The sequence below is a fragment of the Haliotis cracherodii genome, unplaced genomic scaffold, assembly GCF_022045235.1.
Source record: "Haliotis cracherodii isolate W230 unplaced genomic scaffold, xgHalCrac1.p SCAF_3, whole genome shotgun sequence".
In the NCBI taxonomy this organism is placed as follows: Eukaryota; Metazoa; Mollusca; class Gastropoda; order Lepetellida; family Haliotidae; genus Haliotis; species Haliotis cracherodii.
Window position 1 is genome coordinate 61,788,696 of NW_027266286.1, and position 259,388 is coordinate 62,048,083.

Here is a 259,388-nt window from a genome sequence, read left to right on the forward strand (position 1 = left end):
ATAGTGAAGTTGTTTCGCATGCCGTTATGGTGAAGTTGTCTCGCATGCCGTTATTATGAAGTTGTGTCATATGCCTTTATTATGAAGTTGTCTCACATACCGTTATAGTGAAGTTGTCTCACATGCCGTCATAGTGAAGTTGTCCTACATACCATTATAATGAAGTTGTCTCACATACTGTTATATTGAAGTTGTCTCACATACCGTTATAGTGAAGTTGTCTCACATACTGTTATAGTGAAGTTGTCTCACATACCGTTATAGTAAAATTGTCTCACATACTGTTATAGTGAAGTTGTCTCACATACCGTTATAGTGAAATTGTCTCACATACTGTTATAGTGAAGTTGTCTCACATACCGTTACAGTGAAGTTGTCCTACATACCGTTATAGTTAGTTGTCTCACATACCGTTATAATGAAGTTGTCCTTTATACCGTTATAGTGAAGTTGTCTCACATACCGTTTTAGTGAAGTTGCCACACATACCGTCATAGTGATGTTGTCCTATATACCGTTATAATGAAGTTGTCTCACATACCGTTATAATGAAGTTGTCCTTCATACCGTTATAGTGAAGTTGTCTCACATAACGTTATAGTGAAGTTGTCTCACATACCGTTATAGTGAAGTTGTCTCACATACCGTAATAGTGAATCTGTCCTATATACCGTTATAATGAAGTTGTCTCACATACCGTTATAATGAAGTTGTCCTTCATACCGTTATAGTGAAGTTGTCTCACATATCGTTACAGTGATGTTGTCTCACATACCGTTACAGTGATGTTGTCTCACATACCATAATAGTGAATTTGTCCGATATACCGTTATAATGAAGTTGTCACACATACCGTTAAAATGAAGTTGTCACACATACCGTTACAGTGAAGTTGTCTCACATACCGTTACAGTGAAGTTGTCACACATACCGCTGTTGTGAAGTTGGCACACATACCGTTATAGTGAAGTTGTCACACATACCGTTATAGTGAAGTTGTCTCGCATGCCGTTGTAGTGAAGTTGCCACACATACCGTTATAGTGAAGTTGTCACACCTACCGTTATAGGGAAGTTGTCACACATACCGTTATAGTGAAGTTGCCACACATACCGTTATAGTGAAGTTGTCACACATACCGTTATAGTGAAGTTGTCACACATACCGTTATAGTGAAGTTGTCACACATAGCGTTATAGTGAAGTTGTCTCACATACCGTCATAGTGAAGTTGTCCTACATACCGTTATAGTGAAGTTGTCACACATAGCGTTACAGCAAACACCATAAAGGCAGTACTTTCTTTTCCTGTCGGTTATGGTGTTTGTTAGGATTGTAGGGCAACAGTCTGTCGACCTGTACGTAATCGATCTATCGATTCTCAGTATCAACTATAACATTGTGTACAGAGGGTAGTTAAGACCAGGAGATAGCGTGACATTGTCCTTGAATACAATAATATCATGTTGACTCATCCTGTTAGTGAAAGGTGTTTAGACTTGACTCATAAAAGGTTGTTTTGAATTTATTGAACAGCGCCTGACAATGCAACACATTTTATCAGGTGTATTTCTTTGACGTACAATATGTATTAACCTGTATTTATGAAAAATGCAAATTTCCTAAACCATGCATTGACGCATTGCTCAAACAACCAGACTGAAACTTGTTTATCGTTGGATGTTTTACAGTGTCAGCTTGTTGTTAGCAATAGTAATAGAGCCTCGGTCCGGCAAACTTGTGACTGATAGCTTGAGAAACATGTCATCAGGAAAGTTTCAGAACGAGTCTGGCCACCCGATTCACATCAGTGGCCCTAACGACGAGCAGTAGGATACTTGAGACACGCACTAACGCAGGACTCCACCCACGGGGTTGCCTGTATAACTCAGTGGATTATTTTCATCGACAGGTACGGGTATGTATTTTGTGATAGATTTTTCACTTTCTCTCAAGTTGTATTTGTTTCGTTTTCTTTCCAGACGTGATGTGAGAATTGTTTCATGATGTAACTTCAAGACGATGAGACCGCGGTTAGCGTTACTATATCTCAGACGCCACAATTCGCTGTGTAGAGTTCCGCCCCTTTAGTGTGCCAGTAACCTATGGTCGGGGGTGCGAATATCGATTCGCCATGATAATGTTTGTCGGCACCATACCCGTGCTCGTGGGTGTCAGTGCTAAACGTGTAAGGCCTTAATAATGTTTCCTCCCACATCAATCTGACACGCGACCCGTGAAGATCCGGGGTAGAACCGGTATTCAGCAATCCATGCTTGCCGTAAAAGGCGACAAACGTGATCGGGTGGTCAGGCTCGCTGACTTGGTAGATGTATGTCATCGTATCCCAATTGCGTGAATCGATGCTCATCATATCCATCACTGGACTGTCTGGTCCAGACTCGATTATTTACAGACCGCCTTCATATAGCTGGAATATTGCTGAGTGAGAGTCTAGGAACTAGCACCCGGATTTCAGCGCAACAAACCTACGCTTTTTCTTCTCCACTGCCCAAACAGGAATCAATCAAAGGCTGGAATATTGCCAAAGCGACATAAAACTAAACTCAATCACTTAGACACTGCTGTAAGCTGCAATTAGCAGCCATACAGATATAATGTGAAATCAGCATTGACGTAATGCAGTCAAAACAAATCAGTGGTTCACGGTGCTACGTGTAAGAGATTTTAATGGGGTTAGAAACTGTTGTAAATATATGTGCAGTAATTGTTCGTTGCAGCAAATGAAACTTCTAGTAAAACTACATCAAGTGATGTCGTGGCGGGATATGAACAGCAGTAGCAAGTGGAGCTTTCCAGAACTGTTTTGTACTGTAGTTAGAGTTATCTGCCCTTGTGGCGTACAAAACCAAGCTCCTTCCCAGCGCGTGACACCTTCGTTACACTCTCGGTAACATCGGTGCCACCAGTTTGGGCGCGGCCATTACAAGAATCTTGAAATTTGGCCTCTAACCCCATATGTAGTAACGTTTATACTTTTGTTTATGTCTTTGGGAATGCCATCATATTTCATTTTGAAAAGGTTTACGACAGACCATGTTTTCATGATGAATTTACTTTGTTGTTTTGATAATCAGATTGGTTCGAGATTGCAGACTAACGGAAAATCAACCAACTTCTGACTTACATTCCTACTATATCAATAACACGATAGTTTTAATGAAACAGAAATTCAAATTGACAAACGAAGAAGGTAATTTAGCAGCGATAAGTGTATTCGGCGCCACGACAGTCGTCACTTGTTTGTAAACATAACGGTTATTCGGTTGCGAGTTCAACTCCAAGCATGGTTGTGGCCACCTATTCACTCTGGGGAATTTTCACTGGTGGCGGCGATAGCATAGAGAGCTACGCGAACGTACTATCGCTGTGAGGAACTTGGTACAAGAAGTTGGCTATACTTTATCATAGGCTTACGATCAACGTAGCACTAAGATCGCTTTGTGGAACGGGGCCCAGGCTTCATCATTCTAGATGTTTGTGGGTGGAACTGTTTCTGAAAGGCTGGCTGTCTCTGTATAGGACCGACAAGGCGATTCGGGGCTTTTTTCGATTTGTTTCTGTTCTATTTGCCACGTGCGCGGGATATCTATTGGGTGTGTCAGCACATGGTGGCAGCTGTGCCTCTGAGCATTCAGCTGGGATAACTGTGAGATTCCCTTCTCTAGGGACCCGTGAAGATTCCGGGGTAGAATAGGTGTTCAGCAACCCATGCTTGCCGTAAAAGGTGACTATGCTTGTCGTAAAAGGCGACTAACGGGATCGGGTGGTCAGGCTCGCTGACTTGGTTGATGCATGTCATCGATTCCAATGGCGTGGATCGATGCTCATGATATTAATCACTGGATTGTCTGGTCCAGACTCGATTATTTACAGACCGCCGTCATATAGCTGGAATATTGCTGAGTGCGGCGTTAAACAACAAACCAACCAACCAACCCTTCTCTGGGACAAGACCTGGGTCACCTGACACATATTCCCCCTGTGGGTATTCCGGGTTAGAATTGGCAATTTATTCTTGTCATAATATGGGAATTAAAGGGTCAGTTGGTCAGACTCGGTGACTTGGTTCATTGTGTCTCATCGTAATCGGATGACGCAGGTCTTTGCTCATAATATCAACCACTGGATTGTCTTGTCCAGACTCGACATTTACAGGCAGTCGTAATGTAGCTTCAATATTGCTGATTGCGGCGTTTTACAACAAACATAATACTTAAAATGAGTACTATGTTTTAAAAATGAACAATATTTACACTATTTACCCCGTTTTGGGTTGGTTACAATAGATCGTCAATAAGAACGCTCACCTGCTAAATTAAACATATACATGTCATGGTTAAATGGTCGTCGTGCATAGGAAGGTCCTGGATCGATTCCCCGCATGGGTACGATGTGTGGAGCTCATTCCTGGTGTCCCCTGTCGTACTGGGATAGTGCCAAAAGCGGCGTAAAATCATACTCACTCAATATCTACTTGTGACGTTTTTAACAGTGAGGTGAGGTGAAATTGGGTTTAACGTCGCGTCCATTTTTTTTAACAGTAAGTAAGGAAGTAGTTTGGGTTGTACACACCAAACGCTATACCTTATCGTTACACAACATACATGCACTTTAACATTATATCAATAATTCATTGCTTGGTGAGGTGAGGTGAAATTGGGTTTAACGTCGCGTCCATTTTTTTTTAACAGTAAATAAGGAAGTAGTTGGGTTGTACACACCAAACGCTATACCTTATCGTTACGCAACATACATCCACTTTAACATTATATCAATAATTCATTGCTTGGTAGCTGAATTTGCTTCCGCGTGTGGAGAATTTATGAGTGTCTTTGTTTGCTAAGTTTCTTTGGTGTATGTGTCATGATATTGGGTGGGCGATACATGCTGAACGTTTTGAGCCGTGGACTCCATTGAAAGGAATTCAACTGAACTAGTTCCTAGGTTCGTAACGTGTCTTCTATTCAATGTTCGTATTGGTCGGGGTTCACCTTCCATTCTTCATGAAGTCACAGTTTTTCTCATAATTTGTTAGTGAGTGAGTGAGTATGGTTTTACGCCGCTTTTAGCAATATTCCAGCAATATCACGGCGTCGAACCCGGGTCTTCGGCGTGACGAGCGAACGCTTTAACCACAAAGCTACCCGACCGCCCCCATAATCTGTGAGTAGAGTGTAAATGGGGTTTAACGGTTCACCGTTATTGTACTTATAGAGCGCCGTGTATGCACGTGTGTGTCTGCTTGTACTAGTCCGGCATCAGACACAGAATACTGTCTCCGAGCCGACCAATCCTTGTGTTATCCCCTTCATGCCTTGGGCCAGGCAGGGAAGCAACAAGTACCATCGTTTAACGTCTTTTGGTATGACGCGGTCGGGGATCGAACCTCAGACCTTCCGCTTTCCCGACAGACGCTCTTTGCACGGAGGCGGTTTCTCATTGCTTTTAAGTGAGTAAGCTTTGTCATATTACCGCATTTATTTCTGTAAGTTAAGTTATGTTTTGGGTTACTATCCACGTGTGTCTTCATAAACATTGCAGTTATAACACATATACGCTTGAAGACGAGGGGTGGTGAGCTGACCTAGTGGTTACAGTGTTGGTTCTTCTACCCGAATGCACGGGTGAACAAGTCGTCTAAGGCGCCGCGATTCGCTGTGCAGAGTTGCCTCCCTTGGCCCACCAGAAGCCTGTATTTGTGGGTTCCAATCACGGTTCGCACCGACTATGTTTATCAGCACCATACCCGTGCTCGTGGGTTTTACCAAAGTGGTAAACTTCTAAGACCTACATCACTTGGGGCTTTCCTCTCACATCAAGTTAAGGGACACTCACTCACTCACTCACTCACTCACTCACTCACTCACTTTAACCTTTCATTGCATTGAGTTGTCATTATCTGACCACAGACGATCAGGTCGAATGTAAATCGGCAAATTAATGGGAAAACGTGCGATCCTTCTAGTATTGCCGTTTTGCCGAGCATCAGCTGATAAGTGTGTGCATTACCCTCGCCGGGCTATAACTCACACTATCCATGCTTTGTGTATTTTTCTTAAAGTATTCATCTTTGTTTTATAGAAACTGGCGTTAAATAATATGAAACTCCCAAACTACAGTAAACAAGAGGTACTTACATTTTCCGGTCACGAAATAGTCGGGAACGGAAACAAACATGACCGTCAAGACCTTTCGAAACATCCTAGTTTCACGTCTCATACGGTCTTTTGTCTTTTGTTAGGCCACAGTGACACCATTACCTTCAACAACACAAAGCTATTTCATTATAATAATTTTGTTTATAATATTGATGCGCTTTTCCGCGGTATGGAAGCATTCTGACTGTACCAGAAACGCTGTGACAATTACTCGTGACGGTAATATAGTAAAGCGAGTCCTTGCATTGTGTGATGAGGAAGTATAATAATTTATTTTAAAGTGAAATATTTATTTACATTATATCAAGAAGTTTTGTGAAAACCCGATGGGAAGTACGAATGGTATTATATATCTGCATCCCTTCGATGCGGGCAGGCCCCGTCTTCGGAAATGACCGCACCTTGTACCCTTACGCGAGGATAACTATGTTTCGCACACCGTTAATGTGAAGAAAATACGCTTTAATACATCGGCTTTAAATATAGAAACTAACAAATGCCCCAACTTTCATCTGTACCATTTTGCAACAGAAACGTTGAGCGGACGTTCGTTACTTGTAATGATTCATTTCATTATACAGTGAGTGAGTATGGTTTTACGCCGCTTTTAGCAATATTACAGCAGTATCACGGCAGGGGACACCAGAAATGGGCTTCACATTGTACCCATGTCGGGAATCGAACCCGGGTCCTCGGCTTGACGAGCGAACGCTTTAACCACTAGGCTACCCGACCGCCCCCATATCTTTATACAAACTGGTGTGGAAAACATAGATACCATTGTGCCTGAGGTGTCGGGGAAGCTAATCGCTGTTAAAAAATATTTTAAAATCGTTTCAATATTATCGCCACCAGGAAGGAAGAGCCTGGCGCTACAACACAGTGTGTCAGCAGGAGAATGGAAGCGGTTGGAGAAGAAGGAGAGGAATATATACAAAGAGACCAGTTGAGGTAATGATTTCACCGAATTTACATGAAAGGGGACCAATGCATTACAGATGCACCAACTAGTGCTTTAAGGACATGGCACTGTTTCACGGAACGATCATAGCCTCATGACTGTCGTGTGTCATTGACGAAATATGAATGTTTCAACCGTCGTAACACTATTATTGCAATGTGAAACGGCCCTTGAAGGAAGCGATTGTAGCGTTACGATTAGGTTATGTTCTAGCTATATATATGAGAGTGAGTGAGTGAGTATGGTTTTACGCCGCTTTTAGCAATATTACAGCAATGTCACGTCGGGGGACACCAGAAATGGGCTTCACACATTGTACCCATGTCAGGTATCGAACCCGGGTCTTCGGCGTGACGAGCGAACGCTTTAACCACTAGGCAACCAGGCCACCCGACCACCCCTCTATATATGACACCTGTAGAGACAAGAGTATGAAATAGTTATGTCACTAATTCCCTTTCACAGAATATATATATGGGCTGGTCTCCTCTACTGACTTAGTCTGGTTGTACTGAACAAAGCGTAGTATCTAGGGTTTGTAATACTCCGTATTTCTAGTATCCGTGAATAACCGTCCTTCCCCTGATTGTCTAGCTACTTTAATGCCTAGTGTTTCAAATACTCCGTTTTTCTAGTAATCCGTTGATAACCAGCCTTCCCGTGATTGTCCAACTATTTGGGAATTTCCTTGTTCAGTCAAAGTGACTGAATGTTTAGTCGATCAGACTAGTTTGATATTCAGACGTACTTGTCTATTTTGTAGTCTAAGTGACTTATTTTAGGGATAGGCACTCTGTGTTTTCTCCTGTCATTTAACCCAGCGGAGGTTATTCACTCATCTGAGTTAATTGACTCAGCGGGGCGGTCGGGTAGCCTAGTGGTTAAAGCGTTCGCTCGTCACGCCGAATACCCGGGTTCGATTCCCGACATGGGTACAATGTGTGAAGCCCATTTCTGGTGTCCCCCGCCGTGATATTGCTGGAATATTGCTAAAAGCGGCGTAAAACTATCCTCACTCACTAATTGACTCAGCTGTTAATTTGTCTACGCATCTGGTCGGTATCTTGTCAAAGTGTGGTTTTTGCTACTCTCATTTTAATACTGTAATACATTTGCTTAGTTAAGCCGCTGTGTATTTGCTCTGATGTAATTAATCATTGATCTTGTCAGCGCAGATTGAGTTTATCTGATCTTTTATTGTCATCTATTAGTACAGTTAGCTGTTATTGATAAACCTGTGAACATAGCACGTTTTCATTACTACTTTATTCTTGTTTTATGACACCCCTGATCAGACGACCAATACACCAGTTTGAGTAGTTGGTTGAGATTGGTACATTCTGACAACACATCCATGACGGTGTGCTTAGACAGAAGGCGACCTCTTAACCACCAAAGCAACAACAACAACATAATAATGTGCATTTATTACACTAGTTCTTCCGAGAAATGTCATGCATTAAAGTCCGTCATTGCAAAGGTTCGAGTTGGGTGGTTTCTTAAAAAAACGTGCCCGACCACAGGAACAAATAAACACATTCCTATCAGACCCACACTGATATTAAAAGCATAACTTAACGAAACACATATGAACTACGAATAATTTGATTGAATATACAATCTCTTGATATGACGAGTACACAAATTATTCTAATCTTATTTAAATGTTCTTATATAATTCTTCTTTAATCTTATTAAGTAAAAACAAATATCCTCCCCATGGTGATTCAGAGTGTACCTACACCTTGTGAGAACCCGGACCTGATTATAATGAGATTCATCTCCATGTCATCTCGAAGCAAATAACTGTTTGTTCGTGTTACTCTATTCTGAGGCAGAATTGGTCCCTAGCAACCCATGCTTGTCGTACGAGGCGACTTAATCGGATGGTTAGACTAGTGACTTGGTTCATTGCGTGTCATCGAAACCCGGCGCCGTGCATCCTTGCTCATTCTATCCATCACTGGAATGTCTCTTTCAGACTCTATTGTTTACAGGCTGCACATCATGAAGATGGAATTTTGCTGAGTACGACGTTTGATAAAAACAGGCACAACAAACCAATGGCCAAGCGATATAGGGAATGTACGTGCAAGGATCCACTGGTCGTGGATGTAAATCTCACATTTGTCCAAATTTGTTTCTTGTCCACATCCGTCTCGTGGTAAAAAAATCATCTAATCCCTTTGTCATTTCCCTCCTCCCCCTAAATAAAACCGACACGCTTTGAAACTGAAATAGACGTACTGCTCAAACCGGCATTAAACCAACTTATATTATTATAGGTGAAATTGCACACTCACCTTTAGACTGATATGAACATAGTTTATTCATTCAGTGACCTCACAGAGCTTTTATTTTCGTGAATGGGCAAATTTTCAATGTATTTATGAAATTTATTATTGACGTCAGTATGTGTCAATGCGTCAGAATGAAAGAACTCCAGAAAGTCTTATTTTCGATTACATATTACATAGATATAGTATGTCCTGACTCACCAAATACATGATAATAAAAACATTTTAAATTATGTAGGCATTGCTTCGGTGATACCGTTCAGCGTCAGACAACAAACAAATACTTACCTTTTGTGTGAGTGGCGGGTACTACCGGAAGGGCGGGACATGCTTCCCCTTTTCGCGAAGACGTCACCACTGATTTGTAGTGATCGATTCACATAATTGTCACCATTAATTTTGCATTCTACAGCAAATGGAATCTGTTTCAGTGGATAGTCGAGACTGGTTATTCTCTGGCGTTAATGTTTTGTAGTCATTGTCGTTTACAGATTCTTCAGGGTATTTTGCGGCACTTGGAATGTAAACGAGCAGTCCCCAATGGAATCCCTGGGCACTTGGCTGGAGAAGGACGATGAACCACCAGACATATATGCTATAGGGTAAACATCCCACCCGTCCTCTCCATACTTCTTTAACTTTGAGCCGATTGAGTGTGATTCTGACTCTGTGTGTTTGTTGTTTAACACCACACTCAGCAATATGTCAGCTACATGACGGTGGTTTGTAAATAGAGAGAGAGATTCTTTATTTCCTCCAGATGTCATTTCGAAGATCCCAATGAAAATGTATTCAACTGCACGAGGTTACCAATAAAAAGGGAATAACATATTTACAATTATACACAGTTTATCAAATTCTAATATGAAGACAGATATCCACTAAAAGATATATATCAAAAGATGCTTTATGCGAATTGTAGTATGATAGTTACCCAAGTGTGTTGATCCAGATTGTGAGTACATTTTGTTTCAGCCCCCCAAGAGAATGATAACATATCTGTTTCGTCTTGCATTTCAAAATCAACATATTTTTGAACGTCAAGTAAGTCAGTGAGAGAAGAGAAAAACTAATTTCTTTTTTATATAAACGCTTCACAGCTGTACATGGATGGCAAGTTTCTTGTCAACAGTTACCTACGATACTGCGATAGACTATCGATAGTTTCGATAGATGCAATACAATAAAACACATTGCAAACTAGTTATTATCATCATGAAATTTGCCATTCGTTTTTCAATCAGAATGTATTGGTATTTTATAATAATGTGTGTCAATTAACAGAACTTTCTTCATGTACTCTTGAATACTTCCATAGCAATCTGTATTTAAACTGCCCATATAGTCAACCTACATGTAATGTATGTAAATTGTTGCATTTGTTTGGAAATATGCTATTGATACTGTAAAGTATGAAATCGTTCCAAAAACACTACGACCGTCTGTTGGATACAGTGTACGTGTTCAGAGACGGATGTTACCATTATGAATACATGTATCTCCATGTCAATCTCATTTCTTGCTCCGACTAAATACTAGATCAGGAAAGTGACGTTCAGAATGTGTTTTCTAATCATGATTCCCCCAAGTGGTTAAAGCGGGGTATTCCGAACGAAAGTTACGGGTTGTACGACTGATTCCGTCAAAGACATCTCTCGCTTCAATGAACGTGTACAGAAGAGACTTTCTATAGTCCGTGGGAAGTACTGCCATACAATCTCAGCCATCTGTTAGATATTCCAGAACCAAGATCTGATTATAATGAAATCGATCTCGATGTCTTCTCGAAGCAAATAACTGTAGCTCTCTTCCGAGGCAGAATTGGTCCCCATCAGCCCATGTTCATGATAAAGAGATGACTAACTACGATCGGGTAGTTACAATATGTTACTTAGCTGATTGTGTGCCACCCTGCCCCGTAGGTTCTGCACGTGCAGTCCATCAGCGTTTAACCGCGATTATTTAGCTGAAATAATGCTACCTTGTTCTTCGATGACAAAATCTCAGATGAGGTAAATAACTTTAACGGGTACTACCGGTAGGGCAGAACATGGTTACCCTTTTGGCAAACACCTGGTGTCATCACTTTCAGTGATCCATTCAAAAACACGGATTGGAATTTGTTTCGTTGGATAATTGATAATTGGTTATATTTTGGCTTTGACGTTTTACATGTAATTATTTGTCAATCACCTCCATATTTACGTCAGTACTACTTGATAAATGTATCGACTATAGATTCCAAGAACTAGACATGAGCATAGATGCTATGCTATCTACCGACTCCAAGAAGGAAGCGGAATGGGAGGATGCTGTTAAGACCTACCTCCACCCAAAAGCAAAGTATATTAAGGTAGAGTGTATGAACCTTTGAGTATATTAATCACTGATTTCATCTAAAAGTCGACCTAAATAGAGTATTCATCCATTTTGATGGTGGCTAAAATGAAGCAAAAAAATGGTTATTTGAAGTTGGATGGAATGTGGAATTGTTTACTATCCCTCAAACAACTAATTGATTCATACCATAAAAACAAAGGTCGTGTCATTAAACTTCTTGACTGGTGGCATCATGCATAACTTTGCCTCTTAATGATTTATGCATTTCTAATGAGCACAGCCTAAGGGTGTGCCCTGAATCCACATTCTATCCAACATCAAAGTTGGTTCAGTTGGTTGAGGTTCCCTTTGTGTGTTATGTGTGATGACCGACTTGAACCGCGGACCTTGTTTCGACTCCATCTTAGGTACAAAGTATGAAGCCCATTTTAGGTGTCTCCCCCGTGATATGTCTGGAAAAGTGCAAATTGCGGCTCTCAGTATCTTTGGATTGGAAACATTGTCGTTTATGTATATACTTGGTTGGGTTTGATAATTTGTTTCCTTTCGTGATGTTCTGATTGTTTTGTTCTACCGAAGGTGAAGTCATCTCGACTGATGGGGATACTGCTGCTGGTCTACATACAGGAACAGCACATCCCCACTGACGTAGACGCCGAACAAGTGGCCACAGGCATCATGGGGTTCATGGTAGGGCATTGTATAACATCTTGTACAGGTAGAAGAAACGCTATACTGATCAAACAGAGATGATACTCAGAGGATCAAGGAGAGGGACTGTGTTTCGAGGCCTCTGGAAGCTGTAATTTGTATTTTGAATGACAACATACCTATACACGTGATTCATCAGTGGTAAAGTCTAAACGACTAAACCAAGCTGACAAGCTGTCAATAAAGCTTAAAATCCGTTCAAAGCGACGTTAATCTAAATAAATAAATAAATAAAAGCAACAAAACCCTTTTCATAATCATAATAAATCTCAACTAAAAGCATTGTACAATGGTGGGGGTGGGGATTGGGTGGAGGGGGGCCTATTTCAAAGCATTTGGCGCAAGCCTCCGGATACCACTAATACAAATGTCCCATACTTGCTTTTCCAATATGGCTAGTATGAATGTTCACTAGTTTTGCAAGCGTTAATTAAGCAGCAACCATTTTTTAGAGTATGATACCTATTTTAGAAGTACATGTAAAGGCAGCTGCCCTACCCACGAAAACTTGTGGTTCGTGTTTAAGAACTGCTGAGGCTGGTCAGGGAGTGAGGTGGTCCTTTTTGACGATCCTGAATAGGTTAAAGTAGGAGTTTGAGATTGTACGTGAACTTCTTTGTTTTTGTCTGTATACTTAACATTTGAGGATTTTGTATTCATGTTCAATATTGGGGCAATGCACTGAACATCTAGTTCAGGTGTGTAAATCAATGGAAGGGAATTAGATTGCTTTTGAACGATATTAGATCATCGATATACCTGAAGCTTAAGTTTAACTTCTTGGCCAAATTATCTTGTTTTGACTTTTCCAATCCCCCAAAACATTCCGATTCATATGCGTAAAGAAACAGATCTGCAAGAAGTGGAGCACAATTGGTGCCCATGGGGATGCCTACTTTTTGCCTAAATGTCATACACCAAATTGTACGTAGATGTTATCAATGAGGAAGTCCAGCATTTCACATATTGCTTTCTCAGTAAACTTCAGATGGCATTTGCTTTCAATTGTCCCGAACCTCTGAATATAGATACGTAACTGTATCTGTGTTCACCACGTTTTGTAACAAATGCCATCGTGGATTAAGGAATGAGCTTTCCCCTTAAGTTCATCATGTGGGATAGAGATGTACAAAGTTGATAGACCTTAGTTCTTTTCTGAGATTGCAAAAAGGTCAAGCAAATCTTTTAAGTTTTTGAGAATCCACATGACATTAATTCCACTTGTCTCAAATACTTTCGGTGAAATGTATTATGGATTATAGTTAGTGTTTGAGACAGGGATGTAGTGGTAAATTTGCTGGACCCAGCAATATATGTCTATTTGTACGGATTTTTATGGAGCTTTGGAATCCAGTACAAAAGAGGTATGTGCATGTCTTTAGGTTAGAGTCAAGTCAAAAGTTGACAGTACTGATTTATGGTTTGGGCACTTTTCTTCCTCAAGTAACATACTGGCCTTATATGGCCTTTCCTTCCTTTGCAAACTACTCAAACTCCGGAAGGGAAAGTAAATGCACTGCTGTTTCACAGTCACATGTGTAATGAACACACAAATTGTATGCAGGATATTGAATATGTTAGAATTTCATTTACAAAACATGAAGACTTTTAAAAGAGTTATGTGCTACAGTGAGTTTACAGCATGATATAAGTATGTAAGAACATGATCAGTGACATTTGGCATTGTAAAGATGATGTGTATTGCATCAGTGTTTTGTGTTTGTCATTTAACGTCGCACTAGTCCACATTCCAGCTGTATGGCGGCTGTCTAACATATATGTAATGTCAGGACTAGACAATCCAGTGTTTATCATGAATATTGATTTATGCATAGGCCTATACAATTGGGATTCAGTGGTTTGAATCAACCAAATAGCGAGCTTGACCATCGTCTCATGATATAGTCGGAATTGTAAATCGACTCTGCTTTATGCAGAGATTTGTTTTGGCTGAAGAAACGATTTTGTCGCTTTATTACCACAAGCATGGGTCGCTGAAGACCACTTCGTCCCCTGATCTTCACGGGAATAGAATTGTCAATTGCTTCCAGAGTAAAATATCACATGACATGAGAAGGAAGTTCCTCCATTCATGAAATTTTTCACTTCTGTTTTGTTTGCAAACTAAGGATCAAAGCTCTCTTGCTGTTCTTTTTTCAACAAACTCTAACATCCCTCACGAACCTGTAGGATTGAATTCTTCAATGTCACATGGACATGCACTAAAATTCTGAATTGTCCACAATATTAATTTATACTATATGTGACCTGCTAATCGACAGGTAATGCCTCTGGCAGGGTTAGAAATCGGCACTATTTGAATAGTCCTTGCCAAAGTGCTCAATAGCTAAGGTATCCTAAGGACAAGGAAACATTTGCCCTTTATAATGGGTTTGCTTTGTTCTAAGTAAAAGGACTAGTTAGGACTAGGCTAAAACTGTTGTTTTCTACAAAGGCCTACAAATAAATGAAATGGTTGTTCAGTACTTCATGATAAGATCGTGCAACTGATCTAGAAGCCACTCGCTGCTGAAAAGAGCATTTACTTTTACCAGTCATCGAAGAAAGCCATTAAAAGTTGCATAACTTCAGCAATACCTCGCATACCGAGAACAATCTTCGCCTATTATTCCATTCAGAGAGGGGAACTCAATTCGTATACCAAATAAAAGCAACAAAACTCTTTCACATTCAATAGAAATCTCTACTAAAAGCAGAGTCGATTGTACCAAATTATGAGCATGTGTTTATGAATCACTAACAAATAGTGATGATATCAGGTGTTCGGCCCCCCCCCCCCCCCCCCCCCCCCCCCAACCCCCCCCCCCCCCTCCTCGATTGTACCAAATTATGAGCATGTGTTTATGAATCACTAACAAATAGTGATGATATCAGGTGTTCGCCCCCCCCTACTACAATCCTTTAAAAAAAGGTGTATCTGTGAATGCACCCACTGTTCAAACAACAGAAAACATAAACTCTTCGATTGCCATTTAGAAGTTGTGAGAACAATAAGACGTAACTTTTATGGATAGCAACTTCTTTATTGTTTGTAACGACGGGGCGAATGCCGAGTATGTGCATACATATGCTAAGTCTATATACACGGGCTGATATGTTCACACAGGGCGTGATCAGTGTACACAGCTGGTGGGGTAGACGAGAAAGAAGGCAACTGAGCTGTAATGAAAGCAGTGATGGGTGATGTCTTGAAAGCAGAGTAGGGTAAAACCGCAACACACAATATATCAATTGTAACCTGGTGCCCACGGGTGCTTCACTAAAGGATGAATATATATCACTCATCTTTCGGTCGTTGTTATTGTTTTTTATGTAACAACATGAAACTTTTTGGCTAAAACCTTTTTTGTTGCTTGTAGTAACATTTACGGGGTATTCCTTGTACCATCGATTGTGTGGTACAAGGGGCGGGGATTTAACTCGTCTTTCGAAAAGACAGTAGTATCGAGGTTGCAAGACTTAATGGATCGGCTACTTGGTAGATAGCGTGTATCCGACGGTGCGGGACGTTCTCATGCAGCTGGACTATTAGACATACAGATATCCTGAACCGTTGGAACTCGTTGTGGTCGTCAGCTTTGCTTGGATCCGGTGTTTTCTTTTGTTTGATAAAATTATTGACTTAAATTAGTGATGTGGCTGATTGTGTGTCATCATGGACCGAACCACCGAGTATTTGCTCCTCCTGTCAACCACCAGTTTGTCTGGCCCAGACTTCAACGTTTACACTTCATCGTTGCAATACCACCGAAAGTTAATGATATTTTATGCATTTTTATTAATCTCTATTTGAGCATTGGCATATATTGGCCTGTTGTTATGACCATCACTTATGAAGGTTTATAATGCATGGTAAATTAAGGCCTTAAAATAAACATTGACAAACATCGATGGAAAATGTTGACAGGATATTCTTGAGTTGAGTTAGTGTGTGATCCGATTCGATGTATTTTAACAACTCTTCGGAATGTGTAAGTGTGATGATATTGCTTTTTTCACAAATTGCTTATTTTCAATAAAATTATATAGGCCACGCTACACGGGTTTCGGTTCTATGGTAGACGTGTGTAGAACATTTCCAAATTTAACGCATCCGTGACTAAAATGTTGTCTGATGCAATTCCCCATTTTGACTTGAACCAAATGTTCCCGTGTTTTTTTCAGGTGAACAATTGACTTGCATTTGCGCGTGTTTGTGATGGTGTCGCCGGCGGGGCTTGTTACGCTCACCTTTTTGCGAATACGTGGTATTATCACTATATGACAGTGATTCATAAACACATGCTTGTGATATAGTCGGAATTGAACAAAGGATTCAGCTATAAGTATATATTTCTTATGATTATGGAAATGTTTTAAGTCTCTTTAATTTTTCAGGAAACTTCAGATGATATTTACATCCCTTTTGACAAATTGTGCTGAATCTTTAGAGACAAATATGTAACCCTGTCTAAGGTTTCCCCATTTAGTGACAAATACCATTCACTCACTCACTCACTCACTCACTCACTCACTCACTCACTCTTCGGGGAAATACGCTAGTAACCCCAGACGGTGGATAAACGTGTTTCAGGGGAACAAGGGCGGCGTGGGTATTCGGATGACCATCTGCAACACGTCTATTTGTTTCATCAACTCTCATCTCACAGCCCGCGAGGAGGAGATAGAGAGGAGGAATCAGGTACACATTCTTTTTATTAATAATTACTGATCAAGCCACCTGATTTATGACGTCATCGCGAAGTCAGTCAATCATACGTCACAATTAGCCTTGTTCATACTTTGAGCTACCAAGCGTGTGAACGTCCAAAAATTATTTTAGAAATCATACACACTGTTTTTTAGAATCCAGACATTTGATTGGCCAATCGTTGTATAAACTCTGTTTGGTCGTTATGACGTCACGGGGACACTTTTGGCCCTCTCTTCAAAGGCACCGCATTTAGCTGTGCCGAGTTGCGTCCCATCAGCGTAACAGAAACCTACAATAAGAGTTAGTGAGTGAGTGAGTTGGGTTTAACGCCGCTTTTAACATTATTCGAGTTATATCACGGCGTGTCAGCTTAATGTGGGAGGAAAGCCCGAAGTGATGCAGGTCTCAGACGTTTACCCCTTCGGTGAAACCCACGAGCACGGGTATGGTGCTGACAAACCTAGAAACATAATCCGGGTGAACCGGGATTCGAACCCAGAACGTAGGTTTCTGGCGTGTCCAGGGGACGCAACTCTGCACAGCGAATCGCGGTGCCTTAGACGAGTGGGCCACCCGTGCCCCCTCCTACAATAAGAGCATCCGTACCAATGAAAAATTCAAAAGTGTGTCCATAAAGGTGTTTAATGTTATTATTCAAATGTGCACATCAAATGACAAATGGCTGGAATTTGCTTACATTAGCACGAATTCATTAAATCCCGGTCTATCTGGAATCCAACACAGCAAATAATCTTAGTGTCCGAACTCTATGTATTACATTCAAAGCAAGTTAAAGAACATCCACAATTGGAAGGCGGTGCAATAACTTATCTTTGGGTGTGCAAGTTCGTAAATAACAAATGTTTCTGTCTTCTTGGACGCACATTTTCTCATTGGTAGGCCTTGCAGGAAGCTCAGTATTGTTTTTCTGGCGTTGTTGTGTTTCAGGATTATCGTGACATTTCCTCCAAGATGACATTCAAACAGTTCTCGCCGCCAATGACACCTGATGACCATGAGTGGGTGAACCATTGTTTGAGAGTGAGTGAGTTGGGTTCAACGCCGTTCTGAACAGTATTTTAGTTGCTTTACGGCGTGTCATCTTATTATTGGGTAGAGCCAATATCATACAGATTCGTATACTTTGGTAATCAGGACCGCCTCCGTGGTCTAGTGGTAGAACGTCCCCCCGGAGAGCGGAAGGTCCGCGGTTCGATCTCCGGCCCCGTCATACCAAAAGTCGTTGAAAGATGGTACTTGTTGTTACCCTGTCTGGCGCTCGGCATTGAGGGGCTAAAACATTGACTGGTCGTGGTCGACTCGGAGTCAGTATATTGTGTCTGAGTGGGGTATTTATGTTAAACTACGGCATGGTATCTCAGTGTGCTAGCACTAATAATCGGCATCAGTCCGGACTAGTACAATCAGCCACACACACGCGTATATGCACGTCGCTATATGAATGCAATAATCTTGGACGCGACGTAAAATCCAATATCACCTCACCTCATCTCACTTGGTAATCAGAGTAAATCTTTGATTCGAACCAACGATCATCCAATTCTGGCACTCGATGAGTCACTCATTCACCCAAGCATAACGTTTGAAACAGTTTCCTGATTTCTCGCTTGATACTCTCATTCATCCACTTCCCAACACATCCACAACTTCACTCACTCACTCAAACACCAACCCACTTACTACTTCATCTGATATGTTTTAAAAAATATATTAATCTTCTGTTGCAGCCTCATATTTTGGTTTGGAGATCTGAACTTTCGTATCGATGACATGCCTGCTAATGAACTGAAGAACAACATAGACAATAATCAGTACACAAGACTACTGTCACACGATCAGGTATCTACTTGTACTTGCACTTCCGGTTAAGCATTGGCAGCAATGTTGGTGTTAACGTCATTACCACGGTGTCCAGTTGATATTCGGTGTTAGACGTTATGTCCAGTAACCTATGGTGTTCGTGAGATCGGATCGGGTGCTCAGGCTCGGTCGATGGCGTGTCATCATGCCCCGACGGAGTTGATCGCTGCGTATGATCTCGTTTGTCTGTTCCAGACTCGATTATTTACAAACCGTTGTCATATAGCTGGAATATTGCTGAGTGCGGCATTAAACAACATACAAACATTGCACTTTGAACATTGCCAATGGCAAATGAAGCCAACAGAGAAACATGACCAATATTTTGAAACATCTCGTTTACAGTTGTGCAAGCTGCTGGGCAAGTCCGATGTGTTTGCCGGTTACACTGAGGGTGTCATCAATTTCCGTCCAACGTATAGGTACGATTCAGGCACTGACAACTGGGATACAAGGTAAACCACACATTTGAAGGGGGACTTCGTGATCTGATATTTGCTTCCTGGTCCTGACATAATGCTTGTTCGTTTATTAACGTCACAAAATAGTCCAGATGTAAGACGGCGGTCAGTGAGCAATCGAATTTGGACCGAAAACGTCAGTGCTTGATATCATGAGCATCGATGTACGCACAAGGGATACGATGATATGCATCAGCCAAGTCAGTGAGCCTGACCACACGATCCTGTTAGTCGCCTCTTACCACATGTGTGGGTTTCTGAAGATCAATTCTAACCCGGATCTTCACGCGTCCCAGACGTAATGATAAGTGCCATTGGTGAAACATAAATACACAAATATGCATAACTATATTTGGACAAAAGTCCTGTGAGGATTTTGAAATACTTGGCTTGCCAATTGCCTTGACCATACTTCCCTTCTCCGACCAGACATTATTGTTAATAGAATACTATTTAGTGTGTGCGTGCCCTTCAAACCTATCTTGTTGAAGAATTGGTCTTCAGCAACCCATGCTTGTCGTAATTCCGATTATCAGGCGGTTGACTTCCCTCGGAAACATAAGTGAGTGAGTTGGGTTTAACGCCTCTTTTAACATTATTCCAGTTATATCAAGGCGTGTCAGCTTAATGTGGGAGGAACGCCCGAAGTGATGCAGGTCTTAGACGTTTACCACTTCGGTGAAACCCACTAGCACAGGTTTGGTGCTGACAAACCTAGAAACATAATCGGGACGAACCGGGATTCGAACCCACAATCATGGGTTTCTGGCGTGCCCAAGATACGTGGAAACTCAAGACGTCGTCCATTTTATCAATGCATTTTTTTGTCATACAGCTATGGGAGTTCACGAAACAAGATAGTGCGACGGATAATTGTTGATAAATGTTGTATGTTACAATGTCGATAAACTGTTTGTGTTTTCAGATTTCAGTTATTGTATTTTTGATGAACGGAAATTTAACATGATAAGCCTGATAAGGACGTTACAGGAGTGCGCCACTTGTTAGCATCTGTTCTTCTGTACGTACATTGCTTTGTTGGAGCATGACACGCAAGATCATCTTGGTCTGTCTTGATGAAACGTCCCGTGAAGATTCCGGGTTAGAATTGATCTTCAGCAACCCATTTTTGTCGTAAGAACGGGTGGTCATGTTGGCAGACTTAGCTGATGCATATCATTGTATCCCAATTGCATGGATCCATGCGTATGATGTCAATCACTGGAATGTCTGGTCCAGACGCGATCATTTACAGACCGTGGTCATATAGCTGGAATATTGCTGAGCGCGGCATTAAACAACAAACAAACAAACAAAAACAAAAAATCTTGATAGAATCATTCCTGGCGTTATTTCCCGTCCACAGCGAGAAACGGCGTCCGCCAGCATGGTGTGACCGGATACTTTGGAAAGGTTCAGGGATTCGACAGCTGCGTTACAACTCCCATCCGGAACTGAAGATCAGCGACCACAAACCTGTCAGCGCCCTCTTTGATGCCGGGGTAGGTATTCTGCCGGTATTGCCCTTCAGCAAAAGTCCAGTTGTGTGTTGGGAGTACCTATGAAATACCACCCGTATTATATTTCAACTTTTGAAAGATATACGGAATCTAAACATACACAACATCTCAATACAAAAAGTTTAAACTGATTAACCATGACTTTGTTTGGCAACAAGCAAACACTATCTTTTTACGTAACTGGTGTGATTGGCGGATGCTACCGGAAGATCAGGACACACTTACCGTTTTTCGTCACCACTTGGTGTTATCACCGACTCCAGGTTATTCCTTTTTATAATTTTCACCGCTTCGTTTCCTTTTAGGCCAAGTGGAATCTGTTTCGGCGGATAATCGAAACTGGTTATTGTATTGTGTTGAGGTTTTGGGTTTCTATAGCGAAGTTGTTAGGATGGCCTTGTGGTTCAAGCTTCTGCTCGTGGTGCCGAAGGTCCGGGCTCTATTCCTTACATGGGATCAGTGTGTGAAGCACATCCATCGTGTACCTAGTCGTCACATGGATTGACTGCTGCAAACATCAGCGTAAATTCACACTTACTCGCTCACTACATGTATGACGAGTTGATACCAGAGACAAGAATAGTAAGCTTTGGTCAGGAAACCGTATACAGAATAGCTCCAAAATGTAGATGTAAAGGCCATAACAATTTCTATCATATTTAATGACGTGTAAAACGCATTCAGACATCACTTTTGGCTCCAGCTATACTCGTTTGTTAATAATGATTAGTCGTCGGGAAGATTGTACTATTTAATGTAAGCAGTCGTCAGAAAGTTACTATATTTAGATGCTAGCGTGGCGTGCAAACTGGGAATCAACACATCAACAAAGAAAGGTCACAAAATCATATTCACCGCATGTTTCCACGTTAAATCAGGATCGCAACCGCTGCAACTGTTCTCTGCAATCTATGACTCTCAAATCCCACGACTTTGTTATATGAAATTGATTGATTGAATGAGCGAGTGAGTGCGTTTAGATTTAATGTCACATCGGCAATATTTCAGCTGTATTGTGACAAGACCAATTAATGAATCAAGAATAGATGAGTTTTTAAAAACCTGTCGACAAGGGAGCGTAAAACAACTAGAGTATCATAGATTTGTATTTAAAACGAGGATTTATTCTTATGATATGACTATTAATAACATTAAATAATAAATATGAGCTATAGATCGCCTGGATGAAATTGAAAACAATAAATGTGGTGCTAGAAACGTTATTGTGGACCTTCGTCAAACTTGGTTAGGAAAAGTATTCAAATTACCTACTTAGGGCCACTGTCACAAATCGATGACTTTTCCATTAAAAGATAAAGAAATCAGAAAATTGCCTTTTCATATTGTGTAAGTATATATTCCAAAAAGTCTTTGAATTTGAAACTATCGCATTATATTTGGAAACATGAAATAAGTATGGTGTAGTTATTTCTTCCAATGAAATATTCCAATCATAATACTAAATCACGCTTGATACAACATGGGGTTATGCATCTTTGTGTGTCAGTGCATCTCTGGTTAATGGTGATGTATTTGACATAGCTGAGACATGCACAATCTTTATCATGCGCAACGCAACTCTTCATCGTATACATATCCGTATTGCTGCATAACGTAGGTATTCCTGCTTACGTCTTTGTAATGCAGAGATGAATGTACAGTGATGTTTCAGAGTGAATATGGGCAATATTAAGGCAACCTGTAAATAATCGAGTCTGGACTAGGCATAAATTTGACTGAAATAGGAACAAGGATTCATCCACATTGGTGCACATTGCACACAATCAGCCACAGAGGCTGACCACAAGTCACATCTTACCACCAGCAACTGGTTGCTGAAGACCTTTCTAACCCTGCCTTGGGGTTTCAGATCCGAGTGGGAGGAGATAGGAGTCACAGGACGCTCACCAAGGACGCCATGGGGGTTCTGGACAGGATAGAGGAGGAGTATACGCCACAGGTCAAGCTGAATACAACAGAGGTTGGTTAAACTACACAATCAAATCCATTTAGTCTATAGACCACGTTAATAACTGTCACGAGAATCTGGGCCCATGTTAGTTGACCATGTCAATGAACAACTATGGTAGTGGTGAGACCACGTCCAAGACGGTCCGCTGTCCGTTTCCAGACGTTGTAATTTGTGTCCAGTGTGAAATAGATTCATTATCACTGTATATTTATCTATTTTGTTTGTTTTACGCCACACTCAGCAATGTTCCAGCTATATGACGGCGGTCTGTAAATAATCGAGTCTGGACCAGATATTCAGTGATTGACATCATGAGCATCTTTCCACGCAATTGGGATACGATGACATGCATCAACCAAGTCAGCGAGCCTGACCTCCCGATCCCGTTAGTCGCCTCTTTCGACAAGCATAGTCGCCTTTTACGGCAAGCATGGATTGCTGAAGACCTATTCTACCCCGGATCTTCACGGGTCGTATATTCATAAACTACTTGATTGATATTCATTATATAAAACAAGGAAACAAACAACATCGTGTTTGAACGACTTAAATCAGATTTCATGGAACTGTCTTCAACCTGTTTCGTCAGGTAATGGCGTCATATTGTGAGTGATATAAGTTGTTAACAGATCTCGAGGGGTATATGGTGTGATCATGCTGTACCCTGTGTGTGAGCTATGGGTACATGGAACATAACTGCCGGCTCCTTAACTATTCAGAAGCTTGTATTTCCTTTGATCTTCCCAAAGTATCTATGTGTGTACTTACTGGTGTTTCCTTTTCAGTTTTACTTTGAGAATGTCAGGTTCATTGAACCACAACAGAAGGAACTAGCAATCACTAACACTGGACGGGTAGGTTGAAATTCAGCGTTTCGTCTATTGTGAAGGGCGCTGGCTGAAGCGTTCGATCATCATGCTGGGTTCGATTCCCCTCATGGGTACAATGTGTGGAACCCATTTCTTTCTACCCCTCGTAGAATATATTGCTAAAAGCGGCGCAAAATCATACTCACTCACTTCATCGTGAAACATCCACGTTGGGTCACTTTGGGGATACGTCCATGCACTTTAACCCACACTGGACAAGTATCCTACTGGTTATTGAAATGGTTCGTAGTGCTTGCCGTCAAACGGATCCTGCACCTGGACATTTAGCATCCTGCACCTTGAATATGGTAAGGGACAGGTCAGTTTTGAAAGGATGGGGATGGGATGGCGTGAGCGAGACATGAAAAAATACAGTTCTATTTTTTTCAAAAAAGAAAATGTTACTGGCGCGCGTTCGTTTGTGTGTGCGTGTGGAGTCATTAAAGAATGTTACATGCATTTGGGTTGGGCATGCACAAGTGGGAGGTCAGCAAATTACCAAATAGACCTAAGCCCAATTTTGCCCCATCCCCATAATAAATTACCAGTCCCGTGTAAAGATACTCTTTTACTGTATACTTGTAAAAGCCAATCAATTGTTGGCAAGGTAAATTACTCATTGTTACCATTGAATCTGTTGGTTGTGGTCAGATGTCTGAGAAAGCTGTCCAGCACCGGGTTATGTCATTATTGTGCAAGTAGACAAGACACCCTTGAACCTTTCCTGATATTTAGAAATGTGACGGCAGGCATCTGCATAGTACATGCTGACCTCTTGTCACACATGGTCATCTGGACTTGTATACTCTTTGGGAACTGCAGTTTGGGACTGTGGCGTAGTGACTGACCACTAGATAAGCTGTCTTAGGAATGTCTTCGATTGCTAACAATCACATTTCACAGACTATTGAACAATGTTGACGAGCAGGACGAACAACCTCCCTCGAAGCCATGCTCACCCAACACACCCACTGTTGTACGGACTTAATTTATTTGTTTTACTGTATTTGACATCAACAGGAATGGTGAACTAAGTTGTATATGAAACTAGGTTAAGGAAAATATGTGTGCGTAAAAAATGCGAAACTCAGCAGTAACTTTTGATGCCATGATCCTGACAGGCCAATACTGCCGGAAGAGCATGATGCATTATGTGAAAATCATATGTCCAGGATGCCTATGCAGCATATACGTATGGCTTAGCCTAACACATTTGTATGAAAAACTGCCTCTAACAGTTTTAATTTATATTGTAGGTACCCGTGGAATATAAGTTTATCAACGAGCTGGATGGCGTGAGATTTTGTATACCATGGCTGAACGTCTCCCCGATGAAACACACCGTGATGCCAGGTTGGTTCCAACACTTCTAATATATGACTTTCTCACAGTGAGTGAGTATGGTTTTACGCCGCTTTTAGCAATATTCCAGCAATATCACCAGAAATGGGCTTCACACATCGTACCCATGTCGGGAATCGAACCCGGGGCTTCGGCGTGACGAGCGAACACTTTAACCACTAGGCTACCGGACCGCCCTACTTTCTCAGAACTCTTTACCCGGTGTCAGTATTAGGATGAATAGTCCAAACGATATAAGCAGTAACATCACCAAGACTGGTGCAACCGGTAGGGTAGGACCCACCCACCCGTCTTGCGAACCCCTTGTCACCATCACTGTACCCTTACAGTTATCACGAACACCTGATGTCGCCACTTTTACGTGCTAGCGTCTCGTGAACAACCGATGTCGTCGTGATTGTGTGCTCCTAAATTTGTCTCAAATTTCTCTCGACTCTTTTTTTCTTTTCTTGTGGAAGTAAGGTGTCTTATTATGAATTTCCTGAATGGATTTGACGATTTTGATGACTTTATTGTGTGTTTGTTGCGATTTGTAACGTTTGTGAACCTTTGATATATATGTTATACGTACATTTCTACTTTTTAAATGTAATTTGTATGTAACGGATGCTCGATAAAAATAATTGTTCCCATTTCTAAGTAGAAGGAAACTGTCATCATATCAGAGCATATTTTGTACTATGTAATTATATTGAAACTGTTGAAACATCAGACATAGTATTTTGTTTTCCAACTGATATTTACCGTTGAAGCATAGACGTGCTATTCCTTTCGTATACATCGAGCATATTTCTGGAAGGTTAAAATTGCCCTTAACGTGATATTATTCATTATTAAGACAATGAACTAGATTTAGTATGTGACTGATGTTGTGTACATATCAGAATACCACAAATATCGCCTGGCATTACTCACATGTAGTGGTTGTACTGTATTGAGGTGGTTATACGCCATTTGATACCTCTGTTGCAGGAGACAGCTCTGATGTATGCCTCGAGGTCTTTATTGACAAAGAAATTGTGAGGGACCTCAACTTAAGAGTCAGTCTTGATGACATACTCGTTCTACGTCTGAATAGCGGAAGAGATATATTCATATCCTTTAATGCACATCAATCAATGCCAAACCCCATAATCTTCACAAAGCATGAGATATTTTGTGTCAATCAAAGGGTTGGCCCAGTCGTCTATGGCGCCCCGATTCGCTGTAGAGAGTTACGTCCCTAGGGCACGCCAGATTCCAGATCACCCCGTTTATGTTTCTTGGTCTGTCAGCACCGTACCCATGCTCGTGGCTTTAACCAAAGCGGTAAACGTCTGAGACCTGAAGTTGTTGGTTGGTTTGTCGTTTTACGTCGCACTCAGCAATATCCCAGCTATATGACGGCGGTCTGTAAATAATCGAATCTGGACCAGTGATTAATATCATGAACATCGATCCACACAATTGGGATCGATGACATACATCAAAGAAGTCAGCAAGCCTGACCACCCGATCCCGTTAGTCGCCTCTTTACGACAAGCATAGTCATCTTGAACAGCAGGCATGGGTTGCTGAAGACCTATTCTACCCCGGATTTTCACGGGTCCTGAGACCTGAAGAGCTTGAACAAGTTGTACAGAGTACTTGTAAATGATGTTATAATGTAAACCTTAGACTATCCTCATTGTCATATTTTCCATTAAAACTTTCTAATTATATGGAGAGAAATTATTAGCCGAGTGTGTTTGCGAAACATAAATATGACTATAACGCTCGAGTAAACCTCCCCATTTGTGAAACAACAAACTGACACACACTATGCAATAACTATGGTATATGAAGTTCCTTAACCAGTATACATACCTATTCATGGCACGTATGTACCCAGTAGCTTCGGCACATCTATCGAGACCCTCGTGTATGTACACGGACCAATCAGAGACGTTCCTGTTGAAGAGCTGATACAGGTGGTACGGATGCTCTTAACTTACACTAGCACGCCTTGAATGCAAACATATAAGCGTAATATTTTTAAAAAGACGCCTGGCTTTCCTGCCACATCAAGCTGACACCCCTTGAAGCATCAAATAGTGTTTTAGGCGGCGTCACTCACTCACTCATTCACTTCCTAACTGTTTGCATGTGACAAGATAGACACAATTTTTTATGGATAACAACTTCTTTAATACTGTAAAAGGCGACGTTTCGGTATAGATCCTTATACCGTTGTCAAGCAAGACTGCTTGACAACGGTATAAGGATCTATACCGAAACGTCGCCTTTTACAGTATTAAAGAAGTTGTTATCCATAAAAAATTGTGTCTATCTTGTCATCCGTCAACTTCTAAGTAATGGCTATCAAACAATTTTGTTTGCATGTGTACGAAAATATTCATCTTCTATTGCAGTCTCATATTTTGGTCAATGTACCGCCTATGTACTTTGTACTATGTACTTTCCTGATACGATATTTGGTATTGACTTTCGAGGTTTAAATCGCACGACATGAAATGACATTTTGGTCCCCTTTTCTGTATCCAGAGTGGAGCGGAGTTCTTGAGTTCAACGGATCCCTACAATAGCCGTAAATACATCTGCCCCAAAGAAATCTTCCGTCTTGTCAATCACCTCTACAAATACGGCGGAAAAAAGGCAAGTTGAAATGTTTTTATCTTGAAATGTGAAATTAAAACTTTCATATTTGAAATATTTTTGTCATATAGTTTATATCACGGCGTTAGCTTAACGTGGGAGGAACGCCCGAAGTGATGCAGGTCTCAGATGTTTACCACTTCGGTTAAACCCACGAGCACGGGTATGGTGCTGACAAACCTAGAAACATAATCGGAGCGAACCGGGATTGGAACCCACAATCATAAGTTTCTGGCCCTTGAGTAGTGAATGAGTGATGTGGGTTTATCGCTGCTTACATCTGATTAATGTCAGCTTAATGTGGAAGAAATAACGTAAAGCAGGTCTTTGACATTTAACTATTTGTATGGGTTTGGTGCTGACAAAACTAGAATCATAATCAGAGCGTATTTAGAAATCGAACCCAGGATCAGCTAGAATGGCAGGATTGATAATGTGGTTTATGCGTGTCTTCGTGTCCTGCTCATGACATCAACTCGATAACTTAAGGCTAACATGATATAACTTGAATATTGCTTACCTGCGCGTAAATCAATAGACAGAGACCACAGGGAGATGCTTTTCTTTGGCCCGGGATAACTGTATTGTCTGGTCCAGACTCGATTATTTACAGTCCGCCGACATATTAGTGGAATATTGCGTAATGCGGCGGTAAACAGCAAACAAATAAACAACTGCTCCTCTGTATATTTCTTTAGGAATCGATGTTCCTGAAGCGAGGTCACCCTTCAGAGATCAAGCAGATCAGAGATGCTCTTGACAGCGGCAGCCCTGAATATCTTCGTATCCTTTGTGTTTTCTTTCTTGGCGCTCAGAATTAGATGTCGTTGCATCTTTAAATTGTTATAGGGACTACGGTTTCCCTTGTGGGCGGTTTTAACTTACACAAATATTTTATGTGACGGTATTGATCTGTTTAACATAACAACCTAGAAAACATTCATTGCTGAACTTGTGGCGGGCGTAGCTTGAGTAACTTTGTTGATTTCTGTGTTTGAAAATTATTGGGGTTTCAAATGGTTTAAGACTAACGCTAGGAAACAACGTCCCTTTCAAAGACGCTGACCATTGTATCTGTCACACAGAACGCAATATACGTCATGTAGGGAAACATGAGTGACTGAGTGAAAATGGTTTCATGTAGATTTTTTTTGCAATATTCGGTAATATCAAGACAGGGACAACAAAAACGGGCCTCACACATTGTATTCCTAAGCATGTGGGGACTCGAACCCAGACCTTACGATTGCGATTTCGAACCGGTAAACTACCGGGTACTTTTGGTATTCGTCACAATAACTAAGACATAAACCATGTGGACACAATAACAAAATAACTCCAATTTTACGTAGAAAGCATAAACAACGTTCCAATTATGAAGAACATTTTCATTTTTTGAAATAGTTTTACTTTCACTGAAAACATTAATCAATGAATTCGAACACTTCATAAATGTATAGGGTAGCATTGTGGTGAAGGCGTTCGCCCGTAACACCATTAACCCGATTTCGATTCCCCACATGATACAATGACTGAAGCCCATTTTTGTTGTCACCCGCCATGATATTTCTGGGATATTGCTAATAGAGGCGTCAAACTCATTTATATAAATGTGTAGGTGGAAGATGCATTTACGTAGTATGTCAGCATAGTAGCCACATGACCTCCTTGACCTCCCCACCAGCAGGCAGTGTCCACTCAGTGGCCGAGGCTCTGTTGCTGTTCCTTGAGTCTCTCCCCGAGCCGGTTATTCCTTCCGCCTTGTATCACTCCTGTCTTCAGTGTTCCACTGATTTCCAGCGCTGCAAGAAGGTAAGCCGACATCCATAGAGCCTTGCTGTGTGAAGAAATTGTGTATGTGTAGTTCAACCAGTTCGAAGTTATCGGAAACAGTTCGAGTTGTCCGTAGTTCGAGAAAAGCAATATTGTACAATAATGTCGCCAAATAGTCTGAATGGACCAAAAGGCACCCAACTGAAATTAAACAAGTAAACTGTGGGAATGCAAAATGGATAATTCTGTTCGCGAACACCTGGTGTCATCACTATTTGACAGTGATTCATAGAAACATGCTCATGATATAATAGTCGGATTCTGTTCTGTGGATAATTCTGTTCGCGAACACCTGGTGTCATCACTATTTGACAGTGATTCATAAAAACATGCTCATGATATAATAGTCAGATTCTGTTCTGTGGGTAATTCTGTTCGCGAACACCTGGTGTCATCACTATTTGACAGTGATTCATAAAAAAAACATGCTCATGATATAATAGTCGGATACTGTTCTGTGGATAATTCTGTTCGAGAACACCTGGTGTCATCACATTTTGACAGTGATTCATAAACACATGCTCATTATATAATAGTCGGAATCGTACAATCGACTCTGCTTTTAGTAGAGATTTCTGTTGAATGTGAAAAGAGTTTTGTTGCTTTTCTTTGGTATACGAATTGAGTTCCCCTCTCTGAATGAAATAATACGCTAAGACTATTCTCGGTATGCGAGGTATTGCTGAAATTATGCAACTTTCGTCGATGATTGGTAAAAATAAATGCTCTTTTCAGCAGCGAGTGGCTTCTAGATCAATTGCACGATCTAATCGTGAAGTACTGAACAACAATTTCATTTCTTTTGTAGGCCTTTGTAGAAAACAACAGTTTTAGCCCACTAGTCCTTGTACTGATATCATAGCAAACCCATTTAAAAGGGCAAATGTTTCCTTGTCCTTAGGATACCTTTACTATTGGGCAGTTTGGCAAGGACTATCGGACTAGTGCCAATTTCTAACCCTGCCAGAGGTATTACCTGTCGATTGGCAGGACACATGTTGTATAGATTAAAATTTTGGACAATTCAAATTGTAGTGCATGGCCATGTATCATCACTATTTGATAGTGATTCATAAACACTTGTTCTTGATATAATCGTCGGAATCGTACAATCGATTCTGCTTTGGCAGAGATTTCTTATGAATATGGAAAGGGGTTTTGTCACTATTGTGTAAATCAAATACTGTTGTGTCGAACTTTGTTATGTCGAACTTACGGCTGTGTCAAAATAAAAGCTTGGTCAACACGTGTTCCTTCTTGATTCATCAGTTTCGGTTTTGTCGAACCTCGGTTAACTCGTAGCATTCATGTAGGTACCTTGACCTTCGACACAAGGGTGTTTGACTGTAAATATTAGGCGTTGTAATATCATGGGTTGCACTGATTCACTGCACGTCAAATTATTGTGCATTTTGTTAAAGCGTTTTATACCAATTTTTAATATGTTAATTCATCATAGTATATAGCTACAAAAGCAACTATCAGCAAGAGTTAACGAGCCATACCAAGTGATTTATTTAGAGTTGCATCCATTGGATTGCAAGGCTGGAAATCACACACGCTATTGCAACATCGTGAGCATCAAATCTCCAAACAATATGAATTCAAAACAGATACAGATTGACGAACCTTGGGATCTTAGCATGTATCCACTTTCCGGTAGTTCCAGGCAAGCGAATTATCAAATTTGGACTGAAGTACCTCTAAGTAGTCTTACGTGACCATACATTTTCATCCTCTTGAAGGATAGAGACTGATGTATTGACATTCTGTGGCTGCCTGGGATTTAATTGAAAAAACATTTCCTTTTCCCCCGAAAACTCCTGAAAAAAATAATTATTCTTCAGCCCGGTGAAACCAAAAGAAATTTCCGTCCTAAAAAATTACATTGATGCTATGTGTATTTCCTAAAAACAATTTCACGTTCATAGTTTTAAATACATAAATAACTGGTTTTGTAGGTGCAGCTCGATGCAAAATCCCAGCGCGCTCCCCCAACCCCAGAATATGAAATGGTAGGTTCCTTGCACCCTATTAAATTCGAAACAAAGACTCGATCAAATCATCACCAAAGAGGATCGTCAACTTAGGGAATGCTAATTACAGGAATATCAATATTCTACCTGAACGAATGATTAGGTGACCATTGCAGTTCCCTTTTTTTGACGTGTACCATATGTCCTTGTGTTTTTTTTTCAGAAGATAGTTCACATCTCTTTGCATGCTTTTGTAACGGGTGCAACTGATGGGACAGGATAAGTTCACCTTTTCACAAACACCTGGTATCATCACTATTTGATGCTGATTCATAGATACATGCTCATGATATAGTCGGAATCGTACTAAGGATTCTGCTTTTAGCATATATATCTTATGATTATGGAAATGATTTTGTCGCTTTTATTTACAAATATATTCATACATGTACAATTAAACATCGTTAACTCTAACTCTAGTAACTAGATGTATCGCTTAAGACGATTTGACTTTATGATCCAGGCAGAACAATTAGCAACAGTAAGGTCATAATGCTTTGTCTCGCATCACCAACACCTTGATACATCTCGAATATCGAGTCAACAAGATTTGCTGTAGTAAATTGGTAAATATGTCTAATCAATTTCAATAACAATTTTATTTGTTAAAATGTGTGTAGGTGCTACAAATGATTCCCGACAGTCACAGAAACGTGTTCAAGTATTTGTGCGCGTTCCTCAGGGAACGACTGAAGTTTGCTGACCAGAACAACTTGGATGTTAAAATCCTTGGTAAGTAGAAATAGTCAGTCAAGGACCGACACCCATGCTCGCAAGCTTAAACTTGTGTTGCCGGGGTTGTTGACAACGTGTAATGATGATGCTTTTTTCTCATTATCTCATTAGGCTATGTGTATTATTGAAGGATCGACAATTGTATAACACTAACGTTTAATTTTCGTTCTGTCCTATCGTGTTACGACGCTGTAGTATTGGTTGAGAAAATGAGGCAGGAGATCGGTGTTTCTATACTTACGCTGCAATGAGCTGGATCGGTAACATTGGCAGGTTACACAGATGTTGGACTTTGATTGATCATTAAATTGTGATAACTTTGCTGTTATTGATTGAGACGTGTTGTTAAAACCGTTCCTGTTGCCTTTTTCAAACGAAGATAGGCTTTGATTAGGCATATGTGGCATGTGTCACTTGATACAGGGAGCTGATACAGTATAGTCTTAGCTCACCTGACCAAGATAGGCATCAAGTGGGAACTTGGTGACAGTAAAAGTAAAGTAAGAGGATATTTTACGGTCAGCACAACCGACTGAATTCGAAATACATGAAACATTGGGCCGTCTACCGCCTGCACAAAAGGTTATGAAACAATGGCCTTAAAATAAAGGTTTCGATTTTGTGTAACGATTCAAATGGACATGTTTTAAATATTGTAGGTTGTTTGTATGAAGAATTAACATTGTGCATAACATGGTTTCCCTTTAATCATCGACGATGAAATAAGATTGGTTGTAAGAGTTTTACGTAATTGGATTTCTCGCACTTTTGAGTAGTCACATTTGATTTATAATTATAATTTGATCATGTCTTTCATTTATATTTACAATGGATTTATATTAAAAATTATAGATGCTACAAGATCTGTGTGTCAGTAACCCATGCCCTTTGTTGTTGAATATTTGATCAGGTGAGCTACGGTATCGTGTCACTATTTCACAGTTTCATCTCCCAAAGCGTTGGATCATTTACGGTGAACCATTGCAATGATGATCATTGTTTTTGTGCTGAAACATATACTGTTCGAATTGTTGGTGTATTTAAAGTCAGCCTTGTTCAATACATCACTTGTTGAAATTTGGTGCGAAGTCATCTTGTATAAGGTTTTGATATGTTCCCCATGTTTATGAATTCCCCCTTCATCAATTTTCGACTTAGGTGAGCTCCGGGGCCAGTTGTTTCCTTTTAATGTTTTTTTAAATATTTGTGTGAGCATGACAAGCCATGCTTACCCTGATGGCTAACACCTGATTTTCAGTGATCCATTCATATAATTGTCATCACTATTTTTCCTTTTACGCTCAAAGGAATCTGTTTCGGCAGATATGTCTGATTAGTATCGGGTGTTGACGTTCTGAATTATGTAAGAACAAGCCAGAAAGTAAAAACGTTCATGTCATCTGTCGCCTTCACTTCCCGCAATGACAATCCATTCACCGTGAACCATAAACTAAAAGGACACAAATTGTCTTATTTTAAATATTATTTTTACATACAATACACTGAGTATACAATGATTATATCGTTAGAAATACAAAGTATTTTAATAATATCAACTGAATAGCTCACAACACGACACATGGCGTGAAAACCGATCAAGAAGATGCTCAGATGCACACAAATAATGGCACCTGATTCATTGTGCGTGATCGTCCATGTGTTTTAACGGCATTGGTCAGGCTATCAACCGCTAGTTAGGCTATCAACCGCTAGTTGCCTGACCAAAATTTCTCAGTTATACACATATATCCATGATATAGATGTAATATTACTCAATGCAGAGAAAACCAACAGTTCTTTTCAATTTCATTTATTTGTCCTTCACATCATGATGAAAGTTGATACTGACAATCGCCAATCGCCAAATACTGACAATCGCCAAATACTGTGCAACTTAGACTGTTCTTTTCATCCTATTTCACAAACGGATCGTCAGTGAAGGATCACTGGTCTCGCCTCCCAACTCGGCCCATTCTTTGACAGGTTTCGTCTCAAGTACATGTTGAGACACCTCATTGTTAGGAGGGCCTTTGATCTTCACAGCTGATACCAGCCACTGTGTTAGTGATCTCATCGTGTCTAATGGCATCTTTTCAACCGACGAAGAATATCACACTAAACGTTAGATAACACTGTTTGTCTAACCCTGCATGTTGAACGGTTTTGATGGTTTTCATAAATTATATAAAGTTTAATTCCAACCGCTTATTTTTTGTTTAATACAAAGTATGTTTCTGCATGTGTTTGTATTTGTGTATTATATAGACAGAGAATTTTTTTATGATGTAACTGCCTTAAAGGTAATTCGAAATCCTACAATTATTTGGAACATTTTTTCAACATCAGAAGACATCGTTGATTTCATCTGGATTTCAACTTCTTTATTCTTTGTATGCAACGTTTCTGTACAGATATCAGTGCCTTCATCAAGCAATTCTGTATTCATTGAATGCCACTTAGAGATATTTGTAACATTTCAATCAAATATAGTTTCCCTGCCTCCATATATCCCACACAACACTTCCAGGTATGTGATGCCTTTCTCTGGCGCGTCTGATTGCCGATCCTAAGTACGTTGTTCCTCTGTAGAACCCCAAGGAAACATTTGTGGCATCACATGCTGTTTGATTGATCTTCTTGTTAACTGCCCAGCGGAGAAGTACATTGTGGCTATATTATTGACGTACATACTGATACTTATTGATGAAGGATCAAGCATTCATTGAAAGTGATGAGCGATTTATAGAACGTTAATATGTTGAAAAGAGCAATTTACGAGTTGATCGACAGGAGTTGTTTTTCTGATTGATCGTATCCGAACAAATGTAGTTTGACAAATAATCTTTGATCAACTTGGCTGTTATTCATATCGCTAACAAGCAATATCATGCAAATTGACATTTTCAATCATGAGCGCTTAATCGTTTTTATGTCGCATATTTGCTTCTTCTTGCGTGAAAAGGATAGAATTGGTTTCTTTTCAAATGGAAAACTTTCAAGACATTTGACCAGAAATGTCATAGATCGTCATAACAGTGAGAAGCTTCGGGGTTAAAAGTCTTCGATGGAGAAGCCGTTTACCATCTCCTTCTTATTGTGAACTTCCCTCTGTGATAACATCAGCCTATTGGCTGTTCAGACAGTCTTGGGCTGTCATACTCATTTCATGCATATTGATTCTGACGATTCTGTCCTGCAATCAATCCAAAAAGTGACAGCTTCCACTGGTTTGTGAAGTAATTTCCCCACAATAAATCCTTGCGATGCTATTTCAATGTTTGAGTTTCATTTATAATTTGTTACCTTCAAAAGATATTCCATTTCCATGAAACTTCTGATCCAACAAGATCTTGAAAGTTCTGTGTTCTTTGTGAGAATGCACACATTTCATATCTAGTATTTACGAAGTGTATGAAGAGCTTGCTTTATCATGCTGAGAATATGCAGCGTCGTTTGTTCTTGAGCTCTGATTAAGGCTCATGAATAAGGTCACACTTTTCGTTGGATTATTCTCATGTCGAAATACGACGGCAGTTTAAACCTGAGAGCAAAGTGCCATAACGAAAAAGTAAGTGTAAATATTGGAATTAAATTTGAATTTACATTTTTGACACTTTTCGTTTGATTAAGGAACGTAGTGTTTCTGAAAGTATATTTTCCTTGATTTATTTTGAAGTGCACAGATTGGAAACCTAAAAAAAATGGAAAGGTGTGAGACCTTCTGCAATGGAATTCTGAAATATCTGCTGAAGAATATCGTATGCGGTCAGCAATATTTTATTTTGTGCAAAGAGCTGCTGGCCATGGTGGGAGTCTTTGTACCATAACTGTAATGATAAAAGCGACATGTTTATGAATCATTATCAAATAGTGATAATAGCAGGTGTTCGCGAAAAGATAAGCGTTTTCTGCTCCACCGGTTGCACCCGTCACAAACACATGCAAAGGCAAGTCAATTGTTCACCTGAAAAACGTGTATAGTACAAGTCAAAATATGGAATTGCATCGGACATCCTTTTTCTCACTGATGTGTCAGATTTAGAAATGCTCTCCACATGGCCATCATGAAACATTTTGAAAGCTTTATTGAGGCCTTGAATGTTGTAACCTTGACCAAAAACGTTTGATGTAAACGGATGTTCACGGAGGCTATGCTCACTTTACGTCATAGTCCATCAATGCTCCTCCACTAATACCACCGAATCCCAACATCCCACTCCCCAAACTCCATGCCTTTCCCTTAATTGTTTGTATAATTCTTTCAACCTCAAATAAATATTATCTTGAAAACATTAACTTTCCTCTTTCCTAGTACCTGCCGAATAACGTTTCTTTACCCAAATAGCTTTCAAAAATATTCATGGGCTGATGGAAATTTAACAGACAAATCTAAGAAACATAATTACTGTAATTATCTATTGACTTTTTTTAGTTGCGTATGATGTGACTTATCATTAAGTGTATTAAGGTGTTTCAGACGTTTCCCAAAATAATGTGTCTTCTGCATCTTAAATTTTGTCAAGTAAAACCGAAATAATTTGATGTGGTCTCCTAGAATTGGTTCGTAAAGCGTTGGTGATCAGTGATAGACAACCGACGTGTAGTATTGGGCTTTGGATACTAATGTTAAAGGCTGGTTACGTGATAAAGGCAGGCACTCGTTTGATAAACAGATTGTATGATTAGATAGCTCAATCTTTCAACATTATCGATTACCTTTATCACAGATAAAATATGCATTGTTTTTTTCACAAGCTGTCAAAAAACATCATGAAATGAAATCCAAGTAATTGAGCTATTCACTATCTTATCAATACACTCTGTCTTTTTTATCATCTCCTTAAAATGTCAGTACTTGACGGAATAGAAAATTATACAATGTTTAAAGTCATCTCTGTCACAACTGATTAGAAATCATCAAGTCTAGTTCGCTTGATAAGCCAATAATTGACACTGGCAAAGAGCTGCTTTCACCTAGATAAAAAAGTTGACAAGTTTGTGACAGTCACCACAGCTTTGTATCAACATACTTCATTACCGGATCAGTGAGTTTGTAAAGTCAAAATATGTGTAGGCCAGGATGGTAAAACGTGTCAAAATGATGTATATTTGTCATGATATTTTGTGTTTTCAAAATATGTGTAGGCCAGGATGGTAAAACGTGTCAAAATGATGCATATTCTTCATGATGTTATGTGTTTTCATTGAAGCATAGAAAGTATTTTATATCGACGTGTGTTTCTTCATTCGTACGAACTTGCCAATTGGGCGATAATTTGGTGTCAATAGTAATCATTAATGTGGTATTGTTGTTATTAGGGACATGTTGGTTCAAGCAGGGTTTTGATTGATCATTAAACTGTGATAACTTTTGCAGTTATAGATCCTGAAATGTTCAGTCTCTTCCTATGGCTTTTTTCCAAACGGAGGTGTGAGATAATGGATTTTCATGGCTCTTCGTATTTGGTTCTATTTAGACCCAAGTAGAGTCCAATTGTATTTTGCATGAGTGACATCCCCGGCAATGTTACATTGTATTATTTGTCTGAATGAGAAACTGTTTTCCCTTACCTACATCATTGGGGTTTACAGAATCCAATATATGTCCAATGAACTGATGCATTTAGAACCAGGTTTTCAGAGCGCGTTGTCCTCCTTATTCACAAACTTCGTCCTAAATGTATCATGATAGGTTGGTTCCATATGGCATGATGAATGGTGGTGAAGATACATTACTTGAGGTTAATTGGATTATCGTATCCTGCACATGTCACCTCTAAAACGGGTGTTTAGAAGGTTTATAAAACATATCTGCAAATTGAATTTTTCGCCCCAGGATACAAATTGGATTTTTCTTTTTTTACATTTTGACTTGACATACACATTCCAAAAAACTCGTGTGATTTCTGACAATTGAAGATGATAAATGGGTTAACGTTGTCGTAAATGAATTGAATGGTTCGTATAAAAAGGTAACGTTGGTTTCTTATGTTATGTTGATGTGAGATATTTCCATGTCAGGTTGATTTCCATTACACGAAATGCTTGGCGTAAATAACAACAAGAAGGAATTCATAAATATCACTTCATAGATTGCGGATAAAGAATAAATTGCTCATGGGACATAGAATGAAAGCTTTCTGTATCAATTTCTCCTTGCATTTTTTATCTGTTTGTCGTAAAAATGTCCATGTTAGTCTAAACTTCATGACACTGAAATGTGCGGTTGTTCTTTGAGCATGGACTGATCGCAGTGTTTTGGACAACAGTGTGACTTAAGGCAATTACGCAAATGCTGTTTTGATCCATCACTTCAAAGGCTGCCCAGCGCACGTCATTCAATCTATATCCTGCGACAGATTTAGAGTAGACTCTTTGAAATTTTCACTTGTCATCGCCCACAGAAATAGAACTTCATTCGTTTTTTGCTACCACTTTACACTCTACATTTCTACCAGCGATGAAGGATATATTGACGTCCGTTCAATTTAACCCCACAATTGCAGCAAACAAGATCCGGGACCCTTATCAACAGTGAGATTATCCCTTGCAATATATGTGAGATGTTCTTCACACACGAACAGTAATACTGCATTTCTTTTTGAGCATTAACAAGGTTTTGTTGGTATTTCATTCCAGATACGAGTTCGTAGTTCGATGTTGCTAAGGGGTGTAATAGTTATAGTTATTATCCACCATTGGCATAATACTGTTATTTTACCACTGATGGACATTCATATTAACTCGTGCTACTTTAATACATCAGACACGACTGCAATTGCTTTACTACCATTCCCTGATTCTTGTGTGCATCTTTCCCGTTTCATTGACCCTTTAATGCTAAATGACAAGGCAATATATTGATGCCCGAAACCTATGATTATGAGCACTATACCCGTACTCCTGAGTTTCACTAAGGTGGTAAACGTCTGACACCTGCATTACTTTGGGTTTTCCACCACATAAGCTCACACGCTGTGATAGCACATCAACCACATCATATTAAGAAAACCAAAAGCATTGAAACTCGAAAACCTACAGATTATAAACAAGATTGCATCACTTCTTTTTTTCAAACAGGGTGTAACTATCAAGGTTTGCCGTTGGTAGGAAGACATTGTTCGCTGTATTAAGGGGAACGTTTTAATATGAAATAGTGTTAAATTGACATGCGATAACTTACACCACCACATTACTGGAAATAAATTGATTGTGAAGTGTGTTGTATAAATGAAGGCTTTCAGTATTACGTAGGAGGACCCTTCATCGCCTGCCTAACACCATCATATAACATTATGATACAATTTGGGAGGTTGTTGATATTAAGTCACCTGGCCTGAAAGGTCATGTCGTCCTTACACTCTTCACATTTTCGACTTTTCCTAAATGGCTTGAATAATTCAGCTGCACGTTTGTGTATCATCAGGTAGTCAGTCATCTTTGATTTAAAAGCTTCACAATTCTTCTTCTCAAAAACCTAAATGGCCATAGGCCTGAATCTTGGTGGTTAAAGTGGTAAGTGATGATGTAGTACCAAGTTGTGTCAGGGAAACAGAGACAGAGCGACACGACCTAAAACACGGGTGCTGTTTCAACTAAATGAATCCTTTGAATGTCGGGTGTGACTATTTCCGTTTATCCAGACAAGGCAGCATCGGCGCAATGAAAACTCCGGATGATTGAAAGCAGCTTGCGGTATGTCGTTCAAAATGTCAACGAAGATTGGCCAAACAAATCTAGCATTGTCCATCGCATCTTAAACATGTTCTATGGGGAAGACGTCTTGAGAAAATGCCGGCCATGGCAGTACAGCAAATGTTATGACGCCTCAAAAAGCAACGTGCAACATGTGGATAAGCATTATCCTGTTGCAACGTGACGTTTCGTCCCTGCATTTGCACAAAGGGTAGAACATGATCTCGGACTATGTCGTCCCGGTAGCGTACGCCATTGAAATTGCCATTAACAATGAAGAGTCGTGTTCTCCCTTGAGTTGTGATGCCACCCATACCATAACAGTTCCACCCTCAAACTGACGACGTTGATTAACGCAAGCGTCACTAAACCATGCTCCTGAACGCCTGCAGACCCTTGCACGACCATCAGAGCTGACACCGAGAGTCATTTGTGAACAGTGTACTGTTCAAGTCTTATCTTATGAACCTCAGATGTTATCTACACCAAGCTAGGTGTGCCTGATGGTGACGTGGAAGCAAAATTGGGCATATCGCTGGACGTCGGTGCCGGATGTAGTGACCCTCAACCGGTTGCGTACGGCCATGCCACTAATAAGTGTCAATCCAGGTATTGTCCGAACTGTTAATGTGGCAGTGTGGCGATTTCCTTGATGCCGATCAATCGTATATTGTTGTCTTGTTGATGTGAAGTCCGTCACATGTGGACGACCGGCCCGTGGCAAGTCACGAGCGTCTCTAAAGAGATGAACATTAAAATGTCTGGCAACTTCGTTCGAGGCATTCCTGTTTTCAGGCATTACGTAAGCACCTGATATTTAAACAGTCGTGTGCTTTTCACGTTCAAAAACCACGTATGCAAGTGCCATGTTCCCAAAACATACGCAAACATCCAAATTGTGCGCCGTGCAGGAATACGAAAGAAGCATTATTTAAATTCATATTTGTTGATCTTTATTCCGTTAGTATATATTGAATTAATCATACAAAGGGTGACATACAGAATAACAAAGTTCACTGCACCTATTCGGCAGTATTGACGAATGGATATATATTTACCTTTGAATAGGTGTTTGGTTGCAAGTTAATAACTGTTTAAACACTGAACTTCATTGGCTTACCTGATCTTAATGAAGGCACCGACAGATTTAAGATATATACATAGAGGTTATCACGCGAGTGTGTTTGGGGATGGTAAATATCCTGCATTAGGAATAAACATTGTATTTAGCGAGCCTTGGCGAGCTAAATACATAGTGTTTATTCCTAATACAGGATATTTACCATCCCCAAACACACAAGCGTGATAACCTCTTTATCATTTAATGTCATTCTTTAATTCTGTGCTTCAAAATCGCTTTCCCTCTCTCACAAACATAACCGAAACATTGCGAGTTTTCCTAGAATGCGCGGATTAATAATTATTACGTAACAGGGTAAGTGATGTGTCTGTCGGACAGTGACAGTAGCCAATATAGTTCCAACTGAAATAGGTTTCTTATACAGTGGCGAAGCAACATATCCGCAAAACAACAATTGATTTTAATTGCCTTTCGCGGCAATCCATCGGTCTGTCCGCTAGAGTAACTGCCCTTTGTCGAAGGGAAGCTACTCTAACCCTATACTATGAGACGTCACGGCCACGGTCAGATGTTGTTGACAGTCCTGTCATAACGATAAGAAGTGTAGTCAAATGTACACACAGCGACAAAAAGAAACAAGGTAACAATTCAAACATATATCCGCCAAATCCAACTATTTTAATTTGTGGAGGAGGTTTCAAGCCGCAGAGGTCTACAAGCACAGATATGGCTACTGATCCCGCTTGGCTAGGCCTCGTACCCTCGCCAAATTGTTTCGAAATTTATATCTCCAAAGTTGCCAAAACTTATAAAATGCCTTAGCTACGTCACAGTTAAACACAGATTTTTTCAGTATATTAGACTGTTCTTTTGATAATGATAGCAATTATCCCTGTAGTTTATCCAGATTCCCGATGGTTAATTCTGACTCGATCGCCGAATGACGAATGCGACACCATGTTTGTTTATAAACAGTGAAAGTAGTCCCTACTTGACCTTTGATATTTGCATCTCTATCCGCATATGACCCCAACGGATATCGTTTTTATCCGTTGGCTTTATCCTGCCGAGAAACCTACCCATTATATAATAAAGTTGTTTACACGATTTGATAGTGCTGTATGGATTGTGTGGGCTATGTCTTCTCAGGATTATAAGATGAATAACGAATACTATGGTTGTCACATAAGCCCATGCCCATACATACACTATTATGGCAACAAACATACCCAAGACCTGTTACATGCATAGATGGTGTACGGTTGGCGCAGCTGTCCACTTAGTCTGCACAGTTTCGTCCCCTACTTGTGCCAGGATTCACTGACCGTGGGGTGCACATCAAAGATTCCCCATTTGTTTTCCAAGCGTGTGTTAAATATTAGAAGTAAGGACCTGATACAAGTCAATCCCGTCCTCAATATGACAAGTTCAGGATCTCATCTGAAGGCGCGTTTTGCTACTTCCGCATTATACCTGTGCTCACTCCAAGTGATAAACGTCTCCAAATTGCCACATGCAACTCGGTCGCGCTCTCACTCACTCACACACGTGCATGAACGAATGATCTTTATATACTTTATATCATATTCTTGTGGATGTCCTTCGGAAACAAAACGTCTTCAAATCAAGATGTAACTAAAGTATTGACATGAACAAACTTATTTTTTCTTTCAGCATCGTTGTTCGGCAACGTATTCTTAAGGGCCCCGCCATCATCAAGCAAGGATGACAGACAATCCACAACCCGGCATTCCAAATCACGTGCACGAGCTGAAGACTCCAAGAAGACTGCCTTTGTTTTTCATTTTCTCACCAATGAATATGATGAATGAAGATCTGTCGCCCTGGAAATGGCCTCAATTTCAGCCGCCACTTATGTCATTACAGTTTAGGCATTGAACTGAGATGAATTTTTTTTACCAAACTAGATATATAAAACCTCTACAGTTAATGCACCTGTCATACAATCTGAGTGAATGAGAGTGCATATTGGTTAACGCTGCATCAACAATTTGGCAGTTTTACTTTGAAGTTGTCATAGTTCTTGATGAAAACAAACTGGACATTGCATGGAAAACAGGATGTTATCATACAGGGGCATAAGTTGTCTTTTTGTCCATGTTATTTATTATCATGTTGCTTCATTTTATATGCTACTTTGACGTATGTGCAGATGTATATGTAAATGTGTATGTATCTAATGTACATTTATAATAAGAATGTTCGACAATATGGTGATGGTTTTTTCACAGTTATGCTGCAGTTTCGACCAGCGGAATTGTAGAAAGTGTCATTACTGGCTATCGCAGCGATGAATGTATTGCAGAGTTTGAACTTGCTTTGCTCTGATTTCCATTGTGAGTCAGAGCAGGCAATCTAGAAGAACTGCAAGGGATATTTTACGCCTTACTGGCAAAAGTGATGTCCGCTGCAATTCTCTATTTTGAATTGTACAATATTATTTTTTCAGGTAAACAACTGACATGCATTTGTACGTGTTTGTGAGGGAGCCGGGTGGTGATTCATTAGCACATGCTCACGATATAGTCGAAGTGGTCCCATGAATATGGGAAGGGTTTTTTTCAGATGCGGGTTGATTGAGTAGGAAGTGTGTTACGAGGTGAAACCAAAGATTAACTCAGAAATACAAAACGCGCTGAACTAAATTGTAAAATCAGTAGATGACCACAAACGAATAATGAATGGGGTTTAAGTTTACTATCAAACAAGGCAATACGATTGGTCAAATAAATGGCAACAACAATAAGAGGCCCTAGAAATATTATGAAAACACTCACGGAAATGTAGAATTTTGTCACTGTCGAATGCGTTGAAACAGGCCTGTCCCTGTTCATATTTCATAATAGTGTTGGAAGCTGGCAGCAACTCGTTGTTTTATTGGCGGGGTTTTGTCGCTTTCATTTCGGATAAGTATACAATTCGCACTTATGATGAGATTAGCAGATAAGATGAAAGTCAGCTAAAAAAACGCAACGAATCGCTTTGCTTTTAGAAGATATGGAAAGAGGTTTGTTGTCTTAAATTATATATGCATAGTCAACTTTCTAGAAACTGTTCAACCAAACATCCTGTCCCTCGAATGAACAATCCTGCCATATATGTTAATAGCAACCAGAGGAGGTAGATCGAATGAAACAGGAGATTCAATTTTACGATCCTGACTATATCAAAAACATGTGTTTATGATCCACTATCAAATAGTGATGATACAAGGTGTTCGCGAAACGTGAGCGTACCCTGCTTCCAACGGCGGCACCCGTCACAACACATAGGCACCCCGTAACATTTAGTACAAATGAAATTAGGGAACTGCATCAGACAACATTTTTTGTCAGTGATACGTCAAATATAAAAGTGTCCCCCAAAAATGTCATGAAAACTTTATCAGCTTGAAAATTGTAACCCTGATGATAAAACGACTTTTGACTAAGAGTCATTTGAGGCTCTTTAAATTCTTCGTAGAAAGAACACGCTCGATTGTACCTAAAAAGTTGTGAAATGTAGACACATGGAGCTGCTGAAATATTTCTCGACACATTATCTCTTTCAGGCGAGATAATGGATTGTGCACGCCTTGAGAATAATTGGCACTGTGTAATCAAAAACACGTATCAATTCACAATACTATATCAGATATCACTGGCGCGTCAAAACTGTTTGCAAAATTTCAGTTTATTGTTTACAGACAGTTACATTTCCCTACCTATCATGGACCTTAAGTCGCAGACTTGTTATGTCTTCGTCTGTGTACTGACGTAGAAAATGGTATTGGCACGACTGTGTGATGTATGAGGCATGAAACGGTGTAGTCTGAATATTGTTCAGCCTGGGAGCATTTTTAACATTGTGAGTTCATTTTTTTAAATGACTGTTCATGTTCTTGTCAGTGAAATAAGATAAGACTATAATACGGTTGTGCTGTATACTCCACATGAAGCTGAGAATCAGATTGGAATGCGCATTTATCCATTAATCAGGGTAATAAATATTTAATGGTTTGAACCTACCCCTCCAGTACTGCGCTGGATAAGTGGCCCTTTTGTCATATATCTAATGGTATATGCAAGGCACCATTCTGGACAAGTTGTCGCTAAGCTGCAGGAGTTATTGAGCACGTCACTGGACCTTGGACGAGTGACTGTACATTAAGTTGTATTGACTTCTCTTTGTCGATGGACATATATGTGCGACGCTATTAAACAGTTGGTCATACAGCCGCCTATACACATAACCGATAACCACTCCTCCACGTCTAACGTGAATTAGCTGCCCATATTAAAAGTCCCTGTTCTGTACACGGAAAGACAAATAAGCATTGACTGCCTGGCTGGCGGTTAACTGCCATGCAAAGCCGCATTATCAAGATACCTGCTCAACGTGGGTGAAGAACAGGCACGATGGCACATATGGACTTGACAGTCATTGGAGTATGTGATACAATCGCGAAAAATAAGAATCCTTCAAGATTTTGAGGACAAATCAACATTTTTAATCTCTTGCTTGTTCACGCAGACTCAAACAATACAGGGGTAAAGGTTGTTATTACTTATCAAACTCTTGCAGTTGGAAACAGGCATCACATAGAAAAAGGATACGTAAGAAGGTAATACGTAGGTGAGTTAATATTTGAAGTAACTATTTCGGCCATATCGTGACTTCAACAAGTAAGGCATTTTTATTAGATATAAACAATCATCAATCTATCACAGATCATAGTTTTAGAACAATGAAAGGATCAGATTATGACAGACTACACATTATAAAATCAGGCTAATGATCACCAACAACTAAAGTTAGCCCACCATACTAGGGTCCATGGTGATTAACAGTACCTTTGCTACCTGCATTGTTCCCCAGTAGGATTTACACCACCCCTTTCGCCATTTGTGTGTGTTGTCAAGATTGGCCATGGATTAAGATAAACAAATAATCCGAAGTTAAAACAGCGGTAGATAAAATACTTTGAATAATGTGGTCTTACAAAACCCTCTCAGGGTGACAATAATGTTATGCTACTTTAACCCTCTTCGAGGATATAGCCACTAGCAATACCAGTTACTGATTCATACTACCAATTGTAAAAGATGATATTTTACGAAACACAGCAATCGAAATATATAAACCAATTCCATTTCCTTTAAACAAAACAAGAACTAAATGAGAACTTATGTTAAAAAGATCCTTGATGGATGAAACTTTGAAATTCTTATCCCTTGTGATGGAAAGATCAATACAGTCAAGCAGGACATGATTGACAGTGATTCTCTTATCACAAGGGATACAGAACGGAGGACCGTCACCTTTCAATGAATAAATGTCTATATCTCGAGTGGCCCATCCGACATTGCCGCAAAATGACTTCGTGAAATCTTGACTGACAACCCAAGCATGTGTATCGGCATCTTCCCGAGGCAAGAGTGTCCACTAGCCTTGTCATCAAAGTCTTGTTTCCAACCTTGCCACATCAAGCCCACTTTCCTGTGCTAAATATAATTGGACTATCGCACATATCGATAGTCCAATCAGAGAACGTTTCACAAAATCAACATCCACGACTGGTACATATTCGAATGAAAGTGATTTACCGCTGCCTGTCTTTGTTGAGATTAACATAATTTCATCTACAATTTGTCTTTGCTTTGGAAAATTTCAAACCATTCTAAAGCGACCGCTTTTGGATTTTATTGCGGCAAGGCTGTAGTTGCCTTTCTATTGTGTTCATATTTTTGCCACAGCAAGATATATTTTAGTTATCTACGAATAGTGACCCATCAATTGAGTCATGCAATACCTTGGAGAGACTTTATATTTTAATGCTGAACAATGAGACTTGTGGGACACCCTGATCCTGATTGTAATGGTCAGACAGGTTTGAACCCACAAGGACATGAAATTGTCTGTCGGTTACAATACAGGATATAAACTGAGGTAAACGACCTCGCAATCCAACACCATGAAGATCTCTCAAAATGCCATGCTTCCAAGTTGTATCACAAGATTTTTTTAATCGAAAACGATGGATACAGCATGTTGTTTGTTTACAATGACATTTTTATGAACGATTCTAAACGTACCAGGTGATCAATAAAACTTCCATTTTCTGGAAACCACATAATATATCGGGAATGTGATAACTGATTTCCAAATACCAAACTAATCGAGTATTCACCATACGCTCCATAGGTTTGCAAACGCAGCTTGTGAGACATAAAGGATGATAATTGGAGGATTTGTATGATCCCTTAAGGTTGTAACAAACAGTGAAAGAACATTTGTCGTTCGGCATCTTGGTCAAAGGAATTGATCACTAAATTGTATTATTTTGAGTATAAAAACTATACCTTCAGAGGCGACTGATTTCCAGTCTAAGCTACCTACATATCGCGTATATTAGACCGACATACATGCGCTGTAATAAATCTTTATTCATTTGGTTATGGTTGCTTCTTAATAATGTGTGTATCAATACATATGAATTGTTTGTTGACATAGAGAAATCTATTTTGTTTTGACAAGGACGTGTTTACATATCTCTCACACATTTCATCTCTTTGGAACCAGCTTTCATGTGACGATCGGTCATCATCCCTGGTTCCCTGTCTATCCCATCTCGGAAGCATGTCCTGTGTCGCCTCTGGGTGAATATATATTATTATCACTGTCTTTTGCCATCACCACTTTATTTTTGTATTTGATACTGACTGCCATCATATTATTTATTGCCATTGGATATTGTACTACCACGCTATTGTTTACTGCCATTGTAAGTGCTGCGCAGTAATTTGTACAGATTTGTAAAGTTAGTGAATTTTTAAATACATTTGATGATTATATACTACTTGTTGGTTGTTTGTTGCTTTCACCCTAAGTTATTTTACGTGCAAATTTCTGGGGGAATATATTGTTTAATTTGGGAATGGACACCTAACACCGGTTGCTCTGGGAAACTGGGTTATTAATGATTAGAAGTACAATTATTTACTATTTATTTTCTAATATTATTTTTTTAAGATAGATTAAACAGAATTAGAAACAAACTTATAAACAATTGGATTAGGCCATTGAAATCGCTGGAAGAAAGTATTTTAAATGAAATTAATACAGTGAGAAATAACTTGGATGAAATAAATAATCAACGAAGGTACGGTGTGTTGATCATATCGAGGCCTAAATGGATTGACCTTGGAGTAAATCCAACTTCTTCTTTTTTCAAATTAGAATTTACAAACGTTCTGAAAAAATCTTTCATTGAATTGGAAAAAAACAACCCATAATGGCTCAGTTATATAACCACGCGAGGAAATACTTAAAGAAACAAAACTATTTTACGAAAAGATGTACACTGAAAAGACGTAACGTAATGAATTTAGTTGATTATTTTAAAGACTTTTTTGTACCAAAATTAGAGTTAGAGTAAACGATGTTTAACTGTACATGTATGACTATATATGTAAATAAAAGCGACAAAACCATTTCCATAATCATAAGAAATATATGCTAAAATCCGAATCCTTTGCTCAATTCCGACTATATCATAAACATGTATCTATTAATCAGTTTGAAAGAGTGATGATGCCAGGTGTTCGTGAAAAGGTGAGCTTATCCTGTACCACCAGTGGGATTTTGTTTCCAGATTAGAAAATATTTTTTAGCTGCAGCTTAAGTAACAGGTATTTTTTATTCAAAACTTTGAGCTTGAAATTGTTTTTAAGAAAAACATTGTAACAATGTAATTTTTGTGGCAGGCAATTTGTTTTTGTATTGAACGGTCTGAAGCATAATCATTTATTTCTAGCATTTTCGGGAACGATGTATTTTTTTCGCTAATATCACAGGCAGCCTCAGATTGTCAAATGGTCGGTCCCTAACCGTCAAAACGATGAAGTGAGGTGAAATTGGGTTAAACGTCGCGTCCAAGATCATTGCACTCATATAGCGACGTGCATGCTCGTGTGTGTGTGGCTGCTTGTACTGATGCCGATTTATATCCGAGATATCATGCCGCAGTTTAACATGAATACCCCACTCAGACACAGTATACGGACTCCGAGCCGACCAGTCCTTGTTTTAGCCTCTTAATGCCGAGCGCCAGACAGGGTAACAGCAAGTACCACCTTTTAACGTCTTATGGTATGACGCGGCCGGGGATCGAACCCCGGACTTTCCGCTCTCCGGGCGGACGCTCTACCACTAGACCACGGAGGCGGTCCAAAACGATGAAAATGTATCGCACGTAAGACTTATTACAGGTATTTCAATCCAATATTGATACTATCCCGGAAACTGGAAGTTCCTAGGCTTCGATAATCTGTATTTGTTTGTATTCATATTGTTTGTAGCAGAGATTTGATGTTCACAATGTTGCAATAGCATGTGGGATTTCCAGCTTTGCAATGCAAGGGAAGCAACTCTGAATGAATTAATCTCACTTGGTATGCTTCGTTAACTCGCCCCAAGATAATTGTACGTCGGCATTTCATACTTCCACGTGCACTATTACTTCCCAAATATTCACTATGGCTGATAGTTTCTTTTGAAGCTATATTGTGTGATGACTTAACATATTAAAGTGGGCAATAAAGCTACAACAAAATGTACAACAAGTTGACGTCCAGTGCATCAATGCAACCCATGATAATATAACGCCTTATGTTCACATAAAAGCAACAAAATAGTCTGACTGGACCCTGAAGCACTCAATTGAAATGAAATACGTAAACACTTGGAATTAGAAAAATGGACAGTGGTCGACTTCATATGATGTTACCTTTTTGGCAGAGATTTCTAATGAATATCGAAAGGGTTTTGTGGCTTTTTATGTGAATATAAGGCGTCTCAGACTACGGACAACTCGAACTGTTTCGGCCATCACCACCATAAATAATTTATGGCATCATTACTGTGATGGGGCATGTATGGAATTGTCTTATTAGGTGCCACAATTCCCTGCAAAGAGTTACGTCCCATCGGCTAGCCGGAATCCTATGATCCCGGGACACGCTCTGATTATGATCCTACCTTAGCACCAAACCCATACTCGTGGGTTTTTAACAAATAGTTAAATGTCAAAGACCTGCTTCACTATTTCCCTCCCACATTAAGCTGACACGCCGTGATATAACTAGTATGCTGTTAAAAGCAGCGTTAAACCTAACTCACTCACTCATCAAGGCGAGGACATAACACGTGAAGTGTATGTGCTTTTTGCCTGTTTCTTGTAGATCTGTCAAAATACGGTTACGAAATGACGTTTATGCACATTTGAAATGATTAGAAGAAACACGGCGCCAATTGCATGCCTAGTTTATTCCAAACCCATTCAGTTTTAATACTCATCTTTTTGCTATTTCTTTCGAGTCAGCAGTTCTTTATGACATGTTTCATATTTGAAAGTTAATTTCACATTTCAAGATAATAACATTTCAACTTGCCTGTTTCCCGCCGTATTTGTAGAGGTGGTTGACAAGACAGAAGATTTCTTTGGGGGTAGATGTATTTACGGCTATTGTACGGATCCGTTGAACTTAAAAACGCCTCTTCATCAGGATACTGAAATGGGGACGAAAATGTCATTTCATGCCATGCGAATTTCGATAGTAGCACATTGGCGGTACACTGACCAAAATATGAAACTGCAATAGAAGATGAATATTTTTGGACACATGTAAAGTGTTATCAAATGAGTGAGTAAGTGAGTGAGTTTTTAATGCGGCTTTTAACATAATTTGAGCCTTCAATGGATGTTAGCTTGATGTGTCAGGAAAGCCCGGCGACTTTTTATCATTTCTTGATGCGCACATGTTTGCATTCGAGTTGTTATCCACGGCGTGCCTGTATCTGAACCAGTAACGTCCCTGATTGGTCCGTGTACATACACGAGGGTCTCGATGGACGTGCCGAAGCTACTGGGAACATTCGTCTTCAACATATTCGTAAACCTGATGAGGTCAGCCTCTGTGACTTACCTGATTGTGTGTCATGTGCAGCTTTGTCAAGGCCATCTACATGTATGTCAAGGCCATGTCACTATAAACCAGAGACACACAAAGATACATAACCTCATATTGTATCAAGTGTGATTCCGAATTATAATTGGAATATCTAATTTCACTATCCTTATTTTTATATACCCAAATATAAAGAGATAATTTGAAATTCAAGAACTATTTTAAATATATACTTACACAATATGAAAAGGCAATTTTCGGATTTCTCTATATTTTAATCAATAAGCCATCGATTAAGTCATAAATAAGTAGTTGAAATAGTTTTCACAAAACACATTTTACGAAGGTTCCCATGAACGTTTCTAGCACCAAATGTATTGTCTTCAATTTTATCCAACATAGTCGTGAGATTTTATGAATAATAGTTTACAGAAAACAATTGCAGGGGTTGCTAACCTGACTTAACATTTTTACACGTTAATATATTCGATAGAAATTGTTGTGGGCTTTACATCTTCATTTTGGAGATATGTTCGTTCTTCTGTATACGATTTCCTAACCACAGCTTAGTATTATCGTCTCTGGTATCAACTCGTTATAGTGAATGAGTGAGTGAATATAGTGTTTCGCCGCTTTTAGCAATATTCCAGCAATAGCGCGACGGGGTCACCAAAAATGGTCTTCACACATTGTGCCCATGTAAGAAATCGAATGCGGGTCTTTGACGTGACGTGAGGTGACTCCAGTGAGTGAGTGAGTGAGTGAGTGAGTGAGTGAGAATTTAGGCTGCAGTGAATCCATGTGACGACAAGGTACACGAATAAAGCCCGGGTCCTCGGCTTGACGGGCAGAAGCGTGAACCACAAGGTTATCATATAAAAAAACTAATTCGTTGTAGAAACCCAAAATTAAATATATATAAAACGTCAATACAATAGAATAATCAGTTTCCATTATCCGCTGAAAAAGATTCAAAAGGCAACGAAGCGCTGAGAGTATGAATCGATCACCTAAAATCAGTGATAATACAGGTATTCGCGAAAAAAGGTAAGTGCCTATCGGTATCACCCATCAATTCAACAACTAACATAAAAAAGGTAAGTGGGTTTGTTGCAAATCGAAATCATGGTTAACTAGCTTAAACCATTTGTATTGATATGTTGGGTACATGTAGATTCCGGATATTTTATAAAAGGTTGACATATAGTACGTCTGATATTTCATTGCTACTTCAAACACACAACCGGCCTTTTCTGAAGGGCAATACCGGTAGAATACCTACCCCGACATGAAAGAGGACACTGACAGGTTTGTAGTCGCTGATCTTTAGTCCGGATGGGATCCCTGAACATTTCCAAAATATCCGGTCAAACCATTCTGGCGGACACCGTTTCTCGCTGTGGACGGGAAATCACGCCATGAATTTCAGCTATGTGAATCACATCTTTCAAGTTGGGAACTGCAATACCATTCTCGATATAATACATCTTGGACAACTCACCGTTATTGTTACTGGCTAATTAGTATAAGTCTTTAACTTAGGATGAGATTTGCAGATGCTTTTGAGCATTTGATGTGAGAGGCTTGACATGAAGGGAAAGTTGACGATTGGAAAGTTGAAGTCATCCCTCTTGTCATAGTGTCTTGTGGGGAGTGTTTTGTCACTCTGAATCTTTAGGATGTAAATATAGAAAAGATTAGGCGGTCTCACTCGTCTCCTTTCTACTTCAGGTAGGTAAATCAGTGGAAGGGAATTGCCTGTTTGATTTATTATAATTAAATGATATCAGATCGTCGATATATCTGAAGTGTAAGTTAAACTTCTTGGTCAAATTACCTTGGTTTGACTTTTCATATGCACAAGGAAACGGATACGCAAGAAGGGGAGAACAATTGGTGCCCATGGGGATGCCAACTTCATGCCTACTAAATGTCTTGTACTCAAATTGTACATTGATGTTATCAATGAGGCAGTCCAGTATTTCACATATTATTTTCCCAGTGAATTTCAGATGGCATATGCTGTCACTTTTGACAAATTGTGTGGAACCTCTGAATATAGATACGTGACTGTATCTGTTGTCACCACGTTTTGTAAGAAAAGCACTGGCTTTTCTGATCTAAATACGATGGCTTACAGACCGCCGTCATATAGCTGCACTATTGTGCGTCGTTAATAAACAAGCTAATCTTTTGTCTGGACCAGGAAGCAAGTATCAGATCACGGAGTTCCCCTTTAAACGTATGGTCTACCTGGTATCCAATTTGTCAGTGCCCGCTTCGTATCTATTCGATGGACGAAAATTAATGACAACTTCACCGGCAATCACTTGCCAAGCTGAAAACGAGATGTGTCAACAATTAATTTAACTATGGTAATGTTTCATTGTTGTTTAACACCACACTCAGCTGTATGACGACAGCCTGAAAATAATCAAGTCTGGACGAGTCAATCCAGTGATTGATTGCCAGCACCGATCAACGCCGTCGGGGCACGATGACATGCAACCCATCGAGTCTGATCAACCGATCAGATCTTACGAAAAGCATAGGTGACTTGGCATCAATTAAGTTAACACCAAAAATCCTGTCAATGCGTACCCTCAAGTACTTGTACTGAAGAAAACAACGACCAGTGGACGTTGTTTGTCGTACAATAAAACACTGCAGGTAGAATAAGCCATGAGGAGCGCAGTCCCGATTGGGCTGTCCCTTCCCTTCTTTTACAAGATATACCGTTACAATCGGAACGTCTTTTACACCCGAGAGCCTATCGCGGTGCACCATATTTAGGAACGTTAAGATCATTTTCCCTGGCACCCCGTTTAGTGAAATGGCCTCTCGTATTGATCGTATTGTTACGTCACCCACGTGTATCCAACTTCTTGGGTTACTAGCGTATTTCCCTGAAGAGTGAGTGAGTTTGTGGCATTTGTCACCAAATGGGGAAACTTAAGATTGGGTTAAATCTTTGTCTTCAAAGGTTCAGCACAATTTGTCAAAAAGGAATGAAAATACCATCTGAAGTTTCCTGGGAAGTTAAAGAGACAAAAACATTTCTATAATCATAAGAAATATCTACTAAAGTTAAAATAAGGAATTGCATCGGACACTTTTGTTGTCACTGATGGCGTCAACTTTTGAAATGTCCTCCACATGTCTAGCAAAAACCTTTTTGAAAGCGTTACTGAGACCTTGAATGTTGTAACCTTGATCTAACAACTTCTGTGCAAAAGTCGTACGATGAAAAGACCCACCATGGATTCTAGTGAAAGGTTTTGGAAATAGTTGTGGTCCATACCCGGCAACTGTAACCTAGAGGAACATGGCTCGAGGATTACAATGATAGTATTCATGAATAAATAAGGCCGCCATTTTTATGTTTCATAACACCTGATTGCCTGAAAAATGTAATTAGAAGGTCCAAATCTAATACGGCTACAGGGCCTGATTGTATTCGAAATCGGTATTGGAAACTGTTTCCTTGTATCCAAACACCATAACTGCACTGTTTAAATTCTCTTGTGGATACATAGGATGTTCAGCTTTGGTTGTGCAAAGGTAGAACAACACTTCTTCCAAATATTAATAAAAGCGACAAACCCCTTCCCATATCCAAATTGTCGATTGTACGATTCAGACTGTAACATGAACATGTGTTTATGAATGACCATTAAACAGTGATGATACCAGGGATTCGCAAAAGGTGAGTGTATCCTGCCCCACCGGTGGCACCCGTCACCAAATAATGCAAAGGCAAGTCAATTGTTCACCTTGATAAACACGTGAACATATGGTACTGATGGAATTGCATTAGACGCCAATTTGTCTCGGATGTGTCAAATTTGGAAATGTCCCCCACAACGAAATATCCCGCAGGAATTGCGATTAAAAGCCATGGGTTATAACCCTGACAGCATGATGTAACCCTGATCAAACATTTTTTTAGCATGATTCGTATGACGCTCTTTGAGGTCTTAGAAGAAAAAGCATACTCTCTGCCCACTTTACATAGCGGTGCGAGGGTGCGGGGGTGCGGGGGTGCGGGAGGTGTTTACTCCATAGCTGTAAACCTCCGGTAACGTCTTCCAATTGACCTTTGAATATAGACAGGGGGGCTTTACTTTCAAGTGAATGTAAATTGTCAGTGCATGAGGATAACCAGCCTAGCTTTTCTGCTGAAACAGATTCCACTTGGCGTTAAGGGCAAGAAGAATTCAGACCTGGTTTGAGGTGTTACTTTTTAGCTATATCAATTACTTCGCATCGAATTTTGATTCCCACCTTCTCGCCATCCCTGCACCCCTCACACACTTTGTAATAGCATTTGAAATTGTATGAGGAGATTTATAATGATGGCCACAGTACAGAGGAGAGTGACGGTCTGAACGTTGGCTGTCCAGGGATTACGTTGCTTGCATAGTATGTACATGTACGCACATATGTCGTCAGATCTTGCGAAACACCTTCTGTTTTTTCACATGTTCATAAATATAACGAAAAGTTGAAATGTTGAATTGAAGGAGACATTCTGATGGTTTTACAATCTGAAAAGCAAAATTACATCCTAGAATTGCGTAATTATGCCCAAGTTTGCCACGTGGAGTAATCAATATCAGGTTTTCAAGTGTTATGAGCATAAACATGTGGTTGCTTACTGCGCAGTGAATCACATTGGAACAATAAACAAGGAATGTCATTGGCAATGCATTCGATATGTCTTAAATGAAATGATACACAAGACAAACTAGTAAGACAATATTCAGGGTTTTATCCATCCTGTCCTATTATGATGAATACCCTGGACGTATTCGCCACCTTAGCTTCTTTGTGACCCCTATTCAAAGTCTTATATTTCAGATTGCCCAACAATCAAATTACTCTCATGAGAGAGAAAACATATGTGTTAAATTAGTACTTGCAGTATAGTGTAAGTTGGGAAAATAACCATTGTCGTTGTTGCTTATAGTCTCAGTTTAAGCTGTTAATTACGCCAATTAATGGTTTAAAAATGTGTATATGCTATACAGTTAATTTGGTTAGTTGTACATTCAGCTGCATATTAATATTTACTTTAAAAGCGTACAATAGAATGTGGCCTTGCACATCAATGATATATAATCAATATTATGAAATATTGTTACATCACGTTCATCTTCAATGAGTTGTTGAGTGACGCTGACGTTCGCAAGTAAGAGCCATAAACCTTCACGGTAGTATTAGTTTGGCTACACTATGAATAATGACACATGTATGATGGTGGGAGAAGAACATATGATTTCTTCCCTGACCTCTATAAAAGACTACCTGTCTGCAAACATTGTCACTTCATCTCGATCCCCAAAGATGAACGCACTTCTCAACATCCTTCTCTGCACCTTGGCCGGTAAGTTGGTATGCTTATTCCAAATGTCTCTGATATATTTAACAGTTGTCATACTATGGTCGGGTTTCCAATGATGAAACATAATAAATATGACCAGGATCACTTACATTGTATTGTACATGTACACAATACATGCTGTTGTAGCTACGGCCCTGGCTGAGATCAGCCCCAACATCGTTGGCGGCAGCAATGCAGCTGCTGGAGAGTTTCCCTGGCAAGGAAGTCTTCAGGTGAGGAGCGGAGTGTCTTTTGAAATCAAATGTATCAATGAGTGTTGATATATTTGATATCAAAAGATACGAGGGTGAGATTTTATTTCTCATCCAACATCATTCTTGCAATATTTTCAGTTTGTAGAGAGTAATAAGCAGTGTCTTAAGTGTAAAAAGTACTGATAAGAGTTTCAGAAGCAGAGCCAATAGTGATGTCATTTGTTTGTGGCGTCACGGTAACCAATGACGTCACAATGGTCTGCAAAGCATTGTAATGCAATTTCATTGTCGCGATATCTACAATGTAGATATCGCTTGATCTCACCCAAGCCATATCTATTGTGGGCGCCAGTTTTGGGTGATAAATGTATATTATGCTCGCCAAAGACTTGCATAATATAAACTTTCTTTTGAAGATATGATTTTTATGATACGACAACACACATGGCTAATAAAATATTTTGTTTTCGTTGTGAATGTCCTGAAAGTTGAACGGTAGTTTCGTTAAGGAAGTAGTGTGTATGGTTTACCACAAAATTATTTTTGAAAAAGAAAGATTCTATCAAATTTGCACTGAAGAGGCCACAGGTCCATAGTACAAAGGTATTATTTCAGAGAAGTGGTAGTGGTAGAGTCTATACATTATAGCATGATAATTAAACATTGACAATTCTTGCAAAGTTACACTGCTATTACGGGAATTTAACAGACACTCAAATTTAACACATTTGGAAACACAAAGTAATAATCTGATATATATTTATTTCGAAATGAGGCACATATCGCCCAGGTACAACCAAAAACAATCGAAATCTGGCGAGATCTATTCGAAACATTACACAGTAATAATAATGTTCAGTGTATATATGCGAATTTAATAATCTATAAGAAAGGCATCTGCTTGATACTATTAAGGTTTGAACCCATTTTTGTAAAACTTATATCCGCCAGTCTTCGTATTCGTGACATGATGAATACAGAGTGGTATTCAACATACTCATTAACATGCATAACCATATCCAATCCTATACAGTGATTGTTCACATCAGTCTGAATTATCTGAATTAGACAATTTGCATGGAAATATGTGTACTTTTCCCAAAGCATTAAACTTGTTTAGTCCCCACACCTCATTTACCCATGGTATTATTGGACTGAAATTGATATCAAAACTGATTTGTACATAGTGTCACCAAGAACATCTTCGTATTGCACTGATGCTTGTTTGGTTTGACATAAGGAAGATAACTGGTAAAGCAAACACCAACATATTCATAGAAAGTACACATTTCTAAACATTCCCCTTCCCTTTATAGAACCATTTTTCACAACCGGATGAAAGCTCAAATGTTTTAGCATAGAGAAACTCTGAGGAAATATTTGAATTATTGGTTTAGTTGCACTAGTGTGAGGAATGTTTTAATTACTCAATGCTCATGCAACCCTGAAAATGTCTCTCTCATGATATTCACAGCGCCAGCAGTTACCGTCTCGGCTTTGGCATGCTTAGAATGAACAATGTTGATGGCACTGAACAGTACTCCTCAGTCACCTCCTACACCAACGTGAGTTTTGTCCCTTAGATTTAACATTTTCACATAATGCCTATCGCCTACATTTTACTTTCATATTTGGATTTCGAAATGGAAATGTAACAGAGGGAATTATATTGTGTTGACAGTTTCAAGTGTCAGCTACTGAGCACTATTGTGTCTGTTAATCTCGTGTAGCACCCTAACTATAATGGTAATGCTGCTGGCTATCCTAACGACATCGCAGTCCTGAGGCTCACAAGCTCAATGGACACAAGCAGTTCAGCTGTGGGAACCGTCAGTCTGGCTTCTGGTAGCTACGACTATGCCGGACAAACATGTACGATCAGCGGATGGGGAAGACTCAGTGGTCATTATTCCTAATTGAGTACAGTCTTTTGTTACCATGTTACAGTTCATTTGTCCATACTAACTATGCAGACTACATCAATGTGGCAGTACATGTACCATGTGTTTGTTCCCGTAGGAGGTGGCAGCACCCCCAACAACCTTCAGAAGGTCGACATGACCGTGCTGACCAACAACGACTGTTCCAGCAGATGGTCTGGTATCAGTGGTGCCACCATCAACACTGGACACATCTGTATCTTTGAGTCTGGCAGATCTGCCTGCAGTGTGAGTTCACGTTACCACGCCTACATTTGTTGACATATAAATCACGTAGATAAGCCATTCCTGCACTAGCCCTACCGCTATCTCTGCAAGTGTACTACGTTGTTTCACATGAAATGATTTATCATACGGATACGTTGTTGTAGTATGACGTGTTTGTCATTGTGAATTACCATCGCATATGTTCCATTAACGTGTGATAATACTCTATATAGGTTTTAACTGGCAAATTACTTTGTGTTTTAGGGTGACAGTGGTGGCCCGCTGGTATGCGGTAATACGCTGACTGGAATCACATCATGGGGTATCAGCTCCTGCTCTGGCAGCTACCCCAGTGTCTACACTCGTGTGTCCTACTTCTACTCCTGGGTCCAGGGACAGTAAAATGCACTCCTTGTGGAACTGGCGGTTCACATTTCACGAATAAAAAAGACCAACCGTTCAAAGTGTGTTATCTTTTTTTGACAGAAAAAGACTCAGTCTGTATGATGCGTTTGTGGAAAATGTGCAGTGACAAGTCAAGGCTTTAAAAACTACATACCCATCTCTATTGGTTCTTATGGCCTGAAATACTACTGACGATATAGCCAATGTCAGGAAATTTTAAAACAATATATACATCTGCTTATTGTTATTTTCCTACATAATAATTCACTAGATAAAACAAAACTCCTCAATAATTGATGATCATATATAAATTAACTACCCATTATGTGATAGTATGTAATACGGGAACAGTACACGCTATATGTAATTTTATGGAAACGTCTGTGGCGACGCTGATTCTTACCATACACAGTATAATGTAGTTCCCTAGTAAATGTGAGGATGTTTAAGTAAATGTCACCTCACAATTACCAGGAACGAAATCCAAAACCTGGGGTAAAAACCTGGGCATCCATTGCTACTCGTAAGAGTTGAACTAAGTTTGGCATCCAGGTGGTTTGTGCCCCTGTTTTGGTTGAGGGCACTGGTTCTAGGAATAGCGTTCCCCTATCAAATTTTGAAGTCAATTGAGCATGCTCTTTGCATCAAGATTTCAAAGCGCGAATTAAGTCCGGACTAGTACAAGCAGCCACAACAGACACACACACGCACGCACGTTACTATATAATTGCAATACTCTTGAACGTGACGTTAAACCTCATTTCATCTCACGATCCAAATGGTCTTGTCGACAGTAGTTAAAACCAAATGACCACAACTGAAAGCATAACAAGAGCAAAGGGTTTATAGTGTACTTAAATGCATGATTTAGATTTATCACCATTATCTTCTATCATATTATCTTCACACCATCCTTCCACGGATATCTATAAGAAGACTCCGTTCTTGTTCAAAGTGAAACATGATCAGCATCCAATAAAATACATACAAAACCCATTCTATAATCATCAGAAATTCTGCTCTAAGCAGATTAGTTTGTATGATTCTAACAATGTGATGAGCATGTGTCACGGTGGCAGGCAACAAACACAAACTTTGTTTATCTTGGAAGAAAGAGCATGCTCGCTTGTACCTCAAAAAATGTGAAGGCGCCAAAGGTAGCAGCTACTGGACTATTGCTCCACCCAAAGGGAAAGTTGATCATTTGATGGTAGAAATAATTCTTCTTATCTAACACAATGGTAAAACTGTGAACATGGTATTAACATTCTTGTGTTCCATGGCATATCCTACATCTTTCAAAATAAATCCGTTACTGTAGCTAATTTGCTAATCTTATTTGATGGTGATTGATAAACACATGGTTGTGATAATGGTCGGAATCGTACCAGTACTTTCATTTGAGATTTTTTCATTAGGATTAAGAAAAGATTTTGTCGCTTTGATTTATTTGGATTAAAGACGCTTTGAACAGTTTGTCAGCTATGTGGGCGTGGCAGCTTAATGTGGGAGGAAAGCCGGGTGCGATGCAGGGGGATATTAAAAGATGATGTAGCGAATATGCAATTAAATCGTTAAGCTATCAATCGGTTCCATTGAGGATCACAATATTATATTGTTTGCATTGCCCATAGACCCTCTTTCATGGATATGAATGTGCTATTCATTAACACTGTTATCCTTATATCCTGGCTAGAGTGAGTGAGTGAGTGAGTGTGTTTTTTCACCGCTTTTAGCAATATCCCACCAATATCACATCGGGGGACACCAGATATGGGCTTCACACATTGTAGCCATGTCGGGAATCGAAACCGGGTCTTCGGCGTGACGAGCCAACGCTTGAACCACTAGGCTACCCGATCGCCCCTATCCTGGCTAGAAGCTGTAATTTGTTCTTTGCATGAGACTGGGCAAATGCATATGTGTATGCGTAATGAGGATATACATGTATATTCACCATGTAATACTTTAATATACATCAAAATATATATGATTAGCAGGCAGACAGTCATGTTTGTACAAATTATGTCAAATCTCCGGGGACTGGCGATTTACACGAGTTTGGCTTCCCTTTTACTACTTACAATTATTTCGGAGATGCAGTTTCTGAGCATTTGATTCCCGAATTTAGCCGCGTTTAATGTATATCAACGTAGACAGTTATTGGTATTTTTCCGGAGTTTATTAATAAATTGTTATCATTCTGTGTATTCTTGGTTAGAATTGATACTCAGCGACTAAGGCTGGTCGAGGATTGGGTGTTCGTGTTCGGTGACTTGGTCGATAGCGTGTCATCGTGCTTTGACTATTTACAGGCCGCCGTCATACAGCTGGTATGCTGCTGGCGTTAAGCAACAAACAAATGTGCAAACAACATTATTTAGCGGTTATTTGTTTCGTGTGCTTGAACAGATGTGTGACAGATTTGTCACTTGAAACGCTCTGACGTCATGACACAATGGATGACTTTATATGTCTCCATGTTATCGCCATAGTCTAAAGCGCTAAATGATGTTATTAAATTGTATTTTCGGGAAGAGACAGAAACATGATTGCCAATTACGAATAGGCCTAATTAGCTCTGACTGAATGGGGATCATCTGGTTGTTGCTGTTCTCTAAAGTTGTATTTTAGCACAGCGCTTAGAATGTGTATTTTTAATATTTTCCCCAAAGAATCAATTCATCATTTTACGATAAATATATTCGTCTCCCTTCTAATAAACACGTGTAGAGTCTCGCGTCGCGCTATAACGGGGTGTTTGCGATACTTGGTCCTTGGTGGTGTGGTGATACGCTTGTCAATGGTAATAGTCAAAAGTTATTACAATATTTTGTCAGTGAGTTGGTCATCGTTTGTCGATTATTAAGGTGAGATAGGTGTAGCCAATGTGCACCAATGAAAAATACAATGAAATTGATAGCAAACATATTCGTTCGGTTTCCGATCTCCATATTTTGCCATGTACTGTACAGAATTAAATTGAACTATATTAGTTCAATAATTGTAGTTCCAAATTTTTTTTAAATGATATATATTTCAAAATTGAACTGTAGCTTTGATTCCGGGTTAGAATTAGTCCCTAATAATCCATGGTAGTACTAACAGCTGCCTAATGGGAGGCAAATTGAAGACTAATTGTGTGTCATTGAACTCCGACAGAGGTTGTTGGACGTGGCTCACAATATCAATCCCTTAATGGTCTTGCCAAGAATCCATTCTTTTAGACTGGAGCATGATATTTAAACCAAATTACGTAAGGTGTTTCTTATTTTTGTATGAACTTGATAATTGTATTGCTGGTGTTTTAAACAATTATACAATATATGTTATTTTTGGGGATGAACTATAAATACATGCTTATTGAATATAGTTTTGACTGTTCTAAAGTGGTACATTGTTGTTTTCGCTGGATCATTGAGGAATACACCAAAAAAAACCGTGGCTGTGAATTACGTTAATGCAAGTACAGTTGTTGAATCCCATTGTCTGTAGATAAAGCGTTGATTTGTCACAGCAATTTTTCCACAAATGTATCATACAGACTGATTCTTTTTCTGCCAAAAAAGGATAACACATTTTGAATGGTTGGTTTATTTTATTCGTGAAACGTGAACCGCCAGTTCCACAAGGAGTGTATTTTACTGTCCCTGGACCCAGGAGTAGAAGGAGGACACACGAGTGTAGACACTTGGGTAGCTGCCAGAGCAGGAGCTGATACCCCATGATGTGATTCCAGTCAGCGTATTACCGCATACCAGCGGGCCACCACTGTCACCCTAAAACACAAAGTAATTTGTCAGTTAAAACCTATCTAGATTATTATCACATGTTATAAGATGTGTAATGGAAGATATAAGATGGTAATTCATAATGAAAAACATGTAATACTACAACAACGTATCCGTATGATAAATCATGTTTTTGTGAACAACGTAGTTCGCTTGCAGAGGTAGCCGTAGGGCTAGTGCAGGAATGGCTTATCTACGTGATTTATATGTCAACAAATGTAGGCGTGGTAACGTGAACTCACACTGCAGGCAGATCTGCCAGACTCAAAGATACAGATGTGTCCAGAGTTGACGGTGGCACCACTGATACCAGACCATCTGCTGGAACAGTCGGTGTTGGTCAGCACGGTCATGTCGACCTTCTGAAGGTTGTTGGGGGTGCTGCCACCTCCTACGGGAACAAACACATGTTAAATGTACTGCCACATTGATGTAGTATGCATAGATCGTATACACAAATGAACTGTAACATGGTAACGAAAGACTGTACTCAATTAGGAATACTGACCACTGAGTCTTCCCCATCCGCTGATCGTACATGTTTGTCCGGCATAGTCGTAGCTACCAGAAGCCAGACTGACGGTTCCCACAGCTGAACTGCTTGTGTCCATTGAGCTTGTGAGCCTCAGGACTGCGATGTCGTTAGGATAGCCAGCAGCATTACCATTGTAGTTAGGGTGCTACACGAGATAAACAGACACAATAGTGCTCAGTAGCTGACACTTGAAACTGTCAACACAATATAATACCCTCTGTTACATTTCCATTTGAAAATTCAAACATGAAAGTAAACTACAGGCAATAGACGTTATGTAAAAGTGTTTAAATTGAGGGACATAACTCACGTTGGTGTAGGAGGTGACTGAGGAGTACTGTTCAGTGCCATCAACATTGTTCATTCTAAGCATGCCAAAGCCGAGACGGTAACTGCTGGCGCTGTGAACATCACGAGAGAGACATTTTCAGGGTTGCATGAGCATTTACTGATTAAAACATTCCTCACACTACTAAATTATTAATAATTCAAATATTTCCTCAGTTATTATAATTATGCTTCAACATTTGAGCTTTCATAGGGATTAGTTTCACACTTTGCCGATAACACTTAAGGCATCTACAGTGATTGATTATAAGAAGTGTGTTGTGTTTGATAGTTAAAACAAAAAATACACCCGGAAGTTACCCAAAATATTCGTGATTCTACAATTATCAAGGGAAGAAGTATTTGAGTGTTTACAGCATCTCACATGCAACAAAGCATCGAGGTTATCTCATATTATTCCCCAGTTCTTCAAAATATTCTTCAGATTTGTTACTTCTGCATATCAATTTAATATGCATTTCTTATAGATTATTAAAACGCATATATACACTGGACAGTATTTATCACTTTTTAATGTAAAACACATTTCGAAAAGATCCTACTAGCTTTCGATTGTTTTGGGTTGTACCTGGACAATATACAAACACCTTGACAGAGGATCCAATTTGCCCGTAATGTCATTAAAATGCAAAAGATGAGTATCATTTTCTTCTGGTTTGTCAAACATTAAGAAATAAGTATATATCAGAATATAACTTTTTGTTTCCAAATGTCTGCCCTTAGCAGTACCTTTTTACACTTAAGACACTGCTTATTACTCTCTAAAAACTGAAAATATTGCAAGAATGATGTTGGATGAGAAATAAAATCTCGTTGATATATTTGATATCAAAAGGCACTCGGGTGAGATTCTCTATTTGTATTCCTAATATATGAAATTTACAATACGGAAACACGCCAAGGTAATAATTCCTTCAATATATAATCTCATTTTTAAGATAATCGGGGTATTTTTCTGTAAAGGAAGTTACTTTAGAAACCGCGTATGACTACACTGTTAGAGTGAACCGACCCATTATATACTATAGTGCCAAATAATTTTCAGCCATGTTTGTTTGCTGAAACACCCACACATCGGCAAACCCCTAACTAAACTTCTTCTGATCTATTCATCAAGTCGACATTGCATCGCCCCGTATGGCGCTTAAAGTCGTTCCTGCCATGTGATCTCATTAGCATATTATCGGATCGTGATATCAAGTAATAGGAGAATTTACTTCTTAAGATAGTTTTTATTGTAGTTTTCTGCTTCTTGTGTTACCATTATAAATTGTTACCTGTTGGAGAGACAGTGGGCTGCAGTGAGGGCCTTGCTGGTGGTGTAGAGGACGCACCCACAGATGTGGAACCAGCTGGTTCCGCTCCTCACCTGAAGACTTCCTTGCCAGGGAAACTCTCCTGCAGCTGCATTGCTGCCGCCAACGATGTTGGGGCTGATCTCAGCCAGGGCCGTAGCTACAACAGCATGTGTCGTGTGCATGTACAATACAAAATAAGTGATCCTGGTCATATTTATTATGTTTCATCACTGGAAACCCGACCATGGTATGACATTAGCTCGTTCTTTTTGTAACTGATCAGGGGCATTTGGAATATAGATATTTTGAATAAGAATACCAACTTACCGGCCAAGGTACAGAGAAGGATGTTGAGAAGTGCGTTCATCTTTGAGGATCGAGATGAAGTGACAATGTTTGCAGACAGGTAGTCTTTTATATAGATCAGGGAAGAAATCATATGTTCTTCTCCCACCATCATAAATGTGCCATTTTGCATGGTGTAGCCAAACTGATACCAGTGTGAAGGTTTATGACTCTCACTTGCGAACGTCATCGTTACTCAACAACTAATTGAAGATGTCAAGTGATGCAACAGTATTTCATAATATTGATTATACATCTTATAATAGCCAGGCAAATATTATACGCTTTTAGAGTTAATATCAATATGCAGCTGAACTTACAACTTACCAAATTAACTGTATAGCACAAACACATTTTTAAAACATTAATTGGCGCAATTAACAGCTTAAACTAAAACTATAAGAAACTACGACAATGGTTATTTTCACTACCTACACTATACAGCAAGTATACTGCAATTTAACATATAATATGTTTTCTCTCTCATGAGAGTAATTGGATTGGTGGACAATCTTTACCATAATGGCCTTTAAATAGGGTTTACAAAGAGGCTAAGGTGGCGAAAACGACCAGGGTATTCATCATAATAGATAAGGACGTATTACACCCCAGATATTGTTTTAATTGGATATTGTCAGTAGTTTGTCTTATGTATAAGTTCGTCAAAGACATATCGTATGTATTGCCTATGACATTCTTTTATTTTATTGTACCAAGGTGATTCACTGAGCAGTAAGCAACCACATGTTCAAAACCTGATATTGATTACTCCACGTGGTAAACCTGGGCATAATTACGCAATTCGAGGTTGTAATTTTGCTTTTCAGAATATAAAACCATCAAAACAGTCTCCTTCAATTTAACGTGTCAATTATTCGTTATATTTATGAACATGTGAAAAAACAGCAGTTGTTTTGCAAGATCTGACGAAATATGTGCGTACATGTACATACTATAAAAGCTTCGTAATCCAAGGACAGCCGACGCCAAGACCGTCACTCTCCTTTGTACTGTGGCCATCAGGGGTGCAGGGATGGAGAGAGACGAGGGGGAGGGGGAAATCAAAATTTGATGGGAAGTAATTGATATAGCTAAAAAGTAACGGTTCAAACCAGGTCTTAATTCTTCTTGCCCTTAACGCCAAGTGGAATCTGTTTAGGCAGAAAAGCTAGGCTGGTTATTCTATTGCATTGACAGTTCATATTTACTTGAAAGTAAAAGCCTCTCCGTCTATATTCAAAGGTCAATGGGAGGACGTTACCGGAGGTTTATGGCTATGGAGTAAACCCCTCCCGTACCCCCGCACCCCTTTGTAAAGTGGATGTGGGCAGTGAGTAACATACACCCTATTCGACGTATTAAGCGCCCGTGGTCGCTTGTTAGAGCGGGGCGCTTATTACGTCAAATACGGCATGTGAAATTTAGGGTAAGATATTTATACAAGAAGAGGGCCTCTCCATGGGCACCAGTTGTGCTCCCATTCTTGAGATTTGAAGACTTCAAAGAGCGTCATACGAATCTTGCTCAAAAGTTGTTTGATCAGGGTAACAAGATTCTGTCAGGGTTACAGGCCTTGGCTTTCCATCGCCCGCGGGATAGAAAAACGTTTTATAGTAAACAAATGGAAGACATTAGCAAATTTGGTGTTTGCAAAATGGTGCATGACGCAATTCAATCAGTACCATGCGTTCCCGTGTTTTTTTCTAGGTGAACAATTGATTTGCCTTTGCATGTGTTTTTAACGGTGGGGCAGGATACGCTCACCTTTTCGTGAACACTTGGTATCATCACTATTTGATAGAGATTCATAAACACATGCTCGAGATATAGTCTGAATCGTACAATTGACTAGGCTTTTAGCAGAGGCTTCTATTGAATATGGGGAGGTCTTTGTAATAGCATTCGAAATTGTATGAGGAGATTTATAATGAAGGCCATAGCACAGAGGAGAGTGACGGTCTGAGCGTTGGCTGTCCAGGGATTACGACGCTTGTATAGTATGTACATGTACGCACATATGTCGTCAGATCTTGCAAAACACCATCTGTTTTTTCTTGTGTTAATGAATCTTACTTATAGTTGCCATGGTGACATAAAGGAGGCTGTTGTGGTGGTCTTACATTCTGAAAAGCAAAATTACAACCTAGAATTGCGTAATTATGCCCAGGTTTACCACGTGGAGTAATCAATATCAGGTTTTCAAGTGTAGTGAACATAAACATGTGGTTGCTTACTGCGCAGTGAATCACCTTGGAATAACAAAAAATGAATGTCACAGGCAATGCATTCCATGTGTCTTAAATGAACTGATACTCAAGACAAACTAGTAAGACAATATTCAGGGTTTTATCCATCCTTTCCTATTATGATGAATACCCTGGACGTATTCGCCACCTTAGCTTCTTTGTGACCCCTATTCAAAGTCTTATATTTGAGATAGCCCACCAATCAAATTGCTCTAATGAGAGAGAACACATATGTGTTAAATTAGCACTTGCAGTATAGTGTAAGTTGGGAAAATAACCATTGTCGTTGTTGCTTATAGTCTCAGTTTAAGCTGTTAATTACGCAAATCAATGGTTTAAAAATGTGTATATGCTATACAGTTAATTTATTTAGTTGTAAATTCAGCTGCATATTAATATTAACTTTAAAAGCGTACAATAGAATGTGGCCTTGCACATCAATGATATATAATCAATATTATGAAATATTGTTACATCACGTTCATCTTCCATGAGTTGTTGAGTGACGCTGACGTTCGCAAGTAAGAGCCATAAACCTTCACGGTAGTAACAGTTTCGACACATCTCGATCCTCAAAGATGAACGCACTTCTCAACATCCTTCTCTGCACTTTGGCCGGTAAGTTGGTATGCTTATTCCAAATGTCTCTGATCTATTGTTGTCATACTATGGTCGGGTTTCCAATGATAAAACATAATAAATATGACCAGAATCACTTACATTGTATTGTACATGTACACAATACATGCTGTTGTAGCTACGGCCCTGGCTGAGATCAGCCCCAACATCGTTGGCGGCAGCAATGCAGCTGCTGGAGAGTTTCCCTGGCAAGGAAGTCTTCAGGTGAGGAGCGGAACCAGCTGGTTCCACATCTGTGGCTGCGTCCTCTACACCACCAGCAAGGCCCTCACTGCCGCCCACTGTCTCTCCAACAGGTAAATATGTACACTGATAACACAAGAAGCAGAAAACTACAATTAAACCATGTTAAGAAGTAAAACTCCTATTACTTGATATCACGATCCGATAACATGCTAATGAGATCACATGGTCGGGACGACTTTAAGCGCCATACGGGGCGATGCAGTGTCTACTTGATGAATAAATCAGAAGTTTATTTAGGGGTTTGCCGATTTGTGGGTGTTTCAGTAGACAAACATGGCTGAAAATTATTTGGCACTATATCATATAATGGGATGGTTCACTCAAACAGTGTAGTCATACGCGGTTTCTAAAGTTACTCCTTTTACAGAAAAATACCCCGATTATCTTAAAAATGAGATTATATATTGAAGGAATTATTACCTTGGCGTGTTTCTGTATCGTAAATTTCATATATTAGGAATACAAATAGAGAATATCACCCGAGTGTCTTTGGATATCAAATATATCAATGAGTGTTGATTTATTTGATATCAAAAGATACGAGGGTGAGATTTTATTTCTCATCCAACATCATTCTTGCAATTTTTTGCAGTTCGTAGATAGTAAAAAGTAGTGTCTTAAGTGTAAAAAGTACTGCTAAGAGCTTCAGTAGCAGAGCCAGTAGTGATGTCATTTGATTGTGACGTCATGGTTACCAATGACGTCACGATGGTCTACAAAGCATTGTGATGCAATTTCATTGTCACGATATCTACAATGTAGATATCGCTTGATCTCACCCAAGCGATATCTATCATGGGAGCCAGTTTTGGATGATAAATGTGTATTATGCTCGCCAAAGACTTGCATAATATACACTTTCTTCTGAAGATATGATTTTTACGATACGGCAACAAACTTGGCTTATGAAACATTTTGTTTTCGTTGTGACATTCCAATTTCGAATGTCCTGAAAGTTGAACCGTAGTTTCGTTGAGGAAGTAGTGTGTATGGTTTACCACAAAATTATTTTTGAAAAAGGAAGATTCTATCAATCTGCACTGAAGAGGCCACAGGCTTATAGTACTAAGGTATTACTTCAGAGCAGTGGTAGTGTAGTGGTAGAATCTATACATTATAGCATGATAATTAAACATTGACAATTCTTGCAAAGTTACACTGCTATTAGGGGAATTTAACTGACACTCAAATTTAACACATTTGGAAACACAAAGTAATAATCTGATATATATTTATTTCGAAATGAGGCACATGTTGTCCTGGTACAACCAAAAACAATCGAAATCTGGCGAGATCTATTCGAAACATTACACAGTAATAAATAACGTTCAGTGTATATATGCGAATTTAATAATCTATAAGAAAGGCATCTGCTTGATACTATTAAGGTTTGAACCCATTTTTGTAAAACTTATATCCGCTAGTCTTCGTAGTCATGACATGATGAATACAGAGTGGTATTCAACATACTCATCAACATGCATAACCATATCCAATCCTATACAGTGATTGTTCACATCAGCCTGAATTATCTGTTACACAATTTGCATGGAAATATGTGTACTTTTCCCAAAGCATTAAACTTGTTTAGTCCCCATACCTCATTTTCCCATGGTATTATTGGACTTAAATTGACATTAAAACTGATTTGTACATAGTGTCACTAATTAAAATAATAAAAAATATGACGACATCTTCGTATTGCACTGATGCTTGTTTGGTCTGAAATGAGGAAGATAATTGGTAAAGGAAACACCAACATATTCATAGAAAGTACACATTTCTAAACATTCCCCTTTCTAGAACCATTTTTCACAACCGGATGAAAGCTCAGATGTTTTAGCATAGAGAAACTCCGAGGAAATATTTGAATTATTGGTTTAGTGGCACTAGTGTGAGGAATGTTTTAATTACTCAATGCTCATGAAACCCTGAAAATGTCTCTCTCATGATATTCACAGCGCCAGCAGTTACCGTCTCGGTTTTGGCATGCTTAGAATGAACAATGTTGATGGCACTGAACAGTACTCCTCAGTCACCTCCTACATCAACGTGAGTTATGTCCCTTAGATTTAACATTTTCACATAATGCCTATCGCCTACAGTTTACTTTCATATTTGGATTTCGAAATGGAAACACAGGGATCGGAATTATATTGTGTTGACAGTTTCAAGTGTCAGCTACTGAGCACTATTGTGTCTGTTAATCTCGTGTAGCACCCTAACTACAATGGTAATGCTGCTGGCTATCCTAACGACATCGCAGTCCTGAGGCTCACAAGCTCAATGGACACAAGCAGTTCAGCTGTGGGAACCGTCAGTCTGGCTTCTGGTAGCTACGACTATGCCGGACAAACATGTACGATCAGCGGATGGGGAAGACTCAGTGGTCAGTATTCCTAATTGAGTAGAGTCTTTTGTTACCATGTCACAGTTCATTTGTCCATACTAACTATGCAGACTACATCAATGTGGCAGTACATGTACCATGTGTTTGTTCCCGTAGGAGGTGGCAGCACCCCCAATAACCTTCAGAAGGTCGACATGACCGTGCTGACCAACAACGAGTGTTCCAGCAGATGGTCTGGTATCAGTGGTGCCACTATCAACACTGGACACATCTGTATCTTTGAGTCTGGCAGATCTGCCTGCAGTGTGAGTTCACGTTACCACGCCTACCGTTGTTGACATATGAATCACGTAGATAAGCCATTCCTGCACTAGCCCTACCGCTATCTCTGCAAGTGTACTACGTTGTTTCACATGAAATGATTTATCATACGGATACGTTGTTGTAGTATGACGTGTTTGTCATTGTGAATTACCATCGCATATGTTCCATTAACGTGTGATAATACTCTAATATAGGTTTTAACTGACAAATTACTTTGTGTTTTAGGGTGACAGTGGTGGCCCGCTGGTATGCGGTAATACGCTGACTGGAATCACATCATGGGGTATCAGCTCCTGCTCTGGCAGCTACCCCAGTGTCTACACTCGTGTGTCCTCCTTCTACTCCTGGGTCCAGGGACAGTAAAATGCACTCCTTGTGGAACTGGCAGTTCACATTTCACGAATAAAATAGACCAACCGTTCAAAGTGTGTTATCTTTTTTTGACAGAAAAAGACCCAGTCTGTATGATGCGTTTGAGGAAAATGTGCAGTGACAAGTCAAGGCTTTAAAAACTACATACCTGTCTCTATTGGTTCTTATGGCCTGAAATACTACTGAAGATATAGCCAATGTCAGGAAATTTCAAAACAATAAATACATGGGCTTATTGTTATTTTCCTACATAATAACTCACTAGATATAACAAAACTCCTCAATAATTGATGATCACATACACATTAACCACCCATTATGTGATAGTATGTAATACGTGAACAGTACACGCTATATGTAATTTTATGGAAACGGCGACGCTGATTCTTACCATACACAGTATGATGTAATACGCCAAAAGTGTTTTGTAGCCTCTATTTACACAGCTGTAACAGGAAGGGGATGAAAGTTAAATGAGTTGCTGTTACCAACAAATGCGCCCTGTAGATCGGTAGATCGTGAACTGAACAGCCGCCAATTTTCATGAGTTCCCTAGTAAATGTGAGAATGTTTAAGTAAATGTCACCTCGCAATTACAAGGAACGAAATCCAAAACAGAGGACCCCTCGGTAACCTGGGGTAAAAACCTGGGCATCCATTGCTACTCGTAAGAGTTGAACTAAGTTTGGCATCCAGGTGGTTTGTGCCCCTGTTTTGGTTGAGGGCACTGGTTCTAGGAATAACGTTCCTCTATCAAATTTTGAAGTCAATCGAGCATGCTCTTTGCATCAAGATTTCAAAGAGCGAATTAAGTCCGGACTAGTACAAGCAGCCACAACAGACACACACACGCACGCACGTTACTATATAATTGCAATACTCTTGAACGTGACGTTAAACCTCATTTCATCTCACGATTCAAATGGTCTTGTCGACAGTAGTTAAAACCAAATGACCACAACTGAAAGCATAACAAGAGCAAAGGGTTGTCACCATTGTTTGTCACCATTATCTTCTATCATATTATCTTCACACCATCTTCCACGGATATCTAAGAAGACTCCGTTCTTGTTCAAAGTGAAACATAATCAGCATCCAATAAAATACATACAAAACCAATTCTATATTCAACAGAAATTCTGCTCTAAGCAGATTAGTGTGTATGATTCTAACAATGTGATGAGCATGTGTCACGGTGGCAGGCAACAAACACAAACTTTGTTTATCTTGGAAGAAAGATCATGCTCGCTTGTACCTCAAAAGTTGTGAAGGCGCCAAAGGTAGCAGCTGCTGGACTATTGCTCCACCCAAAGGGAAAGTTGATCATTTGATGGTAGAAATAATTCTTCTCATCTAACACAATGGTAAGACTGTGAACATTGTAATAACATTCTTGTGTTCCATGGCATATCCTACATTTTTCAAAATAAATCCGTTACTGTAGCTAATTTGCTAATCTTATTTGATGGTGATTGATAAACACATGGTTGTGATAATGGTCGGAATCGTACCAGTACGATCGTGAGATTGAGGTTTATTAAGATTAAGGAAAATATTTTGTCGCTTTTAATTTATTTGGATTAACGACGCTTTGAACAGTTTATCAGCTATATGACGGCGTGGCAGCATTGCCCATAGACCATCTTTCAGGGATATGAATGTGTTATTCATTGACACTGTTATCTTTATATCCTGGCTAGAGTGAGTGATTGAGTGAGTGAGTGTGGTTTTTCACCGCTTTTAGCAATATCCCAGCAATATCACGTCGGGGGACACCAGATATGGGCATCACACATTGTACCCATGTCGGGAATCGAAACCGGGTCTTCAGCGTGACGAGCCAACGCTTTAACCACTAGGCTACCCGATCGCCCCTATCCTGGCTAGAAGCTGTAATTTGTACTTTGCATGAGACTGGGCAAATGCATATGTGTATGCGTAATGAGGATATACATGTATATTCACAATGTAATACTTTAATATACATCAGGCAGGCAGATAGTCATGTTTGTACAAATTGTGTCAAATCTCCTGGGACTGGCAATTTACACGAGTTTGGCTTCCCTTTTACTACTTAAAATTATTTCGGAGATGCAGTTTCTGAGCATTTGATTCCCGAATTTAGCCGCGTTTAATGTATATCAACGTAGACAGTTATTGGTATTTTTCCGGAGTTTATTAAAAAATGGTTATCATTCTGTGTTTTCTTGGTTAGAATTGATACTCAGCAACTAAGGCTGGTCGTGAGAGGATTGGGTGTTCGTGTTCGGTGACTTGGTCGATAGCGTGTCATCGTGCCATGGACTATTTACAGGCCGCCGTCATACAGCTGGTATGCTGCTGGCGTTAAGCAACAAACAGATGTGCAAACAACATTATTTCGCAGTTATTTGTTTCGTGTGAAACGCTCTGACGTCATGACACAATGGATGACTTTATATGTCTCCATAACAGCTGGATCGCTTTGTTAAATCAAAGCAACAAAACCCTTTCCATAATCTTAATAAATCTCAACTAAAAGCATTTGTACGATTTCGACTATATCACAAGCATTTGTATATGAATCACTATATAAAAAACTTAAGAAACAGAAGCTAAAGTGGAGGATATATTCTGAAAGATGTAGGTTATGCCTTGGAGCACAAAAATGTTATTACCATGTTTACAGTTTTACTGGTGTGTTAGAAAAGAGGGATACTTTTACTGTCCAATGATCAACTTTCCCTTTGTGTGGAGCAATAGTTGATATTAATATTTGATACACAGACCATGATGTATATAGTGGTGAAGGAAGCCCAAGGGTTTTTCCCATATTATTAATATTATGGTGGATACAAAGGGTAATTATCAAGCGCAAGCCGTATATGTTGGTTCAGAATTAAGTCGGGCGGAGTTTTGTTTTTCTTTTAGTCGAAATAATGCCGATGGGATGTTAAAGTTTAAACTCACTCACTCACTATTTGTTGCCGTAATATTACGTTCGGTTTTAGATCCCACTGTACGAAATTACGACATTCTAACCTAACGTATACATCGCCTACTGACCACTGACTGTTATCGCCATTTCTTCCGCATTATTTCTGAAATAATTTCTATTTAAAGTTTACTGTACGTGTACTCATCTTGACTTTGATTTTTGTGAAACAATTTCGCTCATTTCAGCCCGTTGGAAAGGTTGAGTAGATTTCTCTTATACAGCGAAAAGAGGTAATCAAAACAATGGAAGTATTTTCAGGTTGATCACCTGTAGGCTGCTAGTTATCGCCCTAGTCTAAAGCGCTAAATGATGTTATTAAATTGTATTTTCGGGAAGAGACAGAAACATGCTTGCCAATTACGAATAGGCCTAATTAGCTCTGACTGAATGGGGATCATCTGGTTGTTGCTGTTCTCTAAAGTTATATTATAACAAAGCGCTTACAATGTGTATTTTTAATATTTTCCCCAAAGAATCAATTCATCATTTTACGATAAATATATTCGTCACCCTTCTAATAAAAACGTGTAGAGTCTCGCATCGCGCTATAACGGGGTGTTTGCGGTACTTGGTCCTTGGTGGTGTGGTGATAGGCTTGTGAATGGTAATAGTCAAAAGTTATTACAATATATTGTCAGTGAGTTGGTCATCGTTTGTCGATTATTAAGGTGAGATAGGTGTAGCCAATGTGCACCAATGAAAAATACAATGAAATTGATAGCAAACATATTCGTTCGGTTTCCGATCTCCATATTTTGCCATGTACTGTACAGAATGAAATTGAACTATATTATGTTCAATAATTGTAGAACCAAATAAATTTTATATGTTATATATTTCAAAAATTGTACTGTACCTGTTAACTGCGCAATGATGAAGATGTGAGTCGTAATTAGTAACAAAGGCTGTTTGATATATCTATTTCCATTTAGATTCCGGGTTAGAATTAGTCCCTAATAATCCATGGTAGTACCAACAGCTGCCTAATGGGAGGCAAATTGAAGACTAATTGTGTGTCATTGAACTCCAACAGAGGTTGTTGGACGTGGCTCACAATATCAATCTCTGATTGGTCTTGCCAAGAATCTATTCTTTCAGACTGGAGCATGATATTTAAACCAAATTACGTAAGGTGTTTCTTATTTTGGTATGAACTTGATAATTGTATTACTGGTGTTTTAAACAATTATACAATATATGTTATTTTTGGGGATGAACTATAAATACATGCTTATTGAATATAGTTTTGACTGTTTTAAAGTGGTACATTGTTGTTTTCGCTGGATCATTGAGGAATACACCAAAAAAAAACCGTGGCTGTGAATTACGTTAATGCAAGTACAGTTGTTGAATCCCATTGTCTGTAGATAAAGCGTTGATTTGTCACAGCAATTTTTCCACAAATGTATCATACAGACTGATTCTTTTTCTGCCAAAAAAGGATAACACATTTTGAATGGTTGGTTTATTTTATTCGTGAAACGTGAACCGCCAGTTCCACAAGGAGTGTATTTTACTGTCCCTGGACCCAGGAGTAGAAGGAGGACACACGAGTGTAGACACTGGGGTAGCTGCCAGAGCAGGAGCTGATACCCCATGATGTGATTCCAGTCAGCGTATTACCGCATACCAGCGGGCCACCACTGTCACCCTAAAACACAAAGTAATTTGTCAGTTAAAACCTATCTAGATTATTATCACATGTTATAAGATGTGTAATGGAAGATATAAGATGGTAATTCATAATGAAAAACATGTAATACTACAACAACGTATCCGTATGATAAATCATGTTTTTGTGAACAACGTAGTTCACTTGCAGAGGTAGCCGTAGGGCTAGTGCAGGAATGGCTTATCTACGTGATTTATATGTCAACAAATGTAGGCGTGGTAACGTGAACTCACACTGCAGGCAGATCTGCCAGACTCAAAGATACAGATGTGTCCAGAGTTGACGGTGGCACCACTGATACCAGACCATCTGCTGGAACAGTCGGTGTTGGTCAGCACGGTCATGTCGACCTTCTGAAGGTTGTTGGGGGTGCTGCCACCTCCTACGGGAACAAACACATGTTAAATGTACTGCCACATTGATGTAGCATGCATAGATCGTATACACAAATGAACTGTAACATGGTAACGAAAGACTGTACTCAATTAGGAATACTGACCACTGAGTCTTCCCCATCCGCTGATCGTACATGTTTGTCCGGCATAGTCGTTGCTACCAGAAGCCAGACTGACGGTTCCCACAGCTGAACTGCTTGTGTCCATTGAGCTTGTGAGCCTCAGGACTGCGATGTCGTTAGGATAGCCAGCAGCATTACCATTGTAGTTAGGGTGCTACACGAGATTAACAGACACAATAGTGCTCAGTAGCTGACACTTGAAACTGTCAACACAATATAATACCCTCTGTTACATTTCCATTTGAAAATTCAAACATGAAAGTAAACTACAGGCAATAGACGTTATGTAAAAGTGTTTAAATTGAGGGACATAACTCACGTTGGTGTAGGAGGTGACTGAGGAGTACTGTTCAGTGCCATCAACATTGTTCATTCTAAGCATGCCAAAACCGAGACGGTAACTGCTGGCGCTGTGAACATCATGAGAGAGACATTTTCAGGGTTGCATGAGCATTTAGTGATTAAAACATTCCTCACACTACTAAATTATTAATAATTCAAATATTTCCTCAGTTATTATATGCTTCAACGTTTGAGCTTTCATAGGGATTAGTTTCACACTTTGCCGATAACACTTAAGGCATCTACAGTGATTGATTATAAGAATTGTGTTGTGTTTGATAGTTAAAACAAAAAATACACCCGGAAGTTACCCAAAATATTCGTGATTCTACAATTATCAAGGGAAGAAGTATTTGAGTGTTTACAGCATCTCACATGCAACAAAGCATCGAGGTTATCTCATATTATTCCCCAGTTCTTCAAAATATTCTTCAGATTTGTTACTTCTGCATATCAATTTAATATGCATTTCTTATAGATTATTAAAACGCATATATACACTGGACAGTATTTATCACTTTTTAATGTAAAACACATTTCGAAAAGATCCTACTAGCTTTCGATTGTTTTGGGTTGTACCTGGACAATATACAAACACCTTGACAGAGGATCCAATTTGCCCGTAATGTCATTAAAATGCAAAAGATGAGTATCATTTTCTTCTGGTTTGTCAAACATTAAGAAATAAGTATATATCAGAATATAACTTTTTGTTTCCAAATGTCTGCCCTTAGCAGTACCTTTTTACACTTAAGACACTGCTTATTACTCTCTAAAAACTGAAAATATTGCAAGAATGATGTTGGATGAGAAATAAAATCTCGTTGATATATTTGATATCAAAAGGCACTCGGGTGAGATTCTCTATTTGTATTCCTAATATATGAAATTTACAATACGGAAACACGCCAAGGTAATAATTCCTTCAATATATAATCTCATTTTTAAGATAATCGGGGTATTTTTCTGTAAAGGAAGTTACTTTAGAAACCGCGTATGACTACACTGTTAGAGTGAACCGACCCATTATATACTATAGTGCCAAATATTTTTCAGCCATGTTTGTTTGCTGAAACACCCACACATCGGCAAACCCCTAACTAAACTTCTTCTGATATATTCATCAAGTCGACATTGCATCGCCCCGTATGGCGCTTAAAGTCGTTCCTGCCATGTGATCTCATTAGCATATTATCGGATCGTGATATCAAGTAATATGAGAATTTACTTCTTAAGATAGTTTTTATTGTAGTTTTCTGCTTCTTGTGTTACCATTATAAATTGTTACCTGTTGGAGAGACAGTGGGCGGCAGTGAGGGCCTTGCTGGTGGTGTAGAGGACGCACCCACAGATGTGGAACCAGCTGGTTCCGCTCCTCACCTGAAGACTTCCTTGCCAGGGAAACTCTCCAGCAGCTGCATTGCTGCCGCCAACGATGTTGGGGCTGATCTCAGCCAGGGCCGTAGCTACAACAGCATGTGTCGTGTGCATGTACAATACAAAATAAGTGATCCTGGTCATATTTATTATGTTTCATCACTGGAAACCCGACCATGGTATGACATTAGCTCGTTCTTTTTGTAACTGATCAGGGGCATTTGGAATATAGATATTTTGAATAAGAATACCAACTTACCGGCCAAGGTACAGAGAAGGATGTTGAGAAGTGCGTTCATCTTTGAGGATCGAGATGAAGTGACAATGTTTGCAGACAGGTAGTCTTTTATATAGATCAGGGAAGAAATCATATGTTCTTCTCCCACCATCATAAATGTGCCATTTTGTATGGTGTAGCCAAACTGATACCACTGTGAAGGTTTATGACTCTCACTTGCGAACGTCAGCGTTACTCAACAACTAATTGAAGATGTCAAGTGATGCAACAGTATTTCATAATATTGATTATACATCTTATAATAGCCAGGCAAATATTATACGCTTTTAGAGTTAATATCAATATGCAGCTGAACTTACAACTTACCAAATTAACTGTATAGCACAAACACATTTTTAAAACATTAATTGGCGCAATTAACAGCTTAAACTAAAACTATAAGAAACTACGACAATGGTTATTTTCACAACCTACACTATACTGCAAGTATACTGCAATTTAACATATAATATGTTTTCTCTCTCATGAGAGTAATTGGATTGGTGGACAATCTTTACCATAATGGCCATTAAATAGGGTTTACAAAGAGGCTAAGGTGGCGAAAACGACCAGGGTATTTATCATAATAGATAAGGACGTATTACACCCCAGATATTGTTTTAATTGGATATTGTCAGTAGTTTGTCTTATGTATAAGTTCGTCAAAGACATAGCGTATGTATTGCCTATGACATTCTTTTATTTTATTGTACCAAGGTGATTCACTGAGCAGTAAGCAACCACATGTTCAAAACCTGATATTGATTACTCCACGTGGTAAACCTGGGCATAATTACGCAATTCGAGGTTGTAATTTTGCTTTTCAGAATGTAAAACCATCAAAACAGTCTCCTTCAATTTAACGTGTCAATTATTCGTTATATTTATGAACATGTGAAAAAACAGCAGTTGTTTTGCAAGATCTGACGAAATATGTGCGTACATGTACATACTATAAAAGCTTCGTAATCCAAGGACAGCCGACGCCAAGACCGTCACTCTCCTTTGTACTGTGGCCATCAGGGGTGCAGGGGTGGAGAGAGACGAGGGGGAGGGGGAAATCAAAATTTGATGGGAAGTAATTGATATAGCTAAAAAGTAACACCTCAAACCAGGCCTTAATTCTTCTTGCCCTTAACGCCAAGTGGAATCTGTTTAGGCAGAAAAGCTAGGCTGGTTATTCTATTGCATTGACAGTTCATATTTACTTGAAAGTAAAAGCCTCTCCGTCTATATTCAAAGGTCAATGGGAGGACGTTACCGAAGGTTTATGGCTATGGAGTAAACCCCTCCCGAACCCCGCACCCCTTTGTAAAGTGGATGTGGGCAGTGAGTAACATACACCCTATTCGACGTATTAAGCGCCCGTGGTCGCTTGTTAGAGCGGGGCGCTTATTACGTCAAATACGGCATGTGAAATTTAGGGTAAGATATTTATACAAGAAGAGGGCCTCTCCATGGGCATCAGTTGTGCTCCCATTCTTGAGATTTGAAGACTTCAAAGAGCGTCATACGAATCTTGCTCAAAAGTTGTTTGATCAGGGTAACAAGATTCTGTCAGGGTTACAGGCCTTGGCTTTCCATCGCCCGCGGGATATAAAACGTTTTATAGTAAACAAATGGAAGACATTTGCAAATTTGGTGTTTGCAAAATGGTGCATGACGCAATTCAATCAGTACCATGCGTTCCCGTGTTTTTTCTAGGTGAACAATTGATTTGCCTTTGCATGTGTTTTTAACGGTGGGGCAGGATACGCTCACCTTTTCGTGAACACTTGGTATCATCACTATTTGATAGAGATTCATAAACACATGCTCGAGATATAGTCTGAATCGTACAATTGACTAGGCTTTTAGCAGAGGCTTCTATTGAATATGGGGAGGTCTTTGTAATAGCATTCGAAATTGTATGAGGAGATTTATAATGAAGGCCATAGCACAGAGGAGAGTGACGGTCTGAGCGTTGGCTGTCCAGGGATTACGACGCTTGTATAGTATGTACATGAACGCACATATGTCGTCAGATCTTGCAAAACACCATCTGTTTTTTCTTGTGTTAATAAATCTTACTTATAGTTGCCATGGTGACATAAAGGAGGCTGTTGTGGTGGTCTTACATTCTGAAAAGCAAAATTACAACCTAGAATTGCGTAATAATGCCCAGGTTTACCACGTGGAGTAATCAATATCAGGTTTTCAAGTGTAGTGAACATAAACATGTGGTTGCTTACTGCGCAGTGAATCACCTTGGAACAACAAAAAATGAATGTCATAGGCAATGCATTCCATGTGTCTTAAATGAACTGATACTCAAGACAAACTAGTAAGACAATATTCAGGGTTTTATCCATCCTTTCCTATTATGATGAATACCCTGGACGTATTCGCCACCTTAGCTTCTTTGTGACCCCTATTCAAAGTCTTATATTTGAGATAGCCCACCAATCAAATTGCTCTAATGAGAGAGAACACATATGTGTTAAATTAGCACTTGCAGTATAGTGTAAGTTGGGAAAATAACCATTGTCGTTGTTGCTTATAGTCTCAGTTTAAGCTGTTAATTACGCAAATCAATGGTTTAAAAATGTGTATATGCTATACAGTTAATTTGGTTAGTTGTAAATTCAGCTGCATATTAATATTAACTTTAAAAGCGTACAATAGAATGTGGCCTTGCACATCAATGATATATAATCAATATTATGAAATATTGTTACATCACGTTCATCTTCAATGAGTTGTTGAGTGACGCTGACGTTCGCAAGTAAGAGCCATAAACCTTCACGGTAGTAACAGTTTGGCTACACTATGAATAATGACACATTTATGATGGTGGGAGAAGAACATATGATTTCTTCCCTGACCTCTATAAAAGACTACCTGTCTGCAAACATTGTCACTTCATCTCGATCCTCAAAGATGAACGCACTTCTCAACATCCTTCTCTGCACCTTGGCCGGTAAGTTGGTATGCTTATTCCAAATGTCTCTGATCTATTGTTGTCATACTATGGTCGGGTTTCCAATGATGAAACATAATAAATATGACCAGAATCACTTACATTGTATTGTACATGTACACAATACATGCTGTTGTAGCTACGGCCCTGGCTGAGATCAGCCCCAACATCGTTGGCGGCAGCAATGCAGCTGCTGGAGAGTTTCCCTGGCAAGGTAGTCTTCAGGTGAGGAGCGGCACCAGTTGGTTCCACATCTGTGGGTGCGTCCTCTACACCACCAGCAAGGCCCTCACTGCCGCCCACTGTCTCTCCAACAGGTAAATATGTACACTGATAACACAAGAAGCAGAAAACTACAATAAAAACTATCTTAAGAAGTAAATTCTCATATTACTTGATATCACGATCCGATAATATGCTAATGAGATCACATGGCAGGAACGACTTTAAGCGCCATACGGGGCGATGCAATGTCGACTTGATGAATAGATCAGAAGAAGTTTAGTTAGGGGTTTGCCGATGTGTGGGTGTTTCAGCAAACAAACATGACTGAACATTATTTGGCACTATAGTATATAATGGGGCGGTTCACTCTAACAGTGTAGTCATATGCGGTTTCTAAAGTTACTCCTTTTACAGAAAAATACACCGATTATCTTAAAAATGAGATTATATATTGAATGAATTATTACCTTGGCGTGTTTCTGTATCGTAAATTTCATATATTAGGAATACAAATAGAGAATATCACCCGAGTGTCTTTGGATATCAAATATATCAATGAGTGTTGATTTATTTGATAGCAAAAGATACGAGGGTGAGATTTTATTTCTCATCCAACATCATTCTTGCAGTTTTTTGCAGTTCGTAGATAGTAAAAAGTAGTGTCTTAAGTGTAAAAAGTACTGCTAAGAGCTTCAGTAGCAGAGCCAATAGTGATGTCATTTGATTGTGACGTCATGGTTACCAATGACGTCACGATGGTCTACAAAGCATTGTGATGCAATTTCATTGTCACGATATCTACAATGTAGATATCGCTTGATCTCACCCAAGCGATATCTATCGTGGGAGCCAGTTTTGGATGATAAATGTGTATTATGCTCGCCAAAGACTTGCATAATATACACTTTCTTCTGAAGATATGATTTTTACGATACGGCAACAAACTTGGCTTATGAAACATTTTGTTTTCGTTGTGACATTCCAATTTCGAATGTCCTGAAAGTTGAACGGCAGTTTCGTTGAGGAAGTAGTGTGTATGGTTTACCACAAAATTATTTTTGAAAAAGGAAGATTCTATCAATCTGCACTGAAGAGGCCACAGGCTTATAGTAGAAAGGTATTACTTCAGAGTAGTGGTAGTGGTAGAATCTATACATTATAGCATGATAATTAAACATTGACAATTCTTGCAAAGTTACACTGCTATTAGGGGAATTTAACTGACACTCAAATTTAACCCATTTGGAAACACAAAGTAATAATCTGATATATATTTATTTCGAAATGAGGCACATATCGCCCAGGTACAACCAAAAACAATCGAAATCTGGCGAGATCTATTCGAAACATTACACAGTAATAAATAACGTTCAGTGTATATATGCGAATTTAAAATCTATAAGAAAGGCATCTGCTTGATACTATTAAGGTTAGAAACCATTTTTGTAAAACTTATATCCGCTAGTCTTCGTAGTCGTGACATGATGAATACAGAGTGGTATTCAACATACTCATCAACATGCATAACCATATCCAATCCTATACAGTGATTGTTCACATCAGTCTGAATTATCTGTTACACAATTTGCATGGAAATATGTGTACTTTTCCCAAAGCATTAAACTTGTTTAGTCCCCATACCTCATTTTCCCATGGTATTATTGGACTTAAATTGACATTAAAACTGATTTGTACATAGTGTCACTAATTAAAATAATAAAAAATATAAGGACATCTTCGTATTGCACTGATGCTTGTTTGGTCTGAAATGAGGAAGATAATTGGTAAAGGAAACACCAACATATTCATAGAAAGTACACATTTCTAAACATTCCCCTTTCTAGAACCATTTTTCACAACCGGATGAAAGCTCAGATGTTTTAGCATAGAGAAACTCCGAGGAAATATTTGAATTATTGGTTTAGTGGCACTAGTGTGAGGAATGTTTTAATTACTCAATGCTCATGCAACCCTGAAAATGTCTCTCTCATGATATTCACAGCGCCAGCAGTTACCGTCTCGGTTTTGGCATGCTTAGAATGAACAATGTTGATGGCACTGAACAGTACTCCTCAGTCACCTCCTACACCAACGTGAGTTATGTCCCTTAGATTTAACATTTTCACATAATGCCTATCGCCTACAGTTTACTTTCATATTTGGATTTCGAAATGGAAACACAGGGATCGGAATTATATTGTGTTGACAGTTTCAAGTGTCAGCTACTGAGCACTATTGTGTCTGTTAATCTCGTGTAGCACCCTAACTACAATGGTAATGCTGCTGGCTATCCTAACGACATCGCAGTCCTGAGACTGTCAAGCTCAATGGACACAAGCAGTTCAGCTGTGGGAACCGTCAGTCTGGCTTCTGGTAGCAACGACTATGCCGGACAAACATGTACGATCAGCGGATGGGGAAGACTCAGTGGTCAGTATTCCTAATTGAGTACAGTCTTTTGTTACCATGTTACAGTTCATTTGTCCATACTATCTATGCATACTACATCAATGATGCAGTACATGTACCATGTGTTTGTTCCCGTAGGAGGTGGCAGCACCCCCAACAACCTTCAGAAGGTCGACATGACCGTGCTGACCAACACCGACTGTTCCAGCAGATGGTCTGGTATCAGTGGTGCCACCGTCAACTCTGGACACATCTGTATCTTTGAGTCTGGCAGATCTGCCTGCAGTGTGAGTTCACGTTACCACGCCTACCTTTGTTGACATATAAATCACGTAGATAAGCCATTCCTGTACTGGCCCTACGGCTATCTCTGCAAGTGTACTACGTTGTTTCACATGAAATGATTTATCATACGGATACGTTGTTGTAGTATGACGTGTTTGTCATTGTGAATTACCATCGCATATGTTCCATTAACGTGTGAAAATACTCTAAATAGGTTTTAACTGACAAATTACTTTGTGTTTTAGGGTGACAGTGGTGGCCCACTGGTATGCGGTAATACGCTGACTGGAATCACATCATGGGGTATCAGCTCCTGCTCTGGCAGCTACCCAAGTGTCTACACTCGTGTGTCCTCGTTCTACTCCTGGGTCCAGGGACAGTAAAATGCACTCCTTGTGGAACTGGCGGTTCACGTTTCACGAATAAAAAAGACCAACCGTTCAAAATGTGTTATCTTTTTTTGACAGAAAAAGACTCAGTCTGTATGATGCGTTTGTGGAAAATGTGCAGTGACAAGTCAAGGCTTTAAAAACTATGGACTACATACCTGTCTCTATTGGTTCTTATGGCCTGAAATACTACTGAAGATATAGCCAATGTCAGGAAATTTCAAAACAATAAATACATGTGCTTATTGTTATTTTCCTACATAATAATTCACTAGATATAACAAAACTCCTCAATAATTGATGATCATATATAAATTAACTACCCATTATGTGATAGTATGTAATACGGGAACAGTACACGCTATATGTAATTTTATGGAAACGTCTGTGGCGACGCTGATTCTTACCATACACAGTATGATGTAATACGCCAAAAGTGTTTTGCAGCCTCTATTTACACAGCTGTAACAGGAAGGGGATGAAAGTTAAATGAGTTGCTGTTACCAACAAATGCGCCCTGTAGATCGGTAGATCGTGAACTGAACAGCCGCAAATTTACATGAGTTCCGTATTAATGTGAGAATGTTTAAGTTAATGTCACCTCACAATTACCAGGGACGAAATCCAAAACAGAGGTCCCCTCGGGAACCTGGGGTAAAAACCTGGGCACCCATTGCTACTCGTAAGAGTTGAACTAAGTTTGGCATCCAGGTGGTTTGTGCCCCGTGTTGGTTGAGGGCACTGGTTCGAGGATTAGCGTTCCCTTCTCAAATTTTGAGGTCAATCGAGCATGCTCTTTGCATCAAGATTTCAAAGAGCACACTAAGTCCGGACTACTACAAGCAGGAACAACAGCCACACGCACGCACGTTACTATAATAGCATCCAATAAAATACATACAAAACCCATTCTATATTCATCAGAAATTCTGCTCTAAGCAGATTAGTTTGTATGATTCTAACAATGTGATGAGCATGTGTCACGGTGGCAGGCAACAAACACAAACTTTGTTTATCTTGGAAGAAAGAGCCTGCTTGCTTGTACCTCAAAAGTTGTGAAGGCGCCAAAGGTAGCAGCTGCTGGACTATTGCTCCACCCAAAGGGAAAGATGATCATTGAAAGGTAGAAATAATCCTTCTTATCTAACACAATGGTAAGACTGTGAACATTGTAATAACATTCTTGTGTTCCATGGCATATCCTACATCTTTCAAAATATATCAGCTACTTTAGCTTGTTTGCTAAACTAATTTGATGGTGATTGATAAACAATGCTTGTATGACGACGGCCTGTAAATAATCGAATCTGGAGGAGACAATCCAATGATTGATTAGAAGCAACGATCAATTCCGTCGGGGCATGATGACATGCAATCCACCGGGCCTGATCACTCCATCCGATCTAACGAACAGCATAGTTTACTGGGCATCAATTCTAACCCGGAATCTCAACGGGACATTGTGGTAATGAAATTAACACCATCAATGCTGAAGTACATGTATTAAATATATAAATGACTCGCGGTCGTTGTTTATCCTTCAATAAAACACTGCAGAGTGAATAAACTATGAGGAGCATAGTCCCGATTGGTTTATTCTCCCTACAGTGTGTTATTGTACGATAAACAACGACCACGGGTCGTTTATTACTTATGTGAGATATCACCATTTTGTACAGCCCCTTTGGGGATGTTTAAAATGTTTTACCCATATTTTAATAATGATGACTCCCTGACTAGAATCCGACCTCGGCAATAGCGGACAAGTCCATTTTATGAACAGGTCTGTGCAATTTGGAATTTCCCGCAAATTATCACAATCCTCACGTCGATTATCTGTACCTTTTCTCCCAACGTCATCCAGTTGCGAGCGTATGTTGGAAATATTCCGAAATGACGTCATGATAGAACAATGAAATAAACCCCGCTTCGTTCTTCATTGATCTTATTGATCGATAATCATTATTGTGTCTTGTGTATTGTGTATTGTGCGTATGGTTTGTATTGTGTATAAAGCAGATTCGATTGTACAATTCAGACTATATCATGAGCATGTGTTTATGAATCACAATCAAATAGTGATGATACCAGGGCCTAGATTTTCGAAACGATCTTAGCTAAGATATTATCTTAACAAATTACGTTCCAAGATAAGATATCTTAAGGTTAAGATAAGATAGATTTTCGAAACTATCGTAAACCTGTCGCAGATCGTTCAGAGCTACGATACCTATCGGGGCACAAGTCCTTTTTGAGACTAAAGACCAAAATATCTTATCTTTACTTATTTCTAAAGAAGACACCAGTTTTTCCACCAAAACTGATCTGTAATACTGTGATTTAGTTACACAAAATTTCTTTATAGTATTTCCATGCCGATGAATATAGCTGTTTATCAACTTTACTGTCGGAGGCATGAAATGCACGCAACAACCTGTGTGCATCAGCTCGTGCTTCAACACATTTCTTAACTCCCCCTGAGTTATCAATAAGGTCACGGTCATTACTGTAGCCTGCCGACACCTTCCGCTTTTATCCTTCCCAAAATATCGAAAAGGTATGTTGTTTCACACTTCTTCAGCATGGACTCGGAGAGAAATATATTGTAAGCTATCGACTCCACAGTTATGTGGATCGCTATCGCAATTAAGAACATTTTTGACGTGAAATCCTTGATGCGTTCTTCATGTTTTCGAAGTGCCAATTTGAATCACTCAGTTTTACAAAATGAAATGTCAATGTTTGAACGTAAAGCAGACTAACTGTTTGGCAAAATATCTATGGGAAAAGTATGCCGTCATCTTGGATGAAGATAAAATAAACTTACGACAGGTATGGGGCTATCTTAGATTTACGACAATCTTAAGATATCTTAGGGCTACGATAGTTTCGAAAATATGCTACGATAGCCTACGATTTCCTTACGACAAATTAACGATAATTTTAGTTCTACGATCGTTTCGAAAATCTAGGCCCAGGTGTTCGCGAAAAGGTGAGTGTATCCTGTCCTTCCGGTGGAACAGGTCAAAAACACATGCAAAAGTAAATCAACACATGGGAACACATGGTACTGATAGAATTGCATCAGACACCATTTCATCACTGATGTTTCAAAGTGTTCTCCGTATGTCTATTATAAAACGTTTTTAAATCTTGCGGGCATGGTGATTGAAAACCAAGGGTTGTAACCCTCACAGAATCTTGTAACCCTGACCAAGCAAGTTTTGAGCAAGATTCGTATGACGCTCTTTGAATTCTTCAAATCGCAAGAAGGGGAGCAGAGTTGGTGCCCATGGAGAGGCCCACTTCTTGTATAAATATCTTACCCCTAAATTTCCACTTTACAAAGGGGAGCGGGCGTGCGGGGGTGCGGGGGTTGCGGGGTTGCGGGGTTGCGGGAGTGGTTTACTCCATAGCTATATACATCCGGTAACATCATCCCATTGACCTTTGAATATAGACAGGGAGGCTTTACTTTCAAGTAAATATAAATAGTCCATGCAACAGAATAACCAGCCTATTGTTTCTGCCGAAACAGATTCCACTTGGCGTGAAGGGCATGCAGAATTAAGACCTGGTTTTAGGTGTTACTTTTAGCTATATTAATTAATTCGCATCGAATGTTGATTTTCCCCCTCTCTCCATCCCTGCACCCCTCACACACTTTGTAACAGCATTTGAAATTGTATGAGGAGATTTATAATGATGGCCACAGTACAGAGGAGAGTGACGGTCTTAGCGTCGGCTGTCCTGGGATTACGAGGCTTGTATAGTATGTACATGTACGCACATATGTCGTCAGATCTTGCAAAACACCTGCTGTTTTTTCACATGTTCATAAATATAACGAAGGGTTGAAACGTTGAATTGAAGGAGACATTCTGATGGTTTTACATTCTGAAAAGCAAAATTACAACCTAGAATTGCGTAATTATGCTCAAATTTACCACGTGGAGTAATCAATATCAGGTTTTAAACATGTGGTTACTGCGCAATAAAATCACCTTGGTACACTAAAAATGGATGTCATAGGCAATGCATTCGATATGTCTTTGACGAACTTATACATAAGACAAACTACTGACAATATTCAAATAAGACAATATCCAGGGTGTTATACGTCCTTATTATGATGAACACCCTGGTCGCCACCTCAGCTTCTTTGTAAACCCTCTTCAAATGCCATTATGGTAAGGATTGCGCACCAATCCAATTTCTCTCATGAGAGAGAAAACATATGTGTTAAATTGCAGTATACTTGCATTATAGTGTAGGTTGGGAAAATAACCGTTGTCGTTGTTGCTTATAGTCTCAGTTCAGTTGTTAATAACACCAATTAATGGTTTAAAATGTGTATTTACTAAACAGTTAATTTGGTTAGTTGCAAGTTCAGCTGACTATTAATATTAATTTAAAAAGCGTATAATAGATTGTGGCCCGACAAATATAAGATGTATAATCAATATTATGAAATACTGTTACATCACTTGACATCCTCAATGAGTTGTTGAGTAACGCTGATGTTCGCAAGTAAGAACCATAAATCTTCAAAGTGGTATCAGTTTGGCTACACTATGAATAATGGCACATTTATGATGGTGGGAGAAGAACATATGATTTCTTCCCTGATCTGTATAAAAAGACTACCTGTCTGCACACATTGTCACTTCATCTCGATCCTCAAAGATGAACGCACTTCTCAACATCCTTCTCTGCACTTTGGCCGGTAAGTTGGTATTCTTATTCCAAATGTTACAAAGAACGAGCTAATGTCATACTATGGTCGGGTTTTCAATGATAAAACACATTAAATATGACCAGGATCACTTACATTGTATTGTACATGCACACGATACATGCTGTTGTAGCTACGGCCCTGGCTGAGATCAGTCCCAACATCGTTGGCGGCAGCAATGCAGCTGCTGGAGAGTTTCCCTGGCAAGGAAGTCTTCAGGTGAGGAGCGGAACCAGCTGGTTCCACATCTGTGGGTGCGTCCTCTACACCACCAGCAAGGCCCTCACTGCAGCCCACTGTCTCTCCAACAGGTAAATATGTACACTGATAAAACAAGAAGCAGAAAACTACAATTAAACCATGTTAAGAAGTAAAACTCCTATTACTTGATATCACGATCCGATAACATGCTAATGAGATCACATGGTCGGGACGACTTTAAGCGCCATACGGGGCGATGCAATGTCTACTTGATGAATAAATCAGAAGTTTATTTAGGGGTTTGCCGATTTGTGGGTGTTTCAGTAGACAAACATGGCTGAAAATTATTTGGCACTATATCATATAATGGGATGGTTCACTCAAACAGTGTAGTCATACGCGGTTTCTAAAGTTACTTCCTTTACTGAAAAATACCCAAATTATCTTAAAAATGAGATTGTATATTGAAGGAATTATTACCTTGGTGTGTTTCCGTACCGTAAATTTCGTATATTAGGAATACAAATAAGAGAATCTCACCCGAGTGTCTTTTGATATCAAATATATCAATGAGTGTTGATATATTTGATATCAAAAGATACGAGGGTGAGATTTTATTTCTCATCCAACATCATTCTTGCAATATTTTCAGTTTGTAGAGAGTAATAAACAGTGTCTTGAGTGTAAAAAGTACTGATAAGAGTTTCAGTAGCAGAGCCAATAGTGATGTCATTTGATTGTGACGTCATGGTTACCAATGACGTCACAATGGTCTGCGAAGCATTGTAATGCAATTTTATTCTCACGATGTCTACAATGTAGATATCGCTTGATCTCACCCAAGCCTTATCTATTGTGGGAGCCAGTTTTGGATAATAAATGTGTATTATGCTCGCCAAAGACTCGCATAATATAAACTTTCTTCTGAAGATATGATTTTTACGATACGGCAATACACTTCGCTAATAAAACATGTTGTTTTCTTTGTGACATTGCAGTTTCGAATGTCCTGAAAGTTGAACGGCAGTTTCGTTAAGGAAGTAGTATGTATGGTTTACCACAAAATTCTTTTTGAAAAAGGAAGATTCTATCAATCTGCACTGAAGAGGCCACAGGCCTATAGTACTAAGGTATTATTTCAGAGTAGTGGTAGTGGTAGAGTCTATACATTATAACATGATAATTAAACATTGACAATTCTTGCAAAGTTACACTGCTATTAGGGGAATTTAACAGACACTCAAATTTAACACATTTGGAAACACAAAGTAATAATCTGATATATATTTATTTCGAAATGAGGCACATATCGCCCAGGTACAACCAAAAACAATCGAAATCTGGCGAGATCTATTCGAAACATTACACAGTAATAAATAATGTTCAGTGTATATATGCGAATTTAAAATCTATAAGAAAGGCATCTGCTTGATACTATTAAGGGTTGAACCCATTTTTGTAAAACTTATATCCGCCAGTCTTCGTAGTCGTGACATGATGAATACAGAGTGGTATTCAACATACTCATCAACATGCATAACCATATCCAATCCTATACAGTGATTGTTCACATCAGTCTGAATTATCTGTTACAAAATTTGCATGGAAATATGTGTACTTTTCCCAAAGCATTAAACTTGTTTAGTCCCCACACCTCATTTACCCATGGTATTATTGGACTTAAATTGATATCTAAACTTATTTGTACATAGTGTCACCAAGGACATCTTCGTATTGCACTGATGCTTGTTTGGTTTGAAATAAGGTAACTGGTAAAGGAAACACCAACATATTCATAGAAAGTACACATTTCTAAACATTCCCCTTCCCTTTATAGAACCATTTTTCACAACCGGATGAAAACTCAGATGTTTTAGCATAGAGAAACTCCGAGGAAATATTTGAATTATTGGTTTAGTTGCACTAGTGTGAGGAATGTTTTAATTACTCAATGCTCATGCAACCCTGAAAATGTCTCTCTCATGATATTCACAGCGCCAGCAGTTACCGTCTCGGCTTTGGCATGCTTAGAATGAACAATGTTGATGGCACTGAACAGTACTCCTCAGTCACCTCCTACACCAACGTGAGTTATGTCCCTTATTTTTAACATTTTCACATAATGCCTATCGCCTACAGTTTACTTTCATATTTGGATTTCGAAATGGAAATGTAACAGAGGGAATTCTATTGTGTTGACAGTTTCAAGTGTCAGCTACTGAGCACTATTGTGTCTGTTAATCTCGTGTAGCACCCTAACTATAATGGTAATGCTGCTGGCTATCCTAACGACATCGCAGTCCTGAGGCTCACAAGCTCAATGGACACAAGCAGTTCAGCTGTGGGAACCGTCAGTCTGGCTTCTGGTAGCAACGACTATGCCGGACAAACATGTACGATCAGCGGATGGGGAAGACTCAGTGGTCAGTATTCCTAATTGAGTAGAGTCTTTTGTTACCATGTTACAGTTCATTTGTCCATACTAACTATGCAGACTACATCAATGTGGCAGTACATGTACCATGTGTTTGTTCCCGTAGGAGGTGGCAGCACCCCCAATAACCTTCAGAAGGTCGACATGACCGTGCTGACCAACAACGAGTGTTCCAGCAGATGGTCTGGTATCAGTGGTGCCACTGTCAACTCTGGACACATCTGTATCTTTGAGTCTGGCAGATCTGCCTGCAGTGTGAGTTCACGTTACCACGCCTACCGTTGTTGACATATAAATCACGTAGATAAGCCATTCCTGCACTAGCCCTACCGCTATCTCTGCAAGTGTACTACGTTGTTTCACATGAAATGATTTATCATACGGATACGTTGTTGTAGTATGACGTGTTTGTCATTGTGAATTACCATCGCATATGTTCCATTAACGTGTGATAATACTCTATATAGGTTTAAACTGACAAATTACTTTGTGTTTTAGGGTGACAGTGGTGGCCCGCTGGTATGCGGTAATACGCTGACTGGAATCACATCATGGGGTATCAGCTCCTGCTCTGGCAGCTACCCCAGTGTCTACACTCGTGTGTCCAACTTCTACTCCTGGGTCCAGGGACAGTAAAATGCACTCCTTGTGGAACTGGCGGTTCACGTTTCACGAATAAAATAGACCAACCGTTCAAAGTGTGTTATCTTTTTTTGACAGAAAAAGACCCAGTCTGTATGATGCGTTTGAGGAAAATGTGCAGTGACAAGTCAAGGCTTTAAAAACTACATACCTGTCTCTATTGGTTCTTATGGCCTGAAATACTACTGAAGATATAGCCAATGTCAGTAAATTTTAAAACAATAAATACATGTGCTTATTGTTATTTTCCTACATAATAATTCACTAGATAAAACAAAACTCCTCAATAATTGATGATCATATATAAATTAACCACCCATTATGTGATAGTATGTAATACGTGAACAGTACACGCTATATGTAATTTTATGGAAACGTCTGTGGCGACGCTGATTCTTACCATACACACTATAATGTAATACGCCAAAAGTGTTTTGTAGCCTCTATTTACACAGCTGTAACAGGAAGGGGATGAAAGTTAAATTAAATGAGTTGCTGTTACCAACAAATGCGCCCTGTAGATCGGTAGATCGTGAACTGAACAGCCGCCAATTTTCATGAGTTCCCTAGTAAATGTGAGGATGTTTAAGTAAATGTCACCTCACAATTACCAGGAACGAAATCCAAAACCTGGGGTAAAAACCTGGGCATCCATTGCTACTCGTAAGAGTTGAACTAAGTTTGGCATCCAGGTGGTTTGTGCCCCTGTTTTGGTTGAGGGCACTGGTTCTAGGAATAGCGTTCCCCTATCAAATTTTGAGGTCAATCGAGCATGCTCTTTGCATCAAGATTTCAAAGAGCGAATTAAGTCCGGACTAGTACAAGCAGCCACAACAGACACACACACGCACGCACGTTACTATATAATTGCAATACTCTTGAACGTGGCGTTAAACCTCATTTCATCTCACGATCCAAATGGTCTTGTCGACAGTAGTTAAAACCAAATGACCACAACTGAAAGCATAACAATATCTAAGAAGACTCCGTTCTTGTTCAAAGTGAAACATTATCAGCATCCAATAAAATACATACAAAACCCATTCTATATTCATCAGAAATTCTGCTCTAAGCAGATTAGTTTGTATGATTCTAACAATGTGATGAGCATGTGTCACGGTGGCAGGCAACAAACACAAACTTTGTTTATCTTGGAAGAAAGATCATGCTCGCTTGTACCTCAAAAGTTGTGAAGGCGCCAAAGGTAGCAGCTGCTGGACTATTGCTCCACCCAAAGGGAAAGTTGATCATTGGATGGTAGCAATAATTTCTCTCATCTAACACAATGGTAAGACTGTGAACATTGTAATAACATTCTTGTGTTCCATGGCATATCCTACATTTTTCAAAATAAATCTGTTACTGTAGCTAATTTGCTAATCTTATTTGATGGTGATTGATAAACACATGGTTGTGATAATGGTCGGAATCGTACCAGTACTTTCAGTTGAGATTTTTTATTAAGATTAAGGAAAATATTTTGTCGCTTTTAATTTATTTGGATTAACGACGCTTTGAACAGTTTATCAGCTATATGACGGCGTGGCAGCTTAATGTGGGAGGAAAGCCGGGAGCGATGCAGGGGATATTAAAAGATGATGTAACGAATATGCAATTAAATCGTTAAGCTATCAATCGGTTCCATTGAGGATCACAATATTATATTGTTTGCATTGCCCATAGACCCTCTTGCAGGGATATGAATGTGTTATTCATTGACACTGTTATCTTTTTATCCTGGCTAGAGTGAGTGGGTGAGTGTGGTTTTTCACCGCTTTTAGCAATATCCCAGCAATATCACGTCGGGGGACACCAGATATGGGCATCACACATTGTACCCATGTCGGGAATCGAAACCGGGTCTTCAGCGTGACGAGCCAACGCTTTAACCACTAGGCTACCCGACCGCCCCTATCCTGGCTAGAAGCTGTAATTTGTACTTTGCATGAGGCTGGGCAAATGCATATGTGTATGCGATATACATGTATATTCACCATGTAATACTTTAATATACATCAGGCAGGCAGACAGTCATGTTTGTACAAATTGTGTCAAATCTCCTGGGACTGGCGATTTACACGAGTTTGGCTTCCCTTTTACTACTTAAAATTATTTCGGAGATGCAGTTTTTGAACATTTGATTCCCGAATTTAGCCGCGTTTAATGTATATCAACGTAGACAGTTATTGGTATTTTTCCGGAGTTTATTAATAAATGGTTATCATTCTGTGTATTCTTGGTTAAAATTGATACTCAGCAACTAAGGCTGGTCGTGAGAGGATTGGGTGTTCGTGTTCGGTGACTTGGTCGATAGCGTGTCATCGTGCCATGGACTATTTACAGGCCGCCGTCATACAGCTGGTATGCTGCTGGCGTTTAGCAACAAACAGATGTGCAAACAACATTATTTCGCAGTTATTTGTTTCGTGTGAAACGCTCTGACGTCATGACACAATGGATGACTTTATATGTCTCCATAATACCTGGATCGCTTTGTTAAATCAAAGCGACAAAACTCTTTCCATAATCTTAATAAATCTCAACTAAAAGCATTTGTACGATTTCGACTATATCACAAGCATTTGTATATGAATCACTATATAAAAAACTTAAGAAACAGAAGCTAAAGTGGAGGATATATTTTGAAAGATGTAGGTTATGCCTTGGAGCACAAAAATGTTATTACCATGTTTACAGTCTTACCAGTGTGTTAGAGAAGAGGGAAACTTCTACTGTCCAATGATCAACTTTCCCTTTGTGTGGAGCAATAGTTGATATTAATATTTGATACACAGACCATGATGTATATGGTGGTGAAGGATGCCCAAGGGTTTTTCCCATATTATTAATATTACGGTGGATACAAAGGGTAATTATCAAGCGCAAGCAGTATATGTTTGTTCAGAATTAAGTCGGGCGGAGTTTTGTTTTTCTTTTAGTCGAAATTATGCCGATGGAATGTTAAAGTTTAAACTCACTCACTCACTATTTGCTGCCGTAATATTACGTTCGGTTTTCGATCCCACTGTACCACAATTTCGCTCATTTCAGCCCGTTGGAAAGGTTTAGTAGATTTCTGTTATACAGCGAAAAGAGGTAATCAAAACAATGGAAGTATTTTCAGGTTGATCACCTGTAGGCTGCTAGTTATCGCCCTAGTCTAAAGCGTTAAATTATGTTATTAAATAGTATTTTCGGGAAGAGACAGAAACATGATTGCCAATTACGAATAGGCCTAATTAGCTCTGACTGAATGGGGATCATCTGGTTGTTGCTGTTCTCTAAAGTTATATTATAACAAAGCGCTTAGAATGTGTATTTTTAATATTTTCCCCAAAGAATCAATTCATCATTTTACGATAAATATATTCGTCTCCCTTCTAATAAAAACGTGCAGAGTCTCGCGTCGCGCTGTAACGGGGTGTTTGCGGTACTTGGTCCTTGGTGGTGTGGTGATAGGCTTGTGAATGGTAATAGTCAAAAGTTATTACAATATATTGTCAGTGAGTTGGTCATCGTTTGTCGATTATTAAGGTGAGATAGGTGTAGCCAATGTGCACCAATGAAAAATACAATGAAATTGATTGCAAACATATTCGTTCGGTTTTCGATCTCCATATTTTGCCATGTACTGTACAGAATTAAATTGAACTATATTATGTTCAATAATTGTAGAACCAAATAAGTTTTATATGATATGTATTTCAAAATTGAACTGTAGCTGTTAACTGCGCAGTGATGAAGATGTGAGTCGTAATTAGTAACAAAGGCTGTTTGATATATTTATTTCCATTTAGATTCCGGGTTAGAATTAGTCCCTAATAATCCATGGTAGTACTAACAGCTGCCTAATGGGAAGCAAATTGAAGACTAATTGTGTTTCATTGAACTCCAACAGAGGTTGTTGGACGTGGCTCACAATATCAACAATCCCTGGTTGGTCTTGCCAAGAATCTATTCTTTCAGACTGGAGCATGATATTTAAACCAAATTACGTAAGGTGTTTCTTATTTTGGTATGAACTTGATAATTGTATTACTGGTGTTTTAAACAATTATACAATATATGTTATTTTTTGGGATGAACTATAAATATATGCTTATTGAATATAGTTTTGACTGTTCTAAAGTGGTACATTGTTGTTTTCGCTGCAGCAAGGGTGTAACTGAGACACGAGGCACAACAGGAATGTTGGATCATTGAGGAATAAAAAAAAAAAAACCGGAGCTGTGAATAATGTTAATGCAAGTACAGTTGTTGAATCCCATTGTCTGTATTTGCATAAATGTATTGTGTTCTATGAATGTTAACATATGTATCCATCAGACACTTGCACATTATACATTGTTGTTAGAATAGTGATAAAACTTGATCTCCAATTGAATGTTTCTTATCATATATATTTCAAATACCTTCTCGAGATTAATAAAAACAATTTCTGCATTTCAGGGAAGTGGATAAAAACAAAATCAAAGGAAAAAGATTCTGTCATTCAATAATTGCGAAAAGTGTATAAGTTTTCAATTATCTTAAAATATTAAAATGTCAACACAACTGTGTCTTGGAGTTCTTTGTTAAAAGGTCACGTTCCATGACTGAAAGTTGAAAAATACTATATAGAGTTGAGTTTTAGACCTGGAACCTTCTAAGGAGATCAGACATATTTTCGGTCACAGCTATAAAAGCAGATATATATTTTTATTTAACTCTTTAAGCCTGACGATAAGCAACCTTGCAACTGTGTCATTTTTGTGGCAGGCAATTTTTATTTTTCACCAATCTGAAGCATAATTCTTTTTGTCAAGAATGTTGCACGACAATAAATGTTTTCAATAAAATCCCATCCCGGCGCTACTCATAAGGGGTGAACCCCTTTTTGAATGTTGTTGTAACCATGTGGAAACGTTTTCAAAACGTTTTAAGAAGGTTTTAAGGTTTCCATAATATTTCTAGCCAAAGCGTTTTTGGAAACGTTCTGAAAACGTAAAAGAAACTCCACACATTTCGTTTTTGAAAACGGTTTTTGTTAACGTTTTTGAAACCATATGGACACGCTCACAAAACGTTTTAAGAATGTTTTTAGGTTTCCATAATATTTCTAGCCAAGGTTTTGTTTGAAACGTTTCGAAAACGTAAAAGAAACTCCACTTATTTAGGTTTTTGAAACCATATAGAAACGCTTTCAAAACATTTTTAAAATGTTTCTGTGTTAGCTGGGTTTTAGGCCATATGAACCCACAGAGACAGGGGGTCCATAGTTAAAGCGTTGATTTGTCACAGCAAATTTTCCACAAATGTATCATACAGACTGATTCTTTTTCTGTCAAAAAGAGATAACACATTTTGAATGGTTGGTTTATTTTATTCGTCAAAGGGGCGGTCGGGTAGCCTAGTGGTTAAAGCGTTCGCTCGTCACGCTGAAGACCCGGTTTCGAATCCCGACATGGGTACAATGTGTGATGCCCATTTCTGGTGTCCCCCGCCGTGATATTGCTGGAATATTGCTAAAAGCGGCGTAAAACCAAACTCACTCACTCACTCACTCATTATTCGTCAAATGTGAACCGCTAGTTCCACAAGGAGTGCATTTTACTGTCCCTGGACCCAGGAGTAGAAGGAGGACACACGAGTGTAGACACTTGGGTAGCTGCCAGAGCAGGAACTGATACCTCCAGTCAGCGTATTACCGCATACCAGCGGGCCACCACTGTCACCCTAAAACACAAAGTAATTTGTCAGTTTAAACCTATATAGATTATTATCACACGTTAATGGAAGATATGCGATGGTAATTCACAATGACAAACACGTCATACTACAACAACATATCCGTATGATAAATCATTTTATGTGAAACAACGTAGTACACTTGCAGAGATAGCCGTAGGGCCAGTACAGGAATGGCTTATCTACGTGATTTATATGTCAACAAAGGTAGGCGTGGTAACGTGAACTCACACTGCAGGCAGATCTGCCAGACTCAAAGATACAGATGTGTCCAGAGTTGACGGTGGCACCACTGATACCAGACCATCTGCTGGAAGAGTCGTTGTTGGTCAGCACGGTCATGTCGACCTTCTGAGGGTAGTTGGGGGTGCAAAAACATGGTAAATGTACTGCCACATTGATGTAGTGTGCATAGATCGTATGGACAAATGAACAATAACATGGTAACGAAAGGCTGTACTCAATTAGGAATACTGACCACTGAGTCTTCCCCATCCGCTTATCGTGCATGTTTGTCCGGAATAGTCGTTGCTACCAGAAGCCAGACTGACGGTTCCTACAGCTGAACTGCTTGTGTCCATTGAGCTTGTGAGCCTCAGGACTGCGATGTCGTTAGGATAGTCAGCAGCATTACCATTATAGTTAGGGTGCTACACGAGATAAACAGACACAATAGTGCTCAGTAGCTGACACTTGAAACTGTCAACACAATAGAATTCCATTTCAAAATTCAAACATGAAAGTAAACTGTAGGCGATAGACGTTATGTAAAAGTGTTTAAACTGAGGGACATAACTTACGTTGGTGTAGGAGGTGACTGAGGAGTACTGTTCAGTGCCATCAACATTGTTCATTCTAAACATGCCAAAGCCGAGACGGTAACTGCTGGCGCTGTGAACATCACGAGAGAGACATTTTCAGGGTTGCATGAGCATTTAGTGATTAAATCATTCCTCACACAACTACTTAATTATTAATAATTCAAATATTTCCTCAGTTAATATATGATTCAACATTTGAGCTTTCATAGTCATTTGTTTCACACTTTGCCGATAACACTTAAGGCATCATTTTTTTGATTGATTATAACAATTGTGTTGTGTTTGATAGTTCAAACAAGAAATGCACCCGGAAGTTACCCAAAATATTCGTGATTCTACAATTATCAAGGGAAGAAGTATTTGAGTGTTTACAGCATCTCACATGCAACAGAGCATCGAGGTTATCTCATATTATTCCCCAGTTCTTCAAAATATTCTTCAGATTTGTTACTTCTACATCTCAAATTAATATTCAATGTGAAAAAGGGATTTTTGTTCTCAACCATATACTAATATAATCCATGAACAAAAAGATCCAAACAGACTGTGTGTAAATGATTATGGAGGTAATACTCTTAGTACATTTAGTTAGATATTGACATTCATAATAATATTAGGTAATTTTCTGTTCTCTTTCTTTATTAACAAATTAACGATCCAGATTCAAGATGAGTGCATGCATGGGATTCAGAAACGTCCAGCTTTTACATAGCTTTTATTATAAAATTGCAGTTGATATAATTTTGTTTAAAAGTTGTATTAATGGTCTACGGAGACAGATAAGGGAACTATCAGCCAAGTGCGTTGCCGTATCGTACAAATCACATCTTCGGAAGAGTCTTGTCGAGCATAATACATATTTGTATTCCTGATAAATGAAATTTACGATACTGAAACACACCAAGGTAATAATCTCTTTAATATCAGCAAACCCCTAATTTAACTTCTTCTGATTTACTTATCAAGTAGACATTGCATCGCCCCGTATGGCGCTTAAAGTCGTTCCTGCCATGTAATCTCATTAGCATATTATGAGATCGTGATATCAAGTAATAGGAATAATTACTTCTTAACATGGTTTAATTGCATGTTTTTGCTTATTGTGTTATCAGTGTACATATTTACAGTAGGGCGGCAGTGAGGGCCTTGCTGGTGGTGTAGAGGACGCAGGCACAGATGTGGAACCAGCTGCTGCCGCTCTTCACCTGGACACTTCCTTGCCAGGGAAACTCTCCTGCAGCTGCATTGCTGCCGCCAACGATGTTGGGGCTGATCTCAGCCAGGGCCGTAGCTACAACAGCATGTATCGTGTACATGTACAATACAATGTAAGTGATCCTGGTCATATTTATTATGCTTTATCATTGGAAACCCGACCAAAGTATGACATTAGCTCGTTCTTTGTAACTGTAAAATAGACCAGAGACATTTGGAATAAGAATACCAACTTACCGGCCAAGGTGCAGAGAAGGATGTTGCGTTCATCTTTGAGAATCGAGATGAAGTGACAATGTTTGCAGACAGGTAGTCTTTTATACAGATCAGGGAAGAAATCATATGTTCTTCTCCCACCATCATAAATGTGCCATTATGCATGGTGTAGCCAAACTGATAACACTTTGAAGGTTTATGGCTCTTATTGAAGATGTCATGTGATGTAACAGTATTTCATATTTGATTACACATCTTATATTTGCCAGGCCACAATCTATTATACGCTTTTAAAGTTAATATCAACATGTAGCTGAACTTACAACTAACCAAATTAACTGTTTAGCACATACACATTGTGAAACCATTAATTGGTGTTATGAACATCTGAACTGAGACTATAAGCAACTACGACAACGGTTATTTTCACAACCTACACTATACTGCAAGTATACTGCAATTTAACACATATGTTTTCTCTCTCATGAGAGTAATTGGATTGGTAGGCAATTTTTACCATAATGCCCTTTAAATAGGGTTTACAAAGAAGCTAAGGTGGCGAAAACGACCAGGGTGTTCATCATAATAGATAAGGACGTATATTGTCTGGATATTGTCTTAATTTGATATTGTCAGTAGTTTGTCTTATGAATAAGTTCGTCAAAGACATAGGGAATGCATTGCCTATGACATTCATTTTTTTATTGTACCAAGGTGATTCACTGCGCAGTAAGCATGCCCCCAGGCATTCATTATATTACGAAACCGGTTGGGAACCCTTAGTTGAGCGTAGAAAGAAACGTAAACTTTGTCTTTTCTTCAAAATTAATCATAACATGGCCCCTTCCTATCGAACAGATATTCTACCCAAAACGGTTGCAGCAAAAAACTCATAGAGTCTCAGAAACATCAGTGTTCCTGTCACAAGACTAAGACATTCGTGTAAATCCTTTTACCCATCGTCTATCCGATTGTGGAACTCTATTCCGTTATCAGATCGAAATTCTACGATTTCTTGTTTTAAAAATTCGCTACAAAAGCACCACCCCACGTCACCTGCGTACTTCGCTTATGGAAAAAGAAAATATAATATCTTACACACAAAACTGAGATACATGTGCAGTCAGTTGAATTATGATTTATATAGAATTGGTATAAAAGATCACCCGAACTGTACATGTTCGAATACATGTGAAAATGCATATCATTATCTCATGGAATGTCCATTGTTTAGTCATCAGCGTGAAATTATGTTAAACAGCCTTAAACATATTGTTCATAACATACCTATTGATGTACACTTACTGTTACACGGCAATGCAGATCACGTTGTTACAGAAAATGAAGCTATATTTAAGGCAGTACAACATTATATATGTACAACTAAAAGATTTGTGTAAAGAACTGTTCATTCACACTATAAATCTCCTCATACAATTTCAAATGCTATTACAAAGTGTGTGAGGGGTGCAGGGATGGAGAGAGGGTGGGAATCAAAATTCGATGCGAAGTAATTGATATAGCTAAAAAGTATCTCCTCGAACCAGGTCTTAATTCTTCTTGCCCTTCGCGCCAAGTGGAATCTGTTTCGGCAGAAAAGCTAGGCTTGTTATTCTATTGTATTGACAATTCATATTTACTTGAAAGTAAACGCCTCTCCGTCTATATTCAAAGGCGAATGGGATGACGTTACCGGAGGTTTATGGCTATGGAGTAAACCCCTCCCGTACCCCCGCACCCCTTTGTAAAGTGGATGTGGGCAGTGAGTAACATATACCGTATTCGACGTATTAAGCTCTTATAGGGGGCTCTTATTAGAATATTATTTTGGTGAAAAAACCGAGTTGAAAGATAAATTTCTTGGGTTATGCTGACAGTCTGAAATGATTATGTACGACAGATATATTTTTCTTCAATTTAATTGCCCATAATTAAGGGTGCATATAACACACGAGTGCGTATTGTACGCGAATAAATAAGTCTTGTAAACATTGAGCAATCGGATCGATCGGGGTGCTAATTGGGATTGTTCACTTGACCTTATTTTAGCAAATACCGCCGTGGTCGCTTTTTAGAGCGGGGCGCTTATTACGTTGAATACGGTATGTGAAATTTAGGGTAAGATATTTATACAAGAAGAGGCCTCTCCATGGGCACCATTTGTGCTCCCATTCTTGAGATTTGAAGATTTCAAAGAGCGTCATACGAATCTTGCTCAAAAGTTGTTTGATCAGGGTAACAAGATTCTGTCAGGGTTACAGGCCTTGGCTTTCCATCGCCCGCGGGATATAAAAACGTTTTATAGTAAACAAATGGAAGACATTTGCAAATTTGACACATCCGTGACAAAATGGTGCCTGACGCAATTCCATCAGTACAATGTGTTCCCGTGTTTTTCCAGGTGAATAATTGATTTGCCTTTGCATGTGTTTTTAACGGGTGCCACCGGTGGGGCAGGATATGCACACCTTTTCGTGAACACCTGGTTTCATCACTATTTTATAGTGATTCATAAACACTTGCTCGTGATATAGTCTGAATCGTACAATCTACTCTGCTTTAAACAGAGATTTCTATTGGATATGGAAAGGGTTTAATCGCACAATACGCAGAATACGCACAATACACAAAACACAATATTCAGTAAACAAGACTTCTGTCACACGATCATGTATCTACAAATATAAGATAAATAAAACGCAAAGATCAATGAACAACGAAGCGAGGTTTATTTAAGGATTGACTGCTACGCGGATTCATACAGTTTGCATATCGGTTTTTCGATTCATACCTAAATGAACCCAAATAATACACAGTCAATGCTTATAGTTAAATTCGACATGTTTTATCTACAATAGTTGCGATTGTTAATCATTCCAGGTGTAGGAATATATACTGTGGCGTGACATGAATCAGGTGATTGTTTAATTTATGCACATAAATTGACACGCCTACTCAGTCAGTAGCCAATCAACGGAGAGTAGGATCAAAACAATGTTCATTGGGCCTGTCAATTAAGGCTAGAGGCGAAAGAACTGCAACAGTCAGACTGTAAAACAAACCGGGACAAATATGCCCGGGAGAAGGCGGCTGTTTCAAATAACATGGTCAGTTACCGCCAGATTCAAACATTACTTCCCTGATTACGATAATGATAGTTAGAAATGAAACCGGAAGACATGAAAGTTCAACCGAGGCGAGCAGGAAAAAAAAGCGAGCGAGCCTGCACGATTGCTTTCATTCTTTCTCGGCCTTCGGTTTCAAAGGGTAGTTTGGACAATGAATATACAGGAAAGTCGCTAAATGTCCTGTGCATGACGATACACGTGAGCAGAAAGGGAATTCCCTCGACTGTAATATTAGGATTCCCCGACATTCCGCAGTAATAAAAGGAGTGCGCCTTGGTAGGCGTGGCTTAATGTTTTACATTCATTAGGAAATGAATGCAATAACACGTGACCAATCAGCCAATCAGAATGCAGGAATTTCAATGAACACAACAAAAATTCAATTATTTCACGATGAAACAGTTCTATCATGACATCTATTCAGGAGATTCGAACATACGCTAGAAACTGGATGACATCGTATATAGGGATGATGTAAGGTTTGAGCGGGAAGTGTATTGTGAGTTGTTCCCCATAGCTTTAAATGGGCGACGCAGATAAACCCAGTGGCCGAAAGATCGCATCCGAAAGTGGGAGAAATATGACAATCAGAATTTGGAGAAAAGATACGATAATCGACATGAGGATTGTGAGATTATGCGGGAAATTTTACACACCTGTTCATAAAATGTACTTGTTCCCAAATTCCGAGGTCGGATTCTAGTCAGGGAATCATCATTATTAAAATACGTGTAAATAATTTTGAACATCCTGATAAAAGGGGATCTACAAAATGTTGATATCTCACATAAGTAATAAACGACTCATGGTCGTTGTTTATCGTACAATAACACACTGAAGGGAGAATAAACCAATCGGGACTGTGGTCCTCATGTTTTTTTCTCTCTGCAGTGTTTTATTGTACGATTAACAACGACCACGAGTCATTTATATCTTTAATACATGTACCTCAGGTCAAGCATTGACAGCACTGTTGGTTAATTTCATTACCACAGTGTCCCGTTGAGATTCCGGGTTAGAATTGATGCCCAGTGACTTATGCTGTTCGTAAGATCGGATCGGGTGGTCAAGCTCTGTGGATTGCATGTCATCGTGCCCCGCAGCGTTGATTGCTGCTTGTAATCAATCACTGAAGCAGTCGTCATATAGCAGGAATATTGCTAAGTGCGGCATTAAACAACAAAGAAACATTAATACCATATTTTTAATAAATTTTGACACATCTCGTTTTCAGCTGGGCATGTGTTTGCCGGTTACACTGAGGTTGTCATAAATTATCGTCCATCGATAAGGTACGATCTAGGGATACAAGGTAAACCATACATTTAAAAGGACACTCCGTGATCTGATACTTGTTTCCTTGTATAGACAAAAGATTTGCTTGTTTATTAATGCCGCCCAATAGTGCAGCTATATGACGGCGGTCTGTAAGCAATAGACTTTGGGCCTGAAAAGCCAGTGTTTTTCTTACAAAACGTGGTGACAACAGATACAGTTACGTATCCATAATCAGAGGTTCATCTCAATTTGCCATAAATTGAAGCATAGGCCATCTGAAGTTTACTGAGAAAATAATATGTGAAATGCTGGACTTTCTCATTGATAACATCAATGTAATATTTAGTCGTAAGTCATGAAATTAGGCAAGTAGTAGTCATCCCCTTTGGCACCCACTGTGCTCCCCTTCTTGCGGATCTGTTTCATCAAATAGCCAATTCCCCTCCCTGATTCACCAACCTAAACTAGAAAGGAGACCAGCGATACCGCCTAATCTTTTTTATATATTCAAATCATAAAGATTCAGAGTGACAAAACACTCTCCACAAGACTGTCTGACAAGAGGGATGAATTCAACTTTCAAATAGGCAACTTTCCCTTCATGTCTAACCTGTCAGATCAAATGTTCAAAAACATCAGCAAATCTCACCCTACGTTTAACACACATACTAATTATAATTAACCAGTAACAATAACGGTGAGTTGTTCTAGATATATTACATCAATAATGGTATTGCAGTTCACAGCTGAAAGATGTGATTCACATTATTGAAGTGAAACCATCAACAGCCTGACACTTGTTTGCATTTGTTCTTCTGTAAGTACATTGCTTCGTGGGAGCATGACATGCCAGACCCATCTTGGTTTGTCTTCATGGAATCATTCCTGGCGTGATTTCCCGTCCACAGCGAGAAACGGTGTCTGCCAGCATGGTGTGACCGGATACTTTGGAAAGGGTCAGGGATTCCACAGCTGCGTTACAACTCCCATCCGGAACTGAAGATCAGCGACCACAAACCTGTCAGTTACCTCTTTGATGCCGGGGTCGGTGTTCTATTGGTATTGCCTTTCAGAAATTGCCAGTTGTGTGTTGGACGTGATTACCTTTTTCGCGAATACCTGGTGTTATCACTGATTTTAAGTGATCCATTCATACAATTTTCAGAAATTCGTTGCCTTTTGGGCCCAATGAAATCTGTTTCGGTGGATAATGTAAACTGATTACTCTGTTGTGTTGATGTTTTATAAATATTTGATTTTTGGTTTTTATAACGAAATAGTTAGGATGGGATCGCCTCGTGGTTCAAGCTTCTGCTCGTCGTGTCAAGAACCCGGGCTCTATTCCTTAAATGGGATCAGTGTGTGAAGCACATCTATCGTGTACCTAGTCGTCACATGGATTCACTGTTGCAAACATCAGCATAAATTCACAATCACCCACTCACTACGTGTATAGCGTTAGGACAGGGGGTAGACCAGTGGTTAAGTCGTTTGCTAGTCACGCCAAAGACCCGGGTTTGATTCCCAAAATGGGACCATAACAATACTTTTTGTCATGAAGAAAGTCACAAGATCTCAATCGCGGAATGGTTTCCTATGTTAACAATTGTTTTCTGTAAGCTATTATTCATAAATCCCACGACTGTGTTGGGTGAAATTAAAGACAATATATTTGGTGCTAGAAACGTTCATGGGAGCTTTCGTGAAATTTGGTTCCGAAAACTATATCAACTGCTTATGTATTTAATCGATGAATTATTGATTAAAATATAAAGAAATCCGAAAATTCCCTTTTAATATTTTGCAAGTATATATTCCAAATAGTCCTTGAATCTCAAATTACCTCTTTATATTTGGGTATATAAAAATAAGGACAATGAAGATGTTTCTCCAGTGAAATATTCCAATCATAATATTGAATCACGCTTGATAAAACATGTGGTTATACATCTTTGTGTGTCAGTGCATCTCTGGTTAATAGTGATGGCCTTGACATGGCCTTGACATAGATGGCCTTGACATAGCTGCACATGACACACAATCAGCTAAGTCACAGAGGATGACCTCAGGTTTACGAATATGTTGAAGACGTATGTTCCCAGTAGCTTCGGCACATCCATCGAGACCCTCGTGTATGAACACGGACGAATCACAGACGAAATGATAAAAAGTCGCCGGGCTTTCCTGCCACATCAAGCTAACATCCACTGAAGGCTCAAACAATGTAAAAAACCTCACTCACTCACTCACTCACTCAGTTGATAACCGTTTATATGTGTACAAAAATATTCATCTTCTATTGCAGTCTTATATTTGGGTCAATGAACCGCCATTGTACTGTCCTGCTACTATCGATATTCAGTATTGGCTGATTGGTATTGGTTAAACCGTGTAAAATATTGGGCAATGTACCGCCAATGTACTTTCCTACCACTATCGAAATTCGCATGGCACGAAATGACATTTTGGTCCCCATTTCTGTATCCAGAGTGAAGCGGCGTTTTTGAGTTCAACGGATACATACAATGGCCGTAAATACAGGTAAGTTGAGATGTTATTATCTTGAAATGTGAAATTAAAACTTTCAAATATGAAACATTTCATAAAGAAAAACAATACTCCTGACTCGAAAGAAATGGCAAAATAGATGGGTATTAAAACTGAATTGGTTTGGAATAAACTAGGCATGCAATTAGCGCCGTGGTTCTTCTAATCATTTCAAATGTGCACAAACGTCACGTCGTAACCGTATTTTGACAAATCTACAAGAAATAGTCAAAAAGCACATACACTTCACGTGTTATGTCCTCGCTTTGATGAGTGAGTGTGTTGGGTTTAACGCTGCTTTAACAGCGTAGTACTTATATCACGGTGTCAGCTTAATGTGAGAGGAATATAGTGAAGCATGTCTTTCACATTTAGCTATTTGTTGAAACCCACGAGTAGGTCTGGTGCTGACAAAAATAAGATTATAATCAGAGCGTGTCTGGGATTCGAAACCAGGATCTTAGGATTCCGGCTCGCCTAAGGGACGCAACTCTTTGCAGGAATTGTGGCGCCTTAGACGACAATTCCATGTATCCCCCTTTAGCGCAATGATGCCATAAACCAATTTATGGCCACGGCGGTTAAGGCCGATGTTACGCTAATGTTCATCTTTAAACCCGTATCCAAATGTGCTGAAATACACGATTTCGTAATAGATAGAATATAAACACGTGCTTTTTTAACACATTGCTGGATAGGGCGCGATGGTCATCTGACGAATCCGAAAGTGGAGTTAATTATATAAATTTAGTATATAATATTTATATTCTAGATCATTCTGGATACTTGAGACACGGTGGTCCAGAGCAGCCTATGTCACGTACTGTAGCAACCGTGATCTGCTAATCGTGGGCTCAAATCCTAGAATTATTCCGATTTTAGTCCTAGGAATGTCAGCGTCATATATGTATTACGGATGGTTCAGTGGTACTCTGCAGATATGCTCTCTGTAGCTAAAGGACTCGCTTGTCGATGGTTCGAATCCTAGAATCAGGCCGAATTTGATCCTAGGATTGTCAGCACCATATTGTATGAGTGTTGACACGAGGTCGTGACATGTATGACATACATCACTTCAGTTTTGCCTTCCTAACACTGACTCGCCTTGACGAAACTGAAACACTGTCGAAACCAGCATTATACGCGTTACAACCTTGGCCGTACGAGTCGACAGTCTTGTGGTCAGCTAAATGACTTCATTGATAGCATGCGACCGTTCTCTAACCAGGGATATTTGCACGTAATTTAAATTGCCAAGCAAAAAGACAATTCACTTGAAAATTGAATTTTACCAAGACATTACAAACGTTATCGAAATGTTACAAGGCTGAACCAGTCACCAAAACACTGAACGCTTAAAGTCCAAAACACAATAATGATCCAACACAATTCAAATACATCATAATCTAATAACCATTTATTGTTTGTATCATTTTGAGCCACCATAAAAAATATGTCTGTATACCTTCTTTGCCCGATAGTTAGGATACCACGGATACATGGGTCAGATTAGGTCCCCAAACACTCCATCACTTGTCGTGAGAGGCAACTAAAATGGATAGGAAGGCAGGCAAGGTCGATAATATGGTTTCTGCATGTCTTCGTATCCTGCTCATGACATCAACTACAATTTAATCTGATTCGATTATAAACAGGCTGCCGTGATGATGCTGGAAAAGTGCTTACTGCGGCGTAAAACAATAGACAAACAGACACAACAGAAAGATGCTTTTCTTTTACTTGGCAGTTTAAATGGATGCTCTGGTACAGATTCGATTATTTACCACCGTCATATTGCTGGAATAGTGCTGAGTGTGGCGTTAAAAAACAAACAAACAAATAAACAACAGCTACTCTGTAAACGTCGTCAGGAATCGATGTTCCTGAAGTGAGGTCACCCTTCAGGGTTCAAGCAGATGAGAGATGCTCTTGACACCGACAGCCCTAAATATCTTCGCACCTTGGTGTTTTCTGTAGATTTCAAATCAATGATAAAATCGAAGAGAGTATTCATGTTCTACAAAACTCTTTAAATGTCGTTGCATCCTTCAATTGTTGAAGTGACGAGGTTTTCCTGGTAGACGATTTTGACTTACACATTTTTGTGTGTGACGGCATAAGTCTGTTTAACGTAAACACCTAGTAAACATTCAATGCTGAACGTTTGGCGGGCGTTACATATAGAATAACAGAATGACTCCATTTTTACGTAAGAAATGATACACAACAACAAATTGTAAACATGTTCACTAGTTTTATTTTCACTGAAAACATTAATCAGCGAATTCGAACACTTTGATAAATGTATGGGGTGGCATTATTGCTAAGGCGTTCGCCTTCGCGCCAAATTCCCGTCTTCGATTCACCACGTGGATACAATGAGTAAAGCCCTTGTTTGGTATCACCCGTCATGCTATTGCTGGGATATTGCTAAAGGAGGCGTCAAACTCACTTATATAAATGTGTAGGGGGAAGATGCGTTTTGGTAGTATGTCCGTATGGTAGTCACTTGTTCTCCTTGACCTCCCCACCAGCAGGCAGTGTCCACTCAGTGGCCGAGGCCCTGTTGCTGTTCCTTGAGTCTCTCCCCGAGCCGGTTATTCCTTCCGCCTTGTATCACTCCTGTCTTCAGTGTTCCACTGATTTCCAGCGCTGCAAGAAGGTCAAGCCGACATCCATAGAGCCTTGTCGTGCAAAAAATATGTATGTGTAGTTCAACCACCTGATCTCTAAGTCATCGGAAACAGTTCGAGTTGTCCGTAGTTTGAAACGCCTTATATTCACATAAAAGCGACGAAAACGCTTTCGATATTTATAAGAAATCTCTCCCAAAAAGAATTATCATATGAAGTCGACCACTGTCCATTTTGAATTCCAAGTGTTTACTTATTTAATTTCAATTGAGTGCTTTTGGGTCCAGTCAGACTCATTTGTTGCTTTTATGATAGTATGATACATTGTGTTATCATGGGTTGCACTCATGCACTCGACGTCAACATATTGATCATTTTGTTGTGGCATTAATACCCTCTTTAAATATGTTAAGTCATCACAGTACACAGTTACAAAAGAAACTAGAGTTGCTTCCCTTGCATTGCAATGCTGGAAATCACACATGCTATTGCAACATCGTTAGCATCAAAGCTGTGCTCCAAACAATATGAATTCAACATAAATACTAGATAAAGGAACCATAGGAACATCCAGTTTCCGGTATATTATCAATATTGGACTATAATACCTATAAGTAGTCTAACGTGTCGATACATTTTCATCGTTTTGACGGTTAGGGACCGATCATTTGACATACTGCGGTTGTGTGTGATTTTATCGAAAAAAATACATCGTTCCCGAAATTTCTTGAAATAAATGATTATGCTTCAATGATTATGCTAACAAAAGAAATTGCCTACCACATAAACAACATTGTTACAACGTGATTTTCTTAAAAAAAAAGGCTAAAAAACAAATGCCTGGCCCTTAAACTACAACTGAAAAATATTTTCGAATCTGGATATAAAATCACACTGGCGGGACAGTATAAGCTCACCTTTTCACGAACAACTGGCATCATCACTCTTTCATACCGATTTGTAGTGAGTGAATGAGTTTTTAACAGTATTCCAGTTATATGACGGCGTGTCAGCTTAATGTGGGAGGAAAGCCCGTACTGATGCATGTCTTAGACGTTTACCACTTCGATGAAACCCACAAGCTCGGGTATGGTGCTGACAAACCTAGAAACATAATCGGAACGAAGAGGGATTCGAACCCACAATCATACGATTCTGGCGTGCCCAAGGGACGCAACTCTGCACTACTGATTCATGACACATAGTTATGATATAGTTGGAATCGTACAAAGGATTCTGCTTCTAGCAAATATATCTGATGATAATGGAGATGGTTTTGTCGGTTTTATTTACATGCATAGTCATTAAAGTACAAATAATCGTCATCAACTCCAATTCTGGTAACTAGATGTATCGTTTCAGATGATTTGACTTTATGATCGAGGCAGAACAATTAGCAACAGTAAGGGGAATTGTGCTTTGTCTTGCATCACCGACAACCCGATATATTTTTGATAGGTTCTAGAACATCCAGTAAACTACTTTTGCTGTAGTAAATTCTTAACCATGAACAATCAATTTAAATAATAACTTAATTTGTTTAAATATGTTTAGGTGCTACAAACGATTCCCGACAGTCACAGAATAGTGTTCAAATATATGTGCGCTGAAGTTTGCTGATCAGAAACCTTGGATGTTAACATCCTTGGAAAGTGGAAACAGTCGTTCTGGAGCTGACACCGCAAGCTTCTTTTTGGTGTGTTGATGCTATCCACAAGTTCATTTTTGACGAGTACATGTAACTTGCATATTTTACTAAATGTTATACAATCCAGACGTGAAGTGGTTAAAGTGGAATATTTGACCTTTTTGAGGGTCCCTTTTCAGCGTGTGGTTGGTATTTGTTGCAGTTCAACTGTTATTTCAGTTGAATATTTGAGCAGTTTAATGATGCTGAATGAATCAATTGTTTGACCCCATGTGCTTCATTGTTATGTATTCATTATCGACTGGTATGTGTTTCTTTTTAGCTGCAACTAAGAAATGATCAAACTACGTAATTGTAAAAATCGTGATCTTCTTGATATTTTTCAAGCCTTTCAGAACTTGATAGCATGGGATACAGTAAAATGATAGAAGTCCCTTGATTAGAAATCTTTACACTTGCTTCTCTTAGTCCATACTTGTCAAAAGCAAAGAATACACTGTGTGTAAATCATCTCAGTGACCGATTTGATTATCTGATAATACACTTGTGTTGCCGGGGATGTTAACAATGTGTCCTGATGACGCTTTTCTGATTGGATTATGTGTGTGTTATTTGAAGCATCGACAATTGTATCACACTGACTTCTGTTTTTCTATCTGTCAGATCGTGTAACGACGCAGTAGTAATGGTTGTGAAAATGAGGCAGCAGTGTCAGCTGTGATCAGGAACGGGAGATCGGTGTTTCTATATTTACACTGAAATGAGCTCAATCTCAAGGGCAAGTTACACAGTTGACGCAGGACTTGAATTAATCAATAAATTGAGATAACTTTGCTGTTATTGACAGAGAAATATTGTTTAAACCGTTCCTGTTGCCAATTTCAAAGAAGATCAAAGATGGGGATTGTCGAGGCTTTGATGAGGCATGCATGACATGTGTCACGTGAGCCTGGGAGTGACACAGTATAGGTTTAGCTCACCTGAACAAGATAGGTGTCAAAAGGGAACCCTGTGACACGTGGTGAAGTAAGATGACGGGCGGCTCCTTGTACAGAAATACATGAAACATTGGGCCATCACATGTTTGCCCGAGATCTGTCGCCTGCACAAAAGGTTATGAAAAAATGGTCTCACTCTAAAGGTTTCGATTTTGTGTAACAATTCAAATCAACATATTTTAATGGGTTTTATGTGTTGAATATCTGTATGGAAAGTTAACATTGTGCACAACAATGTTTCCTTTAAATCATCGCCGAAGAAATAAAATTAATTGTAACAACTTCACGTACTTGGAAATCTCACACTCATTTGTGGCTACATAAAATTTTATTTACATTTTGTATAACATGAGAACTCATTGTTGTATATGGCTTAGCAATAACAGATAAGTCCATCTTGACTTTCATATGCACGTCTGTGATTCAACTACAAGGATTGTTATATGCATAAAAGTTCACGATGCTTTAAGTGGTATATATTGTCACGGCAGAGGACGCAAGTATTAAACACTACATTTGCTACAAGATCTTAACATAGTCACGCTGACAACTGCTTGTGTCTAAAGTAACTCCTTTGTTGTTGAATATGTGATCATATGAGCTACGGTATCGTATCACTATTTCACATTTTAATCTCCAAAATCGCGGGATCGTTACGTTGAACCTTTGAATTTATGATCCCTTGTTTTTGTGCTGAAATATATACCATTCGAATTGTTTATGTATTTTAAAGCAACCCTTGTTCAATACATCACTTGTTGAAAAATGGTGCGAAGCCATATTGTAGAGGGTGTTGATATGTGCTCCCTGTTAATGTTCATCAATATTCGACACGGGCGATCTCCGGGGCCAGCTGTTTCCTTTTAATGTTATTTATATTTGTGTGAGCATGACAATCCATGTTTACTCTTATCGCTAACACCTGGTGTCATTACTGATTTTCTGTAATCCATCCATATAATTGTCATAACTATTTTGCCTTTTACTCTCAAAGGAATCTGTTTCGGCAGATATGTCTGATTAGTATCGGGTGTTGACGTTCTGAATAACATTTATGTTCATGTCATCTGTCCCGTAATGATCATCCATTCATCGTGAACCATTAACTTGAAGGACACAAATTGTCTTGATTTAAATATTATTTTTACATGCATTACACTGAGTATACAAGAATTCTATCTTTAGAAATGCATAGTGTTTTCATAATGTCAACTGAATAGCTCCCACAACACATGTGGTGTAAACCGATCAAGAAGAGGATCGGATATACAAAATGATGTCACCTGATTCACTGTGTGTGATCGTACATGTATTTTAACGGCATTGGTAAGGCTATCAACCGCTATACACAGATATCCATGATACAGATGTAATGTTACTCAATGCAGCGACACCGTCTCCGTGGCCTAGTGGTAGAGCGTCCGCCGGAGAGCGGAAGGTCCGGGGTTCGATCACCGGTCGCGTCATACCAAAAGACGTTTAAAGATGGTACTTGTTGTTACCCTGTCTGGCTCTCGGCAATAAGGGGCTAAAACAAGGATCGCTCGGCATGGTATCTCAGTGAGCTAGCACTATAAATCGGCATCAGTCCGGACTAGTATACGTACAAGCAGCCACACAAACACACACACGTAAATGCACGTCGCTTCATAAGTGCAATACTCTTGGACGCGACGTTAAACCTCATTTCACCTCACCTCAATGCAGCGAAAAACAAAAGTTCTTTTGAAATTCATTCGTTTGTCCTTCATATCATGACGAAAGATGATACTGACTATCGCCAGATATTATGCAACAGTGACGTCTGGACTGTTCTTTTCATCCTATTTCACTAACGGACCATCGGTGACGTATCACTGGTCTCGCCTCCCAACTCGGCCCGTTCTTTGACAGGTTTCGTCTCAAGTACATGTTGAGACACCTCATATAGTAAGGAGGGCCTTTGATCTTCACAGCTGATACCAGCTGCTGTGTTTGTGACTTCACCATGTCTATTGGCATCTTTTCAACCGACGAAGAATATCACACTAAACTATAGTCAACACTGTTTGTCTAACCCTGCATGTTATATTTTTTGTACTTTGAACGGTTTGGTTGGTTTTCATAAAGTATATAAAGTTTTATTACAACGCCAAATGTTATGTGTAATACAAAATATGTATGTGTATGTGTTTGTATATGTGTATTATATTGACAAGGAAATGATTTTTTATGATATTACTGCCATAAAGGTAATTCGAAATCTTACAATTATTTGGAACATCTTTTTTAATATTAGAGTAAGACAAAGTTGATTCCTGTATTTCAACGTCTTTATTCTTTGTATGCGACGTTTCTGTACAGATACCAGTGCCTTTATTTAGCAGATCTGTATTCATTGAATGCCACTTAGTGATTTCTGTAACATTTCAATCAAATATTTTCCCTGCCTCCATATATCCCACACAACACTTCCAGGTATGTGATGCCTTTCTCTAGCGCGTCTGATTGCCGATCCTAAGTACGTTGTTTCTCTGTAGAACCCAAAGGAAACATTTGTGGCATCACATGCTGTTTGATTGATCTTCTTGTTAACTGCCCAGCGGAGAAATACATTGCGGCTGTATTATTGACGTACTTACTGATACTCATTGATGAAGGATCAAGCATTCATTGAAAGTGATGAGCGATTTATGGAACGTGAATATGTTGAAAAGAGCAATTTACGAGTTGATCGACAGGAGCTGTTTTTCGATTGATCATATCCGAACAAATGCATTTTGACAAATAATCTTTGATCAACTTGGCTGTTATTCATATCGCCAACAAGCAATATTATGCAAAATGACATGTTCAATCATGAGCGCTTAAACGATTTATGACGCATATTTGCTTCTTCTTGCGTTAAAAGGGATAGAGAATTCGTTTCATTTCAAAAAGAAAACTTTCAAGACATCTGAAAAAAATGTCATAGATCATCATAACAGTGAGAAGCTTCGGGGTTAAAAGTTTTCGATGGAGAAGCCGTTTACCATCTCCTCCTGATTGTGAACTTTCCTCTGTGATAACATCAGCCTATTGGCTGTTCAGACAGTCTTGGGCTGTCATACTCATTTCATGCATATTGATTCTGACGATTCTGTCCTGCAATCAATCCAAAAAGTGACAGCTTCCACTTGTTTGTGAAGTAATTTCCCCACAACAAATCCTTGCGATGCTATTTCTATGTTTGAGTTTCATTTAGAATTTGTTACCTTCAAAAGATATTCCATTTCTAGGATACTTCTGATCCACCAAGATCTTGAAAGCTCGCTGTTCTTTGTGAGAGTGTACACATTTCATATCTAGTCTTTACGAAGTGTATGAAGAGCTTGCTTTATCATGCTGAGAATATGCAGCGTCGTTTGTTCTTGAGCTCTGACCAAGGCTCATGAATAAGGTCACACTTTTAGTAGGATTATTCCCGTGTTGAAACATAAGAGCAAAGTGCCACAACAAAAAAGTTTAAGTGTAAATATTGGAATCAAATTTGAATTTGCATTTTTTGACACTTTTCGTTTGTTTAAGGAAGACAGTTTTTCTAAAAGTATATTTTCCATTAATTATGTTGAATGGCGAAACTGAAGATTTGGAAATGTGCGACACCTTCTGCAGTTGAATATTGAAATATCTGCTGAAGAGTATCATACGCAGTCATCTTCCTAGGGGTATATTATCCATGTATTCGCTGCTACGATTGCTGCTGAACCATGAGCATGTGTTTATGAATCACTATCAAATAGTCCTGATATCAGGTGCTCGAGAAAAGGTGAGCTTATCCTGCTCCACCGTTGACACCGTCACACACACATGCAAAGGCAAGTCCAATTGTTCACCCGAAAAACACGTATAGTATCAACTAAAAAAGAAATTTCATCGTTCATCAATTTTCTCAGTCTCGTCAAATTTGAAAATGTCCTCCATATGGTTACTATAAAACGTTTTGAAAGCTTAATTGAGGCCTTGAATGTTGTAACCTTGATCAAACAACTTTTGAGCAAGAGTCTTATGGCGCTGTTTGAAAGGACATAAGCGAATGTGGCGGCTATGATTAATTTACTTCGTGTTCTTTGTCATAGTTTATCAATGCCCCTTCACCAATACCACCCAATCCCAACAACCCACTAGCCCAACGCCGTCCCTCTCCCGTCATTGCTTGTATAATTTTATTAACTGAACATCTCAAATGTCAAGTTCGAAAAAATGACCTTTACTTTATCTTTCTAGTTCCTGCTGAATTACGTTTCTGTGCCGCAAAAAGCTTTCAAAATATTCATGGGCTAAAGGAATCTTGACGGACAAATCTTATAAACATAATTACTCTTGTTATCTATTCACTTTCATTTACTTGCGTAAGATGTGACTTATGTCAAGAGAGGTTATTAAGATGTTTCAGACGTTTTCCAAAATAATGTGTCTTCTGCATCTGCAATTTTATCAAGTAAAACGCGAAGAACAGGCAATTAATTTAATGTGGGCTCAAAGAATAGGTTCGTAAAACGTTGGTGTTCAGTGACAGACAAACGACGTGTTGTATTGGGCCTTGGATACCAATGTTAAAGGTTTGTGACGTGATAAAGGCAGGCACCCATTTGATAAACAGATTGTGTGATTAAATAGCTCAATCTTTTCAACATTATCGATTACCTTTATCATAGATAAAATATGCATTTTTTTTTTCACAAGCCGTCAACAAACAACATGAAATGAAATCAAGTTTTTGTGCTATTCATGATCTTATCAATACATTCTGACGTTTTTCGTCTCCTTAAAGATTCAGTAATTGACGGAATAGAACATGATAACATGATAACTCCTCCCTGTCAGACGTTATTAGACAATCATTAAATCAAGATCGCTTTTCCAAGCCAATAATTGACACTGGCAAAGAGCTGCTTTTACCTAGATAACAATTTTGTGATAGTCACCACAGCTTTGCATCAACATATTTTGTGACCCGATAAATACATTTGTTAGGTCGAAGTACATGTATGTGTAGACCAAGATGGTAAAACTTGTGTCAAAATTATGTATATTCTTGATGATATTATGCATATTCATTGAAGCATATATAGAAACTTATTTAATATCGACGCTTGTGTCTTTACCCGTCCGAACTTGCCATATGCATGTTGGCGATATTCTGGTATCAACTGTGATCAGGAATGAGGTATTGCTGTTATTAGGCGCATGTTAATTCAAGAATGGTTTGACTGATTATCTAACTGTGATAACATACACTGTTCTAGATCCTGAAATGTTCAGTCTGTTATTATTGCCATTTACAAATATAGGCTTGAGATAAGTGATTTCCATGGCTCTTCGTATTCGGTTCCATTCAGACACAAGCTCAGTGGAATTAGACTAGATTTGGCATGAGTGACACGCCCGGCAAGGTTACATTGTATTATGTGTGTGAATGAGAACCTGTTTCCATTTACCCACACCACTGAGTCCAATGAATTTCCTGTGAACTAATGCAGAGCTATTCAGAGCAGCCTTATATTCTAATTCACAAACCTCATCCTAAATGTATCACGATGGATTAGTTCCATATGGCATGATGAATGGTGATGTAGATACATTACCTGAGGTATATTGCATTATCGTATCTAAACATGTCACCTCCAAAACGTGTATGTTTAGAAAGTTTGATAAAATTGAAGTTTTCGCCTTACGTTAGTTTGTGCCAAGGATACAAATTGGTTTTGTCTTTTTTTCATTTTGACATACACATTCCAAAAACCTTTGTTATTTCTGACAATTGAAGATGATAAAATAGGTTAGAGCTGTCCTAACTGAAAGGAACTTGACATTTTGCTACTATGTTTACGTTCGTATACAAACGTGACGTTGGTTTGTTTTGTTGATCTGATATATTTCCGAGTGAGGTTGATTACCCTAACACGACAAGATGAAGGAATCAGAAATGTCACTACATAGATTCCAGAATAAATAGGTCGTGGGACACATAATGCCAGCTTACTGCATCAATTTCACCTTGCATTCTTTATCTGTTTGTCGAAAAGAAAATGTTCTTCATACACGTACATGTTCAGCTCCGATTACTCATTACTATATTACCACATTTAAGAAATAAGTTACCTCTGTGCTCTTGTACCTCGCGAGGGCGCGACAAATGAAGTATCACTGGTGTGTAGGTGGATGTTGTCGCTGAGGACGAGCATTGTCGTGATGATGGTAATTTATGTCTCTCTCACACACACTCACACTCACGGGGGCACGGGTGGCCCAGTCGTCTAAGGCGCCGCGATTCGCTGTGCAGAGTTGTGTCCCTTGGGCACGCCAGAAACCTATGATTGTGGGTTCGAATTCCGGTTCGCCCCGATAATTTTCTAGGTTTGTCAGCACCATACCATCGAAGTAGTAAACGTCAGACTCTGAGACCTGCATCACTTCGGGCTTTCCTCCCACATTAAGCTGACACGCCGCGATATAACTGAAATATTGTTTAAAGCGGCGTTAACTCACTCACTCACTCACTCATACTCACACATGTAAAGATAATATGATATAATTGCGATTGTGTTGGGAGACTATATAGAGATCTATAGTTATAAGTTGTTTTTTTATTAGAGTTGTTGGTTGTAGATTTGGGATAAAGTGAAACATTATAAACGTACAACCGCTTGGAAGGGAAATACATTTTAGGTGTGACTGTATTTACTTTCTGTACCTCGTGAAGGCGCGACAAATGAAGTATCAGTGCTGTATAGGTGGATGTTGTCGTCGAGGACGAGCATTGTTGAAGCAGGGTTGTGATGATGGTAAGCTCTCTCTCTCTCTCTCTCTCTCTCTCTCTCTCTCTCTCTCTCTCACACACACACACACACACACACACATTCACACACACACACACACACACACACACACACTAAAGGGTAACTTTTATCGGAATCTGATATTGCGATTGTCTATATAAATGTTTACGTGTCAATAAATTTATATGATGACAATTACATTTGAGTATAACATAATCTTCCTTTAAATATAATCTTCCTAAAATTCAAGTATGATCTAAATTACATGACTTTCGTCCTTTGAGACAAACGCCGAGAGGTTTAATGAAAAAAAGAATATCATACAGTCTGTACACACGTGTCAGTCATTCTTTTCTAATTTCAAGTTCTGTCAAAACCAATGACACCAACACTCGCAGGGGCGGTCGGGTAGCCTAGTGGTTAAAGCGTTCGCTCGTCACGCGGAAGATCCGGGTTCGATTCCCGACATGTGTACAAAGTGTGAAGCCCATTTCTGGTGTCCCCCGCAATGATATTGCTGGAATATTGCTAAAAGCGGCGTAAAACAATACTCACTCACCAAAACTTGCATATAACAAAACATGCAGGAAGACATTTTGAAATAATGCCCTGCGTTTGTCCCTGGAGTGGTTTTATCCATTTCCATCACTGTGAAGTCTTTACGTTTATTGAAACCCTGATGTTCACGAAACATTTGTGTAATTGGACTTTTCACGTCGATGTTAGTCTAACCTTCATGACACTGAAATGTGCAGTTGTTCTTTGAGCACTGATTGACCCTGGACGACAACAGTGTGACTTAAAGCAATTAAGCAAATGCCATTTTGATCCATAACTTCAAAGGCTGCCCAGCCCACGTAATTTCATCTATAGCCTGCGACAGATGTAGACGCTTTGAAATTTTCACTTGACATCGCCGACATGTATAGATCAACTTCAGTCGTTTGTTGCTACCACTTTACACTCCAGATTTCCACCAGCGATGAAGGATATATAGACATCCGTTCAATTTAACCCCACGATTGCAGCTGACAGGATCCGAGACCCTTATCAACAGTGAGATTATCCTTTGCAATATATGTGAGATGTTCTTGACACATGGACAGTAAGGACAGTAATGCTGCATCTCGCTTTGATCAATTAACAAAGTTTTGTTGGTATTTCATTTCAGATAGAACCATGTTGCTGAGGAGTGTAATAATTATAGTTATTATCCACCATTGAAGTTGGCATAATATTATTATTTTACCATTGGTGCCAATACTGCAATTGCTTTACTGCCATTCCCTGATTCGTGTGTACATGTTTCCCGTTTTATTGACTCTTTAATGCTTTTTGACAAGGCAATAAATTTACGCAATTTTGATGTAACGTGTCCGTTATGGTTAATCTTAATAGTTCCTTGCTCCTTGAGGGGGCGGAGGGGGCGCAAGTGGCCCAGTCGATTAAGGCGCCGCAATTCGCTGTGCTGTACATTGATCACGACAAGAACCTACGTTTGTTAAATTTAAGTAAGGACCTGATCCCTATTTGGACGCCTTGGCCTCAATAGGTCAATCCCGTCATCAATATGAGGTGAGGTGAGGTGAAATGGGGTTTAACGTCGCGTCCAAGATTATTGCACTTATATAGCGACGTGCATGCACGTGTATGTGTGTGTGTGGCTGCTTGTACTAGTCCGGACTGATGCCGATTTATAGTGCTAGCTCACTGAGATACCATGCCGCAGTTTAACATGAATACCCCACTCAGACACAGTATACTGACTCCGAGCCGACCAGTCCTTGTTTTAGACCCTTAATGCCGAGCGCCAGACAGGGTAACAACAAGTACAATCTTTTAACGTCTTTTTGTATGACGCGGCCCGGGATCGAACCCTGGACCTTCCGCTCTCCAGGCGGACGCTCTACCACTAGACCACGGAGGCGGTACTCATCAATATGACAAGTTCAGGATGTCATATGTATAATGACGTTTTGCTACTTCAGCATCATACCTGTGCTCAGTCAAAATTATAAACGTCTCCAAATGGCCACATTAAGCTCGCTTGCGCGTTCACACACTTGAATGAAAGAATAAATCTTTCTCATCTGACAATATTTTGCAATAAATAACTGTAAATATATTATAGTATATACTTGTAGAGGTCCAAACCTCTCCAAATCAAGAAGTACTGACATGAACAAACTAACTTTTCCTCTCCGTTCGGCAATGTATTTTTCAGGGCCCCGCCATCATCAAGCAAGGATAATAGACAATCCAAAACCCGACATTCCAAATCACGTGCACGATCAGAAGACTCCAAGAAGACTGCATTTGTGTATCACCTCCTCACCAATGAATATGATGAATGAAGATCTGTCGCCTTAATGTTAGCTGTCACTTCTGTCATTACAATTCAGTCAACTAAGATGAGTATTGTTTTACGCTGCCTTTAGCAATATCCCAGCAATATAACGACAGTGAAATGGGCTTCACACATTGTACTCATGTCGGGAATCGAACCCCGGGTCTTCGGCACGACAAGCGAACGCTTTTACCACTTGGCTACCCGTTCGCCCCTCAACTGAGATGAAATTGTTTTTCACCACAATAGATGTATCAAACCATTATAGATAATTCCTCAGTCATACTATACAGAGTTGTCGTTTTGTCTATGTTCTTTATTTTCATGTTCCTTAATTTTACATGTGAAGCCCATTTCTGGTGTCCCCCGCCGTGATATTGCTGGAATATTGCTAAAAGCGGCGTAAAACCATACTCACTCACTTAATTTTACATGCTACTTTTCGTATGTGCATATTTAGGTGTATAAGTTTCTGATGAATTTCATAATAAGAATATTTGACATGATTTAATTTAATCACAGTCTGTAACATTTTTTTAAACACTTAATCTCTATTAACTGCATATATCGTGAAGACAATTTTACGTTTTGGGCTCGTGAGAATCAATATCGTCATAATGGTGTAATGTTGACTCTTCATTTGTCTTTTAATACTGATAATCGACACACTTCTTTCTTGAGCCCGAGGACTCTCGTTGAAGGTAAATATGTGTGGGCAGTATGAACACATGTGATAATTTTACATCGGTGAATTTGAAAGACATCTTTTAATTTGATAACTGTGACATTTTGACTTTCAACATTGTTTACAGGCTACATGTTAAAAGAACTATTGTTTTGTTAAAATTTGTTACAGGGATTGAGTGAGGAAGGGATGTAATATGTTTCACTTAGGATACGGTTAAATCAAAGTCCATTGATCCGCTATATAAAAAAAAAAATAGGGCGTTATATAAGATAATGAGAAATTAACAACATGCAATTGAGTATCATGAACACTGTAGAGCTACACTCAAGGATAGGTGAGCGGGTTAGTATGAAGAACCGTTGTCAAAATCCATATTCAAAGATATTACAAAGTATATCTTATGAAATCTAAGGCGGGGCACTGGATGTTACTTCCACTGAGCCATGCCCATGCCATCAAAGAAGTATTGTATGACTTTAGGTGACATACACGGAAGTTGATACAGCAATCAAACAACAAGAGATATTTGTGGGAAGTGGCATGCAAACATTGTGATGGACTTTGCCGTTGAACATGGTCAAGTAATTTGGTTGGGCCGCAATGCCGAACAAATTGGGTCTTGCTCCACCTGACCGCTTAATATCATTTTCTCTTTCTCTCGTCTGCAAATCTAAAACCATCCTTCAGATCTGGCAGAACATGTTGAAAAAAGCGACATCGCTGAATTGATTTGGACGCCGATAATCAAACTAACATTCATATTATAGGTGTTATTTTCTTCTCCAGAAACAGAATCAGGCACTCAACATGGAGGAGTTCTCGATGGCTCCCTGATTCGACCGTAGTTGTGATGATGGTGTTAGCGGAATTACGCAGTGATGAATGTATTGAAGAGTTTGAACTTGCTTTGCTCTGATTTTCACAGTGAAAAACGTTAATGTCAGGCTAATAGTAAGACCTGCCAGGTTTTTTGTGGCGCATCAGTGACAAAATTATGGTCGATGCAGTTCCCTATATTGTACCATGTGCTCCTGTGTTTTTTCATGTGAACAGTGAATTGTTTTTTTGTAGATGATTGAGTAGGATGCGTGTTACGAGGTGAAACACAAGGTTAACCCAGAAATCGGTTCGCACAAAACTAATTTGTAAAAGCAGTATGACAACACAAGATCAATGAATGATGAATATATTATAGTCAAACACATGGGTTTAAGTTTACAATCAAACAAGGCAATGCAAGTGGTCAAATACATGGCAGCAGCATTAAGTAACAGGACCTAGAAGTAATGTAAATGCACTCACTAATGTACAGAATTCTGTCACTGTAGAAGACAGGCCTGTCTCTGTTTCGGATTCTACGATAGTGTTCGAAGCTGACAGCAACTCGTTTTATTGGGAGGGATTTGTTGCTTTTATTTCAGATAAGTATCCAATTCGCACTTGGAAGCAGATACGATGCAAGTCGGCTCTCCGCTTTTAGTAGAGATGGATTTTTTTATGAATATGGAAAGAGGTTTGTTGTTTTTAGTGATATATGTACATCCAACCTTCAAGAAACTGTCCTACCAAACTTCCTTTCCCTCGATCGAACAATCCTGCCATACTTGTTTATAAGAACCAGGGGCGGAAGATCGAATGATTTGAACAAGGCCATATAATCTTACGATTCCTACAACATCATAAAAATGTGTATATGATTCACTATTAAATAGTGATGATACAAGTTGTTCGCGAAAAGGTGAGCGTATCCTGCTTCACCGGGCGGCACCCGTCACAAACACACAGACATGTCAAATTTTCACCTTATAAAAACACATGGGAACATTTGGTTCAAATTTAAATGGGGACTGGATCGGACAACATTCTTTGTCAGTGATGCATATAATTTAGATCTAATTTAAATTCCCCCCACATGTCTATCCTAAAACGTTTTTAGCTGTACCATGGCCTTGAGGGTTTTAACCCTGACTTTCCCCTACGAGTCATTTGACGTTCTTTGAAATCATCGTAGAAAGAGCATGTACCTGCTGAAATATTGCTCGACACAATATCTCTTTCAAGCAAGTACATCAACACATCAACAACACGTATCAATTCACAATAGCATATTAGATTTCACTGGCGCATCAATAATGTATGCAAAGTTTCAGTTTATTGTTTACAGACACTTATATTTACACTACCTATCTTTGACCTTCTGTCGCAGATTTGCTTTTTTTTCTTTGGTGGCGAAAATTGGATTGGCACGACTGCGTGATGCATAAGGCATAAAACTGAGTTTATGGTGCAATATACAGTATGTGATAGTCATTGTGAGTGAGTGAGTGAGTGAGTATGGTTTTACGCCGCTTTTAGCAATATTCCAGCAATATCACGGCGGGGGTCACCAGAAATGGGCTTCACACATTGTACCCATGTCGGGGACAGTCATTGTGAATCACATCTGTAAAATATGTTCATTGTGATTCCGACTGGTTAGGGTAGACATGTGTCTGAATATTGATTCCAGACCATCTCGATCTCTTCAATAAAGGAGCAATTTGGCATTGTGAGTTCGTTTTTTATTTTGAATGCTTGTATGTTCCTGTTCTTGTCTTTGGAATGTACACTGTCTTACATACATGTACATTGTGAAACGTGGTTTTGTGCTTTGTGTTCACGACATAAATATGTTCATCCAGCCTGAAATGCGATAATGTAATTGCAATACCGTCTAGCGTTCTACATACAAGTTGTACTGAATAAGCCATTTGGAGCTGAGAATCAAATTGGGTTGCATACTAATCCATTGACCAGGGTAAAAAATATTCAATGGTTTGAACCTACCCCTCCAGTATTGCGCTCTATAAGTGGTATTTTTTGCCCCATATCTAATGGTAATGAGCCGCGCAATTCTGATGATTCAAAGGTATGTGAGTTATTGAGCACGTCTCTGGACCTTGGAAGGGTAACTGTACAACACGTTGAATAAGTGCACCTTCGTTTCATCTCCTGACTTCTCTTTGTCTATTGACATGTATAATCTCGGCATATATGTTTGACGCTATTCAAGAAGAGGGCATACACACGCCTATACACAAAATAAATAGCCACTCCTCCACGTCTAGCGTGAATTAGCTGTACGCCGGCGTTATTAAATGTTCCTGTTTCATAGTGAGCCTTGACTGATTAACTAGCGTTCAATTGCCATGCACAGTAACAGGCATAATGGCACACATGGACAAGACAGTCATTGGAATATTTGATTCAATCGCGGAAAATAAGAATCCTTTAAGATTATGCGGACAAATCTACATTTTTTAGCTCTTGCTTGTACGCATGTACGTGAAGACTCAAACAATACAGGGGGAAAGGCTGTAATTGTTTATCACACTCTTGCAGTTTGAACCAGACATCACAAAGAAAAGGATACCAGGAGATAGTAACAAAAGTGGAAGAACCTTTTGGGTTTGGCGGCTCGGTCAGTGGCATTAGTCACTAAATTGCATTATTTTGTGTGTAACAGCTATACCTTCACAGGCGACTGATTACCAAATACTTAGTTTTGTTTTTCTGAAGACTAAATTGCTTCTACTTTATATATCGTGTATTATACACCCACTTACATGCACTTTATTCATTTGGTTATGATGGCTTGTTTACAGACTAGATAAACCTTGAATTTGATCCTTGGTTTGTAAGCGTCATAAGGTGCGTGCGTGTGTGTGTGTGTGTGCGTGCGTGCGTGCGTGCGTGCGTGCGTGTGTGTGTGCGCGCGCGCGCGCGTGCGCTCATGAAACATTAATTGAGAAGTCATTGTCAAAACAGAGCAGTCGTTTAGTTTGGTACCGTGTTGTTCGACCATTGACTTGAACGAAACCTCCAGGTTGCGGACGACCCCTTGTCGATTAGCAGCCCATTCTTCCTGAAAAGCAGGGCGTATTTGCTGCAGAATCTGTGGCCCTGGTTGATGTTGCCATAAACGTCTGTCAAGCTCATCCAACAGATGCCCAACGGGGTCGATATCCGGTGACATTCACGGTCACGGCAGTACGTTTATGTTCTGAGCACTGAGGAAATCTCAAGACTTGAGGGGACAATCATTGTCATGTGGACAAATGGTGCCTGGTACTTGCAGAGCTGGGACAACGCAAGGACGTAACATCTCGTCACAATAACACGCACCTGTTAAAGTACCCTGAATATGAACAACGAATCAGTTGACTTCTGGCGTTGGAACACAGTATGTGGAAAAACGCTTATTCCGTCACCGATACACACTGATCTGCAAATCTCTCAGTTTGAAGATTGAAACGGAATTCATCACCAAACCAAACGCTACGTCAACAGTGAGGGAGTCAGTGATAATATAATCGACAGCACTGCAGCCGCTGAAGTCTACTTTGAGGACAAATGCTGTGAATCTTGCTGTGAGTGTCACAGTGACACGGGCACCAATGAAAATGGGGTACTTTGAAGTGGTTTTGTTTATTTGCTATATGACGACCGCCGTTTGCTATAAAACGGCGGTCGGTTAATAATCGGGTCTGGACCAGACAGTCCAGTGACTGACATCATAAGCATCGATCTAAGCAATTGAGATACGATGACATGAATCAGCCAAGTAATGGAGCCTGGCCACCCAATGCCGTTAGTCGTCTCTAACGAAAAGCATGGGTTCCTGAAGAAATGCTAACCCGAATTTTCACTGGGGACGATGACATGCAGTTATTCAAGTAACAGAACCTTGCGACCCAATTCTTCACCTTTTCGACAAGCATGATATACGTGGGATGTATATTTTCACTGCGCATGGGCAACTCGTTATTAATTTGACATTCGGAAACACGGAGTTACTTTCGGCGACAGTTCTTTTGTCTCCACATTTGAATGTTCTGTTTTTTAGAGAGACTGCTTAATCAATGGACAAATCTGCAGAGATGTAAAAGCCCAACAAACGGTTATTGATAACTAGTTTCGTCTTTACGCGGACGCATTCAGAAAGTTGGAAGCTATTTTGACTCATCGGAGGTGGGAACATTCATGCGCAGGATGACTTTAAGTCACCAAAGACTTGTCAAGAATATTCATACAGGGAATTCAGTACAGTTATCCACATTGGCCACTGCGTGACTTTTGTTTGCATCGGTTACGTTAGAATATGTTACGGCCAGGTACACATGGTAACTATGACGAGGCAACACTTTAACCACTAACCGAGGCCGAGGCCGGTCTCGTAAAGTTGACATTTGGAAAACATACGGATACTCCGTTGCTTCTTTGCCAATCACCGCCGTCCCTAAGATAAAATTTAATCGAGTGCCGTGTTCCATATTGAACATTTCCTAAACTTCGTTCCGAGAGACCTATTTCCCGGAGGACAGTGGTGGACTGTTTTCAGGGACCTACTGTAGTTTGTACAATCATCACGACGGGAGCTACACTTTCACCGCTTCACCCCTGTCCTGTTTAACTCTACTAGGTTAGGAAATAGTTTCCTATATATGTTGGAGTAACTGTGATTGTTTTCACGACTCGTAGTACACAGCTGTTATCAGCTGTTTTTTTAGATACACAGACAATGTGGAATGCTGTGATGAAAGACGAAACTGAGATTATTGATTTCTTGGCATGTGTCACCTTGCACCGCTTCCATGAACAGAAGTGTAACAAATAAAGCTAATTGCATGGGCAGACTTGTTTGAGCTGTCTGCAGTGAACGATAAATTTACATCGCGTTTCGTCACAACATTTCCTAGTGTGTAGGTGCATGCAGAAAGGGAATTATATCGAGGTTCAGGGCGATAACGAGAAGCCACAACACTTGTGCGGTACCAGACAACTTGCTTAACACATAATGTCAGACGAATCATCTGTACGCGGATATTATCCTAAGGAATGCATGTCATTGATCCCAATTGCGTGGATCGATGCTCATGTTATCAATCACTGGATTGTCTGGTCCAGACTCGATTATTTACAGGTTGCCGTCATATAGCTGGAATGTTGCTGAGTGCGGCGTTAAACAACAACAAACAAAAACAAACAAACAAAATTGATTGTGACTCACAAACACATGCCCATGATATAGTCGGACTATAAAAACGACTGTTTTCAGCCGAGATCTCCAATTATTGAAAGGGTTAAACTATAATTGAACTGCGAACAAGGGTTACCACACTGTTCAATGATGTATCCATGTCAGAGAAATGACCTACCTGGGAAAAAATGAGTTTAATGTTACGCCTCGTCCAGCAATATTGCAGCAATATCATGGTAGAGAACAATGGCCAAGTTAATGAGTATGTATAAAGAACAGATTCAGAAATACACATAATCTGTGTTATTCGAGAACATCGAATGATCAAGTTCGGCAACGTGTCATCGCATGCCTCTTGTATGCAACAATACAATTGGCATTCATGACGCCTTGAAAGTGTGATGGCCCACGCCAGTACCAAAGATCAAAAGGTTTGACAGTACCTTCAAATAACGACATGAATAACGCTGTGAATTAGAGAACTAAAGGTGAGTCAGTCTGTCAGTCAGTCAGTCAGTCTTGTGTCACATAACCGTGATACACAGATATGACACACTGACATTTCCCCAGATCACCCACCAGATTTCAGGTACATGTCATGTCAGATTATGCCTACAGTGACTCTTCCTTGGCAGAATTTTTTTTCACAAATGTCACGGATTTGTGTGTTTGAAATATCCAAGGCTATTTTATAGTTTTATGTCGACGTGTTGTCTTGGGCTGTACAGGTTGTGCACTGACAGCCTCTCATGGGGACAGTCGGAGTTTTGAAAATGTCAAAGACGTCAAAAAACGTGTTATGACAGCTAGTGGACAGACCAGGAAAGTTGACATGATTTTGCTTTCTAAAAATTTTTTTTTTCTAGTGATAGTTATTAAAGGATTTAGATCATCCTTACATTATTGGTATATGTTTGCGCTTAAGGATTAAGAATTATTAATAACACATAGTTTAATTTCGAATGATTTGCAGACAGGGACATGATTATGATTAAACTATTGGCCGATAAAGAATTGTCAATATTTTGAAACATACTTTTAAAAGATAGTTATACGTGGTCAGTTTTAGTATCCAATCTTGAACATTTGAACAGTGGGCGCTTTCCTGCTATGGAACTATAGACCATCAGGTCATCGTTGCGTTGTATATTTAAAAGTAAAGTTGAGACTAGGTGGCGACGGTAGTCGGTACAAACCATCGTCTATACACTCGATGTACACCTGTAGATAACTCTTAAGAGCACACTTCTATATCTCATTGTATTTTCTTTGGGTAATGAATCTTATTCTTAAAGACATTTTAGTGTTGCAATATATATATATGCAAAAAGGACATTGCAACATTGAAACATTAAAATGTCTTTAAGAATACTTAAATATATTTATTATCCTCATTTTGCTCTTTGTTATACGTATTAATATCATTTTTATAATATTCTGCGAGCTATTTTATTTTGGGCAGACACATTCTTGGCATATGTTTAACTGGCTTTAAATGATGGTATGACAATATTGATACAGAAAACGATGCTTAACAAGTTCACCACCTGCTATATGACCGGAAGAACCCAAACCACCTTAGACGCGTTTTCATCGCACACAAAGACAGCTGACTACGGTCATGATGTCCCTCGCACATGCGATGAGGGGCTGAAAAGTGCGTAGCCCAAAGGCCCAAAGGATGTTAAGCACACTCTTGACATTTTGCATCATGCATCAAGTTCACTTACCATGCTAACAGACGGAACAGATTTGAAACAAATACATAACCCGGCAGCATCTTTCTGCAGACATGAACTCCAACAGCCATCAATGCTGACATGCATGGTGTAATGGGTTAAGAGGTGGGCAGCGGAGATGATAAGGAAGACCCTCAACTGCAAACACGAGTCAATTGTTCATACGGAAACACGTGATATGATTATGGATCATCAACGACTCACCACCCATCACATAGCCAATACAGTCAACATCTCTCATGAGAGTTCAAATTGCCAATACAGTCTGCATCTCTCATGAGAGAGTTGAGAACATTCTGAGGAATAAACTGGAAGCTGCCGTCTAATGATCAGAAACGTCCCAGGTTCGTCATCTCTCATGAGCATTTTCGTCTTTTGAAACAATCAAGAGCTAATTTTGTTGAGCGATTTGTAACCATGGGATCATCGCTATCAGCCAGAGACTAAACAACAGTCAAAGCAGTGGACACATCTGACGTCTCCTCCGATGGAAAACGCAAAGTCTGCTCCATCAGCTGGCAGGGTGACAGCTTCAGTTTTCTGCGATTTGATTGGTGGGCTACCTCCCTAAAGGTGAGACCATAAATGACCAATATTATGCCAATCGGTTTAGGCAACAGCATGGCTGCACGTCGTGGAAAACACATTAAAGGTGAATTGTTCGTGAACAAGGTTGCTGTCGGCATGGCTGCATGAATGTGATGCAAGTCGCTGAATATATTCCGTTTTCACCAGATTTGGTACATCTTTCCAAAGGTGAAGACAGCATTGTCTGGTAAGCGTTATGAAATGTTTACTGACTATTTTTAGGCTGAGCTGTAATTGTTACTGGACGAGAGTAATGATGTTCTATTTGTTAACAAAATAATGATAATTGAAGTCGGTTAATATGATGCATGTCTAGACATGTGATGTCAAGGTGAAACGGACTTACTGTGACAACAGTTCACGATAATGTGGGAAAGGTGATGATTTTTTATTTTCACATGTCAATAAAGGAGACAAATATAAGCAACGATACTCATTCCATAATCATAAGAAATCTCTGCTTAAAGCAGAGTTGATTGTAGGATACCGACTACACCGTAAACATTTGTCTATGAATCACCATAAAAAAGTGATGATACCAGGTGTTCGGGAAGAGGTGAGCATATCCTTCCCCACCGGTGACACGTTAAAAACGCATGCGAACTTGAGGCATGTCCTGTCCTGAACAGATAAGAAGAGTAACTGACTTAAGAGTTTCACAGCAATTAGATGTTAAGACTTACAACACACCTATCTCTATAAGGTCATATATATCATGTCGACATTATTTCAACTCACATAGGAGATAATACACAGCTGTATAATCACAGATTGTTGCTTTTGTTTCCGTTGTCATTGGCACCCTTGAAAGATAGTTTTGCTTATTTGAAGGCAATCCTTAATCCCTGGCATGAGGAGACTATTAAATGAATGTATACGAACAGTGTTGTTTTTTGCCTTAGGGTATTTGAAGTTGTCTTCGTTGTGATATTATCTTCCTGAGTCAGAGTTTAGTCTGAGTTAACGGCCTTGGACATATTAGCTACTATTGCATTTCGATGTTAGTATTTTTGACATGACATGACATGACACTGAATATTGGAACGTTTCTCTGAGCATTATCTGAACACAGTGTTTTGGACAGAATTGCGACGCAAATACCCTCTGATCCATAACTTCTAAGGCTATGCAGACGACGTCCTATCATCTTTATCCCGCGACAGATGTAGAGTCTTTGAAATTTTCACTTGACATCGGCGACACATCTAGGTCAGTTTCAGCCTTTTGTTTCCACCGCTTTGTAGCTCAAGATGTCTACCAGCGATGGAATATACATAGCCAGCTGTCCAATTAAACCCCACGACCCAAGACCCTCACCAACAGTGCGTTTAAACCTTACTGTTAATATATATATATATATATATATATATATATATATATATATATATATATATATATATATATGACTTAGTACCGGTTGGTTACCATTGGTGTGTTCAATTTATGTGTCTGATCAAGACCTGATCATGTCAACAGTTATAACTTTAATCGGAGCAATTCAAAAGCATCGTACATGTAGCACCAATACACTTGTGCGGTTACATGAATTTTGTGTGATGTATTCCGTTTTGTTAACTCTTTTACATGAAGTAAACACTCTAAAGAAGAAGCTACAAAACTATTACTATACTGAACCGCAAAAGAAACGTCACCCCCAGTAACTTTGCATGAAAAGTTGTCATTTAAATATCATCTTGGTAATTTTTGTCAAAGTTTCTAAATATTAACATTTCCTTGTCCGGAAAAATGAAATTTGATGATAAAAAAACAAAGCGGATGACAATATAACCGATCGCCCAAACGCATCACGGCAACGGCCAGGGTAACCCGATGCATGTGAGTTCCGTGCAAATTGTAATGCACTTGCGTTCCCATATTTCTTGCCCTATAAAAATCCACACAGATCAGATAACATTCATTCGGTATTGAATTGCTACTACCTGTCAAGATTGACAAGAAATCAGCGACACCAAGCCATTTGACGATTACAAGCTGGACAAACAGCCGCACAAGTGGCCAATGCATTTCAAGTCCACGTAATGACCATATACAGGCTCCAGCAACGGTACCAGGCCACCAACACTATAGATGACCGACCAAGGGTTACCACCCGACGTCAGGATCGTCAGATTGTGCGCCAGCATCTTCAAGATCGCTTTGTTACTGCTGCGGAAACTGCAGACCATGGGGACACACCAGCGACACATTAGTATGGACACCGTGCGTCGATGATTGACGAGCAGACACCTCCACTGTCACAGGCCACACCGAGGACCCATTCTGACACCACGTCATCTTCAGTGTGGAGTTGAATTGGTCTTGCAGAGAGGGTCGGCCCTGTGGTCTTCCAGAACATCGGTCCAGCTACTTGGTACATTGATCAAGTCTTGAGACCACAAGCCATACATCATTTGGCACATCGCCGCAACCACGAGTTTCAGTAAAATAACGCCCATGCCCACACTGCGAGAGCAACAAGAGACTTCCTCCAGCAGAATGGCATTAGAACCATGCAGTGGCCTGCCCTCAGTCCCGATTTATATCCCATTGAGCAGCTGTGGGACGAGATTCAAAGACGGCTGAATGACGTCCGACCAAGGCTGGCCTTCACCAGCCGCCTCATCCATTCCATATATCGACATTGCACGGCAGTCATCAATGCACATGGCGGACACACGAGATACTGACTTGTGATGTGACTAGTGTTGTGTTTCACTTAAAGAACATTTGACACTATAATTTCAACCTTGATGATCAGTTTTGCCAAGTTTCATCTTTTTAATGTCTCAAAGTATGTTTATCTTTTGCTGTTCAGTATATGTATGATACCTGCTATGTATATACTTACCGGACAAGTACACTAGTTTCGTCATCATTGCTTTCAATCACTTGAGATTGTATGTTGAAAACGAAAGCTACAAAATCCTATCCATGTTCATGAGAAGTATCTGCCAAAACAGAGCAACAAGAGACTCCCTCCAGCAGAATGGCATTAGAACCATGCAGTGGCCTGCCCTCAGTCCCGATTTATATCCCATTGAGCACCTGTGGGACGAGATTCATAGACGGCTGAATGACGTCCGACCAAGGCTGGCATTCCTCAGGGATGTCGGCTCAAGTGCCTTCATCAGCCTACTCATCCATTCCATATATCGAAGTTACATTGCAGTCATCAATGCACATGGCGGACACACGAGATACTGACTTGTGATGTGTTTCACTTTAAGAACATTTGACACTTTAATTTCAACCTTAATGATCAGTTTTGCCAAGTTTCATCTTTTCAATGTCTCAAGGTATGTTTATCTTTTGCTGTTCAGTATATGTATGATACCTGTTATGTATATACTTACCGGACAAGTACACTAGTTCATGAGAAGTATCTGCCAAAGCTACAAAACCCTATCCATGTTCATGAGAAGTATCTGCCAAAACAGTCGTTAACTTGAAGAAAAGAACCACGGGGACATGTGGTACAATTCAAAATACGGAATTGCATTGGACATAATCTTTGTCATGATGTGTCAAATTTGGAAATGTCCTCCACGTGTCTTCCATTTTTTTAAAGCTTTTCTAAGGTCCTGAATGATGTAACCCTGATGAAGTTGACCTACTGGAAAGTTAGAGTCAATCCTCCTGTCTTACAGTCTTGTGGCGAGTGTTACGTTACTCTCAATCTTTATGCATATATCTATGTATGAAACTGATGAGGTGATCTCATTGATGCATTTACATTAATTTCCCGCTCAGGTGGGCCAATCAGTGGAAGCGAACTAACCATTCGACTGTTTTATCAATATACTTGAATCTTTGTGGAATTTCTTGGCCAAATACCCTTGTTTTATGTTTGCCAATCCCAGCAGAAATTGTGACTAGTATGCATTACGAAACAGATCAACAAGAAGGAGAGCACAATTTGTACCCACCTCTTGCATAAATGTCCTATCCCCAATTGTTTACACAGACGTTATATATGAGGAAGTTCAAATTGTTTTCTCAGTATACTTCAGATGACATTTGCTTTCACTGTTTACAAATTGTCACGGACCTTTGAATACATATTTACGGTCACCACGTTTAGTGACAAATGCCCAATTACTCCAGGACGCTTTGTGCTTGTCTGTCGTGTAAGACAGTGTATTCATTTGAGAATTCACATCAAATACTTTCTGGGAATACAACGCGAGTCTTTCCTTGCTTGTATAATAAATTATGAATACTATTTTAGACAGGCATTTGGCGGTACATGAGCAGGAATCAGCAAGATATCTCTCTTTGTACGAATGTTAATGAAACTTTGGAATTCAAAGCAAAAGGGGAATGGACATATATTCAGATTGTTAAGAGAACAAAACAAAAGTTGACGGTACTGATGCTTGGTTTGGGCAGATTTCTTCCCAGTTAACATACTGGTCTTATATGTGGCATTATTTGATATGTCACTTGTACCAAGCTCTTTGATCAAATTATTAATAATTAATTACATAATGATTATATCATCTGGGGTAGTATCATATAGGGTAGACAGACTTTGGATGACAGCTGGCTGGGACGGATGTATTGTTTTCAATTATCTAGCCTCTTTTCAGTTCTTGCATTCTATCAATGGCACGCACTGGCTAAGCCCTCACTGAAAGTCATTCAACAGGATAACAGAAGTTGAATAACAACAAATGATGGTTCTCACCAGTTTATATAAAAGAAAGTCTGTCTGATCTAATGTAGGACACTGGCTGTACCTTCCACAGAGACGTACATTCATGTATACAAGAAAAGAGATATATGAACTCATGTGACTTCAAGAAAATAGAGTAAATATTAACGCAAGGAAGCAGTAGATTGAGCATTTGAATCTTAACACCAACCTATTTGTAAACGCCGTTTTATGTCCCATCGTAATTGCAAACAAACGCTCCAAACTCAAACATGTCTTATTTAGATAGCCGAGAGATTTCTAATGAGTCAGTTTATTTGATGTGGCAGTTTGGCATATAAACATTTTGGAGGACTTTGCAATTGAACAAGGTCAAGTAATTCAGTTGGGCTGAAGCTTTGATGTCAACGCCGAACATATCCGTTTTTGCTCAACCCGACCGATAAATATCATTTCTCTTTTTCTCGTCTGCAAATCTGCAAATCTCATTCTTTTGATCTGGCAGATTATGTTATAGAAAGCGACAACGTTGACTTGATTTGGACACCGATCATCAAATTAAGATTCGTATTATAGGTTTTCTTTTCTCCAGAAACAGAGACAGGCGCTCAACATGCAGGAATTCTCGATATCGCCCTGATTCGGCCGTGGTAGCGATTGTGCTATTTTTACAATAGCGCTGCAGTTTCAATCAGCTGAATTGTAGAAAATTTCATTATAGAATCATGCAGTGATGAATGTATTTCAAAGTTTGAACTTGGTTGCTCTGACTTTCATTCTAGGAAGTGTTAAAGTCTGTTTCAGAGCAGCCAAATTTCAAGTGGGCACTGAAACTGAATGATGGGCTTATTGTGTTGGAGGATTTCGAGAGATTGGTATGTGCAGGATAAAACAAGACTCTGAGGTTTTGGTCGAAATTGTAAACACTGATATTGAGGGAATCGGGTAAAGTAAACCAATCCTGACCATAACCGCAAAACATGTTATCCAACCCATAAACTGTGACACAGTTTGAAATTAAACACATTTTTCTTAACCGATGATTGCTGTGTAATGAACCTGTGCTTCACTATGCGGCCCGGGCGTTATAAGGAGGGTACTATTGTGACGTTTTTCAGCTCTTCTTGTCCTCATCCAGAGTTCGTATTGCAAGTGCCTGTTAGGACGTGTTTAGTCATTACCTGTCTGGCGATATGGAAGAGAAGGTTGGTTGAGATGAATGAGGCTTAACATCATGTGTTTGTGTGTGTGTGTGTGTGTGTGTGTGTGTGTGTGTGTGTGTGTGTGTGTGTGTTGACCGAACTACTGACGATTAGATAGGTTTAGCCCTCTGAGAAACCATGCTGCAGTTTAACATGGCTACCCCACTCAGACACAGAATACTGTTCCCGAGTGGACCAGTTCCTGTTTTTTCCCCTTAAAGCCGGCCGGTCGGGTAGACTAGTGGTTAAAGCGTTCGCTCGTCACGCCGAAGACCCGGGTTCGATTCCCGACAAGGGTACAATGTGTGAAGCCCATTTCTGGTGTCCCCCGCCGTGATATTGCTGGAATATTGTTAAAAGCGACGTAAAGCCATACTCACTCACTCACTCACCCACTCACTCTCCTTCAAGCCGAGCGCCAGGCAGGGTAACAACAACTACAGTCGTTTGAAGTATTTTGGTGTAACGCGGAAGGGGATCGAGCGACCGACCTTCCGTTCTCCGAGCAGACGCTCTAGCCACAAGAACGCAGAGGCGACGTTTTGTTTAGGTAAACAACTGGCTTGCCATTGTATGTGTTTAAGACGGGCGCCAAAGGTGGGGCAGCATACGCTCACGTTTTAGCCAACACTGGTATCATCACTATTTGATAGTGGTTCCTAAACACATGCTCATGATATAGTCCGAATCGTACAATGAACTCTGTTTTTTGCAGATACTTCTTATGAATATGGATAGTTTTTTTTAGTTCGCTTTTATTTTCATCACACAATCTAAAGTGATTTGACAACATGATAATGACGAAAACTTCATTATTTAGGATCTTCATATACGAGAGGTCACCTGGGTCTCACATTAAGCTGACACGCTTTTGTATAACTGGAACACTGTAGAAAGAGGTGTTAAACCCAACTTACTCATTCACTTACTTTTACGTGAACATGAGTTGTTTAGAGGCGATTCTATACATTCGTGGAACTGGGATGTCGTAATGTTTCATGTACGGTTGAATAAAGTTACAATTCTGAGCGTAAAACGTATCAAATCACATTAACTTTAGAAAGGTTTTACTGACGGGGTCATTCCTTAAGTGAAGTTTCATGTGTGTGTGTACACAACAAGTTTTTTTATCACTTCATTTCATTGAGACCGCCTCCGTGGTCTTGTGGTAGAGCGTCCGCCCCGAGAGCGGAAGGTCCGGGGATCTATCCCCGACCGCGTCAAACAAAACGACGTTAAAAGATGGGAATTGTTACTCTACCTATTGGATCAAATATGTATCTATATACGTGTGACAACACACCACGGGCTAGCCATTAAGTTTGGCTCCCACGTTGTGGCTCCGGGTCTTCAGCATGCTTGGTCTATGTAGGCGATGTCAAAACATTTATGGACCCTAAAGATCAGGGGTGGAGTAGGTCTTCAGCAACCAATGCTTGCCGTAACAGGCGACTATGCGTGTCGTATGAGGCAACTAACAGGATCGGGTGGTCAGGCTCGCTGACTTGGTTGATGCATGTCATCATACACCAATTGCTCCAATCATTGGGCTATCTGGTCCAGACTCGATTATTGACCGATCACTGTCATATAGCTGGAATATTGTTGTGTGCGGCGTTAAACAACAATCAAAGAAAACACAAAGTAGCAGTTGGGTAAAGCTAATCACCTAACGTATACTATAACGTTAGAAACCCCTTTGGCCTCACGTGGACAATAACAGACCTCTAAATTCAAAACAGCAGTCTGCTGACTTAAACATATATGTGACGCAGTGCTTTATTCCTTTGGGTTTCAGAAGGAGAGTAGCCAGAGTATTGATTCCAGACTACCAGTTCGATTGGTGGTAAAGCAGTGTGAGTTGCATATGTCGCTTACACTGTGCTTGCGTGTTTCTGTACTTGTCACTGAAATACGATTAGGATTTCCCCCTAGGAATTACCGTTTCAATGCCCCAGAACGGACCAATCTTCGCGAATGTACAATGTGTTACATACAGTGTGGTGTGTGGTCTTGTGCATAGCGCTCAGGACATTAATCAGGGAAGTTAAGCAGCCCTGGCAGCTAAGAGTCGGTGGATGTCAATCTTGACTGTGGGTTTTGGTCCTTTCCCACATTGACACACGGATTCAAAACACGTGGTGTCTCCTTATGCAAGTGACTTTGTGAAATGTGTCTCTGTTCATCCAGCTATAGAAGGGAAGATGATATGAATGCACCACTTATGTTTTTCTCAGGTGATGCACACAAATCCGTTGACTGGGTATTAGTGTTTGTCTTGTGTTTTTGTAAGTAGTCTCTGATCATTGTGTATTACCCACGTGGCAAATAAGAGTCATATAACACTGGTATGAAACACGTTTGTCCAAGCTCGTGCATCAAGCATCATCAGATGGATAACTTTGAACTGATTTGTTGGTTGGTTGGTTGATTGGTTACAAACATAAACACAAATGTACATACCTGATGGTGCAGGTTTAGGTCTTGAAACAGTGAGCGAGTGAGTGTGTGAGAGGTTTAACGCCGCTTTTAACAGTATTCAAGTTATGTCACGGTGATGCAGGTCTCAGACGTTTACCACTTCGGTGAAACCCACGAACACGGGTATGGTGCTGACAAACCTAGAAACATAATCGAGGCGAACCGGAATTCGAACCCACATTTTTTTGTTTCTGTCGTGCCCAAGGGACGCAACTCTCCACAGCGAATCGCGGCGCCTTTGACGACTTGGTCACCCGTGCCCCTAGGTATTGAAACAAAATTGTATATATGATACATTTGCATAGATACAGAAATATATAACAAACTACATAAATATCACAAGTATTGTCCTAGGTATAGATAGATGCAAAATGAATAAAATTTTATTTGAGACCTCCGAGCCTAGAAAGCGAATATATCTGCACGAACACACTATACCCACATTGATATAAATAATGTATAATATATAATAAAGTGGCAAAGCCCGTTCAATAATAATGCTAAATCGCTGTTAAAAGCAGAGAACATTGTGCGATGAGACCATATCAAAAGTATGTGTTTAATTTTCAAATATTACATCACATAATGCCGGGGGTTCGCGAAAAGGTCAGTGTATCGTGCCACACCGGTAGCTCCCGGACTACTAGTATTGTAAATATATATTTTTAATCAGGAACGTTTATCCCTGTACAGTAAATAATAGTGATTACCAACTGAAGGTACGGTAAGCTGTCTTCCTGTCCTTAATTCGTTAATAAACGAAGATTCGTTGCGTCCTAAGAAATAAAATAACAACACCCAAATAGTGTTCTAAGTTTTCAAATCTTTTCGAATTTCTAGACATAGTACAGCGTTGTCCAATACAGGACACCTGGAACTCAGGATTAAAACTACACCAAGCGCCTTCATTGACAAATAAGACACTTAGTAGACTAATATAATAATTAAGCATACGGAGATGTGGTCGGTGATCAATTATATGTTTTTACGAATTATTGACAGCAATCACGTAATAACAAAATTTGACTTGTCTTGTTTCTTATTACACCCAGACAAATGTAATCAAATTTGATTTTACCACGCCATCTCTTCTAAAATGTATGTCACGTGTCAACTGATTGCAAATGCACAAATGGATAACAAACTGTCATTTGCAAACATGGAGCTACTTTTGCAGGCCAGTTGTTTTGTCTGCAATATCTAAAGTTCATGTGTGTGAGATTGCTTAATCAATTGACAAATCTGCAGACATTTAAATGGACGATAATTGCTTATTGATATCTCATTTTTTGTCTTTGATGTGACTGTTCGAAAACACATTCAGAAACTGAGAAGCCATTTGGAATGATCAAAGGTTGAGGCATCAAACGCTTGTCAAGGATATTTCACAGACTGGCTTCAGTACAGATAACTGTATTTCCAAACTCAATGGTTTTGTCAGAGTCTATGTCAAAACCGCTGCACCGAGTTAACTGGGAATATTACTTGAAGTCTTGTACATCTTGTCAACTGAGATAAACATAAAACTATTTAAAACCATTTGACACTTTTCATTTTATTTATACCACACACATTGATTTTGTACCTCTTTGGACTATACAAAACACTACTTATAGTCACTTTAGGATATTAACAATTTTAATTGAGACAATACGTTTCACATACACAAACCTTCCCCTATTAGAGACACGAACACATTATGCCTACCTTTATTGGGTGGTCAGGCTCGATAACATGTTACATTGTGAATTATCGCAGTGAATCATCGCAGTACGTCTACATAGACAATGACCTGTGTAGACGATGAACTAATACTTTACGTCAACACAAATATATTTCCTTCCTTAGGGTGTAAGGATTTTTCGCCGTCTTTATGCCCGTTCAATATACCAGAAATATCACAGTGGAGATGTCAGTAATACTGAGCGTTAGATGATACTGGACAAATCAATATGAATGGATGATAAACAGATTCAAGTTAATAGGGAACGGGAACAAAAGTAATCCTTTGGCTGAAAACGATGAATATTGTATTTGTATCCATTTTCAACGCTTGTACAATATAATAGTTGCATCCCATTACAAATTAAACGTATCATAAAGATCGACAGCCGATTCTTATGCCTTAGTGTAATGTCAAATAAAGAAAGGCATAACGTTGGTAATAACAGAACAAAAAGTTTAAGTGTCTGTCTTGTGTGACACTAAACAGTGATACACAGACATATCACTCCTCCCTTTCCTTAATTCGCCCACCACATTTTATGGGTATATGTAGCATGTCAAATTGAATGTACAACGTAGGTTCCGCTGGCGACTCTTTGATAGGCAAGGGTATTTTTACAAGTCATGGATTTGCATGTTTGAAACCCCCACGGCTACTTTTGCTTTAGGAAATGACGGGTGTGTAGGTTGTACAATGCAATCATTAGGAAAGTAGCTTTTTCCTTATATGAAAATGTCAGAGACGTGCAGGTAACCCGTGTTGTGACAGCCAGTGTATAGATCAGGAAAATGGAAAATGAGACACATATAAATAAAAGCGACAAAAACATTTATTTTCGTGATCATACGGAATCTGTGTTCTGTCCATTGTATGATTCCGACCACATAATAAGCTTGTGTGAATAAAAATAACAAAACCAGTTCCATATATAAATATTCTCTGCAAAACTCAGGGTCCATTGTACGATTCCAACATAGTGATACCAGGTGTTCACTTAAAGTCGAGCGTTTCCATCGGTGCAAAGGCAATGAATAAACACAGGTACATACTTGTATGGTTCAAGTCAAAATAGGAATTTCTTCTTTCACTGATGCATCGAATTTGCAAATGTCCTCCACATGTTTACTATAAATATATATTGTCAATGCAGGAGAATAACCTGTCTAAAGTATCCACTGAAATATATTCCATTTGGCGCAAAGGACAAAAAAGCTGTGAAAATTACAGGAATGGCCCAGAAAAATTCAGTGATGACACCGGGAGATCACGAAAAGGGTAAGCATACACAATTTGCATAAAAAGTAAGCATTTGTTTCCAGACGCCGCACAGAAGTACTACTCCAATACGACGGCGGTGGTCTGTAAACAAATCACACAAACAAGTGATCGATGAACCAAAAGCTCCAGTGACCCGATAGTGCATTTACAGATTTTGTTAAACTCCTTAAAAACGTGATGTTTTGAATTACGTCTTTTAAACATGTGAATGCATCAGGACCTTACACCTTTGAGCAAGAGTCGCATGACGCTCTGCCTGTTTGACTTTGCTGATATTCTGACTCGTAATCATAAAGAAACAAACCATCTAGGGGGGCACAAATGGTGCCAGGTTGGTGTACGTCGTGATATACGACCTGTTAAGGACCTATTCTGCATGTTCTTCATGGTCTCACGACAAAGGATTGATTGGCCTGTTTATATTCTTGAGGTAAGAATCAGAACGCTCCTTGAATGCTGTGTAGACAGGTGAAACGTTTCAGCTGTTACATAAAAGGGTACTTGCGTGCAATATTAAATAGGGGGATGGTGATTTTTATGTGGATAATTGGTTTGGTTGCACTAAATCCCTTCTCAAATCGTACCGTTTCTGTGACTATCTATTGTCGAGTGGAGAATATCCGTTAAATATTTTCACTTATCAACTATGTTATTTAGGTGAACTCGAACGTTACCCTAAGTTACCTTAGTTGTAGAGCATATGGCCGGCCCTTGGATTCGAAGATGACAAGGTTGATCCCATTCAAGTGTTGACTCTAATTGCCATGTTCACAGTCAGGTTAACACATTCATCGGACCTGTCAAGGGCACATTTTGTCAAACTGGTGAAGAGTTCCTGTCCAGGTCTCGCATTATGACCATTGACACTATTCTATTTTGTAAGGAGGCAGCCTCTCCTTTATTCCTAAATTTCCATTGTTCGGTGATTCTCCATCGAACACTTGCTAAGGCTGTTTTCTTTAAGTTTCATAAACGAAGCTATTTCTTCCCGGAGAATTTTAACAAGAGCCCTCGCTGTAGTATTATCCTGGATTGAGATGGACGTACACAGCCAGCGCACGATGATCCATTTTAAATCATGTCGTTAGGGTGAAATAATTGGTTTAGTCCTTTTTCTACTAGCGAAAAAACAAATTATACCTTGCCCCCAAAAACATGTTTTTTCCCAAGGACAAACGTCTCGAAAGTAGAGATTTATGAGCTTGTTGCTTCCTCCTCTTTTTACGTAGGTTGTCTTAAGAAAGCAAAAAAAAACTCCATTTAAAATTATTTGAAGATAAAAACGCTTCTCCAGGATCGTTGCTTTTCCAAATTATATTGGTTGTCAAGATCGATCCCTGTTGGATATTGGATTACTATATTTACCTTCGGGTTGTGTCGTAGCAATACGTCGAGTGTAATCCTTTGCGACATTGTGCTGTTATATATGGGAACATGTCGTGGACAGCCGTCTATTGAATGTTCTTAATGTGTTGTTGAATTACAGGAACATGTCCATGTCCGGAGCTTTCATTTTGTTGAACAATGTGGACATATTTATCACATACGTATTTAAATCAACGTAGACATATCTATATATTTCAAGCCTTTCAACATAATCAGGGTGTCCTTCACGAATGTCCATGTATATTTCCACACAAATACGTTTTATCAGTAAATGCACTATAACAGTGTAATAGTCTGACAGTTCACTGAAATTAGCAAGAAACGGACGAGGAAGCCTCTAGCTTTTACGTTGTTTGGTTGGAAGCTTCTGTCAACATATGTCAGACCGCCTCCGTGGTCTAGTGGAAGAGCGTCCGCCCCGAGAGCGAAAGATCCGGGCCGCGTCATACCAAAATACGTTAAAAGATGGTACTTGTAACCCTGCCTGGAACTCGGCATTAAGGACCTGGTCCGCTCGGAGTCCGTATACTGTATCTGAGTGGGATATTCATGTTAAACTGTGGCATGGTATCTCGGTGGGCATCTAAAATCGACATTAGTCCGGACTAACACAAGCAACCACACACGCTCGCCCCCTCCCTCCCTTACTCCCTCACTCACCCACCCACCAAAACACCCACTCATTCACACACACATACTTGCATGCACGTCGCTATATAAGTACAATAACCTTGAACACGACGTTAAACCCCATTTCATCTCACTTCAACAGTCGTCGTTAAATTGACAGCTATTCAGTTATGTGAGGGAGGTGGGTACCGTGCAGGTAAGAGAGGTACCGTGAGTCCAAATGGTCCCTGGTATGGTGTCTGGCGATCCTGCCTGATTGTTTATAACGTATCCGTGTCTAATTGTCTGTTTTAATGTTCCACAACTGGTGTCAGGAAAACCTGTGATATTCCACTAGTGATTATACTATCCCTTGACGACAGCTTTTAACAAATTAATTTGGATATAAATTTGTTCAAGTCACAATATGGTTGAAATATTGCCGACGTGACTTAAATTTGAACTAACTCACCAAATAAGAGGAACGACCAAATTGACTCAGATCGTTGACTTTCACACCTTGATCGAAGCCATACGTATGGTCATTAAAAGCCATGTGATTGAAACCAACACAGCGGTATCATTATATGTGGGGTAATTGTTAAAGGAAGACGCAGTGCGGTGTTTGTTGAACACACTTTGATTGGTGACACCTTATTGAGTTACTTGTAATGACAGGATTGTTAGAGGCGTTTTCTATTTCAGATGCACATACATTCTGTTTTGTCAGAACCAAGTCCTATGCGTGGACGAACACTCACTAGCAGCATTATTAGAATTACAATCTATGTCCCTCGGCAGCAATGATTCCCAGAGGCAGCTTGACATGCTTGACAGATAAAAACCGTACCTGGGTAACTGGACATGGGATATCCCTTTAATTGTCGTCATTCGATCTGGTACGAATAAAGAAGCGGAAACCAACAGTAAATAAATGATTGTATTGATAGGTAATTAATGAAGACGTACATGTAATGCATGAGTGAATCAGGCTGAATGGTCCGTATTTGACCCATCATTACGAATGGATATTCAATATGTTTTACTGAACATGTCGTTATACCTGATTAAAAATCACTAAAATATTACATACATGTGCGGATCATTTTCATATAATGCATTTTTAAATCAGTATTACATGCAGGTGGTTTTCTAACATTAACCTCCATAGAGAATGCCTATCATGTGCCCATATGTAATAGTTATGTTATTTATTCACATTGACAGCGACATTCCTCCGTGGAATTTTGTTTTCTTGACAATTAGTGCAAACTCGAATACTTCACTAAGCTTCAGGACACTTCTAACGCAGCTGTAATTGTTTTGTACATGATGATCACTTTATAAAAATGAGATAACTAGCAGTTGCCGCATGTCGTTCTGATTGTTGAAAACATACCTATGTTATTAACTCCCTGTTTGGGTTAATCAGACAACGAGGGTTTGTTTCTTTGTCCTCAGTTATTTGAATAGAGGTCACATATATATTCCGACTGATATGGGCATGAACCTTCTCAGTTTACTTTGATCTTGACGTTCTTTAGGGCTCGTGGGGACTGATGAAAATAATCAAACCAAGAGTTTGTTTTCACTTGCGATATATTCGAAATTAAATGTGTATTTTTCCCTTTTCATAACATAAGCGTCTACAATGATTAAAAGGTTCCAGTAGTACATTCCTGTACATTTTGAAAGACTTAAGATTTAACAACAGTATTGTAGTGGTGTGAAACGAGTGCTCCATGGTAATAATTATCCTGTTCGTAATGACCATGTGTTGATTGGCTTCATTTGCCATTGGCAATGTTCAAAGTCCAATGTTTGTTTGCATATGACGGCGCTCTGTAAATAATCGAGTCTGGACCAGACAATCCAGTGATTGACATCATGAGCATCGATCCACGCAATTAGGATACGATGACATGTATCAACCAACTCAGCGAGCCTGACCACTCAATCCCGTTTGTCGCCTCTTACTCTGCCTGGCGCTCGGCATTAAGGGGCTGGTCGGCTCGGAGTAAGTATAGTGTCTAAGTTGGGTATTCATGTTAAACTGCGGCATGGTATTTCAGTGGGTTAGCACTATAAATCGGCATCTGTCCCGACTAGTGCAAGCACACAAACACGCACGCACGCACGCGCACACTTCGCTATATACATGTACATGCAATAATCTTGGACGCGCCTTTAATCCTCATTTCACCTCACCTCTTTCCATTGACCCTCGAGACCGCTTTCTTTGTGTTTTCTCTGTAAAAACCGTGTGATGTATGAGGTAGGATTTTGTATTCATGACCCTTACCGCACTAATTGGATCAAATATGTATCTACATGCGTGTGGCAACACACCATGGGCTAGCCATTAAGTTTGGCTCCCACGTTGTGGCTCCGGGTCTTCAACCTGCTTGGTCTATGTAGACGATGTCAAAACATTTATGGACCCATGAAGATCAGGGGTAGAATGCTTGTCGTAACAGGCGACTATGCTTATCGTATGAGGCAACTAACAGGATCGGGTGGTCAGGATCGCTGACTTGGTTGATGCAGCTCATCATACAACAATTGCTTCGATCATGATGCCAATCATTGGATTATCTGGCCCAGATTCGATTATTTGCCTACCACTGCCATGTAGCTGGCCATGGAAGATTGTTGTGTGCGGCGTCAAACAACAATCAACGAAAACAAAAGTGGCAGTTAGGGAAAGCCAATCATCTAACGTGTCATCTAACGTTAGAAACCCCTTTGGCCTCACGTGGACAATAACAGACCTCTAAATTTAAAACAGCAGTCTGCTGACTTAAACATATATGTGACGCAGTGCTTTATTCCTTTGGGTTTCAGAAGGAGAGTAGCCAGAGTATTGATTCCAGACTACCAGTTCCATTGGTGGTAAAGCAGTGTGAGTTGGATATGTCGCTTTCACTGTGCTTGCATTTTTCTGTACTTGTCACTGAAATACGATTAGGATTTCCCCTTAGGAATTACCGTTTCAATGCCCCAGAAAATGCCCCAGAAAAGACCAATCTTCAATGTGTTACATACAGTGTGGTGTGTGGTCTTGAGCATAGCGCTCAGGACATTAATCAGGGAAGTTAAGCAGCCCTGGCAGCTAAGAGTCGGTGGATGTCAATCTTGACTGGGTTTTGGTCCTTTCCCACATTGGCACACGGATTCAAAACACGTGGTGTCTGCTTAGGCAAGTGACTTTGTGAAATGTGTCTCTGTTCATCCAGCTGTAGGGGGGAAGGTGATGTGAATACACCACTTTCTAGATCTCTACATAATACTTGTGTTTTTTTCTCAGGTGATGCACGCAAATCCGTTGACTGGGTATTAGTGTTTGTCTTGTGTTTTTGTAAGTAGTCTCTAATCATTGTGTATTACCCACGTGGTAAACAAGAGTCATATAACACTGGTATCAAACACTTTTGTCCAAGCTCTTGCATCAAGCATCATCAGATGGATAACTTTGGACTAACTTGTTGGTTGGCCGGTTGGTGGGTTGTTTGATTGCAAACATAAACACGAATGTACATACCTGATGGTGCAGGTTTAGGTATTGAAACAAAATTGTGTATGTATGATCCATTTGCATAGATACAGAAATATATAACAAACTACATAAATATCACAAGTATTGTCCTAGGTATAGGCAGATGCAAAATGAATGAAATTTCATTTGAGACCTCCGAACCAGAACTCGAATACATCTGCACGAACACAATATACCCACATTGATATAAATAATGTATAATATATAATAAAGTGGCAAAACCCGTTTCATAATAATACTAAATCACTGTTAAATGCAGAGAACATTGTGCGATGAGACCATATCAAAAGCATGTGTTTAATTTTCAAATACTACTTGACATCATGCCGGGGGTTCGCGAAAAAGTCAGTGTATCGTGCCACACCGGTGGCTCCTGGACTACTAGTATTGTAAATATATATTCTTAATCAGGAACGTTTCTCCCTGTACAGTAAATAATAGTGTTTACCAACTGAAGGTACGGTCAGCTGTCTACCTGTCCGTAATTAGTTTATAAACGAAGATTCGTTGCGTCCTAAGAAATAAAATAACAAACACCCAAATAGTGTTCCAAGTTTTCTAAATGTTTCGAATTTCTAAACATAGTAAAGCGTTCGTTGTCCAATACAGGACACCTGGAACTCAGGATTAAAACTACACCAAGCGCCTTCATTGACAAATAAGACACTTAGGAGACTTATAGAATAATTAAGCATACGGAGATGTGGTCGGTGATCAATTATATGTTTTTACGAATTATTACAGCAATCACGTAATAACAAAATTTGACTTGTCTTGTTTCTTATTACACCCTGACAAATGTAATCAAATTTGATTTTACCACGCCATCTCGTCTAAAATGTATGTCACGTGTCAACTGATTGCAAATGCACAAATGGATAACAAACTGTCATTTGCAAACATGGAGCTACTTTTGCAGGCCAGTTGTTTTGTCTGCAATATCTAAAGTTCATGTGTGTGAGATTGCTTAATCAATTGACAAATCTGCAGACATTTAAATGGACGATAAACGCTTATTGATATCTCAATTTTTGTCTTTGATGTGACTGTTCGAGAACACATTCAGAAACTGAGAAGCTATTTGGAATGATCAAAGGTTGAGGCATCAAACGCTTGTCAAGGATATTTCACAGACTGGCTTCAGTACAGATAACTGTATTTCCAAACTCAATGGTTTTGTCAGAGTCTGTGTCAAAACCGCTGCACCGAGTTAACTTGGAATATTACTTGAAGTCGTGTACATCTTGTCAACTGAGATAAACATAAAACTATTTAAAACCATTTGACACTTTTCATTTTATTTATACCACACACATTAATTTTGTACGTCTTTGGACTATACAAAACACTACTTATAGTCACTTTAGGATATTAACAATTTTAATTGAGACAATACGTTTCACATACACAAACCTTCCCTTATTAGAGACACGAACACATTATGCCTACCTTTAATCGGGTGTTCAGGCTCGATAATATGTTACATTGTGAATCATTGCAGTACGTCTCACATTGTATGGGATTCTGCTCAGGATATTCATCACTGGTTTGTCATGGCCAGATCCGATTAATTTCACACATCCATGTCATAGCTTGACTTTTGGTCACTGCATTGTGAACCAGCCAGCTAATCAATTATTCTGGCATAATATACTTTAAATCTATATAGGAATTAATTGAGTTTACTCCACCATGAACAGTCTTCCCATTGGTGTCACTTCCAGGTAAATAAAAGCGACAATACTCTATCTATAATTATACAAAGTCCCTTGTACAATTCCGACAAAATCATTAACATGCGGGTTTTTTAGGTCAACAATTGGCATGCCTCTGCATGTGTTTGTGATGAGTGCCACCGATGGGACAGGGTACGCTCAAAATTTCGCCAACACCTGGTACTATCTCTATTTGATAGTGATTCATAAACACGTGTTCATGATATAGTCGGAAATCGTACAATCGATCCCGCTTTTAGATGTTTCAAATAAATATGGAAAGAGTTTTGTCGCATTTATTTATGAATCAAACATTGCAACCAGGTGTTCGAAATAAATGGTATGGATTTTACAGTGGACCCATGTTTACAATCTAAGTCCCTGGGACAGATTTAATGAATTTAACATATATCCTATCCATCTTCCCCAAGTTGGGAATTGGTGTTGTAGCAGTAAATGAGAATTGTTCATGATTCTAACTCAACATCTTTCATCACTTTCCCCTCAACCCACACAGACAATGTGTCATGTTGTGATGAAAGTGGAAAGTGTGATTATTGATTTTGTTGCACGTGAGAAATGAGAACCATATGTCACCGCGTGTACCGTTAGTTTGAAAAAGAATGTTACTAAAAGAGCTAAATGTATTGGCAGACGTGTTACAACTGTCTGCCCTGGACGATACACTTACATCATGTTTTGTCACCACACCGCCCACTGTGTGTGTACATTCAGAGAGGGAATTATGGAGGCGAAGAGAGATAACGAGAAGCCGTGTCTCCACAAGAGGTGGTATCAGACATGTTGCAAGGAATTGACCAGGAGGACTGGGGGACTATTAGACAAAGTAATTGAAGAAGTAGCTTTCGTACGGGTGGGTGGGGTGGGGTGGGGGTGGGGGGTACATGACACGACATAAACGTTTGGGTTGGTTGGTTTGTTTGTTGTTTAACGCCACACTCAGCAATATCCCAGCTATGTGACGGTGGTTTGTAAATAATCGAGTCTGGACCAGACAAACCAGTGATTAATATTATGAGCATCGATCCACTCAATTGGGATACGATTACATGCATCAACCAAGTCAGCGAGCCTGACCACCCGATCCCGTGCGACAAGCATTGTCGTCTGTTACGGCAAGCATGGGTTGCTGAAGACCTATTCTACCCCTGATCTTCACGGGTCCATAAATGTTTTGGCATCGTCTACATAGACAATGACCTGTGTAGACGATGAACTAATACTTTACGTCAACAAAAATAAATTTCCTTCCTTAGGGTGTAAGGATTTTTCGCCGTCTTTATGCCCGTTCAATATACCAGAAATATCACAGTGGAGATCTCAGTAATACTGAGCGTTAGATGATACTGGACAAATCAATATGAATGGATGATAAACAGATTCAAGTTAATAGGGAACGGGAACAAAAGTAATCCTTTGGCTGAAAACGATGAATATTGTATTTGTATCCATTTTCAACGCTTGTACAATAAAATAGTTGCATCCCATTACAAATTAAACGTATCATAAAGATCGACAGCCGATTCTTATGCCTTAGTGTAATGTCAAATAAAGAAAGGCATAACGTTGGTAATAACAGAACAAAAAGTATAAGTGTCAGTCTTGTGTGACACTAAACAGTGATACACAGACATATCACTCCTCCCTTTCCTTAATTCACCCACCACATTTTATGTGGATATGTAGCATGTCAAATTAAATGTACAACGTAGGTTCCGCTGGCGACTCTTTGATAGGCAAGGGTATTTTTACAAGTCGTGGAAACTGACGGGTGTGTAGGTTGTACAATGCCATCATTAGGAAAGTAGCTTTTTGCATGTATGAAAATGTCAGAGACGTCCATGTAACGCATGTTGTGACAGCCAGTGTATAGATCAGGAAAATGGAAAATGAGACACATATAAATATTGTTTTCGTAATCATGCGGAATCTGTGCTCTTTCCATTGTACGATTCCGACCACATAAAAAGTTTCTGTGAATAAAAACAAACTAAACCCGTCCCATATTCATAAATATTCTCTGCAAAACTCAAGAGTCCATTGTACGATTCCAACATCGTGATAATACCAGGTGTTCACTTAAAGTCGAGCGTTTCCTGTCCCACCGGTGCAAAGGCAATGAATAAACACGGGTACATACATGTATGGTTCAAGTCAAAATAGGGAATATCTTCACTGATTCACTGATGCGTCGAATTTGCAAATGTCCTCCACGTGTCTACTATAAATATATATTGTCAATGCAAGAGAATACCCTGTCTAAATTATCCGCTGGAAGATATTCCATTTGGCGCAAAGGACAAAATAGCTGTGAAAATTACATGAATGGCCTAGTGAAAAATCAGTGATGACACCAGGTGTTCACGAAACGGGTAAGCATGCCCTGCCCTACCGGTAGCACCCTCTATTTACACAATTTGCATAAAAAGTAAGTATTTGTTTCCAGACGCCGCACAGAAGTACTACTGCAATACAACGGCGGCGGCCTGTAAACAAACCACACAAACAAGTGATCGATGAACCAAAAGCTCCAGTGACCCGATAGTGCATTTACAGATTTTGTTAAACTTCTAAAAACGGTATGTCAAGTTTGAATTACGTCTATAAAACATGTGAATGCTTCACTAAGGCCTTACACCTTTAAACAAGAGTCGCATGACGTTCTGCCTGTTTGACTTTGCTGACATTCTGACTCGTACTCATAAAGAAACAGATCAGTTAGGGGAGTACAAATGGTGCCAGGTTGGTGTACGTCGTGATATACGATCTGTTAAGGTATTATTCTGCATGTTCGTCATGGCACACGACTAAGGATTGATTGGCCTGTTTATATTCTAGATTTAAGAATCAGAGCGCTCATTCAATGCCGTGTAGACAGGTGAAACGTTTCAGGTGTTACATAATCACAATTTACATAAGAAGTTACTTGGCATGCAAAATCAAATAGGGGGATTGTGATTTTTATGTGGGTAATTGGCTTGGTTCCACTAAATCCCTTCTCAAATCGTACCGTTTCCGTGACTATCTATTGGCGAGTGGAGAATATCCGTTTTTACTTATCAAATATGTAATTTAGGTGAACTCGAACGTTACCCTAAGTTACCTTAGTTGTAGAGCATATGTCCGACCCTTGGATCCGAAGATGACAAGGTTGATCCCATTCAAGTGTTGACTCTAATTGTCATGTTCACAGTCAGGTTAACACATTCATCGGACCTGTCAAGGGCACATTTTGTCAAACTGGTGAAGAGTTCCTGTCCAGGTCTCGCATTATGACCATTGACACTATTCTATTTTGTAAGGAGGCAGCACCCCTTTATTCCTAAATTTCCATTGTTCGGTGATTCTCCATCGAAGACTTGCTAAGTCTGTTTTCCTTAAGTTTCATAAACGAAGCTATTTCTTCCCGGAGAATTTTAACAAGAGCCCTCGCTGTAGTATTATCCTGGATTGAGATGGACGTACACAGCCAGCGCACGATGATCCATTTTAAATCACGTCGTTAGGGTGAAATAATTGGTTTAGTCCTTTTTCTACTAGCGAAAAAACAAATAATACGTTGCCAAAAAAACATGTGTTTTCCCAAGGACAAACGTCTCGAAAGTAGAGATTTATGAGCTTGTTGCTTCCTCCTCTTTTTACGTAGGTTGTCTTAAGAAAGCAAAAAAAACCTCCATTTAAAATTATTTGAAGATAAAAACGGTTCTCCAGGATCGTTGCTTTTCCAAATTATATTGGTTGTCAAGATCGATCCCTGTTGGATATTGGATTACTATATTTACCTTCGGGTTGTGTCGTAGCAATACGTCGAGTGTAATCCTTTCCGACATTGTACTGTTATATATGGGAACATGTCGTGGACAGCCGTCTATTGAATGTTCTTAATGTGTTGTTGAATTACAGGAACATGTCTATGTCCGGAGCTTTCATTTTGTTGAACAATGTGGACATATTTATTACATACGTATTTAAATCAACGTACACATATCTATATTTCAAGGCTTTTAACATAATAAGGGTGTCCTTCACGAATGTCCATGTATATTTCCGCACAAATACGTTTTATCAGTAAATGCAGTATAACAGTGTAATGGTCTGACAGTTCACTGAAATTAGCAAGAAACGGACGAGGAAGCCTCTAGCTTTTACGATGTTTGGTTGGAAGCTTCTTTCTAGTGGTAGAGCGTCCGCCCCGAGAGCGAAAGATCCGGGGTTCAATGCCCGGCCAATATACGTTAAAAGATGGTTACCCTGCCTGGAACTCGGCATTAATGGGCTGTACGGCTCGGAGTCAGTATACTGTATCTGAGTGGGATATTAATGTTAAACTGTGGCATGGTATCTCGGTGGGCATCTAAAATCGACATTAGTCCGGACTAACACAAGCAACCACACACGCTCGCTCCCTCCGTTACTCCCTCACTCACCCACCAACCAAAACACTCACTTACTCACACACACACGTGCATGCACGTCGCTATATAAGTACAATGACCTTGAACATGACGTTAAACCCCATTTCATCTCACTTCAACAGTCGTCGTTGATTTAACAGCTATTCGGTTATATGAGGGAGGTGGGTACCGTGTAGGTAAGAGAGGTACCGTGAGTCCAAATGGTCCCTGGTATGGTGTCTGGCGATCCTGCCTGATTGTTTATAACGTATCCGTGTCTAATTTTCTGTTTCAATGTTCCACAACTGGTGTCAGGAAAACTTGTGATATTCCACTAGTGATTATACTATCCCTTGACGACAGCTTTTACAAATTGATTTGGATGTAAATTTGTTCAAGTCACAATATGGTTGAAATATTTCCGACGTGACTTAAATTTGAACTTACTCACCAAATAAGAGGAAAGACCAAATTGACTCAGATCGTTGACTTTCACACCTTGATCGAAGCCATACGTATGGTGATTAAAAGCCATGTGATTGAAACCAACACAGCGGTATCATTATATGTGGGGTAATTGTTAAAGGAAGACGCAGTGCGGTGTTTGTTGAACACACTTTGATTGGTGACACCTTATTGAGTTACTTGTAATGACAGGATTGTTAGAGGCGTTTTCTATTTCAGATGCACATACATTCTGTTTTGTCAGAACCAAGTCCTATGCGTGGACGAACACTCACTAGCAGCATTATTAGAATTACAATCGTTAGCCCCAGGAAGGCTATCTCCCTCGGCAGCAATGATTCCTATAGGCAGCTTGACATGCTTGACAGATAAAAACCGTACCTGGGTAACTGGACATGGGATATCCCTTTAATTGTCGTCATTCGATCTGGTACGAATAAAGAAGCGGAAACCAACAATAAATAAATGATTGGATTTATAGGTAACTAATGAAGACGTACATGTAATGCATGAGTGAATCAGGCTGAATGGTCCGTATTTGACCCATCATTACGAATGGATATTCAATATGTTTTACTGAACATGTCGTTATACCTGATTACAAATCATTAAAATATTACATACATGTGCGGATCATTTTCATATATATGCATTTATAAATCCGTATTACAAGAAACGTAACTGAGTTACATGCAGGTGGTTTTCTAACATTAACCTCCATAGAGAAAGCCTATCATGTGCCGATATGTAATAGTTATGTTATTTATCCACATGGACAGCGACATTCCTCCGTGGAATTATGTTTTCCTGACAATTAGTGCAAACTCGAATACTTCACTAAGCTTCAGGACACATCTAACGCAGCTGTAATTGTTTTGTACATGATGATCACTTTATAAAAATGAGATAACTAGCAGTTGCCGCATGTCGTTCTGATTGTTGAAAACATAACTATGTTAGTAACTCCCTGTTTGGGTTAATCAGACAACGAGGGTTTGTTTCTCTGTCCTTAGTTATTTGAATAGAGGTCACAGGTATATTCCGACTGATATGGGCATGAACCTTCTCAGGTTAATTTGATCTTGACGTTTGACCTAGGTTCGTAAGGACTGATGAAATTAATCAAACCAGGAGTTTATTTTCAACTTGCGATATTTTCAGTGTTACTGAAATAATCATTGCATATATATACATTTATATATGTATATTAAATGTGTATTTTTTTTCATAATATAAGCGTCTACAATGATTAAAAAGTTCGAGTATTACAGTACAGTACATTTCGATAGACTTAAGACTTAATAACAGTATTGTAGTGGTGTGAAACGAGTGCTCCATGGTAATAATTATCCTATTCGTAATTACCATGTGTTTATTGGCTTCATTTGCCATTGGCACTGTTCAAAGTCCAATGTTTGTATGTTTTTAAACGCCGCCTGGACCAGACAATCCAGTTATTGATATCATGAGCATCGATCCACGCAATTAGGATACGATGACATGTATCAACCAAGTCAGCGAGCCTGACCACCCGATCCCGTTAGTCGCCTGTTACGGCAAGCATGGGTTGCTGAAGACCTTGTCAACCCCGGATGATGAATTTTGGCATCTGAATTTTCACATCTGTTTGAAAATAATGCATTAAATGGAACCATTGACCATTGCTGCACCCTTGTCAATTCTTGTTTGAATTTTGTCACAACGTAAAAGAAAAAGATCCGGTTATAGTACAATACATGTAAACGAGATTTGAATGTTCAAAATCAGTGTTTCAAACATACTTTCTATTTATAACATCGAAATAGATGATTTTCTTCGGCATGCGATCTACAACGGTTTTGCTATTTGGAGTGAGTCTGATCATTTTATAACCAAGAACAATAAAAAAACAAAAACATAATCTGAATAAAATAACGCGCATCCCACATATATCTGACAAACTATGTAATAAATACAACCACATGAATTTAACACAGATCATCTGGTTATTCTCTTGCATTGACAATTTATATTTACGTAAACTGGGTCGATGTTTCTGCTGGTGGACTGAGTTTCATCAAGAGTTCAGCAGAATTTATCTATGCTGAGACAACGACAAAAAAAAATATGTTCGGGTGGAGACTTTAAAACTGCCCCCCCCCCCCCCCCCCAACACACACTAACGCACACGCACGCACGCACGCACGCATGCACGCACGCACACACACACACACACACACACTGTGATGCAAATCGAATATATTTCTTAAACGTTTTTCTTTACTATAAGACGCATTAATTCTGCACTTGAAAAGAGCAGACGTAACTCAAAATTAGCATATCGTGTTTATTATTTTAAACAAAATCAGTAGACCCGTGAAGATTCCGGGTTAGAATAGGTCTTCAGCAACCCATGCTTGCCGTAAAAGGCGACTATACTTGTCGTAAAAGGCGACTAACGGGATCGGGTGGTAAGGCTCGCTGACTTGGTTGATGCATGTCATTGGTCCCAATTGCGTGGATCGATGCACATGATGTCAATCACTTGAATGTCTGGTCCAGACTCGATTATTTACAGAACGCCGTCATATAGCTGGAATATTGCTGAGTACAGCGTAAAACAACCAACATGAGGAAGAACGATTAGTATCAAATCTAAAATAGTGAATGTGATAAGTCATTCGTTTACAGAAGTAGTAGATTGTTACTGAACATGAATCGGTTGTATAGTTTGATCAAACTGAATGTTCAGGAACACTTGGTAAATGCACAGATTTGGAATTTGATCAGATTTACTTAAAAAAGGATTATGCATAATTACAAGCCTGAGGTGGAACAGCCAAGAGAAAATTCATATCATCAACTATTCTGCTTTTAAAGGAAGTACATAAGAACTCCCGCGGCAGAATAACGTCCGCCAGATTTGCACATGCTTGTTCAAAGGACACTGTTTACTTTTCAGGGATACACAAATCTGCTGTTCTGGAATTGGTATTAGAAGCCCGTAAAATATTAATTACAAATAGACAAATAAAAAGCACGTTTTGCCTTTAAACATTATGTATTTTTGACTATTTAAGAACTCTCACTGAATCTTGCAGATGATAATTATTTGTGATGGATGGTATGTGTATGTATGCCTTGGAATATGTGGATGCTGATTATGCCGTTTTCCATCTGATCGAATACTGAAACGCTCTAACGTGTAGATGGAGACTGAGTGAGTATGCTTTTCCACTACCTGTAGCAAGATGATAGTCATATGACGTTGACGAAACTAAATATCCGGCTACTGTTCACTGAATACATGTGGGGTTCGAGCCTGGGTCTTTAAGACTGAACTGCAAAGCTAATGATGGCATTAAATACAAATATATTCAGTTATCAATAAAACATAATGCTATAGAAAGTTTTACATAGTATTGAATATTGATATGTCAGTGTAGAATTTATGACGTTCATGTGCTAGGAATTAGTCTCATTCACCAACAAACACAATTGATACTCACCAATTCATAGATCACAGGGGATGCCCCGAAATACACACGCGCTGCCTGCTCAATAATAGGTAACCTGCAGTCAACTTGTTTTTACACATATCTTGACACATCTTCACGATGTCCAAGAATAAGGTACGTTCGATATGTATCACTAACTCAGTGGTTGCATATGAAGGCTAAGTGGGATCAAAAGCTTTGAGTTTAGATTTCAGCAGTAACAAATATGAAAATATTGAGGTTGTAGAAACATTACGCTGTCTGGAGAGTTAGATGATTCAGCAAAGCAACAATCAGCTGTTGATGTTTCAGTGGTTGCAAACACGATGAGCATAGAAATGTTTTTTCGTTCTTTTGAAGACCGTTCTTATGACATATGGATCGTCAATTTAACTAAAACATTAGTGTTTAACTTTTCATTTTTATTAATCAGGACAACAATCATAACTACGCATATACTACAGATATACTTTACTTAAAAGGAATATGTGTTTCGCTGTCAATTTTCATTTTGATATGATCCTTTGCTCACGTAACAAATTTGATGTCTGATAACCAGTTGAGTACAACTCTATCGATAACACACTCAGACACACATCTAACACACACACACACACACACACACACACACACACACACACACACACACACACACACACACACACACATGCGCACGCGCGCGACTATAAAAGTGCAATAATCTTAAACGCGACGTTAATCCCCATTTCACGACACCGCACATCTTCTGTGTTCGTTAGGGTAAATACGTCCATATTATGCGGGGTTTACGTGTGGGCACTGTCATCAATGACCCTAATGATAAAATTCATCCCCTTTAATAACAGGCCATGCTGTCCAATTTAGATGTGGCCAAATGCGGATATAATTCTTCGTGTGTTATTTCAGAATATGTCATCATAAGAATCGTCCAGACTCTCCGGAAAGCATTCTTCAATCCATTGATTACCATCAAGGAGAAGACGAAGGCGTGCACTACAGTCGAGTCTTATTTTTGTGGATCCAAGTGGAAGGAAAGATATTTCAATGCTCGCAACATATGATTTTCTGGAAAAAGAAATTGCCGATTTTATTTCTGTCAAATATTTTCTTATGCAAACCTTCAAAGTTAGAATATTCTTGCAACGTCTGTTTCAAGAGTCTTAGGTATTGATCCATCTGGCATAGATATATAGTTTCAGTCAAATAAATACTCAGATATATCGTACCGGGAAGACGCTAATGTATTTTCTAAGCAGGACGCATCAGCGATAAGCAAGTGGAAGTATTTTGATGTACTTCCTCCGAACCCGAGGATGAACTTACAATATTGAAAAATGTCTTTTTTTGATCATATGTGAAGGAGGCAAAAGTACGATATGAAGGAAATACTGTGAAGCAAAACAATTCGAAAAGCATTCATTGCTGGTAATGTTTGTGGTCTATACATAGACAGTAAACTACGTTTATAACGAACACGCTTATAACGAACTGACGGATATAACGAACTTATTTTTAGTCCCGACCATTTGTTGTATATATGCTGTATGTATGCTTATAACGAACTACGGTTATTACGAACTAAAATTAGTTGTCCCCTCGAGTTTGTTATAAGCGTAGTCTACTGTATATGTAATGAATGGTACATTGCATTAATATTGATCATAAACTACCATTTCCAGTGGCTGTTTGATTACCGACTAACCGATTAGCCAAATACACAGCCTTTTCAATTGTAGTCGATTCGTAGTCCGAAGAGGGCATTGATTTATTATTTTTGGGATGAATTGGAACATAGACATTCAGTTGCTTTAGCCTTTCTCACGAACAAGCAACGTTCACTTACACCTAACAATATATAACAATGTACAATAAGGTTCCATCTTGCTTGTACATCTGACACTCCTCGTCCTAATGTGTATCTTGAAGTTAAAACATATACATCGGTTCATTGATTTAACTCGTCAGAACAGAGATCATATGTTATATGCTAATAAGTGCGATACACATCACTAAACATAAATGAAACAATGTATCATTGTCGTAAATCTGAAATATGCCTGTTTTGTTAATTTTAAATTTATTTCAAAATTTGAAATGGAGATACGTTCACAAAATGTTCACTTTGTCAAATAATAATCTCCTCTTTGAACCAAAGTGATGACATCTCGCCTCAAACGAAACAAATACAACACATACTGACGTTGTGTAACAAGAAGAGGTCTGTATCTCACCTCCGTGGTAATTCTGCGATAGAATAGCTTCCCAGTGCCTCGGTTTTCCTTGTCAAGTGACGACATCGTTATTTATTGGTCTCTGTGATGTAGCTGTACTATATGTCAATGCAGCTGTAACATTCAAGTGCGTGCGTGCATGTTTGTGTGCCTCCGTGTCGGCAATGTCGGTTTTATAGCGCTGGCACACTGAGATACCATTACGCATTTTAACATAGATACCCCAGTCAGACACATTACACTTACTCTGAGCAGACCAGTCTTATTTTCCCCTAATGCCGAATTCCAGCTAGCACCAGGTTCAGCCGAGGAAACGATGTTGGTAAATGAGCTCGTCTATAAATTATTTGCTAAACACGGTAACATTAGTCCAGCTACTTTACAAATGTGTAACTGTTTCTACATCAGATAATAGTGAACATAACGATTTTGTTCATCAGACAGAAACACTACCTGATCGTACTTATCCAAGTATAGTAAAACTCAGATCAAATTGGAAAGTCTTCTCATCAGACAAATGACAAAGCATATCAAACTGTCTGTCTGAAACACACCTATTTGAAAGACATCTTCATCTCACTGTCCCACAAGACCCGATATAATTCCAAGCCCCGACTGTTCCACAACACAGACAAGTGTTTTCACGAAATGTGAGGCAAGTTTATCTTTGAGCGCAGACAATTCTGACAAGGCTGTCAATACAATTACGTGCATTAGTTGCCCATGATGCACCTTTGTTTTACAGACAGTTCTGTGACACATCCTAATCATTTCTAACACACAACGATAATGCTCTGTTCGATATTCATCACACACCTTTTGGCGTATGCATCAAAAACATGTCTGAGACTATCATTGTGATGTCGTCAGGTACTAACACAATAAAAGAACAAAACGAGTGAGTGAGTGGAAACTAGCGTCAAACACCCGGTATGATCACGAATTGATAGTGATTCAAAAACATATTCTATGCTGGTTGGAAACGTAGAACGGAATCTTCTTTTAGCAGATGATTTTATGAAAATGGTTTTGTGGTTTTGTTCTCACTTGGGGAATCGAACCCGGGTCTTTGACGTGATAAGGCATTGTTTTAACAAGGCCACCGAATAGATCTCTATTGTTATTGGAAAGTTCAACATTAACTAAAATGTCAATGTAAGAGGCCCAGGCAAGGCATAGGAGACATCAAAGAAAACATATCTCATTGTTTGAATTTTTCGTTATTTAGGAACACTTCAGTTTCTAATTGCATTACCTGAGGTCATGCAAGGGTCATTTCAGATATGCGGATTCCTTGAATTATCGCTGAGGAGATGGCTATACTTATTCATGTGACTTGTAGGATATGTCATCATTAGAACCATCCCAGACTATCCTACAGGGCGGAAATCATTCATCATCTCCCATGATTAACATCAAGGAGAAGACGACGGCCATGCTATTCTCAGCCACAGACGATCTATATTTTATGGATTAGTGTAGAAGCAGTGATAATTTCAGGGGTCAAAAACTCATAACACATGACAAGTGAAGCAACTATATATTTCATCCAGGAGGCATCTGAAGGTGAATTATCCCATAGAGGTCAAGAACGTCTCGACCGCATTGTGCAAACTGTGTGTATGTCCATATGTGTGCTTTACTTTACCACTTTCATACACGTCTGTCAAAAATTGATGGAGTGAATCTGTGGCTAGAAGTAAGTTTAGTTCGAGCAGAACAAGGATACATCATTCAATTTGTTTCTTAATAAGATTGACTACAGTTTTCTATTGAAAAAAGAAATCAATGATACAACAATGAGTTCATGACAAATATAAGCAAAGAAACGTAATAGGTTGTTTGAGGTTTCAAATTGCAAATCCTGACTGCTGATGCATAGTTCTCCACTTCTTCAATTACGCTCAAAGGCTCATGTGACTTTTCGTTACCTCAATTTAGATGGTAGTGTATTATTGACACTGGACATTTTAATATAATAAACCAACTTAAATAAAAAAAAGTGAAATACTGATGATACCATATATTAATTGAAATAAGCTTCTGATTACTGAGTCATTTTCCGAATACTCCACGATTGAAGCAATGTCATGAATATATAATTATTGTTTTATGGTAAAAACAAATTAGATACTATGTCTGCAGTACTTCTTGGACATGGGAAAGGGTGTACACTTGGTAAAGACATAGCTGCAACATGAAGAGTATTAACCCATTTATGGTAGTTAGTCTGGTATTTCTTTCGATAGAGCATCCTGTCATGAAAATTTATTGCTTTGCACCAGGTGTATTGACAGAAAATGAACTGCAACGTCAGGGCTTCTGGTAAATTTATGCTTTTCGTCTGGCCCGGGATCTCTGAAATTTGAACTCTACAATGTGGTTGCAGTAGTTTTGCAGTAAGATAAATATCCAATTCCGTCTATTTGCAAAACCTATTCTGTATAGTGATAACATTAACATGATCTATCATTCCTGTTTTGAAATGCACTCTATCAGTGCCATCTTTTGCAAATTTACATTTGATATATGTTGAAGCACTTATATTTTTCCATTAACATGATTTTGGAATTGCTCTTGAGCCTGGATCATGCTAGAATTTGCACGTTACATGGCGTGATTAAGATAAAAAAAACACAAAACGTCATCGCAAGAGAATGACTAGTCTCCATTATCTAGACTAGAGTCCTTCGGGCGCTGACACCCGGTACTCGCGACAGGAAAGGGACATACCATATGATGCCATTTAGCGTCATAAATGTTATGTTGTCCGAGGAAAGGTTGATTTCAATGAAGGCGCTCTGTAGTGTTGACTTTTTATACCTTTTTCATTTTCAACATAGAAAAACCTGAGGCTCGTGAATGGATGTTATATGGAGAGAAGAGAAATAATGTATTTATTTGCCATGCGTTACATTAACTCTGCATATACCAAAAAATGGACACATAAGTATAAGTAACGCCCAGCCATAAGGCTTCTATATATGAATATATAAGGTCGTATTGTTTGTATCCTGCACAAAACATTATTCATGGTAATATACATAGTTATCATAATGTTCATGAATGAAATATTTGTTTACGCTTATACATGTTATAAATTGTGCTTGCTAATAGGACTTCTGACTTTAATATACATATAAATGTGTTTAAATCAGTCAGATATATAAAGTAAGGATTTCATAATATGGGATATTTAAAAAGTGCTTGTCTAAAATATTCATAAAAAAGACATGTTATTTATAAAAGTAATTCATCTTCAATGATTCTCTCATTAAATATGTTTAAAACATTGTTGGCAAATGCTATCAAGAACTGGGGTTGGTGGTTTGTTAAAACGTCTAGTTTCTATGACAAAAGGTAAAGATCCGCATCTGAACAAAGTTAAAATTCGACGGTGGTCCCTGTATTTTACATTTAAAACATACGATTCAACAACATTTTGAGTCTTAAATTGCCTGTAACTTCTAAGCTTATAGCCATTTACATAATTTTGGTCGTCCCACAATTCTCTGCTCCATCTTTCATTATCACCTTTAATTAAAAAAAAAAAATATTTTGTGTAGGGCGAGGTTAAAATGTTAAAAGGTTGTTATTACAGGCAAATTTTACAATTCTATTTTTCCATGAATGTTTCTAATTTTGGGAGATATCAAATATTTTCTTGCTCATCTCATAACCGGTATCAGTATCATCATTGAGCTTTATACAGAGTCTAAAACATATATAATGTTGTTTAAAAACTGGTGAATTAAAACCCATATTTCCTTATGAAGCTACATTAGAAGAGCGCTTTGTGATGCGAAGGAATTTATTTAAAATCTCTACTTGTATGTCATCTATTCGAATAGATTTACCATTCTTGAACCGGAACTCTGCTCTCTCAATTTCATTTCTTGAAATAGGTTTATAACAAATAAGTAACCAAACTAATTGCTGGTAAAAACTCGTTAAAATCAATTTGACAGTCAGTTAGTGTGCTACCATTAAAAGTGTTTCATATGAATGAGTGAATAAATGAATGAATGTCTTTATTTCCTCCAGATAAATCCGAAGATTCTCAAAACATCAAGATTATGTAATTAAATAATCAAATAGCACAATAATCAAACATATATACACATATATATATATATATACATATCAATGTCCCGCATATTTACAGGCTATAAACAGTGAGAAATATGGGTAAGGTTACCACACGTTGTTTAGAATATGTTTAATTTGATATAAATACTTTGAAAATTCAATAATTGTGAAATGCCACGTTATTTCATCAATGTCATTGTTGTCTGCACCAAGAAAGAATGCTAACATATCGTGGTCTTCCATCATCTCTATTTTAACATACATTTCAACATCAAGATTATCAATTAGAGTTGAAAAGAATAAATCTCTCTCTGAAAGTAGACATTCACAGTTTAAGATGACATGGTGATAAAAATCATGAGCAAAAGTATTACATTTTGTACATTCTTTTGATATTTTGCTTCTGGAACCAATCCTTATTACATACTGTATTTTTTCTCTCAATTCTGGATATAACATTACAATGCTGTATAACACATGAGGAGTAAGTGTTGTGTGAATTTTAGAATATCGAGATAGGTCAGCTCTACATGATAGTTTATATTTCCATACTTCTTCCTCGTGGGTAGATATTTCATTTAACACAATCTTTCTCCACTTAGTCTTCGCGGGGAATTCCCCTGTTCGAACGTAGTGAAATACATGATGAAGTAGGTTATATTTCTTGGCTGTTGAAAGCAACACTCCACATAAACTGTGTAAATTATTGTTATGAAAGAAATAGAGTGAAGTTGATGCGCAGAAAACAGTTTTACAAATTGAGACACATGAGTTGTTGCAGAGACGCCCCAGCAGCTGTAGTCTATATTTATCTATATAGCCAACCATGCTCCAAAGTCCTAGATTAGCAATAGTGGCATCAGTGGGGGAATGTTTGTCAAAACCTTGTACAACCCTGCACGGTAACGCTGGGTGCTTTCAGCTAATTCAAGATCTTTACCATGCAGAGGAGGTAGTAATTCACATCCATAAAAACTTATTGTTAAAATCATTCTTTTCCATATCTCAATACTTGCATACTGATGTAAGTCACTACTATTTAGACCAACAGAGAGGCGAGAATTAATAGTACGTCTTGCTTTTGTGCAGCTCTCTTCAATATATAATTTGAAAGAAAGATTACTTTGTAGAACAACACCCGCATATTTTTACATTATCAACATTAGGTATGTCATAGTCCTCAAAGTGATAAGCATGCGTACACAATAATTGCTTCTTTTTATGAAACACAACAATTTTACTTTTCGATGCATTTTAAGTTAATCGCCATTTGGATGCGTTATTAACAACTGTATCTAAGGCTGTTTGCAGAGCATTAGGACTGTAACTGATAAGAGTAGTATCATCAGCAAGTAACACGCATGGTAAACTAACATTATATATACATTTTCCTGTATCTAACTGTCGAAGCTCAGTTATGAGGTCATTTATGTACACAAGAAAAAGCCAAGCTGAGATAACTCTACCCTGACCTATACCTTGTCTAACAGCAAATGCATCAGATTGTTCGCCATTATACTGAACACACGCATACATGGAAGTATTACAGTGGTGTAACAGAGACCACATTTTACCTCTAATACCATGATGATAGAGTTTTACAAAGAACCCGAGTGCCACATTCGATCAAAAGCTTTCTTGTTATCTAGAAATGCTGTGTAGATACATGATCCCCTGTTAATATAACTTTGTACACATTCGATGAGGGTAAATAGCGACATAACAGCACCGTGCTCCTTCCTAAAGCCAAACTGCAACATATCGGGAAAATTACAGGCATTTCGGGATGTCCACGTTTCTAATCTTTCTAGGAGAATTTTCTCAAAAAGTGTACTAAGGCAAGATGTTAACGTAATACCTCTGTAATTGACAGGGTTTGATTTATCTTTTTTACCCTTATAAATTGGTATAATTACCCCGTGTCTATAGGCAGCAGGTGTGTACTGAAATTTAAGAATAGCATTAAATAATAGTGCTAACTTCCCTACTAACAGCTCACCACCAAACATCACATGTTCATTATTAATATTGTCAGGGCCAGGAGATTTGTTCCTCCTCAATGTCTGTACATATCTAGTCACTTACTGAACCGATATTTCAGCACATAATTCATTATCAACACATGAGTTAGATTCATTACTGGAGGCTAATTTCTCAATTTCATAGTCAATATCATCTTTAAAGTCTTGATCGAACTGGTCGGAGTCATATGGTTTTGCTAAATCCGCATAGTACCTACCCCAAAGCTGACATATGTCAGTGGGGTTTGTTACATTACGGTCATCATATGTAAGTTTTTCAACTCCGATGTTCTGCTTACGTAGTTTTCTCACAGATTTGTAAAACGTATTCACATCAGTATCACAAGTTTTTTCTAATTCGAAACAAAATTTCTTTGAATAGGTCTGCTTTGACTGTCTGTGACGATGTCGGAATTCTCGCTTAGCTTGCTTGTATGATGTATAAGAATGGAAATTACCCCCCCCCCCCCCCCCCCCCCCCCTGGTTTATCCTCGGATAATCATCTCCGCCTTGCAACTCGAATGTTATAATGGTCTTGGTGTAGTCCAACCTGTTTCCAGTAAGGCTTCAGATGAGCCTTGAAACTAACTACTGGTATAGACTGCCTACTGGCATCAATCATACATTTACTGATCCCTGTATTTAATGATTCAACATCATCACGTGTATCTATTGATAAACAAGTCTCTGCCTTGTTTAGAAATGTATCAAGACAGGCCTTGTACGAAGAGATCTCAATAATGGAAGCTTTGTCCCATTTAACAAAACAAGCTTCTTTAACCTTTTGCTTTACATTATCATTTACATCTACTTGTATGGTAGCTACACATGGGAAGTGATCGGATACATCATAACTAGTGAATAGCACTTCACTTGAGCTAACGTTACTCTGCAAATGGGAAGGAATCAGGATATAATCGATCAGAGACTTGTTGATGTTATCTTTGCTCCTGAAAGTATATGAGCTGATGGCTTGAATAGTATTCACTAAATAACGAGTGCTGACAAAGTGAGACAGAAGTGTGTCGCGTGGTAACATTAGACGCTTACATATATCCAAATTGAGATCACCTAGGATAATTGTGTCACCCTGCACGCACAATTCATCATATAAGTCAGATAATTCGTCTAGAGCCGTGCTATATGTAGAGTGAGGGGCATTAGTGGACGGAAGGCGACATGCAATCACATACAAGTCAGCGGCACGTGGGTGCGTTAACTTAACAGCAATACTACTGTCAGAAGACGAATGTATACATTGCGTCCTCCATTTAGAATGAGTGTGAAAGTTAAAATTCGACGGTGGTCCCTGTATTTTACATTTAAAACATACGATTCAACAACATTTTGAGTCTTAAATTGCCTGTAACTTCTAAGCTTATTGCCATTTACATAATTTTGGTCGTCCCACAATTCTCTGCTCCATCTTTCATTATCACCTTTAAATAAAAAAAAATAATTTTTTTGTGTAGGGCGAGGTTAAAATGTTAAAAGGTTGTTATTACAGGCAAATTTTACAATTCTATTTTTCCACGAATGTTTCTAATTTTGGGACATATCAAATATTTTCTTGCTCAACTCATAACGGATATCAGTATCATCATTAAGCTTCATACAGAGTCTAAAACGTAAATAATGTTGTTTAACAACTGGTGAATTAAAACCCATATTTCCTTTCGAAGCTACATTAGAAGAGCGCTTTGTGATGCGAAGGAATTTATTTAAAACCTCTACTTGTATGTCATCTATTCGAATAGATTTACCATTCTTGAACCGGAAATCTGCTCTCTCAATTCATTTCTTGAAATAGGTTTATAACAAATAAGTACCCAAACTAATTGCTGGTAAAAACTCGTTAAACTCACTTTGACAGTCAGTTAGTGTGCTACCATTAAAAGTGTTTCATATGTATGTTTCCTTTTTGATAACACGTAATCATAACCGTCGTCAGCGTTACCCGCTTCTTGAGGGGTACATCATTCACCCCAGACATATAATCAGTAATTAATAGTAGCTTGTTGGTTATTTACTACGTTCCGAATGTACCTTCCGTGCATGTGACTCCTATTCTGCAATGTATAAGTTCACTGTAAAATATTTTAGTACATTTCCTACAAATAATAATAGTTATTCTGTAATGCGGCGTGAGAGCATTGATATAATCAGGAATGGTATGTCTATTTCTATGACACATTAAAGAGTAAGAACCAATTGTAACTCCGATATAAAATGCACATCTTTGATCATACTGTTATATGCTTTTTTGTCAAGAGCCCTTTTACTGCATAAAATCCTCCGTCTGTCAGTATTCATATGGTAACTGTGTAACATAGTCTTACCTTGGATGGATATAATCTGTTCATCTGTCCACTTTTGGAGCCCCAAGGAAAAATACTTTTTCAACCTATTTGAAATTAATGAGGTTTCAATCTTGCCTAAATTGTTGAAACTGTGTCAGCAATTCGTGTTTTAAAGAAATCGTACAAATATAATATATTTTGCACTGATATAGCCCGACCGTTTGTGAACAGATTACCATGGCGAGAGTGTGCTGCTCAGAGGAATGACTCGGCATTAAGGGGATAAAGGAAGGTCTGGTCTGCTCGGCATAAGTACACTGTGTCTGAGTGGACAAGTACTGCAAAATTGGCACTAGTCCGGACTAGTACAAGCAGCAACACACACATGCATATACATTTCTATATGGGTGCAAAAATCTTGAAAAAGCGACGCTAAACCCCATTTCACCCCGTCCTCATTTAATACAAGAACTATTTCATGAGTGATATCATGAATGTAATTATCCGTTCATTACTTCTAGTTTGGCAGTTTTGTCACTCACAATTACTCCTTTGATACACAATGTGATAATAGTTTCTCAAATTCTATTTACTATATTCTATTATGTTTTTCCATCGGAAATGTTTAGGAACGTGTTCTGGGAATTTTTGTCAAACATACATCTAAATCCATTTTATTGGAAATACACAACTTACCTCTTCATCTTCCAAGTGTACGAGATCGTATATTAACGATGCGTCATGAAAACGATTCTTGGATTGTCAGCACTATAAGGCATGACTGAAATACAAATCAGGAGTTTAACTTATCTAACTCAATCGCTGATTTTTTTTAAAGATATTTATTTAGTTGAAAATGAGAGGACAGTCTATTCAACATCTCCCCGAGGCAAGGAAGTTAACTGTTTCAACCCTCGCCGAACTTGGCTGGGATTATGGAGTTATATTTTGGCTGGACTAACGAGTCTCATGAATAGTCCAATCGACATCCGGACTTCCTAATGGATAACATAATGTAAAATTGTGGGTAAGACATTTAGGCAAGAAGAAGACATTCCCATGGGCACCAATTGCTCCACCCTTCTCGCTGATCTGCTTCTTTATGCATATGAATCGGAAAGTCTAAACAAGGATTCTCTGATTTATCCCCCTGAACTAGAAATAAAAGAGACCAGTGAGACCGAGTCGTCAGTTTTATACATAGATCCATGTATAAAGATTCAGAGCGAAAAAAGCCTGTGACAAGAGAGACGACATGAACTTCCCTATAGTCAACTGCTCTTGATGTCGGGCACTATTCCAGCCTGGTCAGCCTTTGGTGTCCTCATTTCACACATTTTGAATCACAATCGAACAAGTTCTTTCTATGGAGACTTCAAATAGCGTCATACGACTCTTGCTCAAAAGTTGTTTGATCATTTTGAGGTCTCAGTAAAGCTTTCAAAAGATTTTATGCTAAACATGTGGTGGATATGTGACGTATCAGTGACAAAAGTCGTGTTGATATATTTTGACTTACGTTCCCGTGTGCTGTGAGGTGAACATTGACTTGCTTATTGCATGTGTTTGTGACGGGTGCCATCGGTGGGATAGGATATGCTCACCTTTCCGCGAACACCTGGTATCATCTTTATTTTATAGTGATTTATAAAAAAACATGTTCAGGATATAGTTTGAATCTTACAATCGACTCTGCCTTGGATGGGGATTTCTTATACATATGGAAAGGAATCTAGCTCAGGCGATCGACTATTTACAGTGGTGAAGCTAAAATAGTGTTTCATGCATGTACAGAAAACCATAAACTCCCATGTCAATAAGAGGGGGTAGTTATTTAAAAATAAGCGATTATATAGTTTGTTTAGGTACACCTTGTATATTGATATTACGAAAATGCAAGTGCGCTAACGACATCTGATCAGATTTGATATTGCTAATTTCATGCCTGGAGGTTGAATAATCCAACAGAAAACCTTTATCATCAACTGTTCCGCATTTGAAGCAAGTCCATAAAAGCTCCTGTGGTATAAATACGTTCGCCAGATTGCACATGCCTTTGTAAAGGACATTGCTTACTTTTCCCTGGATACATAAATCTGGTCCTACAAGCCAATAACATATTAATAACAATTGAAAAGCACGTTTTGCAGATAGCAAATATGCATGTTTGACTATTAAAAACCTCTGAAACAGAAGTTTGAAGATGATAATTCTGTCAGATATGTATGTATGCCTTAAAATATGTGGATGCTGATTATGCCGTTTTCCATCTTATCAAATATTGAAACTTCCCTAACGTTTAGATGGAGACTGAATGGGTATGGTTTTCAAACACCTTAGCAGGATGATAGTTATATAACGGCGAGGGCACTAAACATCCGGTTCAGCTTCCGTTCACTGCAAACATGCGGGGTACGAGCCTGGTTCTTCGGGGCACAACTGCAAACATAGTCATGGCTTTAAATACAGATATTAAAATAAATCGATAAAAATAATATTATTAGAAGTTTGTAACATTAAAATATATGTTTATAATTCATGATGCTATGAATTGGTCTCGATCACCAACAAACACGCAGAAACATATGGTTCCGGGTTCGAATCTGGTTCGCCCTGGTAATGTTCATAGGTTTTGTAACACCACATCCGAGCTCTTGGGTTGCGTTTACGTATGGGAACACACTGGACACTGACATCAATGACTGTAATGATAAAATGCATCTCCTTAAATATTGGGTCATGCTGCCCGATATAGATTTGGACAAATGCGGATAAAATTATTCTTGTTTTATTTCAGAATATGTCGTCACCGTAATCGTCCAGACTATCCAGAAAGCATTCTTCAATCCTTTGATTACCATCAAAGCGGAGACGAAGGCGTGCACTACAGTCGAGCCTTATTTTGTGGATCAGAAGGGAATGAAGGATATTTCAATACTCGCAACATTTTCATGATTTGTACGGTAAATGAAATTGCCGATTTTACCAGTGCAACATTAATTCAACGTTTATTTCTGTCAAATATTTCTTTTACAAGCTTTCAATGTCAGATTATCCTTGCAACCCCTGTTTCAGGAGTCTCAGGTATCGATGCATCTGGCAGAGATATATAGTTTCAGTCAAATGAGGACCGAGATATATTGTACCGGGAAAACGCTAATGTATTTTCTAAGCAAGTCTCGTCAGCGATAAGCAAGGGGAAGTATTTTGATGTCCTACGTCCGAACACGAGAGTGAACTTACACTATTGGGAAACGTTCTTAATTGATGAAGTGTTTGGGAAACAGGAAAACGATAAGAAATAAAACCTTTGAAGCAAAATAAATACTCAAGTGGCCATTGAATTAATGTTTGAGATGAATTAGAAGACAGACACTAAGTCACTTTTGCCATTCTGACATACAAAACACGGATGAGTTATTGCTAAATATGAGTAACAAACTTTACAAAAAGGTTATATCTTACTTGTATATCTAACACGAGGAAAGAAAACACTCCTGGTCGTTTTGTATCACCGGAAGTTAACCATATCGAGCTGTCCATTGTTTTGACTCGTCAGCTCAGATACAATAACGAATATATAGGGCATGTTGCAATGATTTAAACAACATGTCATATGTAATGCAGTGCGATACACATTATGACTAATTGGTATCTGGGTGGTGGATCTGAAATAGACCTGTATACTGAGGCTTCATTGACCGTTAAGGGTGAGCTATATACATCACGAACCGAGTCTTTGTGTCCTTTGCCGTTATATAGCTGGATTTAGAGATGCGTAAACACACTCACGGTTTATTCTGTCACAGCATCCAGTGTCATATACAACCTAACTTGCCTGGCAAAAGAAAGAATACATTTGAAATGTAGATTTGACCAAAACATTACAAACGTTATCAGAAATTATCAACATTTTATACAGCTGACAATATTCGCCAAATGACTGCAAACGTAAGGTCCAAAAAACAACTACAATACCAGTTCAAAATACATCACCGTCTGATAACAATGTCATCTTTGTTTCATTTTTAGGCACCATCAAACAAGGGTGTATACTTTCCTTTGCCCGGCATGTTATGTTTATTTCATGTTTATTAAATAAATTATGCACGACAGTAAATTGTTACCAAAGTCAAGTATAAATGAAGTTCACCGATTGACAGGTTCATTATTTGATTATATCCGTCGTCATTTGATGAGCTTCATCTTTGTACGAGTTGTGTATTGTGTGGTGTTGAAAAGGTCCCTGTTACTGTCATCTTAAACAAGATCACAGTGAGCTATGTACATCATTTATTCCCGGGAAATCCCGGTTTATTGTCCGATAGATGATTTCTATCTACAGTTATGTCACAATGAGTTATGTGAATCATTATTTGGTTTTGAAAAAGTCGCCATAATTTATGATATCAGATTACACCAAAAACCTCCATGGCTAATGTAAATCATTATTTGGTCTCCGTTCCCATGATGTATCATGTAAAATGCTTAACATCAGTTATTTTTATCACTATTTGGTGTTCAGAGAGTTCCCGTAAATGATCCGATTAGATTATTTCTATCACACACAAGACACTGTGAGTTATGTTATATTATTTCGCTTTGAGAAACTCCTCGTAATTCCAGGAAAGGATTCTATTTCACACAAAACCACGATGTTCTCACGTTTATGAAGCCATAACTACTTTGTCACATGTTTTACATGTACATGTAGGAAGCCGATTTTGCTTCTTTAACAGCATTACTTAATACAGACCTTATTTTCTGAATCCCTAATGCCTGAACACACCAAAGTGCCGTTAATTTTCATGTCAATGAAATTAATGGAATTGCTCTTATGTGTGCTGCAGTAGGATCTAGTTTCTACTGATGATTTGTACTGACCAGACCCAGACAAGAGATTTTATTGCAGATAAGAGGGAAACGTTGGTAGAACTCGCCATCTTCATGTTAACTTACATCGTCCGTGACTAGGACTTGTATTTGGTGCTATGTATTGAGAGGATATTATCCAGAACGTCAGCTTCCTCCACCCTCCACCAATACAGATAAAGAAGGACCTTCAGTTTGAATATTAAGGGTTGTTTTATCACGGTGATCTGTTTTTTATTATTGCTATAATGACATATTTTGTTTATTCGTAAAAGTATCATCGTAATCACAGAAATTATATGGCTAGATTTGACAAAAACATTCATGCTGCTTCCTTCTTCCAATTATACTGGTTCGTGTTACAGTATGAGGTACTTTGTTTATTACATGTGTATAACATTAAAAATTCTGCTGATAACATATTTCAATACCCTGTCTCTTTTAAGTTTTAAGTGGACATACGATTACAGCATCTCCACTTTGTCAAATTAAAATCTCCCCTTTGAACATTGTCAACAATGTCTCCATTTCACAACTTTTGAGGTCTAATCGAGCATGCTCTTCCTACCAAGATTTCAAAGAGCATCATTCCACTCTTGTTCAGTTTTGTTCTAGGTTACAACAATCAAGGCGTCGGTAAAGCCCAAAATCTTCAACAGTTGTCCATATTTGTCGCATAAGTGTCAAAATTTATGTCCTATGCAATTCCCTATTGTGCCTTGTACCGCATGGTCCCGGGTTTTTATCAGGCGAACAATTTACTTGCCTTTGCACGTGTTTGTGATGGGACCCACCGGTGGGGCAGGATACGCACACCTTTTCGCGAACACCTGTCATTGTCACTATGTTGATAGTAAGTGATAAACACATGCTCATGATAAAGTCGGACTATATAATGGTATTTCTACTGATCATGTCAATGGTTTTGTCACTTCTTCTCGCATTTAGGGAATCTAATTCGGGTATAACAACACGGCCACCGAAAATGTCTCTATTGGTTTTGGAAAGTACGATATTAAGTAAGATATCCAAGTTAGAGGCCCAGGTATGGTCTGGGAGACATCAAAGAAAGCATATCTTATTGTTTGAATTTTTCGTTGTTAAGGGAACACTTCAGTTTCTAATGCATTACCCGAGGTCAACCAAGGGTCATTTCAGATATGCGGATTCCTTGAATTATCGCTGAGGAGATGGCTATACTTATTCATGTGACTTGTAGGATATGTCATCATTAGAACCATCCCAGACTATCCTACAGGGCGGAAATCATTCATCATCTCCCATGATTAACATCAAGGAGAAGACGACGGCCATGCTATTCTCAGCCAAGACGATCCATATTTTATGGATTAGTGTAGAAGCAGTGATAATTTCAGGGGTCAAAAACTCATAAAACATGACAAGAGAATTAAGTGTATGTTTCATCCGGGAGGCATCTGAAGGTGAATTATCCCATTGAGGTCAAGAACGTCTCGACTGCATTGTATAATCTGTGTGCACGCCCATATGTGTTTTAATTTATCATTTTCAAATACATCTGTCGAAAATTCATGGAGCGAATCTGTGGAAAGACTTGTCACTGACAAGGTGCGAAACTAGAAATAACTTTTGTTCGACGGCAAAAGGATGTCTCATTCAATTTGTCTCACAATAAGGTTGACTACAGATGGATATTCAAAATATAAGCATGGAGGAGGTAAGAGGTTGTTTGAGGTTTGTAAAACCTGACTGCTACTGCATAGATAGGTCTCTGCTTTCTCAGTTTAGTTCAAAAGCTACAATGGCTTTTCCAGAACCCAATTTAGGTGGTAGTTTATTATTGATACTGGACATCTTAATATGATAGTATTATGCTTATCTAAATAAATAAAACTCAAATAAGCTTCTGAGTACTGTCCCATTTTCAAACACAACTACACGACTGGAGCAATCTTGCGTTCATTAAAGTTTTGTCCATAAATAAATCAGCATCTATTGTTTGATGGGAAAAACAAATTAGATACTTCTTTCGGTCGAGTATCCTGCCATAGAAATTGATTGCTTTGCACGCGGGTGTTTGGACAAAAAGTGAACTGCAACATGAGGGCTTCTGATAAATTTATTCTTTCCGTCTGGCCCTGTATCTCCTGGGATTTGAACTCTGCAATGTGGTTGTAGTAGTTTTGCACTAAAAGAAATATCCAATTTCGTTTACTTGCAGAACCTATTCTGTATAATGATAATATTACTATCATCTATCATTCCTGTTTTGAAATGCACTTTGTTAGTGCCATCTTTTGCAAATTCGCATTCGATATATATTTTAAGCACTTCGTTATAATGGAAAGAACCTGATCACATCTGCACAATTTTGTAATACTACAATTGATAACGAAAATAATAACAGTGGCAGGTTAACAGTATATGTCGATATCATAATATACTACACTGGTCAATGGCATGTGCCTAGTTATTATCACTAATAAAAACAGTAATACATACATATAGTGAGTGAGTATAGTTTTTAGCCGCTTTTAGCAATATTCCAGCAATATCACGGCGGCTGACACCAGAAATGGGCATCACACATTGTACCCATGTCGGGATTTGAACCCGGGTCTTCGGCGTGACCCTGGTTTAACCACCAGGCTACCCTACCGCCCTAAATACATATAGACAGTCCGACATATATCCTTTTATGCCGACAATATATCGTATAGTTTGTTTGTTGTTTACGATTGATAATTCTATTGTTATTGACCACTTAAGTCAAATAACCAAACATAAATACGATTTCACTGTAATAGAAAAGAAATACTATATGAGGGCATTCATTGGTAATAGCGTCATAAATATTATGTTATCAGAAACAAAAGACTGCCTACAATGAAGACGCTCTGTAGTGTGGACTTTTCATGCGTTCTTCTTCAATTTCATTTTAACATGACCATTCCTCAAGTAGGAATAACCTACGTGAGACTCGTAAATGAAATCAATGTACCCGTGAAGAATCGGGGTATAATAGGTCTTCAGCAACCCATGCATGCTATAAATGTCAACTATGCTTGTCGTAAGAGGCGACTAGCGGGATCGGGTGTTCAGCCACGCTGACTTCGTCGATGCATGTCATCGAAGCCCAATTGCGTAGATCGATGCTCCTGATGTCAATCACTGGATCGTCTGGTTCAGACTCGATTATTAACACACCGCCGTCATATAGATGGAACCTTGCTGAGTGCGGCGTTAAACAACAAACAGACGTGACTTAATCTGATAAAACCCTACCTGAAGGCTTGAGGCGTAAATCATTCACCATAAACAGGTAATCCGGAATCTTCCGTAGCTCCACGTACCAAAACGTTAATTTGGCCCAATACCCCATCCCCATTACGCCACGTACAAAAAAAGTTAATTTGGCCCAATACCTCATCCCCATTACGCCATTTTGCGAACTCTTGGTATCGTCAGATAATCAGTAATTTATCAGAGCTCGTTGGTTGTTTTCCACGTTACATGTATTTGTATTAATATTTGCCGTGGAAGATGAATTTCACTGTCATCTTCTGTTAATATGACTCCTATTCTGCATTGAGGAATGAGTTCATTGTAGAATATATCAGTAAATAACATAAGTTAATAATTGTATTTCTGTAATGCGGCGTAAGGACATTGATATAATCAGAAATGTTATGTCTATTTCTATGTCATATAAAAATGTAACACCGAATTGTCACTCTGATATAAATAAAGCTACACAACCCTTTCACTTCATAAGAAATATCTGCCGAAAGCGGAGTCGATTGTACGATTCCGAGTATAGCATGCGCATGATCGTCATGACATGACTGTCAACTTCCTTCTTGTTCTGCGCATGCCTAGTTTAGAAAGTTGTCTGCATGTTACAGTGCTGCCCTTTTCGTGTTTCCACATCGTGCCCTCAGATTTAATATGCTGTTTTCGAAGTTTTTGGTTACGTTCTCATTGTTGCCGATTCGTTGTGTATTGTAGATACATGACAGTGTTTTGTTGCAGTCTGTCAGTTTTCTTTATTAGGCATGTTGGCGGAAATGGTTGCTGGCAGACAGATTTCCTTATCCGAGACAGGTGCACATGTGATTACCCAAGAATTTACTTTTTGATATCCCTTTTTTTTCTTCAGAGAAAGACAAACATGTACCAGGGACTGAAATCCATACTCGTTTATAAAGAAGGCTTTAGCGCTCAATCTTGATAATTTTACTGAAACTTTTATAAAATATAATCATGAAAATAGCCACGGAGTGATTATATATTGAATGGGGGCTTTTTTTCTGTAATTCAGCCTCTTTAAGAAAATGGTCAATCAGTACTCTAATATTACTGGATCGTGTTAATTATTTCCTGTTTATTTGAAATTCTGCAAGCTAAAGATTTTGAAATTGCGAATCGTTCAAGGGGTAATGCTAGTTCCTAAATCATCTCTGAAAGTGCTTTCTGTGATCGGGAGTTGTGATGTTGCAGGGAGAAGGTATTTATCTCAAGACGCGTGTAACGATTGCAGGCCGATATTAAGAAACAAGCTGCTTCCGTATGTGAATCTTCACTCCACTGCTTGTCATGAGAGTGACAGAGTGTTTGAGTTGTGTTTCATTCTGTAGCCAGCAATATTATAGTGGAGTGAAAGGTAACTGGCTTGAACCAGGAAAAATGCGATGGAGAGCGTGAACATCGTTCGTTAGGATACAATGACACAGTCTGCTGAAGCTGCGATTTCCTTAGGTCCTTTCACTTTTTATGTGCAGCAGTCATTGGTGTCCACTTCAGTTGCCTCGTTAGAGATCCCGAGGCTCCCACAGTGTGGTGTTTAAGGGGTGTGTGGTCTTTATATCCAGCTTATCATTGCCTAGTGAAAGGCAAGGGTTTGAAAAAAAACCTTTTAAATGAATGGCTATATTTAACCGTATTTTCAAATAATCTCCACCCACATGTAGCATCTTCATCGTAACCTGAAGGTGCCCTGCGACCTATAGTCTCAAACATGACTTGATGACGTATTGAACACTTTGGAATGTCTTAATAATTTGTTTAGTTGAGTACATCATTATTGTTCTTATAAAACTAACTCTAGTGTGCGTACGGGGGTGTATGCGTGCTTGTGTGTGTGTGTGTGTGTGTGCGTGCGCGCGTTTGCATGCGCTTGCACTTGTTCGGACTAATGCCGGTTTTATATTGCTAACCGTGGCTTGGCCCAAGCCACGGTTTAACAGTCTGACACAGTATAGTGACTCCGAACCGAGCTTAATGCCGAGCGCTCAAAAAAGATAGCCATTATTGCCTTACTTTCAACTTTAGGCATTGCCACTTAAAATAAGGCATTGCCACTTAAAATAGAGTTCGGTGAAACAGGATTTACATGAATCAATATCTTATGGTTTTCGTAAATATAAAAAATAGCATCAAGATAAAAAATACTGCTGTTTTTTACCACTGTTAAACAAAATGTAAATCTGGAAATCTAATTCCGAATGAATATACGACTATTTGTAGAAGAAAACAATGTGATTACATGAGCAATAAACGTACTACACTGGAGCAAACTGCTTATTCAAAGACATTATGGAAGAATATCACGATAATCCAATAAAGAAGATAGTGATTTCTTTAACGACGAAGTTGAACCAATACTCTCGACATCTGGGGTGGACCAATCACTAAAGATGAATTCGACAGTATTAATGCTCTCAAACACTCACAAAAAACTCACCTGGTACGGACAAAATTCTCCCAGAATACCTGACATTTGTCACTCATCTTGAAATTATTTCTAATTGTATTTTTTATTGTGGCGTTTTTCAAAAGGATTGAGACACAGGTGTTATTTTGCCATTACATGAAACAGGTTCCAGATTAATCAAAGATAACTATAGCGCTATTAGTTTTGTATTGAGGAATTTGTCTTAAGTGCTTACAAGTAACACAAGTTACAAGGGCTGGTCAAAAAGTTCTAAGCTTAACAAACCTAACAATTGTGAAAGTGTTTTTTATTTTTATTTTCAACATAATCTTCATGTTTTTCAATATATTTCTCACATCGATAGTCAAGCTTTCAATTCCAGACAGGAAGACGTTTTCTGAAGCCACCCTGAAATACCCATTCACGGCAGGGTTGAGGTGATCGTTGTCGTCAAAGCGCTTTCCACGAAGTTTTTACAGGTGGAAGTAACTTGGTGACAGGTCTGGCGAGTATCGAGGTTGAGGACGCTCTTCGAGCCCACGTTGTCGCACAACAACCTTTGCAATTCGAGAGGTGTGTGGAGAGACATTATCATGAAGTAAAAACACAGCGCCATCAGTCAGCATTTCTCGCCGCTTTTCTTCGATAGAATCTCTCTCAGGCGATGAAGCAACGCAGCATAGTAGGCACCGGTAATCGTCTTTTGACTTTCTAAATAATCAACAAGGGATCACACCCTTTGACTGCTGAGGTTCTATTGAATCTAGTTATTACTTAAAAACACGTTCACAAATGTTGGTTTTGTGTGTTAGGCTTAGACCTTTTCACAAACCCTCGTACTGGTTACGTGTAATGTGTATTTAGGGTACCAAAAAGTGTCATGTATATGCTGTATATTTATATGATAGTCAAGGGAAGACGAATTAGGTTAATAATATTAGAACACCGTTATTTTCTCTCGGATTCGGTCATGTTTGGTTATGACAATCACCCAGTGAAGTACAGTTATTTAGTTCAATGTTTTTGCAACGTTTCAAAGACGATTTTCAACAAAATACGGCACAGAATTTTACGTAATAGCTCTAAAATTACTTACTACTTTCATCTGAAAGTAACGTTAAAGTGGGAAGAATATTTGTATTATTTAACCGTGAGTAAAATTCCCTTCATGTGTGTTAAGGTTTCAATGCAGGGCACACTGGCTGGAAATAGAAACTAGTAGAAACTGTAACATCGCTCGCAAACAAAAATTTTGCTAATTATGTCAATTTGGCCTCCAAGAAGATGAGTTTACTTCCTGCTCGTGTGTTCTAGATATACTCACCTACGTCATTTCTACATTACTTCGAACTATAATATACACCCAAATATCCAAAGTTTAATATACCCTTTTTCTGCTATTGATACAAAGCTCATTATTAGTGTCGATAAATATCTGTATTACAGTAGGGAAGAAAGATCCCGCATTTTATCATTGTTACTCGCCATAACTATGTCATACTTTCTGTATGACAGCTGCGTTTTAATATCCATCAAGATAATCTTTGCCTTATCGTTTGTAGACTATGAACCTTTATGTAATGAAAAAAACATTTTGCAACGCAGCTTCATCAGATAATTATTTTTTGTGAAACAACGAACTTTAATCAAAACATCAAGATTCCAGTGACCGCAAGATACCTGACCAAATCTGTTGCAATATCTCTTTGACCTCTAATCACGTCTCAAACGATAGAAAAAACAAACATCCTGTTGTCTGATAAGGCCAACCTAACCACCGGTATTAATATAGTACATATATGTCAAAGCCCTGTCTTCACCAAGTTCCATTAAGGGTTTTCCACTAATCACATACTATACATAACCGGAATGCTACGGTGTGTATATAAATGTCAAGCTGACTGTCGGAATCTTAGTTGCTAAAGTGCATACTCTTCTGAGGTCAAGGGTTTCTATTCTGACAATATGTTTGCCAGTGAGTGTCCATCAACGGATCGGACGTGGTTTTGAAGAAACCCGATGCGAGTGTATTCGATGGATCAATCGACTCTATAACCTGGTCAGTACAATTAACCGAATTAGTTGTTTACTATCAGCATTTTCCCCAAAGACTACACTTGTCACGTCTTCATCATTTCTAACACAGATACAATTCCAGCGCACCCCTTTCTTGATGACATGTGGTTCGAGGGTAATGGGATGGTTGTTGTTGTTATGTTACAGTTACACCTACATCTTTGCGGACTGGGTGTGCTTTTCTATGTATATGAATACAGTGTAAGCTGGCACACCTACATTGTATCTGATAACTTTACTGTGTAGAAAAATGGGTAATTGTAAACCTTCGATTTTTTAAAATGTCAACGCAAGCGAATAACGAGTCTTGATTATCCGCAGAAACAAATTCCATTTGGCGTAAAGCGCCCAATAGATGTGAAAGTTGTAGGAATGGACCACTGAAAACGACACCAGGTGTTCGCGAAAAGGGAAAGAATTACCTGCCCTACAGGTAGCACCCGCCATTCACAGAATTTGCAAAAAAGTATGTCTTCACTGACGCCGCATATCAGCACTCTTGCCATGCGAGGCGGCCTGTAAACAAACCAGACAATCAAGTGATCGAAGAACCAAAAAATCTCTTGTTGACGTTAATGTACACAATATGTTATGAATTACGTCTGCTGTGTATATTTTGCTGTATATGTAAATAAACGTTCAAGAATGTTTTCTCTTACCGGAGTCTGTTACGTAGATACTTTACTTAATATCCTACTTTGCAAAAGCAATTGAGAGCTATTGGTCGGCCTAGTTGTTAACGCGCCGAGTCGTCACACCGAAGACTCGGAGTTCTATCACACAAGTGGGTACAATGGCGTTATAGTCTGGTCATTCTGTAATTTAACCTCAAGAAAATTGCAACAGAATATTTTACGACTGTTTCCTTTTAATTGAATGTATTTGAGTTTGTATAAAAAAGTCTACCAAAATCAACCTTCGGGAAAATGGTTAATTCCCGCATCAAAAAAGATAAAAACCAACGAGGAGAATATGGCATCTACGGGTCGCCGTACATCAAGAAGAGCTCGCAAAGGGAGATAATTCGTAGTGATCCTGCTAATGCCTTGGAAAATATTCAGAAAAAAACAACGATAACGGAGCCGTATTATTTCATGGTATGTTGACAAATACACATTTATTTAAAAATGAAATTAATAATGATGAAAAAAATAGCAGTTGGCTTCGAATATACTTCTAACATGCCCATCAACCATAAATTGTGTAGCGTCGTCTGCTATATAACTACGGCCGCACCAGCAAAGAACATGTGTGTTAGACACGACCGATAACCATATTCCTGTCTTTTATAAATTCAACCAACATTGTTACAATTATAAGAAACATAATTATGTGAAAAATTGAATCGCAAAGTTCACCCTCCTTGATAAAATAAAAAATGTATGGAAGCCCATGAGTGACATGATGTATAATCATTTGCGTAATGCGTACGTAATTTGCAATTCATTAGATTCATTACGTTTTACAACCAATCTTGACAATATTGATATCGGAACAAGTTGCCTATTTCTAAAACACCCGATATTGACATTTCTCGCCTTGAGTGCATTTGTTTTACTGTTTAAAGTCACAAAATTAACTCTTTTAACCGGCTTGTAACTTTTTGTCTGGGAAATTGGTGAAAAACGGAACCAGGAAAATTCAGCAAATGCAGATGTAATTACTTGAAATATATAGGAATTTAAACAACTTTACTCCCTTTTGCCACGATGCTGTAAGACATTTTTCTTCTTTCAGAATGACGGCTACCATTCTGGAATGGCATGATCTCAGACAACAGCGCCAGTGGATTCTGTACTCCGTTTCTTGACTTGAAACTAAATTTGTAGCAGGAGTAGACCAAATGCTGTCCCCAAAGATTGTTTGTAATACAGCGAGGCACTTGTGTGTTTATTCGCCGAAGGCGCAGGTTCGATTCCCCACATGGGTGCAATACGTAAAGCCCATTTCTGGTGTCCCTCGGGGCAATCTCATTAAAATCAAATCTTTGTACTCGCTACCGCCAAACAAAGATCTGAGGACATCCCATTAGGGGTCGCGTCAGAACGACCTTTCATCCGACCAATCAGAGCGTCGCTTACCAGATCATGAAAGGGACAGTCGGAACGTGTTTTCTAATCATGCAATCACGAAATATTCTTATCAGGTTTTTTTAAATCGAGAATACGTCAAAATATGTTTCGAAGCGTTGTCGCCAGTTTGAAACTAGTGTCGTTAAGCTCGAGAAAGCTGCCTTCTGATTGGCTGATGTCGATTTCTTGTCAGTAATTTCATTGGTCGGTCAAAATTCGAGACAGGTCGCTCTGACGTGACCCGTAATGGGATGTCCTCAGTCCTTTGTATAGCGGTAGCGAGAACTAAGATCTGATTTTAATGAGATTGCTCTCGGGGGCATGGGTGGCCCAATCGTCTAAGGCGCCGCGATTTGCTGAAACCCCAGAAACCTATGATTGAGGGTTCGAATCCCGGTTCGCCCCGATTACGTTTCTAGGTTTGTCAACACCATACCCGTGCTCGTGGGTTTTACCGAAGAGGTAAACGTCTTAGACCTGCATCACTTCGGGCTTTCCTTCCACATTAAGCTGACAAATTGTGATATAACTGGAATAATTTCAAAAGCGGCGTCAAACCCAACTCACTCACTCAGGTGTCCTCCGCCTTAATATAACTGGAATATTGCTAAAAGCGGCGTAAAACCATACTCACTCACTCACTTGAGCGTTTGCCATATTGCTATGCTATGCAATAGTCTATGATTATCTTGTACTGATACTCAAATTGAATAGATTCGCTCACTAAAATAAATGAATCTATAGTCAGTTTAGCCTGTGTTCACTCAGCGTATCAGCGACAGTAATAGATAACCGGCTGACATGAGTTTCGCCGGGGCCCCTTTCACCAGAATAGGCTATAGTCGGCCAACTACCCATGCGTTACCAAGTTCCAGTTCTTTATGATATTAACAGATTTATTTCCATAAAGTGGAGGGGTTGGCAAACAAGCAAATTTTGCTTATCTGAATGCCTCTCCCAAACATGATACACATACAAATTACAATGTATTAAAGTGATATGAAAATAGCATACATGATATAATTGACATTAAAGATGATTATTGTTCTGTAAGTGTTTTATTACTGGATCTTTTGAAACTGCAGCTACGTTATATTATTTACATCTAGCACAACAACATCACAGTATCATATATACTTGCCGTAAAAGGCGACTACTAACGGGATCGGGTGGTCAGTATCGCTGACTTGGTTGATGCATGTCATCGATCCGAACTGCGTGGATAGATGCTCATGATGTCAATCACTGGATTGTCTCGCCCAGACTCGATTATTTACTGGCCGCCGTCATATAGCTGCAATGCTGAGCGCGGCATTATACAACAACAAAAAATTTAACTTCTGAAATATGCAACCAATATACTTACTTAACGAATGAGTGTTCAACTATCAGTAGTTGTGAATGAGCATCGGAGTTTATAAAAGTTGGGATTTATACGACAATAGTTTGGTAATAATTTTCTTTCAAATCTTAAACATGTATACTGGAACATATGATATTCATTTCCCCTTGTACGCGAGTCACAATTCGGGCAGAGTCTCAATCAAAGGAACATTCTGCCACGACCCGTTTCTACGGACAAAATAGTATTACTTGTACGAAATTGTAAAACTTGTATTGAAGGACTCTTGACTTATCAAAATCATCCATTGTCTTTTGAATTATTTAAACGTCAAAACTTGCATCCAAATAACATAAAGTAGCAAATATTTCAGTCGGAGGCTTGGAGGCTTGCTCATTGTTACCTCAGACTGTCACTGGCTACAGTTATTAATGGCTTTGTATGAATGCCCCCCAAGAATACGAAAATACGAATTATATAGGCCTATATCTTGTGACTCTGAGAAAGGTCATTCCCATGAGTTGATTTTGGTAGACTTTTTTTTCCTGAAAGCTGACATGCTACTAAATAACATAAAGTATGAATTAATTCTGTTGCAATTTTCTTGAGGTTGGCCATTTATTTCGACCAAAATGACCAGACTATTACCCCGCCATGCAATGACTGGAGTGTTGCTGAAACTGCGTCGTTCATAACTCACTCGTGGCTATGGTAAATAATAGTAATTTACACCTTAGCCATGTTGTCGTATGTAAGAGTGTGTTGTATGTATGTCTCTTTCAGCTTAACCCTCTGGATGCCGAGGTTTTTTTCTGACCCACATTTTCCTCAGATCGGAAAAGTGAAGGTTGTGCGAGAATTGCGCTCACGCGGCACAGGATATAAACTCGTACCTCTGGCTATACAATTACGCAGAGTTGGAGAATATTAAATTTCCCTTTTGATGATGTAAAGTTAACTGCAAATATTAAACCGGTTTTAAAAAATACACTTCTTAGTGTTGTCCGAGAATTTTTGCTGCCTTGAAAAACAGTAAATTTCTCCACTTTTTATCGTACACCGATAAAGGTACAGTGCGAATATTATTTTCATTTAGAAACTTTACAGAATCTGTGAGTGAACAAAATACTGCCTAATATCTGAACGACATAACTATATATCAAATGGAGCTATATGCGTATGTATAACGACATACATTCAATGCCAAAAATGTTGTAAATGACGAAAACTGATTTTTCTCTATGACGTCAAAAGGCGACAGAGAGGTTACACACGTACAAAGAAAAGGGGGCATCACTCCGCTAAGCTTAGCACTAGTTTATTGTAACTCAGGTCACTTAATGAGAATTAGCTGTGGGTAAGGATAATCTATTTTCGTGGTGTTTTGTTCACGAGCAACCAAACTATTCCAACACAAATATAGATAAAGAAGCTGTATATGTTTAGTTGTTAAAAAAACTCATAAGAAATGATGAAATCGTACTTCATAAAAAAGAGGTAACAGAGAAATGGATGGCCCTAGCTAACCTGTAACTTAGTCCTTAGATTGAAACATTCTCCTGAATGTGTAAGTGTAATTTAACTAATATTGCACCATTATTAATGGAGCACTAGCCTTATCATTAAATGTAATGAAATACCCAAAGAGATAACACCATTCTATTTGACGTCATGGCTGGTTTTTTATATCTTTCATAACGTCGGAGAAAGGCGACACTGGTATTTTGATTAATATATGTCTCCCCTAATTTTCGTTCATGATACGGAAAATCTCGATGTCTAAAACGGAACATAAAATGACTGCTTTCACCAAGTAAATAATGTCTTGAATATGTTAACAATTAGCTAGTTTGTCGTGTCTCTTAATTTGACAAGACACGCACCTGTTTGGCATCAATTTACGTAATGAAATACCCAAAAGAATATTTGAAAAACAACCAAAATTATATTCAATATTGGACAGATATTGTTATTATTTCTCTTCATCTCGTCTCAGAATTACACACTAAAAGATGCGAAGAAAGCTCTATTGGTATAGAATTATCAGGGTAGTCGTATACGGTTGAACCAACAGGGTAATTGGCATGGGTTTTATTTTTATACATTTTACAATTCCTGGAGAAATAGAGTGAACAGTTTAATGTCCTGCGATCACAGTATTGAAAAAAGAATGAACCCATTGATTATATAATGCAAAACGAGAGTAATAATTCGTAAATTGTTTGTGGCTAACACGCACCTGGCGAATCGTTAGATATTACTGTTCTGTGAATCACGACAAAAAAACAAAAACAATTCCAAGACCAAGACAATTTTTGGTGTGCATATCTGTTAACGAAAAATATTATCCATTTTGTTAAAGTAATATATTCAGTTTTAGTTAGAAAATAAAATGAAACAGCTATTCAAGGACATTGGTTATATGAACTTATGATATTGACTATTACACATCCCAAGAAATACGTACATACTGCAGTTACATTTACGCTTCATCTTGTAACACTTGTCCAAAGGAAAGAAATATTGTATTCGACACTAAAAGCAGTTGTTATGTAAACAATGTTCAAACAAACAGGAGATTATCAAATTACCAAATATGTACAACAATGTTGACGTATGACATCACTACCTGTGACCGACTTTTACAAAATGGGTCCTTGACTGGTTTACATGCTCCAGTGCGCTTGCGCTCCTCGCCTGAAGCCTCTAGAGGCAAAGGGCAGGTAGCACTCTTCAGCTCTATCCGACCCATTTCCCCATACAGCATATCGCTATGCGGAAAACGTTGACACATGTCCGTGTAGCTAGATATTAGCACTTTTGGACAGTGTAAAAAAACTGACGTGTCAGGCTACAGGAGTGAACATATTACCACTAAGGAGGTAACTCTCATAGAGTATGGTTTAAGTATGGTTTAAGGTTAAAATATCAGACGCACTCACAGCATTGTTGGGATTCAATTTGAACAGTATCTGCATTTGTACTCACATTATGGAGGTGACACTCGTGTTCGGGGCGTGAAGCTTTTATCCATCAGCTAAAATGCCCCTCGCGCAGACCAGTAGTTAGCTTGTTAATGTGTCATGTAATCTACGATCTGTCGGCAGCATATCCAACTTTAGTCTTTTCTCGTAATGTAACTGTAACCATTGACACTCTCACTCTCCCACATAAATTGTCGGTTTTTTGTTGTTATTCTACTGTACATTCTGGCGGTACAATAATAGACTCAGACATGTTTTTGATGCATACGCCAAAAGGTGTGTGATGAATGTCGAACAGAGCATTATCATTGCGTGTTGTAAATGATTAGGATGTGTCACAGAACTGTCTGTAAGAAAAATATATATCATGAGCTACTAATGCAGCTAATTGTATTGACAGCCTTGTGAGAATTGTCTGCGCTCAAAGATAAACTTGCCTCACGGTTCGTCAAAACACTTGTCCGTGTTGTGGAACATTCGGGGCTCGGAATTATATCGGGCCTTGCGAGATGGTGAGAGGGAGATGTCTCTCAAATGGAAGTTTTCAGACAGACAGTTTGATGTCTTGTCATTTGTCTGATGGGAAGATACGACGTTCCAACTTAATCTCTTAGCTCTCCTGTACTTGCATAAGTACGATTAAATGGTGGTTCTGTTTGATGGACGAAATCGTTATTTTTCTTGTGTCTGATGTGGACTAGGCTCTGATACACAAACGTAATGTGGATGGGATGAAGTTGAAACTATATTTTGCAAATAAGTTTAAAGTGAGTGCATTTAACAGGATTGTTTGTATGTGTGAATGTTGTATTGTAACATGTACACAGAAGGATATTTGCACTGGTACTCTTTATGCCAGGTTTTAGAAGAATCGTTCTATGTATCTAACATTGATATTGAAAAGTAATATATTTAAGAAACTGATCGATGAGATGATATTAAATCAAATTGAGTTTTGGTGGGTTTTGTATACATTGGTCTTGAGGCCGTCCTCACAGCAAGCACTATTTAATTAGTTTGAAGACTAACACACGTCATAAGCCTTGCGAGATTAATGTGACAACGCAATGGCAATGCAAGGGTGAGCGAGTGAGTGTAGTTTTACACAGGCGTGTCAGATAAAGTGGGAGGACATTCCTCAGTGATTCTGTTCTTAGATTATACTTAAAACAAGGATATGGTCCTGACAAACAAATACTTATAACCAACGACAATTGTATTCTTACATGTCCAAGGGATGGAGCTCTGCACATCACCTTAAATGCCGCCTAGACATCCAGCTGCAACATCCTTACTTCTGCATAAACTTATGCTGATGTTGAATGATGGTACCACAAAAATGGCAAGAACATAAAAAACTAGTCCTGTATTTTGTGTATTTGCAGATATCCCTCTGTATTGTAAGTCTTCTAAATATATGCTAAATTGATGTATACATGCCACAAGGGATATTGCTGCGTATCCGATATTCCGACGTGCATATGATCCAAATGTCTGCTTGTCGTTTCAAGCCACAAAGCAATATGCAAGCTATATGACGACATGTAAGTTGTCGAGACTGTGTCACACAATCCAGTGACTGATATTCTAGGCAACAATCCACGTCTTCAGAGTACAATGACACGCAAACAGCCGGCGAGCCTCCATAATGTAGCTTCTTACGCCCAGAAGGGAATCTATTCTACTCCGGAATCTCCACGGGGGCTAATACATGTATGCATCTGTATGCAAGCTTTGGACATCGTACATCAGAAGCATTTTACGTTGCATGTATTCCTCAGCTTGTGCACGTTTCCATATCTATTTAGTATTTGTTTGTTTGTTGTTTAACGCCGCACTCAGCAATATTCCAGCTATATGACGGTGGTCTGTAAAATAATCGAGTCTGGACCAGACAATCCAGTGATTGATATCATGAGCATCGATCCACGCAATTGGTTGGTTGGTTGGTTGTTTTACGCCGCACTCGGCAATATTCCAGCTATATGACGGCGGTCTGTAAATAATCGAGTCTGGACCAGACAATACAGTGATTGACGTCATGCGCATCGATCCACGCAATTGGGATACGATGACATGTATCAACCAAGTCAGCGAGCCTGACCACCCGATTCCGTGAGTCGCCTTTTACGACAAGCAAAGTTGCATTTTACGGCAAGCATGGGTTGCTGAAGACCTATCTATTTAGTAATAGAGACGTATGCATGCATGACATTCAGGACATGTTAGTGAAAGTATGATATATTGGTATCAGTTCTCACATATTTGTTAAACAGCTGACATTCTTATTTGTGCATGTTGTATTTTCGAATAATCCAGTCCTTCGACTATATTTATTGATTTTGATCTTTGTGTTATTCCTTGTAGAATATGTAAGATTTGCCCCAAACATGAAAAAAACCCATTTGACTCAATCTTTCGGTAAAAAGTATTCTTTAAACAGGGCACAACATAGTAAGTGAGTGAGTGAGTGAGTGAGTGAGTGAGTGAGAGGTTTTACGCCGCTTTTAGCAATATTCCAGCAATCACGGCGGGGAACACCAGAAATTGGCTTCACACATTGTACCCATGTCGGGAATCGAACCCGGGTCTTCGGCGTGACGAGCTGACGTTTTAACCACTAGGCTACCCGACCGCCCCTCACAACATAGTAAGAGTCAGGTAAGATTGAAAACCATATGTAGTTCAATATTCGTTTGTTGTATAACGCCACGCTCAGCAATATTCCAGCTATGTGACGGCGGTCTGACAACAATCGCTTCTGGACCAGACAATCCAGTGATTGACATCATGAGCATCGATCCACGCACTTGAAATCGATGACATGCATAAACCAAGTCAGCGAGTCTGATTACCCGATCCCGTTAGTCGCATCTTACGACAAGCATAGTCGCCTTTTACGGCAAGAATGGGTTGTTCACTGAAGACCTACTCTACCAAGGATCTTCACGGGTCTATTCTCCTATGATTGTAAAAATACATTATGTGTTATGAAAATATAATACTTGATCGGCTCATGCTTTGATTGGAGGAGGGGCGGTCGGGTAGCCTTGTGGTTACGCCAAAGACCCGGGTTCGATTCCGACATGGGTACAATATTCGAAGCCTATTTCTGGTGTCCCTCGCCCTGATAGTGCTGGAATATTGAACACAATTTGGTTCTAGAGGAAATGTTTTCCCGACAAAGGAAAAATGTTGGAATTGCCACTTGAAACTTGAAAGAGACATATTTTCAGCAAGTTAATATATGAAGTCAAATATTCAAGTTATACAGCAAATCATTTTTTATAATGTCGGGGTTTCATGGTAATACTTTTATCAATCAACTTAATATGTGGCTACAGCACTACGGAAATACAGAGATGTGTGCTCACCATCATGGCGAAAATGTTAATGTACATATTGTTGTTCTTCTTTTCGTTATAATTTCGAAGAACGCAGACGGTCAGGACAAATACCCAAGGTCAATGTGGCCATAAATTACTCCAACTTGTCAAAGATTCCCTAACGCGGCGATAACATCGCCTGTCTGTGTCTAGCCAGTGCAAATCATCATTTGGAGTTTAGAGGCATTGGTGCAAATAGTTCATACAGCAATTAACATAAGAACAATGCTCTTAACATCATCAACAGAAAGTGTAACGGAAATGGCTGGCGGGTACAAATAAACAATGTCATGCTTACATACATGGTTGCCTTCGCTATGGAATGCTATGAAATTACAGTTTTGAGCAATACTGCACAAAGACGGTTTCCAAAATGTGAAACAATCTGAGTTATGTCTTATCAAGGCGTTTTGGCTTGAAAACACCACGGTCTTGTGTGAAATGGCAATATTCGTAGAGGAAGAATTACGAGGAGTGTCTTAACGCCAAACTAATAATGATAAATAATGGTTAACTTAGCTGTATGTGGTCTTCTATGTGATGGAGAGGAGACATGCAATCGCTGTTACATTGCAACAAGGAACTCAGTTGAGAGGGCATTTGGATTGTGCAAATCTAGATGCATGTAAATATTTATTTCATGGGGTATTGGTGATCGTGTGTTATTTGTACCCCTTTTAGATTCATTATTTCAATTTGTTATTCATTCCTAAAACCGAAGCAGAATCCATTGATCACCAAGAAGGGGAGCACAATTGCGCCAGTGGGGATGCATAATTCTTGACTTAATTTCTTAACCCCAAAATTTACATCGATATTAATACCACGTTCATGCAAATGAATCTGAATTTTTGCTCGAATCAAAACAATGGAATTCGGCCTTAAAAGTTGATCTTAAGTTACAGGTTTATCAATGATCTGATATCATTTTATAACCGTCAAATAGCAAATTTCCTTCCACTCATTTACCAACCTTAATTAGAAATAAAGGAGACTCGCAAGGCCATCTCATATTAGATAGACAGATATTTTATTCGGTACATAAGGCACATGTCCAATTGTATAGTTGATATTTTCAGTTTCATTTGTTAAGTTACGTGATATACATGATATATAAAAACTATCTGACAGAGAATATATGTTTCAACAATATGGCAAGTGAACGTATAACAGCAGAGTTGTTGGATTTTATAAGACTGATCATTAACATCTTGTTTTTATGCCTATTGTTAAACATCGGAATATACTTTGTTCTAAGATGTTTACACTTATCATATGAAACATGAAATTCATTCTCAATTTCTCATAATTGGCAGTTTTTACAGATACCCATTTCACACTGCCTTTCTGATGAATAATGATGAATATATTATAGGCATCTCAGACCACTTTCACAAAAGCAAGTCTCTGTAGTCTGGGGATCATTGCTTGTGGAATCTGGCGAGGTTTTTTTATACCACAACAGCTTTCAAGTTCTATGTACCTCGAATGTCGAATAGTGGATGATATCAGTTTTCTCTTGACTTATTTCATCTACATCATTATGTATAATACTTCTTGCAATAATGATCATTATATCTGTGTATTGCTCATCTCATACCCATGTATATGGTCTTTCTGAACGTCTGATTTGATCAAACAGTATAAATCGATCCCTTCCCAAACTATCTACAGCTTACAAAAATGTTTGATCAAATTTCACTGTTTGATAACATTCTTTCTTTATCGTGTATATTGCATTGAAAATAATTGAAACATGCAGGGAATGTTATTTAATCTATAAAATACAACTTACATCAATGTTTATAGCCATGTGTTTGAGATGGATTTTCTGGAATTAACGACAAAAACTAGTGAACAATAATTTCATACATAATTGACTCAATTGCATGCACCCAATTACATAGGAACTAATAACATCAACTGCGATCAACTGAATAGTTTCTGGCAATGTTGTGTCAAGAAGATCGATTGTCATGTACTCAGATGTGAAGACTATGAAAATATGAACTTGTAAACGAGTGTTGCCTTTGCATGTGTTTGTGACTGGTGTCACCGGTGGGGCAGGATACGCTCACCTTTTTGCGAACACCTGGTATCAGTATTTGATATCCATAAAAAAATGTCATGTATTCATATTTGACAGTGATTCCCACACACATGCTCAACTCTGATTTTGGCAAGTATTTCTTATGAATATGAAAAGTGTTTTGTCGATTCTATTCTGATTACATTATACTTGTCATATTTTCACTGCACTCCCAGACTAATTCGTTACTGCTATACCTAACATTTATTCTAAAATATTGACAATAGCGGGTAACCTCGCCTAGGTGAACACTACCAAAGCTGACTGTCGTTCATTTCCCGATGAAAGTTAGTATGTCACGTGATTACGTTGTCAATCGAGCGGAGTCATACTACTTTAGGGAAGTTCCTTAATGTCTTAAAGTAACATTAAAAATCATTAGGGACAACTGACGACATCGATTCAGGCTATTAATGATGCAGGCTATGAGGCCAGACAGATCATATATGTCGAAATGAAGCGTCCATTCGAAGCTATAACAGAGAATGCTCGACTTACCAAAAGAAATCCCCGGGCTCCACACTGCCGTGTATTGCTTCGGGAAATCTCGGTCATCAGCTTCGCGCATCATCGAATTTGCTTACGTGAGGCACTGTCTTCATCAGCTGATGAACGTCAACAAATACAACTTCTATCTTTAAACACTCTGCGTTCAAACTACTTTGTTAAATTTGGTGCATGACGCGCTGATATATTAATGCTTTCTGACAGTCCTACATTTCAAAATGTAACTTGTCAATGCCACTATTTGACGCGAATTCTAAGGGTACATTTCTATTTTTCAATCAGTTGATAAGATTTGTAAATTGACTACAGTAAGTGAGTGAGTGAGTGAGTGAGTTAGGTTTAACGCCGCTTTTAACAGTATTCAAGTTATACCGCGGCGTGTCAGCTTAATGTGGGAGGAAAGCCCGAAGTGATGCAGGTCTTAGACGTTTACCACTCCGGTGAAACCCACGAGCACGGGTATGGTGCTGACAAACCTAGAAACATAATCGGTGCGAACCGGGATTCGAACCCACAATCATAGGTTTCTGGCGTGCCCAAGGGACGCAACTCTGCACAGCGAATCGCGGCGCCTTAGACGACTTGGCCACCCATGCCCCCGGACTACAGTAAGATAATATTATTGGTCATATATCAAATGGGGATCTTGTAGACCGTCGCTATGTACATGCACTTGCTACAAGCATATTCAGAACAATCAAGTCTCAAACACCTTCGTTTACAGATTCATAAATTTAATGGATTGTCTATTGATCATATTTACGCTAAACATACCTCGCATCGTAAACATAATGTGGTTACAATCATTAACATATAATGTTCTGGTTGATTTGATCATTATGAAAATGTATATTGGTATGTATCACAAAACGCAAACGCAATTAGATTGTACAGAAATGAATAAAAAGGACAACCCCTCAACACCCATTGTGTACATTACAGAAACAAACACACAGTTTCACTGATATTTCATTGACAATAGGATAGATGATGCATGCTAAACACAATGGAAATCTTGAGAAAGACGTGTGCCCCTATAATGTAGTTGTCGTCACAGATGCACCTCAGGAGGGGATTGTGGTCGGGAGCGTGCATCTTTGGCCACCTTGGCCGTCTCCTCTCACACATGACAATATGAATCGTGGTCCTACAGTCGAGTGTGTTCACCTGTACCCGTTCATTAAACGTCGCCACGGGGTGTGTTCCAGACTGGTGACTAACAATGTACACTGCAGAGTTTAATTCAGTTTCTTTAATGCTAAAATATACTCAAAGTATTCCTAACGTTGGCATTTCTTGAGATAAAAAAATAAACACTTGTGACATATACATTGTATTACCCGTGATAATGATCATTTTGATATTTAGAAGATACGAATAACTAATAACAAACAGGTATCAGACAATAATTTGCAAAAGTGTTATTTCAAGCTTAATCCTTATATAATATAACATACACAAAGCCATTTGTGAAACAAACCCATTTCCATAATCACACGAGCAGAGTCAATTGTATTATGTCATGAGCATATGTTTATGAATCACTATCAAATAATGAAGACACCAGGTGTTCGCGAAAAGGTGGGCGTATCCTTCCCCATAATGTTATAATAATGCAACAACGTCCATGTAATTCATAGTGATTACTCATTTTTTTACATATGTTTCTCGTGTCACATTTCCCTATTCTATACACTGGCTGTCACAACAAAGGTTACATGGACGTCTCTGACCTTTTCACATATGCAAAGTCCGACTATTCCCGTGACAGGTTGTCATTGTAAAACCTACACACTCGCAGACGCCCGTCCATTTCATAATGCAAAAAAGGCCTTCGAAGTTCCTAACACGCAAATCCATGACATTTAGGACAAACCCTGCCTATCAAGAAGTTGCAAGCAGGAACTTACAAAGTCGATGTACGTATAAGTTGACATGCTACATATCAAAGAACCTGATGGGTGATCAGGATAAAAACATATTTGTGTTCACTGTTAAGTGTGACACAAGACTAACATTTACATATTTTGTTCTGTAATTCCCAACGTTATGCCTATCGTTATCTGACATTATTGTTGGGATTAAGGATACGCTTTTCGCTTTTTGGGTTGGGAATGAACTGGAGGACTTTAATGGTAAAAATATATTGCTGCAATTGGTTGGTAAAAGATACTGCAAGTGTTGAAAACTTATTCAAATACAATATCCATCTTCATACCGTAGGACGTAAGCATCTTCAATTTGTGAGTAAAAGTCCCTTCGCAAATTTCAATCGCTTCAGAAAATATCTGCTTGCTGGTGATTCGTCTGGCGGTCTGTGTTAAGCACGTTGTCTGATACCTCCTGTTGTGGCGACATGGCTTCTCGTTATCTCTCTGCGCATCGATATAATGCCCTTCCTGCATGCGCCTACACACAAGGAATGTTGTGACGAAACGCGATGTAAGTTTATCGTTCACCGCAGACAGCTCTAACAAGTCTGCCAATACAATTAGGTGTATTAGCAGCACTTCTTTTCATACTAACAATGCACGGTGACACATCATGTCTCACTGGCGAAGGAATCTAATCCCACTTTCGATTTCATCACAACATGCTACAGTGTCTGTGTGTGGTATGGGGAAAGTGATAAAATCTTCGGGCATTATAAGAATCATGAAACTGTTCACAATGACCCTAACACATACGCGGCTGTCCTGTAGATAACTCAACGAGTTCCCGCTAGATACCGTTTTTATTACAAATCTTTCTCAGAAGGTGTATAACGACCGAAAGCGAGATGTAATAAATACGGAATCTAACGTGGACGAGTGTAGAGATGTATTTATCACTCACTTAACCTTTGCGAAACAATGCGTCGCTGATATTAGGGTGGAGTATGAATACATCATTCGTAACTGGTGATTCGACTATAGGCTGTTCTCTCAAGGTGCAACTTGGCAATAAAGAGAGGATCTTTCTTCGAGATCGATCATAAGAAACGATATGAATCAGATGCAGATTCCAAAGGTTCATAACAATCTAACAACGAACATGACCATTCATCGGGGCAATCCAGCTCTGTAATGTAACTCGGTTCAGTGTTGGTGAGGGGATCACTGGAGACCGTCGACTGATCGCATCATGCCATGTTGGCGTGTGATTTCATACAGGTCGGCAGTCTGTGTGTTATAAAATCGTGTTACACCATATATTCACGACATCTGATTTCATCGGTTGAGGAAATGAGGACGACATTTTTAACGACTGTCAAAGGGGGGCTACTCTCATTTGCAACAGGAAGTTAAAATTCGTAAGTATATGCGGCGATAAATGTTAGAATGATGCTGCCTCATAATGTCTTGTTCAGCGATGGTCTGAACCTTTATAATGCCTCTATGCTCGCATTCTACAATAAAAGAAAGTTATCCTACTCCGTATACTCTCTTTATTTCAGACATGTTTGCCCGCGAGTCTTGCGATTGATAAAAGGCAACTGCAAATACTCAAGGACTTTCAAATATAACACAAATTCAAATATGATTCAAAATTAATTCATAAATTTATAATAAAGCGTGTTTTGAGTTTATTTATTGATTTATTTACGTCGGTCATATACCCAAGATATTCTTTCATCTCTCTGATGAGTTGGTGTATTTGACGCCACAGTAGTCATGCCATGTTACTGAAGGAGACACTTACAGTGGGTGTAACCATTTGTACATATGTATCGAATCGAACTCGGGTATTCCGCTTAAAGAATCAATGCTTAATTCAGCCTACCTACAGCTCATATTTGGAGGTACTTATCCTCAATTTGGTACTTTAAAAAGTCATTTCTCATATGTCAAATGAAACGTTGTAAACATGTAGCTTCACAGTATCCAATTCTTAAATGGTATTAATTTGTGTCTATTTGGTTTCTGCCAGTGAGCTCCTCATTAATGCTTCTTGACAACGCTCGGGATTTGTAACATACACTTACAAAACAACTCCGAACATAGTCAGGCCTTTAGCAATGTTGTGGACGGTACTGAATTCCCTCAGTGATATCCTCGACAGGCATTAATGACATTACGTCATACTGCATCAATGCCCCCACCTTTGATGATGCAGAAAGGCTTTCAAGTGTCTATATACGTCCACGAACAGTAGCATCAAAGATGAAAATGAGTTATCAATAACTGTTTGTTGTTCATTTACAAGTCTGCAGATTTGTTCATCGATTAAGCAATCTCTCACACGCGTGCACGAAACAGAATATTCAAATATTCCAGAGAAAACAACTGACGGGCGAAAGTAGCTCCGTGTTTGTGTATAACCGATTGTTATCGACTTGCGCATTCAGTTACCGCGTGACATGTATGATAGACAATGGTGTGATAAAATTATATTTGCTATTGGATTGTGTCCATCGTGGTTTAATGTGAACCAAGGCAATTTGGATCCTGTTAGTACATGTGTGTTTGCTATCAATGATAGGTGAAAACAAATAATTTCCGGATTATCAATCACCGACCACATCACCGTCTGCTTAATCAGTTTGCACCTCAACTAACTAACTTAAATGGTAATGTAACCGTTATTTCAGTTGTTGTGCTTGAGCTCCAGAACAAAGCATAACGATACTCTCTTCCGATGTGCAGTAATTTGGATCTAGTTAGCTGAACATTTAGAAAAAGGTAAACGTATTTGGGTGTTAAAACCATGGAAACAGATATGGCAATTTCAGTTATAACTATGATGAATGGATACAATAAAACTTCAGATCAATGAAAAACGGATGTCATACCGTTCCTCCGGTTTATAATACTAATCAACACGCATTAATCTTGCATCTTGTAGAAACAAAAAACATTCCTGTTAAATAACACATAATTCTTCATATTACTTTGAAAATTCCGCGTAAGAATAGGGCCCATGCATGGTACAAGTGCATGAGCGTGACTTTTTCTGACAAAATTTCTTTTATTGCGCACATATGCATTGTCCGACTTTCAGTCCAGAATAGGTCCGTAGTACATCGTGTTTGGCGTAAGAGTATCTGGAGGCTTGGCTCTATGAAATTCATGCTTTGCAATACATTCATCACTGTTAAATTTTCCACAAGTTCCCTGATTGAAAATGCAGTACTATTGTAAAAATACCGTAATTGCTACCACGGTCGAATCAGGGAGCCATCGAGAATTTCTGAGAGTTGAGTGCCTGTCTCTGTTTCTTGAGAAAAGAAAACCTATAATACGAATGTTAATTTGATGATCGATGTACTAATCAAGTCAATGGTGTCGCTTTCTGTAATATAATCTGCCAGATCAAAAGAATGAGATTTGCAGATTTGCAGACGAGAGAAGGAGAAAATGATATTTATCGGTCGGGTTGAGCAAAAATGCTCAGCACTGACATCAAAGCTCCGGCGAATGAGTGTAGCCCAACTGAATAACTTGACCTTGTTCAATTGCAAAGTCCACCAAAATGTTTGAATGCCAGACTGCCACATGAAAGACACTGGCTCCTCAGAAATCTATAGGCTATCTAGATAAGACATGTTTGAGTTTTGGAGCATTTACTTCCAAATGGGATTGGCTCTTAGAGGATATAAAACGGCGTTTACAAACCGTTTGGTGTATGGATTCAAATACTCAATCTACTTCCTTTTGTAAATATTAACTCTATTTTTCTTAATGCCAAATAAGCTCACATAATTCTTTTCTTTGATAAGTACACCTCTGTGGAAGTACCATGCAGTGCTCTGCACTAGATTCCATGAAGTGAACCTTACAAGTCTCTTTTGTTAATATTAAAGTGTGAAACCATCATTAGAGGTTATTCACATGTGGTGTAACTGTTTAAGAATAGCGAGTATCACGTTTGGTATGAACAAACAGCATTTGATATGCTGTTTCCATTGTAATAGCAATATTTTCTTATCCACACCCACGACAAATGTTGATTTTCCGCAAAAGCGATTGGGGACTGTGTACCTTTGCAGTTTTTAAACATTATCAGAGACAAAAAAACAAACATTTGGGACTAATCCTCGCTCTGCTTGAGTTATCAGCTATAAGAACGAAAGCGACAAAACCTTTTCCATATTCATAAAATATCTATGCCAAAAAGAGTCGATTGTACGGTTCCGAGTACCCGATAAGCATGTGTTTATGAATACTTATAACATAGGGATGATAGAATGTGTTCGCGAAAAAGTGTTATATAATGATCTACAGGTGGCACCCGGAAACAGATCAGCAAGAAGGGGAGCACAGTTGGTGCCCAAGGAGATGCCTACTTCTTACCCACCCGTGAAGATTCCGGGGTAGAATAGGTCTTCAGCAACCGAGGCTTGCCGTAAAAGGTGACTATGCTTGTCGTAAAAGGCGACTATGCTTGTCGTAAAAGGCTAACGGGATCGGGTGGTCAGGCTCGCTGACTTGGTTGATGTATGTCATTTATCCCAATTGCGTGGATCGATATTCATCAACGGATTGTCTGGTCCAGACTCTATTATTTACAGACCACCGTCATATAGCTGTAATATTGTGCGTCGTTATGCAACAAACCAACCAACAACTTCTTACCTCCAAATTGTACATATATATTATCAATGAGGACGTCCATCAGTTCACATAACGTTTTCTCAACTTCGGATGTCATTTTCATCTAAATATCTACATAATCGAATTATCCGACTAATGCGGGATCAAAGAAGGATAAATAAGTATGAATTGTGACGGAATCTAGAAGTCGATTTCCTAAGTGGTAGAATCGTACAGAGTTATTATGTCTCCCTCAGAATGGAGGGAGACATATTGTTTTTGGCACGGTTCCCGTCGGCGTCGGCGTCGGCGTCGGCGTCGGCGTTCCCACTGTTTCCGGACCATAACTCAGAAACCGTTTAATATTTTTTCGCGAAACTTTGTATACACATTAACCCAGCACTGAAGTGGTGTCTTTTGCTATTTAGAGATTTTTGACATTTTTATTTTTTCTCGTTTCCATGGAGATAACTTGAACATTGACTCTGAATGGGGGTAAGCTTTGTTTCCTGACCATAACTCAGAAACCGTTTAATATTTTTTCGCGAAACTTTGTATACACATTAACCCAGCACTGAAGTGGTGCCTTTTGCTATTTAGAGATTTTTGACATTTTTATTTTTTCTCGTTTCCATGGAGATAAGATGAACATTGGCTCTGAATGGGGGTAAGCTTTGTTTCCTGACCATAACTCGGAAACCGTTTAATATTTTTTCGCGAAACTTTGTATACACATTAACCCAGCACTGAAGTGGTGCCTTTTGCTATTTAGAGATTTTTGACATTTTTATTTTTTCTCGTTTCCATGGAGATAACTTGAACATAGACTCTGAATGGGGGTAAGCTTTGTTTCCTGACCATAACTCAAAAACTGTTCAATATTATTTCATGAAGTTGTAACATATTAACCAAGTCCTGAAGTGGTGCCCATTAGTTGTTTGAAATTTCTAGTTCTATTTTTGTCTCTGTTATTTAGTAATGGAGGGTGGGAATGAAGAGATGGGGTTTAACGTGAAGTAAACGAATGAATGGGGGTTAGGGGAGTGGGGGGAGACATATGTTTTTACGAGTAAAAACACTTTCTAGTTCTATTTAAGTAGTTATTGTTCATTGGTTCATGGCATTTATTATGTAGTTTTTACGTTTTGAGGTCACAATTTTCATACTTGACATTAATTAACGAAACACCTTTCTGTAAACGAGGATAATATATGTATCATTGAACTCCATTATAAGTTCCGCATACAACGGACATTTATTTGTAAGAAATGGTATTACTTTTTCAGTGTTTAAATCACAAATATGACAGATTCTGTGTTTCTCTTAAGATCTCCACATATCATCCCGTCTCGATAAAGTTTTGGTTTGGTTTGGTTTGTTTTTAAACGCCGCACTCAATATTCAAGCTGTATGACGGCGGTCTGTAAATAATCGAATCTCGACCAGACCAGACACTCCAGTGATTGACATCACGAGCATAAATCCATTGGGATACGGTGACATGCGTCAACCAAGTCAGCGATCCCGACCACCCGATCCCGTTAGTCGCCTCTTATATTACGACAAGCCTAGGCGCCTTTTATGGCAAGCATGGGTTGCTGAAGAACTATTCTACACCGGATCTTCACGGGTCTTCTCGATATAGAGTTCGTGTGAGCTACATCTGAATCTAGCAAGTGCAACTCGAAATGCTTTTATTGCTACATAAATAGATATTGCCCTGTATAGAAACAGTTTTTTACAGCGGGTATAGTTGATAGTTTATTAGATAATACATGTGTGGATAGCAATTTTGAACGAACATATATTTCAAGGTCTGAGTAAAAGCACCTATAAAATGATTTGGTACATCCGTGTCCTCTTCTGCCCATATATTACCATAACTAATTGAATAAAGCTGAATCTTAACAAAAGATGAACAGTTAGTTCGTCCTTGTTGTTCATTGAAAACATTTTTTGGATATCATGTTAGACGCGTTTTCACTTATTTGATCCAGCATTTTATCAATGGGCATCGTCCATTCTCCGTAAACCATGTACCATGTACCAAGTAATCATTAGCAGGCATATAAGTGTAATAATAATCAAACATTTCTAAGCCCAAAACCTCGACTCCATTTAACAACATTATGCTCGTTTTTGTCTCGAAAATATTAAAGGCTGTACAGGATATATGTCCAAAGATTTTCATACGTTGAAGAATTTCAATTAAGATATTCTTAGCTTGTACAACAGCTTGGTAAGCATGCATCTTCTGTGGCAATCTATTTGTAAATTTTACTTCTAAGTACTCACAGAATGATAAGACATCTAATGATTGCGCTTGATAAAACCATTTCTCTCTCCTATCTAGTGTACCACCATTTTTCTTTAAATAAAAATTGTTGTCTTAATCTTGTGGACTGATAAATGCCATTTTTTCAATCACATTCCAAATGAATAATTTGCGTTTGTAGTCCAGTTATTGTGCTTGAAAACATTACTACTTCATCGGCAAACAAAAGAAGAATTTGAAACGTGACCATAATTCATTTTTGCTAACAGAATCAAAGGCTTTAGAAAAATCTGCAAAAAATGTGTATAATGTGTCACCCTTTTTTGCTAAGTACTTTTGTAGTATTGTTTGCAACATAAATATATCATCAGTCGTCGAGTATCCTTGCCTGAAAGCATATTGTGACTCACAAATCTTTTCAAAAATATCAGCCCAGAATTCTATTGTTTTGTTAATGATATATGTGGACACATTGCTAAAGATTCTTCATAACACAATGCCACCAATTGTATCATTCACTGAACAATGTGGAGAGAGACGACAATACCAATTGCAAGTGCCAGGTCTTCAGAATAGTATGTTTTTTTCCAGCATATTGAAATTACAATATAGCTATGGTCCCAGGATATATGTAGAATGTAAAACATTCTAAAAATAATATCAAGCTGATTTACCATTTTAACGTGAGAATTGCTTTCCCTCAACTAAGGCAACAAATGGTATTAGCGTCAAAGTGTGGTCCTCTAAAACACTGTGGTCAGTTTACTTGCAACGAAAACTGCAATGTTTAGAGTCATGAAGGTTAAAAACATTAACATGGAAGTGTAACAATAATACACATGTTCAATAAACAAGTCAAGGTTGTTGTAGGTGTAAAGAAATTATCACTTGGGAAGCTCGACATGTTACAGGGCTTGAAAAGGCTGTGCGAATTGGAAACTGTGTCGAAGATGCGTGATTTGAATCCAAATCTTTTGACGAGGGATTGTCGTGGATGGGCGGTCACTGACGTGTTTGCTCTCACGTCTCGCCGCATTAAGTGCCAAGTGGTTTGACATCGCACTGCGAGATCACTGCAAGATACTGTCCAGGTGCCAAGTAGTTGTTATTTGTTTCATAATTTTTATTTTATTTTATCATGCTTACCATTTTTGCGAACACCTGGTGTCATCGAACGCCTCCGTGGTCCAGTGGCAGAGCGTCCGCCCGGAGAACGGAAGACGTTAAAAGATGGTACTTGTTGTTTCTGGTTATCCTGTCTGGCGCTCAGCATAAAGGGGCTAAAACAAGGACTGGTCGGCTCGGAGTCAGTATACTGTATCTGAGTGGGGTATTCATGTGGAACTGCGGCATGGTATCTCAGTGAGCTAGTACTATAAATCGGCATTAGTCTGGACTAGTACAAGCAGCCACACACACACACATGTGCATGCACGTCTCTATATGAGTGCAATAATCTTGGATGCGACGTCAAACCCAATTTCACCTCACCTGGTGACATCAGTGATTTTCACTGATTCCATTCATATTGTTTTCATCATTATTACGCCTTTTAAGCCCAATGGAAAGGATGGATAAAGTTCTGATTATTCCCTGTCGTTGACGTTTAATGTTACACATAGTGATGATTTAACGTCAGTAGGAAAATGTCAAAAAGTTTAGTTTCACCATGCAGAAGACAAGCCGTCAGTGGCTGCTGTGAAAGAAGTTGCAAGACTGAGTGAGTGAAGAGCGTTGGGTGTAACACTGCTTTGAACTGTATTTCAGTTCTGTTAAAGTGCATCGGACAATTGTAAATAACGTTTTATATTTAAGTAAATGATAAAATATGTTTTGAGATGGCCATGCACGTGTGGCGCATGAAACATTGTGTTCAACGAGCAGATCAAAGTAACTGAAATTGACACTCAGTTTCCCATAAGATATTGTTCTTTTTCTGAAAGATATGTCCAAAGTGTCTTTGAATGCTAATTTTCCAAGCAGTGGCATTTTCGAATTATTTTATCTTGCTCTTTATGCCAAGCATGTCGTGTGAAGGAAATCAACCTGGCACGAAACTATCTCAAATCTACATATCAAACTAACGTTAATATTTATGCATCTAAACATCGCAGCAAAAACGCGGTTAATGCATGTCATCGAGCCCCGATTGCGTAGATAGATGCTCATCGTGTCAATCAAAGGGCTGTCTCGTTCACACCGTCGTCATTAGCTAAATATTGCTGAGGTCGGCGTTCAACAGCAAATGTAGCAAGTTTTGAGAACGTGTATGTCAAATAAAAAAGGATAAATCTAAGTAGTATCCTTGTGAGAAACTCAGAAATTCAATATTAGAGAGTTTTTTTCAAGACTTTTAAACATAAACGTTGTCTTAGTGGTGGTATGTGGTGGGTTCCGATAACTGAATTTATCTAAAACAATATATGTTCTCTGGTATTTCATATGAAGCTATTCCATTTTGAGACAGTTTGATGAGATATGTGAATTCCCTGACTTCAAAAGAAAGAATATATAAGTGAAACCTGTTTTACGCCAGTCAAACGATCTATGTTTTCGCGGAATGTTGATACACTGTATTGTGAAAACGTCAGCAATTACATGGGAGAAACACCTCTGAGTAGTCATTTTAAGGTTAGTCGACTCTTATGACAAAGGGCCCGTGAATATCGGGGTTAGAACTGGTCTTCAGCAACCCATGCCTGTCGTAAGAGGCGACTATGCTTGTCGCAAGAGGCGAGTAATGGGATTGGTTGGTCAGGCCAGCTAACGTGGTTGATGCATGTTATCGTATCCAAGTTGCGTAGATCGATGCTAACGATGTCAATCACTGGATTAGTCCAGACTTTCAAAGCTGGAATATTGCGGAGTAAAACAAATGAACTATCGGAAACATTCAATACATTCTTACTTTGCCCCTTTCTCGTTCACGTCACCTGAAGGTCACATTGAAGGTCATGTGAATCCAAATTCATTTCAAATTTGCTTACATTTAGAACAAATACAAATGCCTTTAAATATCCCTTTTCTCACACCTTCATTTGTAAATGGCTTAACGAAAACTCCCAACACCAGTTCTTGATGAACAAAAGCAGATTGAAGTTATCAGTATAATGGTCATTTCACGTCCTGCTTCATCTTATACGTAATAACGTGTAATAACATGAAATAAAATCGTTATTGTCTCCCATTATAAATAATTACACCAATATCTCATTTCCTGATCACAGTTGACACTTTGGCATCATTCACGCTAATATGACTGCTTCGTCATAACACGTTCGGACTGATGGAGACGCCGATATGAAATATTTTTTCTAAGGAAAAACATGCATCACTTGACACGATTTCAAACATCCTGGCTAACACATATTTCGATTTAACAAGTCATCAATCAGATAATCAAATATGTTAATGCAAAGTTGTGTTAACTTTTACAAACAGGTCACGTTTTTGCTTCAGGTGAAAGCAGCTCTTTGCCAGTGTCAATTATTGGATTGGAAGGGCTAACTTGATGTAATGATTTCTAACCAATTGTGACAGAGGTGGCTTTTATCATTTTATTATGTTCTATGCCGTCAAGTACTGCAGCTTTAAAGAGATGAAAAGAGCCAGCATGTATTGATAAGATCATGAATAGCACAATTGCTTGGATTGATCCGTGTTCATTTCTTGTTGTTTGTTGGCTGTCAGAGAAAAAAACAATCATGTATATTTCAGGTAATCGATAATGATGAAAAGATTGAGCTATTAAATCAAACAACCTGTTTATCAAATGAGTGCCTGACTTCATCACGTACCAACTCTTTTACATCAGTATCTAACGCCAAACTCAACACGTCTGTTCTCTAGCAGTGAACACCAACGTTCTTATGAATCAATTCTTTGGACCAAGTTACAGCTTGTTCTTTGAGTTTTACTTGTTACATGAAAAGTAGCTGAGGGCAGAATTAATGTGAAGACTGAAATATATTTAAAACTCACTTGATATATACTACGTTTTACTTCTCCCTCTATTGTCACTGTTACATCATAGGCATTATGAGTAAGTGAGTGAGTGAGTTCGGTTTAACGCCGCTTTTAGCAGTTTTCCAGTTATATCACGGCGTGTCAGCTTAATGTGGGAGGAAAGCCCGAAGTGATGCAGGTCTCAGACGTTTACCACTTCGGTGAAACCCACGAGCACGGGTATGGTGCTGACAAACCTAGAAACATAATCGCGGCGAACCGGGATTCGAACCTACAATCATAGGTTTCTGGCGTGCCCAAGGGACGCAACACTGCACAGCGAATTGCGGCGCCTTAGACGACTAGGCCACCCGTACCCCCCATAGGCATTATGACGCTACAAATACTACTGTTGTGCGTCGCCAAGGACTACAATGTAAGTTAAAGTTTTCATTACACCTAAAGAGCCGTTGAAAGATCTTGTGTGGATAAAAGAGTTTTGACAAGCATATCTGGACTTTTTTGGGGGTATATTTAATACTTATACACCTGATGAAATCACTTGTTTATATATACTAATCACATAAATGAATGTCAGTAAAATATATCTAGAGTTTTGACAGGTCTAGTCTTGATTTGGTTATGCCCATTGTGAAAACGATCGCCAACATAAAGAGTTGGAAGAGGGAGAGACGATACGCTGCGTTATAAGGGCGGGGAGTGGAATGGGGTTATAGAGGAATCGGATATGGCCAGCGATATGCACGATACGCTCACCTTTTCGCAAACACCGCGGCCTGGTCTCATCGCTATTTGAAAGTGATCCATAAACACATGCTTATGATGTAGTCGGAATCGTACAATAGAAAATGGAGTCCCTGGTGCTCTCTTTGGTGTCGTAAGAGGCGACTGATCGGGTTGGATGGGATGGCTCGGTGACCTGCTTGATTGTATGGTCCCATAATATCAACCATTGGTTTGTCTTGTTAAGACTCGAGTTTCTATAGGTCGTCGTTTTATAGCTTAAATTTTCCTTGATGTGGCGTAAAAAAGCACCAACGAAATGAATTACATTTTCACCATTTATGCTGTTTTTAACAAGCATGCAACACTAATACCGCTTGTTGCAACAAAGATGTGTAGCTTATACACGTGGTGATAGAACTTGTTTTCCACTGTCCTCTTCACCTCTTCTTAGTTATATATCTGTGCATGTCTGGGAGTAACTGTGAAATGTTTCACAACCCCTAACACTCTTTCCCCATCATCTGCACATTTACATACAGAGACACAGTGGATCGTTGTGACAAAGTAGAACCTGCGATTATTGATTCCTTGGCATGTGTCCCCATGTACTGCTTCTATGAAAAGAAGTGTTACTGCGAAAGCTAATTGTATTGGCAGATTTGTGGACAATAAACGTACATCACGTTTCGCCACAACATTTCCTTGTGTGTAGGTGCATGCAATGAGGGAATTACATCGGGACTCAGAGAGCTAAAGAGAAGCCGTGTCTCTGCAACAACAGGTATCATACAACCTGCTTAACACTTTTCGCCAGACGAATCATCAGCAAGCGGATATTACCCTAAGCAATTGAAATTTACCAAGAGATAATTGGAGATAATTTAAATGTTTTGCTTTCGTTATACTGGTATGGATGTTGTTATATTTGCCTACAGTAAGAACTTGTCAAATTGGGTCGCAACAATCAAAATTAAGAATCCATTTCGGAAAGTGACACCCACAAGACTGAATCATTGAGTGAGAAGGGTGTTACGCTGTTTTAATTTGTGTTTGTTTAAGTGTTAACGCCCCACTTAGCACTTGGCGACTTGTAAATGATCGATCCTTGACCAGCCATTGTGTTCGATGTTGTGAGCAACGATCCATGCCGTCGGGGTACGAGTACACGCCATCAGCCATGTCACCGAGCCTGACCACCTGATTCATTTGATCGCCTTTAGCCACCAGTCAAGGGCGATGGGAATCAGTTCTAACCCAAAGATCCAAATTTCAAAGAGCTTATGTATAGTACCTAGATAGGGATTTCACATAACGTTAAGTACATGTATAGGTTTGGGAAACAAATGTCAATGCGTAAGTCTTGTGTCGCATTTAAGAGTGAGTGTGTGAGTTTGGTTAAACACTGCGTTCAGCAATATCACGGGGGACACAGAAATGGGCTTCACACATTGTACCCATGTGGGGAATCGAACCCGGGCCTTCGGCGTGGCGAATGAACACTTTAAACACGAGGCTTCCCCGCCGCCCCCACACTTAACTGTGATAAAAGACATGTCACAACGCTTTTTTTCCAGATCACCCGTCAGTTTTGATGTTAACTTAAATGTACATCGTCTTTGTAAATTTCTGAATTGAATACAAAAACAGGAAAAGAAAAACAAAACATTCCCTCCTCCCACCAAAACGAAAGCAACCCAAACACAACAAAGAAAAAAACACACAAATAATCACCCAACAACAACGAACAAACCAATAAAACAATGAATAAAATAAATAGAATTTATATATATTTAAATAAATAAGCAGACTTCGTAAATTTCTGCATTTGGACTTGGCAGGCAGAGGTCCTAAATATCTTCGATGTGCTTGGTTTAAGCCCCCAAGGAGGTTTTTTGCATCATGAAATAGACGTGCGTCTGAGTGTGTAGGTTGCACAATGACAACATGTCATAGAGAGAGCAGGACCTGGCATTTTAGAAAATTCAGATAATTCCACGTCATCCTCGTTCGTTGTCAGTATTATCGGCAATGTAACAATAATTTCGGACTATTACAAGCAGCTACTCATACATATGCATGCATGTCACTTTGTGAATGAAATAATCTTGAACCCGACGCTCAACCCCTTTTCACCTCATCACCTCAATACTGTGTGCGTCTGTGATGACAAGTACATGTACGTTGTAGGGTCAGATGTACATGCGTATTTCTAGACTGCCACTGTATATAGTCGGAGTCGTACAATGGACTGAATTTTCATGATTTTGGATAGAGTTTTGTCGTGTTAACGTATAATTCATCTATAAAAAAATATTTAAGAACTATTCAGTGCTATGTACGTGTTTCGTTTATTATCACATTGGATGCTGTATTGATTATTAAGAACATATTCATAGACAAAACAATGTATTATTTGTGACAGATATTGATTACATTTTCATGAAGGTTAAGTTCATCAGAAAATGATAATGTATTGTACGATCATCTGCTTCTTTACACAGTCACTTACATCAGGTGCATACACATTCTTCACGTGTTTGAAAAGGATAAACATGTTGATGTCTTGAGACTTGTTTCATTAAGTGTCTCAACGAGTCATTTAGCAAAATGTATATACTATATTTCACGAGGTCATCATTTGATATATGGCCACACACCATGACGGGCAACATAGCTACCTAACATCCCCAGAAGAGCCAAACACGTCGGTTCAACATCAGAAATACTCAAGCAAGATTTAAACAAGCTCAGACACAGCTTACACAGGATGTCCAGCTATACGTCAACAGAACCAACAAGTTGACATTAGCACCGAGAAGGCAGACGTCATACACGACGACTATCCTCGCATAAAAAGGACAAACCTTCTAGAAAAATAAGAGGACAACTGACAAGCTATCCAACACGGATACAGTTGACAAACAATCACCCAGTCCAAAGAAACCCGGTATCAACACAGACCTTATCCACAAGGCACGTCAACGCAAGTGTCAAGAACTCACATCGGAGACCTCTCAGCATCCGCACCACAGAACACAACAAATTAACTGCCAACCAAGTCTGCAAATCTGTCACCTCAGATCACACAAAGCAGAAACCGAGTCACCAGATCAGTGAACCAGCCGCATTGTCCTCGAATCCAACCTAGAAGCAGCACGGTTACAGATTCAAGCAGCACAGTTAAAGATTCAACAGTGCTTCTTGACGTTAGTTCATTCTTCACTTCAGCCTACCATCATCTTTGTAACCAAACACCCGGGCAAAACGAACGTGTGTAACCGTGTCTGATGGCACACAAAAGTGAAATAAACAAGAAATGAGTATTCGATCATGATGTATTTCATACGGGTATAATATCATGTTTGGGGCTTTAGAACTGAAGTTTTCGGCGAGTGTTGAGCCCGTGTTGAAAATGTTTGTCATGTTTAGTTAAATCCATATTTCAAGTGTATACTTTTTCCCCCGTCAGGTTAGCTTGGAATCGCATGGTTTCCATATTAACAACTAAAAAACAACATGCTGTAATCAAACGTCCTTATCACAGCCTTGTTGGTACAGCGTCGTCCCTTGACTTCATACCTTGGCATCATGTGTTCACCCTGCTCATTGCAATTGGAGTGTCTTTAGCTAAACATGCATAAAGCATAAAGGTAAGGACCTATTACGTAACGTCACACTGAAGTAATAAAGAAGTTGAAAACAGGAGCTAACCATGTCTTCATATATGTCTGATAATATATCAATTGATAGATATAGGATTGTCGCCTAAAACTGATATGTTTATGCAAACAATGTGGCATTGACAAAACGCATTTCAGTATGGTACTGTCAGCAAAAAGTAATTTATTACTATGATATCAATCAAACTTCCTTTAGTAGAGTTTATTTTAGAACAAGGCTAATAGTAGTCTTATTTGCAGTGGTCAAATCTCGGTGAGCTGTGACTAGACACATATCCCTTGTTTGTGAAAATAACTTTTTCAACTGCTCAATCTTCGAATTCATTCGCAAGTACAAAGCTATCAATTTATTTGTCACAAAGAACCCGAAACGACTACAGATTACAGCTGATGCGATTTGTTCCAACGTAACTGGGTGCATACAACTGAGTCCTTGTCAGTTATGTAACTATTATGACTCTATTACTATTCCAAAGTTTCTATCGTTGAATGAATTCCAGGCAATCTGTTTTAGAATTGGGCTATTAACAGTGGTTAAGGTATTTACGACACAAATATTGTTCATGCATGTTACAGACAACTCATATCAGATCTTATTCAATGTAAATGCACCGACGTAACAGATTGATATTGCATAAATGAAACAAGGATTATATCTAAATATGTGCATGGTGGTTATAACTACGATAAAAAGGATATGAACTATTCTGTAATCTGAAGATCCATATCTGCAGTGGTGTAAATACGTCCGCTGAATTTAATTTCCTCTATAATTTATCAAGGACTTCGATTATTTATCTTCGGATATTGAGATCACTTGTTTTGAAATTGGTCCAAGAATATAATTCGATAAAAGTGATCACAGACAAGCACGTTACCACAGATAAAATTTATGTCGTTATCCATGTATTCTTAACATATCAGACACATTTCGATTTATTTTTATTCCTTTGAATATGTGAATGGTGTTTATACTGCATACCAGACTTACCAGTGTTTAAGAAAAAAGAAAAAAATCAACAATGGTATGAGTGTGTATCTTGATATCTTGATGTGTGGGGGGCGGTCGGGTAGCCTAGTGGTTAAAGCGTTGGCTCGTCACGCCGAAGACCCGGGTTCGATTCCCGACATGGGTACAATATGTGAAGCCCATTTCTGGTGTCCCCCGCCGTGAAATTGCTGGAATATTTCTAAAAGCGGCGTAAAACCATACTCACTCACTCACTTGATTTGTGAAAAAGCAATACCATGATCTCTCTTTCAGGATTTTTGTTTCTAAAAGAGCCCACACCATAAAGAACAATGCAAACCAGAATAAATGGTTAAAGGACAATGTATGATTACACAGACTTGAAGTGGTATGGATTATTAAAAAGAGCAAACTGTCATGTAACTCTGATTGTACATGTACCTTTGAATATGTGAATGATATTTACACTGTGTACCAGACTTACTAGCGTTTTAGAAAGAGTGGGTGATCATGATTTAGAGCCTCCTGTTTTACCATGTAAGTAATGCTACAGTGTAGCCACTCATAATCGGCTTCACACACTGTACCCATGTGGGGAAACGAACATGGATCCTTTTGACGACCTATTTTCATACGACAGAAACAAGAGATATTAGGAGATGAGATATGCTGCAATTCGGAAATGGCTACTTATACCCCACTTTGGTTCATTGCCATTGGATGCGTTCATTTCAGTGAAGAACAAAATAAGACTTTTCAGAATTTTTCAATATCCCAAATCATCAAGAGGCCACAGTTCGCCGTTAGACTGACTAATCTGTATGGCAAGTTATATCTAGAAATTTTCAATGGTTTTTGAGCTCTGCTCCGGAAACGAGCACTACCCTAATTTTCAGTAAAGTCAAACTTGTCGTCATTAAAACATAAGAAAAATAAACAAATAGAAACCCTAAATCACTAAAAAGCACTTGGCTTATCTGTTTAGCAATTTCCGACAAGACATATTCAACGGTGTAAGAGTTCTGCTCCGGATACGGACGGAGGACGGACGGACGGACAAGCTGATTTCTATGACAAACGGGTATTATAAAAGGGAAATGCTTAAACGTCATCGTACCGTGTGCGAAATACGCTGCAGTCGGAAAGCGAACGTTAAATCTTCTATATCAGTCAGTCAGACGTCATCGTCGCAGAAACTAAAAGGCCCCGTGAGCTAATGTTTTGGTGAGGCATCCAGCTTTACAATGGGTTCTGATTTAATCATGGATTTGACAAAAATACATGAGATAAAATAATATTTTCGGAAAATGTCACTGGATTCGTCGATGGCAATATTCTGCCATAATCCGTTCAAAATATTTCGAATGGTTACGATTGAAGAGAAATGATATCTTAAATGCGCTGTATACACAATGGCAAATCGTAAAGAAACCCTTCTTAAATCATGTTAACGTTAAAGCTATTTTTATAATTAACTTTATTCATTTTGTGGTCATGGATGGGCCAGCCACCCACATTGTCGTAACTCGTTGTCCAGCGTGGCATATCACAGGCGAGCGAAAGTCCTGTGACTGTGGGTTGGAATCTCTGACACCCAGAACCGTCCCGTGCTCGTGGGTTTCACCAAAGTCTAAGGCCTGCATCACTTCGGGCCTTCTTCCACATTACGATGTCACGCCATGATAAAACATGTTGATGAAAGTTACTCGCTCATGATCACTTAAATAGCTTTACTCTTAAATATACGTGTTAAGGATGTAATATCAATGGAACATACTTGCCACATGTATCATATTCTTATTGCATTAAAACTGAGATATATTGTCTTTTATAAACCATTGAAGTGGAGCAGTGAAGTGAATCAATGTTTCCAGGAACATAGACTTTGCGGGCTAATGTTTGGGATTCTGCTCGTGAGTGTCCAACAACGGATCGGTCTTCGTTCTGGGGATCCTGGTTGAAAGTGTTTCCGAGGATCACTCGAGTCTACAACCTGGTGAATGATATTAGCCGAATTAGTTTTTAACTGTTGGAGGTTTTCCCTCAGACACAACACTTGGCACATGTGAATGTATTTCTAACACGAAATGGCTCCAGTGCTTTGGCTTCACACCGCTTCAAAGTCAAGTCCAACACACCGCTTCTGGATTGCATTGGGTTGGAGATTAGAAATTAGAATAATAATAGAAATTATATAGAACGTTTGTTTATATCATGTTATAATTATCACCTATCCCTCATATATGTGGGGGCGGTCGGGTAGCCTAGTGGTTAAAAAGCGTTCGCTCGTCACGCCGAAGACCCGGGTTCGATTCCCGACATGGGTACAATATGTGAAGCCCATTTCTGGTGTCCCCCGCCGTGATATTGCTTGAATATTGCTAAATGCGGCGTAACACCATACTCACTCATATATGTGGAGATTCAGGACAAAACCCATTAAGGACATATTCATCTGTATATATTGAGACGACAGAAATTCTTTCCGGTGTAAATCTATACAATTATGACCCTTCGACATTACAAACAACTTAATAAATATGGTAAGATCCATACCACATTTATTCCATAGCAATGAAACATCAACCATTTTTTCTGAAAACTAATTACATCTTATCGGTTTTATTGAAGTGGAAATTGAGTTAATTTACGTTGTTTGATGTAGCACCAGGATGTCAGGGGACACATCCAGCAAATGTAATCTAAACACGAAACCGAACATGGCAACCTGCAGTAGGCAGAGTTAAATTTCACATCATGACCTCTCGGCTCACACGAAGGCATGTCAATTCAGCTAGGCGCCATACTTCCTTACTCCAAGGCAATAAAACACCAACACAGCTTTGCTGAAGAACTTAATTGCATCCCATCTGCTCTCAAACAACAGCCTGATCACATTAACTTTGACCCTAAAAACAAATAAGTTAACTGCGTTTCTGTTCTCTTGAACAGTTAACATTTTCCATGCGAGAGTGTACTTCAGAAATAATTCGTGCATGCGATGTCCAAGCATAAATTCAGCTATTTGATCCATAAACTATTGTGTAAGATATAGTCGGAATCAGGAATCAGGATATAGTCGGAATCAGGTATCTAATTCCATTCGACAGCTCAAAATTGACACAACTTGCGTATGATTTCTTTGTTTGTTTGTTATTTAACGCCGCCCTCAGCAATATTCCAGCTCTATGACGGCGGTCTGTAAATCATCGAGTCTGGACAAGACAATCCAGTGACTGACATCATGAACATCGATCCACACAATTGGGATCAATGACATGCATCAACCAAGTCAGCGAGCCTGACCACCCGAACCCGCAATGGCTGCCGATAACTCATAAGTCACAACAGCTTATCAAACATGTTGAACTCTATTTCAGTATACATACAATTACGTAAAACATACACAAACCACCGATTAAAAAAATAAGCAGTCACTTCTGTTGCGCATGGCCGGTTCGTCTTCGACAAAAACAGCGGTGGTATTCTGCCATGCTGGTTCAGCATGGTCCTCTGTCCACATTCTATATAAACTCGACAAAACCCTTTCTATAATCATCGCTCATTGTACAATTCCGACTGTGTAATAAACAAGTGTTTATGAATCACTATAAAAAAAGTGAGGAAGCCTGACGATCGCGAAAAACGTTTACTAAGGTCTGGATAGCATGCAGTTCTTATATGTTTACCAATGTAGTGAAACCTACGGGTTTACCAATGTAGTGAAACCTACGGGTATGGTGCTGACGAAGCAGGGGTCATAATCTGGATCAAATCGGAGGTTCAAACCCACAATCACATGGTTCTTAGAGGCATGAGCTATGCTTGGTTGCGGAACAAATTTAGACGGCTGTGCCATCCAAGACCCAAAAATAAATTTTGCGAATTAAAGAAATTACTTTGACCTTACCATGATCAAAGAAACTTTCTCTTAGATTTGTCATTTTTATACGTTTGACCAAAGGAACACTTAAAAGATAATCTCTCTCTAATTGTAATCAATGGAAATATTTTGAACGAATTATGGCAGTGTTTCGCCATCGAGTGGCATTTCTCTTGACAATTAGAGCAACTTTAAATAATTAACTCATCTAAGAACACTTGTACTGTCAAGTTGTAAGATTCTTTAAAGGTAAAGGTCATTTATGAAATTGCCATACGTGTATTTATAACTTTTTCCGTTCGCCTAATCAGACAACGAAATTTTCTATCCTCTGAGAAAATTGATCCGAGATCACATTGATGAGAGATGTAACAGATTTGGTCATACATCTTACCTTCACGTGGATCTTGACGTCTTGATTAAAGTTCGATTTGGAAAGTCCATTAATGATCTGGGTTTGTTTTATTTTGCACAGAAATAGTGACTAAGTTAATCGGCGTTTCCAAATTTCAAAGTTGTGTTTCTGTCATTACATAAGCGTCTGTACATTCGCTGCTAAGATTAATGCTGTCAAGCACATTTGGTCTTTCAAGAGTCTTTAGTCAATGATTGATGACAATAATAAAAATGTAAAATGAACAGCCAAAGTCATAATACATTAAGGTATATTCTTAACGTAAACACTGATGCAAAAAACATGAAGATCCGACCAACTGAAATTGTAAATCTTGCATGTGCTTTTTAAGCCATTAGCTTTCCCTTTTGTACATCAAAATATTCTTCAAAAAAATATCACATTTACTTTAGAACCAATTGTTAATATCATTTGGTATTGTGAGTTTCACTTCTCGGCTGTTTATTTGGTATGATACGTATTTGTATGCCTTGATTTTCATTTTCTTTAATAGTTAAAAAGAAATCTGGATCTGGATGCTTCTTCTTATCACCATTTACCATCTAAATGTATATTAAGAAATTGATTCATTTTCAATTTTAGACAATTCCAAACTGTATTTCGAGTAGCAATATCTAAAGAGTAAAGTGGGTCTATTGTCGCAAACTATTTTTGGTTGATTTCCTGTATTAAATATATTTGATTGCATTCAAAATGAAAAATAAATATAGTTGTACACCGAGATATGGAGAAATTCTGCTGTTTTCCGACAGTATATTTTCATTTCCGACTTTGTGGTTGGATCAAACGACATCTTCTCGATCTCCTAGCTGTCGCCTTATTTCTACGAATGAAATCTTAAGTTACCATGTAGATTAACTACAATTTTGCTGAATTCCATTTGTATCTTATATCTTAGGCAGTTCGGTCGAAGATACTTTTTGACATTGTTTTAGATGCACACTATTGTAAAAGGTTGTTAACTATAACAATGATGTTCAAACTTTACATTATCTTGGCCTTACCGCATACATTTATGGCTAGTCCCGTATGTTAAGTGTTGTTACTTGATCCATCACACAAAACATGTACATACAGAATCTCTCTAAATGTTCTTGTTGTAAAAGGAACATGGAGGGGCATGAGAAACGTATTAAACAATGACTCGTCAAAGCAACATTTACAGAAATAGTTGATGACCTGACATCTTCGAAACACACCAAATACCACTGCATTGAGATATTACCATGCACAATAATGCAAGTTGATAAAATAAATATCAAAGGTGGTGATGAAAGAGATGTTATGTGTATGTGACCGAAGTGCAACTCACCTGTCACATTTCTAAAACTATAGTCCAAGAATGTCAAGGCAGTTGAAAACGAGGAACGTGAAACAGGTTAAATCCAACAAACTCACTAATGTTAGGAATATTTTACACAAGGACTATATTGGGTTTTAATGGTGAGTGAGTTATAATGTAACGTCGCATCGGCGTTATTTCAGCCATATTGTGGTAATATCAATGGTAAGAACTCAAAACATGACGGTTGACCCACATAAATGGCTGCTGCGTCCCTGGTGTATTGTTGTGGGGCTGTTCTCGCTGTGTTCTCTCATAAATACTCGCATATGGAACCACTTTCATATTGTTTATAACATACTTAATTTCTATTTTTTTGTATCAAAATCAGCCTGGAAGAGAATAGTAGACCAAGGTATTTGAAATATGATACAACTTCAATTTGCGAAGCTTTATAAAACCACTTCCTTTTTAAAAAACATGACTTTTGTCTTATCTAAATTAACTTCAAGGCCCACCTTGTCACAATAAGAGTCAAAAGCATCTAGTTTTCTCTGCAGACCAATTGCACACTCATCAACAACAGTGGCATCATCAGCAAATAATAATAACATGATTTCATCAAAATTATCTTCCACAAATAAGCCTCTTAGGCCAAGAATCTCCATTTCACATACAAACTCGTTTATAAAAAAGGATAAAAACAACAGGACTCAACATGCATCTTTCAAGTTGTCTAACACCTATTGTTGTGTTAAAAAGACTTGTTTTCACATCTTCAACCGTTACACATGCTTTTATATTTGTATACATATTTTTAAGGATAATACACATTTCACCATGAACACCTCTTATTTAATAACACATATAACAACTTATTTTGATCTACCTAGTCGAAGGCTCTTCTAAAGTCTATGAAACATGCATAAAATCTGTGGTTTGATTTTCGAAGATATTTCTGGCAAAGGGATTGAAGAACAAAACAATTATCAGTGGTGGAATAATCATTTCTAAATCCCTCTTGCGCTTTGGGTAGCATATCATTAACTTCGACCAGGTTGCGCATTCTCGGTACCAGTCCTGAAGTGAAAATTTTACCAATAATATTTAAAAGAGAAATTCCCCTGTAATTGTCCGGATTTCGAGCGTCACCTTTTTATACAGTGGGGCAATCATTCCTATATTCCACTAATCTGGAAATTCGCTACGATCAAATACAGAATTATAAAGTATATTTAGATATGACACAATGGAAAGAGCATTTTAATAAAAATCAGAAGGAACACCTTCGCTTGGATGAAATCGGCTGGCCTGAACAATGAAACAGAAGGCTTTCTGTTTCCTGCTCAGGACCAATCACTTCCCACTCGAAACCGTCAATGTGTGATTTTGCATCAACATGTAAATATGAAATGAAGAATATGCAATAAATTTAATGAGACTGTCCAACATATTGTTAGCGGATGCCTAGCTTTGGCACAAACACAGTATCTTAAGCGACAAGATGGAGTGGCACGATCATTTTATCACTGTGAGCCCATGCTTGTGGTTTTGACTCAGAGGTCAATCCATGGCACGACCCAGAAAATGTAGATTACGTCATGGAAAATGATAAATAGGAACTTCTTTGGAATATGCCCTTATACAGCCTCAGACTTACCCATGCCAACAAACAGCGATCTTGTCCGTTTTGATAGATCGAATAAAATCATTGAGTTTTCTGTCCATTTTTAAACCAATTTGATTGACAAGATTGAGGACAAACATGGCAAATATGCGGACCTCGATTTCGAAATGTCGCACTTGCATCCCAAATACCACGTTTTCCTACTCCCTATTGTCCTCGGTGCCTTAGGTTTGGTTCCTACCAATCTGTCGACTGACATTGGGAGAGTACCCAGGTTTGCTGTCAGGAATACAGCCCTTCTGACAATCTGGGTAATGCAGAAGGCTGCAGTGTTGGGAGTCTTCACATTCTCCGAAATGTTCTGGGTGGAAGTGACTAGACAGCGCTTCCTGGGGGAAGTCCCATTTGCTGTCTGAGTGTGTAGAGGGGACAAGGACCCTGAGCTGACGATGAACCTAGCCAGTCTGACTGTGCCAGGATCACTCAAACCCTCTTTGTTGCATTGATTTATTTTTAATCTGAACATAATAATATGACATTATTCGGGAAAAGCATGGCAATTAAGCTGACCTCGCTTGCATCCAAGGCACGAAGTTGTTCGACTCCCCGTTGTTGTCGGTGCCTTAGGTTTGGTACCTCCTAATACGTTGACTGACACTAGGAGAATACCCGGGTTTGCTGCCAGGATACAGCCCTTCGGACAATCTTGGTAATGCAGAGGGCTGCAGTGTTGTGTCTTCATATTTTCCGGAACGTCCTTGGTTGGTTTGACACTTCGACACTTGGTTGGCAGCACTTCATGGGAGAAGCCCCATTCGTTGTCTGGGCTGCGTGTGGTTGGCAGCACTTCATGGGAGAAGCCCCATTCGTTGTCTGGGCTGCGTGTGGAAGGGGCAAAAGTCCTGAGCTTATGATGAGCCTTACATGCCAGGATCACCTGAACTCCCTTTGTTTCATTTAAATGTTAATCTATAAAACATTATAGTAATAATAATAAGAAGAAGAAGAAGAAGAAGGAGAAGAATATATTTGCCCAATGTGCACTCGTAGAGTTTCTGTGTCTATTGTACATCGATCCAGTAAATTCAGTTTCTTAAATGCAGCTGTCACGCTCATCACCAGATGATTGATGTTCAGCCCAACAGATGTATCAGTGTTCAGGCTTCATCTTTGGCTATGTGTGTTGTATGTTGTTTAAAACCTGTACGTTCCAGCTATACGAGGGTTGTGTGTAAATAATCGAGTTTGGACCAGACAGTCCAGTGAATTGAGAACATAGATCCGAGCATTTGAATCCCGACCCTGTCAACCTGATCCATTTAATCACCTCTTACGCCAAGCATACATGTAGGTTGCTGTGGACATGTTTTCGTATCCAGAATACCCACGGGTTCTTCTTGATGTTTGATGTAGATAGACTACTTTGTTGGGCCTGTTTGCTTTAAAGTTTTGTCAGAGTTCGAAAGCAGTCGCTATCACTGTACGTTGTATCATTTCAAACGTATCTTTATAGCCCAGGGTAATTTTTTGAGACACTAATCAGTCATTTCAAAGGTCAAAGTTATCCTCAAAGTCCTGCAGAAAGGTTTCTTTAACGATATCGTGATAAACATTCAGTCCAGATCAACAGAACGCGGTAAATACCTTCCTTTGAGCGAAGCAACGATCTGAAAAAGGTCACGGTGACAATGAATACTTTCAAGGAGAGGTGATGCCGCGTTCAAGACTGTCCGTTTGATTATTTTAGATACACATATGTATATATTGATGTTTAACGTATACATACTATAACTGGATCCCTAGCTATTGCGTTGTTATTTATCAAAACTCAAACTAGGGGTGTGGCAATGGTAAAAGGTTCTAACTAAGGCCTTATTTTCAAACAGGTGTGAAAGTTCAGGTGACAAAACACTAAATATGCACCTGTATTCGTCATGAACAGTACATGTGCCGATGTTCAATGAAGCCAATCAACCGTAATCTGTGAGTCATTACAAATAGGATAATTATTACCGTGGAGCACTCGTTTCACACAAGTCTTAAATTAATAATGTTTACTCAACCTTCTAAATGGCTGTAAATCCTTATGTTAAGAAAGAATAATACCCATTTATATCTGGCGATGCAGATGCACTTAAACGATTATTTCGCTACCACTGATAAGATCAAAAGAGAAAACAAACTCTTGATTTGATTATTTGATTAGCCTCAACGAACCCTAATCAACGTCAGTAACTTGAGGGTTCATGACAAAATCTGTCAGAATATCTCCGTGAACTCTGGTCAAATAATTGAGGATAGAAAAAACAGGGTGTTAATAACAAAGTAATGTTTTTAGCACTAGCAACGATATGGGGGAATTTCTAGTTTCCCAAAGTGGCCAATAATGTATCGTTAACAGCTGAGTTTGAAGTGTTCTTAGGGAAGTATTCAAGTTTGCACTAATTGTCCAGAAAACATTTAATTCCACAGAGAAATGTCACTATAAACTGTTTCAAAATATTCGGCTGCGTATTTTGTCATGTCAATAAAATAACATAAACGAAATATAAGCATATGATAGTATTATTTCTACGATGGCCCAAGAAAGAGTAACGGCTAAATATATCCCAACGATTTTTTCTTGTAATTAGGCATTTATGTATACTGTTTGGTACATCCATTACATGAAAAAAATCCGCTTCTGTATGGAATATTTTAGTGACCTGTAACCATAGTATAACGACCTGTTCAGTAGAGCATATTGAAGATCCTTTTGTAATGATGGACCATTCAGACTGGTTTACGTATATGGAGTAAGTTTACATTCATTATCTATACATCCAATCATTTAGTTACTTTAACATGTAGTTTGATATTTATCAGTTTGAATCTTTAACCATACACTTGGTTCTAACATCTTCATCCGTACCAGATCGCATGACCCCAATTAAAGCGATTTCCCATACTCGGTTACTGAGGTACTGCTTTTATCTGTCAAACATGCCAAACTTTTGAGGGGGACCAATGATGCCGAGGAACATAGTCTTCTTGGGGCTAACGACTGATCATGAAGTTCTAATGATAATGCTGGTGAGTGTTTGTCCACTCGACAGACTTGGTTCTGACGAAACAGGATGCATGTGTATCTGAAACAGAAAACAATCCTGTCAATACGATTCACTGAATAAGGTGTCAACGATCAAATGTTTTCCTGCAAACACAACGCGACGTCATCATCTGACCTTTTACCACACGTAATGGTTTCCACCACATGCAGTGCCATTGTACACCCCATCTGTCACTGAATGGAAGTTAATCGGAGTTGTTCCAACATGTTATGATGATTGTTGTTATTTGCCTTATATTTGCCGTGGGTCCAATAGTAAATCGACTATGATTCTTGGTCTGCTCTTGGCCTTTAATCGCAGTTTTATTGGGAGACACATGTAAGACATTACCAGTTTTCTCGAATCAGTGACAATAATGAGGTCCGATGCAATTCTCTATTTTGACTTGTACCACATGTTCCCTTGGTTTTTTTCAGGTGACAAAATGATTTCCTGTTGCATGTGTAAGTGATGGGTGCCGACGGTGTTTCAGGATACGCCTCGTATCATCACCATTTGAATGTGATTCATAAACATACGCTTATAGTACAGTCGGAATTGAAAATGGGCTCTGCTATTTTACATGATTATAGAAATAGTTTTGTCACTTTTATGTTTGAGTTTGGCCAAAGTGGAAAAAGGTCAATTAGGACTTTTCTCCCGCATTTAAGTGACTAGGTGTTAAATCACGGACGACTGTTGAAAAGGTGAGGTGAGGTGAAATGGGGTTTAACGTCGCGTCCAAGATTATTGCACAGCGACGTGCATGCACGTGTGTGTGTGTGTGTGTGTGTGTGTGTGTGTGTGTGTGTGTTAATGTGTGTCTGTGTGTGTGTGTCTGTGTGTGTCTGTGGCTGCTTGTACTAGTCCGGACTGATGCCGATTTATAGTGCTAGCTCACTGCGATACCATGCCGGAGATTAACATGAATACCCCATTCAGACACAGTATACTCAATCCGAGCCGACCAGTCCTTGTTTTAGCCCCTTAATGCCGAGCGCCAGACAGGGTAACAACAAGTACCATCTTTTAACGTCTTTTGGTATGACGCGGCCGGGGATCGAACCCCGGACCTTCCGCTCTCCGGGCGGACGCTCTACCACTAGACCACGGACGCGGTCGACTGTTGAAAAGAACCCCATTACAGATAATGTAACAGCTGAACGCTTCCTCGTCTGTTTCTGTTTCCCTTCAGTATGGTGTAAGAATATTACACTGTCGTACTGTATTTGCTGACAACACCTATTTGCGTCTATGTTGGAATGCACCTTAACGTTCGTGAAGCATACCCTGAGTGTTATTTGAACGCAGAAGCATAAAGGTAGTGTTTAAAGTCCTGAAATATAGCTGCGTGTACATTGCAGCTAAATCTCCTGTGATAAATGATTCTACATTATAAACAATGAAAGCGGCCGACATAGCTGATGTTCCTGTTATTCAACAATGAATTAAGAATGTTCAATAGACGGCTGTCCACGACATGCTCCCACATATAACAGCGCAATGTAGGAAGGGATTACACTCGACGTGTACAACTCGAAGGTAAATAAAGTAATCCCATATCCAACAGGGATCGATCTTAACAACCAATATAATTTGGAAAAGCGACGATTCTCGAGCGTACTTTTATCAAATAATTTAAAATGACGTTTTTTGCTTTCTTCAAGACTACCTACGGAAAAGAGGAGGAAGTAATTTTAAACAAGCTCGTAAATCTCTACCTTTGAGACGTTCGTCCTTGGTAGAACAGGCTCTTTTGGGCAACATATTTTTTTGTTTTAATTCAGAGAAAAAATGACCAAACCAATTATTTCACCCAAGCGACGTGATTTAAAATGGATCATCGTGCGCCTGCTGTGTACGTCCATCGCAATCCAGGATAATACTACAGCGAGGGCTCTTGTTGAAATTCCCCGGAAAGAAATAGATTAGTTTATGAAAAATAAGGAAAACAACCTTTGCACGTTTTGATGGTGAATCACTGAACATTGGAGATGGTGTATGTGAGGGTGAGCTTGCCTCCTTTACAAAATAGAAATAGTGTCAACAGTCATACATGCGAGAACTGTGCAGGAACATTCAACAATTTGGCAAACTATGTCTTTGACAGGTCCGATGTATATGTTAAAAAAAGCAATAAAACTCTGTCCATATTCATAAGAAATCTCTGCTAAAAGCAGAGTCAATTGTACAATTCCGACGGTACTAATCACTATCAAATAGTGGTGATACCAGGTGTTCACTAAAAGGTGAGCGCATTCTGCCTCACCAGTGGCACTCATCATAAACACACGCAAAGGCAAGTCAACTGTTCACCTGAACACACAAAATGGTATGGTACATGTTAAAATAAGGATATTGCATCTGACATCATGTTGTTACGGATGCGACAAATTTTGAAATGTCGTCCACGTGTCTACCAATTCGAACGTTACCCTAAGTCTGATTGAAAATGTATGTGACCAAGGGGCATATGGTCCAAAACTAACTTTAAACTACACGTTGAATCAAACTTAGAGTAACGTCCGAGTTAACGTTTGAATTATATAGTGAACCAGTGAAACCATTTCACAGCAATCTATAAAACTGAAAGGGAACGGATATTCTCCAAGAACCAATTGATAGATAGTCACCTTGCGATTTGGTGACGGGATTTAGTAGAACCAAAGCAATTAAGCACATCAAAAGCCATGAACCTCGTATTCAATATTCAGGTTAATTAAGCCTTAGTCGTGAGCCATGGAGAATATGCAGAATATTATGTTAACAAGCCTTACAATAGTCGTGTGCCGTGAAGCCATCGTCGTATACAAAATAGCACAAAGATATTACACTGTCATTATTTTCCTCAACACATATAGTGAGAAGTAGAACCAAGAAAAAATCAATGTTTTGGTTTTACATTCCAGTCAAAGATCAGTCGTGGAAACACAAAAATATGGTTTTCAAACATTTTAGGAATCGAACCCGGGTCTTCGTCAAAGTGAGCCAACGCTTTAATAACTTGATTACCCCGCCACGTGAAGAACATGGGCAGTATACTGTTGAATAAACAAATATTGAAGTGTTGAAGTTAAAACATAAACATACACGCAGGAAGAGTCCGTCACTAAGTTGTAACCTTGTTTTTACATACAAAGACTTTCAAATAACCTTATCAAAAATGATGATTCGAACACTCCTTTCCGCCAATGTTTAAAGGGAGATAACCTTTCACGGACTCCGTATACGGTGTTATGTTACCGCCGGAGGATTCGCTCGAACCTGATGTTCCTTTGCTGGTTTTTAGACTGTGTATTAATCTAGTGCAGCAATAGTGTGAAAAAATCAATTTTAACTGCAAACACAAAAAGCCAAAACTAATCGTTTTATTGATGCAGAGACTTTAGGAAAGCAAGAAAAATGTGTCTTTTCAAAAGGCATCCCTTACACACAGTTACAACTGACAAATATCTGATAGTATAAATATTTCAGGAACATTTTATGGATATACTCATTCAGTAAAAGCAGCAACGCAAGCAATAAAGATTTTTCAAATACTTTTTGACATTGATATACATCGAAAATATTAACTGCAATACAATATTATACGTTATTATACGTATTCCATATCGCCGTGCTGTACAGTGTACTGGTATTAGGAAAACACTGATCATGTTGAAATGGTACATGTTGTAAATGACCATGGGGACAATTCTTATGGACGATGCACCCAATTGCTTTGGTACAAGTAGAAGTATAGATTTCCTACACATTTGTACATACATTAATACATATTTAATCATACGTTTTATTAAGAATACCAGAAATGTCATCTGACTGATATTCCAGAAAAAGGGGGCGGTCGGCTAGCCTAGTGGTTAAAGCTCACTCACTCACTCACTCACTCACTCACTCACTCACTCACTCACTCACTCACTCACACACTCACTCACTCACTCACTCACTCACTCCAGAAATAGTGTTGCGAAATGATGTTGATTATGTGACAGTCATGGCATATATAATTACGTTTTGTCAGAAAGTTGATGATTGAATATTAGGCTTTGTTTACTTACAGCAAAATCATTAGCCATGGTGGGTGAACTCATTGATACAATATAATAATGTATCTAACAAAAATAGTATAGTCTACATAGTAAAAGTTCAAACGACATTAAACATGTGTTATAAACAATTTGATATTTTGTCATGCCCTTTCTATGGCCAATTACTAAAAGAACCATGGTTTACCATTAAACATTTACTTATAACAAAACATATACAAATTATTGATATTACAACGACTGTCAACAGCAATTGATTACAATGTTTATCCTTATACGTATTCCATGGATGAAATGTAGAATCCCTTTATGAAACCAGTGAATCGTATCATTTTTTAAGGCGTGTGGCCGTTTAAGTAATCTGAACAGAGTTGGTAGATTGTAAGTAGCCTAATGTAAACATTCGAATATGTGTGTCGCATGCAAACAGACCAAAGTATAAACTGAACTTAATTGATACACAGTCGTTAGGTTTGTCAATAAATTAATCAATGTCAAGTACCGTTTGTTATATTTATAGAGGTGAGGTGAGGTGAACTAGGTTTGACGTTGCGTTTAAGATATCAACTTACCAAACGACTTCTGGTTTACAAGACATATGGCTAGATTTGTGTTTATAATGACAGTATTGCAGTTATATCTCGGGGTGTCAGCGTAATGTAGGAGCCTGGCCAAAGTTGATGTTGATGTTTTCCAAGAGCACCGAATGTTCCTGACAACAACATATTCAGGGCGACTCAAACCCAGGGTGATATGTGTCCCATAGAAGGGATGCTTTAATTCCGCATGACCTTCACATCACCTCATACCTGAACATGAAGATTCACTTAATACAAGAAAAAGTTCCATCGATAGCCTTGTGTAAGAACGTTCCGACTGTTTGCATGTTTGTTCCGCAACTTTGATGCTCACTAGAGTATATGTGTGAAACAAATACTTCATCCTAATATCGCCGGTAAAACAACACAATGCGTATCTACGTTGAACGATAATAGCTTCATATTTGTTGATGACACACAGAAATCGATTTGCTCATGTTTGATAGTCTGCGTTGGTCAGATGAGAGCCGGTTGGCAAGAAATGATTCATGTTCAGGATTAAAAATAATGCTACTCCCAATATATTTCATGGCCAATCTAGATTGTTGAATATTTAAATGGTAGGCATACAAATCTAACGCGTTACAATGTGGATTTCAAAGAGTGTAGGAACCTAGCCAAAATTGATGTCAGAAGGTGTTTTCCAAGAGCACCGAATAGTTCTGACAACCCTACCAACATATTAAGGGCGTCTCTGTGATTCGAACCCACGATGATATGTGTCATATAGAAGGGATGATTCAACTCAGACAACTGGGACATCCGTGCCCTCTTTACACATTCTGGTATGGAACAAATATTACAAATAACACAACTGAACAATACTGCACCTCATGAACGTGTTTTTCGTGAGATATGAAACCACAGCAATAAGAAATATGTTCTTAAACTTTAGATGAAGCAGAACCATCTTAGATTAGGAAGAGAAACAGTTGTTGAGGACATGCGAATTGTGTCATCTTCATTAGCCTACACTTTATCATGCGATTGCAAGCCTACAATCGTATGGTGGTATTGACATCCAGAAGATGTATAGAGAAAAAGATGTCCTTGCTCCAAAGCGCAAGTGTCTGTCTTTCTTTCAAAGAGCGTGTTGCGCAAAAGTTTTATCATGGTTACAACATGCAAGATCTCAAAAAAGTTTTCAAACGTTTTTTTTGGAGACATATAGAACATATATCCACATTTGACAGATCAGTGACAAAAATGTATGACGCAATTCCCTATTTTGATTTACTATTTGTTCCCTAGTTTTACAAGTGAACAATTGACTTGCCTTTGCATGTGTTCATGGATGCCACCGTTGAAGCAGGATACACTCACCTTTTCGCGAACACCGGGCGTCATCACTATTTGATAGTGATTCATAAACACATATATCGTACAATCGATAATTTAGCAGATGTTTCTTACGATTATGGAAAGGATTTTGTGGCTTCCATATACATATTTTCTCTTTTCAAAATAATTTAAACATATTGTGCCTCTAATCCTTTGAAAAACACTTGCCTTGTTCTAATCTACCACTGTACGCACATAGTGCCACATGTCGATGTGGCATCAGAATGTGCAGTCGATTAAAATTTAATAGAATTTAAAATCAGCCTTCTGTTTCTAAATTAACCTGCAAATGTCCATTGCTGCTTCCTCAAATATGTAATGGTGTCTGTTTAAGTATTTCCTGTAGGTAAATAAAAGCGGAAAAACCTTTTCCATAATCATTAGAGTCCATTTTACGATTCTGAGTCATCGTGATCATGTGTTCATGAAACAGTATTGTATCATATACATTGTATTTCAAACGTTGTGAATCTAATCACAGGTTTTCTCGACCCTTGGCCTGTCAGCACAACAGACGCTTTCATTTGCGTCACCACACTAATGAACGTCTATGAGCTGAGAAACTCGATCAACTCAGAAGCCAGAATAAACTACCAATATCATTGCATATCTACACGCCTTTCAAATAGACATGAAACTGGGAGTATATCTTTATCTTCGTCTGACTCTTTCAATAAAAGTCAGTTTAAGTTATATTTTTTGACAACGTGTATAGTTAGAAGGTAGGGTCGCAATAAAAGGCATGCCCGGTCATGGAATGTCAGATAATGGTTAGGCTTGATTTCTTCCAAAATATATTACCCATAATGGTTCAAGAACATCCTCTCGGATGTTCCTTTGAACTTTTTAGATGGCAATTTGTACGTGCAATGAAATGCCCATCAAAGACAAAGACACATTCAATGACGGAAAAATGTCATTGATGCTCAAAATTCAAGAAGAACTTAAAGAACATACTTTATATCAACAGCAAAGAAGACACACAATATCAGTCTATTGCAGCAGGATCAGTAGTTTTGGGCATTAAATGGCCATGTTTACGGTTAGCAAAGAAACATTAAAAACCCCGAAACATGCTTTGCTGATACGGCAAAATCAATAAGATAACTTGTGAAAAAAGGCCACATGTGCCTACATCATGTATACATCATTAAACGCTTTAGTTTTGTAACGTACATTTAAATTTGATTTTTTCAAAGCAAGTAGGTCTAAAAGAAAACTTCCTGCAGTTTGGTTGATGGTACATTTGAATGAAAGATTTACATCAAACAGCGTCTTTTATAATGATATAGTCAATTCTATTCCAGGACTAACAAGAAAAATCGTTTTTATGGCAATGTTGTTAACGCTTCATATTCCAGACATATAACGAACATAATGTATGATACGGCTTGTATTTATTCTGTTTCAGCCTGAGAGGGGTCACTGGGTGCGTTCTGACAGGAGGAACAGGGAAATACAAACCACGAGGGCCTGAGGAGTGTTATCAAATTACCAATAATCAATCTGTACATTCAACTGCTCCTACAAGTGCGGATATATTTGTTTGTTGAACTGACTATTCCATCTAATGTGGTGGGCGTATTCTAGATTCATGTAAGTTTGGTTTCCAGTTGGGAAAACCGTCTCTGTGTCATGGCAACAACAAGCATAAAGATAATCGAATATGCCTATTACACAGAGAAAATGTCTTCGGTGAAGTCGGAGACCCAATCTTGTACGTTGTACTTCACATGTACATCATCAACTGAACGGTTCTGGTTGAAAGCTGATAAACTCCGCACCAACGTCACATTTGTACATACACAACCTTTATATAATCAAGTCTAGGCCAGGGAATATTGTGATTGGTAGTATGAACGAACGATATATATACAAATTAACATAATGATTGCAATCCTGTACAAGTTATGGAATTTATAATACCCAATTGATATCCACGTCATCAACATGTTTAATTTCCGTTAAGAAAATATAAAAGGGATGAAGCGATAACATTTTATGGTAAAGTATATAAATACGAAAAAGAGAGAAATATTTACAAAGTAAAACATCAAAATATCGCTGGATAAATTTGCTAATTCAATATTTGCCAAGTAAAAGAAGTAATACGTTTATTGATATATTGATCAACCCATATATTGAATATTATTTAATACATATATTTGTTTATATACAGTTGACATTTATTTTAATACTGATAAGCAAGGTTCTACACATGATTATTTTGTCATGCCCTTCCTATGGCCAATTAAGGAAAACTATTTTTTACCATATTACAAAACAAAGACGAATGATTGAATTGGTATCGACTGTCAACAGCAATTGATCACAATGTTAAATTTTATATGTATACCATGGTATGAAGTGTAGAATCCCGCGGTTAACCCAATGAATTGAATTAATTAGTATAAGTGTGTGGTCGCTTCGGTTATCGGAACAAAGAAGGTTGATTGATTGAGGTGCTTGTAGTCTAATGTAATAATACGTCCACGTATGTGGCATGCAAATAAAAACAAATCATTAACAGAATTGAGGTGAGGTGAGATGGGATTAACATCGCACTCTTATAGCGATGTGCATGCATGTGTGTTTGTGTGTGTGTATGTGTTTGTTTGTGTTAGATGTCTGACTAGGAGCCGATCAGTCCTTCTTTTATCTCCTTAATACCGAGCGGCAGGCAGGGTAACAACAAATACCATCTATTAACGCTCTGTCGAGTTTACCACGATTCTGGTCTTTATCAATATAATAATCATTGTACCATGGATTTATCAGTGGTAATGGGCGATGGGGTAGTCTAGTGGTTAAAGCGCTCGCACGTCACGTTGACGACCCGGGTTCGATTTCCCACATTGGTACAATGTGTGAAGCCAATTTCTGGTGTCCCCCGCCGGGATATTGATGAAACTCACTTAGTGGTTAGAGCTTCTGCTCGGAAAGCGGTAGGTCTATAGTCCGATCCCCGCCTATGTCATAAAAAACAATATTACCCTGCCTTGTAGTTGGTATTAAGGGGTTTAAACAAGAACTGGTCTGCATGGAGACAGTGTCTGCTTAGTGGGCTATTCACTTTCAAACTCCGGCATGGTATCTCAGTGGGCTAGCACTATAGAACCAGCGTTAGCCCAGAGTTGGAAACATACGCACGCACGCACGCACGCACGCACGCACGCACAGGCACATGCGTGCATACCTTAGCTCTGAGTAAATCGAGTTCCGCCTTAACCGACAGTTTCCTATTTATATCAATAGTAATTTAACGGCATGAATGATTGAGTGCGTGAGTCGGATTTTCACCGCTTAGCACCCTTCTAGGCATGTTGCGGCGTGGGCAATAAAGAATGCCCCTGAAATGGTTGTGGAGAGTACAAGTCAAACGACAAAATGCGTACGAATTCTTTCTCCCTCTACACACGAACAACACACTACCTCTACCATGCAAAACAAACACGTATAGTAGTAACAAATAAAGAAAACGACTTCATGTTCTACAATTAAAAACGTCGACGCTATAGAATAATGAGTCTTGTTTACCCGTCGAAAACGATTTCATTGGGATATTTCATTGAAAATTGATCACTGAAAATCAATGATGAAACCAGATGTTCGCGAAAAGGGTTAGCATACCGCTTGCTCCCGCCATACACATATGGCACGTAAATCTGGATCCGTGTTGATGATCAACGATTTCAGTTCGAAAAAAACTAGGAAATTCATGTTCTCAATCCATTTATACCTTACTTCAGTTGAGGAGATCAATCTTTTACAAAGCAAGTATGTTCTTAATCATTGATATATTGAACACCTGCTTTCCGATTTCAAACCAGATTATTTTCTCTTTCATCTTTTCATATCGAGTGCATATGATGTTTTGCTTAACAATAAATTCATCCGAAAAAAGCAGCACATATATTTTCTATCAAAACTAACAAATACTCATCCTGATGTAAGGCAGAAATGCACTTCATTCACCCTGGTCACTGTTGATATGACTGTGCGACAAAATAAACACCCACACCTGTTACAATTCCGTATGACTTCTCATCTCCTAATACCTGAACATGAAGATTCACTTAATACAAGAAAAAGCTCCATCGATAGCCTATTGTTAGCACGTTCCGACCGTTTGCATGTTTGTTCCGCAAATTTAGTGCTCACTAGAGTATATGTGTGAAACAAACACTTCATCCTTATATCGCCGGTATAACAACACCATGCGTATCTTTGTTGAACGATAATAGCTTCATATTTGTCGATGCACACAGAAATCGATTTGCTCATGTTTTGAGTCAGGTGAAAGCCGGTTGGCAAGAAATGATGGATTGATTTAAGGATTTTTAACATTCTGATCACCTTTGCGAGATATTGTGGAATAATTCGAATTACTTGTCGTTCGTGTTTTAGAAATTAAGATAAGTGCTACTAGATTGTTGAAGATTTAAATGGTAGACATTTAAGTCTAACCCGTTACAATGTTGATTTCAAAGAAGGTAAGTAGACATTGGGAACTTTGTAAAATCCGTCCTGTGAAGCCAGACTGTCATATCTACTTGTTGGGAGGAATACATTGTTTATTGTAAATAACCATAAACATTGTTCTATGCTGATACATTCGTATTCATAGCATCCACGTTCAGCAAAACATTATGGTGAATGATAGTACTGCAGTTGTACCACGGCGTATCAGAGTAATGCCGGAGCCACGCCCGACCTTAGATGTTTGCCACGAGCAAGGGGTGGTGCTGACAAACGTAACACTATAGTCATGACGTCTCTGTGATTCGAACCCACGATGAAATGTTTCTGGCATGCTTTAAGGGATGAAGGGATGCTTTAACACTGCACAGAAAACTGCTGAGCCTCAGACAAATTGACCACCCTTGTCCTCTCCACAAGTTTTTTCGTGTTATATGAAAGCATAGCCATGGGAAATATTGCATTAAACTTTGAACTTCAGAAAAAGTTGAATCATATATTGGTTTTTATCATTATTTATTAAAGACGTATGATGTGTACGTGTTGAGTATTCAAGGTTATGGTTTAAAGTTAGAAGAGGAAAGCAGCTGCAGCTGGTATTGAAGGCACGAGAATTGTGGCATCTTCATTTAAATAACCTATACATTGTCATGAGATTGCAAGCCTACATCAGTATGGTTGTATTGACAAATCGAAGTTATGCAAAGTAAAACATGTTCTTGCTCCACAGAGAACAGAGGCGGCAGGTGATCTAGTGGATCTAGTGGAGATGCCTATAACGTCAACCTCCCACTGGCTGTCTTCTTCTGACTGCTAGTTACATATATTCCATCTTCCAAAATAATGTGAATCATTTAAACTTATTATGCCTTTAAATAATTCTTTGAAACACTGGTCTTCTTGTAATCTACCAATGTACCACACAATGTGTAGCCGTTTAAAATTATTTACAATCAGCCTTCTGCTTCTAAATACGAAAAAACTCATCGGGAATCATGAACTTTTCATTGGTACTTCCTCAAATATGTAATGAATGTGCGTTTTAGTATGAGTAGTTTTTGAAAGTAAATAAAAACGACTCTGAAGAGTCAATTGTACGATTCCCACTTTATAACTGTCATGAGTTAAAATGAATCATATCAGTACGTAACAGCAATGTATCATGTACATAGTGTTTAGACAATCGCTCTATAGAACCCGCTAGCACAATATACGTGTTCGTTGGCTTCACTGAACTGATAAGCGTCTTTGAGCTGAGAAACCCGACCACACAGAAGCCGAAATAAATTACCAATATCATTGCCTTTCAAATAGACATGAAACTGGGGGTGTATCTTTAACTTCGTCTGGATCTTTCAATAAAATTCAGTTTAACCTATATTTTTGACAACGTTTTCAGTTTAGAAGGACACTAGGGGAATAAAAGGGTATTCCCGGTCATGGAATGTCAGATAATTGTTAATCTTGATTTCTTCCCATGATGTATTACCCATAAATGTTCGAGAACATCCGTGTTTTGTATTCACTATCCTCTCGGTTGTTCCTTTGAACTTTTTAGGTCAACATTTGTACGTGCAATAAAATGCCCATCAAAGACAAAAACACATTAAATGACGAAATAACGCATCGATGCACAAAATTGGTGAATAAATTAAAGAACGTATTATATCAACAGCAGAGTTAACACAACACATCCATCTATTGGTTCAGGTTCAGTTGTCTTTTGTTAAATGATCATATATACCGATAGCAAAGTAACATTACGAAACTCGAAACATACATTGTTGACCCGACAACATAACGAGATAACAAGTTAAAAACACCCGACCCCCTGTGCCTACTGATGGAAAGTATACATCATTAAAAGCTTTGACGTACATTTTAATGTGATTAACTCAAGGAAAGTTAATGAAAAAGACAACTTCATGCAGTTTTGTGGATAGTAAATCTTAAAAGAATTTGCTTGAAAGAGCTCCTTTTTAAGTTATATAATCTATTCTATTTAAGATGGTATCCCTGGAGTAAGAAATTGTTTTTCGTTTATATGACAATGTTGTTACCACTTTATGTTCCAGGTAGTCCACGAATAAACAAAACGGACCATCCGGCTGGATTTGTAATTCAACGAGTGCGAGGTCACTGGGTTGGTTCTGACATCATGTCAGAAGGAATAGGAAAGTACAAAACACGAGGGCCTGAGGCGTGTTATCAAATTACCAATAATCATTCAAAACAGCTCTCACGAATACGGATGCTCTCATATTGACCGTCCATAACTTCCATAAGAGAACACTCTTAATATTTGTTTGTTGAGTTGACTATCCCATCTCATGGGGTGGGCGTATTCTAGATTTATGTAAGTTTGGTTCCACATGGTTGCAACAATCATGATGATAACTGAATATGCCTATGACAATGCCCATTGGCGATGCATGTAATATCTTCGATGAAGTAGAAGTACGTGGAAAGTGTCGCAAACTGTGAGAGCATTGATTACCGTTTGCTCTCCTATACCTTCCTAACATGTACATCATCAACCAACACATTCTGGATGGGGGTTGATAATCTTCTCACCAACATCACATCTGTACATACACATAATCATGCGCATATAGTTTAACATATTCATTAAGAAGATATAATTAGATTAATTACGCACAAGTTAGGGAATTTGAAATACCCAATTAGTGTCAACATAACCAATATGTTTATGTTAAGTCACCAAAAAAAACCAGGAGAAAGCGGTAAACGTCTGAGATCTGCAGCACTTCGGGCTTTCCTCCCACGGTAAGCTGACACGCCGTGACATTACTGGAATACTGCTCCCGGCGGCTTTAGAACCGACTCACTCAATCATATGACGTATGTTAAAAATGCCACATCATTTGGAATATATGTCATTATATGGTAATGTGCTAACATTGTCATGGGAGATAAATGCAAATTTAGATAATACAGGAATTTTACTAAGACTGTGGAAGAGGTGCTATATATTTATTCTGTTGAAATAAAATGTTAAATTATTATTTGATGACCAGGCTAAATGTACGAGAGCATTTCACAACAACATGTGTCAGGTCACGATTCTGCACTGGATTCTCAAAGAAGGTTCATAATGCCATTGAACACTAAGTCATCTACTACCAAGTCACTCAGTTAAAAATCTCGAATAACTGTGACATATCTGATGGAAAACCACCACACCTCACTTCTCTCCACCTCACCCAATCCAACACCATACCACACCACACAGCATCCCAACACGTTAAATGGTACCTATCTAATAACAAAAAACCTAATCTGCAGATTTCAAAATATAAAACACACTTTGTTGACCCGAACGAAAATATTGATAATATTCATTTGCAGTCTTTGTAAAAGCAGTTCAAACTAATGACACATCTACACCCCGTTGTGTGAAGGCTTATGTTTCACTTCCGTACGTCTGAATACATTTTTGTGAAGGCATAATATCAAATATGAAAGCTACAAGCTGGGCTAAGTGAATTGAAATACATTGATGCAGGTTTTCCTTCGAACAATGACTTGAAAAATTAAAAATACATTTTTCCTCAATAAATAGCCTTGAAGCACAGCATGTGCATATTTTGAGACGTTTTGATCAAAATGTAATTAGCATTTTTCCACGTGTTGAAGATGATTAAAAGGAAACAGAGGGTTGTCTATTCATTGATGATACGACATGACTGAAATAAAACACATGGAGTATGTTATGTATACTTGAAAAGGACAGAAGGCTGTCATACAAATAACTCAAGGCCAACGACACCTTTTGAAAACGACATGTGTACACCGTCTCTACTTGCTACCTTTTCTAAAACGCCTTAAAATTTCCCGTAAATACCTAGGCACCAAGACACAATGACAGACAATGACATTTTCTTCATGGCAATACTTTAGGATACTTACATGTATGCGTTTTACATTTCTAACGAAATATCTATTCTGTTGTGAGCGTTTGACCTTTAAAAACATCCATCAATCCATACATCCATCAATCCATACATACATACATACATACATACATACATACACACACACACACACACACACACACACACACACACACACACACACACACACACACACACACACACACACACACACATACATACATACATACATACATACATACATTGCCTGGAATCGTTTTCGACGGATAAACAAGACTGACTATTTGACTTTGACGTTTTGTATGTAATGGAAATTAAGTTTCTTAACCATTTTGCTGAAAACCTTCTTGAATGTCAAACATGCCCTTGAAGACTTTTCCTTATTGACAGCTATCTAGATTTTATAACCAACTGACGTGGTCTCATACATCAAACTGGTCCAATTTCACTTTTAATTACATCATATTTTAGCTGAACGGAAACTATTAACCAATATCTCACAACGGACTCAACAGACAACCTGAGTCCTTAGAATAATGTGAGAAGGACTGTCTGCGTTTTATTGCCACTATAACTCATGAACGCACAAAGCCACCATAACCTTTACCAAATGACTCCCCTCCCTCAAGGAAACGATCCAAAGTCGAATATACAGATCGCGTGATGCCGGTGATTCTTTTAACCAACTGTGTCAGGGATTATGTTTGGTAAAAAGTAATTGTGACGATCATTTATTATAGATATATAGTGAGATAATTTTCAAATGAACACTAAATTATAAAGTGAAATTATATCCAATTGCATGTGGTGTTGTCACCATTATCACCAAGGTCACTGCTTTAAACCATATACCTTTTCTCTAAAAGGAGGAACGGAATAATGTTTTGTTTCACACCGATTTTTGTCAGGGCAACCAGCGTACAATGTTTGTTGGTGTTGATGCCAAATTATTTTTCCTAGCATTTTCTGAAACAGATTATTTGTTTTAAGAATGCCAGTGTCTACAAAGCATGTCAACTGTTCGACCCGTATAGTGCGGAGGGCATGTACTGATGGTAGGCATACGGTTATGAATAATAAATATATGACAAGTAAACGTAGAGAGCCTGATAACATATTAAATAGCTCGAAGAGGCCTAGGGAAACGCTAATTATATGAACAAACCCAGGGCCTCGACGGGACGAACCGAGGCTTTTACAACGGGGCTACGACTCTTCCTCTGTTAATTACACCCTTGTGTGTGTGTTCTGTGTGTGTGTTCTTAAATACCACACTCAGCAATCCAGTGATTGATATTATGAGCAACGACCCACGCCATCGAGGTATTGCTAATATGTATCATTGATCGCGCCAGATAGTAGATGTATTTTGTACAGAACACAGTGTGTACAATGTACACTAATTGGCAAGTGGTTTTAGATTTTCACATCAAACAACCATGTAAAATTCTAATCACACAATCATTGAAATTCCTTTGTCCATACATTGTTAACATAATATTGCTGTTATGTTGTTTTAGATAAACAAGAAAAGAAGAGTAATCTAGAAGTGTTGCTTTGAGATAAGACACACCGCTCCAACATAGCTGCATACATCCTCCCCCAGTCCTGTTGTTTTTCAAGGATCCAAACACACCAGAAAAGAGGAAAATGCAAATGTGATCATGCTGTGGCAGAATAGTTATCATCACTGCACATAGATGACGTAAAGAGCGTTTGGTGTGACATTTCATTCGTAACATCAATAATCTACATGTCAATGCACTTACAACATACATCCAAATGCACTTAAAACATACTTCCAAATTGGAAACCTACTGTGTTTTCGATGTAGAGCTAGGTATATACTCGAGCTCAGTTGAATTCGGATTGTCCATATATTAGTACAATAATCTTGGACAACGACGTTAACCTCGATTACACCCCAAGTCACTATTTGATAGATTTTTTTTATGTACATGCATCAACTACGTTTAGCTGACTGAGGAATACCAACAGATCCACAACATGTAGAGTCCTTGCTACCTTACTTTACGATTACCCCTTGAAAGTGTTATCGAGCTACCTCGACCACGTCTTATTATGGACGAGTTTGTACCATAGCAACACTCCGTCATATAACTACGAACACGGTTCACAGAGAATAATAATCGTTTAAAGCTGGGATTCTCATGATAAGGGACCCCACATCATACGCTACAAGCGCGGGTACAGCTTTTTGGAAATGCAATATAACTGACAAAGAGATCTCAGTTTACATTTCTATCACATCATAATTGAGACAGACTGTACATATGATCCATTATATTTCAATAAACTCGGTAATCCTGTAAACACATATAAAGGACATGACAGCAGTTTATCGCCATAGTGACTCGAGAACGTCCATAGGCTTTAGCAAATGCTTATCTTTGTCTCGTTTGGCGGCTGTTTAAAACTCTATTCGAATGTATAAATTGTTTTGAAGATGCTATAACCTCTTCTCCCTTTCCCTGGCAGAGCATCAAGAGATCAGTTGTTTCCCTTTCAAATGATGAAACCCTTTCGATTAAAACAATCTGAGGTTGATTGTGGTACAACACGTGAAGAAAATATTTGGAACAAGACATGCAACAGAAAGTTAGATGTACTACGTGCCTACACTCGGTAACCTTTCTAAAGACTCTGTGACAAAAAGACCACCATTACCGAGGGTCTGATTTCGAAACGAGACTTAATGATGACGCTTGGAGGATGGAGGTACGATTATCTCCTCTTTGACACTCACTCCTGATACAGAGTCAGACAATGGCACTGAGAAACAATGCTATCATGATAATATTGGTAATAGCTACAATTGGAACGCCTTTAAATCAGGATACCAAGAGCATTCGTTGTCCGATATATGTTGAATATAACAAATATTATATTTGTGATAACACTTTCTTAGTGAAGTAAAGTACAGATTCTCGTACTCTTTTAGGTCGAGTCTCATCCGGGATTCGAACCCACACTGCCACAGTGAGGCACCAAATCGCCAGCACACAAAGTCAGCGATCTAACCGACTCAACTATCGAGACTTCCCCAAAAATGAAAGTCCGACAACTGGTAGTCTAGATCACTTTGTGTACCCCTCTGACAAGTGTAAATTGTCACGGCTCCCATGACCGAAAGCTATCATGGAAACACAATGTAATTTAGAAAGTGGTCAAATGTAACAAACATTACAAATGCAACAAAATATCAATAACTAGTTCCATTGCTTTCTCTTCTTTTACTTAATTGTTTTCGATTCGTATAGCAGTCCGTGACTTTTAACAACTCGTTCTCATCCCTGGTCGAGTAAAATGTTGTTCGGCAATATAAGCTAATACTATTACCATGTACCTACCCCTCTGAACTCAATTGAAATAATGCCAGCAGACAACAAAGCCGCAGTAATGGTCTTGGGTGGTCGTAACTTGTAATACAGAAGCCAGATTACGTTACCCTAAGGCCTTCCAGCTGTTGTCATACTGTTTGCAGAGAAGCCAAGGTAACACCAAATTAGGAGTCTAAAGAAGAACACATTTTGTTAATCTATGTAGATATTGTTACTTTTGATTAAAAACGAACTTGATGTTACCGTTTACGACAAGACAGAAAGGTTTGTGCAAGATGAAATATTTCTGGAGTTTTAGTTTGAGTGAGTGTAACACTGAACCGAGAGTTGGCCTCGTACAGTGTACCAATTTTGGTAGCTAGAAGCGCCTAGCATTGAGATTCTTGGTCTAGAAGTTGTAACTAAGGTCATGTTTTGAACTTTGACGTATGTCATTGTAATGTTATTGTGAAGTGTGACATCATATACGATTTGAGTCAGCAGACGAAAGGTTGCTTAAACTTTAACGAAACCTGCTGGGAGTGTAAATGTGTCCCAGGCCTACACGTAGTCACCCTTTAAAAAAGGACTTCTGTTTGGTCAGTGTCTTTCATGCAAATAAAAGCTGCAAGGGCGACAATATGTTTTCTTATATTACAAATAACATTAGCGACATGATCCCTTGATCATAATAAATAAAAACAGCAAAACCCTTTCCAAAATCATAAGAAAACTCTGCCAGGAGCAGAGTCGATTATTCAATTGGGACCATATCACGAGCATGCGTTCATGAATCACTATCAAAGGTGTTCGCGAAGAGGAGTCAGACTGAATAGTTCAAGTGGAAAAGAGAGGATTCAATTGGCAAAGCAGTTTCCTAGTCATGGTTATGTGTAAACGAACGAGAAGAACGTGTTTCAATGCTGCGCAAACAGAGCCGTCTGTTAAGAACACTGTTTGATTAAGTATCGCGGTGGATATTTCAAACAAAGCCAGAATCGAAATGAAATCTAACAACGTACGGCAACATGGAGTATGTTGTACTTTACATCATGAACCCTTGGCACACCCAAAGGCATGTCAATTCAGCTAGGTGCCATTCCGGCTTAATCCATATCAATGAAACCCTGAAAGAGCCTTTCTGAAAGACTAATTGCATTTTATCTGTCCTCAAACAACAGCCTCGTCACATTAGCATCAAATAGGGAGATGACTCACGACTCAAATAGAATAACAAAAATACTTCTTCCTTGCAAGAACCATACTACATGCGAACAAACGTAACGTGTTTTATTGTTGCACAAAGTGACGGTTGTAGTAGCCCAACAGATAATAGCATTGGCTCGTTATACCGAAGATCTGGGTTCGGTTCCTAGTTAATGTCTTACGTCCCCTCACACTAATGGGATCATCACTAATAGATAGTGATCCATTAACACGTAATATACTCGGAAACGTACAAAATGCTTTGCTTTACGATTTTATTAGCAGGAATATTACCAAAACGCAAAGTTAAACCAAATTCTCAAGAACGTTGTATTGTCCCGTGTATAGCTTATTGTATGATGGGGCAGGATACGCTCACGTTTTCGTGAACACTTGGTATCGTCACTGTTTGATAGTGATGCCTAAACACATGCTTATTGTATAACCGAAATCATAAAATACATATTTTCTTATTATGATGGAAAAGTATTTTTGCCGATTTTATTTACAAATTACCGTTAAGTAAGTTAATGCGCTTACATATAATGTTTTAATATGTTTGGCCTGTTGTTGCCATTTTATGGATACGAGGGCTGGTCAAAAAGTGCTAACTCTAACAAACAAAACAACCACTTGTGAAAGTGTTTTTAATTTTATTTTCAACATAATCTCCCTACTTTTCAAAACACTTCTCATGTTAATGGTTAAGCTTTTCATTTCCAGTCCGGAAGACTTTTCTGAAGCCAGCCTGAAAATAAATCATTCGCGGCAGCTTTGAGGTCACCAATGTCGTCATAGAGCTTTCCGCAAAGGTGCTCTTTCAGTTGAAGAAACAGGTGGAAATCATTTGGCGCCAGGTCTGGCGACTATGGACTGTGAGGAAGCTCTTCGAACCCACATTGTCGCACTGCAGCCTTTGCAAGTCCAGAGGTGTTAGACGAGGCATTGTCATGAAGTAGTCGAACTCCAGCATTCCTCGCCTCTTTTTTTTTAATAGAATTTCTCGGGCGATAAAACAAATCAGCATTGTAGGCATCGGTAATCGTCTTCTGACTTTCTAAGTATTCAAAAGGTTCACACCCTTTGCATCCCAGAATTCAGTGCCTATAACTTTCTTCACTGAATATCTTTTTGCCGGAGAAGTGGAATGGTGTCTTTACATGGATTGACGTCTTGACTCGGGATCATTGTGGTAGACCCTTGTTTCATCACTGATCTCGTTTTTGATTGGTGACATCCTCCTCTGTAGGCTCTAAATTTTCTCTGGCAATGTCAGTTCTTTTTCCTTAAGATCAGAATGTACACCATTTGACACCCAATGAGCAGATATCCTTATTCATCTGTAAATGATTATGAAGTTCAGCAATCTTAAACCGTCTATCTCATAAAATAAGTTTTTCTATCACCTTGATTGAATCTTCATTGATGGAAGTTGAGGGACGTCCAGACCTAGGTTCATCATCAAGGCTCGTTCCCCCAGCCTTAAAAATAGCCACCCAACGTTTAACAGTGAAACAGTTAGGGAACGTATCCCCATATACTTGTGACATGCGGTCATGAATTTCTTGGGAAGTACTTTTCTCTGAAGTAAAAAACTTGATGACTTCTCGGCCCTCGTTCTTTTGGACAACTGGCTGTCATAATATACAAACGGCCTCAAGAGACCAAAATACACTTGCAGTGAACTACTCAAACAAATTGACTAGTTCACTTTGTTATGGCCTATAGTTGAAAGTTAGTCAGGGTTAGAACTTTTTGACCAGCCCTCCTTTAAGAGTGAGAGAGATGGCTTTACCATACTAAGTATTTCACCTTTATCGTGACTGGTCAGCATGGTATGGGAAGAAAGCCAGAAATGATGCATATCACAGACGTTTAACACTTTGGTGAAACCCACGAGCACGGGTAATTGGCTGACAAACATAGAATCATTCACACAGTGCGAATATGGAATCGGAACACACTATCAAAGAATTCTGGCAAACAAATATCAACATCAACAAATATATAATTTGTTGTTAACATATTTCCAGTGCTGTTTCGTCGCAGTCAATCCGACCAGGCTTCTTACCATTTAGTTGCAGTCAATCCTACCAGGCTCCTAAACATTTAGTGGCAGTCAATCTTACCAGGGTGCCGTTGTACAAAGCGATCTTAGCGCTCAGGTGATCGTAACTCCCATACCTTAACATAGACTTATAACGGTCGCAGCGCTAAGGTTGTTTTGTACAACGGCACCCAGGCTCCCATTTAGTCGCAGTCAATCTTACTAGGCTTCTAAACATTTAGTCACAGACAATCCAACCAGGCTCCTATTAATAAACGTCATAATAATAAACGAATCTGGCTTAACTCTAAGTAACATTACAGTCATGCCTTGGCGGGGCACACCAGGAATGGACTTCACTCGGCGTGTCTGTGTGGCGAATGAACGCCGGATATTCAGCAAACTCTTTAAACACCTGGTCACCTTAAGCCATTTGACATGCATGAAATTTGCCATCATCATATATAACGGCTATTTATTTGGTAATACAGTTTGCCCTAATCATTGAAAAATGTAAAAATATGCCAGCGAAAATTCCCTAACATAAAATTATGAAATATTTTATTGCTAAATGTTTTGGTCTCACACATCATTGTGATCGAATTTCACTTTTAACTGCATAATAATTCAGTTACACTATAAAAATTAAATAGTTTTCCTGCACGGACTAAGAAAATAATATGAGAAGGAACAAGTGGCAGTTTATTGCCACAATATCTTAAGAACGCTCAAAAGCCTTCGTGACCTTTACCAAATGACTCTGTCCTTCTTGCCTGGAGAAACGTTTGAAAATCGAATACCTTGATATAACTATATAGAGTTGCTGGGTTTTTTCAATTAATATCTCAGGGAACTGGCAAATTAGTGTTCCTGGCTTTAAAATAAACCTGGTTAAGGAAATGACTGCAAAAGTGTATTATTAGCGTGAAATTATTTTTTGATGGTATACATAAGGTAATTTAAAAAAAATGTACAAATCAACGACGAAATGAGTTTTAAATCGCATTAACTCAATTGAGAAAGGGACTTAGAAATATCAAACTGAAAAAGACAAAGTTTATCGAATTCGTACGACTAGTACCTGGGTTCACGGGAAATAGACATGTTCGATGATTTCAAGGTAAAGTTGTCCAAGAGTGAAGACACCATATGTCATACTCTTGGTTTATCGTGAATATACAAAGAAATGACATTTTGAGGTATGATCGTACCTATGTTATTAAGAATGTGAGTGTTATGTCGGTCCTGATGTGCCGGGTGACTGGACAGTAACCTTTGTATTGTTCTGTGTAGATAAAAAATAACGGTGGTTAATTGGTATTGCATGATATTGTCGTACCTCAATTTGTACAGGTTAACGTTAAGGAATTGTCGAATTTCGAAGATTTATATAAGAAATATCAAGCATGTTCTAACTAATCCACGATTTCATGTTTTCTGTCGATACATGCCATCGCTAATGCAGAGAGAAATACTACACAAGTCGGTTTGCTTTTTTTCGAATTATACCCGAAGTAATAAATGTGGGGTGGAGTATCTGTTGAGGCTATTTACTGTCTCTCCGGGAAGTTTATTTTTTATTTTTTCGGCACCAAATGCCAAAGAAAAAATGGCTTGGAAATGCATGTCTACAAAATCAAGTCAGTTCATATGGAGATGTATCATAAATGATATATAGGGATGGTATATCATTTCAAGCTTTATGTAAGCCGGGAATAGGCGTTTTGGTTGGAAACCATACACCCAAGTAAAGTTCGTAATTCCGCATGGAAGTTCCACATAGTTGGCCATATGATATATACGACTTCTGTCTGGGTAGTATACAAACCAGGTCACCGTGTCGAAAGTACACGTTATTATTAGTATTCAAGTAATCCTCAGTCAAAAGGTAATCGGCAAGAGGCAAATATTCTTCAAGAGGGGACGTGTTTTTTTTAGAATTGAATTTCACCTTTTGCGAGCATACTACCTGTTATTCATCTGTTACACTACCTGTTATCCACCTGTCACACTATGTGTTTTCCACCTGTCACACTACCCCATATCCGTCTGTCATACTACCATCTGGTATCCATCTATCACACTACCGGATATCTATATGTTAAACAACCATCGGATATCCATCTGTCCCACTATAGGATATCAAACTGTCACCTAGTACGTGCTTAGTTGTCTCACTTCCGAGTGTCCGTGCCATCGTCACGATACCACATGTAAGTGACACCATTGAATATCTATCTGTTACATTACCATCTTGATCGCATACACTACAGAATCTGTATAAGTTACATACATATATCAATATCTTATACTGCCGAACGTCTACATTAGATACAAATATCACACTGTCACACTGCAGGATATCTATCAGATACTGCTTCCTTATATAATAGATATATTTAGTTCATATCTGGTTTACCTGACCGTGAAATAAATGTTACGCCCGTTTCTTAAATCAATCCAAGAACTTCGACTGTCTATGTTAAAGCTGGTGTATTTGGGAGCCGTAGTAGAATTGATTTTTAAAGGATAATAATCCACTTGACTCATTTGTATTTTAGTACGTTTCCAGATATAACGAGGTACCTCTCCAATTGGATTCGTCACGAATAGGTAATAAGTTACCTGGCTGCCTGAGGGAACTGTCTGAAGATGTGTCATGCCGGCCGTTCACTGGTGAGGCAAAGTAGGGTTTGGGAGCACCACTGGCCTCTAAGACACATCACAGCAATTGGCATCACTGCATTACTTCGAGTTTACGATTAAACTAATCAATAAATTCCATGTAGTTTTTTTCGCGATCTGCATATTTCTTTGTCCCAATACACATCACTGTTTTCAAATTTTGTAGTTCTTTAGTTCAATTTACAAAATTGCTACTTTGTGCTTGCCTTTATGAAGATTAACAAAAATCCTAACATGTGGTAGCATTTGTAAACTGATCTTACTTCAGGGTGTATTAACATTCACAAACTGGGCCAACCTAGAATATTATTTACAATGTTCTAACCTTTATGGCGGTATACAGTCTGCCAATATGTACCAACATGTACCATATTACCATTTACAATATGTGCTAACCTTTGATACAATTTACTAACCTATGCTAACCTACATTACACTCCACAAAATGTGCTTACCTTTATTACACTCCACAAAATGTGCTAACCTCTGAATAACGCAATGAAAACATAAAATGTCAAGGGCTGAACATAATCAGTCTTGATTATGTGCCGAAGTAGATTTCATTCGGCATAAAAGTCAATATAGCGGTAATAAAATATATGAATGGATCATTGAAAATCAATGATGACACCAGATGTTCGCGAAACGGTTGAACATGAACTGCCCTACCGTTTCAGACTCATTATTAAATGTCACATTGAAAACATCCTTTGACCTTTAACGTAAAGATGTACATTGTGATGTGTCATTTGAGTGACTATTACCAGCAGCATAGACTTCCTCCTATCATATAATGGCACTTGAGCTTCCGCAATGGTTTCCCCTGACACTCATGCTCTGTTTCGCGCCCATTTTCCATGCCTGTGGACGACGCCAAAATGGCCGGCAAGATCAATGTGACGAGGGAGGTTTCCCAAGTGTTGTCGACGAACGTGTGGTGATTAGCCGTTAATCTTCAGTCCTGAATTGGGCGATAATTTAATGTGATGATATAGGAGTGCCTAACCCTCCTGAAGTTCATTCCTTGATCACCGCAGACAGATGTTCACTGTTGGTTATCTGGGCACCCCAAGGGGACACCAGGTTAAGATTGGTCTCCAGCAGCCTATTCTTTTGTACGAGGTGACTTAATTGATCGGGTGGTCAGACTCGGTGATTTGGTTGATTATGTTTTCAGACTTGACATTTTGCCTGATTGTGTGGAATTTTCACCCGACGGCGTGAGGCATTGACATTAATATTGACCACTGGTTTGTCTGACCCTTGAAGATCAGGGGTAGAATAGCAACCCATCTTGCCGTAAAAGGCGACTATGCTTGTCGTAAGAGGCGACTAACAGGATCGGGTGGTCAGGCTCGCTGACTTGGTTGATGCATGTCATCGTATCCCAATTGCTTGGATCGATGCGCATGATGACAACCACTGGATTGTCTGGTCCAGACTCGATTATTTAAAGACCGCCGTCATATAGCTGGAATATTGCTGAATGCGGCGTTAAACAACAATCATCATCATCATCATCATCATCATTATCATCACTGGTTTGTCTGGCCCAGATTCGAAGGCCTTCGTGATGTGGATAGAATATTGCTGACGTATACATGCAAACAAACGACATGCAACCTTGAGGTTTGAACATTTGGAACTTGACTCTACCTTTCCTCGAGATAATATGATTCAATAAAGTATAACGAGTTTGAATGAAAAGCTTTGAAGACAAGTTTACTCAATAATATAAAAACAATGTAGAACGAAGCGTGGTTTATTTCACGATAAAACATTGTTCTTTCATTTCTGGAGATTCGAACATGCGCTCGCAAATTATCGTATATTGGACGATGTTATTTTTGAGGGGAGTGTCTGTTGATTTGTTCCCAATAGGTGTAGCCTGGCAATGCAGATAAACGCAATGGCTGAATTATCGAAACAAAACGTGAGAGAGATATGACAATCGTTATTGGGAGAAAAGGTACAGGTTATCGTCTGGAGGATATTGAGAATATGCAGGAAATCTCCACCTGTGCATAAAATGGACTTGTCCGTCTTTGCCGAGGTCGGATTCTATTGCGGGAGTTATTATTATTAAAATACGGGTAAGTATTTTTCAAGCTTGTACATTTTATAATCATCCTTAAAGAGTCTGTAAAAAGTGTTGATATCGCATATAAGAAATAAACTGGGCCCATCATGGCGTATTCTAGCTATAGTGTTTTATTGTACGATAAACAATACCTACACGTCGTATATTTCTTAAATATTATAAAATTAAGAAAAACATAAAACGTCAACCGTCTTATCTTTTCCGGAATACCACATATGTTTTATTCGATGACACTTTTCAAAGTCATACAATACTAGTACTTGTTATATTTTAAATTAGTAAGCATCGCATCCAAGGTTTCTTTCGCAACTGCATTCAAGCGTAACAAGACAGGTTTTTATTTTGTTGCTATATCCTGTGATATATTTTTTAACTTTATTTGTTTAAAGTCTGTTGTTCAATATTTGAGGAAGATTCGCTTCCAAGGAATATGTACAGGACATATAAAATCTGTAATTTGACAGTAGGTGGCTTGAATTACATGTACTAGCCGAAAAACGCCCGAAACAAAATGCAAAACGTCAACGCCAGAGAAAAAATAGCTCCGAATATCTGACGAAAAGGAACCCACAGGGTTTTCACGAATGGATCACAAAAGGTCAGTGATGAAACTAGGTCATTACAAAAGTGTTTGTTTGCTGCCTAACACCGCACATGACGGCGGCATGTGAACAATCGAGTTTGGACCAAACAATCCAGTGATCAATAGTATGAACGTTGTCGAGGTACGTTTACGCCTTTAACCAAATCATCGACCCTTACCATCACATCCATCCAAGTACATATAAAATAAAAGCGACAAAACCCTTTCCATATCGATAAGAACTCTATGACAGAGTCGATTGTACGATTTCGACAAAATCATGAACAAGTGTTTATGAATCAATGTCCGATAATGATGATACCAGGTGTTCGCCAAACGGTGAGTGTAACCTTCCGCATCGGAGGCACCCGTCACAAACACACGTAAAGGCATGTCAGTTTTAACCTGAACATTTGGTACGAGTCAAAATAGGGAATTGCATCGGACATCATATCAGTCACTGGAGAGTCGAAGTTAGATATGAAATGTTTCAAGCTTTTCCGTTGTCTTGAATGTTGTAAACTTTATCAAACAACTTCTGTCCAAGAGTCGTATGAAACGAATTAATCAAGAAACACACGAAAAGCTTTTTAAAGAAAATGTTTACATGTTCAATCATCTAAAAATGTGTTGTCGTCACTTGTATTGTTTCAGAATTATGCATAGTTAAATGTCATTGCGATATATTATATTTCCATTCAACCCACTAAGATCTGTATTGAAATTATTTATATGTCTGACATGTCTTTAAGAAATTGCCATACCGTTTCATTATATATCTTATTCATTATATCTAATATGCGTGTAGAGTTGATTTATTTTTTTCACTTTAAATAGAATTATGATTTAAAACCACTGTCCTTTGGTTATCTTGATGGATATGTTATCAACACTTCCGTAGGATTGAGTCACGTCCGGTTGTGCTTTTGTAAAACAAACAGCAGTAGTCTTCAAATCAGAAAGTTTATGCCTTTGGCCAATAGAACAAAAAAACAAAACAATTTAGGTTTGTCCTGAAGGAACTCTACATAACATATTGCGTTCAGTGCACTTCCGACCCGATGACCTTAGAGAAAGACACAGTTTAGTAAAAAGAACAGATATTAATCTGTGATGACGCGTCCATGGCAGTTTGTGATTTGAAACATCTTATTCATCAATCGAAAACGATGTTTAAAGTCATGATAGAGAATAAACAATCATTCCTACAAATACAAGATGCCTCTTAGCCTGTCAATCTTGAAGCTTTTATAACCAACCAAACAGTTACTGGAGAACTCTCGCATTCCCTGCTTGGAGCTCTGATTAAGATAATCAGAACACATTACAAAGAGATAACCGAAAAATCAAGAGTATGTGAGTAGGAACTACTGACATTTCATTTCCATTACAATTCGAAAACGCCCCAAACTTGTGTTGACCTTTCAAATGAATCAGGACGCCTCCGCCTGCGGAAAGCCGAAAAAAATACAGATCACCAAGCCAATACTGTATCGCGATGCGTAATTATTTTATATAATTGTGCCCGGGAAGTGGTATGCATAATTACTTCTGGTATACACTGGGAAGTAACTGACAAAGTGCATGTTGTCAGTTTGGAAGGACTTTGTGATTTATACAGATAGTTGTAAACAGTTCCAGTTTAATTTGGGGGCACAGGTGGCCTAGTCGGCTAAAGCGCCGCAATTCGCTGTGCAGAATTCTGCAGAAACATATGTTCCAATTCCGATTCGCCCCGAACGTGTTTCTAGGTTGATCAGCACCATATCCGTGCTCGTGAGTTTCACCAAAGTGGTAAATGTCTGCTGCCTGCATCACTTCGGGGCTTCCTAAGCTGACACCCCGTGATATAACTGGAATATTCAAAGCGTTAAACCAAACTCATTCACTCAATATAGGTCTCAACTCGAGGTAATAGGGGAGCACACGAGGCGAAAGTCAAACCCAGGGAAATAATAAATTACAAAGGGCCTTTCCTGTTAACCCCCAATCGATAATATATCAGGCCAGTTACCACTATTTGAGAGTGAGTGAGTGAGTATGGTTTTACGCCGCTTTTAGCAATATTCCAGCAAAATCACGACTGGGGACACCAGAAATGGGCTTCACACATTGTATCCATATCAGGAATCGAACCCGGATCTTCGGCGTGACGAGCGAACGCTTTAACCACTAGGCTACCCGACCACCCCCACTATTTGAGAAGCATATTGTAGAGGTTATATCCGATATATTTCTTTATCATATACTTCAATGTCAAAGATTAAGTTGTCTGAAGTTGAGAAAAGTTATATTTTCATTTCAGTGAACTAAAGACTTGATAGTACACTGCAGTGAATTTAACACTTTCACGAAATATTGTCTTACAAAAGTTACCTCCCCGCAAGTGATCTCCCATGATCATACCGTTTAGGGGCAAAGGAGATGTTTCACTGGACACATGGAATATCCTCACTATATTCGGCTTCATTATCTCCGACACTTCACAACATGTGCACAGAAGTCCGGACAAAGCTGATCGAGACTCTCATCACATGCCGCTAGCACCTGGCTCCAAACGCTATGCTACCATGACATTTTAGAATCCTGCATTCTGACTGGCAGGGCACAGGTATAGAATATACGTTAGAACATGAATTTCCTAAGGACCGCATCACCGCGAAAAAAAATTACTTAAATTAGAACCGCTTCTTTCTGATCGTACTCCATGAATATAAAACGTAAGCTCCAGAGAATAAACAGTCTCCATTATCCGCCGAAACAGATTCCATTTGGCCTAAAAGGTGAATGCATCACTGAAAAGTTATGATACACAAAATGTTGCGGTTCCTGCATTATTTAAGGCAAGCGCAGCTTTGTGTTTATTTTATGGAAATTCAAGGAAGCACGATATTCTCTTCACGAGAGTATATCGTCAAATTCAAGAACATCAACTTTTTGTCGCTACTCAGTCAGGCACTGTGACGCCATGTGTTTCATTCTACAATCCGTGGCCGTCCTCCATGTAGAACACTGTGACGTTATAATAGTGGTGTTATAAACGTAACAGGGGTCGCTCTTGGGATGAACGTTTGAATAATTCATGTCTGCATTAGATGATTTATAAGTGAAAAATAGTTTCAAAAGTGCCGAATTCATTTGAACTCTAACGTCTTTCCAGAATTTAGTTAAAAAGACATGCAGAGACAGCCCGGAAACACGATCACAAACGACTCAATGTAATCCAACATAATCCAATACAATCCAACATAATCAACAAGTAGGCAGTCATGAGACTCGTGACTCGTCATTCTACCCACACATTTCCTGTTTGTTCGGAGCTGTGAAAGTCAGCTTAATGTTTTCTTTCATTTAAACCTGTCTGTACCACCTGTCAAGTTAGCGAATATTTTCCTACGTTAACAATCTACTGTCACTTGGTCGTCCTAATATCAAATTAAACGAAATATATTATTCTGAACCCCACAGTTCTGACATTCAAATACAAACTTATAGTGTGTATGAAACACTTGCCGTGTTTGTGTTGACAAGTTGGAAAATTACTGTTTGAGGGTGCATCCCTCAAGGCCGAAGAATATGTTCACGGATAACAAACAGAACTGAAGCATTCATGTACACAATACACCATCGGTTGTGTAGTCATATCGTGAGTGAGTGAATGAGTGAGTGTGGTTTTACGCCGCATTTAGCAAAATTGAAATGGGCTGCACACATTGTACCCATGTCGGGAATCGAACCCGTGTCTTCGACGTTACGACCGAACGCTTGAACCACGAGGATACCCGTCCGCCCCTCATACTGTGAACATTGGTAACTTTGTATCGATTTTTCTTATCAATACTACAATTTGGTTTTTTAGATTTTCACCGCCTTTCTACAAATTAAGAAAAATATGTTTTTATTGTTTTATGATCTTTTAAACGTGAAAATCTAAAGCTAAAAAAAATAAACCAAAAGCGATATTTAGAAATCTTTTATATCGCATATTACGAACTGCAGGGGAAATCCTTGTAAGGAATCCTTTTCAAAATGCGCAATTGATCCTATGTTACGGATATGATTCCGTTAAACGTTCCGTGTCACACGACAAAGAAGAGGTAAGTTGTTTACTAACTCCTGTTTTATTGTTGTTTACATTGAACACAACAACGTTGACCTTGAAGTGTTGTCATTAGACAACACAAACCGCTCGCTGTTCTCCCTCGTACCATCGTTCAAGGCATTCGATTTCGTTCTTGTTATTTTTCCAGCATTCAAGCCTATAAGAATAAAAGAAATAAACAAAGTATATCTTCAATTGACCTGATAAAGATAACCTAAAGACGTTAAATTAGAATTTCCACTTGAACACGGCAACAGTTATTGTTGGTTTATTGAAGACCACCACCAAGGACTTGTGGGTCGAGACCCGTGAAGATCCGGAGTAGAAAGGTCTTCAGCAACCCATGCTTGCCGTAAAAGGTGACTATGCTTGCCGTAAAAGGCGACAATACTTGTCGTAAAATGCGACTAACGGGATCAGGTGGTCAGGCTCGCTGACTTGGTTGATGCATGTCATCGATCCCAGTTGCGTGGATGGATGCTCATGATATTAATCACTGGATTGTCTGGTCCAGCCTCGATTATTTACAGACCGCCATCATATAGCTGCCATATTGCTGAGTGCGGCGTTAAACAAAAAAAAACAACCAAAAGACTTGTGGGTCGAAAACCCTACGCAGGTACAAACAGAACGACAGTATAAATAGAAGTGACAAAATCCTTTCGAAAAAAATAAGAAATCTCTGCTACAATTTTTCAATTCCGATCATGTGATGAGCATGTGTTTGAGCCTCGTTTTGGGGTTAGTCAAGCCTTGTGATGGAGCGATGGATGGCTGCACTTGGATAAAACATGTTACCAGCCTTTTCTGAATCACCTCTCCGCCCCTTCACTATAATTGTTTTTTAAAGTGTTTCGAATTGCATTACATTTATACTAACATAAAAATAAGTAGTTTTGTTCTTATTATTCTTCCAAAATGTTGACTGCATAATGCATTCGGTAACTAATGCCCTTAAATGTCTTTGCTAGGAAAGATCAGTGAAGCCCTGTTACCTGTCCATTATCATTTACTTACAGCGCAGGGGCGGTCGGATAGCCGAGTGGTTAAATCGTTCGCTCGTCACGCCGACATGGGTGCTATGTGTAAAGCCCATTCCGGTGTCCCCCCGCGGTGATATTGCTGGAATTTTGCTAAAATCGGCGTAAAACCATACTCATTCACTTACAGTGCGCACTTCACGATAGTTCAGCGTCAAAAACTCATAAAGACACTCCCCCGACCTTTTTGTGGGAAAATTAATATGTCACAAACGTGAGTGATTGAATTGGGTTTCACACCGCTTTTAGCAATCTTCCTACAAAATCAAGACGGGAACACCAGAAATGGACTCCACACATTCTGCCTTTGTGGGAAATGGGAATTCGGGCCTTCGGCGTGACGAGCGACCGCTTTAACCACCAGGCTACCCTACCGTAGGTAACACATTAATAAACTAAAGGCAACGCTACAGTTTAGGTCACAGTTCGAATTATACAAATTTATGTGTTTCCACTTTTACATTGTCAGCAACTGCTTTAATAATTAAATGTTCTACAACTGCAGCTACCACAACAACAACTAATATTACTACCATGTTTGCTTCTTCTGTTTTTAACTTCCAACAACAAAACAGACTATACAGGAACTTGTCATACATAACTATGTACTTAAAATATGTTGACATTTTGACTTTTACCGTAAACACTGAGTTGTAACGGTAATTATTTGAGGAGCTTAACATAAATATACATTAAATACAACAAGTCAGATAACTCTAATTCCAACACAAGTCCGGCCACGAAACTAATCGCCATCCTCCAGCCAACAGCCCAGTTGTTGTCTCCCACTCACAAGCACCCAATGCACTTATACTTACAACAGTCTCCACCACCATTAAACTGACTTACACATACTAAATATGAAAGCATAAAGGGAACTGTACATCGTGAGTAGTATATGACTTGTAGTGTAGAATATCCTACCTGCAGGTAGCTCCTCGGTTCATGGGACAGAACGCCCCTTCGTGACAATCGGAGACAGTGATGATGTCCAGGTCAGCTTCACTTACAGCCAGGAAACCTTGTGAGAAAGCGACAGATGGGGGTTATACGGACAAATTAAGAGAGAGAGAGAGAGAGAGAGAGAGAGAGAGAGAGAGAGAGAGAGAGAGAGAGGATTTGAACTCCTTGAACATGCTGGTTTCTGGCGTGCCCAAGGGACGCAACTCTGCACAACGCCTTAGGCGACTGGGCCACCCGTGCCCCGACAAGGAACGACAGAGAGAGAGAGAGAGAGAGGGGGGGGGGGGGGGGAGATAGGAAGGGAGGGAAAGAGGAAGACAGACAGATAAAGGGAGAGGGTGTGAGGGAAAGCGAGGGAGACAGAGAGAGGGGGAGAAATAGAGAGAGAGAGGGAGGGAGGCAGAAACACAGAGAGAATGACAGACACACAAACAGGCACACAGACAGGCAAGAAAAACAGATTATAGCTCAGAACTGAATGTCACAGTATCCATGTCCCCATCAGCACTTGCTGATCTCTCTCACGCATGGCCGAGCCCCTCATGTAAAAGATGTCAGTCTAAATATTCTGTCATATCACGACATTTCTCATATAGTTTGTCTATACATTTCTAGCATATGCTCACTATACATTGATCAGGTCACGCAAACCTCGCTTATCCCAGAAATGTCAATATTCACTACATGCTAATGACAGCCAGACCCAAAGTTCACTTTCTCGATAACGAGTTACATATGGCCAGCACGTACATCTACTGCGAAGATAAACAGATTTATTTACACTGCCGTGATATACAAGAAGGGAACATGTCTCAAACAACGTGGATTCTGCCAGAGATCGCGGCGGATGTGTTATTCTTGAGCATGAAGAAATCATTAAAACGAAAACGAAATTTTGAAAGCAATAAAAACTTCATACTTACAGAGGACAAGGAGACATAGAAATGCAGCCTTCATGTTGTAAGTGTCATATGATGAAACTGTCAAGTTGTATGACAGTTTGGCCTCGGCGATGCTTATATACGCCACCGGATGTCCATCTGTAAACTTCAGCCTGTCAAGGATGTGTTATCGGATGTCTCTCCCTGAAGGTCTTATCAAAACCTGTATATTGTTTTCTCCCTACGTTAACGTTGTCGTGTTGTTTAAAAACGGATCCGAACCTTGGTATATGCATTATTCTGGGTCTGCAGATTCTTTTTTTTAAAATAAGCATTTAATATGCTATATGAAATGTTAAGGGTTTTGAAGTTTTTTAAACCCTCTTGCTTTTGATACCGCCCCTGTGAATGTCAGGCTTAACATGGTATCTCTTACACTGTCATTATTGGGTACTCATATGAGGAAATGAATATACGTTACACTTTGGCAGCTTATGACACACTAATTGCAATAGTCGCAAAGGTCTGTTTTACAGCATAACTACCGTCATAAATTGTGTTTTTAGGATTGGTGTAGCCGCATTTAATTCGACAATACGACACATATATCACAATATAAATACGATAAACGATGTCAATAAATGTTTAGAACATTTACTCCATGCAAGCTTTATCCGTTTCATACGTAAAACTACGTGGGAGTACATAAATAGTGTTGTTTAAGCCCTATAATGCACTGTACATATACACGAACGGCTCTGTCGGGGTTTTGATGTGAACAGTGTCTAGCACTTGACATCAGTTGATTTATGAAGCTATGCAAGCGTTTCCTTGGGTAAGTGACCATCGATAAAACACCGATAACGAGTGACCTTCCTGTGATTAAACAGTGAATATGTGGTACAGCCTGTGCTGTTTGCAGAGCAAAGGCATTCTTTTTCGGCGTTTGGGAAAGCGGTAACATGAATTATCCTATAATAAAAAAGTTGCCTATGAAACTTTAATTTATGAGAAAAAAATATACAGATGGAAAAGAAAGAAATGTAAATTATTTTGGGCGATATTTTCGCATTACCCTCAAGAAATGCTCGAACGATGCATTGAATTATGTATGGCATGTCCCTGTCCAGAGAAGAATGTCAATTATCTGTATCGCAAACCTACATAATGAAGAAAGAGGCATGTCAATACAGTGTCCTTGTTGACGCGAGTTGTTTGCACGTATAATGAGTTTGTCTTCAGAAGCAGACAGGTATTTCAAATATCTCATCCTTCACTGTCAAGGCTTGGCAACAAAGTGTGAAAGTGACCTCACAAATACCTTTCCCTTTTGTGTGTTACTTCGTTACGTGCATGCTGTTGTGTTTCCCAACCATTAAGCTCTCCGTCCCTTTACCGCCATAGTGTTTGTGGTACCCCAACTAAATCTTTCTTGGGTATATTTTTGTGATCGTGTATTCCTTAAAGTTCATCTCTTTTAGATATACGTTTTTCAGTTTTATCAAGAAGTGTCAACTCATTGTCGGTGCAACTCACGTCTACGTTTACGTCCCACGAGCACAGTCATGTTGCTGACAAACTCAAACTCACTATCACTGGATCCTGGTACGTACAAGGGACGCAATTCTGCACACGAGTTCAGTCCACTGCGACGCCTTAGATCACTGTGCTATCCGTGTCCCCCGTCATTCTCAAAGTAGGTTTTATTTCCATAATCTTCTGACATTAGCATTATAAAATGATTCATAATTTGAAAATGGAAAACTTCAGTATCAACCTGATTATGAGTGAGTGAGTAGGGTTTTACGCCGCTTTTAGCAATATTCAAGCAATATCACTGCTGGGGGACACCAGAAATGGGCTTCCCATTGTACCCATGTCGGGAATCGAACCCGGGTCTTCGGCGTGACGAGCGAACGCTTTAACCACTAGGCTACCCGACCGCTCCAACAACCTGATTATGATCCTTAGTTTGTCGTGTCGTGGGTGTTCAATGCCCATGACTCTGTTATCCTGTTACACTCAATTATCCTCCCACGTTTCAGTGGCAAGTGTTTTCACTTAATTTGTACCTTCAAGACAGTCGGGGCGGTGGGGTAGTCTAATGGTTAAAGCGTTCGCTCGTCACGCCGAAGAAGACTCCGGGTTCGATTCCCCACATGGGTACAATATGTGAAGCTCATTTGTGGTCTGTCCCCCCCCCCGGTGATATTGCTGGAGTATTGCAAAAAGCGGCGTAAAACCATACTCACTCACTCACTCTAGACAGTCAATCATACATTGAAGCGGTACCATGATTGTGTACCAGTTTGAATTTATGATGGTAGTTTTGTATCTTCTTGCCAAAATCATGTGTAACCGTACGTAAGTAACGATTCCAGATTTCCATAATCCTCTTGACACCCTCCAGACAATATCGTGACTCTGTCCAAATTCAGGCTACCAAAGACAAGCAGCAAAGAGGAATCAAACTACGAAATATGAACGCACTTTCAGCTGCAGCTGGTTTACTTTGGTAGGCCTGAAATTGCAAGGAGCGAATGTGTGTAACTATCACATAACGTAGTTTCTGATGTAGTACACCGTCCTCTTTCATTCCTTGGATATCTAATACTGTAGCTCACTGTATGTATAAAAGTGGGACAGGGTTTCGCTAACACTTAGACAAAATCAATGATCCATTCATATAATTGTCACCCTTATTTTGCATTTTACGCAAGTGGAATCCGTTTCTTCGGATGACGACCCTGGTCAATCTCTGAATATCCATATGATATTGTCATGGACATCTTGGTCATTTGATGCACTTTCATATCACTGATAAAGGATACGTGCACATAACGATTAACATTATACCAAGAGATATATTTTCGTATTTCTGGAATAAATGATTGCTTAGAAAATATAGTCCGCAACTATTGAAACTGTCTTGTAATTTATGACGTTTTACTACCACAGCTACTGGGTACGTGTAAATAATAGCATTCAATGCATAACTTATTGTTGTAATCATATAGCATTGAATATATATACATGTCAGACATGTGCTAGCGATGAATTATAGAATATGTATTACTTGATTGCACCTCCCGGGAACATTTAGGTTAGAATTGGTCTTCAGGAACCCATGCGACTAACGGGCTCTTTGACTTGGTTGGTGCATGGCATCGTATCCCAACTGCGTCGATGCTTATGATGTTAGTCATTGGAGTGTCTAGTCCAGACTCATTTTTTTACAGACCATCCGCATATATAGATCGGCTATTGCTGACTGCGGCCTTA

General features: G+C 38.9%; 4 protein-coding genes, 1 long non-coding RNA gene and 4 pseudogenes across 5 annotated transcripts; 5 read left to right on the plus strand and 4 right to left on the minus strand.

Moving 5' to 3' along the window:
* Positions 1 to 4,404: 4,404 nt before the first annotated feature.
* Positions 4,405 to 43,483, plus strand: LOC139475591 (inositol polyphosphate 5-phosphatase OCRL-like). The gene is made up of 21 exons (XM_071258783.1): positions 4,405 to 4,408; positions 4,925 to 4,967; positions 7,037 to 7,132; positions 9,931 to 10,041; positions 11,678 to 11,792; positions 12,359 to 12,469; positions 17,085 to 17,192; positions 18,153 to 18,223; positions 18,953 to 19,064; positions 19,431 to 19,540; positions 20,913 to 21,048; positions 22,937 to 23,047; positions 23,824 to 23,892; positions 25,164 to 25,260; positions 26,242 to 26,363; positions 27,111 to 27,221; positions 27,793 to 27,903; positions 28,602 to 28,686; positions 29,588 to 29,715; positions 32,393 to 32,504; positions 42,958 to 43,483. The coding sequence occupies exons 1-21, from the start codon at positions 4,405 to 4,407 to the stop codon at positions 43,113 to 43,115; spliced, it is 2,121 nt and encodes a 706-aa protein (XP_071114884.1). The 3' UTR covers positions 43,116 to 43,483.
* A 13,024-nt stretch (positions 43,484 to 56,507) lies between these two features.
* Positions 56,508 to 59,398, plus strand: LOC139475592 (chymotrypsin-like serine proteinase). Its single transcript, XM_071258784.1, has 6 exons — positions 56,508 to 56,645; positions 56,782 to 56,867; positions 58,324 to 58,414; positions 58,580 to 58,751; positions 58,869 to 59,017; positions 59,261 to 59,398. Exons 1-6 carry the CDS (start codon positions 56,508 to 56,510, stop codon positions 59,396 to 59,398), a joined length of 774 nt encoding a protein of 257 aa, XP_071114885.1.
* A 3,600-nt stretch (positions 59,399 to 62,998) lies between these two features.
* Positions 62,999 to 65,749, minus strand: LOC139475788 (chymotrypsin-like serine proteinase; annotated as a pseudogene).
* Positions 65,750 to 68,542: 2,793 nt separating this feature from the next.
* On the plus strand, positions 68,543 to 71,926 carry LOC139475913 (chymotrypsin-like serine proteinase; annotated as a pseudogene).
* A 4,412-nt stretch (positions 71,927 to 76,338) lies between these two features.
* LOC139475847 (chymotrypsin-like serine proteinase) lies at positions 76,339 to 79,088 on the minus strand (annotated as a pseudogene).
* Positions 79,089 to 81,976: 2,888 nt separating this feature from the next.
* On the plus strand, positions 81,977 to 85,360 carry LOC139475830 (chymotrypsin-like serine proteinase; annotated as a pseudogene).
* Positions 85,361 to 90,010: 4,650 nt separating this feature from the next.
* LOC139475855 (chymotrypsin-like serine proteinase) lies at positions 90,011 to 93,374 on the plus strand. Its single transcript, XM_071259065.1, has 6 exons — positions 90,011 to 90,050; positions 90,193 to 90,370; positions 92,256 to 92,346; positions 92,512 to 92,683; positions 92,804 to 92,949; positions 93,193 to 93,374. Exons 1-6 carry the CDS (start codon positions 90,011 to 90,013, stop codon positions 93,328 to 93,330), a joined length of 765 nt encoding a protein of 254 aa, XP_071115166.1. The 3' UTR covers positions 93,331 to 93,374.
* A 5,551-nt stretch (positions 93,375 to 98,925) lies between these two features.
* Positions 98,926 to 227,422, minus strand: LOC139475593 (chymotrypsin-like serine proteinase). The gene is made up of 9 exons (XM_071258785.1): positions 227,397 to 227,422; positions 220,260 to 220,567; positions 219,931 to 220,101; positions 101,337 to 101,369; positions 101,014 to 101,175; positions 99,864 to 99,979; positions 99,545 to 99,713; positions 99,295 to 99,452; positions 98,926 to 99,051 (listed from the first exon to the last, which is right to left on the minus strand). The coding sequence occupies exons 1-9, from the start codon at positions 227,420 to 227,422 to the stop codon at positions 98,926 to 98,928; spliced, it is 1,269 nt and encodes a 422-aa protein (XP_071114886.1).
* Positions 227,423 to 253,222: 25,800 nt separating this feature from the next.
* On the minus strand, positions 253,223 to 256,263 carry LOC139475786 (uncharacterized). Its single transcript, XR_011654023.1, has 3 exons — positions 256,149 to 256,263; positions 255,187 to 255,283; positions 253,223 to 253,379 (listed from the first exon to the last, which is right to left on the minus strand). It is a non-coding gene; the product is annotated as an uncharacterized lncRNA (long non-coding RNA).
* Positions 256,264 to 259,388: the final 3,125 nt, after the last annotated feature.

Excerpts from the sequence above, each read along its gene's own strand:
- LOC139475591 (XM_071258783.1), top strand. Across the intron at positions 23,048-23,823 it reads TCAAGCTGAATACAACAGAG|TTTTACTTTGAGAATGTCAG; the intron begins GTTGGTTAAACT and ends TTTCCTTTTCAG. Across the intron at positions 27,904-28,601 it reads ACAAATACGGCGGAAAAAAG|GAATCGATGTTCCTGAAGCG; the intron begins GCAAGTTGAAAT and ends ATATTTCTTTAG.
- LOC139475592 (XM_071258784.1), top strand. The coding sequence starts at position 56,508 with ATGGTGGGAGAAGAACATATGATTTCTTCCCTGACCTCTATAAAAGAC. Across the intron at positions 58,752-58,868 it reads CGGATGGGGAAGACTCAGTG|GAGGTGGCAGCACCCCCAAC; the intron begins GTCATTATTCCT and ends TTGTTCCCGTAG. Across the intron at positions 59,018-59,260 it reads CTGGCAGATCTGCCTGCAGT|GGTGACAGTGGTGGCCCGCT; the intron begins GTGAGTTCACGT and ends TTTGTGTTTTAG.
- LOC139475855 (XM_071259065.1), top strand. The coding sequence starts at position 90,011 with ATGAACGCACTTCTCAACATCCTTCTCTGCACTTTGGCCG. Across the intron at positions 90,371-92,255 it reads GCCCACTGTCTCTCCAACAG|CGCCAGCAGTTACCGTCTCG; the intron begins GTAAATATGTAC and ends TGATATTCACAG. Across the intron at positions 92,347-92,511 it reads CAGTCACCTCCTACACCAAC|CACCCTAACTATAATGGTAA; the intron begins GTGAGTTATGTC and ends AATCTCGTGTAG.
- LOC139475593 (XM_071258785.1), bottom strand. The coding sequence starts at position 227,422 with ATGTCTTGTAAACCAGAAGTCGTTTG. Across the intron at positions 101,176-101,336 it reads CCTTCTCTGCACCTTGGCCG|CTACGGCCCTGGCTGAGATC; the intron begins GTAAGTTGGTAT and ends ATGCTGTTGTAG. Across the intron at positions 99,714-99,863 it reads CAGTCACCTCCTACACCAAC|CACCCTAACTATAATGGTAA; the intron begins GTAAGTTATGTC and ends TATCTCGTGTAG.